This window comes from Mesoplodon densirostris, chromosome 19 (genome assembly GCF_025265405.1).
Source record: "Mesoplodon densirostris isolate mMesDen1 chromosome 19, mMesDen1 primary haplotype, whole genome shotgun sequence".
Classification (NCBI taxonomy): domain Eukaryota; kingdom Metazoa; phylum Chordata; class Mammalia; order Artiodactyla; family Ziphiidae; genus Mesoplodon; species Mesoplodon densirostris.
The window spans coordinates 37,378,273-37,666,630 of record NC_082679.1 but is presented as its reverse complement, the minus strand read 5'-3'; the positions used below and the strand labels follow the sequence as shown (position 1 = coordinate 37,666,630).

The window sequence follows — 288,358 nt, the reverse complement described above, 5'->3', positions numbered from 1 at the left end:
CACTGTGATTGCTTGGGCCTCTTCCTCCCGGAGCTTCACGCTCTCCACTGAGCTCACACATTTTCCTTCAATTCCATTGTCCCAATCCCACCTCTCAGCCCATCCACAACACCCACAGAGCCTTTCCAATGGTCACTCCTTCCTCTGACCTCTCATAGCTTTTAATTTATTTTAAGAAATGAATTACTTTTTACATTGATTCTTAGATATGTCTTATTTCCACTCTACTGGTTGCTGTGTTTCCACCAATGTTTATGCTCAATAAACACTTGCTAAATAAAGGAACAAATGACAATTTGGAATCGGAGTAGATGGTTGAGGCATAGCTCTGTGGAGAGTGTGCCTGAGGAGGGCCCCAGGAAGGATGCTGGGAAGCTTGGAGGGTGCCTGAGGAGGGTGCTGTGTGCTCTAGGGCAGCAGAGGCCTCAACAGGGAGAAAGAGGGGTTCTGAAAGCAAATCCTGACACCTGAGAATGCGTGCAGACACCTGATGTGTAGTCAGGACGCTTTGGTTTGCAAGTCACAGAAAGTCAGCTCAAATTGACTTAAGCAAGAAGGGAATTATTGGCTATCATGGATGAGAAGGATACTGGAGTGACTCACAGAATGGAAAGAAGAGTTCCAGGAACCAAAGCTCTAGGACAGAAAGTGCAAACCCACTAAAGACCTAGAAAATGCCTTTCTCTTTTCCTCTCCTCTCTCTTCCCTCTCCTCCCTATATCTGAATCTCAGATGTGTTCATCTCACTTGACACCTCTTTCTTTTTACTCTCTCTCTTCCTTCTCTTTCTCTCTCTCCATCTCAGTCTCATTGTGCCTCTATTATAATCCCTTTCTCTTTTATATCAGAGAATTTCTCTCCACATATCAGAGAAAATTGTTCTTAGCAACACTAGACATAAACCCTTAATGAATTAAAATTAAGGAAAACTAGGCTTCCACCTCCAATCAGAAGATTCCATGGGAGATCCCCAATAAGCCTGGATTCTATGTGTCCACCCTTTGGATGAGTCTCTGTGTCCAGGGATGTGACACCATTCTTGGCTCAGTGGTGTGATGAGAGAGTCCAGGCAGCACGACTGACGGCTGCACCAGGACCACATAGAGGGGAAATAAGAACATCAGCAGCTCGCTTTGCTATAGCAAAAGCAAGGGACTGGTAAAGAGCTCTTGGAAGGGATGAAGGAGAGGACTTGTAAACAACTTCAGGCAGGGGTGATATCAAGACTAGGGATAACCAGGAAGCAAAACAGAGGCCCACCAAAACTTTCTGGACACTTGTCTCCTAGGGATGCCCTGTCTAAAATGATCTCAGCCCAGTAACTCACATCATGTCAACACAGGTATTGTGAAGTATCTTTTATGCTCATCACTAACTCAAAATTACAATACATCCACCTCTAGGTCTTGTTTTTACTGTGTTCATAAAAATCATATATTACTATATCACTATGTCACTTTCTAACAATTTAACAACTGTATTTCAATGTAATTGGCTTCCTTTCTACTTCTATGTATTCTATGCACTTCAAAACATTATTCTGAGAAGGGGTCTGTAAGCTTCACCAGATTGCCAGAGGGGTCTGTGGGAAAAAAAGGCTATGAACCCCTGTTTTAGTTGACTGTCTGATGCTGGACTGCTTGGTTTAATCCACTAATTTCTGCAGCATTTTCTCTATTTTCTGGATTTTTGTCTTTTTGTTCTATTTTCTGCAAAATTTCCCCAATTTTATCTTCTGATCCCATTCTCTGACTATTTTATTTCTGCTGTGTTCCCCTTGATAACATCCTGGTCTTATTCCATAGCTGTTCTATCTTCTCATCTCTTAGGCTATCAATTCTAGGGTGTAATTTATTCCTGCTGATCTTTAGCTGTCCGTTCACATATGGAAAATGCACTACAAAGTGATTGGGATTTCCGAACCCAAGTGAAGGGCCTATTGGATGGTGGCTTCACTGTGAGGTTTGTAAGCAGGAACCAACCATTTCATCATGGGATTCCCCACATGTCAGAATCTGTGACTTTCCTCTTGGGGAAGTCTGTATATCTAGAGTAATGCTCTAATCCCATGCTTGGAGGGAGTGGGCATTTATGGGTCAATATCCTAGGAGCCACCCAGTAAGGACACTTAGACCTTATCCCCCATTTTCCATCCAGCTCAGGGCTGTTCTCTGCTGTTTCCTGCTATTCCCTCAATCTGAATTCTCTCTGGTTGAATTACCCGGGTACTAAGTCTCCTGTTTCCTGCTGGAGCAGAAGAGGAACAGCTGTCTGGATGTTTGGACTGGGAAAAGAGACCTCCTGAGATAAATCTTCAGCCTTTCCTCCTATGTTCCTTCCCACCCGCTCCCAGCTTTGAGAGTTGATTGGTGCCTCCAATTCCTGAGCCGTCCAGCTATTTTTGGATGCAAGCTGGCCTGCTTCTTCTTAGCTTTCCCCTCTGTGGCCATTATCCACTCTGCCAAGACAGCACCCAATCCCCCCACTCTTCATGTATTGTTGATATTTCTTGTCTGGTGTCACTTTCTCCCCATTTTTTCTTTGTCTTTGTAGGTTTATACCTTTTCTTTGCCTTCATTTTAGTGGGGCTTGGGGAGGGAGCAGAGATTATAGGGCATAATCTGCCATGTTTATCCACAAGTCTTCGGCCTGCCCATTTCTCACTTTAGCCCAAAGGAAAAAAAAAAATACACCATCCGCCTTATATTGATACTTGTTGGGACTCTGATATCCAACTCGGTGTGGGTGCAACAGGACCTGACAGTGAAGAAACAGCTGTCTTGAGCTTTGGCTGGCACCCAGTAACCAGAATGTCAGCTCCCAGCTCAACAATGATTAACCTGAAACTATAAGAACTGAACTACAAAATTATAAAGGAAGGAGAGAAACCCAACGTCCAAAATGGCAATCTTCAGATCAAGTGGGGAATGTCCGCCTCTTCCAGGCAGACTGCCCAAGCTGAGGAAACAGAGGTAGAAATTCCCCTCTCTGCCCCAAACACTATACACACCTGACAGCCCACCTAATATCCACCTCATGATTGCTTCCCAAAAGTACTGCCCTGTACTTCAATATGACAACAAGGTTTTCACTTTTCTGTTTATATATTGGTTCTATGGTTGCTATTCTGTTGACAATGTATCCTCCTGGGGCCGTTTGTGTGTTTACTGAATGGCTACCCAAGTTGTCTCAATTCAAGCACAAACTCCCATAGCACCAGATTTAAAGTAATATTTTTTTTTAGTTAAAGTGTTTTCTTTACTATGTAGTCTGTACACATGTGAGTGATTGTGACTGCTTCCACTTTTATTAATTTTTTATTTCTAGTTGCGTGAAGGACGTCTTCACAGAGAGCAACTCAAGCTGAAGTCCTCATCTCTCCTGGTGGCCCTGGCTCATCAGCACTCTTGGTAGTACCACCATCAGCACCCCATGTCCTTCATCTATTCTCTTTCCCCAGCACCTTCTCAGCTGCCCAAAACTTCTCTCCTGTTTGCCCTGTTCACTCCCCTCATCTGTAGCTATTATGCTTTTTTTCCTAGAGAGATCCCGATCTGTGCCCTTGCTCAAAGACCTTTGCTGGCTCCCCACCACATAAGGATGTAAGTACAAACTCAGCCTTGCCCATTAGGCTCCCAAGTGATCTTGCCCTCAACGCCTTTTTTTTTTTTTTAATTTTTAAAATAAAAATTTTTTGATGAGGAGAGCAAATTAGGTTGAGAAGGACAGGAAAGATATCTGACAGCTGTCCTTGTTTATAAAAAAAGAAGGAAGAAGAAGAAGAAGGAGGAGGAGTGGGGGAGGAGGGGGAGGAGGAGGAGGAGAAGAAGAAGAAGAAGAAGAAGAAGAAGAAGAACAAGAACAAGAAGAAGAATGCAAGCATCTGAAATATTGTGTCTAGAATCTTGTACATATTTCCTGAAAGTAAGAGGAAAGACTTGGATTTCTATAGCACTTTTCTTCAGAGGGCATCAAAGCTCTTTAAAATTATACAAAAGAAAGCAAAGGCACCAGATATGAATGTTTCAGTGTCTGTGCAGCAAGCCCATGTTATTATTTAAAGACATGAAAATGCAGATCCCTGGACAGACTGGAGCTGAGTTCACTTCAAAAGCTGGGGCTAGGAGGGGACTGATGATTCCTTCCAAAGCCCTGTGGCCCCGCCATGAACTGCTGAGAAGCTTGGAAACACTGGCCCCACAGGTGCTGCCACAAGCCTCCTCAGCCTCCACCTGATGCTGGGGTTTAAGAGGTGACAGATGGACCAAGAAAAACAAGGTGAGAGGGACTGAGCCCAGCTGTGGTTCCCATTATGACAGAAAAAAAAACAGAGTATTTTGAATTTTCCAGAACTCTAATTGGATGGATTTTCTATAATAGTTATCATAGGAATGGGGGCTACTTTCTGGGATCTGATGAAAAATCAGAGGTGAGTTTTTGGTTTGAGGACATTTTTATAAATAATAGCCTAATAGCTTAAAGTCTAAGATTAAAAAAAAGAAAATGTCCCGGCCACAGCCTCCTACTGTACTGGTGAGAAAGTCCAGTGCTGGCCAAATTTCATCTGAGCCATAGGCTTACTGCACATTTTAGTGGAGTAAAAATAAGTAGAACTGGCAACACTGCCATAGAGAAAGGCCACAGTGAACTACCCGACCACAGGCCGCCGCATCAGGGCCATTCTGAGGCTGCTGTGCCCCCACAGTAGACAGGTCCAAATGGAGAGGCCCCCAGAACCTTGCCAATCTGTGGGAAGAGTCAGTGAGCACTGTGGACAGAGCAGCAGTCAGAGGTGGAAATTTCCACAGGGGTTAAGTATCTCCCTTGAGATATCGATTACAGGCTAGATGATTATAAAATTCCCCCACCCAAAAAATTTACTCTAAACGTAGACTGTACAAATAGTGTGTTTTCACTCACTGATGTGAGTAGAAAGCAGAACTGGTTGCTTTTGGTAAGTTTCAGAATCTTTCTGAAGAAGGAGAGAAAATAATGGGCATTATATTTCTCTTTTCTATATTTAGGTTTAATTTATTAAACTTCCACCCAAAATATAGGACCTGGGCCACCACCATGGAAGGATGTGCAGGTTGTGCACTGAACAACTCCAGGGCAACCTCACATCATAGGTAGTGGCTAGAAATGAAGCATGATCAAAGATGTTTCCCATTTCCAGATGCCGTGGTCACAAAGCACCATATAAAAGTTACACAATGAACAAACAGATTGCACCAATGACTGTCAGGACTAACTACGATCTGAGGCTCCACTCTCAGGGTCTCCGAATAACCATCATTCTAGACCAGGTTCTGTTGCCATAAGTAGGGATATGGGTGCTGTGGATGTTGCAGGGTCATCTCCTGGCAGGCCTGTTTCCATATTAGCCTCCACTTCTTCCTGAGGCTGCAGCTCCCCCTAGCCTCTATGGGGACAGCCTGGTCAGAATCTGGATGCTTCCTTTCTGATCTGGCTAGCATATGTTCTAAGCCCCCAAGGAGACTACAGATTTCTCTTCCGAGTGCAACACAGCTCTCTGGCTTCTCAGAGCTCTCTGCCTCTGCAAGGGTATAGTCAACCACACCTGGGCTCTAAGGACCCTGGAAGAAGAGCCTGTAGTCTCCCTGTAGCTTTTCTCTACCCCTCAGCTGAAGTCAGCCAGTACTTCTGGCTCCAAGAATTAAATACATGGACTAACCTTGTCCTGCCTGGTATTCATCCTGACCTGTCAGCCAAGTCATAGGAAATTTGTCCTCAGAGAAGTACACCCCATTCTCCATGCAATAACAGACCAATGTAGCTGCTCCTCAAACCTCTCCCTTAAGCACTGAGGGCCTTTATGGACACTGAGCACTCATAAACCCAGCATACTTCATGTAGATGTGAAGGATGACCATTAAAATATATATTTACATTGACAGCACATCACTTTATTTATCCAAGCCTTGGGCACCAAGACATGTGAGTTTGAAGTATTCGAATAAAAGTCTTTCAGATTCCAACCTCTATTCTTCTTGCTCATAATCACTCTCCAGCAATGTTACCTGTGGTATTCCATTTTCCATCCCCCATCTTTGTTTTTATGAAGATAAAAGCAGTTTGAAATGAGTAGTTGAAATTACCTACATTTAGACCACTCTGTTGGAAGTTGAAATCTCTTTGTTTTTCTTCTTGATTTCTCTGTGTATAAATACAGTGTTAGATATAGTTGTCTTTCATGATCAAAGATCATGGTGATACTTCCCCCAAAGACAAGTGAAAATGAAAGTCGTCATCATCATCATCATCATCATCATCTACCATGATCCCTTTGCAGTGAGCCTTTTTTTTTTTTTTTGCGTTATGCAGGCCTCTCACTGCTGTGGCCTCTCCCGTTGCGGAGCACAGGCTCCGGACGCGTAGGCTCAGCGGCCATGGCTCAGGGGCCCAGCCGCTCTGTGGCATGTGGGATCTTCCCGGACCGGGGCACGAACCCGTGTCCCCTGCATTGGCAGGCAGACTCTCAACCACTGCACCACCAGGGAAACCCTGCAGTGAGCCTTTGCATCATTTTCGGCCAGTCCTCTCCAGCGTCTGATAACTTCTCTCAGATAAGTAAAAGTCCTGAAACCTGCCTAGCTCTCGTCACCTAAATCTGTCCCTCACAGCCACACTGTGGAGTACTTTGTAACAGTAATAATAATAACAACAACAACAGCTCACTTGTTTAAGCTCTTGATATGTGCCAAGCACTGTTCTAAACAGACTGCACCTCCTTTCTCATTTAATCCTTCTGAAATCCCTCTGCAGTAGATATCATAAATATCCCCATTTTACAGATGGAGAAACTGAAGCACAAGAGACTGAGTCATTTCGCCCAGGTCACACGGCTGGTAAGGATTCGGACCTGAGCAGTCTAGCTCCAGAGCACACAGGCTAAGCTCCAACAACACCAGGAACCTGTATGAACAGCCATTGCTCAGCTAAGCAGGAGGCAAAACAATGCACACAGCTCCTCATGTTTATCTACAGATCCCTCTTTAGAGATGTGGTGTCTCAAAGAAAAAGAAGTCCTGCATCTCACTGGGTCCTTCCCCCGTGGTGCCACTCTGCTGCTAGCCAGGCCAGCAGCTCTGCAAACCTTCAAGTGGCTCTCTAGTGAAATGTCCCTCTGGCCTGCCCCAGCTCCCCCTGCGGGTACAATGCCCCCCAGACCTTCATTCTCACCTATTCATCTTTGAAACGTGGTCTGTACATCCAACACCGTGTTTCCAGGCAGCCCTGTGAGTTTTGATAATCCATTACCTCCTTCTCCTCCCCACCCCATGATCCTCACATGCCTGATCAGTCCACATGTCCCTATGCTAATTGCCCTTTCCAAAGTTAACATTTCCAAATGGCAAGATAAGTTCAGAGTCATTTAAAGGAAAAATAGGCGTACCATGAAAATGTTGGGCTTAAAAAAAAAAATCTTGTCCCTACTCTCCCTGAAGAAACAGTGAGCTCAGGTGGCCTCCTGTTTATTGGTTTTTCCAGGGAAGCCAATGTCAGTTCAGTTCCCACTGTTTCATAACACGAGAGCTCAACTTACATACTTCCAAACAGAGGGATGGGTCCTTGGTTTTGTTTTCGTCTTTCCTCAAGAAAAAGCCTCAATCTCAGTTGCAGGCTTAAACAGACTTAACAGCCATAAGCCCCATAAGCTCTGGCATGCCATAAATAGTTCTTTTCATCAGAAGCTGCAAATCACAATTCTACTGTAAAAACCAGAGCTGCTCGGATAGCTGCCCACAGCACTGAGCATGGGGCCTGGCATTTAATAAAGATTTGTTGATGGACTGATTGATCTGGGTCTCCCATATCAGGTGTAGTCTGAGTTTCTTAGATTTTTTTTTTTTTTGCGGTATGCGGGCCTCTCACTGTTGTGGCCTCCCCCGTTGCGGAGCACAGGCTCCGGACGCGCAGGCTCCGGACGCGCAGGCTCAGCGGCCATGGCTCACGGGCCCAGCCGCTCCGCGGCATATGGGATCCTCCCAGACCGGGGCACGAACCCGTATCCCCTGCATCGGCAGGCGGACTCTCAACCACTTGCGCCACCAGGGAGGCCCTCTTAGATTTTTTAAAAGGGATTTGAACTAAGATTTAAAACCAAGTCTTAATGCACCAACCTCTCCATTCCCACAGTCCTTTGGGCCCAGGATCTTAGAACCTATTTATGATGCATGAGTTTCAAAGCCCCTGTGGGGACCAGAGGGCAAGAAGGAACACAGGACAATCTAGTAAAAGCCCCTACACCATCTGGGCCACGGCACAGTGATAAGTGGTGTCCCCGTGACAGCCTGGAGAACCTCAGAGAGGCGCCCTCTGGATCATCAGAGAAAAGTAAACCAAGAACTCCATCATAATAGCTGAGAGCTTTAGAGTCAGGAATCCCGATTCTATCGCTCCTAGCCTTGTGGACTTAGGCAGGTTACTCAGCATCTCTGTGCAGTGGTTTCCTCATCCAAATCAGTTCAGAGGATTAAATGAGGAAACAAGTGTTACGTCCTTGAGACAGTATCTGGCATGTAGAAAGCATCACTTGTGTTTTAAATAATTACCCCAGCAATACAGTGAAGGAAATTTTACCATGCTTTTAATTTTATAAAAATTGGGGGTCCATACATACCAATTATGGTAGCTCAACTCACCAGAATATTCAACTGAACAGAACAACCTACTCTCCCAATATGCCAGACAGATTGGAGCTCATGGTATATATGAAAGTGCTGAAGGGAACAGAAACCAAGTAGGGATAGGTAATAAGTGAATTTAATTGGGATCACAAAATACCAAAGGTGCTAAATATCATGTTTTAAATTTTTTAAATGAAGTTATAACTTCAGGGACAGGTATACCATATGAGCTATTCCAACTTTTAAAAACCCTTTTCATCACAATAGGGAAGAAAGGAAGCTGAGTTACTGTCTTTCTATTTTAGTCATCAGAGTTTAGCAAGAAAAATTAAGGGAGAGAGATGGATATATACAGTTAGGAAGTAGTTAAGACCTTGTAAGCACAGCTGTTGATAAAAAACACAGGTAAGGGAATTCTTAGAAAAATTAAATGTAATAAATCAGCAGGCAGAATAAAATGGATCCCTAGACAGTGAAGAAACTTGTTAATAAACTTGCTGAACCACTAACAACTCACAAAAGTAATAGTGAGCAAGGACAGAAATTTTGCATTAAGTCTTGAAGTGAGCTTGGGAAAGAGAAGCCTTTTGGGTGGCTACTAACTTCCAGGGAAAGAGGAGCTGTGAAATGACAAGGGTGGAAGTGGCAGGGAGTTTCCCTTGCTCGGCCTCCCTCTGTGGTTACATCATGTTTCAAGGATGGATCACTGTCAGAGTTAGAATAACCTGGACTGTATAAAGAAATCAATTCCCTGAGTATTTACTGAGTGCCTCTCATGTCCAAGGCACCATGCCAAGTGAGAGATGCAAAGATGAACAAGCCTGGTCCTGGATCTCCGGAAACACCCAGACCACAGGGACAATAGCTGTGAACACAGGAACACAAGGTAAAAGGCAATCAATACTGTAGCAGAGTTAACACACAGCACATACATATAAACAGGAGGGAGGTGAATTTCCACCAAGAATATCAGGGAAGACTTCCTGCAGGAGGTGGCATTTGACCTGACCTTGAAGGGTGGATAGGAAAAATGCTTCAGGCAGCGTAATAGCATTCATTCAACCATCCGTCCACCTGTCCATCCATCCACCCATCCAACTATACATCCAATTAACGAATAATTACTGGACAATTACTTTCTGTCAGGCACCATGCTAGTTGTTGACAACAGAATTTTGAGTAAAAAGAGACAGAATCCCTACCCTTGGGAGCTCCTGGAGAGGCAAATATTAATGAAAGTAGTAAACCTTCAGATGTAAATTGCAGTGTGACAATGAGGGGTGGTCCAAGGTTCTGTCTGAGGCTCTAACAGGAACATTTGACCAAGGCAGAGAAATTAGGGAAGGCTTTGCTGTGCAGCGATTAGTGGAATTGAGATCTGAAGGGAGCAGGGGGTCAGAGACACCCAGGCAGAGAGAGGGGATAGCAGCATTCCCAACTGAGGGAGTGCATTTCAAGGTGGGAAAGAAGCATGATGACAACAAGGGGCTGAAACAGTTCAGGGAGGCTGGAGTGTGGCGTGGAATGAATTGTGTGTGGAGACGAGGCCAGAGGGGTGAGAGGGGGCATGTGGGGTCTTGGTGAGCAGCTCTCAACCTTTACTCTAAGAAATATTCTTAGAATACTTTAACTAGACAGGCTTAGAAATATTTTAATTGGTGCCATTACAAGAAGGGGAGGTAAGAGGTGGCATGGTTGAGTTTTACTTTGGACAGATCATTTGGCTGAAATGTGGAGACTGGATTAGGGCCACAGTGGATGAACCAGTGGTTCAGCAAGAGGTATGGTGGTGGCCAGGACTAGGAGAGCAGCAGTGGGGATGGGGAGAAATGATGTCAGGAGATATGTAGGGGTAAGTCAAGACTGGAAGGTAGACTGTGGGGCTTTGGCAAGGGAGAGGGAGGTGTCAAGGTTACCTCTGGCTTTCAAAACTAGACAGATGGAAGCACTGATCCTAGGAAAGGGCAATGGGAAAGGGCCAGTGTGGTAGACAGACTAGCTGTGGGGAACCTGAGGTGTGAAGGCGTGGTCAATATGTATCTCCCCCAGTATACTGTAAGCCCCCCAAGGGCAGGACTCTGTCTCTTTTTATTCAACATTGTGTCTTTGGCAACCAGTATGGTGTCTGACAGACATCAAGTGCTCAGTAGTCTCTTATTAATTGAGTGGGGGTAGTTGGATGAGTGGATGATTTTTTGAAGTGCTTTAAGACATCTGAGAGGGGATGTTGGGTAGAAAGCTAGATGGTTGGTCTGCAGCTCAGGAGAGAGGTGGGGATGGAAGCTATAGATTCATGATCGTCCAAGGAGGGTAGCTCAAGGGAGAAGATGAACAGGCCCTGGATTCAGCCTTCAGAAATTCCAACAGGTCAGGGCTAGGTAGCAGAGGGAAGGTGTACAAAGGAGAAAGAGAATGGGCAGTCAGACTCGGAAGGAGTATTTCCAGAAGGAGAGAGTGGTCCACGGTGTCAGTTGCAAGTAAGATGAGAACTGAAGAATGTCCTTTGGATTTAGCAGCACTGAGGTCATCGGTGACCTTTGTGGGAGCTGTTTTTTTGTGGAGCGATGAGGTGGAAGCCAGATTGGAGGGGGTGAGGAGTGGGAGGTGATGAAACAGCGACAGGGAGTAGACACAAGTCTTAGGAGAAGTTTGGCGGTGAAGAGGAGGAAAAAGGCGGGGTGGAAGCTTAGCAAACGCAGGAATGTGCCCAGTGGGTTTGAGAAGTTACAAGACCGTAGCGTGGCTCTGAAACAGTAGTCCCCGTACCTTTTTTTCTGTCCTAACATCCCTGGAGGAACAGACACTCCGGGTTATTAACAGAAAAATCAGAATATCAGGAGAAGGAGTTGATTTCATTGGGGTGATAAGCTTGAGTTTTGGAGATGTTAATTTTGGGGGGCTTATGGAGCAGGCAGGGGAGAGCAATGTCTGTAAGGTAGCTGGAAATACAGTTTGGGTCAGTGCTGGCAAACTGCAGCCGCCAAATCTAGTGCCTCACTTGTTTTTAATATGGCCAGCCCATGAGCCAAGAATGGTTTTTACATTTTTAAGCAGTTGAAAAATCAAAAGGAGAATAATATTTCTTTCTCTATTTTTTGGCCATGCCATGCGGCATGCAGGACTTAGTTCCCCAACCAGGGATCGAACCTGTGCCCCCTGCACTGGGAGCGCAGAGTCTTAACCACTGGACTGCCAGGGAAGTCCCGAGAATAATATTTCATGACATGTAAAACATACATGAAGTTCAAATTTCAGTGTCTGTAAAAGAAGTTTTACTGGAATTAGCTTATAGCCACACTCATTCATATACATATCATCGAAGGCTGCTTTTGTGCCACTGCCATAGAGTTAAATAGTTGCAAGAGGCTGATTGGCCCTCACAGCCTAAAACATTGACTATCTGGCCAATCCTTAGCCAAAGCCATAGGAGAGCAATCAAAGCAATTTCTTGACAGCCAACCTTATGGAAAAATATCAAGCTAAAGGGGACCAGATCACACGGTGCATTAAGGGAAACAGGTGGCTGGCCATTTGTGGGGTGTGGAGGGGATGGCAGCAGTCTGATATCTCTGGGTCTATGAAGGACATTTGTCCCCCCCCAACAGCGCCCCCCCCAACTTGCTGATGTCATGAACAGGCCCCCACAGAGCTCAGCATAAAGGACACTTCTTCAGGGAAACATAAGAATATATATATTCTTATATATAAGAATATATAATTTTTCTCCACCAGTTAAAAAGAAATAATTTAACCTAGCTCCTGTAATTCCTTCCTTGATTCAACCCAACTTCTCCCCACCCTAATCCTAAACACACTTTTACTGTTTCTCAAGAGGCAACTGGGAATCCCAGATGTTCACATCAATCAGACCACAGGAAGGTGAAAGCAGGGTGGGGATAGGAAAATGAAACTCATCAAGATGCAGAGAGAGAATAGGATGATGCAACCATGGAAACTACAAAGGGAGGTATGGATTGTTTCCTTCCTTGCTAATTGCAATGTATGTGTCTCAACAGATAGTTCAGTGAAGACACTAAATTTTCAATGTCTGATACACTATAGGCACTTATAGTATTTAATTAATGGATCAATATGCTCATCCTCCCTTTCTTTCTCCCTCTTATGTTGTCTAAACCTGAGAGATTTCCCCATTTTCCTGCACATGAGGGAAATCATGATGGTACTGCCTTGTCCCCTTTTCTTATTTTTGACTCTTCAGCTGTGAAGTCTTCCTGGGTTTGGCAGTCACCTCCCACCTCTTGGGCCTCCTTTTCCCTTATCTTTCCAAGTCCAAAATATTTTATTTATTCCTGTGAATATAATGGCTCAGCTATGAAGCTCCCTTGGCCAACCTTTCTGCTGGACTGCTGAGTCATTTGTGACCTGTAGATAGAATAAATTCAGAGGCTGCACAATCACTGCTTACTCCTGGAGAGTCAGCCACATGACAGTGACTGGGTTCCTCATTAACTTGACGTTGTGTGAATCTTTATGATGGTTCCTAGACATGACAATTGAGTCTGTGTGGCCATGGAGCTCACAGAGGAAAGGAAGAATGATCTCCAACACCTTATAGTTATGACATCTTATTCCCAAAGAAGGAAGTCCAAGGCTTTGGACATCACTAGGGGCTTTGATCCTTCAAAGAACCCCTGTCCCAATGTCATTTTCTATCCCAGAAAACCAACAAAACATCCCAGGTGGGCAGACCCATGGGATTTCTCTAATCCTGTTTTGTGCTCAGCACTTAGGTCACTCTGTGATAACAAAAGAAGTTGATAAAGTGGCTCCTGGAACTCTGCTTTTGGCCATGACTGAATAACTGTTGCTAGCTAGCCCTGCCCCTATACACCTTTATAATACTGAACAAAATGTATGAAACAACTCCTCAGATATTGAATAACAAGTGCATAGGACTGTGATGCCTGAGAAAAAGGAAATAATTAAGATGAGTCCTAGATCATCCTGGCTTTCTGCCTAAACGCATTTACCAAACTCTTGGACAGGGAGGAGGAAGCCAGTCAGAGGATAGGAGGCTTCCTGAGCCTAAGGGACTGGGGTTAAAGTTAAGGGAGGTTGAGGTGGTTGGAATTTGAGGGGCAGGGTGCCAGAGAAGGAGTTACAAGAAGAAAGAGCTCCAGACATTTTCATTGAGTGCCCTTGTTTGTGTAAATAATAACTTGCTTATGTAGGGTATGATTCTAAGGCCACACAGAGAACAACTACCAGAGAAAGAACAACTACTGGAGAGCTTTAAGCTGAACAACTACCAGAACTTACATGTGATTGGGAAGCATTCAAGTTCCAACCAAGCAGAATGAAGGAAACTTGTTGAACACCCAGGGAATTCAGCAGATACCTAAAAAAGCCAAGTTTTAGAAGTAGTGCTAAATTAGCACTATTAACAAACTAAATGGGTATTCAACTAGTGATAGTAAATCAACTGCCTGCCAGAGCAAAACTCAACACTCTTTAGAAGACCACAACAAAACTCAATCAACAATTTAAAATTCACCATGTTGCTGTACATCTGACACTAACACAATATTGTAAATCAACTATACTTCAATAAAAAATAAAAATAATAAAAATAAATAAAATTCACAATGTTCTGCAGTCCACTAAAAATTATTAGACATGAAAAGAACCAGGAAAATGTGAATCATAACTGAGAAAAACCAGACTATGGAAACAGACCAGAAATGGACTCAGCAGACAAGCAATTTAAGACAGCTATATTTTCAAGGAGTTAGATGAAAACATGTACCAAATGAGAAGAGAAATGGAAACTATTTTTTAAAATCCAAATAGAATTTCTAGAGCTCAAAATACAGTATCTGCAAAAAAAAAAAAAAAAAGGATGGGATTAAGATCGGATTAGACATACAGAAGAAATGATCAGTGAACTTGAAGACAGGACAATGGAAACTATTGATATTTAAGCTGACACCTGGGGGTGGAGTGGAGGAGGGAAGACTGAAAAAATGAAGAGAGCCCAAGTAATTTGTGAGAGAATACCAGTCTAACATATGTATAATTGGCATCTTAGAAGTAGATAAGGGGAAGGCAGACAAATATTTGAAGAAAAAAAATGGATACAAATTTTACAAATTTGATGAAAACTATATACCCACAGGTGCTAGAAGCTCAATTAACATCAAGCAGGAAAAATATCAAGAAGACTACACTAATACACATCATAACTGTGTTGCTAAGAACTAATCATAAAGGGGGAATCTTCAAAGCAGCCAGAGAAAGAAGATATAGTACTTAGAGGGGGAAAGATGAGAAATATCTCTGACTTCTTATCATAGATAATGCAAGTAATAAGATAATGGAATGATATATTTTAAATGTTGGGGAAGGAGGTGACAACATAGGTTTCAATGGCCAATGAAAATATTCTTCAAAAATTAAGATCAAAATGCTGAGAAAATGCATTACCAGCAAACCAGCACTACATTTAACAAATGTTAAATGAATATTTTCTGGATGAAAGAAAATGATTCCAAACAAAAGCTCAGGTCTGTGCAGAACAATGAAGAACAGAGAAAATGACAAATATGTCAGCAAAAATAAATGTTTTTCTCATTTAAAAAATTCCTCTAAAAGATAATTATCCAAAGCAAAAATAATAACAATGTATTGTAGGTTCATAACATATGTAGAAATGAAATGTATGACAATCATGGCATAGAGCATTGGAAGAGCTGTTTTAAGGGTCCTACATTGTATGTGAAGCAGTATATTTTTTGAAGGTAGACTTTGGTAGTTAAAGACTCATATTGTAATTCTTGGAATATCCACACACATAGAAAAAGAAGAAATAAAATGGAATAATAACAAAATACAGCGGACAAAGTGAAGAAATAATAAAATAAAGTGGGATACAAAAATATTCAATTAATCCAAGAGAAGACAGGAAAAAAAGAACAAAAAACAAGACAAATAGCTAGATGGTAGACTTAAACCAGCCATTTGAATAGTTGCATTAAATGTAAATAGACTAAACATAGCAATTATAATGCAGAAATTGTCAGACTGGACAAAAAGTATGACTCAGATATATTCTTCAAGAAATTCACCCTATATATAAAAACACACACAATTTAAAAGTATGGGAAAATGATATACCATGCAAACACAATAGATGGAGAAGCTATATTCATATCAGACAAAGTAGACTTCAGGGCAAGGAATATTACCAGAGATAAGAAGAGATACTGTATAATGTTAAAGGGGTCAATTCAATAAGTCCAAAGATATAACCAAGCTGAATGGGCAGTCACCTAATAATAGAGCTTTAACATACATGAAACAAAAATTTGACAGAAATGAAGGGGGAAACAGACAAATTTAAATTTAAATTATAGTTTTCAACTATTCTTTCAATAATTCATAGGATAAGGAGACAGAAAAAATATAGATGACTTGAACATCACTATCAACCAACCTGACCTAAATGACATTCACTCACCAAGTACAAAAATACACATTCTTTTCAAATGCACCTGGAACATTCAACAAGATAGACCAGATGCTAGACTAAATGTAAAAAACAAAAGTATAAAACTTCTAAAGGAAAACGTAGGAGAAAATCTTCACAACCCTGTGGCAGATAAAGGTTTCATAGGATAGAAAACACATTAACCATATAAGAGGGAAATGATTTAAATTGATGAATTTTAATTTTATCAAAATTTAAAACTTCTGGTCTTTAAAAGACAACATTAAAAAAGTAGAAAGGCAGGCCACAGTCCGTGAGAAAATATTTACAATACATATACTGTATTGTACAAAATATTGTACAGTACAATACATATGATAGGACTTATATAAAAATATAGAATTAACTCATAACTTAACAATTAAAAAGTCAATCAAACAGTTTTTAAGGTAAAATTTTCAACAGACACTTCACAAAAGAAAATATATGAATGATCAATAAGCAGATTAAAATGTGTTCTAAATCATCAGGAAAATTCAAATTATAACTATAATGAGATGTGACTACATACTCACTAAAATTTAAAAGACTGACAATGCCAAGTATTAGTGAGGACATGGAGCAACTGGAACTTTCATACTACTGGTGGGGGTGTAAAATAGAGTAATCACTTTGGGAAACAATTTGTCAGTTTCAAAATAAAATTAAACATGCACTTACTATATGACCTAGAAATTTCACTTCCAGGTATACACCCAAGAGAATAAAAGCATGTCCACACAAAGACTTGTGCATGAACACTTATAGTTACTATATTCACAACAGCCAAACATTGGAAACAACCCTAATATCCATCAACAGGTGAAATTATAAAGAAGTTGTGGTACAGCTATACAATGGAATATTACTCAGCAACAAAAAATCATGAACTATTGATACATACAACATGGAAGAATCTCTAAAACATGTGCTGAGCAAAAAGAAGCCAGACACAAGAGTACACTCTTTGTGACTACGTTTATGCAGAGTTCAAAAACATGCAAAACCCATCTGTAATAATGAGTCGGGGGGTGGAGAGACTGACCGCATAGTGGCACAGAGGGACTTCTGGGGTGATGGAAATGTTCTATATCTTGGTTGTGGTGGTGGTTACATGGGTATGTACATTTGTCAAAACTTAATAAAGAGAAAATTTTAAGCAGGTGCATTTTATTATGTATGTATTACCCTTCAGTAAATTTTAATAAAGAGGTTTTTGTCCCTCAGGAGACTGCAATTCAGATGGGAGAACTGGATTAGAAATACAGAGAAACCTCTACAATCACTCACAAGCCAGAAGTGCATTCGGTACTAATTTATACCTTGCATACCCAGATGCTATGGAGATCTGAGGAGAGGTAGGTGGTGAGTCAGTATACCTTTCAGGGAGAACGTATCCCAGGATCTGAAAGGAAAGGGAGAATCTGAGGCATGGGGAGAAGGCTTGGGGTCTCCAAGAATAGATTCCGCACACTGAAGCGGAAATGTGGATGGCCTCCATTGTGGTCATGCAGAAGACTGTAGCTAATTCAGATGAAGTTAGATATGGGAAAGGAATAGCATACACAGTCTTGGAAGCAGGGCAAAAAATACATAAGGCTGAAAATGGGCCTTCTTGTGAGTTCTGAGCAGGACAATGGCAGATGGGAGTGATCTGGCTGTGGGTGGGATATCTGAGACTGGGAATCCATGAAGGAGGCTCTTGCAGGTATGTAGACATGGGTCGATGGGGGCATATGCTCTAGAGCGTGGACCTGGGGAAACAAAGGGAGGAGTAGACCCGAGAACCATTCTGATGAGCACAAGCCTTTGGGAGATGCTGACTCTGTCTTACAGAACTTTCTAAACCATGGAGGGGCAGCCAACCTCAGTGGACGGAGCTCAGACTCTGAAGTTCACACACTTAGCTACAAGCCTGGCTCTATTACAAACAAACTTGGGGAAATTTTTAAAGCACCCCAAACCCCAAAGTTCCCTTATGTGTAATATGGGAATAATAATTCTTAACTTGTGGGGTTATTGAGAGGATTAGAGGTAAGGTAGGTGGAGCACCTGGTGCAAAGGAGATAATAAATGATAGACATTATGATGAGCCCTCTGGTTGATCAGAGATTCCTGGGACCACCATACAAGGTGTCTCCTTCCTGCGGGTCTCAGGGGTGGGGCTGCAACTACACTGGATGAGTGAAAAGAAAAAAATTAACATACACAGAAACATACCAGTATACTAGTCACCAAGGACAAACAACCCTAGGTGTAAACATTATTCACATATGTGCTGTGCAGGGGCCACAAAAAGAGAGCAAGGTCCCTTTCACTAACAAAGGGCCGGGGGTCTGACTATGGAAATTTGGGCCAAGGGGTTCATAATTTGGAGTTTCTCTGTTGGGAGAAGAATGCCTTTTTAATTTGCAAATTGACCAAGAATAGTCTACTTAGCCCAACATCTCTGTCATTAAGTGGCCCCCTTGATGCTTTGACGCAGGCATGTGGCTCTCAGGGAATCCTAGGAGACCACTGCTCCAGAATCTCACCTCCAGGGAGGGGCATGTGTTGGGGATGTCAGGCAAGCACAAACTTAATGTAGTTGCTCTGTTCTAGGGAAGATTATTTTCTCTATGTTGAAAGAGACAGAGATAGGCATTTACTGATATCTAGTGTTTATAAGACAAGCACTGTGCTAAGAGGCTTTATCTGGATTGTCTAGAATAACCATTCACTTATTCAATAATTATTTATTAACTTCCAGCAGACACTGTGCGGGATGCTAGGGATGCTATGGGATCAGAGAGACAGATAAGTAAACAGATCATAAGCACTAAGGGACAAGAACCACCTGAGAGTGGGTCCAGAGCAGAGGGCCAGCACCTAACCTAGTCCTAGCTCGGAAGGGGGCTATGTGTGTGAGTAGGACACTCCGGGCAGAGGAAAGGGTAAGCTCTCAGGCCTGGCAGGGAGAGAGACGGAGAGAAGTCGTTCATTAGGGGAACTGTCAGCAGTTCCCAAGGTTGAAGCAGAAAAAGTCAGCAGCAGTAAGCCACCAGCCTAGTAATGAAGAACTCATATGCCTGGAATAGAGCTACTGGGTATAGCAAATAAAAACGCAGGATGCTAAACCTGATGAACATGACCTCAGCCAGGCGATCAAGGTCAACATCAACAGCGATAAGTCATGTGGATAGTATGTACCCTTAACATGATGGAACAAGAATGGCACTTGACCTCTGTGGTCCTCCTCCCAAAAACATATTAGCACAGTCTAATCATAAGAAAAACATCAGACACACCCAAATTGAGGGACATGCTATAAAACACCTGATCAGTACTCCTCAAAACTGTCAAGATCAAAGGAATCTTTGTCCTGTCAAAAACAAGGAATGTCTGACAAACTGTCACAGCCAGGAGGAGCCTAAGGAAGCATGACAACTAAATGGGATGTGCTATCCTGGATGGGATCCTGGAACAGAAAAGGACATTAGGTGGTAACTGAGGAAATCTAATAAAGTACGGACTTTAGTTATTATAATATATTAACATTATTTGTGATATTGTGTTCATTAATTGTGACAAATGTATCATACTGATGTAAGATGTTAATGTATACGGTAACTGTACTGCCTTTATAATTTTTCTATAAATCTAAAATGATTCTAAAATAAAAAGTTTATTTGAAAATACAGGATGCCCAGTTAAATCTGAATTTCAGATAAACAATCAGTTTTTGTTTTCAGTATTTGGAGCGTAATTAACACTAAACGATAATTTGTTGTTTGTCTGAAACTCAAATTGTACTGGGCTTCCTGGAGACTCTTGCCTGGAAAGCAGGGGCTAGTGCAAGACCACAGTCAAGAAGGCACATGATCCATACTTTATACAGTAGATATACAGGTGAGGCAACTGAGGCTGGACGATTTTAGCAGAATCGCCCAGCTAGCTTTGTACAGAGCAGGATCTTAACACAGGCCTGTTTTACCCCAAGCCCAAGTCTATCCATTACACTCTGACGCCCCACAGAACTCTATCTAGAAACAACCACAAGAATCCACTCTTGCTGGCAAAGAATAAAGGACAATCAAGAGCAGACATTGTGTCTGGAGGACTCTAGCAAAAACGGGTGACTAATTTCATGCACCAAAACTCAGGGCCTCCCCAAAACACAAGGCCACGTTTCCTGCTGGATACCAGCTCCCCACTGACATCCCCTTTCCCCTCCTCTCTGCCCTTCACTGTCATAGTCAAACCAGATACATTCAGAGCCATGAACCGAAAGTTGGAAGGGACCTTTGGAGGCATTTGCCCAGCATCCCCGTTTGAGCAGGAAACCCAGCCACAGTCGTCCACACAGACGCCACCTCCTCTGTCCAGCTCTTAACAGTTGGCTCCAGCCTGTTACTTTAACTTCCACTACAATTTGCTCAGGTGTCAGAAAGCACTTTACCAAGCTAATTAGAGCTATGTGTTAAGTAAGAGTCAATGGTCTCTGAGCAAGGGCCCAAAAGGCTCCTCTGTGGGGAAAGAGAAACTTTCTAACGTGTAATCCGGCTGCTCAGGGATCTTTCTATCTCATCTCCTCCCCTTCTTGTTCCAAATAGATGATCCTGCTTCATACCCGGGTTCCATAGGGATTAGGTTAAATAACTTCATTTGGATGAGCAAAGCCCAAGGGTTGCTTTAGTGTATTTTAGCAGCACGTGGGAGAAGACAAAGGGTGAAGAGAAAGGTGGCATGCACTCGGCTGGCAAAATCTCCTGCAGGAAATTACTGACGCCAGCCAGTGTCTCCAGGCCCCTGCTGGGCTGTTTCTCCTCCTCTCCTATCTCTCAGGGGATGGCCATCCCACTGTGGCTTGCCAGCTGGGAAAGACAAAGAGGACAAAGCTCTCAGCCTGCAGCGTGCCTGCCTCCAACACATCCCCCCATGAAACCACCCACAAACAGGGCCCTGCTAGGGGTGGGGGTGGGAGGAAGTGTCCAGCAATCCTCTTTTCTCTAGAAATGGGATTGGAAATGGGGTAATCGTCTAAATGGGCAGTCCTGATGAGTTGATAAACATAACTCCCATTTTTATTACAGTGATGAGGCTGCCTGAGCGAGGGTAATCCCTCTCCCGGGCTCCGGGGGAGATTGCCAGGCAGCCAGTCGCCACCCACCCTCCACCACAGCTGCATTAGTCTGATGGGAAGAAGCACTGAGCTCTAGACGGACTGCATTCCATAACGGCATTTAGAAGCACAGATCCTGGGGTCACACCAGGGTCCAGGACACCACTGACCAAGCTCCACATCCCCTTGGCTCTGCCCTCCTGCTCCCCCAACCACTGAAGGAGCAGAGATGGTCCGAAAGCGGGGCTGCCCTCAGTCACGTAAGGTGAAAAAGGTATCAGGAAAGACCCCAACTTAAAATGGCTCGAGGAAACATGGTATAATGGAAAAACCTCTGGGTTTTAGCCCCAGCCAATCCCCTAACTCTTGAGTCCTCGGTTTCCTCAACTGCATTATGTGATTTCTCAGTTTCATCATCGGCATTACTCGATTGTCCTTTCCTGCTTCTGCCACGTAAAAGACCCACAGATTCATGACTCTCCCAGCCAGCCAGGAATTCCACCCTTATAGAGTAATTCCTTTGTGTTTTAAAGGCTGTTTTATCTTTTACACCTCCCTTGAAATTATAATCTTCCATGTTATTAATGAATGCCTTACGGGAGAAGACAACCTAGTAGAAGCTGGAAGTGAGGCCCCGAGGAAATAGGACAGGCAGGGGAGGTGTGGCCTTGTGTTCCTGGAAGATGCAAGGGGTTCAGGAAAGGAGTCAGAAAAATACCCAAGGCCATGTCATCTGGGGCCCACTGTGTGGGCAAAGTCCACATGAGAATGGATGAGGTCCGGGCAGATGGACTGAGGTTAGGGCAGCTGGTTCCACTCATGGCAGGTCTCAGGAACCTTCAGAGCAAGTCATGGGCCTTGTGTGCCCATTTGGCTCCCGAGTGGAGTCTTTATCCTTCCCCATTCACTCAAGCAGTGCTCAGTCAGGAGGCCACAAGGTACAGCAAAATTAAGAGCGGACTTAGATTCAGAAGCTGGGCCCTAGCTGCAGTGCCAGCATTTACTTGTCACATGACACTGAACAAGGCATGTCACCATTCTGAGCCAGCAAAATAAGGCAAGTGCCTGCCTTGCATGCTTCATGGTCAGCGTTGCTACCGTGCACACCTCCAGGGCGTGCCGTCCCGTGGGAGTCTACATGAGTGGCACCAGCCAGAACTGGGCAATGCACAACTGGCACAACCAAATGTTGCAGCCCTGCTTGTAGTTAAAAAATATCAAATGACAAGTGATACATTAGCCATGAACACTATTAAGACAACAGTGTTATTATGTGGGTCACATTCTAGAAGGGGATGCTAGAGCCATAAAAGATTCACATAAAGTTAAAATTTAGTGGCATCAAGCTTTGCATTCTATCCAATTCAACAATGGTGGAGCAGTGGAGCAACCCATGATATGATACTAGTGCTGTCACTGTGATTCAGGCCCACAGGAACCATAGAAAAGAATAAGCAGGGAACTCCCTGGTGGTCCTGTGGTTAGGACCCCGCACTTCCAATGCTGGGGCCTGGGTTCAATTCCTGGTCAGGGAACTAAGATCCTGCAAGCTGCGTGGCATGGCCAAAAAAAAAGAAAAAAAAGAAAAGAATAAGCAAAATAAGAGGTGTGGCCCCAAGCCCAGGTCTGGGGGTCCCAAGACCACTCTGCTCTCCACACTATGCCTGTCTCAAAATACCCTTCATTATAAGACACTCGGGGTCTCAGTTAAGACAGGTCTCCATTGATAGACTTCTCAGATCAGGACAGGAAGGTGGGGATCAGATATATCTAGTCCAAAAGGAGGTTCCCTAGATTTTACTCCCCCTCACACACCAATTCACCATCAGCTCAGGGCAGCAGGTCTAAGAGGACCCACTCCTCTCAACCTTCCATGGGCCACAATTGCCTGGGAAAGGAGAAAGACAGATTTATGACTCCGCTACACTGCCCACTACCCCATCAATTCCAACCCCCCCACCCCACTCTTCCCCATACATTGGTGACCTTCGGGTCAGGCAGGTTAAAAATGTTAAACCATGTAAAGCCCCTTAATCCACTGCTTCCTTCCCTATGGGGGGAAAATGGAAATGGGAAATACTAAAAGCATTTGTTCCCACCTCTCCATTTCTCCTTTCATTTTTCCTGCGCTCCTTTCCAACACAGGTCATCTTAATCAGATACCTCCTAATATGTCACCCTGGTTCTAAGATGTTCTGCCCTCCATGCTACACCCCTCTCAGAGCTACTACTCTAAAACACAGCTCTTGGCTGGTCACATCCTTGTTTCCCAGGCTGCTCAGCACCCCTGTGCCTAGGGGACAAGATCCTGGCCCAACCTCACCTTTGGCTACTTCCTCCCACGTAGCCTACACTGCACTCCCAGGGGTGGCCCTCCATTCCTGAACAACCTTGGTGCGTTCATTCGTCCAATGCTCGATTAATGGAGACTGTAAGGTATATCGGGCAGTGTGCTGGGTACTAGCAATGTAGTAGAGGGCAAACCCAGCCAGGCATCCCAGAGCTTACAACCTTCCTGGGAAAACAGACATCAATCAAATAACCACAAAAATACATGTATGATTACAAACTGATATTTGATAAGGAGATGTGCTCAGAGATGTACAAGGTGGAAGGACTGAAGTAGTCTGGGGGATCAGAGAAGGTTTCCCTGAGGAAGTGATACTTGAGCAGATATCTGAAAAGTGAGAAGGGATGACTTAGGCTAACGGGGTGGGAGTGACAGCAGCAACAGAAGAGAGGACTCCAGGCAGAGAGAGCGGCCCAGGCCTGGGGTCTGTGAGGAACGGAAAGAAGGCTGGTGCCGCTGAGGACAGAGGCGGGGGTGCTGGTCCACGATGCGGCCGGGGAAGTCGCCAGGGGTCAGTTTATGACGTGTCTTAGAGGCTCTGCTGAGGATATGGGTCTTTGTCCTAAGGGAAATGAGAAGGCATTAAGAGGTTTTAAGTAGGGGAGGAGGGGAGGAGGGGAGTGAGGGGAGCATGGGGCATAATCAGATTTGCATTTTGAAATGCTCACTCCAGCTGCTGTAAGGAGGAGGGGATGGGGGCCCAGAGTGGATGCGGGGGCCCAGTGAGGAGGGAATTGCGTCCATCTCCAGCAAGAGATACAGATGTAAACTTGGACTGGGAGCTGGGAGTGACGAGTGAGCTGAGCAAATGAATTTACCAAACCCGAGTTTACCCAGCCAGATGGATGGGTGGTACTATCTGGAAAAACTCAACATCGGAAGGTGACCAGATTTGGGTAAAAGGATCCTGCGATCGGTATGGGACGTAATGGGTTTAGGGAGCCTTTGAGGCCTCCAAGTGGAAAGATGAGTGATAGATGGGTCTGGGACACAGATGTACATTTCCAGAGCCATCTGCACCCAGACTGTGATGGAAGATGTGGACATGAATGAGATTGCTTTGCGTCAACCACTCATGATCATCTTCTCCCTCTAGTCGCTCCAGCTGTGCCTGTCCCCACGCAAGGAGAGCAGGTCTCTGCTGGTTCATAGTGACCCCTCAGGCTTCTCTCTGTACCTGCTCCTGGCTGCTATAGGGTTCCTTGTATCACACTGTGGCCACTCCCTTACATGTCTTCGCCACTAATGGTCCAGCAACACCTTGGGAACAGAGACACATGGCTCTCTTCCTGCTGTCCTCAGTACAGGAGCAGATCCTGGCCCTTGAGTGAGCAGTAGGCCACAGGCCCGCTTTTCTTGCCCACCACAAAGCCCCAGTGCTGTGTCGCTCTGGAAGTGGAAGGGAACATAGGCCACAGCCAAGAGCCTCATCTAAAAACCAGTCTCAGAGTCCTCACAGTGGAAATGGTCCCACTCCTTACCTCTGCTTCTAAGAGACCAAGATAAGTACTGAAGAATTTTTAAAAGAGAACGGTATTGATGTTTTCCTACTGTTACTATAAATAAGCAAGCAATCAGATATTTATTGGGGATGTATTTTCTCTTCTTATATAGAAGACACTGACAAGTAAGGAAGTGAGTAAGCTCTGTATTCAAAGAGCATTTAGCACAATCCCTTACTCAGAACCTAGTACTCTGATTATAATTCAAAACAAAATTATTAAAGAGAGTAAATCCTAAGAGTTATCACAAAAATTTTTTCCATTTATTTAATTTTGTATCTGTATGAGATGATGGATATTCACTAAACTTATTGTGATAATCATTTCATGATGTATGTAAGTCTAATCATTATGCTGTACACCTTAAACTTATACAATGCTATATGTCAATTATATCTCAATAAAACTGGAAGAAAAAAATAAAATTTAGGGGCCTCCCTGGTGGCGCAAGTGGTTGAGAGTCCGCCTGCCGATGCAGGGGATACGGGTTCGTGCCCCGGTCTGGGAGGATCCCATATGCCGCGGAGCGGCTGGGCCCGTGAGCCATGGCCGCTGAGCCTGCGCGTCCGGAGCCTGTGCTCCGCAGCGGGAGAGGCCACAGCAGTGAGAGGCCCGCATACCGCAAAAAAAAAAATAAATAAAATAAAATAAAATAAAATAAAATAAAATAAAATTTAGGATGGCAACAAAAAAAAAGAAAAAAGAAAAAACTTTTGCATTATTTCATGTGAGTACCTATAAGAAAATCAAAGCCTGAGTCCTCAAGGTGCTTATAATCTCAAGTAGATATGACTAACACAGATGAAATGTCAACTTCATCAATACACACAGAGCCACCCTGCAGTGGCTCTCCAGTGCCTTTTTTCAAATTAGGAAAATGTACCCTTCGTCCAAGTAGACACAGCCCCTTAGTGGGTTGTATGACTTGGCTGGGTTTAAGCCCATGCCCCCCTGCCCTGGCCAGATGTCCTTGTGCAGTGCCCACCCTGCACAATGTATGTGTGACACCTGTTAACAGGTGCTGTTCACAGGGAGGGATCAATATAGGATGGGCAAGCCAGGGAATAGGTAGAATTGGCTGGGTAAGGAAAGAAGAAGTACCTGCAAAGAAGGCCAGAGGCATTTACAGTGACAAATCAGGCTTGACCAAAGCAAAGGGTGCACCCGAGGAGTAAGGAAATGAAATTGGGAGGTTTGGTTGGGGAATGATTATGAAAGGACCCAAACACCAGGCTAAAGGGTTTATACTTGACCCTGTGGTAGCTGAGCACTGCCTAGGGACATCACCTTCTCTGATGGTTAAGTTTATGTGTCAACTTGAGTGGTCCTCAGGGCACCCAGATTAAACATTAGTTATGGGTGTCTGTGAGGGTGTCTCCAGATGAGATTAGCACTAGAATCAGTGAACTCAGTAAAGCAGGTTGCCCACCTCAATGCAGGTATGTGTCATCCAATCCATTGAGCACATGAATAGAACAAAAGGTGGAGGAAGGAGGAATTTGCCTCTTTTTTCTTGCTTCACTACTTAAACTAGTACATCTCATCTCATCTTCTCCTGCTTTCAGACTGAGACTTATATCATCAGCTTCCCTGGTTCTCAGGCCTTCAGAATCAGACTGAATTATACCATTGGCTTTTCTGGGTCTCTAGCTTGCAGACAGCAGATCAGGAGACGTCTCAGACTCCATAACCACATGAGCCAATTCCTCATAATAAATCTCATTTTAGACAGATTATAGACAGAAAGATTAAAGATTAAAGAGAGAAAGAGAGAAAGAGAGAGAGAGAGAGAGAGAGAGATCCTATTGGTTCTATTTCTGTGGAGAATCCTAATACACCCTCTTTTCCCCAAAGGAACTCAATGGAGAGTAGGGTTCCAGCATTAGTACTCACCAAAGTACCCACTTGCATCTGTAGGTCTATGAAAGATGCCACTGGACAAGAAAACAGCTAAATATCTTTGTGCTGACATGGAACCCCAAATAATAAGGTCTCATCCCTTGCATTTGTAGAATGTCTGAAAATATATATTTTATACCAATATATATATTTTATACCAATATATTTATTTTCACAACAGCCTCATGTAATTAATAGAATGAGAAAACAGAGCAGTTAAGGGCTTTGGCGAAGGTCAGAGAAAATCCACAGAGTCAAAGCTGGGACTGGAGCTCAAGTCTCTTACTCAGAATCCAAAGCTCAAGGGCGCTCAGCCTTCCTGCACTTGCCTCAGCAGGGTCCCTCTTCACCAGCCACCATACTGACTACTTGAGTCTGCCAGACCTGGGTCCTTTCCAAGAAAAGACAAAGCCTCCAAACAAGCAGTAATGACACTGATTATGCCAAGCCAGAGGCAGGGATTCTGGATCATTTCCTTAAAATACCTGCTCAGTAGCACCCCTGCCCTCACCCTCACAAACCCTCATCCCAAGAAAGAAATGTATGGTACTTCATTAACATGAAGGGAAAATAATTCCCTGTGGATTTTTGCAGTCTCATTTTCCTAGCTTGTCAAATGCCAGCAGCAAGCCAGTCTGGCTGCATTGTTAACTTGGCTCTCTCATATTCTATAATGTTTTGCAGATTGCAGCAGTCTTTTTTTTTTCCCCAACTGGGCAAAAACATATCACCTTTGAGCTTCCTGGTGTATCTTTCAAAAGATTTCTCTGTTGAACTTGGACTTCATAGTGTTATTCTCTTAGGCATCACAAGCCCTATTTGTTTTTTCTCCAAGAAAGAACATGAAAGTTGTTTTTAACGCCATACTCTATGTGAGCAAAATATAAATAAATAAATAAATGGAAGATTTTTCAGTACGCCATGCAAAGCATAAAAAGTACCCTGTTCAAAATATGATAATTTTCAGTTATTATATTTACATCTCCCCCTTTTCTTCCTGCTTCATCCTTTTGTTACCAAGGAAGTTGGAATGAAAGGGGATTTGTCTCTTTTTCTCAAAGACCCATCTCTCACTGCTGAGTTTCTCCACACCTGAATTCACACATCTCCCACACCATGACAATTACCTCCATGGTAACCACTCATGACATCACAGACACAATGTGACCGCAGGAGAGACAAGAACTACTGAGACCCTGCTGGAGGTATATGGCCTGTATGATCTAAGGGACTCCAAGGCAAGAGCAAAGGGAATTTTGTCTTGAGATTTTAGCAGAAAAGACATTCTTGAAATCTATTCTTGTATTTTGGTATCTATTGGACTTCAAAGCTTCTTGCTGCCCAGGAGCCTGTGAACGTGGTCAAAGGGCCATGACATTTTTTTTTTTTTTTTGCGGTACGCGGGCCTCTCACCGCTGTGGCCTCTCCCGCTGTGGAGCACAGGCTCCGGACGTGCAGGCTCAGCGGCCATGGCTCACGGGCCCAGCCGCTCCGCGGCATATGGAATCCTCCCGGACCGGGGAACGAACCCGTGTCCCCTGCATCGGCAGGCGGACTCCCAACCACTGCGCCACCAGGGAAGCCCGGGCCATGACATTTTTAAAATGGCACCACAGTACCTGCACCCAAAAACAAACTAATGGGACCAACAGATTTTAGCCTAAAGACATAAATCCCTAACAATGGTTAGATCTCACAGGTATTTCTCACGGTCAAAGAGGGGCTCTTGGAATGACCCTACGGTTTTAGAGAAAACGATGTATTCCTGGAAAGCGTTTTTTGCCTTCTACTTTTTCTTAACTACCTCCCCCACCCCCCACCCCCCAATGAATTGCCCAAAGCCTCAAGCCAAGGTTAACAGCTCTTAATTTTGTGAACAGCAGCCAAAAAGAAGGGGACAAACTACTCGCATGTGACATGGACACCACGCAAACTTCATAAAGAATGGAAGCATTTTGTTGTAAGGCAGGGGTAAGATGTGAGATGAATGTTAACATCCACTTTTCACACGCATGTTTCTCTGCAAAAGGCCCCAGCGTTGGGTTGGGACTTAAAATTTTATTCCAAATACTATTGGATACAACAGGCCTCTCAAAATATGGATTTCAAGTCGGAGACATCGAAGCCCATTATTTACTGAAACTACTGTGGCTTTCCCTCTGCCTCTTCTTTCACAAGATGCTTTTGTAAAATTCAGGTTGCTTTGATCTCCGTGACTGAAGAAAAAAACAAAAAAAGAAAGAAAAAGTACAGCTTAAAGAGGAACTGAACACACAATCTGGGAGCTAAAAAGTAAACATTACCCAGTGAACTCCTCAATTTAATTACTGGCCTGAGAATTTCAATTTACATGTGTTTTAATTATCCACAGAAGGACTCACCTATTATTCTCTGAATACAATATTTAAAAAGCAAACAAAATGGAGGAGGAAAGGCTTATTCAAGGGCTTTCAAGGATTAATCTTTGCATTCTTCTCAGTTTTTTCCCGAATTTGGGGAAAAAGTTTGTCGTGGAGTATTTGATCTTAGGGAAACACTGAGTTCGACTTTGTGAACACAAACTACTTCTGACCATTATTTTAGCAAACAATTTCAGAAGCACAGGGCTCTAGCAGAGGGCTATATAGAACTCTGCGTAGAACTCTGCATAAATAGAATAACACAACTGTCTCCTTCTGAAATGCAGGAAATCAAACTGCATGAATCTGTTTGCTGATTGAGTGAATGAGTGGGTGAGTAAATGAAAGCTTCAGAACTCCATCACTCATCACGCCTTTGATGTCCTTAAACTTCTATTTGCATTTTAAAAGTACATTAGTTTGTTTTGCTTGTCCACCTTGGGTGGTCAGTTTCTGCCAATAGAAAAAGAAGAGCAAAATTTATTTTAATTGACAGTAATTTCAAAAATGTGTCACTCCGGATTTCTAAAAAGTAGAATTCTCAACACGACTGGGCATTGCCAAAGCTTCAAGGAAACTTTAAATGGCTATGACTGACTTATCACAGACTCACAATGGCACCCAAGGAGAAAGCACTTTTCATTGTGAAGGAATAATCTTTTTATTAAGGCTGGAGCCCGTGGTTAGCAACCCTGCTAACCAGTCAACACTTGTTCAAGCAGGTCTAACTGAGCTCCTACAATGGGCAAGGAACTCTGCTAAATGCTTTGGAGGATAAAAAGATGTCAGTACATGGTTCTTAAGGAGCTTCTTAAGAGAGATAGGACCTCTATTGACATGTGTAAACCATCAGTTACAGTCAATATGTCCTTTGAAAGTTCTAAGGAACAGGAGACCACTTCTGAGTGGGGGGACCATTGTGGGCTTCATAGAAATGTAATAGTTAATCTGAGAGGACTCAGCAAGAATCAATGGAAAGACATAATATATGCAATGAACCAGAGCCAGAAGCCTGGGATGTATTTAGAACAATGAGCAGAGGACTGGCTTTGCTGAGTGTCCATTGTGGGCAGGGTGCAGAACAGAAAGAGGACCTTGCAGATCAAGCCATATATGCAAGAGTGGATAATATGGTCAACCTATACTCCTAGGATCTAAGTGAGAGAGGAGAGAAGGAAATGGGTGGCAAGAGCCTCTAGTAAGAGCTCTAAAGGAGACATCCACAGCTGAAGATAGAGACACAGTCACTGTGAGCTTCTCAGGCAGGAGCCAAGAAAGGGAAAGAAGAAATGTGGTTGATCACTAAGCCACTGGGCCATAAGAACCTGCCCAAGTTTGTCCTGTTGGTCTGGAACGAGTTTTTCTGGGTCCCCCAAAAGTGCAGCGGCATTCACCCAGTAGCTTCTTAAAGGCATCACTATGCTTCCAACACTTATACCAACCATGACATATTAGAATGCATTGGCTGCTGCTTCTGGGATGGCCACAACCCCAAGACAGCTTGTTAGGAACCATTTGCCTGCCAACCCCAAAGTCCTCAGGTCTTCAGCAAAGTTGGGAACATTTGGCAGGGTTTTGGTCCCCAAAGTAATGATAGAAAGAGCTCTGGGCTAGAAGTCAAGAGAGCAGGTACTGGCTGATCCTTGCCTGGGCATTAAACTCCCTGTGGACTCTGGGTGAGCCTCTTCCTCTCGCGAGGCCCAGTTTCATTCATTAGATGAGGAGGTTGGACCAAATGCTTGCTTCCATGTCTTGCATTCTGTGACCTGGGATCAAGTGACTGTCCCAAGTTCATACAGCTAAGTAAAAGTGAGAGCCTGGACCAAATCCGGTGTCTACTGTCCCACTGATCCAGTGTTCCTTCCACAATGCTGGGCTGCACAAGCGGGAGATGTTAATGGTAACAGCTAGCATTCACTAAGTGGCCACTGCAGGCCAGTGTGTCAATACTCTATCTAGTTAGTCCTCACATCAATCATCTGAGTTAGATAAAGTTGTCAAATCACTTTACAGATAGGAAACAAACCCAGAAAGATTAAGATATTTGCCTATAATCACAAAATTAGTCAGTGCAAAGCCAAGATTTGAAGTCAGGCAGTCCAGTTCCAGGACCCATTATCTTCATCTCTACTCTCCACACTACAGGGTAGAAAGAACTAGAAGGAGCAGCAGAGTGACATAAAGGACATGGGACCTTAAAATAGAAAACATGGCAGTCTTCTAGTGGTGAACTCATACTGCAAGTATGAGAGCTTTCAGGAGAAATATTTTGGTCAGCATTGCTTGCCTACATACCTCCCCTTTTCCTCCCCACAGATGACCACATGAACAGTCCCTGGGGTATCATTTACGATCCAGTGGTCTTCACTGTGGTCTGAATGGAGTACGGATAATGACCACATAGAAAATTAGGAGACAGTGGCCTTCTGGCTGTCACCCCCAGCTCATAAGACAAGGAAAACCAAAACCACCACAAATTATTTTTACTACAAAATAAAACCTGAGAGGAGGCTTTGTCTTGAAATCTTCAGGGAGCCACACTGATATCACCCCTAGGTGCACAGGTGCACACGCAATAGAACACATCTCAAACTCCTGGCTGTGGCAAGCCAGACATTGCTTTAAATAAAATAAAGGGAGAGGTACTTAAAAACTCTAAAATTTCTTTCAGAGGACTATGCTACACGATCTCTATACTCTCTTTTACCTATGACATCTAAGATCTCTATTCTAGGAGGTTTATGAGTTGTTTTTGAGCAGATTTTCCTATTGCTAATAAAAATTACAAGAACCCTGGATGAAGACTTGTAACCTTACTTGTAGCCCAGTGCTTCTACCAACTTGTTGGAGGCGGTCTGGCGTGACTGTCCCGGCATGTCCCTGCCTGAAGGAGGAATGCTATGAATCAGAGATCAAAGGGTGACGTAAAAGAGGCTGGCAAGGCCACTTCATCCAGGGCATAGAGATCAAAGAGGTCGAAAAGCCCTGGTTGTTCCATGTGGTCTCGGTTCAACAGGTTCTTCCCGAGGGACTGTACCTTTGATATGAGAACTGACGAAAGTTCAGAGATTTCCAAGAATGATATGTCTGGGTACTTTCCTTTTGCACATGTATATAACCCTTGCTATGTTTCAATAAACCAGCCTTGCAGCCATTAGCTGTCTTGGTCCTCCTGATCCCATGTCGCAGTTCATTCTCTTATCCATCGTCCTTCTCAACACCCTGGTCGGTTGGAGCTTGGCACACGGCTGGTCCACGGCACCAACTTGCCACTTGACCGTGGTTGCTCACTTGACTTTCTCGAGCCCTGGTTCCTCACCTGTAAGTAAGAGGGCTGATCTCTTCAGAGTTCTGTAGTTCTGTGAGCCAGCCAAGGACCAAGAACCCTTGAATCATGTTTTGCTAGATGGATCCACAGAACAAAACTGTGATCCATGGGGATTAAATTCAAATAAGAGATGAAAGGCCATGAATGCTCTTCTGAAAAAGGAATTAAGTTCAGATAAAAATCTGTGCCGCTCTCTGGGTCTAGAAGCTTGGCATGCCACTGACCTGTTGTCAAGCCTTGGGGGCTCCTCAATCTATGCACACAGCAGGGAGAGTGAAGGCTCCTTCCCTGAAGGGATGTTTGCCTGAAGCAAAGCACTGCAATCCTAGGTGATCTCCCTGGAGGGAAGGTTTTGCCTCCTTCTCAGGGAGACTTCAGCAGTACATATAGAGTACCTGAGGTAATGAGCTGGGTAGAACACGGCTGAGAAGGAAGCCAGATATGAGACCAGTGAACCTTTCTTGGGTGGGAACAGGAGCCCCTGTTCAGCACTATTTTCAATACAATACAATAAGCATAGAGTTATACTTAGGCACTTTATTTTATTTTATTTATTTATTTATTTATTTATTTATTTATTTATTTTTGCGGTATGCGGGCCTCTCACTGTTGTGGCCTCTCCCGTTGCGAAGCACAGGCTCCGGACACGCAGGCTCAGCGGCCATGGCTCATGGGCCCAGCCCCTCCACGGCATGTGGGATCCTCCCGGACTGGGGCACAAACCCGTGTCCCCTGCATCGGCAGGCAGACTCTCAACCACTGCGCCACCAGGGAAGCCTGGCACTTTAAAAAGAACCTCACACTTCCAGCTGGCCAAGAGTGGAAGGTGCTGTTCCTGTTCATTAATGTACTTTCCTAGACATATAAAAACAGAGGATAGGGACTTCCCTGGTGGTTTAAGAATCTGACTTGCAATGCAGGGGATGTAGGTTCAAGCCCTGGTCGGGGAACTAAGATCTCACATGCAATGGGGCAACTAAGCCTGTGTGCTCTGGAGCCCACATGCCATAACTAGAGAGAAGCCCACACACCGCAATGAAGAGCCTTAGAGCCGCAGTGAAAAGATCTCACGTGCCGCAACTAAAGATCCCATGCAGTGAAATAAATATTTTAAAATACATATATTATTTTTAAAAAACCAAGAGGACAGAGGATCAGCATTCGGTGCACTGTAGCAGGGTTTTTGCATGTGATAAGAAGGGGACCAAATGGTCCAGTTTCTGTCACTAAAATATAAAGCCCACAAGGGCAGCAATATTTTAGTCAATGCATAGACCCAGCAACTAGAACAGCTTCTGGCACATAGTAGGTGCTCAGTAAATATTTATGGAATGGATGAGTGGATGAATGAATGAATGAATAAATGAATTCTGACTCTAAAATCCTAGGATTCTCTGATTCTTTGGCCTCTATCAATTGTACTCTCACCCTGTCGCTGATTCTCATTATTTATTTACCATCTCCTAATCTCTTGTGCTCATCTCATCTCCACATTCGTCTGGTCCCAGGGCACACCCCCATACCGATGGACTGGCTGCTTTCTTTCTTTCTTTTTTTTTTTTTGGCTGCGTTGGGTCTTCGTTGCTGCGCACGGTTTTTCTGTAGTTGTGGTGAGCAGGGGCTACTCTTCGTCACAGTGCGCAGGCTTCTCATTGCAGTGGCTTGTCTTGTTTGTGGAGCACAGGCTCTAGGTGCACGGGCTTCGGGAGTTGCAGCACGCAGGCTCAGTAGTTGCGGCACGCAGGCCCTAGAGTGTACGGGCTTCAGTGGTTGTGGCGCATGGGCTCAGTAGTTGTGGCATGTGGGCTCTAGGGCATGAGGGCTTCACCAGTTGTGGCGCATGGGCTCAGTAGTTGTGGCTCATGGGCTCTAGAGCGCAGGCTCAGTAGTTGTGGCACATGGGCTTAGCTGTTCCGGGGCATGTGGGATCTTCCCAGACCAGGGCTCAAACCCGTGTCCCTGCATTGGCAGGCGGACTCTTAACCACTGTGCCACCAGGGAAGTCCCTGCTTTATTTCTTGATAAGATTAATTTTAAAATAATAACAATAGCTATCATTTTTTGGATCCTTAAATATATTAATCACTATGCTAGGTACTTTAAGTGTATCATCTCTTTTCGTCTACAAAACAACCCAAGGAGGTCATATTATTACTTCCGTTCAACAGATGAGGAAACTGAGGCAGAGAGGGTATATGGTTTGCCCAAGACTACCCACTTGGTAAGTGGTAGGGCTTAGCTTCAAACTCAGGCAGTGGCTCCATGCCCTCAACCCCCAGGCTTGTTGTGTCAGCTTCAGCCCTGCTCATAACTGGAGAATTCATTACAGATCTCTCAACCAAAGGAGAGGATGCTCAAGGTCTGTAGGCCTTCAGAATCCTCTAGAGCACTTCACGCTCCATCAGGCCCTCCAAGGCTCTACTAGCTTCCTCTGAGTTTTCATCTGAGTCACTGAAGAGTATTCCTTCAAGTAGAAGGATTGCAAGCAAGAGCATAAGATTTATTCAAGACCAGGTACCAACCTTGTACAGTTCAGACTTACTGGTAGAGAGAACTCAGTCTAATTAGATATTTACATAAGCCTTTCATCATCACTGTATACCAACACCTATTATGCTTGGCCTCTAATGGATGTTCAACAACTGCTTGTTGAATTAATGAATAATTTATTAATAAACTAATGAATGAATAACTTAATAGAAAATTTCAAGTTAAAACCCTGTTTTTTAATATACACAAGATGTCATTATTCTTTGAAAACACATATCTTCAGTGTCTGCCATGTTCCTAGCTCTATGCTGGCCATTGTAGGGCCTAAAGGGAAACTATTAATAGAGACCCCACAGTTGGCAGTTACAGTTGAAGTGGGAAAACAACTAGACTGCAATATATTCCAACTTCACAAAAGCATTTGACACTATCCTGTGTCTCAGGGTAATCAAATGTGTTCTTCTAGATTTATTCTATACATTTAAAATTATTTGTGTTTGGTAAATTGTCAAATCCATTTTAGAGGTGAGAAAATGAAGTACAGAAAAGTTGTCATTTGCCAATAATCACACATGAATGAAAATTTCTGCAATATAGATTGCTATTGGTGAAATTGTTTGGTCAAGGTAAACCACATTTTTGTAAGTGGATTTATAATCGGGTTTTGTGACCTTGGCTAAGGGCACAGTTAAAGTCACTAGGCTGATGTGGACTCCAGAGACAGGCATTATGGACGGGTATCCACATACCTGATACATATATAGTATCTCACACTTTCCAAGGAGTCTTTAAATATATTATCTCATTTATCTTTATAATAAGTTATGATAGAGTGCTATTCTCATTTTACAGATAAAGAAACTGACACCTAGCAAAATTGTGAGACTTGTCCAGGGTCATTCCATGAATAAAATCAGAGCTGGAACTAGAAAAAAAATCTCATTTGTAATTTAGGGCTATTTCCCTTAAACCCACACTTGTATAATAAATTGTATATAACAAAATGTTTGGTTTGTGCTAAGCTGCCAGTGAATCCATATATATAAGGTTTTTTTTGTTTGTTCTGTTTTTTGCGGTACGCAGGCCTCTCACTGCTGTGGCCTCTCCCGTTGCGAAGCACAGGCTCCGGACTCGCAGGCTCAGCGGCCATGGCTCACAGGCCCAGCTGCTCCGCGGCATGTGGGATCTTCCCGGACCGGGGCACGAACCCGTGTCCCCTGCATCGGCAGGCGGACCCTCAACCACTGCACCACCAGGAAAGCCCCATGTATATAAGTTTCTAAAAGTGATCAACATGAGCATAGTTAGGTCTTGCAAGTTTTGAGGACAGAAATGCATAAGAGAGGATCAGTGGAGGCGGCGCGGGGGTTGTTTTCCAGCTCAAAAATACTACGATCTTATGATCCTGTAGAAGTAAAATATAAAATGAAGAGAAGACTTCTCTGCTGATAAAATGGGAATAAAAAGTAAAAATGGTCCAGAAAGTGTGCTTAGAATGGGAGAGTCCTACAAAAATTGGTCCCAGGGGTCCCCACAAAGATCTGCAAAAAAGAAGTCCTCAGAACATGCTCACTGTCTTGTGGAAGCCAGAGTAACCCAGACCCAACCTTCTTACCTAAGAATCGTATTCAGCTTAGAAGTTTCTTCTCTAAACTGAAAGGTGGAAATGACAATTACTTAATCAGAAGAGAATTCCAAGTTGAATTCTTCTCAAAGATCATTTCCTCCAAGTAAAAGATTTTATTGCTAAATATTACTTATGATTGAACAATAGGTATCATTAGGTAAGAGAATTTTGAAGAGGGATGAGTAAGCTTCTCTGCAGAAATGAATACAGAAATCTGTTCTTGATCATCTTGATCAGAGTAATGACAGAAGGAGTAGGAAACCTATAAAGATGTTTTGATAAACTTACTCAGTCAGGTGCCCTAATATTTACATGGAAGTTTCAACTAAGGATTCTGCAAGGACTTAAGAGCTGTAAAAAGAGATTGCCCCTGTCTCAGCTCCTTTCACTTGGTAGCAAGTAATTTATCTGTAAATTGTTACTCTCCTCCAGTTCTGACTGTATAAATTGCAGATGAGATGAATTAGGACAGCATCAAAGATAAGGACTCATGTTAAATAGTGTCTTAGAAGATGGCTTTTGAAAACATGTAAGCTACCAGCCCGTGGTTAGGAGGATATTAAAAGAGGAAATGCGTCCTTTCAAGACACTATTTTCTGAAAACAATATAGTTCTTTAGGAGAATGTCTTGGATTATGAAAAATAGTTGGCAAGAGATTGCACTCTATTACTGTATACCACTGGGAGTTTAGGCTAGAATTTACAATTTTGGCTTTAAGCAGGACACTAAGTGTCCTGGCCACCCTCTATAAAAGATTGGCTGTGTATTTTGCCAAGGACTTATTCACATTTCAGCTGACCAAGATTTTTAATAATTGTCTGACTTCCAAACCACCTATTCTGAGGTCTTCTGCAACAGCCCATGGGAAACAAAAGCCTTCGTTTTCATTTCGATTTCTCCTTTGACTGGCTCCAGCAAAGAGACTCTTCTCTCTCTAGGGATTCTTGATAAATATGTAGCTCATAAGGAGAGCAAGCAAGGGGTTCAATCTGTGACAGGAAGGACAGAAACTATGGAACCTTCATAGGACTCTCAACAGATGCTCACTGCACAGAGGGCTTGAAGGAACGATGAGATTGTTGTTGCTGTGGCAACCATGCATGCCTAAATGAACAACAAAATTAATAGTCCTAACAGGCTTTGGTGGCGTCAACAGGATGACAACACTTGCCTTTACTAGGGGATGTGTACTCTCAATAGCAATTCCGCTGACATATTTTCCTCACGTAAAGAAAAACAGTGTCCAAAAAGGGCAAATAAACAGAATAACCATCATGTAATTGCCACATAAACTTCTCCAAGCCAAGGACAAGGGCTATGTTATCCTGCCTCCCTGCTAAAGTTAAAAGGCATCTTTCAACCTCCCAGGCCTTTTTGTGACATTCCATTTAATTTTACCATGCTACTGCTAGCTCCTGTTGAGCTTTTGTTGTAAGCCTAGAAGGCTAAGGGGGGAGCTGAGGGGAAGCAGAATGAGATACAAAAGGAAGAAGGTAAAATTAGCTATAGCACATAATTGGACCCTGCTTGGCCTTGAAAAAGGCACAATACATGTTAATTAAGTAGATTAATACATTGCTTGCTGAAGGGGCTATTCTAGACAGCAGGAAGTAAGTTTAAAACAGGTAAGACCTTTTTTTTTCTGGACTAAGGTTAGTTGAGCCATTGCTCTGAATAACTGGATGAATTTTATCCTTGGATGGAGATAGGGAATGGGGAAAAGAAAAACAAAAACCTTTCTTAGGATGTTAGATGTTATTAAAAATCCACTGGGCTAAGCAACTTTTAGATCATGAAAGATTTTCCAGAAATTGCCCAGTCACTGTTCTATTAAGTGAACTGTACAATGATAATGTTCATGTAATATACTGGCCTTGTAGATAAGTGTAACATTCTGATCCAATATTAGGCAGAAGTTTTATTCCCCAAAATGTTTATTATAATTATGTGACAGAATTGGTTACTCCAAAAGTTGGAGTGACGAGACTATTTCAGGTTAAATAATTTGTCTAAAGTTCTGGGCAATGCCTACGTGAGGAATAAAGTTCTTTGTCAGGTAGTACTGAATTGGACGTTTAAAGCCTGGTACTAATGAACTGGGCCACAGGTCAGCTCTTCAATCCGACACCCTAATGCCAGTCAGACCACTTAGAAATACATCCAAGTTTGCCAAAAAGCATAAGTAAAAACATGTAATGAGCTCCATGCAAACCCATCAGGGCTCGAAGTACGTGTGTTTACTGCTAATGATAGATTCAAGATTTCACCTTCTTTTAAAAAGAATGAAGCACACACACACCAATGCTTACAAATCCCATGTAACAAATGATCCCCCAAAGTGGTCTAAGTAGATATTTAAGCACTATAGAATATGAGTCGGATTCACACAGATTGGTCTTCATGACATTACAATCAGCCAGGACGTACGTTAATTCTGCAAACAAATAGGCAAATAAGTAAATGCATTTTCATTACAAAAGCAAAGGGATATATTTTTTAAATACTGCATTATGGAATTGTGAGAGTTGCACATGAGGATAAGTTCTCTTAAAGTCCCTTCCCCTCTCTACCCACCTCCCATAAAAACCTCCTGTTATGATTAAGCCTGTAATATATTTTATAGAACATATGTAGGTGATAATATTAAAGTAATCATATATTATTTATAGTAAAAAATCTTCCATTGTTAATGTCCTATTTTTTGATCTGGGTGCTGGTTACATCGATGCATTAACTTTATGAAAATTCTTCAAGCTCTACACAATTTTCTGAATATATGTTAGAGTTCAGCAAAGTTTTCTGAAAATCTTTTCTCGTGTCTGCACTGCTGAAGTATACAAATAGTTATATGTTGCTTTAGAGCTAACACATTTATTGCTATAAATGTGAATGTGAAAAAAATTTTGTAAAGTAATCACATTTTAAATGCACCACATAAATTCATTATTTAAATAAAAGGTGTAGATTATAGCTCTGGCTTGGCCACTAACTAGTGGTTGAATTTGAGCTTCTCTGTGCCTTATTTTTCTCTCTCATTTAAAAAGGGTTGGATGAGCAACGGTCCAGTGTTACTTCCAGCTAAGTGTTACATGATACACAGTAACGGGCCAAATGAGAAGTAACAATCCTTTGGTGAATCTTTCTGTAAAGCAACAAGCCACTTCCTGGTTTACCTCTTTTGTAAACAAGCATTTAACAGGGCAGAGACAGCTGGAGTGAGCAAAAACCTGATTGAAGTGATAGTCTTGACACATATGACTAGGCTCTGTTAACCACCAGAAAGCTTCTGTCTAGTCACATAATTCTGGAATCCCAATGAAAGGAGAAGCTGCTGAATATTTCCTCCATTAAAGTCTGAAAATTCAGTTAAGATGAGGATTAACCTTTTCTTGCCAAAAGAATTGTGCACAGTTTTCAGTGGAGCTAAGTTTAGTCAAAGGACCACTCATTTCATAAACATTTATTGAGCTCCTGCTGAATGCCAAGCTTCCTGGTAGCTGCTGGGGATAAAATAGCAAGAGAAGCCAATGGGATACTGCCCCATGGGTCTCAGGAGCTTGTGGGGGACACAGACAAGTAAACAAGTACTTGCAGGGGTATCTGTAAGGTAAGTGCTGTAAAGGGAGAAACGGAAGATGCAATGTGAGCAAGCACAGGAAGGGCACATAACCCACTGGGGGCTGAGGTAGGGGGATATCAGGGAGGTTTTCTGGAGCAAGTGATGTCTAAGTAATGAGTAGGAGTTAGCCACATAACTATGTTTAAATCACATGCTGAGAGGCAGTACAGCCGAGAGTGGGCTCAGGAGTCAAACTACTTAGTTTCAACTGCCTGTGCTACCACTTAATAGCTGTGTGAGCCTGGGTAGGTCTCTGACATGCACACTAAGCCTCATTTTCCTTATCTGCAAAATGAGAATAATAATAGCACTCATGGGTTGTTGTAAGGATTAAGTGAGAGAATCCATGTAAGCCCGACTAAGACAGAGCCTAACTACTACTACCGTCATAATTAATAGTGAGACATATGTGGGGAAGGGACAGCAGAATGCCTGTGCATAGATTGGCCCAGAGGGGACAAAGAATTTGGCCACGTGGTGTCCCGAGATTAGTCCAGTCCAGCTGGAAAGAAGAGAGGGAGGAGGCAATGAGATGAGGAATGCAGGTACCAGCAGGCAAAAGGCCCTGTGGGTTGTGTTAAGGAGTCTGGAGTTCATCCTGGAGGAATGAGGAGCACTGAAGTGTTCTAAAAAGAGAGGCTCATGATATTCACTATCCACATTTATCAGTAGAGGAGAAGTGTGCTGCCCACATAAAAAATATTTATTTTACCCCAAAGCATTGAAAAGTCTGCATCCACTAGCCATTTTCCTCTACAGAGGATGAGGTCCAGTTGGAATTCAAGAGCTCACTAACATCCAAGGATTCCCTTCCCTTGGTAAGTCGGAGATACTGGATTCTCAAATAACTGCGGTTAATTCAGGAGAGGCATTACCAAAATAATGTAATTCAGCCTAAGAGACCGAGTTCAGAAAATTACCATAGTATATCTTTTCATGAGCCATGAGCTGCAAATACAGCAGGCTTCTCTTAGTTATTAAACTTGCTCTATTAGATTACAGAAAATCCCAGACAACTAGCCCTGCTCTGGCTGGAGTTTTTGTAGAATGTAGATCTCTTTTTTCCTAGCAGAGGAAAAGCAAGCATAGACCACAGCTGCAAAACCTTGTGTAACATGGGATGCAAGATACACACTTCTCCTGCACTCCCCATCGCTTTAAACCTGACCTCTAAGGAAAACTAATAAGAACAAACCACAGCTTCTGGGGATGAATAAGCATTAGACTGAAGTCCAAAAGGGATGGATGTAAGGACTGACATCACTCAATACTCATAAATGATCTGGAAGAAGAAGTAAGCAATAAATCTCTAATTCAGACAACCTTAAGTGCTTCTGGGTAGTTTAATGCCAAGGTGCAATGGACCATTTGTAGGGGGAGCAGGCAAGAGAGTGGCAGATGTGATGCAAGCGTATATCTAAATCCTCCTTGTAAAAGGATGAACTACCAGTTAGAACCCAAAAATACACTTGGAATTACAGTGTGGCCCCTGTTAGACTACTGAAGCCAGAAAATTTGAGGTATCGTCAAGGAGAGGACTGAAAGCAGAAGAGAAAGAAAACCACCATTCTTCAGCCCTCTCAACCAAAATGGAGGCACATCTGCTCCGGAAATGCTGTGTGGCTTTATGGCTATGCACCAAGAAATAGAAAACAGAACCTGCTGGCATATTTTCACATCTCCTGTTTGTCCACCAGACTCAGCGAAATCACACATAGTATTTTGCACACAGCAATGAGACTTAAATACTAGTAACAAATACCATTTCGTTCACGCATTTAGTGAGTATTTGCTGCAAACAAGCTAAATGCAAGGCACCATGCTAGCAACTGGGAGCAATATCAAAGGTGAGATATGTACACTGACCTCAAGTGACTTACTGCCTGGTAGATGAAATGAGATATGGACATTATCTATAGCACAGGACACAAAGTAATAAAAACCACAATAAAGGAGCAGATAAAGTGTTATAGAAATATCCTACACGTATTTAGAGGATATTATGTCAAAAAATCATATATATAAGATCTATTTTTATTAACCTCATTCATTTTAAGGCTTAACCTGGACAGTGATGGTCATTGTGATTTTACTAACCAACAATTCCACTCATGCCCAGAGCCAGTGGTTGATATTGATCAGCAGTTTGTAGTGGCAACAGGAAGCTGGGAAGTTTCTGCATGGGGCTGAACTCTGGACCTATTACCAATAGCGAATATTAAGAAGATGGAATTTTTTTTTTATGATGGCACAAAGTAGAAGGGAGAGTGAGCTTTTGATTGAGAGCAGCCAGTGTTTCTGCTGTCTTTGCCTTCAAGGCACTTGGTTTCTCTTACAACTGCTACAAAGTAAAAGAGCCATGCTCTAAAATACTCTTTAATGGAGGGGAATAAAAATCAGGCTCATTGTCAGGATGAAGTAGCTAACATCCTGTTTCAAACTAAGTCAGCTTAGAGAAGCCATTTACTATATTAATACCAAAAACTCTGTCCTCCCTTGCCCTATCCCACACCAAAGGTACACACTGGATTTAGCAGATTAATTCTGCTTGCAGAGTTGCCAGCTCTCTCCAACCCTCATAACCAGAGTTCAAGGGGGAAAGCACTGATACTGTAATAGGGCTTGAGAGATCAATGTCCTTGGGAATATGAAATTTCCATATCCTCAAAGTAAGATACTCCAAGGAAACCAGGTATAGGAAAAGGATTTTTCGTTTGCTACTTAGATACAAAGGCTTCTTCTCTCTCTGTGTGTGCTCTGACATAGGAAACAGGCTACCTTTGCAGTTATCAATGTCTTTAATTAATTAACCTCTTTAATTAATGTAAATAGATAGACTTACTCTGTTCTCCATCATTTCCACCATACATTTACTTTTTCTCTGGGTGTTTAGTGAAGGGAGGGGCATATTTATACATGTCTCTCAATTAATAGAATGCATTTAACTGGGAATTGAGTTGCTATGTGTAATAAAATCACATTCAGAATGGAGCAAACCTCTTAAGTTCACATATTTTAAAAAATGAAGATTTTCAAGCATATGACAGTATTAAAAATATCAGCAATGAAATCAATGAAGAAGTATCTATCTCTTGGGTTTCTAATCTGTCAAGGTATGTTACTAGATGACATGTAAGATTTTTTTTAAAGTTGAATATATGACCTCTTTTTCAAGAAACATAATCTAGTTAGGAAGACAAGTTTAAAAATATATACAAATTAAATATAAGAATTAAATATTTAAAAAGTACCAAGACATCTAAGTCCTGAAAGTTTAAGGGATGGAAAAAAATGAGTGTAAATGTTAAACTTCATTTCAAAAGAGCTTGCAGTTGGTGGAAAATCACCAAGGCTTTAGGAATTTCTACTTTTCAATTAGACTCACTTTGTGAGACAGGGTAAAGCATTTGCCAAGAGTTTCAGTTTTTGGTATTCAGCTCTGTTTTTGGTATTTTTAATTTTATGGTTTACGCTAAATACAGCATGACATTTTTTAATATTGTAAATATTCTTTGCCATCCCATCCCTAAAGATGATTATTTTTAAACAGAGTGTCAATTAATTAGAAAATACTCATATTGTTCAAATGATATTTCATCTGGTTTCTTTTATTTTAAGAATTCTTGAAGGGAGTATTACCTTCTCTGGGTTCTCTAAAGTAGTAGGAGCTACACAATCACAAACCCATTCAGTGCTTAATAGGATAAGGATGCTGTTTTGGAAAAGTAGCAATTCCATTTTGTGGGTGATTTAATTAACAACTGAGCTTGTAACTTCAGTTCAAACAAAACAGAAATCTTAATTGTTAACCAAAATAACTCTTAAACTTGAGTTTTAAAATGTCATAGTTTGGGATTCTTAGTTCTCTCTCTCTCTCTCCCTTCATCTCTAACATGCAAAGAGCCCAGAAAGGTGCAAAACTTAGATGAGACCTCAAAAATCAAAGCTGAACATTTGCATTCAAATTGCAGAGGAAAAGGAACATTTTAGAGAATTGTGAGGGATATGACTGTTGTTTTTGCTCTAAATCAGTTCTAGCACATGCTGCATTTTAATTAAGTCATTTGCCTGGTTTGTGTTATTTTTTATAAATAAACATAAAACTATAATCTTAAATGCATGGTGAGAATACAGATAATTGCTTTTACTTTTATAATTGGGAGTCAGCTGTGTCTCAAAACACAGTGAGTCTGAAAGCTGCTCTGGGAATGACACACTGTATGCATTTAAAATAATATGGGAGAAGGACCTCCTTAGTAAAACAACAGAGCACCTGTGGTCACTGGATCGGTGTTTGTAAGTTTTTGTTTTATCTTTCTAGAGTTCCCAGAAATATGAACCAAGATGTTCATGTGTTTAGAAAATGCAGGATCAATTATTTTGTTGCTAAATTAAAAACTAAAGTGTCCCCAAACTATCCAACTCCACATTCACACACACAAATTATAACATCATAGTTCAAAGCTTCTAAGTCTAATTACCGTGCCAGTATTAAGATTATAATGCACCCCATTCTTGATTATTCAAAGACTAATTATCTAGGTCAGGCGCTTAAGCTTGTCCCTATTCCCTTGGTTTTCTGCCATTTGGTTATTTTAAGGTTCACTGGCCTCTTCACATGGGCAGAGGAAATAAAAGAAAGTGAAACTCAAATCAGCAAATTTTAACTTTTCACATGATCTACTAAAAATGATGGGATAGAGGAGGGACAGTTAACATGACAATTAAAGTTCTCCATGTATTTGATTTATTCATAGTGTTCTCTTTCTCCAATGATAAACTGACCAGATATCTTTTTTTTTTTTTTTTTTTTTTTCTTTTTGCGGTATGTGGGCCTCTCACTGTTGTGGCCTCTCCCGTTGCGGAGCACAGGCTCCGGATGCGCAGGCCCAGCGGCCATGGCTCACGGGCCCAGCCGCTCCGCGGCATATGGGATCCTCCCAGACCGGGGCACGAACCCGTATCCCCTGCATCGGCAGGCGGACTCTTAACCACTTGCGCCACCAGGGAGGCCCTGACCAAATATCTTGAATTAAGCAAAATGACACTTGATTTTGACACTTTGACCTTCCTATTGTTTCACTTTATTGATTAATTTTGTCCCTCAGATGCCAGTTCTTCCCTTTGTCCTTCCTTCTCCCTTTCCTTTCTCACTGTCAGCAGGAGTTACATTCATTTACTAAATGACAGTCCTTTTACTTCTGACTTTGAAGGGGAATCCCTAGGATTTACAGGCCTTTCCCAATGCACTTTTTTTTTTTTTTTTTTTTTTTTTTTTTCCCGGTATGTGGGCCTCTCACTGTTGTGGCCTCTCCCGTTGTGGAGCACAGGCTCCAGACGCACAGGCCCAGCGGCCACGGCTCGTGGGCCCAGCCACTCCACGGCACGTGGGATCCTCCCAGACCGGGGCACAAACCCGTCTCCCCTGCATCGGCAGGCGGACTCTCAACCACTGCGCCACCAGGGAAGCCCTCCCAATGCACTTTTAACTCTACTAGCTTTGCTAAGCTAGACCCTCAACTCTTTATGCTTATATGCTACCCCTAGCAGAGAATGGTGTGCAGTCCTTTAACCCCTCCCTCAGCTGCAAGTTTTATCATGTCTTCAATCCCCTATCTGAAGTCTTGCCACTTTAGCTATTCATATAGATATTTAAGATGATCCACTATCCAACTCTCCTCTAACCCCCATTCCCACTTATGTACCTCTGCAAATGGCAAAATCCTTAGTCAACTGAACATAAAACAAAGCATTAATTCTTCCATTCCTGCCTCCCCACCATTGATTGTTCACCAGCCAAAGCCACAACAGTAGTTTCGTGAGGCTCAAATTGTCAAGGATTCATCAAAAGCTCAGACCACAGGGAGGATGGATCCCCAGAGAAGAATATGCCTATGAATTAGATCCCCCAAACTCATTGGATTCATCTTCAATTAGCTCTATATGGGCACCAAAACTCTTATTAAGCCTGTAATTTTATGTCCAACATTAGAAACCACAGTCTACTAAACACAGCCCAAAACCTGAAGGGTAATGACCTACCGTTCTCCACACCTCCAAATCCTAAAAGGTATATCATAGTTCCAGGATAATGAGGGAAGAGTAGAAGAATTCAGGTTGCAGGTAACAGGTTCATATTCTTATCATAGTTTACTCTAGTCTGGTCTATGTGATGTGATGTGATGACTCACATAGCTATGTATCTATATCTATATCTAACAGATACTAAATGGTTTATGTGCATCATCTCTAATCCTCACAGCAACTCTGAGATAGATACTATTAATATCTATCACAGGGACTTCCCTGTTGGCGCAGTGGTTAAGAATCTGCCTGCCAATGCAGGGGACACAGGTTTGATCCCTGGTTCGATCCCTGGTCCGGGAAGATCCCACATGCTGCGGAGCAGCTAAGCCCGTGTGCCACAACTACTGAAGCCTGCGCGCCTAGAGCCCATGCTCCACAACAAAGAGAAGCCACCGCAATGAGAAGTCCGCGCACCGCAGCGAAAAGTAGCCCCTGCTCGCCCCAACTAGAGAAAGCCCACACGCAGCAACAAAGACCCAATGCAGCCAAAAATAAATAAATAATATTTTAAAAAATTATATCTATCACGCATGAGAAACTGAAGCTCAGCTTAACCAAGAAATAAAACTGGCTTCAAACCCAGATCATCTGACTCCAAAGCCCATGCTTATTCTGTTACATTATTATTCCATAGCCCAACCCTGGGCTTTTTGCCCACTTATCTAGTCTTACTCTCCCATTTTTCCCATAGCTCAAGCTGCCACCAGCCAAATCTTATTGGAGTCAGTCTATAAATAAGCCCTCATTTCTGTGTAACTGATCACTTAAGACCACTCTAACTCCACCCAGGCTCCGCCACATAAGTTATAGCTCTTCCCAGGATTCTCCAACCCAGGCCTGGGTTCCCGTTAATAAGACTCTTTTCCAGGTGGTCTTTTTCCAAAGTCTACCGTGAAGAGCAAGGGGCAAGAATATAAAATGGTATTAACTACAGAAATGTAAATGGTATATGGAAGCATAGATGGCAAAGAAATAGAAATAAGGTTTAAAACATCCAGAAAGGTGACACCAACAGCAAGATGCCAGTGAGTAATAAAATATAGCAGCAATTGATACAGTAATCAAAATAAGTAAAATAAAATATTATATACATTTCTGAAAGACATCAGGTAGACTTGAACACATGGAAAGATTTTTTCTATTCTTGGATAGGATGATGCAACATCATAAATATGTTGGCTCTTCCTAAGTTTATTTATAAATGTAACTCAATCCCAATAAAAATACCAAGATTTTCTATGGAGTTTGACAACCTGAATCCGCCTTCCAATGCAGGGGACACGGGCTCTATTCCTGGTCGGGCAGCTAAGCCTGCGTGCCACAACTACTGAGCTCACGTGCCTCAACTAGAGAGCCCGTGCACCACAACTACAGAGCCCACGCGCCCTGGAGCCTGTGCACCACAACCAGAGAAGAGAAAACCCACACACCACAACTAGAGAGAAGCCTGCGCACCACAACTAAAGAGAATCCCATGTGCCACAACTAGAGAGAAACCTGTGTGCCACAACAAAGAGCCTGTGTGCCCCAATGAAAGACCCTGCGTGCCTCAACGAAGATCCCACGTGCTTCAACTAAGACCCGACGCAGCCAAAAAAATAAAAATAAGTAAAATAAAATAGAGACACGGATGTAGAGAACAAACGTATGGACACAAAAGGGGGAAAGCGGGGCAGTGGTGGTGGTGGTGGATGAATTGGGAGATTGGGATTGACATATATACACTAATATGTATAAAATAGATAACTAATAAGAACCTGCTGTATAAAAAATAAATAAATAAAGTAAAATTTTTTAAAAAATAAATAAATAGAGAATGTCTTAAAAATAAAACCCCATGAGGCCATGGTGGCAGGGGGAAATAACCTTACCAGACATTAACACATACTAGAAAGACTGCAAGTTCCTATTTAGTCTATTTAGGTTAGCTAAAGGCTTTTAACCATGGTCCAAGACCCAGAGGTGATAAGAGAAAAGATTAATAAAACTGACTACATAAAAAATTTTTATATGGCAAAAGAAAAACACCATAAACAAAGTCAAAAGACTTTGACAAACTAGGAGAAAATATTTGCAACATATGCCACATACAATGGGCTAATATTTTTAATATATAAAGAATTCTTAAAAATTGAGACATAATGTTCTAAAAATGAACACATACACACACATGATCTAATGTGACCCTTAAACATATAAAAAATGATCAAACTCACTCATAATTACAGAAATGCAGATTAAAACACTCAGATACTGTTTCTCATTTATTAGACTGGTGAAAGTTTTAAAGTATGACAACATATTCTCTTGGCAAGGCTGTGGGGAAACAAGCACTCTCATATATTGCTGATGGGAAGGCAAACTGATATAACCTTTCTTGAGAAGAATTTGGCCATATCTAACAAAACCACATATGCACGTACCTTTTGACCCAGCAATTCCATTTCTGAGAATCTAGCCTGATGATATATCTCCAACAATATGAAAATACAGATTCACAAGATTATGCATTGCAACATTGTAATTGCAGAATATTGGAGACAATCTAAATGCCCATACATAGGACAGTAGTTGAAAAAACTACAGTACATCCACACAGTGGAGTACTGCATTATGTGTAGCCGCAAACAAGAATAAGGGAAATCTCTACAAACTGATATGGAGGAATTTCCAGGATATATCGTTAAGCAAAAAAAAAAAAAGCAAAGTACAAAAAGAGTATCTATAACATGCTACACTTCAAGTAAGAAAAAAGGGAACGAAAGAAAACATATCTGCTCATTTGTGCAAAAGGAATAATACAGGAAAGATTAACCAGTAACTAATGAGTGTGGTTACATTCTGGTTGTTGGTGGGAATACGGAAGAAAAAAGAGGGCAGGGAAAGGGTAGTAAGGATGGAAGGAGCAACATTTCTCTGAATACACCTTTTTGTATAACTGACTCTTAAAACCATGGTACAGTTTCACAGTACTATATATTGTGTGGATAATGAGAGCCAGCTTTCCTACTGTCAGAGAAAGAAGTTACAACTCAGGAAAAGAAAAAGGCTAAAACAAACCCTGTGGTGTTAAATTGGAATTGGAGGTATAAATTTGTGTATTATAATACATATACAGATGGGTACATATAGAAATAAATAAATATATGTGTATAAGTGTGTTTGTCTACATACATACATTTCCTAGTTCTGTCCACTTGAGAGAGCCTGGAAAAAAAATTATACCCAGTAGCAATAAGAACACCTAGCGCCCAGATCCAGGTTTCTAAATAATACTTTGAAAGGGACCAGGGCTCCCTGGAGAAGTGGCTGGTTCCAGAGCTGGGACGGGAAAAATACAGTACAAGCCTGGAACACTTTGTGGTGAGAAGGAGTAGAGAAGTACTCAAAAAAGTGACACAGAAGCCAGCTTGAAGGAGCCCCCAATGGCCAAAGCTGGGACGACGGGAGCAACAAAAAGATAATAATAATAATAATATTAGATTATAATCCATAGAATATACAATAAATATCCATGATTCAATATTAATCTAAATAAATAATTGAGCAAAACTAAACAGGGGATAAGCCAGTCACAGAAAGACAAACATTGTAATATTCCTTTTATGACATTTTTGGAGTAATCAAATTGATAGGGACAGAAAGTAGAATGGTGGAGGCAGGAGTGGGGAATTAGTGTTTAATGGGTACAGAGTTTCAATTGGGGAAGATAAAAAAATTTCTGAAGATGGATGGTGGTGATGCTTGCACAACAATGCAAGTGTACTTTATGCCACAGAATTGTACACCTAAATATGGTTAAAATGGTAAATTTTGTGTAATATATATTTTACCACAATAAAAATTGTAAATGCATTTAAAAAGCAAAAATAAAAATAAATAATAAACAGGGGGAAAGGTCCAGCTCTTTATTTATTTTTAGGCCATGCTGTGCGGCACGTGGGATTCTTAGTTCCCCAACCAGCGATCGAACCAGTGCCCCCTGCATTGGGAGTGTGGAGTCTTAACCACTGGACTTCCAGGGAAGTCCTAGTCCAGCTCTTTCTTACAGTAGAAATCTAATTAATAAATGCAGAAGAAATAAGGGAAAATACGAATATCTCCAGCAGACAAACATTAGCATACTAATTGCTGCAGCAAGAATTATGGATAAATGTTAAAATTATTGGGCAAACGCATGATGAGAAACAGAATATCTGCATAGTCAGAGTATCTTCCCCAAAGATACTTATTAATTACAAAGGGAAAAACAGTAACTTTAAAGTGTAGAAACTTGGCAGACACCATCTTGGCTATGTGATCAAAGTTAACACCATCACTAATAAGACATATTGATATGAGGAACATAGCATCGATTCTGTGATATTCCTGCCAAAATGCATACCCTAAACCCAATCATGAGGAAACATCAGACAAACCCAAATGAGGGACATTCTACAAAATACCTGGTCTCTAAATATTCAAACAATCAAGTTCATTAAAGTCAAGGAAAGACTGAGGAACAGTCTGAGAATGATGGAGACCTAAAGAGACACGACAACTAAACGCAACACATTTCTGAACTGGAATCATTTCCTATAAAGGATATTATTGGGACATTCAAAGAAAATGGAATGAGGTCTAACGATTAGATAGTGGTTAATATGTCAGTGTTAATTTCTTGATTTTGATGGTTGCATTACACTCATACAGGAAAAAGTCCTTATGGGTAGGAAATATACACAAAATAAAGTATGCAGGAGTAACAGGACATCAGGTCAGCAACACATTTTCAACTTGTTTGGTGAAAAGGAAGTTACTTGTACTTAATTTGCACATATAAATTTGTGATCTTCTCAAAATAAAAAGATAATAACTATTATAAAGAGATAAAGGGCTGGAAAACATGAAAGAGTGGGAGAAATTCCAATGTATATCTCATGTAATTCCACAAGCAGAGAATAAAGGAAGTGGCAGACAGGCATGATTGGAAGAAACTATGAGCTGAGAATGGCTCGGAATTTTTCAGGCTGAAGAGTAAAGAAAGACGTGAATCCCTAGAGTGAATGTTTACATCAACTGCTGAGCCAGAAAAACAAAAATAAATCCACATCTAAGCATACCATAGTGAAAATTCAGAACAGCAGGGATAGAGAAAATCCTAAATGCTACCAGGAGAGAAGACAGATTACCTACAAAGAAGCAGTCATTAAACTGAAAGCAGGCTTCTCATCGGTGAATTGACGCCAGCAGACAGTGGGGAAATAGCTTCCAAACAATGAGGGAAAATAATGATAACTGTATATGGAGCAAAACCAGTGCTGCTACAACTGAAGTAGGTCATGAAAGGATATACTTCAGCAAAAAGAAAAATGAACCCAGAAGAGAGAAGTGAGATATAAGGAGCATAATTAGCAAAGAAAGTAACAAAACGAATTGTTAAATCTATTTAGGTATTGGTTGCTAATGATAATAATCATAATGACAACAACTAATTTTTTACCTTTAAATACTGGTAAAACTAAAATTCTATGTGACAATAAAATGGCAGATTGAAGGAAGGATTCTGTGGGTAATTAAAGTCTGCTAGGGCCTCCCTGGTGGCGCAGTGGTTGGGAGTCCGCCTGCCGATGCAGGGGATGCGGGTTCGTGCCCCGGTCTGGGAGGATCCCATATGCCGCGGAGCGGCTGGGCCCGTGAGCCATGGCCGCTGGGCCTGCGCGTCCGGAGCCTGTGCTCCGCAACAGGAGAGGCCGCAGCAGTGAGAGGCCCGCATACAGCAAAAAGAAGAAAAAAAAAAAAAAAAGTCTGCTAAATTCCTTGTCTTGCTCAGAAGGAGAACAGAGAAACTAAAGAGTGATAGAAAGCTTAATGTGTATGTTAAAAATGTGAAGAAATTATTTTTAAGAACCCAGAATCTAAAATTTTCCAACCGCTGGGGATGAGGTGGAGGAACAAATAATAAAAATGTATAAATCTTAAATAAAACAAGAAAGGATAAAAAAAGAAGTAGGTAAAAAGCTTATTAAATAGAAAATAACATAAGATGGTAGAAATAGGTCCAACTGTGCCATAATCACAATCAATGGAAACAGATTAAACTCAGCTAATCAAGAAAGTTGCCATAGCTGGGGATAAAGAAGCAAAATTAGCAATTGGCTACTTCCAAGAGACAGACCTAAAGCAAATACAGAAAGGTTAAAAAAAAAAGAGATGAGAAAAGGCAAATACTTACCAAAAGAATTCTAGTGAGCAATACTGATAGCAGATAAAATGGAAATTAAGGCTAAAAGCATTAACAGAAATAAAGATCTTCACTTTAAAATGAGTTTTTTAAAGTCTACAAGAAAATATAACTATCATGAACTTCTATGCATCAACTAATACAGTTCAGGCATACATAAATGAAAAACTGACAGAATTACAAAGTAAATTGGATAAATCCACATTTATAGTGGGACAGATTTTAACACAACTCTCTCAGACACTGATAAATCAGACAAAGAATCAGAAAATACCATTAACAAACATGATATGTTTGACAGCTACATTAAAAGAAAACTAAACCCCCCAAAATGGAGATTATACATTTTTTGATGTATATGTGGCATATTTACCAAAAAAATAACTGTTAAATCACAAAGAAAGTTTCAACAAAATTCAAAAAATCAATAGCACATTTTTGCATACTCTGACCACAATGCAATTAAATTAGGATCAAGCAGAAAAGAAAGGAAAAATAAAACACCCTATATTTAGAAATGAAATTGCACTTTTAAATAATCAAAGGTTAAGGAGGAAATTACAATGGGAATTATAAAAGACTTACACTGAATGACAGTGAAAATACTTGCTCTCTGAAAGTGTTCTTTCAAAACTCATAGGATGGGTGAGCAACACCACCCCTGAACCTTCTCACCTCTACCCCCCGCAGCCCATTCACCTAGAGCCAAGGCTGAAACAGGCAAATTTCCTTTCTGACTACCTTGAGAATGTGAGAGGAGTGCATTTTTTTTACAATTTAATCACTGAATGGGTCACTTTTCAGGTCCTGGACTCATTCTGGAGGTCTTTAATCCAACTCCTCATCTTGCTTGAAACCTTAGCTTTCTCTCCTGCTCCCCATTAAGGGTCTATTAAAATGGAAACACAAAGGATAAAAACAGAAGGGAATCTAAGGTTTTTCTCACTTTCTTTCCACAATTCATCTTAAGATTTTCAAAAATGTTTTATTCAGCATTTTAGATGTTTGTATTAGAAGGGCTTCTTGGGATATCCAGTCTACCATTTTGCCCCAAATGGAGTGCCACCATTAGTAAGGTTACCAACCCCCTCTGCATCTTAGCTTTCTCTTCTATTAAATGGGGCTAATAATATAATATATTTTATAAATTTGTTGTGGAGAGTCAATAAGGAATGCATGGAAAGCCTCTGGCACTAGTAAGTGCTCAAAAATTGCTGACTATTACCAGCAGCAATTGTAGTGTGAACTTGGTACCAATAAGGAGAGTATCAAAAAAAAAAAAAAAAAAAAGAATATCATAGAGCAATCTCACCTACGAAAAAAATTTTTTACATGGAAAATTCCCAAGTAAAAACAAAAGTTAAGCAAATTAAATCCAACAGGGTATAAAAGAGTACAAAATAGCCAGGTAGGTTTATCTCTGGTGGCTTTACACTAAAAAAAAAGAGATTAACCAATATAGTTGACCACACTAAAAGATTAAAGGAAGAATCTACATGCCTATCCTAACAGATGCAGTCAAAACAATAGAACTTAATCTTCATTCATTATAATTACTCTCAACAAAGTAGGAATAGAAGAGAATTTCCTTAATTCAATAGACAGCTACGGGCTTCCCTGGTGGCGCAGTGGTTGAGAGTCTGCCTGCCGATGCAGGGGACACGGGTTCATGCCCCGGTCCGGGAAGATCCCACATGCCGCGGAGCGGCTGGGCCTGTGAGCCATGGCCGCTGAGCCTGCGCGTCCGGAGCCTGTGCTCCACAACGGGAGAGGCCACAACAGTGAGAGGCCCACGTACCGCAAAAAAAAAAAAAAAAAAAAGCTACAAAATACCAAAAGCAAACATCAGAGAGAAGGGTTTCCACTGAAGTTACAAATAAAACAAAGAAGTCTACTTTCACCATGATTATTTAATATTATACCAGAGTTTCTAGACCTCTGCTGTCCAATAGAAATGTACTGAAATCTACATATGCATTTTTAAATTTTCTAGTAGGCACATTTCAAAAAGTAAAAAGAAACAGGAGAAATTAACTTTAATAATATATTTTATTTAACCTAGTATATCCAAATTATTATCATTTCAACATGTAATCAATATAATTATTTTATTATTTTTTTAATTTATTTATTTATTTTTGGTTAGGTTGGGTTTTTGTTGCTGTGCGCGGGCTTTCTCTAGTTGCAGTACACGGGCTTCTCATTGCGGTGGCTTCTCTTGCTGCAGAGCACGGCCTCTAGGAGCATGGGCTTCAGTGGTTGTGGCACACGGGCTCAGTAGTTGTGGCTCGCGGGCTCTAGAGCGCAGGCTCAGTAGCTGTGGCGAATGGGCTTAGTTGCTCCGCAGCATGTGGGATCTTCCCAGACCAGGGCTCAAACCCGTGTCCCCTGCATTGGCAGGCGGATTCTTAACCACTGCACCACCAGGGAAGTCCAATATAATAATTAATGAGACATTTTACATTCTCTTCTCATATTAAATCTTCAAAATCTGGTGTGTATTTTACTCTTTCAGTGCAATGCAGACTAGTCATGTTTCAAATGCTCAATAGGCACAAGGGAAAAGGTGTTAAATGACACATGTAATCAGGGAAACTCACCAGACTGACAAAATTTAAAGGTCTGACAATGATAAGTATTGGCAAGGATATGGAGGACTCATACATTGCTGGTAAAATGTTCTACTATTTGGAGAACAATATCTAATATTTGAAAATGTGAATAATATTCATCCCAATGAGTCCACTTCTAGATATATACTTTAGGAAAATTCTCCCCTAAGTGTGTAAATGAATATTTTTCAAGGATGTTCTCTTCAGTATTATTTGTAATAGGAAAAAAAAATGGAAATGCTCTAAATAATCATAGGTAGAAAAAGAGACAAATTGAGGTATGCTCACACAATAGAATAATATATAGCAGTTAAAACAAACTAGATGTATATGCACTAAAATGGGTCAAGCTCTAAAACAATAATAGAACAATGTATACAGCATGATAGTATTTATGTAGAATTTACCAAATGTATAAAAATAATACTACGTGTATTTTAGGCAGATTCTATACCTAGTAAAAATATAAACAATATAGGGATGGTTACCCAGCAGAATCATAATAGTGGTGCCTCTAGGAAGAAACAGAGAGAGAGAAATGAGAATGAGAAATGAAGATATCAAAGATTTATCAGTAAAGCATTACTTCTTTGATTAAAATTGAAGCAAACATAACAAATGTCCCTTGGAAATTCTGCTTGATGGCTACACTGGTATTTCACAGTACTGTCCTCAGCACTTTTCTGTATTTTTGAAAGTTTTCATAATAGTAATCATACAGTCCTTGCCATGTGTATTAGGGATGAATATTTCATACTAACTACATAGAATCAGGCCATCTGCTATTAAAAGGAAACTTAAAGGAAATGAAATTCTACACATGAAGATCTGCATGTACACCTGCATATGGATGCACACATGTAAGTGGCAGAAGTCCAGTCTGGTATCAGACATGCCATGGCCTGTGTCCAGAATTGTGCCTGGCACATAACAGACACTCCATTAGCACAGGTTCAGTGAATGCACGAAGTGTGTTGTGCTGGTGGGTGGGACCTTCAAGAGTCGACTTGCATGAAGAGAGGTTTGCCACTGTTGTGCTGTGATTGCTTAAGAATGAGAATTTGCTTTTGCAGGGACATTTGAGGGTTCACCATAGGGAACAGAATATGGTGCCTGACCCAGATATTGGTCTCTAGTCCAATTGAGGTCATTGCTTTTTGGAAAGAGGAAGTGACTATAGGGGAAGTGACTTTTCCCTGTGTTACTCTGAACACAGCAATTCTCCTTTGGTAGCCAAGTGACAAAGTGTGTCACCCACTGGATGAGCATGAGTGAGTTGCAGAAAGGATATTTTCCCTACTTTCTCAGACCCAGCATGGTATTGACTCAGAAAGGACTCCAGGAGGCTCTTAACTACTATGGTCCTTAAAGAATTTGCCGCAGAAAGCTGCATGTATCTCTACTGATAGAGCTTCATGGTAACTTGACCTGACATTACATAGTTTTCAGTGTCTCTTCCCCATATAAAATATTTATGTAGCATAAAAGCTGATCAAACAACAATTTATAGAAAGACAAATAAACAGACGAAAGATAGTGATAGACAGATTGAGATAATAGATATAGAGATATCTTTCCCTCTTTTTTTTTTTTTTTGCGGTATGTGGGCCTCTCACTGTTGTGGCCTCTCCCATTGAGATAATAGATTGAGATAATAGATATAGAGATATCTTTCCCTCTATTTTTTTTTTTTTTTTGCGGTATGTGGGCCTCTCACTGTTGTGGCCTCTCCCATTGCGGAGCACAGGCTCCGGACGCGCAGGCTCAGCGGCCATGGCTCACGGGCCCAGCTGCTCCGCGGCATGTGGGATCCTCCCGGACCGGGGCACGAACCCGTGTCCCCTGCATCAGCAGGCGGACTCCAAACCACTGCACCACCAGGGAAGCCCTTTCCCTCTATTTGAGAAGATTTCCACTCTTAGATAAAATGTAGCTGCCAAAAGATTGAGCAAATATACCAAAACTCATGAGACTTCTTTGTTAAAAAAAAAAAAAGTAAGATCCTCAGGAATGTTTCACAATTAACTATGCTCCATGCATAACAAACCTAAATATGCGAATTGGCAACCAGACCAGCAGATAGTGTAAAGAAGGGGATTTGGAGTGCCTCACGTTGTCTTTTTTGGCTCCAAGTTAAGAGGACCAGGATGTGGTTTCAATTTTGGATGTGCCAATTATGTCTGTCAACTGTGAGCTTTGCTTAATTAATTACTCATGCAAATTTAAATTTAGTATATTTTGCACATCTAAATCATTACTATAGCAATTAAAAAGCTGCTTTGATTAGCTCCTTTCACAGTGTGTAGCACAGCATACTTTTGTCAACTTCCTTTTGACAACCTAGCATTTGGGTACTGTTTAGAGAAAATATATTCTATATGTTTGGGGGAAAATAAAAATCAAGACAGGTGACAATAAAGGTGGCCTAGCAGTGGAAGATAAATCAGCAATTGTTGGCACCATAAAATCAGTGAATACAGACTAGAAATTGTAATAGCACATGTTCAGGAGTTGTTCCCAGGGGTGGAGAGAGTTGGTGTGCTGAATAAACCAGGAACATGTATCTCTTGGTAAATTAAGCTGAAAAGACGATGACAGTCAGATATTTATATGTCTTTGCCCCAAAGTCAATGTCAAAACCTATACAACACCACAGGAACCAGGCTTGTCCCTGACTGGGAGACCCAGCCTGACTCTCATACTCACTAGTAAATACCATGGCCTGGTGAAGCCTGTGCCAAGTGCAGCTCTCCCTGAGGGTCACTGCACATTTTTAACAAGCCCAACTGTCAGGAACATTTTATGATATTAGGTTGAACTTCCTCTTAATAGCTAAACAGGTGTTGTGTTCCCCTATGAACCGCCTTGTGGATGCTGTAATACTCTCCTTTCTCTAGAGTGAGAACCTGACACATAGTGGGATTTAACATACTTCTCCCATGCCACACTGGACATTAGTAGCAAATTCAAGAACAAATATAGGCTTTTAGCCCCATGAAGAGATAGGTGTCAACCAGATCTTCCCATCCATTCCTCTCGCCATCAGCCCTACAGGCAAGAGGATAGCAAGTGACATCTACGATTTTTAAAAGCACAAAACAGTGACTGTTTACAGAATATGATGCCATTTCTCATTTTAAAGTCATCCCCAAAGGCTAATAACTTCACACATCTGGTTTGTCTCAGAGGATCACCAGCATCTCTGAAAGAATCCAGCTGTGGAATAGAAAATAATATTTCATCTAAGAAGTGTATGATCCATAGGTGGCAAATGAAAAACCACTGTTGAATGCTGTAAGGTACATTTAAAGGTGGGGGGGGGAACAGCTTTGAGTGACTCATGGAAAACTCAGAGCCAACAAGAATAAAGGAATGGAAAAAGGTAAAAAAAGGAAGAGTTTCTTAAGGAATCTCCAATGATTAAAAAAAAACCTATGCAGTTCCTGAGCACTCCAGAACAGATTATTATCAGTCACGCTTAAACAAAGGTGGCTCTGTCATTCAGAAATGTGAATGTCCTAAATAGAGAAATTTAATAACTAAAAAGGCATAATTTGAATTCCACAATTCCTTGATACCCCAAATCCTCCAGTACCCTGAAAAAACAAATTTATTTTCAAACATTCCTCAATAAATTTGCCTCCTAAAATATCCTAAATATGTGGATATGCAGATACATGTACACATATGTGCTGAATACATTCCAATTAAATTCTCGTATATTTAGGGCTTCTCAATAAAGACCCGTGCTGGAGACTAGTTTCCTCCCACCTGCCCACCTGTTCAGGGACCTCCCTCAGCAGTTACACACACACACAGAGCATTATCTCCAATTTTCCATCCTTCTGGATTTCTCTACTGTGCATATTGATAAACTCATGCCTCCCACTCCAGCATTTTCTCTAGCAATCATGCTCTCTCCCCTTCTGCCTTCACAGCCATTCTCATGAAGATATCTAGTCTTACTGTCTCCACTTCCTCACCACTTCCTCACTTCTCAGCCCACTGCAATCTGGCTTCCACTGAAAATGATTCTGCGAAAGTCACCCAAGCCTCTGTATTTGCCAAATCAAGAGAAGACTTCTCGGTCTATCTTACTACGTTTTCCTGACAGCGCTGGACAATACTGATCTCTCCCTTCTTGAAATTCTGTAACCAAGCCTTCCCTGGTAACACTTTTTTCTGTTTTCTCTCTCATTCTCTCTCTCTCTCTCACTCCCTTAGTCTCTTTCACTGGCTCTTCCTCTTCCAACATCTCCCTAAAAGTTGAGAGCCCCAGGGTTCTACTTCGGTCCCCTTCTCTTTCTCCTAGATTCCTTATGGTACCTACATCCATCTAAGCCAGAAGCCTGGGACTTACACTACTATGCCATCGTCCTCTCCCCCACATTCAACGTACCTCAAGTCCTACTGATTTCATCCCTTCATTTTCTGCCCAGACTCTCTGCTCTCTCACCTTCTGTCCAAACTGCAACCAGAGTGAGATTTCCAAGAAGCAAATCTGATCACATCACTCTCTTGCCTGACACTCTACAGTGTCAGGTTCCCCATCAATTATAGCTGTGGATTTCTAACTTTTTTCTTTCTTTTTTTTTTTTTTTTTTTTTTTTTTTTTTTTTTTTTTTTTTGCGGTATGCGGGCCTCTCACTGTTGTGGCCTGTCCCGTTGCGGAGCACAGGCTCTGGACACGCAGGCTCAGCAGCCATGGCTCACGGGCCCAGCCGCTCCGCGGCGTGTGGGATCTTCCCAGACCGGGGCACGAACCCGTGTCCCCTGCATCGGCAGGCGGACTCTCAACCACTGCGCCACTGGGGAAGCCCATTTCTAACTTTTTAAAAGGAATATTTTATGGACTGGGTGACTAGGAATTGTGTATGTCAGCCAAATGCCTTGCACCTAGTATGTGCTCAATAAACATTGGTTGAGTAAAATAAAGTCCAACTTAAAACATGCACACATGTGAAATCTGAGTGGTTCCTGCTGAAGCAGGAGTAGGAGCAACTCCCTACCTGTTAGGCCAGATCACATTCCCACCAACACCTCTGGGTGCCTCTGTGAATCCTCTGGCATGCTAGGGCATACCTGGAAAACCAGAGACCCAAGCTTCCTAGCTTGGTTACAGACCCTGGACAAACTGATTTCTACCCGCTCTCCAACATCATTTCCAACTGCTCTCCATCTTCACCCTTTACTCCAGCAGTGCCTAGACGTGCAAGGGCTTTGCACGTATAGTTCTTTCTGCCTAGCATACTCTTACCCTTCTTGACGTCCTTGAAAACTCCAACTTATTCCTCAAGACCAGCTCAAAGATAAAGCTTTTTCTGATTCCATAAGCAGAATGTATCACTCCTTTTGTGCCATAAATACATCTCATACCTACCTATCTTTATTATAAAACTATCACACTCTAAATAAATCAATTTTTATTTATAGACATATCTCCTCTACTTAGCTATGAAGGCAAGAATTGTTTCTGATTTATCTTTATAACCCAGGGCCGAGCAAGGTGCCCAGTACCCAGGAGTTACTCAATACATGTTTGCATTAATAAACAAAATTCTACCGGAACAAATCATTCTTTTAGTTCATATCCTTTTTTGTAATGAGGTGGAGAATAAACAGTTTTTAATCCTTTCTATCATTTTGCAAGTCACATCACTTTTTACCATGTTAAAAACTGGGCAGCTAATCTTCTTCTATCTATGTTTCAACAGAAATGAGTTGTGATTAAGTCTTATGGACTCACGTAAATGTTTAGAGAGAATATTAGTCTTTTTAATTGAAAATGAGATGTCTGAGATCTAATGGGTTACTATAACTGTCCTTCGCTTGGGCACTATTGAAATAATGTCTCGCATCTTAGATTTTAGACAATGAAATAAACAAGACAGGAAAAACATGTGGATCATATTTGTTCAATGTGGATGAGATCAACAGAGCAAAAGAATCTGATCCCTTAACAGATTCAGATGAGGACTATCTCTTTAATGATATAAAATAGGAAATGAGAAGTATCAGATGCAAATTAAGAAAATTTGATAGCAAAATTTAACTCAAGCTATGTAAATGAGTCTTTTCCCAAGTAATTAAAAAATATCTAATTCTCCTCCATTGGTCTCCAGAGTCAGTGTTTCTGCATCAATTCTTGTATTAGTTTCCTCATGATTCTGAAATATCAATGTGTTGGTCTCCCAGTAGATGATTTTTTTGACATTTAGGTTGTTTCCTTAAATTGGATTCTTTTTTTTTTTTTAACATCTTTATTGGAGTATAATTGCTCCACAATGGCATGTTAGTCTCTGCTCTACAACAAAGTGAATCAGCCATACATACACATACATCCCCACATCTCCTCCCTCTTGCATCTCCTTCCCTCCCACCCTCCATATCCCACCCCTCTAGGTGGTCACAAAACACCGAGGTGATCTCCCTGCACCATGCTGCCACCTCCTACCAGCTATCCATTTTACATTTGGTAGTGTACATATGTCCACGCCACTCTCTTTGTCCCAGCTTACCCTTCCCCCTCCCCGTATCCTCAAGTCCATCTCTAGTAGGTCTGCGTCTTTATTCCCGTCTTGCCCCAGGTTCTTCATGACCATTTTTTGTTGTTGTTTTTTAGATTCCATATATATGTGTTAGCATACGGTATTTGTTTTTCTCTTTCTGACTTACTTCACTCTGTACGACAAACTCTAGGTCCATCCACCTCACTACAAGTAACTCAATTTTGTTTCTTTTTATGGTTGAGTAATATTCCATTGTATATATGTGCCACATCTTTATCCATTCACCTGTCGATGGACACTTAAGTTGCTTCCATGTCCTGGCTATTGTAAATAGAGCTGCAATGAGCATTGTGGTACATGACTCTTTTTGAATTATGGTTTTCTCAGGGTATATGCCCAGTAGTGGGATTGCTAGGTTGTATGGTAGTTCTATTTTTAGTTTTTTAAGGAACCTCCATACTGTTCTCCATAGTGGCTGTATCAGTTTCCATTCCCACCAACAGTGCAAGAGGGTTCCCTTTTCTCCACACCCTCTCCAGCATTTATTCTTCGTAGATTTTTTGATGATGGCCATTCTGACTGGTGTGAGATATCTCATTGTAGTTTTGATTTGCATTTCTCTAATGATTAATGATGTTGAGCTTTCTTTCATGTGTTTGTTGGCAATCTGTATATCTTCTTTGGAGAAATGTCTGTTTAGGTCTTCTGCCCATTTTTGGATTGGGTTGTTTGTTTGTTTTTTTGATATTGAACTGCACGAGCTGCTTATAAATTTTGGAGATTAATCCTTTGTCAGTTGCTTCATTTGCAAATACTTTCTCCCATTCTGAGGGTTGTCTTTTCGTCTTGCTTATGGTTTCCTTTGCTGTGCAAAAGCTTTTAAGTTTCATTAGGGCCCACTGGTTTATTTTTGTTTTTATTTCCATTTTTCTAGGAGGTGGGTCAAAAAGGATCTTGCTGTGATTTATGTCATAGAGTGTTCTGCCTATGTTTTCCTCTAAGAGTTTGATGGTGTCTGGCCTTACATTTAGGTCTTTAATCCATTTTGAGTTTATTTTTGTGTATAGTGTTACAGAGTGTTCTAATTTCATTCTTTTACATGTAGCTTTCCAGTTTTCCCAGCACCACTTATTGAAGAGGCTGTCTTTTCTCCACTGTATTGGTAGATGATTTTTGTCTCTCACTTCTGGGGTAGTTTTTAAATTGTGTAGTAGAGAATCATATTTATCTTTGACATATATCACTCAATCGTACTACAGTGACAAGTAGTTCACCTACCATCTTATTAACCAAAAACTATCTGGTATAATCCAAGACTCCTGTACATACGAACATAACGTACTCGATGTTCACAAAAATGGCACTGCAGAACCCAGAAGTACCCTTTGAATCAAGGAAGAGAAATGAAATTAATCCCTTAAGTTTTCTTTCAAATCCAAGTGTACATTACTGTATTCTAATTTCCTGAAAAATCACAGTTCTCATAAAGTGTACATGAAGTGTGTATGTATGTGTAGAATATTTGTTTGTAACACCCAGTCCACCAACCATGACCCATATAGGAAACTTACTATAAATTAGGGGTTCTCAAAGTGTGCTCTAGAGACCTTTGAGGAAACTGGAGAAACTTTCGAAAGCTCCACAAGGTCAAAACTACATTTGTAATAATAATAAGACATGATTTGTCTTTCTCCTTTTCATACACTCAAAACTTGGAGTTTTCCAGAGGCTACATGATATGTGACATGGGAACAAATTGAATGTGGAAGCAGATATGAGAATCCAGTTGTGCTCTTGAGCCAAACATTAAAGATATTTGCAAAATGTAAAACAATCTAATTTTGGGAAAATATAGTTACATTTCATAAAAACATGTTATTTATGTCAAAATGCAATGGGAGAATTTAGAAGTTATTGTGCTTCCTGAATCTGATGAATCATGTCTTTTATCTATTCCATAAAATTCTCACCTCATCAAACATTTCCTATTTCCCTCCATTCTCTTCTCCATCTAGAATACCAATACAATGTATGTTTGTCCTTTTCTTGCTCACATGTTCAACATCTTTCATATTTTCCATCCTTGTAACTTTGTTCTGCACTTTGGAAACTTCCCTCAGATCTTCCCAGTTTGCTAATTCTTTTCACAACTGAGCCTAATCTTCTTAATTAGCCCTTCTATTGCATTCCAAAATTTAATTGTCTTTTTTTTTTTAGAAGTCCTACTTTGTTTCTTTTTAAAATCTGTCAGGTCTTGTGTGTATTCTGAGTTGTATCTTACTTCTGATATTATTTCCGTAAACCTTTTAAAAATATAAAACTCATTTAATATTCACTATCTCATTACTCAGTTATCTGAAAATCCTGCTAATACTGCTGTTTTCTCTGCTTACATTCATGCATAAAAATTTTTTTCCTATACGATGCTACTTTGGATTGTGAGTTTATATTCAATCAAACCTTTTATCTACAGGAATCTTATGAAGCCTGGGTTGAAGACACAAATCTTTGGAGAGGACTTACATTTGCTTCTGTTAGGCACCCAAGGTGCCCAAAGTAGTATATATTAGAACCCCTAATCCACTTGAGGGCAGGCCTGTGGTTATAAATCCTCAGCAAAAACTTTTTTTCCAACTGTATCACCAGGCCAAGCCAGAGATTTGCTTTATTATTTCTTTTTGCAGGTTATTTTTTTCTAGTCCATCTTTTCATGGTAGATGTAGTGCTTGAGGATTCCAGTTTCATGTGAGGGTCTTGGTTTCACCTTGGTTCTTCACTTTGCTATGACCAAGGTTTTATCTTCATGTGGCTGTTAAACACTCAGCATCCTGGTTACCTGGAACACCAAATGCCCCTGGACATCTGTGACTTCAATGACTGCTTTCTCCCTTGGTTTTCAGCGTCTTCATTTTTGGTCCCTGGGGATTTGCCTTACTTTTTTGCAAGCCTAGCTCTACAGATGAGATATTTGTTATATATCAATATCCCAGGTGTCTTTTTGAGAAGGTTTTCAGATTATCTAGTTTGCCATATTGTCCAGGAATATAAATTGGTATAACATTTCTGAAAGGTGAGAGGTATATACAACTTGACCCAGTAATTCTACTTCAAGGAATTTATTCTTTGGATAGAAATTTGGCAATATCTATCAAAGTTTAAAATATACATAACTTTTAATCCAGCTATTCTACTTATTAGGAATTTATCCTAGAAAAAATATATATATACTCATACTTGAATAAAATGCTACATGAATAATATTATTTGTTTCAGCAGGTTTAGTGAAAGATTGAAGATGGTAAACACCCTAAATGTCCATCAATAGGAGACTGGTTGAATAAAGTATTTCCCACAATATTCTGCAATAGTTAAAAAGAATTTAAAATATCCATATAACCTGATATGGAAAGATGTTTATGATGCAAGTTGCATGACTTCTTTGTGTAAAAAATACAAGGTATATATGTGTTTACATAGTCATTAAAAGTTTCTGAAAAGATTCATAATTAACTGTTAACAGTAGTTTCTTCTCTAGGGAATGGAATTGAACCACTGTTATACAAACATTGCTTCTAAATGACAAATGTGCTAATTTAAAATGATTTTTTAGCCATTTATTAATATGAACTCCTTACTGCTTTACTATCATCAGCAGTGTTACTAGAGGCATCTGAAAATAAAGTCCTTCTCTCCAAAATGTTGTGCAGCTTATCAGTGCACAACATCCACTACCTGTCTGTCAGTCCTTACCTGTCGCTTAGCTGTCAATTATTATTCCAAGTAATCTGGTTGTCCTCTGCTGACTTTACAAGGCCACTCATTACCTAATGCTCTAAATATAATGGTATAGACTGAAATAGATAGACTTCTTACTCCCATCTGCCCTGAGAAGGAATGGTTTGCAGTGTACATGAAGGACTTAGATTTTAAATGCCACACCACTGCAGAGGGAAAGGAAGGGCTCATTGAGGGTTAAGTGAGAAGCCAGGCCTATTACTTTGACTGTGTCACAGTTTGATCAGCAGGAGATACTGATTTCAACATCTGAGCCCAGATGTAGTTTCTGGCTAGAGCTTGAATTTTTAATGAGCTCCTTAATTTTGTAAGGACTAGTAGCTGAGTTAGGCATTTATGCAGCTGGAAACATCTTCTGGCATGGGCCTGAAGGTTTTCCTTTGAACGGCTTCATTCTTTCACGTGATGAACTCCTGGAGATGACAGTGCACAGCTTCAGAGTTACTTAATTTCTCTTAAATTTAGACGCACAAATACTATGACACAGCCCATGTAATTTTACCTAGACTTTCATATACTAAAATGCTACTTTCAGGCTTCCCTGCTGGTGCAATGGTTAGGAATCCACCTGCCAATGCAGGTGACACGGGTTCAAGCCCTGGTCCAGGAAGATCCCACATGCCACAGAGCAACTAAGCCTGTGCACCACAGCTACTGAGCCTGCGCTCTAGAGCCCGCAAGCCACAACTATTGAAGCCTGTGCGCCTAGAGCCCGTGCCCCGCAAAAAGAGAAGCCACCATGGTGAAAGCCCACACGCAGCAACGAACACCCAACACAGCCATAAATTAATTAATTAATTAATTAAAATTTTTAAATGCTACTTTCCTTTTTCATCATCCTTGAACTAGGCTTCATATTAGTGCTATGATGAAAGCTGGCCCAGGTATTATTCTACATCTGGACTACAATTTTCACCATTTTGTGATGCTATGTCATGAATTATATGTTTAAAACACTTTTGTGGAAATAGGTTATTTTGATTATGGGAGGATCGTTTTATTGTTTTGGTTTTTTAAAGTTTATTTTGTTTTGAGAAATAATGGAGAAAAAGATTAGAAGAAGAGAGAAATTTTCCTTTTAGGAGGATGATTATTTCCCTTTTGAGTTTTTCTTAATAGATACTGGTTAAATAGAGTTTAAAAACATGCAAAAGAGCACTATACATTGTCTCTGGGTGCAAGCATACAAATCAGTGATAAAACCATACCTGCCTATAAACAGTATAAAATTGCAGGAGATCTGTGCCTTCGATTCGGTTCCCCTCAGCAAAGCCTTAGACCAGGATTGGGTGCAGGTTGTTTACTGAGGGGTGATCCCAGGGAGTAGGAGTGAAGGAGGAGGGAGAGTGAGATAGAGGAGGAGAAAGCCAGGAGAGGAAGTGTTACTGAAGTCATTGTTTTAGGCAAAAGGGCTCGACTCCACTAGGTCCTCTGAGAATTGTCTCTCCTAAGGGCATTAATACAGGGCTTGGTCCCCATTGGTTCATATTTTTCCTGAGGGTGTTATTTCTCCCACACCTTCTTTTTTTTCCAGGTAATAGTTCCTGATGTGATTTGATTTCAGCTTTACTGAAGTATAACTGACAAGTAAAACTGTAATATATTTAAAGTGTACAATGTGATTATTTGATATATGTATACATTGTGAAAGGTTTCCACCATTGAGTTAACACATCCATCACCTTACGTATTTACCTCTTTCTTTTTTGATGATAACACAAGTTCTACTGTTAGTAAATTTCATTTATACACTAACAGTGTTATCAGATATAGTCAGCATGCTATACATTAGATCCTAAGACCCTATTCATCTTTTCTTTTTTAATATTTATTTATTTATTTGATTGCACTGGGTCTTAGTGTGGCAGGTGGGCTCCTTAGTTGCAGCTCGCCTGCTCCTTAGTTGTAGCACGTGGGCTCCTTAGTTGTGGCATGTGAACTCTTAGTTGTGGCATGCATGTGGGATCTAGTTCCCTGACCAGGGATCAAACCCAGGCCCCCTGCATTGGGAGTGTGGAGTCTTAACCACTGCACCACCAGGGAAGTCCCCCTATTCATATTATAACTGAAAGATTGTACCCTTTTACGAGTCTCCCCCAATTACCCCAACTCCCAGCCCTGGCAACCACCATTCTATCCTCTGTTCCTATGACTTTGACTTTTTTTAATATTCCACATATAAGTGATACCATGCAATATTTGTCATTGTCCAACTCATTTTTCTTTCCAGTAATCCATTGTTAAGTATTTAGAAACACAACTGATCTTCGTATATTGATTTTATACCCTATAGCTTTACTGAATTCGTTTGTTAGTTCTAATAGTTTTTTGGTGGAGTCTTTAGGATTTTCTAATGTATTATCACGTCATCAGCAAACAGAGACAATTTTACTTCTTCCTTTCCAGTTTGGATGGCTTTTATTTCTTTTTCTTGCCTAATTGGTCTGGTTAGGATTTCCAGTACTATATTGAATAAAAGTGGTGAGAGTGGGCATGCTTAGTCTTGTTCCTGATCTTATAGGAAAAGATTTCAGTTTTTCACCATTGCGTAGGATGTTAGCTGTGAGCATGTAATATACCTCCTTGATTATGTTAAAGTGTGTTCCTTCTATACTAAATTTATTAAGAGTGAGTTTTTATTATAAAAAAGATGTTCAATTTTGTCAAATGTTTTTTCTGCATCTATTGAAATAATCATGTGATTTTTATCCTTCATTTTTTTAATGTGATGTATCTAATCTATTGAGTTACAAATGTTCAACCATCCTTGCATTCCTGGGATAAATACCATTTGATCTTGGTGTATGACCTTTCTAATGTACTGTTGAACTTGGTTGGCTAATATTTTGTTGAGGATTTTTGCATTTATGTTCATCAGATATATTAGTCAGTGGTTTTCTTTTCTTACACTGTCCTTATCCAACTTTGGTACAAGGGTAATACTGGCCTCATGAAATGAGTTTGAAAGTGTTCCCTTCCCATCTATTTTTTGGAAGGGTTTGAGAAATATTGAAAAGGATTGGTATTAATCCTTTGGTAGAATTCACCAGTGAAGCCATTTTGTCCTGGACTTTTATTTGTTGGGAAGTTTTGATTACTGATTAAGTCTCCTTACTAATAATTGGTCTGTTCAGATTTTCTGTTTCATCATGATTCAGTCTTTGTAAATTGTATGTTTCCAGAAAGTTATCATTTTCTTCTAGGTTATCTAATTTGTTGGCATATAATTGTTCAAAGTGGTTTCTTATGATCTTCAATATTTCTGTGCTATAAGTTGTAATGTCTCTCCCATGCACCTATGGTCAATAAACCGATGACAAAGGAGGCAAGAATATACAATGGAGGAAAGACAGTCTCTTCAATAAGTGGTGCTGGGAAAACTGGACAGCTACATATAAAAGAATGAAATTAGAACATTCTCTAACACCATGCACAAAAACATACTCAAAATTGATTAAAGACCTAAATATAAGACCAGATACTATAAAACTAGAGGGAAACATAGGCAGGACACTCTTTGACATAAATTGCCACAATATCTTTTTGGATCTGTCTCCTAGAGTAATGGAAATAAGAACAAAAATAAACAAATAGGACCTAATTAAACTTAAAAGCTTTTGCAGAGCAAAAGAAACCATAAACAAAACCAAAAGACAACCTACAGAATGGGAGAAAATATTTGGAAATGATGCAACCAACAAGAGATTAATCTCCAAAATATACAAATAGCTCTTACAGCTCAATATCAAAAAACCAAACAACCCAATTAAGAAATGGGCAGAAGATCTAAATATACTCTTCTCCAAAGAAGACATAGAGATGGTCAAAGGGCCCATGAAAAGATGTTCAACATCGCTAATTATCAGAGAAATGCAAATCAAAACTACAATGAGGTATCACCTCACACCAATCAGAATGGCCATCATCAAAAAGTCTATAAATAATAAATTCTGGAGAGGGTGTGGAGAAAAAGGAACCCTCCTACACTTTTGGTGGGAATGTTAATTGGTACAGCCACTACAGAGAACATTATGGAAATTCCTTAAAAAACTAAAAATAGAGCTACCATATAATTCTGCAATCCCTCTGCTTGGCATATATCCAGAGAAAACCATAATTCAAAAAGAAACATGCACTTCAGTGTTCATTGCAGCTCTATTTACAATAGCCAAGACATGGAAGCAACCTACATGTCTATCTAGAGGTGAATGGATTAAAAAGATGTGGTATATATATGCAATGGAATATTACTCAGCCATAAAAAAGAATGAAATAATGCCATTTGCAGCAACACGGATGGACCTAGAGATTATCATACTAACTGAAGTAAGCCAGACAAAGACAAATATCATATGATATAGCTTATATGTGCAGTCTTAAAAAAAAATGATACAAATGAACTTATTGACCAAACAGAAAGAGACTCACAGACATAGAAAACAAAGTTATTGTTAGCAAAGGGGAAAGGGGGGTGGGGGGAAGGATAAATTAGGAGGTTGGGATTAACATATACACACTACTATACATAAAATAGATAATCAACAAGGACCTACTGTATAGCACAGGGAATTCTACTCAATATTTTCTAATAACCAGTATTTTTTATATATACAGTTATATATATAACTGAATCACTATATAACTTATAGTGACTTATAAGTAGTTTATTAAGGTGTAAAGTTAGGTTGTGTATTGGAAATCCTTCTTGTTTATTAATGTAGGCATTTATTGCTATAAACGTCCCTCTTAGAATTGCTTTTACTGCATCCCATAAGCTTTGGTATATTGTGTTTCCATTTTAATTTGTCTCAGATTTTTAGAATTTCTGCTTTGATTTCTTCTTTGGTCCACTGATTGTCTAGGAGCATGTTGTTTAATCTTCAGGTATCTGTATATTTTCCAATTTTCTTCTTGCAATTGATTTCTAGTTCCATACCATTATGGTCAGAAAAGACGCTTGATACGATTTCAATCTTCTTAAATTCATTAAGACTTGTTTTGTGGCCTCATATATAATCTCTCCTGGAGAATGTTCCATGTATGCTTGAAAAGAATGCTTCTGTTGGATGAAATGTTCTATATTTTTCTGTTACATCCATCTGGTTTAATTTATAGTTTAAGTCCAATGTTCCCTTACTGTTTTTCTGTCTGGATGATCTATTCATGGTTGAAAGGAGTACTGAAGTCCTCTACTATTATGGTATTGCTGTCTATTTCTCCCTCCAGATCTATTAATATTTACTTTATATATTTAGGTGTTTTGATGTTGGATGCATAAGTATTTACAACTGTTACATCTTGTTACTGTTATAACTGTTACTGTTGTTGAAATGATTCCTTTACCATCATATAATGACCATTTTTGTCTTTTGCTATAGTTTTTGGCTTAAAGTCTATCTTCTCTGATATATGTATCGCTACCCCTGATTTTTTGGTTTCCATTTGCATGGAATATTTTTTCATCCCTTCAATTTCAGTCTATGTGTTTCTTTAAAGCTGAAGTGAGTATCTTGTAGGTGGCATATAGTTGGGTTTTCTTTTTTATCCATTCAATGACTCTATGTTTTTTGACTGGAGAATTTAGTCTACTTCCATTTTTTTTTTTTTTTTTTTTTTTGCAGTACGCCGGCCTCTCACTGTTGTGGCCTCTCTTGTTGTGGAGCGCAGGCTTCAGAAGCGCAGGCTCAGCGGCCATGGCTCACGGGCCCAGCCACTCTACGGCATGTGGGATCTTCCTGGCCTGGGGCACGAACCTGCGTCCCCTGCATCGGCAGGCAGACTCTCAACCACTGCACCACCAGGGAAGCCCAAAGTCTACTTATATTTAAAGTGATTATTGATAGGTTTGGCCATTTAGTTAATTATGTTCTGGCTGTTTTGTAGTTCCTTTCTTCCTCTCTTGCTCTCTTGCATTGTTATTTAACGACTTTCTGTACTTGTATGTTTTGAGTCTTTTCTCTTTATATTTTGTATTTACTATAGGCTTTTGCTTTGTGGTTACCATGAGGTTATATAAAATATCTTATAGTTGTAACAGTCTATTTTAAGCTGATAAAAACTTCACTTCAAATGCATACAAAAGCTCTACCTTTTTATACTCCCCCTACATTTTGTTTTTGATATCACAATTTACATATTTTTATATTGTCTCTCCATTATCAAATGAATGTAGTTACAATTTTTTAATACTTTCATCTTTTAACCTTTATACTAGAGTTATAAGTAATTTACCCATCACCATTACAACATTAAAGTATATTGAATTTAACTGCATATTTACCATTACCAGTGAGTTTTATACTTTCTATGCTTTTGTGTTACTAATTAGCATCCTTTCATTTCAGCTTGAAGAACTCCCTTTAACATTTCTTGTAAGGCTGGCCTAGTGGTAATGAACTCTTTCAGGTTTTCTTTGTCTGGAAAATTCTTTATCTCTCCTTCAATTCTGAAGGACAGTTTTGCTGAATAGGGTATTCTTGTTTGACAGTTTCTTTTCTTTCAGTACTTTGGATATATCATCCCACTCCATTCTGGCCTGCAAAGTCTCTGCTGAAAAATCCGCTGATAAGGCTTCTCTGGTGGCGCAGTGGTTAAGAATCTGCCTGCCAATGCAGGGGACACAGGTTCGAGCCCTAGTCTGAAAAGATCCCACATACCATGGAGCAACTAAGCCTGTGCGTCACAACTACTGAGCCTGCGCTCTAGAGCCCACGAGCCACAACTACTGAGCCCATGCAGCAAAACTACTGAAGCCCATGCGCCTAGAGCCCATGCTCCACAACAAGAGAAGCCACTGCAATCAGAAGCCCGCGCACTGCAACAGAGTAGCCCCATGCTCACCACAACTAGAGAAAGCCTGCGGGCAGCAACAAAGACCCAACACAGCAAAACATAAACAAATTAAAATAAATAAATTTTTTAAAAAAAGAAAAATCTCCTGATAGTTTTACCGGGTTCCCTTGTACATAACAAGTTGCTTTTCTCTTGCTCCTTTGAAAATTCTTTGTATTTAGCTTTTGACAATTTAATTATAATATGTCTTGATGTGGATCTCTTTACCTTCATCTTATTTGGAATTCATTGGGCTTCCTGGATCTGGATGCCTGTTTCCTTCCCCAGGTTAGGGAAGTTTTCATCCATTATTTCTTTGAATAAGCTTTCTGCTCCTTTCTCTCTCTTCTCCTTCTCAGACCGTTATAGTGAGTATATTGGTCCATTTATTGGTGTTCCATAAGTCCCTTAAGCTGTCTTCACTCTTTTTCATTCTTTTTTCTTTTTGCTCCTCTTAAGGGATGAATTTGACTGCACTGCCTTTGAGTACATTGATCCTTCCTTCCAGTTGGTTTGTCTGCTATTGAACTCCTCTATTGAATTTTTCAGTTTAGTCATTGTACTCTTCAGCAATATGATTTCTGTTTGGCAGTTTTTAATATCTTCTCTTTGTTGACATTCTCACTTTTTAAATGCATTGCCCTCCTGACCTTGGTGAGCATCTTTATGATTGTTATTTTAACTTCCTATCAGGTAAATCATTCATCTCCATTTCATTAAGATTGGTTTCTGGAGATTTATCTTGGGTTTTTTTTGTTTGTTTGTTTAACATATTCCCCTGTTTCTTCATTGTCCTTGACTCTCTGTGTTGTCTTCTGCAGATTAGATAAAACAGCCATCTCTCTGAGTCAGAACAGATTGGTTGTATGTATAAGATGAACATCACCAATCAGCCTGGCCCGACCTTCTGACTGTCTCTCAAATTTTTGTCATTGTCCAAACCACTGTCTTTGTTCTTATGTGGCTCCATTAGAGGATATGCCAAGACTCATCAGTGTCCCAAAAGGGAGGATTGTGGTCATCACAATGATGCCAGCTGATTAGCAGCTAGACCCTCAGATAGCAGCTGGGAAAATACGTAGTTAGGCCCCTCCAGGGAGAATATGGGAGATGAGCATTTTTGCCTGCTCCCTCTGGACTGAACCTGACTGTACAATCATAGAGGAGTGTTCCCACACCTGTTTAAAAACCGTTTGCTTGCTACAGTCCTATGGGACCCACTGGCTATCAGAGCCAGGTGATCCAGAGCCCCATCCCTCAGTTTACAGCTACAAAAGCTGAGGTGCCAGGCATGGCACAAGCTCCTTCCAGAAAGATGTTGGCAACCTGGTTTTATCATTGGACTGAGCCAGAAGAAGGTGATAGAAATACCCACCAGCTCTCCCAGGCTTTGTGGAGGATTTCAGCTAGCCCCTGGATGTATGCAAATTAGAAGCCAGACCCTCAGGCAGCAGGTTGTAAAGTATGCAGTCCATGCACTTCCAAAGAAAGACTGGAAGATGGGCATCTTTGCCTGCTCCATATGCACTGAGCCCTGGAAGGATAGCCACAGTGAGTGCTCAGTCACCCATTAAAAACTACTTCTTTGTTTCCCATAGTCCTGTGGGTCCTGTGGATAAAAGCCCTATTGGCTTTCAGAGATAGATGTTTTAGGGGCCCATCTCTTAGTGGGAATGTTAGAAAGTTGGGGCCCTATATGTGCAGTCCAAATCCTTTGCACCTCATGGAGAAGTTGGAAGTTTCAGGTTCTCTCCCAATTGTATGGTGCTGTGCTGGGGTGGGGCCTGGCCATAAAGTGAGAGTGTGTTTTAGCCTTTCCTACACATTTCTATGTGGGTATTTTCTCAGTTGCCTGATGTGTAAAAGTTACTCAGCTAGTTTCTAGGTTTCTTTCAGAGGGAATTGCTCCATGTGTAGCTATTCATTAGGTGTATCCATGGGAGGAGAGAAGTCCTATGTTGCTATCTTGATCCTTCCCCAATTTTTAGTTTTTATTCACATCAAAGTCCATGAGATTTGACACTGAGTTCTTAGAGGATGCAGATATGTTTAAATAGAAATAGCAAAGATAGCAGTTTGTGAAATAATGTAGTCTATGGGTACAAAATAAAAATCACACCAAGCCAGATGGTTTTTTAGGAAAACACAGACAAACCTACAATGATCATTATCTTAATGTTTTTCAAGAGAATACAAAAACATGGAAAACTTCCTATCCCATTTTAATGAAGATGACATAACTTGACACCAAGACTGAAAAAGTACGATATTAGAAAGAAAATTTGTAACTCAGCTCATTTCTGAACATATTTGCAAAAATCTAAATAAGATATTAACATACAAAAGCCAATAATTTATACCATAAACACATATATATGTAATATTACCAAGTAAAATTTATCCTAAGAATTCAAGGATGGTTTAACACTAGAAAATCTTTTAATGTATTTTAACACATTTATAGACTAAAGGAGAAAAACCATTAATTATCTTACTATATGTAGAAAAAAGCATTATTAAGTTTAGCATATCATCATAATAAAAAGAAAAATCCTCAGAAAATCAGGAATACAAGCAAATTTCCTAAACCTGACAAAAGCATATTTTAAAACTCTACAGAAAACATCACAATGAATAATGAAACTTTAGGGACTTCCCTGGTGGCACAGTGGTTAAGAATCACCTGCCAACGCAGGGGACAGGGGTTTGAGCCCTTTTCTGGGAAGATCCCACATGCGGGGAAGCAACTAAGCCCGTGCGCCACAACTACTGAGCCTGTGTGCCACAATTACTGAAGCCTGCGCACCTAGAGCCCGTGCCCCACAACAAGAGAAGCCACTGCAATGAGAAGCCCGCGCACCGCAACGAAGAGTCGTCCCCACTCACTGCAACTAGAGAAAGCCCATGCACAGCAATGAAGACCCAACGCAGCCAAAAATAAATAAATAAATAAAATTTAAAAAAAATAAATAAAAATAATGAAACTTTAGAAGCATTTCCTTTGAGACAAGGAGGAAGAGAAAAATGATTGTTGTCACCATAATTATTCAACACTGTTCTGGTAGTCCTAGTCAGTGGTATAAGATGGGAAAATAAGTAAATACAACTTCAAATAATTACAAAGTAATCATTGTTATGTAGGCCTGTCCAAAAGTTTTTGAAAGCCTTGGGCTGATTTTGCTATTTCTCTACAGAGTAAATCTTCCTAAACTAGAATCCCCAACTACATTTCCCAGACTCTTTTGCTGTTAGGTATAGAACTGGGTGATGAGTAGGGTGTCATGTTATAATTATTAATAATGCTTCCTTTCACACTCAAAAGAGTTCTGATTTGGGGGCTTCCCTGGTGGCACAGTGGTTGGGAGTCTGCCTGCCGATGCAGGAGACACGGGTTCGTGCCCCGGTCCGGGAAGATCCCACGTGCCATGGAGCGGCTGGGCCCATGAGCCATGGCCGCTGAGCCTGCGCGTCCGGAGCCTGTGCTCCGCAACGGGAGGGGCCACAACAGTGAGAGGCCCGTGTATCGCAAAAAAAAAAAAAAAAAAAGAGTTCTGATTTGGATGATAAATTGTATTTATCTCAATCACATGGGCAAAAAAGCAACATGTAGAGATCTGTTTGGCTAGTACAAATCATGACATGGATCTAGAGCCCTTAGCTATGGAAGCCTGGATTTAGCAGCTTTTGTATTATGGTGGAGAGTATACAGTTCCAGAGCCAAGCAATTGGTGTTTTAATATGCATTCGAGGTGATTCTGATACATGCCCAAGTTTGAGAGCCACTGCTCTCAATGAACTCTTGTCCATTTGCACAAGGAGAAACACATAGGATGTTTACTATAGCATTATTTGTAATATTAAAAGAAGTGGAAACAACCTTAGCATCTTCAGTAAGAGGAGGGGTAAATAACTGGCTTTATTTATGAATGAACTATGGATAAATCTCAAAAATCTAATTCTGAATGGAAAAACCAAGTTGCAAAAGGATTTATATGGAATGATGCTGTTTGTTTAAAATTTTGAAACACACAAAACCATGGAATATTTTATGATATTTACACAAGTTTTTAAAAACAGAAAATCATTAAGTGAATCTCACACACCAATTTCAGGACAGTGGTTACTTCTAAGGAGGAAAGGAAGAATATGGATTAAGGGCATCCTTTAATTTTTTTTTTTTTTTTTGCGGTACTCAGGCCTCTCACTGTTGTGGTCTCTCCCGTTGTGGAGTGCAGGCTCCGGATGCGCAGGCTCAGCGGCCATGGCTCACGGGCCCAGCCGCTCCACGGCATGTGGGATCTTCCTGGACCGGGGCACGAACCAGCATCCCCTGCATCGGCAGGCAGACTCTCAACCACTGCGCCACCAGGGAAGCCCTGCTTTAATGTTTTATAGGAAAATATGACAGCATTTTAGTATTTATTAAAACTGGGTGATGGATTCATTGATCTTTGTTATGCTTCCTATACTTTTCTTCATATTTAGAAAAATCATAGTTAAAAAACATGTTTGTTTATTTTTTAAGTTAACTTTCACTTGATAAAATGGTTTTATAAAACATCCAGTAATGCTGCTGTGTTTCATTTCCAGGGACCTATTGTCAGACAGAAGCTCAGTCCACATTCAAAAGTAAAATGGTATACCAAGCACCTCAGTAAACATGTATTTTAAGTTCAGTTTGTATTCAACTTGATTGCTGGAATTGCTGGCAGCCAACAATTTAGGGAGGACAAATATACCAATCCCAAATGAAAACTGTAGGAGTAACACATATATGGGACTGGCTTGCCTTACATATTACATGAGATCTAATGTTTCTTAAATAAGGAGTCTGGGTAAATCATTTTGTAAAATAAATAATTATTCTTGAATCCATTTGTAAGTTCCCATTTTCAAATGTTTTATTTTCCTGAAATATTACACACCTATAAAAACGTATAAACTAGAAAACTCAGCATTCTAGCATTGTTAAACTCCTATATCACTGAAAGGGTAATTCAAGAACACCTTGGGGGAAGAAAGTCAAAGCATGAGACTAATCTATCTATCTATCTATCTATCTATTATCTATCTATCTACTTATCCATCTATGTTTTTTCCCCCATCCATCCATCCATCCATCATATGCTCCGGTACTCATCTGACATGGCTATCACACACTCATTCCAGACTGTGCCAGCATTTAGTATTCATGAAAAATCCATGACTGTTAGTTTTTAAATACTACATTGATGGGTAATGAGTAACTATTTATAAGAATTGTATATGTTTCTAGGATTTTATTTACTTAATCTTACAAAATCAGCTTAGAATTTCTACTAGGTAACATTAAAATGTATCACCCATGTGAACTTAACAGAATGCATAAAATTGTTTTTACTAATCTTATAGTATGAAATATTTATGTATTGTTAACATTTAGCTACCTAATCAAACATTTATAGTCTTTGAAGAAAATTGCTAAAGTGTGAAGAACTCTGAAAAATGGTAGGAAAAATGCTCATGAGACATGAGAGAAGAACTCACAAAGACTAGGAGATTGAAACAAAACGCTAGGAAAAAAAGAAGGCACAGAAAGTTGAAGAAAGGCAACTTCTGAAAATGACAAGAGTGAAGTGCTGTAGTAGGAATCATTAAAGAGAAGTTCCAGATTCAAATCTTTAGCTGTAAACAAGTACAAGGGTAATATAAAAAATGAGAAGTACTACTCGGCAGACTGCATTTCATGATACTGGGATGAAAGTTAAGTGCATCAAATAAATTCATTAAATGTGGTCATTGTGGAATATTTCACTGCAATATGTACTCGGCCATGAGAGCTGTTTTCGTTGCACACATGAAAAGCAAAAAAAATGTGGACAACGTATATACAAGAGGGCATTGAGATGGAATCACTGTATTTAGTCACAAACTGTACAGCTTCCTCAGGTTTAACAATTATACCAATCAAGTATTGTATTTAAGATAGTTAATTGTGTTTATCAGACAATATAAGTAAAGAAGAATAAATAAAATGTGTTGCTCTTTTATCAATTATAAGAGCTTCCAGAACTACATATGTTCAGTAGTTTATGTCATGAATCTTTTGAAATAACAAGAATCATAATGTAAACTTCCATAAAGAATCACAGGTTTGAAACAGGAAAACTTGAGATCAAAACAGAAAAACTTCCCCAAATTTTAAAGTACAAAGAAGATGGTATCATCACAAGCTTACAATCAATGTCTATCAGTAGTTGATTTTCGGCCCTAAAAAGGGTGTTGAGGGTGTTGCCTGTGGCACATTAAAAAAAAAACACTCTGAGGGTGTTGCCTGTGGCACATTAAAAAAAAAAAACAAAAACAAAAAAACAAAACCTCCTTGAGGTTCTTCCAAGATTAGATGGGAAGCAAATGTGAGGGGCCTTAAACCAAGGAGAATATTGGTTGGTGCAGGTACAGTTTGAAGTGTCTTAGTTTGTTTGTTTTTGTTTTTTCTGGTTTAAGCCTTTAAATATACAATTTGTTTCTAAACAAATTGATTTGTTAGGTGGAGTTTAGTTTTTGTTTCTGTTGGAGAGAGTGTTATTCAAAAGAACCACCAAAAAATTGGGGGTTATATTCCACTCCCCAGGAGCAAATATTTTAAAATATTTTAGCTGTTTCTCTCTGTGGTTATCTTCATATTTCTAAATAATGTGCTTAAACAGCTACATCTTAATTCATCAGTTTTGGACACTGACTTACCATACTATTTTGGTGAGAACGTAGCTTACTTCCACCCATATTCTTCTCCCTGTTTTCCCATCATAAATATTGATATATCCCACATTTTCTTTTTAAATCAAAGCAATAGAGTTTACATTAATTGGACATTTAAATACTGTTCACTGCTGAGTTAAGCAGTTGACTATGATTACCTCTCCTTTTTCTGGCAATTTTTTTTTTCTGGAGTCAGGAATTGTTGCTCCTTAGAATTTGTTGAGCTTTGTTGCTGTTGTTGCGTTTTTCTAGTGGCTAGATCTTCCCATGCCCTTTAACAGCAATAATTCAACTTTCCATATGGTGAAAGCAAGCAGATGATCATTTTCTCCTGGAGCCCTCCACACTCCCTGCCAGTCTGGACTGGTTGCTCTCTAGGATTAATGCACAGCTGTCATCTTGGGATTTTCCTTCAGGACCATCCTGAGAATTCCCTACACATTCCTTCTGCTTCCTGAAACCCATACCTTCTCTTTCTTGGTTTAATCCCTCATTGTGATGGAGTACATCTTCCTGAGAAAAGATAAACTGATAAGGAAGGAAGCTGAGGGATCTCACTATTCTTGTGTACATTTTAACCTAATCTCCCTGTTTTCAGTCTAGGACCTCATTCCCTGCCCCTTTTCCTCAGTTTTTAACTTCTGACTTTCATAATAGGTTCTTAAATAAAAAGTATTTCAGAGAAAGCAACTGTTAAAGCTAAAGTTTTATTTCATTTGTAAGAGCCAGGGTTTGTGGCAGGGAAAAAAAAAAGGATTTATAGGTCAAAAGCTTGGAGTATGTGGAATAAAGCATCTTTACTCTGAGTCACAGAGCAGGAAGGATATAATTTATGACGTAAGGGCATTTCCCAGTACATGGGGTACATGGGGTAGAAGGAAAAGGCCTTCCTGGGCTGGGGGTGGGGGTGGGATGGGGTAGGTATCTAGGGGGAAAAAAGCAAGAAAGTGGAGATTCAGAAAAATCCTACTTTGTGCCTTGTCAGCTTAGAATCAAAACCCCAAGGGATGATGGAGACTCTCAGGCCTTATTAAACGTGGTTGGTCAGAGCATAGCCCAGGAAGCTGCAATATGAGCAGAGGGGCAAGGCGAAATGTACTGAGAAGATACACTTAATTTAAATCTGATTTCACTTATACCAAGCTAGAGTGATGGGGGAAACAGAGAGTGATATGCCTTAGCTTCTATTCCTCCTAGAAGTAGCCTTGGGTTCCATACCACCTTGGAATAGTATAGTTATAATCAGTGTATCTTATGGTAGCGTGGTTAGGCTTGAGCCAGGGCAGGGGTGCCTGCTTTGTCAGTCAACGATCTGAAACTCTGGTGAGCTTTTTCAGGTTGATGACACATTGCTGACATGGCTGAGGATGTGGAAGCTGAGCATGACTGAAGACTTTACAAAGGGCCATTTTCCTGTTCAGATGATCCCTTTTTACTCTATCTAGCTGAAGGGAAAACTGAGTTATTCAAGAATACAGTAGGCCAAGAACAAACTTGTCAGTGAGACTTAAGGAAACAAACTTTTGGCATTCCCCTCAATAAGTCAGACACCCTATCTCTTTTTTCCAGAGCCCATATGAAAGCCCATGTGAGATTCTGAGTGAGGCATGCAATGATTGGCTGGTAGCTGAAAGAACACCTAGACTGGAGCTTGCAAGAGTGGCTTCTACCCTTATGTACTGTATTGGTGGGAATGTAAACTGGTATTGCCATGATGGAAAACAATATGGAAGTTTTGCAAAAAAAACTAAAAATAATACTATCATCTGATCCAGCAATCCCATTTCTGGGTATATATTCAAAGGAAAAGAAATCACTATCTCAAAGAGATATCTGAATTCCCATGTTCATTGCAGCATTATTCACAATAGCCAAGACGTGAAAACAACCTAAGTATTCATCAACTGATGAATGAATAAAGAAAATGTGAAAGCTATATATAATAATAATAGAATATTATTCAGCCTTTTTTTGAAAAAGAAGGAAATCCTGCCATTTGTGACAACACGGATGAAGCTAGAGGGCATTATGCTAAGTGAAATAAGCAAGACACAGAAAGACAAATACCACATGATCTCACTTATATGTGGAACCTAAAATAGTCGTACTCATAGAAGCAGAGAATAGAATGGGGGTTGCCAAGGGCTGAGGAGAGGGAGAAATGGGGAGATACTGGGCAAAGGGTACTAAGTTTCAATTATGCAATATAATAAGTTCTGGAGATCTAATGTACAGCATGGTGACTACAGTTAACAGTACTGTATTGTATACTTGAAATTTACTAAAAGAGTAAATCTTAAGTGTTCTCATACACAAAAAAGATGGTAACTATGTAGGGTGATGGATATGTTAATTAGCTTGATTGTAGTGATCATTTCATAATGTATTTGTATATCAAGACATCATGTTCTCCACCTGATACATTTCTATTTGTCAATTATATCCCAATAAAGCTGAAAAAAGAGTGGGTTCTAATCTATTTCCTCAGCAACTAGCTCTGTGACCTTAAACCGTCACATCTCTTCTCTCAGCTTCAGTTAGCTCCTTTGTAATTGAAGGGGTTGAACTGTGCCTTTGTCCTATGGGTCATCTGTGTGCTTCAGCAGAAAAAACAGCTAAACATTTTTAGGTGGCTCAAATGAATAAAAATTAGATTTCAACCACACTGCTGTTATTATTAAATGGCTACCTAATCAGACCTCTCTTTCATCCCAAATTAATCTGTAATGATATAAATGGTAACTTACAGGTTTTGAAGTGTTTGCTTCTACATTTCCCCCTTTCTCTCCCTTCAACCCATTTGTGGTAAGTAGGGCATACATTCTATCTCCATAGTCGCCATAGTCTATAGCAGCAATTCTCCAGAGGGTATCTATCACAAATTCTTATTCCTGGGCCCTACTCATTTAGAGCTACTAAATGAGAATCTCTGAGATTGAGGCCCTGGGATTTATTCACTTTTCTGACATAATACCTCTAGGTGATTTTTATACACCCTGAATTTAAGAATCACTAGTTTACAGAAAAACATTTGAGGCCCTATTACATGTCAGGCACTATACTACCTGCTTTGCATATATTCTTTTTTTTTTTTTTTTGCTGTACACGGGCCTCTCACTGTTGTGGCCTCTCCCATTGCAGAGCACAGGCTTCGGACGCGCAGGCTCAGCGGCCATGGCTCACGGGCCCAGTCGCTCCGCGGCATGTGGGATCCTCCCAGACCGGGGCATGAACCCATGTCCCCTGCATCGGCAGGCGACTCTCAACCACTGTGCCACCAGGGAAACCCTGCATATATTCTTTCATTCAGTCCTCATAACAACTCAGTGAAGGATATATTGTTTTTAAATAAACTTTTTATTTTGGAATAATTTTATATTTATGGAAAAGTTGCAAAGATAACGGTGATAGTATTCACCTCCCCCAGTTTCAGTGGCTCCTATTGTTATTATTTATATTACTGTGGTTAGTTTGTCAAAATTAAGAAACCAACACTGGTAAATTAGTGTCAACTAAACTCTAAATTTTATTCAGATTTCACCAGTTCTTTCATTAATGTCTTTTTCTTTTCTAGGATCTAGTCTAGGATACTACATTGCATTCAGTTGTTGTGTCTCCTCTGGTCTGTGACAGTTTGTCTTTGTTTTTCATGACCTTGATAGTTTTAAGAAGTACTGGTCGGGTATTTTGTAGAGTGTTCCTCAGACTGGGTGTGTCTGATGTTTCTCTCACGATGAGACTAGGGTTATGGGTTTTTTGAAAGAATACCACAAAGGGGAAGTGTCTTTCTCATCATGTAACATGGGGTATATGATATCCATGTGACATCACTTGGTAATGTTAATAAAGTATATGTTTGTAACCCCAACTCAACCTATTAGGAAACAAAATTTTATCAAGCTCAGTGTTCCACAACTGCTAAGTGATGGAATTAGGGTTAAGTTTCATTTCTTTTCTCTGCCATTTTGGTTACAAGTGACCATTCCAGCTTTATCGTCCCCAAATAAAACTCTCCATTTCAGCTTGACTTGTCTTACCCTTATGTTATTTTATACTCCACTCAACTCCCAAGTTTTCCAAGTCCTTCAGTGTTCAGCTCATATCCAATCTGCTCTTTGAAACTCTCCATGACCCCCAACATATTCTTCTTCGATAAAATCTTGAAGTGCTTACTGTCTGCCCCTCTAATCTTCCACTTTGCATATACTTTCTTAACCTCTGTCTTTCCAAGCTAAAATGGAATGTTAATGGAGAGAGACCAACCTACATGTGACTCTATGTGCTCCTGAGCTGAATGACCTTGGTATCTCACCAACTGCTATCTTACCCTCTTCAATCTTCCACACTGTAGTCAGAGGGATGCTTCTAAACTGCAAATCTAATTATACCATTACCTTGCTTAAAACTCTTCAACGCCTCCCCACTATTTACAAAATAAAGTCCAAATATCTCATTCTAACATATGAGGCCCTTCATGATCTGACCGTTGGCTACTATTTCACCTTGTCTCTAGCCATCACCCCACTCTCAACTCTATGGTATCCTACACTTCAGTCATGAAGAACTACTGGCAATTTCTAGGTGGCCTGTGGCCTTTCTGAGCCTTATGCCTTTGCATCTGCTCTGTTATCAGTGAGGATGCCACTACAGAAGACTTTTCAAACTGGTTGATAGAACAAAAACAATTATAACATCATGTAACAGGAAGTTGAAAAGGAGGAATGGTTGTTCAGAACTAAACAATGTCATTAAAGATGCTGGTTCCTTTTATTATCTCTTTGCTTTGCCATCCTCAGAAATTTTGATTTGCCCTCAGACTGGCTCCCTTCACAGTCACAAGATGGTTGTGGTAGTTTTAAGCATCCCTTCCAAGCACAGCAATATCTAGAGAAAAAAATGGAGGCGTATCTCTTCCAGTGTTTCCCTCTTTAAGGGAAAGAAGTGTTTCCTAAAGCCCTCCTAGCAGATTTCCTTTTATATCTCATTGGCCAGAACTGGTTCATATGCCCAGACCTAGGATAATCAAGCAAGAGTGGACTTACCATAATTGGTTTAAAACAATCAGCACTTCCTCCTGAAGGTAGCAGTAAGGTCACTCTCCCTTGGGTCAAGTAGGGGAGGGGACACCTGAGCAAAATCTCGGCACTTCCAGAAAGAAAGAAGGTAATGAGTGCTAAGTGGGCAGGCAGTAGTGGCCGCCACACTGTTATTGTTTTCTTATCTTTCTTGTCTACTAGATGGACTCCTTCTCATTTTTTAAGATTCACCTCAAATAATAGCTCTTCCAGGAAGCCTTCTCTGATATCACCAAGCAAAATGGACTGCTTCATCCTCTGAGCTCCCATATTACTGGGTTCATACCTCTACTATAGCAGTTAATACATAAGTATAATTCTGCTACTCTCAGAAAAAGTGAAACCTTGGAAAAAGGCACCATGTTCTATAAGGCTTTTGAGTTCAAGCTTGTTGAAAGTAAGAGAGAAGGAAAGAGGAAGGAAGAGCGAGAGGGAGGGAGGAAACAACTTAAATTCTCTGAGTTCCAGGCTGTTCATCTGTAAAATAGGGATAATTTTCATTCCTAATAGTTGTTTTAAAGATTAAATGGGATAATATACAGAAAGCACCCAACACAGTTCTTAACACATAGCCTCCCATATATTTTTGGAGAACATGTACTCATCTTGTATTTTTTAAATACCATCCTCCCACCCTTCACACACATTTCCTAACAGAATGCTTTGTATACGTATAGTTGCTCAATAAATGTGTTAATAATTTGCATCAATCTAAAAAAATACAGATTACTGAATAAATTAAACAACCAGCCTAGTTTGCTATGTCCTGATTTCCTTTATTAGATTGGCTTAGAGAACTTTTTAATAACATTTCCTAATTTCTCTATTAACAGAACTCTTAATTGAGGCTTTCCTACAACCATCCAGAACATTAGCTCTGCACTCACTGCTTCAGTGACCTTTCACTAGGCACTCTTTTGCTTTTCCACTCCACTCTCTTCAGTATTCTGGACTTCATTTCAGATCTGTCCTTCTGAGGTTATGTCTTCCTCCCCTTCCTAACACTTCTTTGTTGCCCAAAATAGGTGATGTCCCTTCGGAGCAAAAACACTTGGCAAATCAGCTAGCTTTAATAGGTACAGCTGTATACTGGTGTCTGAGAGATCGGGGCATGGATGGATTAAATAAAGGAAGAAGCTCACCACCATCTCTTTCTCTCCATGTACCCCTGCATTCCTCAAAGGAGTTTACAAAACATATAAAAATAGCAATACCATACTCATCAAAAATGCACAGGCTAAAGGATGCTAAGTGAGACTTTGCAGAATGCTAAAGAGTAACTAAAACAGCCAGCTCAGAAGATCATCAGAAAGCATGATGAGGAAACATTTGATTAAAGGGCCCTACACCCAATCCAGCAAACTGGGACTGGAGCTGTTTATGATCACAATTTAACAAACACACTTCTCCAAAGAAAACTGGAGCATGTAATGTGGCCTGTTTCCTGTAGACTATAATGGATATCTTTAGGACTTCTCTCACCTAGACTAGCTCCTGGTATGATACTGTCAGCTTGGGTTCTGCCTGTACTCAGTTCCTTAGACACCCTGTGAAGTTTTGTGACATTAACCCTGAAAGAAGCATCAGTATATTACCTAAAATATTCTTCTCATCCATTGGATATTTGCTTTGAAATACTTTATTTCCCTGCATGTGAAAATTTTCTATTAGATACCATATTTAATCCTCCTTATATCTGGCATATGTGTGAATGAATATATTCGTGTGGATCGATTCTTATCTCCATGGGTATCAAGGCATGAACATGTTGTTTTATACATGCATATATTCATGCACAAATTTATATATGTATGTACTTGAAAATGAATGTGTTTTTACCACTTTGCATTTCTGAAACTCATCTTGAGTTGCATCGTCCTAATTTCTTTGAACGAAAGTAGCAAAATTGCAGCCCAAACTAAAATTGCTCAGAGGCCTCAATTTACAGGTAACTAGCCCAATTTAGTACTCAATTAAATCCTATTCTGTTTAATCTATTAGCAACTGTGTCGACCTGCTTGTCAACTACTATCTTCTTATCTTCTATCCTTAACTCAAAAATCATTCTACCTTCTCTTCATTTTCTAGAGTTCATGCCAAGTACCCTACCTGTTATTTGGTATTTCACACACATTCTTAGGGTCATAGTTCTCAAAGCTTGATTTGTATGCCTCTGGTTATCTGTCAAAAAGATTCTTTAGGTGTATAAATAGTCCAAAGAGTGAATCACACAAAAATGGTATGGGTGTCAGGGGAAGGTGTGAAGAATGAGAAGTATTCTTTAGTGAAGACTGATATTATCATAGAACCATAAGGCAGAAAGATCCCAACGACATTATCACTGTTGGGTCATCCAGCTATTAACATCTCCAGTGTTGGGGAACTGAGAGCCATCCCCAAACATGCTTTCTGATCATGACAACACTCTCTTGTACATCAAGGTCACATCTGTCTTCCTGTTGTTTCTCCCATTCAAGTATTCATCAAAAGCCCATTAGAGGGGGCCTCCCTGGTGGCGCAAGTGGTTGAGAGTCCGCCTGCCGATGCAGGGGATACGGGTTCATGCCCCGGTCTGGGAGGATCCCATATGCCGCGGAGCGGCTGGGCCCGTGAGCCATGGCCGCTGAGCCTGCGCGTCCGGAGCCTGTGCTCCGCAACGGGGGAAGGCCACAACAGTGAGAGGCCCGCATACCGCAAAAAAAAAAAAAAAAAAAAAAAAAAAAAATAGCCCATTAGAGGGCTTCCCTGCTGGTGCAGTGGTTGAGAGTCCGCCTGCCGATGCAGGGGACACGGGTTCGTGCCCCGGTCCGGGAAGATCCCACATGCCGCGGAGCGGCTGGGCCCGTGAGCCATGGCCGCTGAGCCTGCGCATCTGGAGCCTGTGCTCCGCAACGGGAGAGGCCACAACAGTGAGAGGTGTACAAAAAAAAAGAAAGCCCATTAGAGTGGCTAACCTATAGTGGTTAGCCATTGAGCCACTGACCCCCTTGAGAATCTAATGAAAATGTTGGACCCGCTTCAAAAATTGCACATGCAAAAATAATTTTTCTTACAATTTCAGGGAGCTCACAAGTTCTGTGAAGCCCATCCATCCACGGACTCCCTGGCAAAGAATTCCTCACTACTGTTTTGTCCTGAGTAGAGACATAGAGGAGAAATAAGCCATGGTTTCCTCCTTCAAGGAGCTTACTTTTTAATAGCAAATGCTTGTGAAACATTTCATAGCAATGAGGCAATATATGGTAAAGTACTCATCATACATAGAAGGACAGAAAATTCCACTCTTGCTTATATAGCAGGCTGGAAGGCCTTGCAAGTGGCCACCATGCACTCACATTTTATAAGGGAAATAAAAGCCTTCTGCTGTGTTCTCAGAAGCATCACCTGATGGCACAATAACAGGAGAAAAGAGGAGAGCGCTGGTCATAGTCTGGTACATGGCACTCAATAAATGTTTGGTGAATAAGTAAATGATCCAAGAATAAAATGCTCCTTGATCTTCCAAGGAGCAAGTTGAACAGAACAATAAAAATATTTTATTCGCCTCTAAGCTTTTTTAGGAATAGCATTTCCATCCACTTCACCACTTAATCCAAAAATGTTAAAGCATTTCTAAACCCAAAACAAACCTCTATGAGACATGTTTTAGATGAGTTAATAAAGGTTAAAAAGATGTACCCAAGGTCACAAAAGCCAAACTACAGATTAGAACCCAATCAAATCTTAGGAAGGGGGCACTGGTACCTCCATTTTTATTTCTTAATAATGATACCTTTTAACAAAGTATTTGGACAGCTTTAAGAAGAAGTGATTAATTTTCTTTGAAATCCAGATGTTAGTCTGCATTCTTTATGTGAGGGTGACCTTGGAGTTTCAGTAAAGAAACTTCATCAAATAAGGTAACAGGAAAAACCTTTTAGCCGGTTCATAATCACTTCTATTTGTGCTGTTAACACTGCTCTGTAATGAAACACAAAATGTTTTCTTTCAGCTGGGATTGTTGCTCTTTAGTTCTTTATATTTATGTTATATATTGTAAGGATTGTTTTGTTTGGTGTAGTCTTTGTTTAAGTAAAAAGATATTACAGAAAGACAAATAAAATCTTGCAAGGGGTCAAAGCAGTTAACACTCTACCAACTATAAATGGAATATTCCCCCTTACAATGTCTTTCCCCAGAAAAATCAAAGATTTTGCATAATGTACAGAGAGATTTGAAAGTATGAATTCAAGTCCTGGCTCTACCATCCAATAATTGTGTGCCTTTGATCAAATCACCTAGCCAATCTGAACCTCTATTTGTCACCAGTAAAATCGGGGTAATAAAACCTGCCCTATTACCCTCCATGGTTGAAATGAGGTTTACATGAGATTATGCACATGAAAAGAGCCTTTTAAAAGTCTCTATCAGTGTTAAGACAATATAGTTTCATCCAGAAGAGATGCTACCCGGTGATGGTTGGGTCACTTGCGCAATATCAGAGTTTTAGGGGTCAGACTGTAGTAGTGGGTGTGAGAATTAAGATCACTGCCACGGATACTTCCCTTTTACCTTCTCCTGCACCTCGGCTCGGCTCTACCAGAGTGCTAATCAGCTAAAAAGCATCTGAGTTGCCCCTAATTTCATGAACATTCAAAGCTATTTATTTGGGGGAAAGATAAGACGTACATAATGACTTGTTCCAAAGTCTGATAGCAGAGTAAAAACAGTCAGCAGCTGAATTCAGAGACTCCAGGATTCCCAATTTAATTTGTTATTCAGTAGTCAATTGACAGTTACTAATGCACACTAGAATATAAGTACATCTTTATGATAGTGTTGATAAACAAACTTGATAAAGGGGGAAAACGGTCCTTATTTTTAAAATTAATATATACAGAGTCCAGTGAGTTCAGAGAAACAGCAATTCAGAAGCATAATCCTGAACAGATGGCTGCTCTCCACATGCTATCTCTGAAGGGGAGTTTTTTTTCAAGGTAAATAGAAACAAATGTTTTGGTGCATTGTGTACCAAAATACAGATTTCACAAAAAGCATTTTCCAGCATGAAACAATTTTCTTATTAGTCATATCTTTATGACAAAGACAAAAACTGGTGTGAGCTACTTTAAGGCATTCACTGTCATTTCATCATTAAATTATTCTTATTAATAGACAATATGTTCAGTTACTTTTAAGATATTCACGTTATTTTAAATCTGCCCATTCTATCCCCTCATTCCTACCCCACCCTCCCTTGGTTCCTAACAACACTAAGCCACAAAAGTAGTTTGTCTCTCTTTAAAATGTTCCTTTTATAACCAATAAAGTATGAATATACTTTAAGAAATATGTTAAGAATATGTTTTAAGAAAACAACACATATTATTGTTTCATTAACTTATTTATTCAACAAACGTAGTTCAGGGATCTACACAAAGGGTAAAAGATACAAATCCCAATTCTGTCACTGATTATATGACATTAAAAACCCCTCATAGCTTCTCCTAGCCTCAGTTCCACCATCAATAATAATAATACCGGACTTGCTCACTTGACAAGCCCGTGTATGAAAATGCTCATCTGTTCATTCATTCATTCTTTCATTCAACAGATATTCATTGAGCCCCTACTCTTTGCTGAGCACTGGCATGGTGCTACAGATATGGTAGTAAACCAAACAGACATGGCCCAGCCTCACGAGCTCAATCTATAACTATTCACAGAAGGAAAGTAAAGTGAAAGGTCTTATTTGAACAGGAAAGTGAGAGAAAGATATCCTAACTTTGGAGCCATTAGACTCTAGCCTCTTTTTGCCCAGAGCTACAGGTGAGGCTCCAGAGAATTGGCGTGGATTACAAGAGAAAAACTTTATCAAATGTGCAAAAAGGGACCATCTCATAACTGCTTCATTTCTATATTGGCACAAAATATGAGTTAAAATACAATCCAAAATGTTTCATCCTTTAGGTGTGTTTTTTCCCCCATAATTGCTCATAGTGGCTTTTTTTTTTTGGAAGGTAGGTGTTATAACTTTAAATACAAATGCATAAACAAAAATAGCATTCTAAAAAACACAGGACAGTGTGACTTCTTTTCTAGTCCAGAATTTCCCAAAATGTGGTATGTAGACCACTGCAAGACATGAAATCATTTTAGGTAGTACACAGATAAAATTTTCTTAATGGTTATGTGTCTACTTTAATTTATATCAGAAAAGACATAGCACATCAAAACCATAATTTCACTGATATTTGGGCTTAATATGAGGTTAAGAGCCCCCATGAATTATAGGAGCAGGGCTCAGGTGGGCCCATGAATGTTTCCAATCTTCCATCCTAACTTTAGAGACACAGGAGGAAGTACAAGTGAATTGAATTTCGCATCCTGAATGTCCACATGTATTGCAGCAATCTTATCTGAGATAGACCATACTATTACTGAAAACAGTAGCTCCAGAAATGGTCTTGGGGAAGTCTTCACTGACTCAGCTTGCATCACTTCCCTCTTTAAAGCGAACATTGTGGCCACTGGGATGAGAATCTCAAATTGGCCAGGCCTAAGCTTTGTTGCCCCCTCTGGAACCTGGGACTGGAGCAAATCTACCTAAACTGTATGAATTAACGATGGAAGAGATGTGGTTCAACAAAAGAAAACTGAGGGAGTGTTCCTTGTATGTATAATGAGGATAGTAAGTCTTACATTAGAGGACTGTGGTGAGGATTAAATGAAATAATATATTTTGCCTGACTGACCCAGTGAATGGCTCAAAGCAAGTGCTCACCAAATGGTGGTACTCTACTAGTGGTAGTAATAATTGCTATTATTATTTGTTAACATGATGGTTGTTGTTGTTGTTATAGCAGTGGTTTTCTAAAACAGTTTTAGGGTCACATTTTTAACTTAATTATTTTATCAACCTAGAAATGAAGAATAATTATTTGAATATAACCTTTGGAGAGTCATTAAGCCAAGGTAGCAATTCCTTCGATTATATCCTTAATTTGTTTATCATCCATGCATAATCCAGGCACTCAATTTCCACAATAAAATTTTCAGTGTCTCACCAAATAGGTTTTTGATTCATTCTTAAGTGACACAGTTTTATCGTAACATAATTTAATCTAAATAATTATGCAACAATAGTGTTAGTATTTCTGGTAATGCTATATTTACAATAAATTGCAATGTATTTTTCATAGAACCCATATGATCTTGTGCGTTAATTTACTGTTTAGAGTTTCAAAATTAAAAGTAGTGATTATAGTAATAAACGTATCAGCATGAACTTACTAATGTTGCTAGAATCTTTGTTAAAAAGCACATTATGTGGTTAGGAACAAGAGTTAAAACAAACGTAAAGACTAAAAAAATAACAAAGCTGGTTAGCCCTCTGTGGACCAAGGATAGCACTGTATACACCCTTTAAGTAACCCAATTAATTGAGGATTTATGAGAGACAGACATGAATGCAAAAGTTAACCAAAATATTTCTAGTAAAACAATATATGAGTAAAACATATTTGGTTCATAATTTTATGAGTAAAGATTATTATCTGTTAAGATTTTCATGAAAAAATACACATAACAAATATAAAGCACTGAAGGAAATGAAGCATTGAAAAATTGAACTTTTAAAAGACACATACAGTATATTTCTTTTACATTCATTACGTCAATCCTTGACAAATTTCAGGAGAAATGAGACAACGGTGGGTGAAATATTATCTAAATACTATAAATTTTAAATATTCTAGAAGTCATAGAAGGAGTTTTAAAACCCTGAAATTACAAGTGGTAATTACTGCTGAATTTTTAAAATGTTAAAGTGATTGCCAAAGGAAACAAAGAATAAGCTTACCTAAAAGTTAAATCCTATCCAGAGTGTCAAAAAAATTAAATGATATATAACCAGAGGTTGCCAGTCTACTACCTTTATATAGTGAAGGCAGCTATAAAGTCCCCCAGAGGGCAAAGCCATTTCTGTTTGTGGCTTTTTTATGTTCTAGTGCTTCCTCACTAGAATCAGTTTTTTAGGAACACCAAATACCAAAGTGTACATCTATAGTACATACTTATTAGAAATATAAATGCATGTGGCTTTCTACCAAAAACCTCAACTGAATTAAGAGAAGCACTGGGGTTTTGCTTTTAGTAAAGAATTATGAGTTCTTTTTTCTTTAGAATGTTTGCATCTATATTCATGAGGAATATTGGTCTGTAATTTTCTTTTACTGTAATGTCTGTCTGGTTCTGGTATCAGGGTGATGCTGGCCTTATAGAATGAGTTGGGAAGTGTTCCCTTCTCTTCAATTTTCTAGAAGTGTTTGTGAGAATTGGTGTTTTTTTCTTCTTAAAAGTTTAGCAGAATTCCCAAGTGAAGCTATTTGGGCCTGTCATTTTTTCATGGGACTATTTTTAAATACAAATTTAATTTCTTTAACAGATAGGATTATTCAGGTTATCTATTTCTTCTTGAGTAAGCATTGATAGTTTGTGTCTTTCAAAATGAATTTGCTTATTTCATCTAAGTTGTTGAATTTATTAGTATCTAAGTTGTTCATAATAGTCCCTTATTATCCTTACTAATACCAGCATAATCTGTAGTGATGCCACTTCTTTCATTCTTGGTATTAGTAATTTGTGTCCTAAATCTCTTTTTCCTTATCAGTCTGCCTAGAGGTTTATCAATTATATTGATCTTCTCAAATAACCAACTTTTGATTTCATTTATTTTTCTCTATTTTTCTGTTCTATATTTCATTGATCTTTGTTCTAATCTTTACTATTTCCTTTCTTCTGTATACTTTGGGTTTAATTTGCTCTTCTCGTTTCTTAAGGTGGAAGGTTAGGTTACTGATTTGAAACTTTTCTTCTTTTCTCACTTAGGTATTTAGCACTATAAATTTCCCTGTAAGTACTGCCCTAGCAGCATTCTATGTGTTACATTTTCATTTTAATTCAGTTCAAAATATTTCCTAAATTCCCTTCTGATTTCTTCTGACCCATAGTGAGTTAGAAGTGTGTTATTTAGCTTCCATATATTTGAGGATTTTTCTAGACATCTTTCTATTACTGATTTCTAATTTGATATCACTGTGGATAAAGAACATACTTTACATGGTCTGAATCTTTTTAAATGAATGAAAAAATGTTTTTTGGCCTAGAATATGTGCTTGAAAAGAATTTGCATTCTGCACTTGGGGCGTAAAGTGTTCTATAAATGTCATTTAGGTCAGGCTGGTTGACAGTGGTTTTCAAGTCATTTATACTTCTATTGATTTTCTACCTACTTATGAGTCACTGAGAAAGGAGTGTTGAAAATTCCAACTATAGTTCTGGATTTCTCCTTTAATTTATATCAGTTTTTTTCATATATTTTTAAGGTTGTATTATGATGTGCATAACATTTTTTTTTTTTTGCGGTACACGGGCCTCTCACTGTGGTGGCCTCTCCCGTTGTGGAGCACAGGCTCCGGACGTGCAGGCTCAGCGGCCATGGCTCACGGGCCCAGCCGCTCCGCGGCATGTGGGACCCTCCCGGACCGGGGCATGAACCCACATCCCCTGCATCAGCAGGTGGACTCTCAACCACCGTGCCACCAGGGAAGCCCTTGAATTTTTTTCTTGATGAATTATCCCTTCATCACTATGAAATGATATTTTTTTTCTCCCTGGTAATATTCTTTGCTCTGAAATCTACTTTGATATTAGTTAGTCCTTCTAGTTTACTTTTGATTATTGTTAGCACAGTATATCTTTTTCCATCCTTTTACTCTTCTTTTGTCTATAAATTTATTAGGCATAATTTATTACAGTAGAAGATCTGGACAAAGTAAAAATAGTTAAATTTTTTATTTGCCCTGACCTAGCAGCTTTTATTTCTCTTAAAATTCCCAAAATGTTCTTTCTCAAATCCCGTATCTTGATTGGTCACTTTAAAAATAGAGAGCCAAGGACGTGAGTCTACTTTTGAAGAATCTCAATCACATTTATGGGAAATTTACTTAGTGCACATTTCTTTTCTCATTTCCATTTGGATAAATGTGATGGCTTTACTGGCAGGACTGACACTGACCTCTTACCTGATGGTATCTTATTTCTCTACCTCACTTGCCTCAAATTAAGAGGATACAAATAGTACAAATACAAATTTGTAGTCACAAATAAGAACCCAACATCCAAGATGAGAAGTAGAAACACGAGTAAGTGGCATTGACTCATTGTTCTACTGTCCTCTTCACTAGCCCCTTACTGCTCTTCTCCACCTCCCCCAATCACCCTACAAATATGAACTCTGATTTATCGTAGAATATAGTAGAATTTCATCATATTTGTGAAATTTCTCAACTGCACAAATTTTGATGAAAATTAATGCGTAAGTGCCCAAACTGTTATATGGTTTTAAATAAACAATCCTACTGGTGGATCTAGATATAGCTTTAATTTTTGTAGAACAGAATATAAACCACTGACCAAGAAAGGTTCTAAAAAAGGATTTTTGCAGAGGATTCTGGAGAGTCTTGCACTTCCACTCAATCAGGAAGGCAGTGAAATACGGAAAGAGCATTGGATTGGGAGTCAGTTCTGTCCTCAGTTTTAACCTCAGTCTCCTCATCTGTCACAGGGAAACCCACAGGCACCAATTGTGACTTACCACATTATTTTTACCTCAAGTCCTTTCTATCTGCTTCGGATTTTTTGTTTCCTCACTGCGTTACCTAAAGACACAATTTATATTATGAAGGTGCCTGATGCACTTCTGATTTTACTACTGGACAGAGGAAGGACAGGAGCACAGTGATGTAAAAGTCAAGTTAAGAGGCTATAAGCCCAGCTCTCCTCTATCCTGGCACTGGCAGCTATGGAGGAAGTGGGGTAACTGATCAGAGAATAAGGGGCCTCTACTAGATCTGAGAGAGGGTGTGTATCAGTCCTACTGTAGTTGGGCGAAAGTAGTGAGGCACATGGCCCAAAAGTCGCTTACATTAGTGTCCACTTGTTAGTTTGGATCTTTCTCAATTTTTCTCTTTCAATTTTTATCCGTTCAGCAACCAGTAAGTTCCTAATATGCACATAAGAGATGTTCAATAAATGTTAGATGAAGGAAAAATACTCAGAAATTCAGAAGTCACTCCAGCACTCTAGAAGACACATAAACCTTCACATTCTCCCCTCCACCATTCTTGGCCCCACCTCTGTTCACATCGCAGGTCACTCAGTACTCATGTGAATGAGTCCGTAAGCACAGCATGACATGGCTGTGCCTAATGCAATTGTCCATTTCACTAACAGGTTGTCTTGAAAGCAGGTACTAGTCTTCAGCCCGAAACCACCTCAGTGGGTCTTCAGTTTCATCTGAGGATACAACACAGTGATGATGCCTGCTATAGAGGACACGAGACCTCCAAGGCCTATGATGCCAGGATTGGACTTATAGATCCCCAGCTGGTCCAAAGGGTTCAGGATATCACAGAAATTCTTCACTGTGTACAGGAGCAAGGGAAGATGTTTCTTCAGAGATCGGAATAAGAGAAGAAGAAAGAACTGTAGCCATTCTGTTTCCTCACTAGCCACGCTATACCCAAGAGGATCCTGGGATGGTGATTTCTCCCTCTTTGCCCTGTCATGTGCAACCTGTTCCATCTGCAGGGAGATTTCATACAGATCCATGACCAGGCTCAGCAGAAGAGAATAGTAGTAATGGCGTCCAGCCCACATTCGCCATTTCTCTTTGTTAATGCCAGAGGCGAGCCCTGCACTCCTCACGAAGATGATGGGGTCACAACTGAAATAAATCACAAGGTTCAGGCTGGCTAATGTTAGGCATACGCGGGGCACCAGGTCAGTGGCATGAATGCTCTGCTGAGTCGCCTGTACAGCATGTACCACATTGCCTAGTCTGAACCATTTATGGCCAGTGCTCACACTGGACTCCAGTTTCTTGAGCTTCATAACAACCTCCTCTTTGTCAGCTTTAGGCTCTAACAAATATCTAAGCAACATGCATGTGTACTTAGTGGCTCTGAAGAGTTGGTCCTGGCCCTGGGTCTGGTTGGTGAAGCTGATAAAGGCGTCCATGGCACCCAGCCCAAGGACAAGAGTTGCACTGGGCTCTGTTGCGAGTCCTCAGGGGTGGCCAACAGGTCCCTACGGGAGGGTTGGTCTCTGCCCATCTGAGGGGCTGAGTCTCCCCGCCCCTGTGGGGGTGGGTGCCCATCCTTTTACTTTTAAACCTATTTGTGGCTTTATATTTCATTTGTATTTCTTGTAAACAGCACATATACTTTGGTCATGGTTTTTTAATCTGATCTGACCATCACTGCCTTTTAATTAGGGTGTTTAGACTATTTACATTTTATATAATGACTGATATGGTTAAGTTTAAGTCTATCATCTTGCTATTTCTTTTTTTTTTTTTAAGTTAAACAACAGGCTTTATTTGGGTTTCACCAGTTTTTCCACGAATGTCCTTTTTTCTAAGATCTAGTCCACTATCACCTTGCTTTTAGTTGTCATGACCCCTTAGTCTCCTCCAATCTGTCTTTCTGTGTTTCACAGTCTTTCCTTATTTCCCATGGCTTTGACACTTTTGAAGGTCACTGATCAGGTGTTTTGTAGAATGCCCCTCAGTTTGGGTTTGGTTGATGTTTTTCATGATTAGATTGGGATTATGGATCTTGAGGAAGTCTACCACAAAACTGAAGTACTCTTCCCATCACACCATGTTAGGGATGCATTGTGTCATCATGATTTAGTGCTGATGTAAACCTTGATCATTTGGTTGAGGTGGTGTCTGCCATGTTTCTCCACTGCAAAGTTACTATTTTTTTTTCCCTTTTCATACCCTCTTGGGTAGAAGTGAGTCACAAAGTCTAGCTCACACTTAAGGGGAGGGGAACTGAGCTCCACTTTCTGGAGAAAGGAATACTGAAAAATTTTTGGACATACATTAAAACCACCACAGTAATTAATGAATGCTATTTATTTTCTATTTGTCCCAATTATTCTTTTTTCCCTTTTCCTATTTTTCAGCCTATTTTTGTACTGAATACTTTTTATTACTCCATTTTATCTCCTTTGTTGGCTTACTAGCTATAACTCTTGTTTTACTAGTAGTTGCTTTAGGGTTTATAGTATACATCTTTAATTACAGTATACTTTCCAGTGATATTATATCAGTTTACATAAAAGAGCCTTAAATTGTACACTTCCATTTTTTTGCTCCTACCCTTTTTTGTCCAGTGATATTATATCAGTTTACATAAAAGAGCCTTAAATTGTACACTTCCATTTCTTTGCTCCTATCTTTTTGACAAAAAAAGGTAGGAGCAAAGAAATGGAAGTGTACAATTTCTGAAAAGCTTTTGTATTTCTGAAAAAGTTATTATTTTGCCTCTGTTTTTTAAAGAGATTTTTTTCTGGGTAGCAAATTCTATGTTGGCAGTATTTTTATTTTAGTACTTTAAGGATATTGCTCCACTATCTTATCACTCTCATCCTTACTTTTTTAGGCCGCACCACACGGCTTGTGGGATTTTAGTTCCCCGACGAGGGACTGAACCCAGGCTCTCGGCAGTGAAAGCATGGAGTCCTAACCACTGGACAGCCAGATAATTCTGTCTTGCACTTCCTTGATGGTGTCCTTTGAAGCATGAAAGATTCAACTTACCTAGTTTCCTTTTGTTGCTTGTACTTCTGGTGTTGTATTTAAGAAACCATTGCCTCAGAATCACAAAGATTTGTTCCTATGGTTTCTTTTAAGAGTTTTATCATTTTAGCTCTGACATTTAGGTCTATGACCAATTTTGAGATAATTTCTGTGTGGGTGTGGGGTAGAGATCCAATTTTATTCCTTCAAGTGTGAGTATCTAGAGTGTTCTTTCTCTATTAGATTATCTTGGCATCCTTGTCAAAAATCAGTTGACCAAAAATGTAAGGGTTTACTTCTAGACTCTTAATCCTATTCCATTAATCTATATGTCTGTCCTTGTACCAATATTACACTGTCTTCACTACCATAGCTTTCTAGTAAGTTTTAAAGTCAAGATGTGTAGTCCTCCAACTTTCTTCTTCTTGTTCAGAATTATTTTAGCTATTCTGGGTCCCTTGCATTTCCATATGAATTTTAGGATCAGCTTGACAATTTCTTCAAAAGAAGCCAACTGAGACTTTGATAGGCATTATATTGAACTTGTAGATCAATATGGGGAGTATTTCCATCTTAATAATATTGTATTCCAACCCAGGAACATGGGATGTGTTCTCAGTTATTTGGATCTTCAATTTTTTTCAACAAAACTTTGTAGTTTTCAATGAAAAAGTCTTGCATTTCTTTTTAAAAAATTCATTCTTAACTATTTTATTGTTTTTGATGTTATTGTAAATTTGTTTTCTTAATTTCATTTTCAGATTGTTTATTGCTTGTACATTGAAGTAAAACTGACTTACATATTGTCACTTGCAGTGGTTAGGAATCTGCCTGCCAATGCAGGGGACATGGGTTTGAGCCCTGGCCCAGAAAGATCCCACATGCCGCGGAGAAACTAAGCCCGTGTGCCACAACTACTGAGCCTGAGCTCTAGAGCCCACAAGCCACAACTACTGAGCCAGTGTGCCACAGCTACTGAAGCCTGTGCGCCTAGAGCCCGTGTGCCGCAAGAGAAGCCACGACAATGAGAAGCCTGTGCACCACAATGAAGAGTAGCCCCTACGCACCACAACTAGAGAAAGCCTGCGCACAGCAACGAAGACCGAACACAGCCAAAAAAAAAAAAAAAAAAATTGTAGGATTTCATTTATATCCTGCAACCTTTCTAGGTCTTGTCAACTACAAATAGAAATAATTTTACTTCTTTCTTTCTTTCCAATCTGGATGCCTTTTATTTCTTTTTCTTGCCTAATTTCCCTGGCCAGTATCTCCAGTAAAATGATAAATAGCAGTAGTGACAGCTGACATCCTTACCACATTTTTGATCTTAGGAAGAAAGCATTCAGTCTTTCACCATTAAATATGGTGCTATTTATCTGTGAGATTTTCATAGATGCCCTTTATTTATCAGACTGAGGAAGTTCTCTTCTATTCCTACTTTTTTCACTGCTTTTATCATGAAAGACTGCTGGATTTTGTCAAATGCCTTTTCCGCATCAACTGAGATGATCATGTGTTTTTGTGCTTCATTCTATTAAGATGGTGTATTACATTGATTTTCAGATATTAAACCAAAACCAAATTTGGATATATTCCTGGGATAAACACCGCTTTCTCATGGTGTACCCCTTTATTCCACGACTGGATTCAGTTTGCTAGTATTTTTAAAGGATTTTTATGTCCATATTCACAGGGGATATGATTTGAAAATTTACTTTCTTACGATATCTTTGGTTTTGGTATCAGAATAATACTAGTGTTACAGATTAAGTTCTTCTATTTTTTGAAATTGTTTGTAAAAGATTGGAATTGATTCCTTAAATGTTAGGTAGAATTCACCAGTGAAGCTGTTTGGGCCTGGGATTTGTGGGAAATTTTAAATTACTAATCCAATCTCTTTACTTGTTATAGGTCTATTCAGATTTTTTACTTCTTCCTGAATCACTTTCAGTTTGTCCATTTCATTTAAGTTATCTAATTAGTTGACATACAATTATTCATAGTACTCCTTTGTAATCTTTTTTTTTCTCTAAGGTTAATGGTAATATTCCCTCTTTAACTTCTGATTTTAGTAATTTGAGGCTTCTCTCTACTTTTCTTTATCAGTCTACTAAAGGTTTGTATTTTATTGATCTTTTCAAAGAACAAAATCTTGGTTTCATTGATTTTCTCTATCGTTTTTCTATTCTCTATTTCATTTATTTCCACTTTTATCTTATTATTTGTTCCTCTGCTAGCTTTGAGTTTAGTTTGCTCTTCTCTTATGATGGAAAATTAGAATATTGATTTTAGATTTTCTACTTTTATAATATAGGCACTTACAGCCATAACTTTCCCTCTAAGCATGACTTTAGCTGACCCTTAAGTGTTGACATGTTGTGCTTTCACATTCATTTATTTCATAATATGTTCTAATTTCCCTTGTCATTTCTTCTTTGGCCCATTCATTATTTAGGAATGTGTTATTTATTTTCCACACATTTGTGAATTTCCCAAATTTCCTCCTGGCATTGATTTCTAATTTAATTCCATTGTGGTTGGAAATGCTCTTTGTTGATTTCAACCCTTTTAAGTTTATTGAGGCTTGTTTTGTGGCCTATCATTGGTCTAGCCTGGAGAATATTCAATGTCAGCTTGAGAAGAACGTGTATTCTGCTGTTTTGGGGGTGGAGTATTCTATAGATGCCTGTTAGGCCTGATTGATTTATATGTTGTTCAAGTCTTCTATTTCCTTGTTGATCTTCTGCCTAGTTATTCATTCATTATTTTATTATTATTATTATTTTGTGGTATGCGGGCCTCTCACTGTTGTGGCCTCTCCCATTGCAGAGCACAGGCTCCGGACGCGCAGGCTCAGTGGCCATGGCGCACGGGCCCAGCTGCTCCGCGGCATGTGGGATCTTCCCGAACCCGTGCCCCCTGCATTGGCAGGCGGACTCTCAACCACTGCACCACCAGGGAAGCCCTATTCATTCATTATTGAGAACAGGATATTGAAGTCTCCAGTAATTACTGCTGAATCATCTATTTCTCCATTCAATTCTGTTTTGTCTGTCTGTTTTGTTTCATGTATTTTCAGGCTCTGTTGTTAGGTGCATATATGTTTATAATTGTTATATATCTAAATGTTATAAATTATTATATCTTCCTGATATCTTCCTTTTATCATCATAAAATATCCCTCTTTGTCTCTAGTAATACTTTTGTCTTAAAGTCTATTTTGTCTGATATTCGTATAACCACTACAGCTCTTTTTTGGTTACTATTTTCATGGTGTATCTTTTATCCATCCTCTTACTTTCAACGTATTTGTGTCTTTGAATCTAAAGTGTGTCTCTTGTAAACAGCATATAATTGAATCATACCTCTGCCTTTCACTTGGAGCATTTAATCCATTTACATTTAATGTAATTGCTGTAAGGTATGATTTATGTCTGCCTCATTTTTATAAATTCTTTTTTCTCTGTGTTTCATTTTTGATAGTTTGTATTTTGTGCAGTCAAGTTCATGAATCTTTTCTTCTTTAACATTTAATATGCTGTTAGTGTATTTTTTATTTAAGACATAATTTTCACCTCTAGACATTTAATTTGTGCCTTTTAAAAAGACATATTCTGGGCTTCCCTGGTGGCGCAGTGGTTGAGAGTCCGCCTGCCGATGCAGGGGACACGGGTTCGTGCCCCAGTCCGGGAAGATCCCACATGCCGGGGAGCAGCTAGGCCCGTGAGCCATGGCTGCTGAGCCTGCGCGTCTGGAGTCTGCTCATCCAGAGCCTGTGCTCTGCAACGGGAGAGGCCACAACAGTGAGAGGCCTGCGTACCGCAAAAAAAAAAACCCAAAAACCATATTCTAAGTATCTACCTACAGATAGGATGCAATTATAATAATTTTTTTTTTCTTGCAGTACGCGGGCCTCTCATTGTTGTGGCCTCTCCCGTTGCGGAGCACAGGCTCTGGATGTGCAGGCTCAGCAGCCATGGCTCACGGGCCCAGCTGCTCCGAGGCATGTGGGATCTTCCCCGACCGGGGCACGAACCCGTGTCCCCCGCATCAACAGGCGGACCCTCAACCACTGCGGCACCAGGGAAGCCCTAATAATTTTTAATGTCCTTCTTTACTAATTCTAATATCTGTGTCAGTTCTAACCTGGTTTTTATTGATGGACTGCTTTCCACATTATAGGTAAGATTTTCTAGCTTATTTGAATGCATAGGAATATTCACTTGCATGTTAGACATTGCGACTGTTCCCTTGCTGGGAGATGAGTATTTTTGTATTTCTTTAAATATTCTTGAGTTTTATTCCATGACATAGTTAAGTTCCTCAGAAACCATTTGATCATCTTAGATCTTGCTTGTTAGGCAGGATCAACGATTAGTCCCTGACTACTGATTACTCCCCACTACTGAACAAGATCTTAAGTACTCTCTCCAATACTCTATGAATTATAGATGTTCTGGTCTGGCTAACAAGAACAGGCACTACTACTGGACCTCTGTGAGTGCTGCCACTGCTCCCTCTAATCCTCTCTGATGGCTTTTTCCCCAGTCTTGGGCAGTTTCCTCACATGCATGTACCAATCAGTAATCTGAATACTCAAGAGGACCCCTGGAAATATCCAGAGTTCTCCCTCTGTGCAGCTCTCTCCTCTTCAATACTCTGTCATGAGAGCTCCAGCTTCCTTGGGTCCCCTCGATTCTCAGCTCCATCTCCTCAACCCAGGGATTCTGCTGAGCTCCACCTAGATTTCCCCTTCCTGCTCCACAACCTGGAAACTCCCTCAAAGCAGTAAGCTTTGGCAATAATAGGGTTACCTCATTTGTTTCTTGTCTCTCAAGAATCAATGTCCTTTACTGCCTGATGTCCAAGGTCTAAAAAACCATTATCGTGTGTATTTTGCTTTGTTTTATTTTCCAGTTGTTTCAGGTGAGAGGGTAAACAGGCAGTACCTGTTACTCCATCTTGGCCAGAAACATAAATCTTTTCCTGAGTTTCTTGATGACACCCAGTGGTTAAAAAATTGCTCAGAATTTTTTCAAATTTTGGGCACTGGGAATATACCTTATCACACACTTGATACAATGGAATAGGAGGTACACAACATGCCCTATGACGTATTCCTTCCAAAAGTGTTTAACCTGAATCTGAGGAATACTGCATCTGAGCCAGGGTGGGCCTCATATACGCCAATACCTTACAATAGAGAGCAGTTCTTCTGCACCTAGATTCCTCCTGTCTCCAGAATTCTTGTGTCCAGCTCCATTCTCTTTATGCCATCTATACATGAATTTATGTTACTCCTATAATGGCATACATAGGCACATTGATGAGGCAATATTTAAGCATGAATCCAAACCCAAGAGGCAGAAGACACTTTCCTCTATTGCCCTAAAATAAATGCAGGGTGCTGAAGGAGAAAATAATTCATGCATTTCTAAAACACCCTGTTATCTTTACCACAAGAAATCAGAGCCCAAAGCATGAGCAAAATCTGCACTCTTTAAATTGTGGTATGCTTGAATGACTTACTAGCTAGGTATTAGAATCTCTATAAAGTTTCTAATGAGCAGAAAAACAGAAACAAAAATAATATTCTAAAATGTAACAATGATTATGATATTCAGAAATTCCTTATGGAAAAGTCAAAATCTTTCTGACTGTCAAAATCAAGTTTGGTTAGTAATGAGATGAGCCTAAGGAAGGATCAAGTCCCAGAAACTAGAATAGGGGTCTTAAACTGTGGTTTTTGTACTATCTACCTCAAAATTATTTAGGGGTATACGTTTAAATGCAGATGTCTAAGCCCTGTTTCACAGAGTTACTGAATCACAATCTCTAAGGGTGGAACCCCAGAACCTGCACTTTTACTAAGCACTCTTGGTGATTTTCATGAACATTAAAGTTTGAGAATGACTATAAGTAATCTCATTGGAACAAGGCAGGACATCAGGTCCACTCAATAGGCACCAAAAAGAAAAAATCCAAAATGCAGGCAAGACATGCTATCCAGGGAATCTGACAGTAAGTAGAGGGTTCATGTAGACAATTACAGGAGTGGGAGGAAGGTTCTACAATGTCAACACATGGAAATCCAAAAGCGGAGTGATTTGTTAGGAGTCAGGCATTGGCAATAGGTAAAGTTTCAAACAAACTGATGATGGGCATCAGAGATGTAGCAGTTTGTAGTAAGGATCCAGTTGTATAGACTTGGGTTTAAGGATTGGGTTCTAATTTCTATGAAGTTGAGGAGATCAAAGTAGAACTGCAATCCCAAAGCAGGGTCAGAGTCAGATACAAGAACCTAAAAAATGCCTGTTACTGGAACCAGTCACAAGGACCAAGGTGAGAGCCTACTCCTTAGGGACAAGGTTAGCTCAAAGAAGGACCAGCACAGAGACTAATTTGATACGCATCCACCAAGCAGCACAACTAGGGGCTCTTGGATTTTTCTGCTCATGGCCTGTATCAAGGGTTAGCTTGCCCCAGGGAACTAAGTGGCCCTGCTGAAAGGACTGGAAAAGGCCTATCTGACCCAACTTCTCATCCCCTACTTGAATTCTCTTTCAGACATAGCCTCAGGATGTTGTCACAGAGGTAATAGTGGTTTTTCTCAGTAGTTATAATGATGGCAGCCAGCTGTGAAAGAGGCTGATTGCTAAATAGAATAGCTCCCTGAGGTGAGCAAGGGGCAACTGGATTCTGGAGCCAACAGCAGGTTGTCTGCACCCCCAAGAAATTCTGAAATGTCACAGCCTAGGGTTGAGAACCCAGGTGTCCCGTGTTCAACTCTATTTTTCTTTAAAATAACAGATCACATTTTCAGTGAAAGAACAACTAATTTTTTTTTTTTTTTTTTTTTTTTTTTGCAGTATGCGGGCCTCTCACTGTTGTGGCCTCTCCCGTTGCGGAGCACAGGCTCCAGACGCGCAGGCCCAGCAGCCATGGCTCACGGGCCCAGCCGCTCTGCGGCATGTGGGATCTTCCCGGACCGGGGCACGAACCCATGTCCCCTGCGTCGGCAGGCGGACTCTCAACCACTGCGCCACCAGGGAAGCCCCCTATTACAACTAATTTTTAGCTCACTATTGGATGAACCCATAAATCCTTTCTTTCATGCTTAAGTTCCTTCATGCTTAGAGACTGATATCTGTAAGGTGGTAGAAGCATATGCTGAATTCCTCCACTCCCTCGATGAAACCTTTTCAGCAAGTAGGCAGGGAGCAACTAGTAATCACTAACCAAGCGATTACTAATCTGGCAGATACACTCTAGGGGTGTGGGAAGTGAGTGAAGAATTGAGATAACTGTCAGAACAAATGCCAGAGAAAATCACAGGAAGGGCAGGACTGAATAGATCTAGTAGAGGCTGTTGAGAGAAGGCCAACCCCTTGTCAAGCTCATCTGTCCCTTTGGTTACTTACCACTGGCTGTCTCACTCCTGGATCTATGCGACTCCCTTGACACTCCTTCCCCAGCCCTGTGGGATGTTCCCCACTCATCCTATTCACCCACAAAGAAATACTCTCAAAATCAATTGGGTGGTGATAATGAGCCATCATGTGCCTGCTGTGCTAAAATGGATATAAGGCAATCTGGAGAAAACCTTTCAAGACAGGCTTTAAAAAAAAATCCCAGTATATCTAGGAGTGGTGTTACTTCTAAGTTGAAAAATCAAAGTCAAGCTACAGTCCTTTCATAATATTGGCTTGTTTTGTTTACAAAGGTGTTATATTTCTAAAGCAAATGCCATAAGAACTATGAAAGGTTTACTCGATCTGAAGGGAGGAAAAAAGAAACAGGAACCATTTCAATAGTGGAACAAATGGACCTGGATTCAAGAACTGAATGGACTTGTAACGTTTTCTTGCTTTGCCCTGTGGAGGGGTCTATTGCTCTGCCTTCAATAGTTTCCTAAATATCACTCTCCAAGGTCTCTGTTCACTTAACTCAGATTTAGAATTATGGATGTAGAATACAGAAGATGCCTAAAATTCCATTCCTTAATTGAGGAAATTGAGGTCTGGAAAGAGAACAGAATTTCCCAAACCAAGACTAAAAGTTTTGTCTCTTGATTCCTAGTCCAGTGCTCTTTTCACTCTGTTGCCCTTCTTGATGTTACTTTTTTTTTAGTTTTGAAAATTACTTTCCCAACCTACTGGGACTAAAGCTTTTCAATATCTTCCTTTAATAGTTGTATATCATCTACTCCCCATTTCTGGTTGTTACCTTTATGAGGGAGAGGGTGTAGCAAAACATGGAGAATATTCTGATAATTATACACTACAAAGATAATCTATTTTGTATTAAGAACTAGAAATAATTTATTGGAATAAATATCATTGGATCATGAATTGTTTAGATAAAGTTCATTTATGATGATCAATAATATCTGACAAAGGGGGGAAGGAGTATTGAGTAAAGTAATAACTCACTAAAATATAAATAATATAATTGGTCTAGGTACTGTTTAAAAGAGAAACTTAAAAAGAATCTGAAAAAGAATATATATATGCGTATATATGCATATATATGTGCATATATGTGTGTGTGTATATATATATATATATATATACCCACATATGTATAATTGAAACACTTTGCTGTACACCAGAACCTAACACAACATTGTAAATCAACTATACTTCAGTTTAAAAAACAGCAACTTAGATATAATCTTTGAACCTTGGATCTTAGGGAAGTGGCATAATGTGGCAGAAAGGACACTGTCTTTGAATTCAGAAAATTTGGGTGACCATCTGATTACACAATTTACCAGCTGCATGATCTTAGGTAAATCAGTTGAACTTCCCTAGGCTTAATTTTATTATGCATAAAATGTAAATAGAAATCTGGGCTATTTCAAAGGGTTCTTAAAAGGATCAAATTAAATAATGTATGAGAGAGTGCTATAATTCAAAGATCAGAGACTATATGCATCATGATGGCAGGGGACCTAGTGTGTTGTTTTCAACAGTGTATTCCCAGTGTGTTCCTAGAACAGAGTCTGGCATAGTAAACACAGTAAACACAATAAGTATGTATTAAATAAATGAAGGCAACGATAGGAAAAATTTCATTCTTATCACTATTTTCTTACTGTAGAAATGTTTATGGTAAGATAAAGCCAAGTATCGGAGTACAGCAGAAGTGGAAGAAGCAAAAAAGAAGGAAAAAAGGATTGGTGTCACATCTTTCCTAAAACAGAAGCAGAGGTGGTAGAATCAAAGAAAGGATGATCAAATTGAACAATCCCAAAATTTACCCTTTTGCTTTCCCTGCCCCATTCATCCCACCTCTCAATCCATGAAAATTAATCCCAGTATTAATTTTTTTAAGATTGCCTTTGGGCATCCACCTCTTTAATTTTGGTCATTTTAAGCCATTACATTCAATGTTTTTATTGAAATCTGTATACGTCCTCTCTCTTTGGTCATTAGGAACAGTGCTGTTTTTAATTTATATTGGATGTAACTAATTCAGAGTCCTCCCTCCTCCTTTTTCTTTCCTCTTCTCTTAGCCCTCCCCAAAGGCTACAGTGGCCAAGGGGAAAGACAGCCAACTGCAGGTGTTCCTTGAGAGGAAAATCAGTTCAGTTCTTTCCTTTCTACTTCAAGCTCTGAATGATCCTAGCTAAAAGTCCTACGGGATAGGTGTCTGGTTGAAAATACATCTCACTCTGAATTACCCTTCTTCAATTTTATAGATGTGCTCCATCACACACACACAGGAATTTTATAAAAATGTTTTTCTCTGCCACAGATGTCAGGGTTTTACAGGCCTTTGGGGAACAGGTAATACACCCAAATGTTAGCTCAACTGAAGAACCATGTTTCCCCACTGGAACACTATGTTCTTGGTACTTGGCAGACTTTGGGAACACCCCAAACCACATGTACTTTAGAGGATGCAGACAGGTCACAAAATTAAATCATTCTAGTCTGGCCAAACACCCTCAACCTACTTCTAATAAGTTTGAATTAATTGATAGCCTCCCCCTCCCCCAGTCACACTTGTTACAGACAATCCAAACTGGTTTTAACTGAATTCAGATAAATTCACCTACTTTTTGGCTTCACAAACACAACTGACAGGAGCAAACATTTCTATCTTTAAGGAGCAATGCGGTAATAAGACTTTGGACCTTGAAGCTTACAGAAGACTAATGAGATAATGTCTAAATGTGTTTGAGCTGCATGTGTGAAAGGCTCTATGGAGATAGAGAATATGATAAATAATGCAAGAAATCTTTGTGTCAGGAAATCTCTTGTCTTCTGGAGGACAAGAGTATTAAATAACACTTTACAAACATGTACCAGCTAATCACATCTGTCAACTCTAGCCCAGGTAGGTTAAAAATTCCCATTATTCCTATTATAACAAATAAGAATCTTGGTTTCCGATGAAAGATTTTCCAAGAAAATGCCAACAGGAATCACGGCTGCTAGGAAATGCTTTCATTTTAAGCCAAGCTTCCAACTTCAATTTCAGCTCTTGGTCAGTCTTATCAATGTGAAAGCACCAGTCCTAGCCCCCTCCAACTTTCCACTCAATTCAAGCCAAATGCATCCCTGTGGGATTCTCTTGCTATCCTAAATTGAGAAAAATCACAAAGCACACTCTCTTTGGGGTTCTTGAACCATCAAAATACACTCAGCAAATAATGTTCTCAACACTGACCACATAATGGACTTCAATAACCTAAGAGCTCAACTCAATTATCTACAAGCCTTCAAGCAAGTCCCTCTGTTTAAAAGTACACAAAACCTTTATTTCTTCCCATGTCATCTTTTATTCCTAACAATGATAAACTGATTTTTTTCATGAAGTCCGAAAATAACAAATGAGAGACGAAATTTAGCAAAGAATATTCTGATGGAAACTTCAAAAACATTTGGCATATGCTCTTCTCACAAGTTCCTAAATACCAACAAATCTCCCATTTTGTTTGTTTAAAATCAGTATCATTTCATTTTTCAGAATCTTACTTGAAAATAAGTCATTACCTCTTTGAACTCACCCAATCTTAAAAGTTTTCCAGAATCAAGTCACAAAATTTCTATTAGAATAATCAAAAAGTCTCAGAACTGCAAAGAACTTTGATATATGATCTGATTTAGCCCTTGTCTATAGACAGGTGAATTTAGTTAATAGCATTAAAATTGATGACCTGTGGACAATGGGCCATGCTTGACCTTTTGGGATATATACAAAGTGGTAACTCCCTCACCTCAAAGGAGTTTATAGTCCAGTGATATGTTTCCAGAGCACATCACTTGGGGGAGAACGTATGATTGTAAAAATGAACATCAGGCTCCACCTCAGACTCACTGATTCAGAAATTCTAGATATTCACCCAGTAATCTGCATTTTAAAAAGCATCCCATGTAATTCTTATGCACAATAACATTTCATAACCACTGTTCTGGTAGGTATGAGAGATGTGCACAAAATAATATTAATACCAGTCAGAGAAGCACTGAATAACAGCTAACAAGGACAATAGGATAAGGATAATAATATCTTCTAGGGACATAAAAAAAAATTGGATCAGCATCTTCCCTCATTAATGCCAGATATTTATCAGAAAACTCTAAGTCATTTCTTAACCTTACCTAGACATTCTTCAAAGTTATATTCACCACTAAGTTAGAGTGTGAGCTATCAATTTTATAATAAAAACCCTTAGTGCAGAAACTTAAAAATCTCTAGTGATCTACCATTCTCCCCAAAATGCCTAATACATTTGACATTTAGTTTGATTTCATTTAGCTCATGAACCACACATTTTAGCCTATTTTCTTCCCATGAGGAGAGTAACGTCTATAAGGAATAGTAATTCTCCTAAGTTCTTCCTTTGACAGAAATACAAAAACTACTAAACATAAAGAAAATTTGAATTCAGAAACAGGAGAGATATTTGGACTTTAAGAATGTAAGCTATTAGTAGAATTAATTGGCACAGATTCTCTACAAGACCTAGCACTTTGTTCAGAAAAATCACCTAGGGAGTGGATACCAATACAGATTTTAGAATAGTCTGACTTGGTAGAAGTAAGATGAGTAACTGAATTTTTAACAAGCACCCCAGCTGATTCTGATGTGAATTGTTTTGAAACATTCCAGGGATTTCAAGATTTCAGGAAGCCAAGCTCATGTCTAAACCTCCCTTTGAGTCTAAGTCAATACATTAAACACAGTAGATGGTCAATACATGCATATTTAATTAAAGTAACCTCAAAAGGGAACAAATACGGAAATTCAGTTCATCAAATCAGAGCCCACATTCTGTAAGTTAGACCTGGAGGATCTTGCTTATATCGTAAATTACTGTCCTCCAGAATAGGAGCCACCTGTGGTACAAAAGCAGCTCAATGTAGGCTTTTGTTGTTCCTTTTAGAAAGTATATGAAATATTCTGATCACCTACTTTTAAAATTAAAAGTATGCTGAACCATGTGTGGTAAGGGCTATAGTTGACCTAAGGTGGGGTAAAGGAGAATTATTCTTTTGGTCAACAGGAACAATCAGAGAAATATAATTCTGAGGATCATATAAAATAAAACCAAATTGAATCCGTCCCTGATTACTTCTGATGTTAGGACTATAATTTTCTCATTCCCACAGGAATTAACTATGGACAAATTAAACACTTGTGGTATTATCTAATTACTAATAACTCACAGAGAACTGAGATGTTATCCTTACTTCTTTTGGTGGGGGGAGCCCAGAATATGATTGGTTTCTGGAGTTGTAAGCTTTCTGTGAGTCTAGGAAGTATGATATATATATGCAGACATAAATATATATATATTTAAATATAAAATAAATACGTATAACATGTTCTCTCTCAAAGAGTCCACAAACCTGTAAAAGGAGCCCTGCATTAGTACTAAATGACTGCATCACCTTGAACAATTTATTCAGCCCCTCAGAGGCTCAGTTTTCTCAGCTGTAAAATGGGTACCCACATTGATATGGGCCCAGGCTCTTTCCACTCAGCCATGACACTGCTCACACCACAATCCCTAACTGAGGTTTATGTGGGAGGATCACTAGAGATAATTTTCAGAAAAGTGCTCTGTAAGCCATAAAGCACTCTACAGGTGAAGCAGATGATTATTAGTCTTTTATGAAGCCGAGCTATAAAGATGCAAAGTGACCCAGAAAAAGAAAACAGGGTAGACAAACCTGAAATACAACACCTATCTATAGTGCCTAGAACATTACCCTGTTCATGGCAGGTACGTGCTTAGTAAGTATTGAGTAAAGAAAAACACAAAACATAGGTTTGTGCCTCCACCATACTAGGTATGATACCAAGAAGGAATAAATATACCCAAAATCAAAGATAGTTTGATTCAACCATGTAAACCACAATGCCCCAAGAGTCTAAGATCTTCAATTAAAAATTACTTCATATGAAAGAACATTAAAATGTAAAATATGACCCACCATTTACAAAGAAATGGTTATGGTCTTACCTCTTCAGTATTTCAGATGCAGCCTCGTAGGGATTGCAGAATCTGGGTGAGGTGGCTGAATTTTTTCCCTATATCTGAGAGATCTGCATAACCATCCTAGCAACCTTTAAAAGAAATAACAAATTCTATAGAATATTGGTCACCTAAGCTCTGTTTTGGATCTGGGAGGCTGATTTTTAGTGACAGCCAGATTTTAAGCAAACCAGATTCATCCCCTAAGCTCCCCTCCTCAATACACACACAAAAGGAGACTGGGTAGGGGTGGAGGGGCAAGTGGGGAAGAAGTTATTTACTTTATAAAACAATTCTTTATAAGAGTCCTTTGTCAGTTTTCTACAATATTTAAATGTGATCTAAGTTTAAATATTCAAATTACATTACATACAACTTTTGACATAGACAGCTATTTGTGGAATGAGGCAAACCCAAACTGGGAAACAACAAATTAAAAAATTCAGGGGAAAAAATGTTTTCTTCTGTGTGGGCCTTAATTGCCCCCCCCCATTGCAAATGTATTTTTATGCTGGGTAACATTTCCAAAAACAGGGGTGTTTTTTCTATTGTTGAAATGAAACAAACAAGTTTGCCTTCAGAGCCACAAAAATGCCCAACAATTAGAAAAAACGTTTTCCACTGGCAGGTTGCCTCTCCTATCCCCATGCAATCTTTCCTATTGGCCCCTTTTTCTAGGAGGGCCCCTGAGGCTGTCTGATGGAACTGACTGTAAAACCATTTTGTGCAGTGAGAACTAATTTCTTCAAAATCTCAGAGACCACCTAGAACATGCCCGATCTTTGGCAGAAGTGTATGTGTTTCCTCAGTATTTGATGAGTTGTATGCTGAGTAACTGACCCAGGGTTGCTGGGTCTTTATTTTATTTTATTTTATTTTTTTATTATTATTATTTTTTTTCTGTACGCGGGCCTCTCACTGCTGTGGCCTCTCCCGTTGCGGAGCACAGGCTCCGGACACACAGGCTCCGCGGCCATGGCTCGCGGGCCCAGCCGCTCCGCGGCATGTGGGATCTTCCGGGATCGGGGCATGAACCCGTGTCCCCTGCATCGGCAGGCGGACTCTCAACCACTGCGCCACCAGGGAAGCCCGCTGGGTCTTTATTTTAAAAAGAGATGGGGCCGGGGAGTGTTTTCAAAGATTTAGAGGAAGAAGCTCTCTTCTCTCAAAATCTATTCATTTAATGTATTTGTGTTTCGGGAAGAGGCAGGACAAGAGGGCTCAGTGCAAAAATCTCAACCAAACTAAACCTTTCAAAATGAGCAAAAGCATTTAAGCTCTGTGTTGAGAAAGTAAGCACCACTGGCATGAAAACCTGTCCCTCCCATCCAAAAGCTGCCCAGTGTGGGAACTGTCTCCTGCGTTGCCCTTTTGGCCGGCAATCTTGGAGCAGGGTCTGCGATGGCAAAGGGAGGCAGAGGCTCCATGAGAACAGGCCCTGGCTTTGTCTCATCCTGCTGTGGTCCTCTCCTCACAGCATCCTCTCTCACATACTAGGTGCTCAATAAATGTTTGTGGGACGCAGGAAGCGAAAAATCCGAATCTGCCCCTACGCCCCAAGGGCGAATGATTGGGAACGCAGGTTCCCTCAGAACCACGGTCTCCTCAAGTTAACCGAGGCCACCTGACCTCGGCAGCTACGGCCCCAGCAGCCGGAGAGCAACCAAGAAGGCGCGCTGCTGGAGCCAAGATGGAGAGGAGGCAGGAGAGCGAGGGAGGGAGGCGGCGCCGGCCGCAACCTAGTGGACCCACCTGACGGTGGCGCGGGCGACCCAGCCCCGAGCTCGCGTTGACCAGGCCCGAGCCGCCAGAGCACTGAGCGAGGGCGGAGGCGGAGGCGGAGGCGGGGAGGGGCGCCCCGGCTCGAGCCCGGCCCCAGGCCCCGCCCCCGCTAGGCCTCGCACGAGCCCACCTCAGGGAGCCGCGGGCCCTGAGGGGAGTGGGGGGAGGGTGGGGGAGGGGAGGCCGCGCCGCGCGCGCGCCCCCGCTAGTTGCGCGGACCTCAGCGCGCGCGCCTCCCCCGACCCCCGCCCCTCCCCGTCTCGGGGGCCCGGCGCGCGGCCCTGTTGACGTCAGCAGGCGGCTGGCCGTGCGGGATGCGCAGAGCAGCTGGCGCACTCGCGCGCTGCGCTCGCCCCCTCCCCCGCCCGGTCTGTGGCGCGCGCGCGCTCGCTCGCTCGCTCTCCCTTCATTTTTTTTCTCCCCTCCCTCCCAGCGTCTCTCCTCTCTCGCTCCCCCTCGAGCTCCCGGCTGCCCGCGGCTCCGTCGCGCTCTTCCTTTCTCTTCGGTAGGCTCCACCGAGCGATGCGAGCTCTGGGAAACAGCGACGCCGTCTCCCGCTAGAGACTTGCCCCCCGGCCCGGCCCCTTGCCCAGCCCTGCCCAGCGCGCGGGGGTCGGCGAAGGCGCCGCGGACGCACCGACGGCTGAGGAACAGCGATGCAAATACACTAGCAGCACCCCCTAACTCACTCCCTCCACACCCCGCGCCGCCTCCTCCTCCGGCAGCAGCGGCAGAAGGACCCACCCTGCCCCCCACCCCACCCTCCGCCGGCTCCGGCTGCGATTCCTGCCTCGACTATTATTTTATTTATTTTGGGTCGTGCACAAGCTTCAGTGCCTGCAGCCCGCGCCTCCTCGGACCGCGGGCGCCTCCTCCCTCGGCTCCGGAACCCCAGGCCCCGGCCACCCTCGCCTCGACACCCCCAGAGCCCCGCCAGCTGCCGCGAGTCTCCGCGGCTGGAATCTTGTTAGAGGCTGTCTTTTTGGGGGGTTCTGTTTTCCCGACATTTTTGTTTTCAGCCAAGGGGAGGCTATCGTGATTTTTTCCCCTTTGAGCCCAGGCTCTGCTTTCTGGGGGGGTGGGGGGCGCGCCGAGCCGGGGAGCCGTGCCAGCCGAGTCGTGCGGGCTGTGGCAGGGAAGGGGCCACCATGGGATGTACTCTGAGCGCAGAGGAGCGAGCCGCCCTCGAGCGGAGCAAGGCGATTGAGAAAAACCTCAAAGAGGATGGCATCAGCGCCGCCAAAGACGTGAAATTACTCCTGCTGGGTAAGGACCGGGACTGCCACCCCCATCCCCCGACCCCGGCCACTCTGCACCCCCCCACCAGTCCCCCCCAACTCGCTCCTGGGGAGACCTGGTCCCCGAGTTGGCACCACCATGTGCCCAGGATCGCCCACTCCCTCGCATGCCTTACCCCCCAACCCCCCACCCCGGTCCCCTAAGCTGACACTCACCAAATTTTCCCCTGTCTGTCCCAACAGGGGCTGGAGAATCTGGAAAAAGCACCATTGTGAAGCAGATGAAGTAAGTCCCTGTGGCATTGGGATTTGTACTTTTATTAAGCATAATTTTTAAATAATTTTTATTACCTTGCTCACTTCACATTGCTCTCCAGGCCCGGTTTTTAATTCGTGCACACACACACAAACACGCACACGCATACACACACCTGAATTTGACTCCCCTCCCCCAGGCCCTACGTTGGTTCTGGGTCCTCCACCCCAACTCCCAGGGTGGGTGTTTTCTTCTCCGGGGGGGTGGTGGAGGGAAGGGGAGCGCCTGTAGTTGTATGAATGACAGCGTCCGCCATATTGATCAGAACATCACATTATTGGCATGATTATGATCATTACTCTTGATTGTGTGGTGTTTCCTGTGTGTCGCTGCCTCTATTTCTCTCTCTGTGTCTCTGTATCATTCTGTCTCTATTTCTCTCTCCTCCTTCCTCCACCCCCTACTCCACATCCATAATCCCACTTCCCCCTACTCTTCTCCTGGGGCAGTGATTTTTGAACTTGGCTAAAACATGGAGGGGACCCAGCCCTAGGCTGGGGTGGAGTATCAAGTGTCTGCTGTTCATGGATTTGGTGCTGAATTAGAGGCTGTGGTTTCTGCCCCTCCTCCCCACCCCCAAAGGACGGAGGTTGGGGGAAGGGGCGTGTGGTAGGGGAGGGGGTGGGTGTCCAAGCGAATGTGGCTGGCACAGGTGTATCCAAGGTAGAGGTGGAAGGAGGACGCTGGCTGTGAGGCTGAATACCCGCCCCTTGCTGCTCCCCCGCCTTTCTCCCCCACCCTCCCAGCCTTTGCTCTCCTGACACTGGCAGTTTTCGTTCACTCTATGGCCTTTATCAATGTATTTATTTACACTCTGCATAGGCTGTGTTCCGTGTAATCTACCCACAATGCGGATTTCAGGCCCCACTTGCTGCACCACCCCCTTCTGCCTTAGATATCAGTTTCCCCTCCTAATTAACTGGGGGTGGATTTGAGTGATGGTTGAAAATTAAAACAAAATGGGATATTCCTTCCCTTCCACACTTTCTCAGTAAGGAGCCTTGCCCCTCCTTCCTACTCCCAGGCTTGCTTCTTGCCCCATCCACTCCTGGTTAGCAGTTCCTGGTGAGCCCACAGGCAGCTTTGCTTGGGGAGGGGGTGACCTTAGGAAAGGGGTGCGCGCCCTTGGGCCTCCTAGCCCCGCTGCTTCCGTCGGCCTGTCGGTTCGGGACGGAGGAGTTCGTTAAGACCGTTTAGCGAGGATTCCACGTCGCTTTGCTGTGACACCTTCGTGCACACACAGCTCCTAATTAGGGGTTGCTGTGCAGTAAACAAAAATGATTATTTTTCAACTTGACAGAATAGCCGAAGTAATTGCATCCCGTAGGAAAACAATGGAAAGTAAAAACCCCTTTCGCAGAAAGGTGGGTGGGAGACGAAGCATGCTTGCGGTTTCAGAACCAAGATGCAAAAAATCTTGCATGTGTAACAGGCATGACAAGCGGGTTCTAGGCGGCGCCATGATGGTAGGGAGTAGCGACTCGGAGACAATTTCTCCCGTCTGCTTGACGTGTTCTTATTTTTGTTCGAGAGCTCCCTGGGGCTTTCTGTGCAGAGGCCCCTCGGCTTGCCGCACCCAAATTATCCACGGGTAATTTGGCCTGGGGCTTCTTTGAAGCTTGTGCAACCCAAATGGATGGGAAGGCGGGGCCTGGGGAATCGCTCGTTGCAACAAGGTGCATGTTGCATCTGCCTGGAGGAGGCCTTGCAGGTCGGTAAATGCAAGCAGCACCACCCCTTTCTCCCTAAAGGGGACGTTTCAAAACTTCAGAACTCTAATCTGCAGTGGCAGGCTTGCAGCCCAGTAGAAGCCCCAGCCACCGGAGCTGGGTGAGGTTTCAGGCGCTGCGAGTGGTGGACAGCGCCCAGCCGAGGCTGGAAAAGTCGAGGAGACTCAGCTTGGTGGCGCTCGGCTCGGCTCGGCGCAGGCTGGGCGCGAGGCTCGGAGGGACTCGGCAGTGTTCGGAGCCGAGCCGGGGCCTCGGCGGAGAGAGCCGAGCCTCTTCGAAGGAGGCCGAAGGCATTCGGAAACGCTCGGTTGAGGGAAGCGGGGTGTATGCTAGAGTCTGGAAATTAACTTTGAATCTGCCAAAGCAACTCCTTACCTGCTTTTCCTGAACAAGCCCCATAACTTAGGTTGATTTAATAAGAAGTTTAAAAATATATACTGAGTACCCTGAAGGATACCTCGCCTTTTTTATTCAAACAGAGGCACGCTCTCCAAGGAGATAGGCGTGCCATTTTAGAATGAAATTTCCTAATTATGTACTGGGGCAGAAAATCTTAAATGAAGGCTGTATTTAGACTTCTCCGGGAAAGTCTTCTGCGTCTCATATTTGGTTACACGGTGGGGGGGGGCGGAAATCAAGCGTTAGCTATTTCAGATGGTTAAGTCAGACGTCCTGGCACTTCCTCTCTTTTCCCTGCACTCCCCCCTTTATCACCCGACAGGACGCCTTTCTGGAGAAAAATAACAGGCAAAATTGAGATTTTGTAGGTAAAACTGTTAGCATATTTTTAAAAATACACCAGTTCTCTTTAGGAAATGAGTAAGTTTGCTCAAAAGGTGAGTCAGAAAGATTTCTGGCCCATGTAAATTTTGCCACAAGGGACCCTAGTGTCCTGTCCTCCTGAAGCATTCATGAATGGCAGCTTTTCCTGTAAGCCCTCCAGCTTGGCTTGAAATAAATCAGATCAGGGCCTTGTGCCAAACTGGATGCAGGACTTGTTTTATTAACCACAAAATGTGGGATTGGTGTCACTGTATCCTAGTGACGAATTCTTTTGAGCCTTCCCTTGCAGAGGTGATTTTCCAGATTGCCACTTGGGTGAGAGTCACTTGAATCAGGAGAACTGTACTTATGGGTGGGGCTGGCTCTGAAAATCTAGGTGGCATTTACAAAACGCAATTTTGGACTTGCCTGGCCAGTATGATTGGTTAACAACCTATCAGACCATACTTACGAGTTAATCAGGATGCTCTTTTATTTCACCTGGGCAGATGAAATTAGAGCGTTCTCTGTGAGTGATGCCCTGTGAGAACTCGATGACTTCCTAATGGGGACTGGGGTTTAATAGCTCAGCCTGTTGCATTGAGAGGAAGAATATTGATATTGAGACATCTCCAGATCCTTTTTAATCAGCATTTCCAGAGGAGCAAAGAGCCACTCCATTCGGCGTACATTCTTATCCACGTTATGGCGTGCTGATTAGAAGACGGACGGGGCCTCCATATATGCCTGTAGTAACTGAAATTATATTACAAAGGCCTTGGCTGGCAGATGCTGCTTAGAACAAAGTGTTAACACCCATACCAGCCTAGGAACATTGCAGGGAAACTGACCTTTGACATTCTTTTGCTTGATACATGTTGCAGTGGGAAACTCGCATCCATTAAGAGAGGCTACGTGTTAGACTGTCATTTGAAAAGCGTGATTCTTAATACTTCATTAAAATTTTCATTTGAAAATAGCTTGCTAGGTTTTTTTTCCTTTGTGTATGTGATTGTGAACTAGTGTTTGGGAGCTCTGTGTCAGACAATCCAGAACATTTCCGTACTGAGAAATAAACAATGATCATTGAGACGGCAAAATATAATTTTACACATATCATGAGTAATCAGTGACTTTTTATGTGTGACATTTTAAATAATTTTGCTTGTTAGGAGGTCCTGACCTCACCTGTAATACAGTCTCGTCATTTTTGCAGTCAATCAGGGGACTCTTTTATTCCAATTAATCAAAATTTTAACAGCAAGTGTTAATTTTATTTAATCACCAAAACCCTCTCAAAGAAATCTCTTAAGGCATTATATATGGAATCAACAGAATCACTTTAAGTGACTTCCCATTCTGAGCAAATAGTGACAACTACTTGGACCGTCTACCTGATGAAAATGTAAAATGAACTGTGGAATTGCTATGGACACCACAGTTTGTCCTCATTTGAGATGTTGAATTTTCTGTGATGTCATATTCAGGCTAGCTGTTGTCTCTGGAGCATTAAGTGAATTTTTAGGGAGCTAGAGAGTCCGAAGGTGGCAATTGAGGCCTGGCTTGCTAGCTGGTAGGCTTTATATAAGTGAACACAGTAAAGTGGAGCACTTTGGATGTGTGTTCCTTTCCAAGGTGCTTGCTCAGTGCCACTGGTAAGACAAAACTTAAGGATTTGCCTGGTGAAGACACCATTGCTCATACAAATATCCCAGCCCTTCCAGTAGGATTGGAGTCTGAGGACAGACCCTACCAGACAGGGAAGACAATCTTAAGATTGCCAAAAGCTGTTGGTTTCCTCCTACCAGCTGACCCTGACTTTGTAATTAGGGCGTTTAGTCTTTGGCTTAGGTTCAGGGCAAGCCTGTGTTCATTCAGCGCACCGCTGTTTGGCACCGGCTAAGTGGCAGGCATGAGAGGAGGTGAATAGCAGCTTGCAGCCATTACTCAATAAAAGTACAGTCGTCTGAAAGGGCGTTTCCTGCACATCCCCAAACGGTCCCATGTTGGGGCAGCGCTCCATTGAGAGCTCCTCGATCTGTGGACTTCTTGTTTCTGGAGTCATCTCTTTGGCTGCTTTGCTCCCTCTCCCCTTCCTCCTGTCTCCATGTTTATTCAAATGGAATGCACCTCTCTCTCTGGAGACAGTGTGAGCGCAAACAGAATGTCAGATCGAGTAGCAGATGAGTTCGCCTTTGCTGATGGATGGTGCTGTCTCCCTTCTTACTGTTCACTGAGCTGTAAATACCAGCAGACCTTCCTGCCAGAAGAGTAGCACACAGTCCACCTGATCTCCTCAGGAATCAGCTGTGGAATTCTTGAACCTCAGTCACCTGTTGGATTCTGAAATCGAACCCGTGTGCTTACTGAAAGGGTTGTTGCTGATGAGATTAAATGGATGAAGCTTCATGCAGGATTGACAAGACTCCAAAGGAATCCAGAATTTCTAGTCTCTGTGTGGGGCTAGATTAGATTTATAGTGCCCAGAGTCAGAGGACTGTCTTGTTTTTTTAGGACTTGGAACTCCCCAGATTATATCATGCATCTTAGCCACACCTGCTAAAGATAGGACAGGATCACTTATGTTTTTCAGCTTCTCACTGTTAACACTGGAGATTTAATATGAGTAGAATAAGGTCATATTTTTCTGACATGTGCTCAGTCAATCTGGATGCAGGGACTTGGTTCCCTCTCTCCCAGGGTGTTCTAAGTCTCTCATTTCTTACAAAGCTAGACGGACCATTATCACAAGAGCACATTTTGATCTGAAAGACAGTAGACAAGCTGGTGAGGAGGTGATTTCAAACTGAAAAAAAACATTTTGGAAAGAATTACCCCAAAACATGACACTAGCAAAGAACAACTTTTGATTTTGAAAATTTTTTTAAAATGTGCACGTATGTGTATGTTTACATACATACTACATGGATTTTAAAATGGTTAGCAGATGCTGTAAGAAGAGCACTTCACCCCACTTTATTGACTGCATCATAAAAAGCTTGAAGGTGCCCAAACTGCATTCTAAGAATTTGTTCAAGCCAGTATCACATTCTTATTTTATTCTGTGTCTCTTATTTATGCACAATACTGGTTAGGAAAGAAACCTCCTAAGAAATCGGTCATTAGCATAGCGGAGGAAGGAGAGAAAGGAGCAGTGACCTGTTAGTGGTTCAAAGCGATAGGTGGATTCCTATTGAGAGAAGCCGTTTAGCGTGCTTTTAAAACTGAGAGGCAGTTAGCAGCTTGGGCTCTGTAACCAGGCTGCTTGGCTTTAAATCTTGACTCTACCACTAACTAGAAGTGTGCCCTTAAACAAGTTACTTTTTTGTGCCTCAGTTTCCTTGCCTGTAAAATAGGGCTGATAATAAAAATGCCTAACAGGGTTGTGAGCATTAAGTGATGTAATACATGAAATGCCCTTTTAACAGTTTTCTAGAAATCATTTTACACATGTCAGCTACAGTTTTGATTCCTTTGATTGATTAGTGGGTGTTCCCTTCCCATATGGAGTTCTCAAGTATGTGGGCTTTAGCTTCCCTGAGAGCCAGAAGTGGGGCGCTGTGGTTCACGCTCAGGGCTTCTTCCCCTTGCCTGCTCTGCAGCATCAGTTATATAACTAACTGTGTTGTCATAAGTGATATGACATTTTTGATGGCGCAGCTGCTTCAGCCCAGGAGGCTGGAGTGATATTACAGAGAGTGGGAGAGGGCACTGGACCAGGAGTCTGCTCCTGCTCCTCTGGGGGCTCCGTTTCCTGGAGTAGTTGGCCCAGGGCTACCCCAAGCTCCTTTCCTGCTCTAAGTGAGCTATGAAATTGGGAATTACCTTCATGTTCAGATTCTTGAGGTCTTTGATGCGAGGTTCTAAACATAGAAGAATCAATTCTGGCTCCCTCCTGAGGGGGTGCGGGGTACCCATGAAAGCTCTTTTAAGGCCAAGATAATTGCAGAATAGCAACCTCAACCACAAAGCTTTCTCAGCCAGGAAAGTCATAGTCCTGAGAGGCATTTAGAGAAAACCACCTCTAACCAAACTTTTCATGCAGATGTGCTTCTCAAACCAAAGAGGAGGATCTGAAAGTATCCTGTGATTGAGAAACAGGATGTTTCTGGGAGGAGGGACCCAGTGACATGTTAAAGGAAGAAGTGGTTTGTCTGTGGCTTCCAGGATGCTTAGAAATGGAGACAGCCCTGACTTCCACCCTGGATGGGAGGGCTACATAGACAGGAAGGAACTTGCCGGGGTTCAGGTGCCTAAGATCCAGGGGGTTGGGAGATTTGCAGAATAGTTAAAGGGGAGGATCGGGAGAGCTGTGTTTTAATTTTGGCTCCTTCTCTAACTTGACTTTGGGCAAGTCGTTTAGCCCCTCTGAGCCTCAGTCTTTTCATCTCTTACTTAGGATATGAGCTAGAATTCCTCAGGCCTCTTTCAGGATTCTAGCTCAGTAAATGCAAAGAGAAACCTAGAAGCCTGAAATGCAGGGGGGAATAGTAGGAGTATTTACCGCCCACAGCTTTTATCTGCTGAGCCATCTTTAGTTCTAATTTTCTTTACAGAAAAGAGGAAAAAACATTGTGCTTTTCATAGCACCAAAAAATTAAAGTAAAATAAAATCCTGCAAGGCTAATAGTCGGTGCCTTGAATTTGTCCCCCTGCTCACTTGATTTCTCAACCAAGAATAGAGGAAAGGGAGATAATATATTTAAGGATAGGACTGTATCACCAAGAATTTACCCTGGATTCCCTGCTGATGACTTAGCCAACAGATAGGTTTTCTGTGGAAAATTGTTACTTCTGGGAACAACTTCCCCATGCTGTAAAATCTGGGCCACCTGCCTCCAGAGTGTTAGAGCACTAATATTTATTACACAGTGCAAATTAATTAGGTGTTTATGTATCTGTCTCCCTTGCTAGTCTGGGTGCCCCCTCCCTACCAGGGCTCCCTAAAGCAGGAATGGTGACTTATTTTTGCTCATCATACAGCACTGAGCCCAATGTCTGGCACAAAGGAGGTGTTTAATAAATGTTAGTTGGAGAAAAGAGAGAACTGAGGTGCACAAAGAATGCAAACTCATTTCTACAAAAGACGGAATAATAATATTGAAAGCCTTTGATGGTCATAGACTGTGTTCGTCATTTTCAATCCCATCTGTTATCCTCATTTGTTTCTTCTCATCAACCTATGAGGAAATACAGTCATCAATTCCATCTTACAGATGAGGAAGTGAGGGTCAGAGAAGTTAGGTTAACTGTGTAACTTAACGTCACACAGCTTAGTAAGTGACAGCAATGTATTGAGATCATGATTTGCCTAATTCCAAAACCTATGTCCTTTCCATTCTAATACCACACAGTTCTTACTAGACCACCACTAGTGTGGGCAATAGAGAGCTGGCAGGCCAGGACCCAGTACCCATCAGCAGACAGTATGGCACAAGCCTTGATTGAGGTCAGTGGCTGAGAGAATAGCAAGTGGTTGGTTGGGGCCAGGTTCCTTCTGGAGGTGGAGGTGGTGGTCACCATCGTGTATCACATTGATTCTGACACGAAAGTGGTTCCTAATCATCATCTGGACAGCTCCTGGAATCATTTTCCATTCCTGCCTCAGAAGTGTGGGCCATTAGTAGGTGGCAACAGAGAGGAGCTGCCACTGAAGGTTCAGGCTTTGGTGGAAGGAAGTGGTCGGAGAAGACTTGGGAAAGACAGGATAGTAGGATATCCATCCATTCAGCCAGCCAGCCAGCCAGCCACCCAGCCATTAATCCATCTGCTCACCCATAAGCACTTACTGAGCACCTAGTGTGAGCTAGACATATACATGATGCCATGGAAGTAGGGAGGAAGGTCTTAGTCCCTGCTCTTGAGGAACTCAGCCTAATGGGAGATATGTGTAAAAGACCCTTACACCTCAGAGCAGGAAGTGCCACGGGGCTGTGGGAGAACAGAGGGCACCTTCTCTAGGCAGGAACATTGGCCAAGAGAAATGACACATGGGCTGAGTCTTAAAAACGAGTGGTAGTTAGCAGGTGGAGAAAAGGAATGCCAGGCAGAGGGACCAACATGTAAGAAGGCACTGAGATATGTCACCACATGGAACATGCTGGGAATGTGAAATAATTTGGTTTGATTAGAACACAATATATAAAAGGAGTGTCAAGAGATGGAGGATAAAAGATGAGACAGAGATCCGGTCGTGAAGGGCCTTCTTATTGTGCCAAGGACTTTGGATTTTATTCTGAGTATAATGAGATGCCACCAAACAGTTTTTTTAAATTCAAGTATAACTGACATAACATTATATTAGTTTCAGGTGTACAGTGAGATGATTTGGTATTTGTATATATTGCAAAATGATCACCACAGTAAGTCTAGTTAACTTCCATCACCATACATAGTTAAAATTTTTTACCTTGTGATGAGAACTTTCAGGAACCAGAGAATTTTAAGGAAATGGGTTGGCAGGATCGCTTTGTGCGTTAGAAAGATCACCTACGTGGACTGGAGGAATCAGGTTCTGAGGTTAGGAGACCAGATGGAAAGTTATTTCTGTGATCCAGGTGGGAAAAGATTAAGAACTAAACTAAAGTGGTGGTAGTGGGAGGTGGGAAAAGGAGATAGATTTAAGAGCTATTTGGGCGGTGCAATAATAGCATTTTTTTCATGATCAACTGGAATGGCGTTGAGGAGGAACTACATTTTAAAGGATGTAGACAAAAATGAGTCCAGGATTCCTGGTTTGGGCCACTGGTGGGATGGTAGTGCCGTTCCCTGAGATGGAGAAATGCAGGAGGAAGAGGGAAGGCTTGAGGAGAAGAATGCTGACTTATTTTGGTCATGTTTGGTCATGATTCTTGTGGATCATCCAAGTGGAGATCCCTGGCAGGCAGTTGGATATGTGGATGAGGAGATAGGATGCACTTGGGGAGAAGGGTCAACTTGGAATTCTGTGGTGCTCATGGGCAGTGAGAGCCGTGAAAGTTGGGAATCTCACCAGGCTAAGTGAGAAGGGGAGAGAAGGCAGAGGATGCATCTCCCCCCACACACACAGCTCCAGGAGCTGAGAAATGTCTAGGGAGAGGAGCCTGTGATGGAAACCAAGAAGGAGTGAGCTAAGAGGCGGAAAAGAAAATCCAAGGCAGAGCAGCATCATGGGAGCCAAGGAAGGAAAGAATTTCAAGAAGGTGAGGAAGTAGTTAGTTGAGTCGGATACTGCAAGAGTCAAATAAGATGAAGATTGGCAGGTGACCACTGGGTCTGGAAACTTGTTGGCAACCTTGGCAAGAGCAGTTTCAATAGAGTGACAGGAGAAGAGACAAATTGCAGTGGGGTTAAGCATGTGGGATTGAGGAAGTTGTGGCCACAAATGGAGTCTCCTGGAAAAGAAACTGGAACTGTAGAAGGAAGGTGGGAGAAGGGGGGAGGGCTCAGGGAGGATTTATTTGACCTCATTTGGCTCCCATGTGGGGACTTGGATCCACTGAGAACCCGTAAAGAAAGAGTCCAGACCAAGGGAGATGCAGAAGGTATAGGAAAGAGGAAGTGGTAGAAAGAGCAGAGCCCCAAGAGGATGGGCAGGGAGGAGGGGGTGCAGAGTATGGATGGGCAGCTTAATCTGGACATGAATGTGCATCTCCTCCCCTGAGACTGACAGGAAGGCCATAAGCATGGGGTGTGTACAGAAATTTGGGGCTGGGATGGTGGGGACAAGAAGTTGGAGTTCTTGCCTTATCGTTTATTTTTCTCTGTGAAGTGGGAAGAATTAAAAAGCAGCTGTGCTCGTTTACCAAACACCAAAGGCTGGTAACCTTTGTTCTATCCAAACCACTCATTTATTCATTTACTCAATATTTATCAAGCACCTGTTATGTGTTAGGCACTGTTCTAGGTGCTTGGAGATTCGGTGGTGGGCAAGTTAGTCCCAGGGGAATCAGGCAATGACTTCACAAAGAAATAATTGGACATAGTAATTGCAGACTGTGAAAACTTTTCTGGAGACACCTTTGTGTGAAGCCTTATACTGATCACGTAGGAATCCAATTCCTGCCCTCAGAGAGTTGGATCAGTTGGGGGAGACAATCAGTGCACAGAAGAGGCAAAACTAGAATTTGATTTGGACAAGGGCTCAGGATTAAGTCTGGAGGCAGTAGGTGGAGAAATGAGAGTTCAGTGGAACTAGGTTGTTCTACTCTGCCCAGATTCCCTCATTCCAGGCTGTCCCCGTGGGGCTGCCATGACTACCCCTGCTGCTTGAAGATAGAAATGGGCATGTGACCCAGGCCTTGCCATTCACAATTTCCCATTCCCCTGGTCATCCCATTCCAGGGGATGTGGTGTGACTCAGTCCAGGTCGAGCAGAGTCCTTCTCTGGGATTTTGTAGTTACTATGAGAAAGGAGCTCTTCATCTGGGATCCCAGCAAGGTCCTCACTGGGTTGGATTGATGAAAGCCCAGAGCTGTCTGTGGCCATGTTTTCACATCTCCATTACTCTGTGCAGGAAGGAAGTTTACCTATTGTGGGAGAGACTTCGGGGGATGGGGGAATGGGGGAAAGAGAGAAGGAGAGAGAGGGGTTTCCAGAAAGACCTTTGATGATAATTATTGTATTCTCTGAAGCTGGCTCTATGCACTGGACAGTTATGTGAACCAATAAATCCCTTCTTTCACATAAACTAATTTGAGCTTGAATTCTCTCTCCTTTACAAGCAAAATCATCTTAAAAATGGGTAAGGCCTTCCAGGAAGATGAAACAGTATGAGCTGAAGCACAAAAGCAAGACAAACATGCAGGGCACCATTATGGGGTAGTGGACAGTCTTATGTAACTGAAGAGTTGGGGTTTGTGGGAATATGAGGAGAAGTGTGGAAAGGAAGAGTGCAGCTGGACTGTAGACTTCCCTGAGCATTTCGCTATGGGGTACACACTGTGAATACATGGTAGGGTGCACGAACCTCCTCCCTACATGGTAGGGTAGTAGAGCGCCAAGTTAGGAGAGCTTGAAGAGGGAAACCAAAGAGGCTCAAGAGCAGAGAGAGATTTTTGTAGTCTGCACTAGAGGATTGCTATGAAAGGCAATGAGGAATTGGACGGGGGAGAGATTTTAGAGGCAGAATAAGTGAGACCTGGTGTCTAGTTGAACATGGGGAGAAAAGAGTAGATCAGAAGAGTCCTCCCAGTTTTGAACCTGGGTTTTGGAGTTTAGTTATGTCAAGTTAGGAAGCATAAGAGTTTAGTTATGTCAAGTTAGGAAGCATAAGAGCAGGGAGGGAAGTAGCAGAGGGAAGATGGCAAGTCAGACCGCAAGCACGAATTTCTGGTCCTTGTAGGAAAACTTCCGTGTTCACAATGTTCAGTGGTTCTCTTGGAGAAGAGAGGTCGGGGCTGGAAGGAGAGTAGGGGACTCTTGGCTGCCCTGTGTGGTAAGACCATGAGAGTCAGTGGATGCAGTGCCCCTGGGGTGGGAATGCAGATGAAGAGGAGAAGGGGTCTCAAGGAAGGATTTCACCCCCCACATTGTGGAGGTGAGGCAGGGGAGCCTGCCTTCGATAGACCCAGAGGTAGCTCCAACTGGGAAAAGGGGCTGGAGGTCAGAGGCACAAGATCTTGGAGGCCCTGCCACGTGTGCTTCAGGAAGTTTTGTGTGGCGAGCAGGGTTCTGTTCCATGGCATTGTCCAGTTAGATGAGGACTAAGAAAAGGCTGTTGTATTTTGGTGATTGAGGCTATTAGTGGCCTTTAAAAGAGCAGTTTCAGTGGAGAGGAAGGGATAAAAGCCAAATTCAAGAACATTTTAAGGTGGAGATAAGGCTGAACTGGGATTAAGGAAACTTGAGTTCTACCCCAGCTCTGTCCCTATTTAGCTTGGTGGCCCCAGGCAAGTTCCTTAACTTCTCTCGGATTTAGTATCTTTACATATAAAATTAGGAGACTGGACCGAAAGAGCTATAAGCTTCTGCTCAAGTCTTGAGGTCATAATTTAAGTTTTGCTATCCAGCAAAACAGATGTTCTCGTGGCAAAGGAATTCCCCGCCTTCTCCCTTGGTCACCCCCACCTGAGATAATAAATTATAACAAAATTAAGCTTTCAGAACTCTAGTGCTAATTGAGAGAGAAAACTGGGACATCAGCTCAGGGAACTGTGGACACCAGTACATGTCGTGTCCACGTATACCCTTCGCTGAGCGCGTGGGGCCCTGCGAGGCAGGAATTTGTCTCATAATCTCTCAGGGTTTACAAGACCAGGGTCCTGTGTGGCTCTTCCCCGGGGAAGAGTGCAAGACAGAATAACCCCTGGGCTCTCCCTGCCTCTCTGAATTCACATGGATAGGAGAAAGAAGGCCTGTGAGCCTGAGCTGGCTGTGTGTGGGAGCTCCAGCCAGGTGGGCAAAGAAGAGTTGAAGGGACCCAGGCCTCAGGAGAGAAACAAGCCTGACGGCTCCAGAGGGCCAGGATGGGAGAGGCCCCAGCTCTGTGTCCCAGGCACTCTGTGGCCCCATCATTGGGGACTTTGGGGAAGGGATGGTAGAATGGCAGTAGGGAGACCCTGGTTCGGAGTTGTGGCCAGTCCTCCTACCCTTTTTTTTTCCCCCATGTGCATGCAATATAAGGCCTGTTTCTTCTTTGAATCTTCTTAGAGTTTCAGCCATGTGGACCTCACTAGTCCCTACTTCTTTGGCACAAGTGTGTTCATTCTGTGAATCCCAGTGGAAGCCCAACCATGGGTTGGCGTTATTCTAAGTTTCTAGGAACGGAGCTCTTAATAAGACCTACAAGCTCCCTGCCTTTAAGGACCTTACAGCTTTAGAGAAGGGGGATAGACAGTAAACAAGTAAATGAATGAGCAAGGTCATTTCATGTAGTGATGTGTTTGTTCTAAAGGAAGAAATAGGGCTCAAACAGTGAGGAGTGGTGAGAGGCGATGAGGGAAAGAAAGCTGGTCAGGAAAGAGCTGAGGAAGAGGGAAGAGCAGATGCAAAGCCCCTAAGGCAGAAATGAGCAAAAAGGCAGCCCGAGAGGCTGGACCACAGGGAAGGAAAAGTAACGCGGAACAGGATTAAAGAGGCAGAGAGCCACCGTGCAACCCACGGAGAGGCATTTGGGTTTCATTCTGAATGCCATGGGGGCTTAAAACACAGGACGACTGGACCTGACTTATGTATTAAAAAGATTCCTTTGCATTCTGGAAAAAGCAAAACGATAGGGACAGAAATCACATCACTGGTTTCTAGGGATGGTAGGAGAGAGAGATTGACTACAAGGGGGTAACACGGGAACTTTTGGAGGTGATAGAAAACATTCTGTCTGTTAATTGGTGGTTACACAACTATATATGTTTATCAAAACTCGTCAAGCTGTATACCCAAAAAGAGTGAATTTACTGTAAGTAAATTATACTTCAGTAAATCTGACTTGTAAAGTGTTTTAGGAGTTCCCTGGTGGTCCAGTGGTTAGGACTCTGCACTTCCACTGCAAGAGGCACGGGTTCGATCCGTGGTCAGTGAACTAAGATTCTGCATGCCACGCAGCTCGGCCAAAAAAAAAAAAATACATTTTTTGATTAAGAAAAAAAAATTGCAGTATGCCTTAACAAAATACCTCTGGCTGTGTTGCTGCGTGGCTGGTGGACGAGAGAGCCAGCCTTGCACAGCCCAAGCAGTACACCCACTGCTGGTCTGACAGTTGAGCCTGTGTTGTGCGCTCTTCCTAAAGGCTTCCTTAAATCAGTTTACTGATGTGTGTTCCTAGTTTTCCCGTTCACATAGCTTTCCTTTACAATTGGCTTGAAAGCTCAATGTGGGTAGAAACCATCTGCTTGTTTTGTGTGGGCCCATGGTAGATGCTTATTACATATTATTTTCCTTACCTTTGAATGGCACTCTAGAGTTTACAGGCTGCTTCTACATTCGTTAATTGCATTGGAGCTTTACTTACAACAGCCTTGTCAGGCCACACAGACATTCCTGTATCCCCATTTTATAGATGAAAAACTGAGGTGAAAATCAGTGTAGTACTATCAAGAAAGCATGAATTTTGGAGATCTTGGCTTTGCCATTTGTTGGCTGTCATGTGCTTTGGGGAAAATCATTTCATCGCTCTGAACCTCGGTTTCCTAATCATTAAAAAGAGATTGAAAAAAAATTAAACTCATTGCAGATACACTGTGAGGATTAAATGCGGTAACACAGCTAAAAGCACTTAGCATAATGTTGAAGTTCCCTAAATGGTAGCTATTTGTAGTATTTTTACTATCAGTGAAAAAAGTGATGTATTTAAGGCGATATGGCCAGTACATGATGGAACCAGAGCCTAGTTTTTCTGACTCCAGGTGGGTCTCCTTCCATAACATCACTCAGTATGTTCTGCTGGTTGTCAGTTGATTGGTCTGGAGCTAATTACTTTTTTACCAACTCAGATCCTTCAGTGCAGTCGTTGATTAATTTATATTTGTTGAGCACTCACCATGTGCTCAGCACTGTGTAGACACAGGATACAATGGTGAGCCAAGACAGGCTCCATGGCTGCCCTTGAGGGCAGAGACGCCCTTAAGTTAATAGGCATTACAGCCAGCTGAGAGGTGGAGGATGCCGAGGGAGCATCTACCTAGGTTTGGGGTATGGAAAGACTTCTGGAAGAGGTAACATTGAAACTTTTTTTTTTGTAGCAAAAAAGCATTTTTGTGACATAGATCAGTACATATGCAAAATGTGCATTAATCTTACACGTTTAGCACATGTTTAAAAAGCATGCACTCATGTAAAGAAGGTCCCTAAATATCCCTTCTTGATCGTAGCTCTTTCCCTCACTCCCCACTACCTTGATTTTCATGGTGTTTCCTTTTCTTTAGAGTTTGTCACCCATACATGCATCTTCTTCTCAAAGAAGATTTATTCTTACCTGGTTTTGACCTAATTGGAATCATACTGTTATGTATTAAGTTGCATCTTTCCTTCAACATTGTGTTTGTAATATTTATTCAAGTTGTTGTACATAGCTGTAGTTCATTCACTTTTATTGCTATATAGTATTTTATAGCATTCTCTTCTGAATATTTATAATTTTTCTATGGAGCATTCACAAATATTTGTGTATACTTATGAATTTGCCATACATTATTCAGTTCACTGCTATATAGCTATACAGCATTATATACCAGCTCTGACTACCCTGCAATTTATTTATCCATTCTACTGTTGATGTGCCTTTGGGTTATTTTGAGTTTGGGGCAATTATGAAGGATGCTGCTATGAATATCCATGTAGATTTATATCCTGAGGCACATACATTTGTAAATGGTTCTTTGGAGTAGAATTGCTGGGAATCTTCAATTATATTAGATAATGCCACATTGTTTTCCACAGTGGTTTTTCCATATTACACTCTCTGCACTAGCAGAGAGAATTCCTGGGTTGTTCTAAATCCTTGCCGATATTTGGTGTTGTGAAACTTTAAAATTTTTGCCGAATTGATAGTGTATCTCATTGTGGTTTTACTTTACATGCTCTGCTAATGAGGCTGAACAGCTTTTCATATATTGATTGGACATTTTGGATTTCCTTTTCTGTGAGGCACCTGTTCTTTTGTTACTTTTTTAAAATTAGGGGGTTTTTCCTCATTAATCTGTAGGAGTTCTTTATATGTTCTGGACAATAGTCCTTTTCCAGTTTTATTCATTATAAATATTACCACCCTTTGTCCTTTCACTTTGTTAATGATACACTGTGATTTTAAAAAGTTCTTATTTTTATGTTAGATTTTTCAATCTTCCCCTTCTTGGTTAGTGTTTTTTGTGTCCTGTTTAAGAGATCTGTGTTTTACTTTGAGATGGCAAAAGTTATCCTTTTTTTCCCTCTTCAAAAAGCTTTTCCCTTTCATATTTAGGTGCTTAATTCACCTGCAGTTGATTCTTGTATATGGTGTAAGATAGGATTCCGGTTTCATTTTTTTTCCTAGATGGATACCCATTTGTCCCAGCACCACTTGTTGAAAAAGAATTTTTTAGGTCACTGTTCTGTGGAACCACCTCTGTCATAAATCAAATGTTTATATACACAGGGACCTGTTTTTTGGCTCTGTGTTCCATTCCATCGGACTCTTGACTCCTAGCTCATTGCCACACACACTATCTTGATTACTGTAGCTTTATAACAGGTCTGGATATTTGGTTTAGTAAATCCCCCCCACCTTGGGCATCTTCATGAGTGTTTTGGCTGTTCTCAGTCCTTTGTGTTTGCATGTAAATGTAAAAATCAGTTTACGTTACATACACACACACACACACACACACACCCACCCCACTGCTATTGGGATTTTGAGTAGTATTTCTTTCTTTCTAATCTGTTTGGGTAGAATTGATATCTTTACATCTTGAGTCCTCCTGATCTATGAGCATATTACGTTTCACCACCTATTTAGGTTATCATACTTTCTCCTAAAAATATTTATAATGTTTCCCATAGAGGGCTTATATACTTTCTGTTAAATTTATAGCTGGATCCTTGATATTTACAATGGTCTTATAATTGCTCCTTTTTATTAGTTGCATTTTTAAAATTTTTATTTTTTGTTGACACTAATAGTTTATTTTTTTAATTGTGGGACAGTTGACTTATAACATTATATTAGTTTCAGGTGTACAACATAATAATTTGATCTTTGTATACATTGTGAAATGATCACAATAAGTCTAGTTAACATTCATCACCATACATAGTTGCAATAAATTTTTTTCTTGTGATGAGATCTTTTAAGATCTACTCTCAGTAACTTTCAAATATGCAATAATGAAGTATTACTAACTATAGCCACCATTCTGTACTATATGTCCCTATAAAATAAATAAGTCCCCTTGACTTATTTATTTTATGATTGGAAGTTTGTACCTTTTGACCCTCTTCACCCATTTTGCCCACCTGACACCCCCTGCCCCTGGCGGCCACCAGTCTGTTTTCTGTGTCTGTGAGCTAGGTTGGGGTTTTGTTTTTAGAGAGTCCATGTGTAAGTGAGATCGTATGGTATTTGTCACAACATTTTAGATACTAATTTAACTGTTCCAACGTTGTTGGTATTTCTTGGTCTTGGCATTAGATTACTCTTCTAATTTAGACAGATACTCAGTTTTAGGGTTATCATCTAGATTGACTTGTGCTAAAAACATAGAACGCTCTGAAGGGTGTTCTCATTCAATATTGCCAGCACCCAGAATCTGTACAGTGTACAGAAAATCTAGCTTGTTTGCCTCCTCCCTCCCTCCCTTCCTTTGACATAGAACTATTCTCTTTATCCTCTCCCCTTTCCTGAATCCCAAACTCCCCCTACTCTACCCGACTCCAGGAAGGAATACAGCTCAACTGACATGCTTTTAGCAGCAACAATAGCAATTCAGGTCTTTGGACTGGAAAGGCTTCCTAAGGTGATCGTATAAACATTTGAATTGCATTTTGTATCTGTTGCTGGTATATAGAAATACAGTTGATTTTGTGTATTGATTTTGTATTCATCAACCTTATTTAATTTTTATATAAATTCTAATGGTTAATTGTAGATTGTGAGGCCTAGAGAAGGGAGTGAACTGTCCAGGTTCCCATGGCTAGCTAGTACCAGAGCAAGAATGAATGTGCTCCTATTTCTCCTTTGACTTCTCAAGGGAGAATGTTCAGGAAGGGCTGGGGGAAGCCAGTTGGGGAGAAGGAAATAACATTTATTGAACACTTATTATTTAAAAATGTTTAATATACATGATCATCTTAACTCTTACTGGTGGCAGGTTACTGGTTATCCCCATTTTAGAGATGAAGAAAGTGAGACTCAGGTTATCTGAAAGACTTGCTCAGGGTCACATCTTGGTTCATCACTGAGTGGACATTCCGGAGTTGGAGGAGTCCTGTTGCTCTGTCATACATATACCAGTCAGCACACCTTCTGCATTCAGGTTTTGGACTCTCTGGGAACTCCTGTCCCCGCCATGCTGTCTCCCAGGGCCCCAGCCCTTGCAGATCTGGTCTGCCGCTAATAAAGCTAATAAAGCTGTCCTAGCATTTTGGACTCAGGAAGGCCTGCTTATTGTCAGCTCTTGGGTTACGTTCACCCAAAGTCCCAAGATCAGTTTCCACCCCTGCCCCCCTACATAGTTCCCTCTCAACCGAGAAAATGAGTTCACAATGTGTTGGGTTCTAGGAACCAAATTAGGTGTTGCCCTGGGCCTCTCGTTTCAGTCCTGACTTGAAAATACGGTTGCGGTTTTACCACCCTGCTTTGTTATACAGTGAATTAGAACGAATTTATGGTTGCAGTCCTTCCCGGCACCCCTTTCCCCCAATCTCACTGATTGTCAGGAGCTGCCTGCACTCCAGGAGGAGGTTTGCTGTTGCTGGCTGTGCAGAGGAACTGTGCAATGCTCTGTTTGTGAATGCAGCCCAGCAGTGCTCTATTCAGTGTGACAGCTTCCTACTCTGGAACACACAGCCCTTCGCAGGGTGACTGTAAATTATGCAACCCCAGAGCTAAACAATGAGGAGTAGGGGGGAAAAGGAAGGGACAAGCTGGATTTTAGCCTGGATCTGAAATGTGAGTGTGCGGACTTAGGCTGCTTGGCGATTGATGGGAGGAAGGTCTTTAGCAATTGAGAAAAGCCAGGAAGTCCTGTCACAGTGCTACTTGTGAAAGTGGGTTTTACTTTTTTAAAAATGTAAATGTTCTTTTCAAACTCTGTTTATCAATTCAAGGAGACTTTTAGAAACTAGGAGGGACGTTTACAAAAGAAAGTAGTCATATGTTGTTACCAAAAGTAACTGAGTGCTGAACACAGTATTTAACCTTTGTCCTGGTAGCCCCAAGTCATCATTTTTTGTTATTGTTTTGATGCTAAAAATCAGCAGTTCCCCAAAGGGTAATTGATGTGCAGACTGTTTCCGCCCTAGCCCCCCGCCCCCCAGTGGTCCTGGAATGCAATTCATTCTGCTTTGATATGCTTTATGTAACTTTCCGGTCTCTTCACTTGCTGTCATCTGTCACATCTTGCTCTTTCAGTGTTCCTACCTCATACGTTATTCCCCTTCTCTTCTTCTACTCTGAATCTGCAGTGGCCTGGAAAACAAAATGCCTGGCTTTGTCACAATAGTGTGTAGGGCAAGAATAAATAGGATATAAGCAAGGACCTGAGGAACTCTTGTAAAGTAGAGTGCTTGTGCTTTGGTGCCTGTACCTGGACTTTCTGCATTTCTGCTTACTTATGACATGGGATTAAGTATGTAAAAGTGAATTGGCAACCGTGAAATGCTCTATAAATGTAAGTGATGGTGACAGGGTTGCTCTTGTTGTGCAATCTGCGGCTCAGAGTTCTTCGTTGTCCTTCATGACTCCTGGCAAGGTTTCGATTCACAGAAATTGCTGGACAAGTGGCTTCCAGATAAGAGTGATGTACTGTCATTTGTTACAAATGTTGTTGGCCTGACTTTAGCAGCAAGGAGGCTGGTATGAAGAATCTCTGTAGCAGAAGGGCTCTGCTCGGCCCTTTCTGTAAAATGGCATGGGTGTACCACACATGGTCAGGCTGCATGAGAGGGTTCCTGGGGAGCCCTCCCCAATGGTGGGCACCAAGGATGTCTTCTCACCTGCATGAGAACTTAAGGTCACTCAGCTGAGCCAGGCTGGATGCACTTGCTACTTTTTGGTCAAGACCTGCACTAGCAGTTCTTCCAGGGAAGAGGGAATGTGAATTTGGCTATTTTCAGATGTTTATAGTCTTTGCACTGAAGTGTTTGAAACCCTTTGGTTAAAAAGCTTTCCACCAACATTATTGTTCATACATTTTTTTCACTCTTCAGGTATTTATTGAGGTCCTACCGTGTAGGAAAGGGGGATTAAAGAATGCAGAGGGGATGCTACAGTTTTTCAAAGTGGTCAGGGAAGGCCACAACAAGAAGATGAAATTGGAGCAAAGACTTGATGGAGGTGAAGGAGCCAGCTGTGTACAATGGGGAAAGAGTCTTGTAGGCAGAGGGAACAGAAAGCATGAAGGCGCTAAGTCCTGCTCCCGTGAGCCTAGCATAGTGTGCTGCGCGTGGGCTGTTCGCAGAGAAGCAACTTGGGCTGGAGGGTGCCACGCCCGCCTTGGTGTCAACCCTGCCTGGTTGGAATCCTGGCTGTGCCACCTTCCAGCGAGTAGGTTTGAGGAATGTATGAAGCAGAGTAGAAAATAGTTAGCCCAGCACTAGGCACATAATAATAATTATGGTTGTTATTCTTTACCAGTTGGCAAACATTTGATATGTGTAGGACTTGTTTCCTCATCTAGGCTGTAACCCTCCTGTGGAGGGAATCCCAATGCCTATTCTGTTCTACCCCACAAGCCAAATAGGTCCATGGTGCACAGTGATATGTGGGTCAAACTTACACCATAAGTAGAGCAAACCATTTACACTGTCGTGGGTTTTCTCATAAATTGACTGTTGGGTGGGGAAGAAGTTTTCACAGGGCTTATGTGAAACTCCACTATACGTATTTGATATGTATTATTTGTGTATGTGGGTCCCCAGTGGATTAAGAATGGCTGAGCGTATGAAACCACAGCTTTTTATTGAGCGCTATTGAGAGGGAAGGGCCTTGCTGCCCGTGCTCCGGTGCAGGAGACTTCCATCTCTGGTTGCCCCACCTCCTCTCTCCATAGCCTAGGCCTGTCCCTCTGCTCCTGTTTCCTACAGATCTTGGAATTTTCAATTCCTTCCCACAGGTGCTAGGGCCAGGTCCAAGCAGTAGAGGAGTTCGCGGCAGGGCTACAGTGCTAAGCCCCTCCTTCCTACACTAGGGGCAGAAAATCTAAGAGAAATAACATCTGGATCTAGGCAGCGGTTACACAGGTTATACATCTATAAAAATCTATTGAGCTGTACACCTAAGATTTATATGTCTTACTATATGTAAGTTATATCTCAGTTTCTTAAAAGGTAATAATAGTGTGTTTTGTTAAGCAAAGGAAGGTCCAGAAAATTAAGCAACGCTCCTCTGAGTCTGTGAGCCTCAGGAGAGTCTGATTCTGTGGGGAGCAGGGAACGGTGCTCCGTGGGGAGATGTTCGAGTCCTCAGAAGAGAAAGGCATGCCCCCCACAGCCTAGTTTTCCCTACTTAGCTGCTAGCATCAGCCATCTGTGAACCTCGCTCATCCCCCACATTTGCAGCTGGGGGTACAGGACTGGCAGGAGATGCTCCAGCACCCACTTTAGATGCCCTGAACTGCCAGCATGTGAGTTCACAGCCACAGTCCACTCGCCTGCACAAACCTGCCTGCCATTGTGAAGTGCAGGTGCTCAAGTCCTGTCTCTGCTGCTTGCCAGGTGAGGAATCAGCAAGTCCTAACCGTCTGTGAGACTCACGGGGGATGGCGGGTTATCCCCTGTAAAATGGTGATAAGACCTGTGTTATCAGTCTCATATGCTTGCCAGGAGTAGCAGATGAGATCATGGATGTGAAAGTCTCATATAAACTATCAACAAAGTGGACTCCCAAGCCCAGCTTCTTCCCCCGGGTTTTGAGGGCAGTAAAGCCCAGTGGTTCAGTGTGCAGGCGCTAGAGGCAGACTGGCCTGCCTGGCCCTGCCACTTACTAGCTGCGTGACCTTGGCAAGCTGTTTACCCTCCTGGTGCCTCAGTTGCGAAATGGGAATGATGACAGCACTTGCCCCACAGCTTTGAACTAGGGATTGGATGAGGAAGTCCAGGTAAAAGCACTTGGCTCATGGCTCAGTTATGCAGCTTGTGTTACCATGGGCAAGGCTCTCTGCTAAACCTTGAGAGGACATCTTTATTGCACAGAAACCAGAAAAAACAAAAACAGAACAGGTCTTATTTGAATATAACTGCTTCATGAACTAGCTATATTTTCCATGACTGGGGGCTTGAGATTGATTATTTGCTGTACTGGGGAAGTTTTCCATTCTGAAACCTTTAATCTTTCGAGTTTACCTAATACATAAAGGTCCCCTGTGACATGTCCTTGCCTTTAGGAGTTTTTCTGCAGCATCAATTGTGAGCTGTCTGATTTACGATTCAGTGAAAAAGTGACAGACTGGATATTCTTGTTCAATTCAAGGTGATTGCTGCATAGTCTTTTTTTTTTTTTTTTTTTTTTACGCGGGCCTCTCACTGCTGTGGCCTCTCCCATTGAGGAGCACAGGCTCCGGATGTGCAGGCCCAGCGGCCATGGCTCACGGGCCCAGCCGCTCCGCGGCATGTGGGATCTTCCCGGACCGGGGCACGAACCCGCATCCCCTGCATCAGCAGGCGGACTCTCAACCACTGCGCCACCAGGGAAGCCCCTGCATAGTCATTTTTAACAGGACACCAGATTTAGCTAAACACTTGCAGTAAGGTAGTATGAATATTCAGTTCAGGATGCTGCCTATACAGGCTTGAGCCGCTGTGGCTTTTTGTCGTGAGCCCGGATCCTAAAAACTCATACACAGCTGACATAATGGCTTCTGTGTTGCCTAAGGGGCAAGAGACCCCTGTCGTTAGAGTCAAGCATTGACTCCTCCTTCACCCAGTTTTGAAGTGAGTATTTGTAAAGCCCCGGGCTGGAAGCTGTTGGAAAATGCAGAGAAGGAGTAAGAAGGCCGATTCATTGAAGGTCTGCCAAGTGCCAGGTGTTTTATATGCATTAAGATTATTTAGTCATCAGACATTACACCGGGAGTTAGGTATTATGACTCCCTTTTTACAGACAAAAAAACTAAAGCAAGGTTAAGTCAGCTCTCCAGCTGTCCAGGGTCACTGTCTTGGGGTGTAGTCGGGAGGTGATCTCAAGAGCTTTCCTAGGACCCTTGGTTGCACTGTTCTAGGGGTGCCATTCCCATTGTGTTATGTATGAATGACACCCCAGGATCTTATTCCTGAGTAGCTTAAAAATCAAGTAGGAGAGATACAACATACAAGGAAGTTAACAACACATGATGAAGTTCGATAAGGAGCAGAGAACGAGCTCTGTATGTTCCGTGGAGGGAAGAGGCCCTTACTGAGGTGGAGGCAGGGTGGGTGCCAAACAACTCGTAATCTGAAATAAGTTCTGTTGTGCTTTGCATTTTGTTCAGGTGTGTATTTCTTATATTTTCGGAATTGCCAAAAACAATTATCAAGCTGTGCCTGGCCCCAGGTGGACTAGGAAGTCCTCTCAAATGTTCCGCCCCTTCATTTCCTCCCTGCCCTTTGCCGGAGATGGAAGATGCCCCTCGGTACTGAGTAGAGCCGCTCTCCCCTGAAACTGGATGCCTGACTGGCACGCACTTTCTTGAGCAAGGAGGTGACTTGTATGTGGGCCTCAAATGTCTTTCCTGGTTGGTGGGGATGGACCATCACCCACCCTTTGGGTTCTTCCAGGGGTGTGAGTGGTAGGGAAGGGTAGGAAATGAGGTACCAACGTCAGTGGAGAAATCAAAAGCAGAGCATTAATATTCTACGGCAGTTAAGTTGGGCAAGAAAGGTCCCAGCATAAAACTGCACAAAATGAGAGATGATGAGACCCGATGGTGAACTAGGGGCCCAGCCATGCTATCCACCGTGATAACTGGATCCACGAGCCAGCTTAAGAAGGGCATTTGCTTTGCTCCCAAGACAGCTCAGCAGCGACTTGCCGACTCCCTGTGGCCTGATTCCCTAGGACAGCCTCCAGGTTCTGCATGACCTGGCCCCTGCCTACCCCTCCAGCCTCTTCCCTTGCCAGTCGCCTTGCCTCCTTCTGTGCTTGAACCACACTGATCTTTCTTCAGTTTCTGAAACAGACTCTGTGTGCTCTCTCTTTTATCTCCAGGCCTTTGTCCATGCTGGGCCCTATTCATGGAGCCCTTTTTACCCCGCTCTTTGCTTGCCCAAATCCCACTCACCATCCAGGCCTCAGCAGAGATGTCACTTCACAGAAGCCTTCTCTGAACCCTAGGCCACTGGCATTTCCATTGCACATTGAACAGACCAACCCACTGCTCATTCTGTTATCTTTCCATGGTTGGTGTGCACCCACACCATTTTTAAAATGTGAGACACCACTCTGAGGGAATGTGCATAGTTGGAGTCATTCCTTGCCTCCACCCCCAGCCACACCTCTGAGTTGACCCACTCCAGAGAGCAGTCACTCGACCCTCGGGTCACTGTGGGCCATGACCACCTAATGTCAAGGCCTCAGTTACTGGTGGAGATGTGGTGGACTCGGGGAGGGTACTGGTGCCCGATCACCACAGCGTTCCCATCCCACGGGATCTTGAGTTGAAACCACCACATTGGGTTAAGATATGCTATGATTTACCCTTCCTATTCCCCTGCCTTCCTGGAGATCCAGAGACCTTCTGGCAGTGAGTTCTCACCTAACCTTCCCCTCTCTGGCAAGACCCCAACTTAGGGAGGAGGCTCTTGTGTGGTTCAGAAGCCAGCCAGTCTTGGAAAGCTGAGGGGCGCCATCGCATCTCTGTTCTTGCTTCCACTTTCTCACAGCAAAAGGCTTCCTGAGGGGCCCTTGAGTTGGTCAGAGTATCATGACTGCAGTTGCCTTCCAGAAAACCAGAGGTCTTTAAAGACTTTTTTTGTGTGTCAGATAATAAGAGATCTTTCCTTCTCCCACTCTATGCCCCATCCCCCAGATAAAGATACTAATACACAAAGAGGAAACTTAACTTTTCCTAGGTCAAGGCACATACCACAAGTTAAGACTTGAACCAACATCTCTTGACCATTGATGCAGGCCCTTGTCCATTGCCACGTTCTGCTTTTTGTGTGGCTCTGTCATGGCTCTGACTTCCTCTGTTCTCCGGAGGAATCCTGAAGCCCCCAACCTGTGAAATAGCCCCTGAGAGAGAAGCATCTGGAGGTGTGTACCAAAAGACCCAGAGCAGCAGGAAAACCTACCACATGGCTCCCGTCCGTAGGGTAGGCCTTGGTGCCTTGGGCCCTCCAAGGCCTGAGAATTTGAGTTTCTGGAACTAGAGGAGGCCCTGGTTAGTCCAAATATCCAATAGAACAGAAGAAACGTTTATGTCATCCTGATGCTGAGAAACAATAGGACTGGAATGGTAGCCCCAGAAACACAACAGGAAAGGCAGAAGATGACAAAGCTCCCCATAGCTCCTTGGACAGCCATGAAGGACAAATGGCTCTGGCCTCTTTTTGCCGGTAAACTGAAGTTGGAGGCAGACCTGGGACCAGAACTCTAGGCCTCCTAGCCTGGGGGTCTGCCATCATATCCACCTGCCTGCAAAAATTCACCCCCACCTCCTCCATGCACCCTTTCCTCCCCCCATGAAGAAATCACCTTGGAGGGTGCTTTCAAAATCATTCTTTTAAAAATCATTTAATGGGACTTCCCTGGTGGCGCAGTGGTTAAGAATCTGCCTGCCAATGCAGGGGACGCAGGTTCGGTCCCTGGTCCGGGAAGATCCCACGTGCCGCGGAGAAACTAAGCCCGTGCACCACGACTGCTGAGCCCTCGTGCCACAACTGCTGAAGCCTGCGCACCTAGAGCCTGTGCTCCGCAACAAGAGAAGCCACCGCAATGAGAAGCCTGTGCACCGCAACGAAGAGTAGCCCCCACTCGCTGCAACTAGAGAAAGCTCGCGTGCAGCAACAAAGACCCAACACAGCCAAAAATAAATAAATAAAATAAATAAACTTATTTAAAAAAATCATTTACTAAGAGCCTACCGTGGCCAGGTTCCATGACAGTTCCAGGCTACCAGAACAGAATGATACTTGAACTTTCTCCTGTAAGTGTTCATCAGAGCCTCCTGGAGGAGTTTAGTTCCTAAAACCAGCATTCTTAATGTCTTTTGGGTCACAGACTCCTTTGAGAAACTGATGGAAGCTATGAAGAGTCTCCTCAGAAAAATGCTCCTGCATTTTTTTGCATTTGTAAAAACAATATTTGTATATGGGGGTTAATAGTCTCCCAAAGGCAGTCCGTGGATCCGACACACCTGGCCTTGATGGCAGATTAAGAAGGTCCGGACCAGATAATGAGATTATATCCTTGTTCTTTGAGAACAGTTGTTAATTCTCCAAAGGCAGCTTGTCATAGTGAACAGAGGATGGAAGCAGGGGTGTGACTTTGTGGTCATCGTTATTATTTTGACAAAGTTGTACATGCGCCAGTGTCCTGTGGTCTTTAATTTTTCATCCTGCCCAGGGTGTGAGAGGAAACCAAGGCAGAGGGAAGGGTGACCAGCCCCAGAGCCAGCGATGGTGCTTAGAGAGAATGTAGCCATTGGACCCAAGCCTCTGCTTCTGGGGGTGGGGAGAAGGAAGCCAGGTGGGGTGTGGGAGAAACTTAGGAAAAAAGCCAGGAGCCAAGCACAGAAGTTTTGCAATGGGATTTAACAGGGTTTTAAAGAGAGCTCAACTTTGAGATGAACAGGAGGTTTAGAAAGCCTTTATAAGGTCTTCCTAAGTGAAGCTGACAGCTAAGAGTGGCATGCCCCTGAGAGTCTATGATTATCTCGAAGGAGAGATCTTTATGGGAGCCTTATTAAGAACAGAGCATGTCAGTGGGAGGGAGCAGCAACGTGTTCACAGCTCTGGAGGGCAAGTGAGGCAACCTCCTCTATTTGCAACAAGCTTTGCAGTCCTTTTCCATTATTTCTGCAACAGACCATGGGGTTGGTAGAGGACCCCCTTGCTCCCTAGAAATTGTAGAACACTAGGGTCGTTAGCGCAGGATGTAGTAGGCTGCCCGTCTAAAGGTATCCTTAAAATAAACCCTTAAAAAATAATAAAATAGGGCTTCCCTGGTGGCGCAGTGGTTGAGAGTCCGCCTGCCGATGCAGAGGACACAGGTTCGTGCCCCAGTCCGGGAGGATCCCACATGCCGCGGAGTGGCTGGGCCCGTGAGCCATGGCCGCTGAGCCTGTGCGTCCGGAGCCTGTGCTCTGCAACGGGAGAGGCCACAACAGTGAGAGGCCTGCGTACCGCAAAAAATAAAAATAAAAAAAAAATAATTAATTAAATAAAATAAAATAAGCCTTTAATTGGGCCTGGGGTTTGCCCCTCTACAGCCAGGGTGATGTGACAATCTAGATTAGAATGTGCCCTCCGCCCCCCGCCCCAAGCTCTGGAGCCCTGGAATTCCCTGGATTGGTGGCCTCCAAAAGAGCATGAAAGCCATTTCCCCTGTGAGATCTTATCCCCTTCATGTGTGCTCACCAGGTGCAGGGAAATCTGTCAGCCCCGCTGAAGGCTTGAGGCTCACCCTGGAGCCTGGCAGCCTGTGCTTCCATCTTAGGTGGAAATGCAGAAATGGAGTGAGCAGAGGATAAACCCAGAAGAGCCAGGTCCGGGGAGAGCAACAGAGCGTGTAGTCCAGTCCCTTCATTTGATACATGGGGAAACAGTGCAACATAGCTTTGCTGCTAGATTGTAACAGCTGATGAGGAGGGTGACAATAGTAGTACCATATTTTGAGCACTTGCTGTGCACCAGGCGTGGTGAGGGTTATCTCAGGCACTCTCCATGAGATGGGCATCACAGCATGGTTGAGTGTCCATGTTATGCACAAAGGTCCTACATAGAATGCGGGCCCTGGAGCCCCAGCACCCAGCTCCAACACCTGGGTGTGTAGCAACTATATTAGTTTTCTCTTGCTGCTGTTCCATATTACCACAAGTTTCATGGCTTAAAACAATCACATTTATTCTCTTATCATACTTTAGGTCAGAAGTCTGGTACAGGTCTCATCAGACTAAAATCAAGGTATTGGCAGTCTGTGTTCCTTTCTGGAGTCCGTAGGGAGAATTTGTTTCTTAATCTTTGGGATTGTTTGTGGAATTCAGTTTCTTGCAGTTGTAGGAGTCCCCCTCTTCTTCTTGGTTGTAAACCGAGGACTGTCCCCAATTTCTAGAGGCCACCACATTCCTTGGCTTGTGGCCCCTTTCCTCCATCTTCAGTGCCAGAAGTGGTGAGTCGAGTCCTGCTTCATCACGCCTCTCTGATCCCTCTTCTAGATTTGCATCTCTCTCTGACCCAATTGGGAGAGGTCCTCTGCTTTTAGGGACTCGTGTGATTAGATTGGGCCTATCTGGATAATCCAGGATAATCTCCTCTTCTCAGTGTCCATAACCTTGATGACATCTGCAAAGCCTCTTTTGCAAGGTTCCAGGGATTAAGGTGTGGCCATCTTTGGGAAGGTCATTATTCTGCTTATCACAGTGACCTAGGGAAAAGTGCTTGACTTCTTGGTTTTGTTAAGTGAGGAAGATGATGGTACCCGCCTTTGGATTATGAGGATCAGTCCTGGCACATTGGTAAATGCTTATTTGGTGTTAGCTGTGGGAATTGTTACCAAACCTGTTTTATTTTGAGGAATCTGAGACTTGGAGATGTTAAGTAACTTGACAAGGGATAAGATTCAAAACTCCTTGAGGGAAAGGACTGCGTTTTATGCATCTCTTTCATCCTCCGTAATACCTAACACAGTGCCTGGCCCAGAAAAGATGCTCAGGGAATGTATGTTGGATGAATGACTGAGGACCAGAAAGAATGAATGAATTGTATGAGCACCATTAGAGATGGAGGGACTCTGAGAGGTCAGCAGTCCCAGCCCCTCGTTTCACAGCTGAGAATCCGAGGCTCAGTGGGGAAGGACGCTGCCTCCCGTGATGCCTCAGGTAACGGTAGAGCCCAAAATGTAGCCTGTGACTCCCTGACTAGTACGTCTTCCTCTGCATCAAGCTGTATTCACTTCTGTCGGGCTTTCTAGACCCTGTGGTCTCAGCTAAGCTGGAGGCCAGTCCCATGGGATAGAGGTGTTGAACCTGACCCTGGCCCAGCCTTGGAGAGAGGAACTAACAGACAAGTGAGAGCTCCCGTTCTTTCTTCCTGGAGGTGGCCTTTGGCAAGGCCTTTCTGTAGTTTGTTCCTCCGCCTTCTGTAGATTTCCGGCGGCAGCGACCCGGTAGGACAGCAAGCAGATGCCTGACTCACTCTTGCCCACATCAGTGCCCCTCTGCTTTGACATAAGGCTGCATGGCATAGTCAGGGGACCTGGGGGTAGTCTGCTCACTTACACTTACAGTGTGATGGAACCAGGGACCATTTGGCTCCTTGGGACTCAGTTGCCCCATCTGTAACCCATCTGGACACCTCCAGGGTCCCAAGTGAACCCTGCATTTCAAGACCCTTTCAGAGAGATGGCTGGAAAACATTCACATCACACTCCGGGACAGAGATGCACTGTCGTCTCCAGGGCTCCCTGGCTCTGCTTAGGCTGAGTGCAGCTCGGCAGCCAATGAGATCTTTCTGGGCAGCTGGTAGTGTCCCCTCTCTTCACAAGAGCCAGCTAAAGTGGGATGGGGTGGTGCCCCATATCTCTGGGCCCTCAGCTGTGCCAGGCTGCCCCTGACACGAGGCAGCCACAGGGACAGCATTATATCACTGTAGAGCAGAAGGTGGCATTTATGCTGTCTCATTGGAATGAGGGCTTTGTCGTTGTATCTGGTTGTTGGAGGAGAGTTGAGCAAAGTCAGAACTGTTCTTTTCTGGGCAAGAAATGTCAAGTGTTACAATGTCAGGGGTACCAGGTAACTCATGGAAGAATGGAAGGTATGGTGGGTGGTACCATGAAAAGGACGCTGATGTGTTCCTCCTGTATGCCAGGCCTGGGCTCGGCACTTACTTTGATTTACAGTAATCCCTTGAGGCAGGTATGATTTTCCTAGCTTTACAGATGAGGAAATGAAGGTTTGGAAGTGCTGACTCCCTGATCACCCGGAGGGTACTAACAGGAATTATTTGGCCTGTAACTAGTTGAATCTGAGCTTTACTTGGTTGTCAGGTGAGGAGGTATGCGCTTTCTGATGGGGCCGGAGCATCTTCCCTGCCTTCTAATGGGAGGTTGGAGTCCACTCTAGCAGAGAGGGAATGGGTTAATCAGTGGCCTAATAATCATAGCCCCATTTATCAGTAATGACATGTCTGCTGTGTGTACTGTTCTAGCACTGGTAATATGGCTGTAAAAGGAAGAATCAGAGTCCTTGCCCTCAGGGAGCTGCCATTCTAGTTTCAGGAAGACCTACAAACACACAAATAATAAATTGCAGGTACTGAAGGCCATCCAGAGAGTAAAAGAGGGAAGTGTGATGGAGGCTAGCTGGGAGGCTGCTTTAGCTAAGGTGGTCAGGGGAGGTCTTCCTTAAGGAATGAAATCTGAGCTTAGACTCCAGTGGTGAGAAAGGGGCAGCCATGCAGAGACCTGGGGAAAGAACTTACCAAACAGAAGGAACAGGATAGTGGTGAGCATGTGATGACCCGGAGACGGGAAGGCTGCCAGGGTGGCTGAAGCCAGGGGAGTGAGGGAGAAGGGGGAGGGGAGGGAGCTCTGGGAGGGGCCGGCAGGGCCCTCAGGAAGTCTTTCTGAGCATGTTGAGGAGCCGTTGGAGGGAGTTAATTAGAAGACAGCTATGCTCTGATTTATACTTGGAAAGTTCACTCTGGCTGCTCTGGGGAGGATAGCAGTGGAGGGGCAAGAAGGGAAGCAGGGTGACAGGAAGAAGGCCATCGTGGTCTTCCAGGTGGGTGACAGGTAGTGGCAACTGGGACCCGGTAGTGGACTGTGAGAAATTACTGCAATCAGGCTATTTTGGAGGTAGAGTCAGTAGGGCTTACATATAATTAGGACAGTGGAATGCTGGTAAGCTAGCCAGGGTGTAGTGTGCCAGTTTCTGTGGTGTAATATCCCCACCGTGGCTGATTCCAGGCTACCACCCTCACAGTGGACGATGCAGTTAGCTCTTGTGAGCGTGACTGAGCCAGCTACAGTGCACTCCCCGGTTCGGCTGTGGGATCCCAGGGTCTTTGGTCTGCGCATCTCGGTGGTAGTGATGCTGTCCACTGAGGTGGGAAAGATCAGAGGTCGAGAGAAAGAGGCTGGGGCTGGGGAAAACAGTTCTGTTCTGGCCATGTTAAATTTTAGATGCATGTATTAAACAGCCTGTTCTGTAAGTTCTGGGCAATTGCATGCTTTACCTCATTTTAATGCTAGTCCCTCTGATACCTATCTGTGAGTTTGGTGGTTTCTCCATTTACGGAACAATAAAAGAGGCCAAGAGGGGCTTTCCTGGTGGCGCAGTGGTTGAGAGTCCGCCTGCCGATGCAGGGGACATGGGTTCGTGCCCCGGTCCGGGAAGATCCCACATGCCGCGGAGCGGCTGGGCCCGTGAGCCATGGCCGCTGAGCCTGTGCGTCCGGAGCCTGTGCTCCGCAACGGGAGAGACCACAACAGTGAGAGGCCCGCGTACCGCAAAAAAAAAAAAAAAAAAAAAAAAAAGAGGCCAAGAAATTGAACTGAAGTTGTACAGCCAGTGAATGGCAGAGCTGAGTTTGAACTTAGTTGGTTTGATGTCACCCCAAGAATCTAACCACTGCACACACTGCCCTCCAGAAACCACCCCATCCTCAGCGCCATGCTACTTTTCTTAGGATGTTAAAAGTGGGTCTTTAGAAAGTTTTGGAACAGTCTTCAGACCAGAGGTTACAGTATGGTTACCCACAGACCTCATCCACCCTCAGCTGTGTTGTATGGGGTGGGCTTTTTCGATGAGGGGGACCTTTTCTTGTTGGAATCATTTTGTTTTATTGGCCTGTACAGTGTTAAAAAAATAGAAGGAGAAGAAAGACAGCCATGTAATTCATCTCGCCTTAGACGAGAGTGTATTCTCCGGCTGCCACCCTCAGGGTCCTCCATTCCCTCCTGTCTCATCACCTTCCTGCTTTACACGCGTGTTACTTGCTCAGCCCAGGAAGCACTGAGGTGTCCCTTGCTCGGGAGGAACGCAGCTATGGTGGCCTCCACAGGCTAGCTCTTGGCTTGGTCCTCGCACATCAGGAAGTGAGCTCTGAGGCTCCTGTCCCGACTCCCAGGCCTGAGCCTGGCCTGGGGCTTGAGGAGTGTTTGATCTGCACCCTCAGCGGCTCCCTTCTTGACCAGCACCATCCACCCGAGGCACCACTGTACTTGAGCAGCGAGAACTGTGATTGTTCTGACTCAGTAAATACTGAACCTATCCCACCTCTTTCCCTGGCTGTATTACTATTAATTTGCTAACAAAATGAGACATGGGGGCATTGTTTGTCTCCACCAGCAGCCTTTTGACCTTTCTCACTGGTGATACAATCAATGAAATGGTACACTTCAGCATCGCCAGGCGTGGCTGGAGCTGAGTGAAATCTGTGGTCAGGGAGGCTGAGTGGAGTGCACAGCCCGCTGTGGTGGCTGCATCTGCCTGGCTCCCCTGGACCGAGAGGGCCGAGCTGGGCTGTGTTACCTGAAGCAGCATAACAGGATTGACTGGAAGGTGTCACCCAGAGTTGGCATGACCAGTCGGCCCTGAGCACTGCTCTGGAGCTGATGGCACTTTCCTGAGCCAGGGAGGGAGGCCAGCCTGCCTGCATCTGGGCAGGTTCTTGCATTCCAAGTGCAACTGGCAAGGAGAGTTCCCCCCGGGTTTGGTCAGGGCCCTGCCAGGCTGGAATAGGGTAGGTAGAGACTCACCTAGGGAGCATCAGGGCTTTGCAGGCATTTCGGACTTTGCACGTCTTTAGTAAAAGATGTTTAAGTCTGTATCCCCAGTACATGTATTTTTATATTATGTATATTAAAATGCATAAGGACAAAAAGAAAAATAGAAAAGTTAACTAAAAATTATAACTGGAAATAACACTTTCTCCCATGCGCCCATGGGTCACGGCGCTGTCCTCCCTCCCTTCTGCTGGCCTAGAGCTAGTGCAGTGGGAAGAGCACCAGGGGCTCAGAAACCTGCGTGCCGAGTCCCAGGTCTGCTTATTAATCTACTATCTACTGCACGCTGTCTCCTCGCCTCACCGCCTTGCTTCCTTCAGCTCTGTGTAAATGTCACTTTCTTAGGTCTTTTCAGACCACCCCACCCTATGTAAATCCCAGCCCACTCCTTACCCTGCTTTGTGTTTCCTGAAAGTACTTACTGCTACCTGGTGTGTTTATATATTTTTGTTTGTTTGTTGTCTGTCTTCCCCCATGTATGCTCCAGGGGAGCAGGGGTTTTCTGTTCTCCGTGGTATGCCCGGCACAGAGTAGGAACTCAATAAATATTTGTTGGTTGAACAAATTAACCTTCTCTGTATAAGGTAATGCTGCTCAGTGAACTTTTGTGTTGGAGGAGAAATGACAAATGACTTTAGTGGTTGAAAGGAGGATTTAGAGGGTAGAAGTGGAATTGTTTTAAGGGATGTCTGCTTTGTTGGAAGACATCACTGTTGCCTTTACCCATGGTTGGGGACAGGAGCTACAAGTAATTGGATCTCTGCTGACTACCAGGCACTGTTCTAGGAGATGATAGCTAGGTAGGTAGGTAGGTAGATAAAAGGAAATAATTTAATCTTCACAATAACCCAATGAGATAAATTCATTATCTCCATTTTACAGATTTAAACAAAACAAAACAAACAAACAAGCAAACAAAAAATAAACTTGAGGCCCAGAAACTCAAGTGCATCTAACTCCAAAGTGCCTAAAACCATGGCTGGCACAGGTCAGACACCCAGTGAGTATGTGTGGAATGAAAGAAAGCCCAAGTATGTATATCCCTAAAGCTTCTCAAGCTTTTATACTAAGTAGCCCTTGTGGAAGAGGCTGGTGAGTGTGTGCCCAGGAAGGTCAAAGGGTATCACCTGAAGCAGCCCATCTCAAGCTCAGAGATTCTTTGATATCTGGCTTTTTATTTTAAAAATTAATGTGAATTTTTGCATTTTCTTTATATTATAAAACAAACCCCTCTTTATACTATAAAAACGATGCTTTCGATTATTTAGCAACTTACATAATTTCTTCAAACACTCCAATTAAAACTGCTGCTCTGCGTTTAGCTCGTGGCTGATATGCTCCTGGTGTGAGTTTTATACACCCAGGAGTCGTTCAGCCCAGTGTGCAGGGGCCCCAGTGGAGCCTGGTGTGGGGCCTGGTCTCTTCCACGGCCCTCAGCAGGATCTCATGCCGCTTGTCCCTGTGTAAACATGGCTTGTCCAGAGGAAACGGGATGTTCGCTTCCAAGCCTGGGCCATCTGTTGTTTCAGACCTGGATGGTGGCTGCACCTGGGCAAACGGGGCCTTCAGCAAACAGTGCCTTGCCAGCCCCCTGATAAGGGGTTGCCTCCCAAGCAGATTTTATAGCTCTGCCCTTCATCCCCAGTCGGAGAGCGGGCGGGGAGTGTATAAAATATCCCTGAAACTGTCGGAATAATCTTTATGGTCTGTTTTATATAAACCAGAGGTCCAGTGTGGTGTGTGAAATGGACCACTGAGACTCGGCCCACAAGGCTTTGGTGTCAGAGAGCTAAGGGCCTCCCAGAAGGACCTCTTTTTGAGCTAATGCTTCAGCGATTGCGTTTCCAGTTATTCTCTCCAGTGTGGGAGTGAAGGTGTTCCACTTCACTCCCACAGAAACCACAAGGTTTCTTCACTCTCTGTGTCTTTGTTTGCCTCTTCCCGGAAACCCAGTTTGTGTCAGTCCAGAGTCATACAGTGGTTTAGAACTGGAAGGGCTCTTAGAGACCATCCAGCCCTCGCATTTCACAGATGGGAAACTGAGGCTCAGAGACAGAAAGGGAGGCCCAGCCCCACCATAATCTGCCAGTCTGCACCCTCACAGTCCAGGGCTGTGGAGTTGGGGCACTGGATGTCTGTCTCTGTAGGGAAACAGCTGATGCTTTGTTCACTTTCCTTGTCTTGTTAACCTCCACCCCACGGATACATCGCAAAGCCAGGTGCCAAAGACTGCAAGAGGTGAGAAGAATGAGGGTGTTCAGGTTCACAAAGAGGATGCTGCCGTGACCTGGGCAGTTTGGCTTACTCTCTCTCTGTGAAGGGCTTGGCTGGTTCCTGTTCAGACCCAGCTCCATGTTCAGGTCCTGAAACCCAGGGTGGCTGGCTTTGAGAGCCATTTGGAGGTGGGCTCAGAGCAGACTCACTCTTACCCAGGGAAGGGACTCCCTTTGTTCATGTCTCTGCCCAAGTGTCACCTCCTCCAAGAGGCCTTCCACGATTCCCTGCCTTTTAAAATAGCATTCCTCATCACTCGCTGTTCCCATACTCTGCTTTAATTCTTCACTTATGACCACCTCTTGTGTGCTTTTTTGTTCATTTTCTGTTTTCCCTTTCTAGAATATACGTCCCCTGAGAGCCCAGTCCAGGTCTGTTTTGTTCACTGCCATATCCCCAGAACATAGAAGAGCGCCTGACATGTTTTGTGTGCTTAATAAATACTTGTTGACTGAATAAAAGGAGGACTCGGGGATCATGGGGAATAGGAAGAACTGGGTACAATGTGAGGATACTGGGAAGATGTGGAACGGACAGGAAAGAAGTGTGTGGGCCTAGGGGCCTTGCAGGACATGGAGCACCTGGAGGTGCTTATGGACTAGGGAGCAGGGGGAGCTGGGAAGGAGAGGCAGTGACGGGAGTAGGGATTGGGGATGGATCAGGAAAGAGAGTGGACACAGCCTACCCTCTGAACCACCTAAACAAACCTGAACACAGACTGTGCACAGAGCTGCTTCAAGGGGCTCATCTGTGATTCTTTCCAAAGTCACCAGGCTTGATACTAGGTGCTGGCATCTGAGGTCATGTGTTTTTGATCCCTTGGTGGCCCAGCCTATATTTCCGCAGGGGCCTCTGCTCCTTTGAGGCTTGACACCCTTCCTGTTCTTGATACCCTGCAGGGCAGGGCCCCTGGCAAGGTGGCACCTGGTCTCAGGAGACAGATGTGCCTCAGTTACAGTGTCGTCCCCAGGGCTGCCCACCAGCACTTCCCCCATTTAGGTGGCAGGGCAGAGTGAGAAATACAATGTGGGAGCTGGAGGGGCCCCCAGACCATTTGGTCCATTCCCATCTATTGCAGAAGGGTGAGTGTGGACCAGATTGATGCCCAGAGAGGGTAAAGGACCTGTCTAAGGGCACACAGCAAGACAGTGGCAGAACCCAGTCTAGAACCTTCTTTTTTTTTTTTTTTTTTAGTTCTTACTTTACTATTGCTTATCTTTTGATGGTCCTCCTTCCTACAGCCTCCCCTACAAAAAAAAAAAAAAAAAAAGTCCATGAAGCCCTGACGCAAGGACCTCCTGATGCCTACTCTAACATGATTGATTGACCTTCTGAAGCCTCGTAACTCTGAGGTAGTTGCTGGAGAAATTCATGCATCTTCAAAGATGTGCCCAGTAAGAAAAACGGTGCTTCTGGCAGAGAAAGTGGTTCCAGTGAGTCGAGCGTTTCCCAGGTTCATATTCCTTAGATTTCTGGTTTCACGAGCTTTTAATATTTGTTCTGCACCTCCCCCTAAGATAGTTGTACGGTCAAGTAAGAAAATGCTACCTCCTGTATCCCCATCTTGGAGAGACACAATGGTCTTTAGCGTATTAAATGCTCTGAGAAGTTCTGTAGTTAAAAAAAACAACAACAAACCCAGCAGGACAAACAAATTCAGAGTTTCCCACACTTGTTTGACCTCAGAACTCATGAAAAACTGTTGGCCTCTCACAGAGCTGGTCTTCCCCCAGCTACAGACCAACTAGATCGCTCACACAAGGTAATACCCAACTTTTACTCTTTATTTGATATACTCCTGTTTTTTTTTAAACTTTAATCATAAAATATATTTTAAAAAATAGGTCATAAAGGACTTTACAAAAGGGGTGAAGGTGGATTGCCCTCCCACCAGCTTCTTCTAACTAGACGGACAGAAGAAAGACAGCTTCACAAAGATTATCTCCTCTTCTTTATATCCTCGTGATTCTGTTTTTATTGTCCTCAGAAAGCCTACCGGCACTTTCCATTTTGTGAGTAAAACACGTCCTCTACAGAAATGGCTTTCAAGACAGGCCAAAAAGAATTCCCCATCAGGAAATGGTATCAGTGACTGTCACATACCTCGGGAGGCAGAGTATCAGAGTGTTTAAGTGGGTTTGAATCCTGCCATCACCACAAAACGTTACTTCCTCTGTCTTTCTGATTCTTCCTCTCTTAAGTGGGGTGCTCATAGTAGGGCCTGTGAGCCTAAGGTTGTCTTGAGGATTACACAAGATCTATGTTGAGCATTTAGAATGGTGTCCGGTGCAAAGCCAGTGCTTACTGGGAGCTCACCTATTAATATCACTATCACCGCAGTGAGAGCTGTGTGTAGGCAGCAACTTTGTTTTGTTCGCTTCTGTACCCCAGGTGTCTAGAACAGGGGCTGGCGCATAGTTGATGCTTAGTAAAGACTGGTTGAATGACTGAGAAAATGAATGGATGGCCTTCCCTGTATGGAGAGGAAAGCACATTTCTGAGAGTCAGATTCCAGCAGAGTAGGTGCCAGGGTAAAAGTGAGCGGCTTTCCACAGGGCGAGGCTGTTGTTTCCTCTGCCTTGTCCTCCCTGCACATGAATGAGGAGCCAACACCCGAAAGGATGCAAGTCTCGGCGTGGAACTCAGAAGTAGAGCGTGAGGTGATTTCCTGGAAGGTGACAGTGTCATCTGAACATTTTGGGCCTTGAGGTTCCAAGCCTCGTGGATTTCTATTCCTGGTTACTACGCAAGGTCTGTGTTTGTCCCAGCCAGAGAGTTGCCAGCAGAACTGCTTACCTTGGGAGTGCCACAGGAAATTTGCTGCCTGGGGAGCTGCTTTGGAAGGGGAAGTGCCCACGGCTGTTCAAGGGGGACCGAGAGTCCCTTGGCCACCTTGACACCCTTGCCCCGCAAACGCTCCACATTCTCTCCTCTGCGAGTTGGCACCACAAAATGGCATGCGAACCCTTGGCCTGCTGATGTTGACTTTACCCTCTCTTGAGAAAACAAAACCAAGTCACTGGACCAAACTAAGCAGCCCAGACACTGTGCTAACCCGGCTCTGCTGGGAAGTCTGATATTGATTTGCCCCTGGCCTCTCTTTGCCTTCAGTAACCTAAGGTCTGCCTGTCACCTAAGCTGGGAGGTTGACTCCATTACATTCCCTCCAGACACCCACACCCGCATTGTTTTTATTCTTGAAGGAGTCCGGGTTTACCTAGAGTTAGGGACTTTTAAGGACTGTGAGTGGCCCAACCCACCTGGTCTGTGGCGGGAGGTGAGCGGTCGCACCCCTGTCCTACCCTCTCTGGCTGGAGGACTCAATAGCAACCAGTCTAGGGAGCAGCAAAGGCCTGAGCAAAACTTGTGTGACCAACCAGGTTCATGACCTTGGCGCCCTGGCCCAGAATGTCCTTAGGCTGGGGATACTTATGGCTGGGGAGGGGGGTAGATCTCTGGGGAGGGGGTGGCCTGCAGCTGAATGCTGTCTTTCGGGAAGTATAGCTGGAAAGAGAGGTTATTGTGATTTAGCCAGGCCTGAAGTTCCTCAGGCTCTCCCATGGGGTTCTGATAGCCAGTTTGGGGAGATCTCACCAAAGGCAAAAGCCTGGATGAGCCTGTGAGCTGTTTCAAAGCTGAAGTAGCTTCTCAGTTCTGCCGCTCCCATTTTCCCCACTCTCGGGCTTGTTTGCTCTACCCAGAGGGTGTTCCGTGAGGGGATAGGAGTTCTTGAGGTCCAAATAGGACCAGCACTCCCCTCTACCCTCCCCACAACGCGCCTGGTCTAATGACCACAGTGGGTGTGCAGGGGGCCCTTTCCAACTCAAAGATTCTCCAGGAGAGCACATTCTAGCCCTAGGAATTGAGGAGACCAGTCTGCCTCTCTCCCCATGGTCATCTGTCTATGTCAGAAACCTGTTTGCCTTGGAGTGGCGAGCACACGGCCATCTGCAGCTGCCCTGCACCTGGCTAGTTAATGTTCAGCCACCTGCTTGCCCGGAAAATGTTATCCATGTCTCTCTCCCCATTGACTCATCAGAGTTTAAATGTAGCTCCAGTGCTTGAGTTCTAGAAATGACACCTGTTCTCTCACCGGGCAGACATACTTAGCCACAGCTTACAGCTCTCAGGGTGCTGTTGGAGGTGGGGGAAAGAGTGTTAAGGTCATGCTCTCTTGAGGGCTGATGACTGAGGTGCAATATTTCTTCTAGCATTTGGCTCCCTCAAAGAAATTCAGTACTTCCCTCTGATTGCAGGGGGCTTTAGGATGTTAATAAAAGGCTCAGTCCATACAGATCATCTGGCAACTTGATAGAGATTTAGACTCTTAGAGAAGACGGGAGCTTAGAAGAGCATGCAGCCCGGCGCATTTACAGATGAGGAAGCTGGTGCCTGCAGAGACCACAAGGACGTAGAGAGTGCTAGTGCACCTGGAGGGCAGCCCAGGTGAGCATCCTCCACTCTCGTAGCCTCTGCCCATCCACCATTTCCCCTTGGCTCCTTTAGAGCACACACCAAACTTGTTTCCAAAGGTGGTGCTTATGGTGGAATGCTTGCTAAGAGAGAACCTTCCATTTTACATGGGATTTTGATGGATTTGTGGAGTATGCCCAGCCCTCCTCTGGCCTCCCTGGCTGTTCTGCTGTGTAGACTGCAGTCTCTGTGTCCTTCACCGTCTGCCCCCATCACCCAGCTCTCTGCTGGGGCTAAGAAAGAGTAACCCCACCTTGTAGCTAGCCACTTGCCTGTTGGAGTAAGATGAATGTGCATTGATTCTGGCGGGAGGTAAGATATTTATCTTCATCACTTGACCTGTGTGGATCTCATGGCCATATGTAAAATAGGAGGAGAAATGGAGTGGCACTTTACGTACATGACTTGGGTGAGTCTCTGTCATTGGAAATCATCACAAAGGGGGATTGAGCCTGCCCTGTTTTTACCTGAGATGGTGACTCTTTTGAGTCAGTGCATTTTGACACAGAGAAGCTAAGCATCAGTCTTTTTTTTTTTTTTTTTTTTAAATTAAAAAAAATTTACTTATTTTTGGCTGCGTTGGGTCTTTGTTGCTGTGCGCAGGCTTTCTCTAGTTGCGGTGAGGAAGGGCTACTCTTCGTTGCGGTGCGCTGGCTTCTCATTACAGTGGCTTCTCTTGTTGCGGAGCACGGGCTCTAGGCACGTGGGCTCCGGTAGTTGCAGCACGCGGGCTCAGTTGTTGCGGTGTGCGGGCTCTAGGGTATGAGGGCTTCAGTAGTTGTGGCACACGGGCTTAGTTGCTCCGGGGCATGTGGGATCTTCCTGGACCAGGGATCGAACCCATGTCCCCTGCATTGGCAGGCAGAGTCTTAACCAGTGCACCACCAGGGAAGTCTCAGCATCAGTCTTAAGACTTCGTCAGGCATGATTCTTGATTCTACTTCTTAGTTAAAGTGAAAACAGTGTTCTCCCATCATTGCTTCCTAGATCTTTCCTGAAGCTGCCGAACTGGTTGACCTTTGCTGGCAAATCAACATTGATCTACTTTAAGGAAAAGAAATTAATGGTATGGGCAATACTCACTGTAGTTTAATTCAAAGAATCTAACCTTAGGTAAAACTTGCAAAATAGATCATGTTGGAGAAAAGGGAGGCTTTGGTAAATTGTATCTTTTCTATTCCCCCCGCCCCCCCACATTCTGTCTCTGTCTGTCTGTCTCTCTCTCTCTCTCTCTCTGAATTTACTGTCTGAGGTAAATTGGAAGAAAGGAAGGGCAAGTAGAGGTGCCCTTCTTAGGGACTTTAGAGATTCCCAGTGATGACTTCCAAATAGGTGTGAACTGCATTGGTTCAGGCCAGCCCAGTCACTTTAATTGGCCAAGGTCAGAGAAATGAAGTAGCAGTCTTTGTTTATCCTGCAAACAAACCTCTTAACTTCCAGTCAAGAGCTGTGTTTCACTACAGTGTGCTACTTCTCTCCTGGAGTGACCTTTCCAAGCTGGTCCGTGATTCACCAGAGCAAACTGGTCTCATGGCGTTGTTGTCACACCAGCAGCTTTGTTCCCAAACTCAGTGATCCTCTGTAAGCATCACACATCTTATGGCTTTGAATGACTTTTATTTCACGAAGTCAGTGTCATCAATAGAGAATCAAGTTTTACCACCATTAAATATTTTCAGATTCTGAACACATTCTGGAAAAGGCAGTGAGAAGTGCTTTAGCCAGTGGCAGTGTTGGTGGAGTGTGTGGGTTTGTGCATTTGGGTGTCTGTGTCTAGTTCCACCACTTACTGCTGGGTGATCTTGGGTAAGTTTATGTAATTTATCTGGGCCTCACTTACATCATCTAAAATATGGGAGTGATAATAGGACCTAATTTATAAAGTTGTGAGGATTAAGTGGCATGCTGTACATAAAGTGCTGACTAGCTTGTTGCTGGTGCATAACAAGCACTCACAGAATATTTGCTATCATCATCATCATCATCATCATCATTTTATTCTTCTCTCTCTTTTGTGTTTAGATTGGTCTCTCGTATAGCTGTAGATGTTATCACCCAATGCAGATAAATATAAAGAGTCAAAGAACTAAAGAGTAGTGACATTAGGCTAGTGGGATTTGTGCAGCCTTTCAACAGACATTTATTAAGAACTTACTGTATGCAAGACATAGAGCTGTGCATTGGGGTGAATAAGACAGATGTGGTCCTACTTTCATGAATCCTATCCTCTTGGAGGGGAGACAGGCATTTAATGGTTACTTATCAGTGTGCAGAGTGTTACAACATGGATGCCCTCTGTCTGACAGAGGAGGGAGAGAGGAGAAATCATACATCTTGGTGGCCACCCCGCTCTTCCAACCAGAAGAATGCCAAGATCTCCCTGGAAATCCATCTGTGTAAATTTAACTCTAGGGGGAAAAACACAGCCGTTCCATTTCCAAACTGGAATTCTCCCCCATGTGTTTTTGGGAAGCACAGATGCCTTGGTGTTTCCCTCTAACAATAACAGAGATTGTTCACAATTATGAATGGTATTGGTTGACTTCAGCTCCAACAAAACCATGAATCATTTCATAACTTCTGAAATTGCAAAGAAATAACAAACACTCTGGCTCTAGAAAAAAAATGGTCAAGTTATGGAGCACAAATTCATCTAATTAAAACGTGAATTCTTTTTTGTTTGTTTATTTAACAGCTGCACATTGCAAGGCCAGCTGGCAATGGATAAAAAGGCCAGTTTAGTGTCTAGGTACCTGGGGTACCCCTTGAACAGTCTCATCTGTGTAATCTGTAACTGGCTATCCATAACTTCCTTTCTCCATCTCTCTCAAAGCTTTGAGCCAGAAGCATTATTTCATACAGTTTACTACGTTCTAAGGAAGTGAGGGTAAAAGGAGATACATGGGCTGGGGCTTATGTGACAGACAGTCTCCATCATGGATCCCCGTCACAGATACCCATAGGCACATACACCCTTAGGTGGGACCACTTTTTCCAGCACACTTGTTGGATCCTCCTGATACCTGGCCACAAGATGAAGTTTTCTAAAGGTGGGATTATGAGGGTCAGGCTTTCCCAATGTGTGATAGCCTATGAGGTGCCAACAGGGCCTGGTATTTGAGATACAGGCTGACAGCTCCTCCTCTTCCCTCTTAATAGAGAAAGGTGCATTCTTTCTTAAAAAAAAAAGATGCATTTTGGCCGTCGACACCCGGATGCCTTTGCCCATGCATACATTCAGAGGCACAGCTGGGTTCTAATATCTCAGAGCTGAGACCAGATGGAGAGTGGGGACAAAAACGTGATGTGTCACAGTATCTAAATCTTGCCTCCCATTGTATTGACATTCTTTTTTAAGTTAGTAATGTTATGTGCTATAAAAATTTGTTGAAAAGGTACTTCTTCTGGAAAACAGGCTCAGGGAAGCCAACTCTGCTTCCACTCCTGGTCTTTTTCCACCCTGGAGGGTACAAAACAGGTAGCAGGAGACTCAGACCCATTGGCATAGCATGCCCTAACACACACACATTTATTCTTAATAACATTTTTGTTACACAATTAATACTTGTTTCTCATAGATAAAGCATACAGACTTTATTTATTTATTTATTTGGCTGCATCGGGTCTTAGTTGCAGCATGTGGGATCTTTTACTGTGGCGCACGGGCTTCTCTAGTTGCAGCGTGCTGGCTTCTCTAGCTAGTTGTGGCGTGCAAGCTCTCTAGTTGTGGTTTGCGGGCTCTAGAGCACATGGGCTCAGTAGTTGCGGCACCCGGACTTAGTCGCCCTGCGCATGTGGGATCTTAGTTCCGCAACCAGGGATCAAACCCGTGTCCCCTGCATTGGAAGGGAGATTCTTAACCACTGGACCACCAGGGAAGTCCCAAGTATACAGACTTTAAAATGGAAGAAAATAAATATAACCTGTATTCTCACTACTCAAGGAAGCCACAGTTGGCATTTTGGTGTATGTATTTCCAGACTTCTTTCAATGTATGGGTACATGTTTTTAAACAAAAATTAGTGTCAGGGCTTCCCGGGTGGCGCAGTGGTTAAGAATCTGCCTGCCAATGCAGGGGACACGGGTTCGAGCCCTGGTCCGGGAAGATCCCACATGCCGCGGAGCAACTAAGCCCGTGTGCCACAACTACTGAACCTGCGCGCCTAGAGCCCGTGCACCGCAACAAGAGAAGCCACCGCAATGAGAAGCCCGTGCACTGCAACGAAGAGTAGCCCCTGCTCGCCGCAACTAGAGAAAGCCCATGTGCAGCAACGAAGACACAACGCAGCCAAAAATAAATAAGTAAATAAATTTATTTAAAAAAAATTAGTGTCAAACGGAACACCCGATTTTTTTACCCCTCCTCACACTCAATATACACTCTGAACATTTACCCATATCAACAAATATGATTGCATATCACTTTGTATGCTCTGCTTATCTCTTGGAAGATCTTTCCTTTCGTTTCTGTCTTCTTGCTCTCAGACAGAGAGACAGTAGAAAATACACTTTACCACTGTGTCACAGACTCACATCTTGGGCACCTCTGAAAGGTTTGCACTGGCCCATCACAAACACCCCACCTAAGACCCTTCCCACCCCAAGTTGTGATTATAAGTATGCCCACCATTGCCAGGGTGAAGGGCAGCTCTGTAAAATGCACCACCAGCTTTGGCACCATGGAGACTGTGGGAAGTTGCCTTGGGTACCACTTAGAAGCACTAAGTAGGTTTTCTTAGCAAAGAAAAAGGGACTAAATTTTATTTATTTATTTATTTATTTATTTTGGCTACGTTGGATCTTTGTTGCTGCGCGCGGGCTTTCTCTAGTCGCAGCAAGCAGGGGCTACTCTTGGTGGCGGTGCGCAGGCTTCTCATTGCAGTGGCTTCTCTTGTTGCAGAGCATGGGCTCTAGGCGTGCGGGCTTCAGTAGTTGCAGCACACAGGCTCAGTAGTTGTGGCTCGCGGGCCCTAGAGCGCAGGCTCAGTAGTTGTGGCGCACAGACTTAGTTGCTCCGCGGCATGTGGGATCTTCCTGGGCCAGGGATCGAACCCGTGTCCCCTGCATTGGCAGGTGGATTCTTCCCTGAGCCACCAGGGAAGTCTGGGACTAAATTTTAATAGAACTCTCTTTGGTGGTTAGACACTTATAAAAAGGAGCCAAGTCAGCATTCCCCTCCCCAGCCTAGGCTTCCTGCAGCTGAAAACACCTTCCATGGACAGAGTGGGTCCTAGGGACATGCTGGACAGGCCATCCTTAGCTGCTGAGCCCACAGGGACTGGTAAGGTGCCACCAGATAAGAATATCTGTCTCCTTTTGGAGCCTAAATCCAGAGGTGCTGAGGCATCACATCCTTCAGGTTTTTTGTTTGTTTGTTTGTTTTTGCGGTACGCGGGCTTCTCACTGTTGTGGCTTCTCCCGTTGTGGAGCACAGGCTCCGGACGTGCAGGCTCAGCGGCCATGGCTCACGGGCCCAGCCGCTCCGCGGCATGTGGGCTCTTCCCGGACCGGGGCACGAACCCGTGTCCCCTGCATCGGCAGGCGGACTCTCAACCACTGCGCCACCAGGGAAGCCCCATCCTTCAGGTTTTAATGAAGAATTGTTTCAGTGATGAGTTCTACAGATGATTGCTGAGGGTTTGTTACTCTGGGGGGAAAAAAGTTAAGAACTTCCGTATTTAGAGCAGATTGGCTAATGTGGGAACAACTACAAATAATCCAGGTGGGGGACCCTTGTAAATGTCATTGTTAATTATCACTGGAGCCTTCAGCTCTGGATCTCTCCCAAAGTGGATGAATAAGATTGCCATTTATTCACTGAAGGTTAGAAACAGCATACAGCATCTTAGTGTAGGCGACTCAGCAGAGGCTATGGTAGTACCGTTGAGGAGTGAGGGGGTCTCAGTAACTGTCCTTGAGCCATTCAAAAAAGGAGTCCTGTCTCCACAAAGGTGCTCACAGGTCAAGCTTTTAAATCAGAAGAACAACTTGTCATTGTCCCCTGGGACTGCAGAAGGTGAATAGGTGGGTGGTTCTAGAAAGCACAGCAGGAGGCTTCATATAACACAGCATGGATTCAAGGCAGGGGCTCGGCCAGCCCCTGGTGTCTGAGGAAGAGATGGGAACTCTTCTTCAAGTGCCTCTGAAAGCCACCTCAGTAGCCCCTGGGGAAGTGTCCTCTCATTGGTTTCAGCTCAGTCTCTGCAGGGCTCAAGAGTAGCAAGAGGCAAGGTTGGAGACGCTTCCTCTTGTGGGCACCATTCCCTGGATCCTGTTTGTCCGTCGAGTTATGGAAGGCGTTTTGCTGCCCCCCATATCCAAATTCGGTTTAGCAAATCGTCATTGGGTCCCCCCTCTGTGGCCTCGTCTCCAGGTTTCTACAGATGTGAACACCTGTAACTTCACTCCCCAGGGTAGTATCAGTTTTCAACCACTTCCTTAAAGTGTCCCATCAATCCATCATGGCTCTGTATAATGCTTTTATTGGGTGGTGGGTCCCATATGTGTATACATTTGAGCATGTCAGTTTGGTGGCCTTTTTTCTGCTGTCCTGAACTTTTATCTGAATCTCATATCAGAATCTAATTTTTCCCATTTCTGTAGACTTCCCATTTCCTCCATGGAATCCCTATGCAGGGTTGTAAATGGAGCTCCATGACTTGATCTTGGTTTAATTGGTTGGTCTTAGATTGTGATTTCCTCTCTCTCCAGGCTCAGGGCTACTCATGGCCAGGTGCTAAGGTTGACACAGTTGTGAGCTGTGAAGCAAGCCAGGGTGTTCTCCTGAAGTGGGGTCATCCTTCGCAACCCAGGTGTTAGAGAGGTATTTGGAAACTGTAATAGGACAAGTTCTCTGTGGTCTCTGGTTTGATTCATCTCAGCTCAGGAAGGCCACCCTTGTGCAGAGGAAGAAGGTAGGTGACAGCCAAGGCCATGGTGCCTCCAGGGCCTGAGTGCTCCTTCCAGGAGGTGGTATTGGTATCATCCAGCTCTCTCTAGGGTTCCATGCTCTTCGTGCTCTGTGTGCTTGGTGGCTTCGTGGAGCAGGGGCAGACCTTGAGAACCAAGCAGTCCCGTGGCTACATCCCGATGAGCCATGCAGGACTCTCCTCTGACCCTACAGTGCTCTGATGCTGCTCCTATGGAATTTTTCATGGTGAGTTCAAAGCACTTTGGGTGGGTGACATTGCCCAGAGCCTGTGATGTGATTCCCACCATCAGAGAATGCCAGTGTGGTTGAGCAGTAGAGCTGGGGGTTAAAGCATCATTTCTCAAGCCCCTTCCTCAGCCTAGTGTGCAGCATTGGGGTGCAAGGGTAACTATACATAGCACACCCCTCCATCACTAAGTGGGGGGGAGTGAGTCCCTTTTCTGTTCTCTTTCAGTCCTTCTGATCAAGTCAAGGAGAGAGTTTCACTTGGGCACTAGGATGTCTTTAAATCCCTCTAAGCCTTGCTAATCTTCCTTTTTTAACAAAGAGCATTTTATTATGTGGTCTTACTGTAAGGTTCTGTTTCTATTGTATTTGCTTTCATGGTTATCTCCTACTTAAAGCATGTGGTAAGGGTTTTTCATTTAAGGCAGTAATATAAAATTTCTTTTTTAAATAATAAGATATATTTGTTCCTAGCATGTGGAATTAAATTAAACTACTAAACTAATCAAGAAGCGTGGTACGTATTATGGCCAAAAATCATGAGGGTGGTCCTTGAGTGACTAAGGTTTGAGAAGTGCTAAATCAAACTTGCTCTTTTCCTTACCACGCCATCCAACATCCCTTCTTGCCAAGGCAGCTGAGAAGGTGTTTTGATTTGAGTGTGTGTGGTTTATGTCACTCACGGGAGCTCCTGATTACAGGCCTGTGGGACTGAACATGAGTAGAGGTTGTGCTGTCCGCTGGCAGAGACTTTGACCTTGACCCTCAGTAGGAAACCATGCTTGGGATAAAGAAAAGTCCTTGACTTGGGAGTTCCTGTAGCATACCTGACAACAGCCTGCATTCCAGTGTGGTCACCACCAGAGTTAGTGGGTACTGTGAACGTCACTCAGCCCACTCTCCTGCCAGTCTAGGACAGCCTCTGGAGCCCAGCCAAAAACACTAATAGCAAATGTGTATTGAACTCTTACTACATGCTGGCACTTCACATGGGTTATCTTACTTACTTATCATAATGCTTAAAAGGTAATAGTTATAGTGGTAGTAATAAGAAGAGAAGGAGGAAGAAAAAGATGGAAAAAAGGCTAATATTTATTGAGAACTCTTTCCAAAATGATCAACAGATTCAGTGCAGGCCTTTCAGAATCTCAGATGCCTTCTTTGTAGAAATGGACAAGCTGCTTCTAAAATTCATGTAGGATTTCAAGGGACCCAGGATAGCCAAAACAGAGTATGGCCTATACCTCCCAATTTCAAAACTTACTACAAAGCAACAGTAATCAAGACAGCATAGTACTGGCGCAGGACAGACATACAGATCAATGGAATAGAATCGAGAGTCCAGAAATAAACACATGCATATGTGGTCAGCTGATTTTTACAAGGGTGTCAAAACCATTCAGTGAGGAAAGAATAGTCTTTTCAGCAAATGGTGCTGGGACAACTGGATAGCCACATGAAAAAGAATGAAGTTGGACCCTTATCTCACACCATATATAAAAATTATCTCAAAATGAATCAAAGACCTAAATGTAAAAGCAAAAATTATAAAACATAGGGATAAATCTTCATGAGTTCGGTAAAGGGTTCTTAGATATGACACCAAAACATGAGCAATAAAAGAAAAAAATAGATTGGACTTCATAAAAATTTAAACTTCTGTGCTTCAAAGGGCATCAACAAGAAAGTGCAAAGACAACCCAAAGAGTGGGAGAGCATATTTGCAACTCATAAATCCAATAAGTGATTTGTATCCAGAATATATAAAGAACTCTTAAAACTCAGTCATGAAAAGACAGATACCCCAATTTTTAAAAATGGGCAAAGGATCTGAATAGACACTTCTCCAAAGATGATATACAAGTAGCCAATAAGCACATGAAAAGATGCTTAACATCATTAGCCATCAGGGAAATGCAAACCTTAACACGCAGTACGATGGCAAGAATCAAAAAGTCAGATAACAACTAGTTTTAGTCAAGGTTGTGGAGAAATCGGAACCCTCCTACACTACTGGTGGGAATGTAAAGTGATGCAGCTGCTTTGGAAAACAATCTGGCAGTTCCTGCAACGATTCAACATAGAGTTACCTCATGGCTCTGTGGTCTGACTTTATGATTTCATGGTTGGAAAACAACCCAAATAGACAACTGGATAAGCAAAATGTGGTATATCCATACAATGGACTATTATTCGACTATAAAAAGGAATGAGGGACTTACACATGGTATGATGTGGATGAACCTTGAAAGCATTATGCTAAGTGAAAAAGCCAGTCATAAAAGACCATGTACTCTATGATTCCATTCATATGAAAGTCCAGAATAGAGAAATTGATAGAGACAGAAGGTAGATTACTGGTTGCTTAGATGTGGGAAGGGGTGCGGGGGAGGGGAAGAGAGATGATAACTAAAGACTTCAGGGTTTCTCTTTTTTTTAAAAAATTTATTTTGGGGGCTGTGTTGGGTCTTCATTGCTGTGTGTGGGCTTTCTCTAGTTGTGGAGGGCAGGGGCTACTGTGTTGCAGTGCGTGGGCTTCTCATCGCGGTGGCTTCTCTTGTTGCGGAGCATGGGCTCTAGGTGCACAGGCTTCAGTAGTGGTGGCACGTGGGCTCAGTAGTTGTGGCTCACAGGCTCTAGAGCGCAGGCTCAGTAGTTGTGGCGCACGGGCTTAGTTGTTCTGCGGCGTGTGGGATATTCCCGGACCAGGGCTCGAACCTGTGTCCCCTGCATTGGCAGGCGGATTCTTAACCACTGTGCCACCAGGGGAGTCCCCAGGGTTTCTTTTTGAAGTAATAAAAATGTTCCAAAATTGACTGTGGTGATGGTTGCACATATCTGTGAACATACCAAGAATCCTTGAATTGTACTTTAAATAGGTGAATTGTATGGTATGTTAATTACATCTTAATACAGCTGTTAAAAATATTTATTAAGTACTTACTAAGTGCTAAGCAGAGTTCTGAGCATTTTTACCTATATTAACTCAGTTTATTTTCACACTTACCCAGTGAGATAGGCCCTATTATATGTATTTATCCCCCATTTTGCAGCTGAAGAAACGGAGGCAGAGTTGCCCAAGGTACTCTTCTCACCTTAGCACATGAGGAAGCCGGGGCACAGAGTTTAAGTGCTGCATCTCCGGTGATGCAGCAAGTACACAATGGAGGCAGAATTGCAGTCTGGTACCAGACCCCTGCTCTCGGCCACTTACCGTGCTGTACTAGAGGTAAAGGAGGGGTCCCTGTCCCGGTGGAGTTACCATCTACTTGAACACGTATTCATAAGGGAGAAAGAAGCCCCAGAAACACTGACTGAATGACCATCCACACTAATTCACTCTGGGACTTTAGTTAAGGACAGTATTACTGGGCCTCTGTTCCCTCATGCTTTCAACCATGTCTTAGGCTAGATGCAAGAGGGCCCCATTCTGGGGTTCTTAAAGGTAGTAATGCGGTCTGTGGATGACCTTTAGCACTAAAAAGAAAAAATTCTAGCAGGATCCTATCTGTTATCAGGTCTTGCAGGCTAACGAGACCGCAGAGCGTCTTTGCTCTTGGCTGGAATTACATCCAACCAGGGCAGTAACCCTGGTTACCTCAGGCTGATGAGAAGCTCTGATTAGCAGTTACGTATCTGACTCTGCTTAGCAAGAATAAGAAATTGAATCCTTCATTGCTTGAGAAGTGCTGTGTGGTAGGATAAACCTTCATAGCCTGTTTTTGGGCCACTGGGTAGGAGAGGCCAACTGCAAGTCTGGGGGCTTCCACCCCTCTGTCAGACTATGATTCTCTGAGGTCATTTGACCCCCACAGGACTTACCCTGCCCTGGAACCCCGTCTTTCTGGTCACTCAGATCCCAGCTAAGGAAGCTTTCTCTTACTACCCAGGGGTTCCCTGTTGAAGGCTGGAGCCCAGGCGGGCAGTGGGTGGGCAGTGGCCACCACAGCCAGGCTGGGCAAGCACTGTGTACTGTCAGGAAAAAGGGCAGGGCCCTCTGTGCTCTGAACCATCAGTTTTTCTCTTTCTGTAGGCAGGAGGCAAGGCCTGGGTCCCGCTCATCAGCACCGTCCTCAGTTGTGCCTGGAGAGCTCTGAAAATAAGGCAGATTAGGAATAATGGCCCCTGGGGTCTACTCCAGCACTAGTATTCTCTGGTACTAATTTTCAAAGCACGTTCTACTAAAATGTTTTCCATTGAGCAAAATAGTGCCTCTAGGATCAGCCTGTGCTAGAGTCTTAGGACAACTGAGCCGGAAGAAGCCGTCAAACAACATTTATTTTATAGGTGAGAAAACCCTGTTGGTTTGTCCAAGGAGCTGTCTCAGCTACCACTGTTGGTCCAGAGAGAGGTGGTCTGCAGTCTGCTGTGGCTGCTGATCTGATCATCAGGATCATTTATCCATTCGCACAAGTCCGTGACGGCTGCTTCTGTTCTATGCTAAATTTAGTTTGTGTGGATTTGCCTTGGGATCACAGCCTCAGTGTTCCACTTGATTCAGCTTGGCTGGGGCAATGCTCAGGTCTTTTGTAGAAGAGTCCATGGCCCCGGCCAGTTAAAGGGTGGCCTGCCCTAGAGCAGCCAGAAAATCTTGCTCACTGACTCATTTGTTAACTCACGAACATAGCAGGCATTGCCCCAGGAATTGGAAAAGTATGAAAGCATTTGATGCGGATATGTTCCTGACCCAGAAGGAGCTGACGGGTGTACGGAGGAAGATAAATCTGTGTACTAATCAGGGCAGAAAATACTTGGACCAGTTGGAGGGCTGGGGCACTTGAATAGTAGAGGCCCACAGGAGGTTTTCTGGAGGAGATAGCATTTGAGCTGCCCCTGAGGAATAAGTAAGATTTGGGAACTGATATGATGTACCTTCTCTGTCAAAACATGGCCCACTGGGAACAAAAAACAAAGCAGTTGAGACATTCCCAGTACCGAGTCTGGAGGCTGGAGCTGGGCGGTGGCAGGGAGGAGGGGGGTCCTTGAAAATCACCAGGGTAATCACTTCCCCTCTTCCCCTCTCTGTGCTGGGTTTCCCATCCTCGAACTGGTGGGGTTGGTAAAATAGATGATCAGCTGCTTTCTGCTCTGACTTCTGAAAATCTAGTCCAAGCTCCTCGTGTTTTAGAAGTACTAATGTGCAGCTATATCCATTGGGTGCTGAGCGTGACCACACACTGTGCTGAGTGCTTTGTACCAGAAACACCCAGTGAGGCTTAGAGGTCAAGCCACTTGCTCACCAGGTTCATCCGTTCACTTAGCAAATAGTGGATACGTCTGTGTGCCAGATACTGCCCTGGGCATAAAATGATGAGCAGTGCAAACACAGCCTGTGCCCTCGTGGGGCTTATGAAGTTTTGTGGAGGAGAGGGACACTAAACACACACATTATGAATCTTATTATAAACTGCCGAAAATGCAGGCATCTTAGGAGAGAGACCAACGGGAGGTATGTAATTTAGATTTGGCATGTTCTGGTAAGGGGCAGCAGGATTCAAACCCAGATCGTACCATGTTCAGAGCCCCTTCCATAAGGACTGCCCAGCCTCTTCCCAGCTGAGATCTCTGCAGGGCCCCTGGGTAGTCAGGGACAGGAGTCAGGTCTCCCAACCCCCTGGGTCTGCCTTCTTTCCTCACAGGCTATCTTCCACTCAGGTTACTACCTCAGGGCATGTGCCTGTCTGCACGGCTGATGAGAAAACATGGCTGATTCCTGCAGTGCCCTCTTTGAGGGGAGGTCAGGGTCAGCCCTAACACCCAAACTCTCCTTTCCATCCACCTTCTCAGGGCTCACAAGTCTCAGGTCCTCCTAAAACAGTTGGTAAGCTTTCCTCAAAGGTCATGTTATGGAAAACCCCTGCTTAAATCTGCCTGCTGCAATCACAAAGGGCATCAGTGAGAAAACCTCTTCTGGAGAGTGTCTGTGTTCATGGTAACGTGCCGAGGTCACAGTGTGACATTGGAGCCCTGTACACAGAAGCAAGGATCTTGTTGCAGGCATCCCGGGGCCCTGCACTAGAGGATGCTGGATGTTTAAGTTCAGTGTCTCTGGCCAATAGCAGCTCTAGGACTCTTCCCAGCTGGGGGCTGAGGAGGACAGGGAGCCAATGTGTTCATGAACCAAAGGTCCTTTTCTCTGCCAGGATTGTCCTCAGGGAAGAGCTCACGGCACCACAGTCCCCCAGCATCCTGCCACGGACCTTGTTCTCTGTGCTTCCGTGTTCTCCCTCATGTGCCCTCCCCACACAACAGTACTTCTGGGGCCAGTAGGCTGTCCTTTCTCCCCTGCTTGCCCTCCTTTCCTGGCCCACGGCCCTTTCGCCTAGTTACAGCCCTCTCATCTCTCTTCCCTGGACATCAGCCTCTTCAAAGAGCAAAACTGTAATTTATGTTTGTTAACTAAATGAATTAATCAAATAGGCCTTTTTATTATGTAATATTCTGTCCATAAAAAGAATATATGACATCAATATGAGGTGTTAATAAAATGCCCATTTTGCCGAGTTAAATCTCCTTGCGCCCCACCCCTAGAGTAACAGCCTCTAACTGGCCATTTTTCCTGTTTTCTCCCCAGTCTAATCCAATGTCCACGTGCCTGCTGAAGCAGTCTTTGCCCAGCTCAGCTCCCTGCAGTCACCATCTCTCCCTCGCGCTCTCTCTCTCTCTCTCTCTCTCTCTCTCTCTCTCTCTCTCTCTCTCTCTCTCTCTCTCTCTCTCTCTCACACACACACACACACACACACACACACACACACACACACACACACACACACACACACACACACACACACACACACACACACACACACACACACACACACACACACACACACACACACACACACACACACACACACACACACCTGACTGCACTGCCCAGAGCACACAGGCTGGGACTGGCCGTCCTGAGCAGATCGGAACCACCTGCACCCTGCTGCCTCCCTGCCTTGGGTGCATGGTTTCCCTTACCTGGAATAACCCCCACCCACACGTCCCACATCTCTGCCTGTCACACCCACCTCTCCTTCTAGGCCACAGAGTGTCATGGTTTTCCCGAAGCCGCACCTGATTCCTCCAGTCAGCTGTGCTTCCTCCTCCTCTGAACCCCTTTATAACATGGGTGGTTTTTCTTTTCTCTTCAGGCATCTGACATTTTGCTGCTTTTTATTAAGGTCAGTTTTTTCCAGATCTTATCTCACATAGTGGATTATAAGCTTCTTGTGGACAGCCTTGTGTCTGAATTTGCAGGGCCTGGTAGAGCACCTTGCACATAGTAGATACTCAGTGCATAACTGGACAGTAGTGACTTGAACAGTGCTCCTCCAAAGCCCAACTCACATCCTCTTCCCTGAAATCCTGTAAAAATAGGTACCCCTTCGTCTCCCTAGGGAAATAGGGGCTCCTTGAGCAGGAATGTGGTTAGTTCTTGAAAAATACTGGCTGGATGTATGAATATTTGCAAGCATTCTGCCCGAGATGGAGGATTAGACTCAATGCTTTCTAAGGCAAAAATTGTTTAACCTGTATTGCTTCTTGATAATTAACCCCCATGAAATGATACTTGAAATTGAAAATTAAATATCACATAAAGACAGAGCAATTGTGATATCGACTGTTCATTTTCACAAATAACCTCTTGAAGATTGCGGCTCTCAGAAAGTCATTCATAAAGGTTTTTTTTTCTTTTTCTTTTTTTTATTGAAGTATAGTTGATTTACAATGTTGTGTTAACTACTGCTGTACAGAAAAGTGAGTCAGTTATATATACACTTTTAAAATATTCTTTTCCATTCTGGTTTATCATAAGATATTGAATATCGTTCTGTGTGCTGTACAGTAGAACCTTGTTGTTTACCCAGTCTGTGTATAAAAGCTTACATCTGCTAAACCCAGCATCCCACTCCATCCCTCCCCCTTGGCAACCACCAGCCTGTTCTCTACGTCTGTGTTTCCGTTTCATAGATAGGATCATTTGTGTCATATCTTAGATTCCACAATTAAGTGATATCATATGGTATTTGTCTTTCACTTTCTGACTTCACTTAGTATGATAATCTCTAGTTGCATCCATGTTTCTGCAAATGGCATTATTTCACTATTTTTATGGCTGAGTAGTATTCCATTGTATATATATGCCACATCTTTATCCATTCATCTGTCAATGGACATTTAGGTTGTTTCCACGTCTTGGCTATTGTGTATAGCACTGCTATGAATACAGGGGTGCATGTGTATTTTTGAATTATAGTTTTGTTTGGATATATGCCCAGGAATGGGATTGCTGGATCATATGGTAATTCTATTTTTAGTTTTATGAGGAACCTCCATACTGTTTTCCTTAGTGGCTGCACCAACTTACATTCCCACCAACAGTGTAGGAGGGTTCCCGTTCATAAAGGTTTGAAGTCTCTCTGTAGATGTCTCTGGGGATAAGGGGTTCTGAGGGAGATTTTGTCTGCATGTCTCACTTTTCAGTGCCTTTAACAAAACACAGACTGCTTTACTTTAACTGACACTGCTAAGAAGAACATGTACAATTCTTTCAAATGGTTCTTAGATAGTATAACATACCTGTGCCTTTTAATTGTACTGTCATTACAATGTTTAGAGAATATAGCATACAAAAGTTTCCACCCTTAACTGCTGTTTCTGTTTTTCTGTGCTACTTTCCAGTCCTTGTCCATATGTAGCAAGGAAACTTTCATTTCTGCCGGAAATGAAATTGAAGTGCTGACGTGATCATATTATAGACAAACTTTGTGAGCACCTAGTATGTACAAAATCCTGTGCCGAGAGCGGTGCAGGATGCTAAAAAGAGTTTGTCCACTGAACAGATGTTTACTAGGTGCCTGCTCTGTGCCTGGAGCTGCTCTGGGTCTCGAGGTGCATTAGCAAATAAGGTAGAGCCCCAGCTCTCAAGGATGGGGAAGCAGACACCTAAAGAGATTTAAAAAAAAAAAGTATCAGGGCAGATGGGCTATGAAGAAAGATAAAGCCGAGTAAGAGGGATAGAAGGAGCTGCTATTCTAGGTGGGTGGTCACAGACATCCCCTCCAAGGTAACTTTGAAGCAGAGATTTGAAAGAAGTCTGGGAATGAGGAAAGAGTTTTTTGGGAGAAAGAACATCTTTTTTTGCATTTCCTTTCACACTGAATGTGAGTGTGAGAGAAAGAGGAGTCGAGGGTGAATTCCAGGTTTTTGGCCTGAGTAACTGATAAGATGGAGATGCTGCTGAGCCCTAGAAGAACACAGGAGGAACAAGTTTGGGCAGCAAAATTAGGAGTTTTGTTTGGTCACATGAAGCTGGATAAGCCTCCTCCTAAGTTCGTGGTAGACACTGCCACGACACTGTTCCCTGCTCAACCCAAATGTGGCCTCAACATCTCCTCAACACTGTGCTTCAGAAACCCACACTTGGGAAGAAAACTTTCACTTTCCTGCTATTGACAGAGAATCCAGTGAGTGTGTACTGGGGAAGCCAGTGCTGGGGAGGTGGCATGATCTGGGAAGGTTGCAAGGAGGAGAGAAGCTTGAAGTGAGCTTCCTGTCAGTTAGGGGGCTCTTGGTTGTAAGTGCCAGAAAGCCCAAATCAAAATGGCTTAAACCATACAGGAAGTTAGTAGCTCACATATCAAGGAGATTAAGCAGTCCCGCGGTTGCCCAGTACAGCTGTCAGGGACCCAGGTCTCTCTTTTTTTTCCGCCAGGCTCAGCACTTAGCTGGCTTCTTGCTGTTGCAGCTCCAGGCATCCTGGCTTCACACACCTAAGTCCAAGGGCATCCCAAGGAAGGAATTCTTGAAGAACTCAGAGGCCTGGGCAGTTAGAATAGGAAAGGCCACTGCTAATATTCCCCTGAGCAGTTGCACTTGTGCAGAAGTTGGACCGCCCTCAGCATAAGCCCTGTGCGGAGGCCAGGTGTAGCTGATGGCTCCTGAGTAGAAAGCAGAGGACAGTGCCTTCCCTTGGGAAACAAAACTGGAAACTGATACTGATTCTTTGTCATTCCCACCTTCATTCAGGTTGTGTGTTAGACCCTTTCGGCTGCAAATGATAGAAATCTTGCCCATATCAGCTTTAATAAAAAGGAAACTTGGCAGTACCTGGCACTGAAAAGCGTGGATCCAGAGGCTCCAAAGATACCCTCAGCACTTGCGTCTCTCTTCTCTGCCTTCCTCTCTCTTAACTTTGCTCTCAGATGGGCTTGCCTGTCAGGCCCACGAGATGTGGCCTCAGCCTCAGGCCATACATGCCTCAGCTTTGAATGCCCATGGAAAGTGTGAGTTTCCTTACTGGATATCCCAGGAGAGGGCTTACTGCTTCTCATTGCTTCTGACCGGCTTGCATTCCCATCCCTGAAACAATCACTGTGGCTCTGGGGAGTCCAGTGTGCCCAGACCCCACCTTAATGACACTGAACAAGAGTCGGGGTGAGGTGGCGCGCCAAACCGCTGATGCTGGCAGAGAGGTGAAAGAACAGTTGGTAAACCCAGGCCACGGATGTCCCACCCAAGGTTCTACCTCCAAGTCTAAGAACTATCCAACATATTTTGGTTTTGTTTCAACATCTCCTTACGTGTTTTACAGTCTACAACAGGCTATCACAGACATCTCACTCGGTCCTCACAATAACTCTGTAAAGGTGGCTGGGTGGGGATTATTCCACTTTACAGACGAGAGTCCGAGAAATTAAATGACTTATTCTGGATCCTCCAGGTAGTAGATAGCAGGTCTGGCCTTTGAACCCAGGTCTTCTGACCCCAAGTCCAATGTTCTAGCCTACTCAGCCAGCAAAATTGCCTGTTACATTTAAGACTCGCTGTGAATCTGCATGCGTATTTGACGAAAGAAGTTCTTAAAACTGCACAAATGAAATCAAGTTGAAGAGTCAGCTCAAGGAGTTACCATCAGTTGAAGGCTTGTGATATGTAAATGAAAAAATAAAGAATGTCATTAAGTTCAAGGCCGTGTTTAAATAATAGTTAATTAACTTTTACTTTTACAGAATAGCAAATATTTTCCCCTTCTGCTGAGTTGGGTCCTAGGAAGAAGGATTGTAATACCCACAGGTGGTCAAGTACCAGTAGGATTTTCCTCAGCCTCCTTCGTAAAGAAGAGCTTGCTGTGGATGAGTCTCCTCACCCTCCCCACCCTCACCCTCCCCTGACGAACATGCAAACCATTGTCAGCTGAGGGTCCTGCAGATCATGTGGCAGAATTCAGTCTGCCCCCAAGGTTGGCACACCAAGCTTTCCCCTGCAGGAGTCGATTCTGTACCAAGTGGGATTATCTGCCCACCCCCATCTCTCCCTGAACTCCAACTCCAGTCTATCAGCCAGGCCGCCTTTTTCTCTGATGAACAGGTGGCTCCAGGGTGGATTCTGAAGCATCTTGTTAGATTTTGGGGTGTTTGGAAGTAGTTTTTCTGGGGTCTTAGATGGAACCAGAAGGCTTCAGGCCGGAAGGCATCAGCTACAGTCTCCAATTCTCTGAGGCTCTGTTTACAGACAAGTTAAACTTGTCCCCTACAGAAGGAGCAGTGGGCAGATAAATTACAGGGAGGGCAAGAAGTCATCTTCCCACCAGCAAAGTAGGGCCACGCTGAGAAGCATAGAGGGAATTCTCACCTCAGATGAGCTGATCAGGCCAGAAATGTGTTTATGATTCATTGAGAACATAAGTGAAGGTACAAGGTAATTATAGGCACTCTGCCGTCTCCCCATTGGTTATTAGTCTCTGGATGACAGAGCAGTAGCAGGGCTGGTTGGGTACAGCCTCTGTGAACCCAGGTCTTCTCTGACTCCACGTCCCCCAGGTTGGCCCCAGACGCCAGGCTGCTGGAAGGACCCCCTCATATTGAGGTTCAGGGGAAGCAGTGAGTCCTGGGCTGTACTGGCAGCCTCAGCAGGCCGCTAGGCACAGGGAGAGCAGGGCCAGCCCAGGAGGGAGTCAGGGTGAGCTGGGTCTCGGAGCGCCTTGATAAGAGCACAAGCTGTGGAGTTAAACAGAAGCCCGCACCTGCCACCTACTACCTGTGTAACCTTGAGCTAGCGAGTTCATCCCCCTAAGCCTCTATCTACTTCCTCCTCTGAGACATGGAGATAATAATAGTACCTTCCTCAGAGAGTTGTTGTGAGGATGAAATGAGATAGTGTGTGTAAAGCACTGAGCACGATGTTGGCACGGAGTAATGCCTCAGTGTGTTCGGGTAGTGAGGCCGTTGACCTCTTCCAACCCATGTCTGAGGTCTGAGTCCTGCCCTGGGTCTCAGGAGTGTTGTCTCGGTACCAGCCCGTTCTGAGGACCCGTGGCCTCACCGAGCCATCAGACCAGGAGCAGCTCATCCACGTGCCGTCATCAGGGATACTCAGGCGGACTCCCAGACGCCCTCCCCACTTTTCTCCTGGCCCCATCATGCTGTACCTTCTCAGGGGCAGCTGGGTGGGCCCTGTGTTCACAGCGGGGAGACACCCCGCGGCTTTGCTGAGCTGCCCTCATGCAGCTCACAGGGCCCATCTGGTGGGTGGAGCCCCTGTGGCCCCCGAAGAGGTGCCGTGCCAGAGCCGGGTTCTGAGGCTGCGGTGGGGCTTCTGGTGATGGGCTCACCTGCTTGCCTCGCTTGCCTCATTCCAGGAGCTCAGCGGGGGAGTTGCTCTTGACTGACCTCTGAGTGTCCGACGAGATAGCAGCAGCAGCAGCAGCTGTGTCTGGAGCCAAGTGTTGGAGCAGGGAGCAGCGTCACCCCCCTCGGGGCCCCTCTAGCCTGGCCCAGATTTTGGCCAGCTCTCCCGAAAGACTCCCTCGAGGACCCTGGGTTTGGTGCCAGGACCCATCACCCCCACCCTCCCTCCATCTCACCCGCAGCAGTGTGTGACTCGTCTTATCACAGAGATTAGCGGGGAGGAAGCCTGCAAGTGGAGGCAGAAGGCCGAAGGTGAGCCCCAGCACTGGCTGCTTGCCCACTGGTAACCTTGAGCAAGTCACATTTCCTTTCCAAACTTGCTTTGTTGCCTGGAAGAAGAGGGGGAGAAGAGAACAGCTCCTTTCTCCTTAATAGGGGATGCGTGAATGTCACCTAAGCTAACCATAAGGCAATGCTTAGCTGTTTGAGAAGATTTTAAAGAAAGTCAGAGGTGAATTTGAGAAATGAAAAGATTCTTTCCAGCCCAGTGGAGCAGATATTGGCCACTCTTTTCATCTATTTGGAGTGAAAGCAGGCACTCTCACTGGACCACCCTGCTAGTTTCAAGGCTGAAACTACAATTGTTGGGTCCCGCTCAGGTTCGACCCCCAGCACAGACATGGAAGGTCTCGGAGGCCTGGCTCTGACCTCGTGGGCTGCATGCTTCTGTTCTCTTGTGGCAGCAGAGCTGAGGCATGCATGGGTGGCTGAGTGTGATGGGGGATCCAGCATTGAGCCTCGACCTCCTCCCCAGCCTGGGGGTGGGAGGGAGATGTCAAGTCTTCTTGAGATTGAGGTTCCAATTAAAAACACAAAACAAAACAACCTTGTTGAAATTCTAACTAAAATTTATATTAAATTCCATTATACAAAGGGGGAGATTTTAAAAATAATACTGTGTTCTCATTTGAGAATATGTATCTTTTCTTCAAATCTGGTTTTATATCCTTCAGTAAAAATTTTTTTTGAAGTATAACATACCTAGTAAAAATACACAAATCCTAATGTACAGCTCAATGAATTTTCACAACATGAACACACCTGGATATTCAACATGGCCTGCACTGATCTCTTTTTGTCATCACCCCTACTCTTCTGACTTCCAACAGCATAGATCCGTTTTGCCCATTTTTGTATTTTCTACAAATGGAATCATTCAGTATGTACTCTTTTGTTTTTGTCTTTTACCTGACATTCAGGTTTATCCACACCGTTGGGTATAGATGTCGTCGTTTCTTTTCACTGCCGTATAGTATTACATTGCGTGACTAACCTCAGTTCTATTCATTTCTTCTCCAAGTGATGGGGGTGACTTCTGGCTTTGAGCTATCAACATTAGTGCTGCTAGGATCAGTTGTGTTCATAGCTTTTGGTGAACTTTTGCATGCATTTCTCTTGGGTATGTACCTAGGAATAGAACTGGTGGTCAGTAAGATTTTTATAGTTTTCTTCACATAGGTTCCGTAAGTTTCTTGTGTAATTTATCCCTAGATATTTATAATTTTGTTGTGGATAGGCTCTTTTTAAATTTTCTCTTTTAGGTGTTTATTACTAGAAAAAATATTAATTTTTGAATATTTATCTTGGATCCAGCCACCTTACCAATTCTCTTATTAATTATAGTAGACTTTTTTTTCTTTTTTACAGTAGTCTCTTAGGTTTTCTGGATATCCAAATATCATCAAAAAGGTTATTTTAGCTCTTATTTTACAACCCTGATACCGTTTTCTTGCTTTATTACATTAGATAGTAGTAGTAGGTCATGATAAATAATAATGGTGATTACGCTCATCCTTATCTAGTTCTACATTTTAGTTAAAATGTTTTTAGAATGTCCCTGTTTAAAATCATATTTGCTATCGAGTTTTGGTAAATAGTTTCTATTTTGTATAAGCAATTAGCTTCTATTCCTGGTTTTTAATGAGAAATGATTTAAATTTTACCAGGTACCTTTCCGGCATCTGTTAATGTGAGCATATGACTTTCCCATCTTTGTAGTTGTTATAGATAATGATGTTGAACGACTTCACATTTCTAGGATGAACAGGTTTAGTTGTAACATGTTTTTTTCTTTTGCTACTTAGCTAGGTTCAATTATGCAAATAATTATTGCATCGGTTTTAATAAATGAGAATGGTTTATAGTTTTCTTGTGCTGTCTTCTTCATGTTTTAATAATTAAAGTTATAGTGGCTTCATAGCATTAATTGGGGAACTCTCCATCTTTTAGTATGATCTAGAATCCTTGAAATGATGTTGGAATTACCTGTCATTTAAAGGTTGGATAAAATTCATTGAATCTATCTGGCACTAAAAACCTAGCGCCATTTTCAATAGTAGATCTTTGATCATCTTTGCAGCTTTTCTATAGTAATTTGTTTTTGCAAATGTTCCTCTACCTCTTGGATCAATTTTAGTAATTTATGTTTGTCTATGGAATTATCAGGTTTTCAGGTTTGTGGCCATAGGGCTGCATGTGGTATTCTTTTATGATTTTGCTTTTCTCTTCTGCAGTTGTGGTTGGGTCTTCTTTCTCATTTCTTATCTTTGTAAATTTGCTCTTTTCCTCTTAGTCTCATTAAAGTCTTATTTTACTTATTTTCAGTTTTTGTATTTATACTCTCCACTCTTCTACTATTTTTTAATCTTATTAATTCCAGCTTTTAACTTTATTGATTTACAGTCATGTTCCTTTCATTTTGGTTTGTTCTTTTTGTAATCTTTTGGTAATCTCTTAAGGAGAGGGCTAAGTTTCTTTATTTTTTCATATTCCTTCTTTAATCATAGAGCCTTTGAATTTCCTCTGAGCATGACTTTTGTTCTGCCCCATGGGAATTGGTATGAAGTAGTCTCTTTAACTGCTTTCTAGCTAGTTTGTCATTTCCCTTTTGATTTCCTCTTCAATCCTAGATTTATCTAGGAGTGGGCTTCTTAATTTCTAAGTCAATATTTTTCTCCTCACTTTTTAAAATTTCTAATTTTATTGATTGTAATTAGATATTGTGGTATATAAAAGCTCTTCTTTGTAAAATTTGTTAAGGTTTTATCTCTGCAACCCAACATGTAATCGGTTTTTGTAAATGATCCAGTCCCTAAAAATAGTTTATTTTGTGTTCAAGGAATGTAAGGTCCTGCATATTTCTAGAAATTCAAATTATATTATTCATTTTCTCTGTCATCTTAATTAATACTTGCCTGTAAGATTTGTCCATTTCTGAAATAGCCATCTTTGAAATTTCACATCAATATTTTATTTATTCCATTTCTAATACTTGCTTTGTATATTTAGCTTCTCTGGTGTCTAATGCATACAAGTTTCTGATGGTTATAACTTTTTTCATAAAGTGTTCCTCTAATCATTACAAATATCTTCATCCTCTGCAGTACTTTTCAACTAAAATTCCCCTTTATCTAATTAATTTTGGCACTCATGCTTTCCTTCTGTTTGCACTTGCCTGGTATCTATTTGTCTATGCATTTATTTTCAACATTTCTACATACCTTTATTTTAGTTAGATTCTAAAAAACGTTGTGTACATGGGTTTTGTTTTCTGTTCTAATTGTTAATCCCAATCTGACATCTTCTTCATTAACTGATGTACTTGACTTTATTCCTTCCATATTATGCTATGTTTTTAATTTCCTTCCATCACTATTTTCATGTTTTTCTTTCCTCTTGTTTGTGCTGGTTTGATGTAGTTGCTTTGCATTTCCCTTGTCAATTTGGAAGTTCTCTACTTTTCCATCTTATTAAAGGTTACATTCTTTCCCCCTTAATTCATAATCAAATACATACTGCCCTCTGATTATTTGAAAGCAAGATAACACAAAATAACTGTTTCTCCCTCCAAGTTGCTCTGTTTCCTCTCTACTTTTCTTTACTTCAGTGGGATGAGACCTTTAGAATTATTGCCCTGTCCCCTATTTAAGATGAGACCTTGGAAGACTTTTACTTCCTTCCTTTTCAACTCCTTGATTTTGTTAGGATAATTCAATATTTTTAGCTTTGGCCTGTGGTTGGACTTTCCCTGATAATATGTCCCTTCTATTTTCAGAGTCCTTATTTATCAGTTCTGTTCCCAGAGAGTCCACCTTTCTCTGTTTAGATTTAGGAGAAAGGGGAGGGAGCAAGGGTGTGAGCAGACATCCATATTTATCGTGCTTTCCTGACCTGTTCGTTCCCCGTGCCCTTCCCCCCCACCACCCCCGCCCATGTTGAAGTCTCTGTTCTGGTGCATCTGTTGTTTGTTGCTTTAAGTATTTTCCATAGATGGGACGTGTGGGTGGTAAAACTGTGGATCCTTGCATATCGGCAAATATCTTTTGCCCTGATGGGCAAAAATTATGGGCAAAATACAAAGTATCAGTATTTGAGGGATTTCGGTTCTCTTTTATGAGTGGTCTGTAGATGGTATTCTACTCTCTTTTAGCCTGTAGTATTATTCAGATGAGAAGTCAGGTATCAGTCTTTTTTTTTTCTTTCTTTATAGGTTCTTTCTGTCTAGAAGCTTTTAGGGTTTTGTGTTCATCCTCAAAGTTGAGGAATTTTACCAGGATAACCTGTGTATATGTCCTTCTTGCCACCCTTCCTGGAACTTTGTGAGCCCTTTCAATCTGCAGACTCGGGTCTTTTTTTGGAATTATCTTCTATTAGCTACTTGGAATTATCTTCTGTTTGTTACTTAATTACTGGCTCTCCTCCATCAGTTCCCTTTCCTTCTTCTAGAACAACCAATATTCTCAAGTTAGATCCCCCTAGGTCTTTCCTCCAGGTCTTTTGTCTTTTCCCTCATGAATTCTGTCTCTATATACTTTTGCTTTGTACTTGGAGATGATTTTTCCTTTTGGTCTTCCAGACCACTAATTCACATTTCAACAGGGAATCACTCACCTACTATAGTTGGGAAGACTTTTTTTTAATATGCAGAAAGTCTTTTATGTCTTTCCTGACTTGCTTTAGGGCACATGTGATTTTCTGTTTGACTTGTCATTTGTCTCCTGGAACATGTGCACTGTTTATTCTGACTGATCTTCTGCTCGGACTTTGAAGCATGTTGTGAGTTTTTCGTTGCTTCTGGTTGTGGAGTCCAGAGTGGCAGGTCTCCACTGTGGAGTGGAGCTGCCCTCGCCCTCTGGGCCAGTGGTGTCAAGGTAGGTGAGCCACTGGTTTGCTCCTGGGATGTCTAGGAGGAGTTTTTTCTCCCTGGCTTCCCCTTTCTCCTTCAGTCCCAGGGGCAGGGGAAATGCAGCCCACTTGTTCAGCTCCTTCTTGGCCTCCTGAGGTCCAGGGAGACCAGGGCCAACCAGGCAAAGCCAATTTCAAACTCCCCATCCCAGGGCTTCCCTGGTGGCGCAGTGGTTGGGAGTCTGCCTGCCGATGCAGGGGACATGGGTTCGTGCTCCCGGTCCGGGAGGATCCCATATGCCGCCACGGAGCGGCTGGGCCTGTGAGCGGAGCTTGCGCGTCCGGAGCCGGTGCTCCACAACGGGAGAGGCCACAACAGTGAGAGGCCCACGTACCGCAAAAAAAAAAAAAAACCTCCCCATCCCTCCTCCCCAGATTCCCACACACACACTGGGGTCCACAGGTCTCTCTTAGCCAGTCTCTTCCGGGTATCCGCAGCTTTTGATTCTTGCTCCAAAGCTCTCTGAAGCTGCTCTTCAAGTAAAAGGGAAAAATCCTCACACCAGTGTTTAACTCTTCTCTCCCATATGTACCCCCGTCTACCCAGAGGCCTCAGCAACGCTCTGATTCAGCATGGGCAGATGGATTAGAGATGCTAATCTCTTTCAGGTTGCTGTGTTTCTAGAATTCTTGTCATCCTCTCTCAGTTTCCAGTGGATCTGCTGAGACTGGATAACCCCCTACCCTTCCCTTCCTCTGGGCAGGCTATTGTCGTGACTGGCACCCGGAACCCTAACATCCCCCCATGCCCTAAAGCCCCCTCCACTCTTTGATCTGCTTGAATCAGATTAGACACTGGACTGGATTCCAGAATCGTGTGCTCCAGGGTCCCTTGCTATGTGGGCTGGGCACTGCTGACGACCCCCAAGATGATTTACGATGGTAACAAGGACCCGGAATTCTATAACATTGAATCCCATGATGGGAAAGTTCTTTTTTCAATTCTCTTTCAGCTCCTCTTGAGTTTGGTGTTACTATGTCTTTGACACCTCTTTAACGCTTATGAATCTCCCTTTTAGCAAAAAAGAGAGCAGGTATCATGCTCAGAGTCTTCGGTAGACAACAGTATTTGCCTTTAGCCGGGACAGGAAGGCTGACAGAGGAGGAGGTTTGGTGGGAAAATCAGTAGTTCAGTGCCCAGCCCATTTAGTCTGTAATGCCTAGTGCATATCTAAGTGGAGATGTTGAGTAGGCAATCCAGGGTCTGAGCCCTGGGGCACTCCAGTGTTTAGAGATTGGATTCCTTCCTCCTTGCCAACCCATGCATAGGTACCTTTCCTGCTAGTTGGCTAAGTGCCTTTGCATTGGCTAGCTCAAGAGGTTTGCTTCCCATCACTTCTGGGCCACTTCTTGGCAGCCGAGGCCACGTGATTGTCATCAGTGTTCCCTGTGTCTGACCAAGCAGCACTTAAGTGCAGACATGGCCTGTGGCCAAACTTCCAGCTGTGCAGAGACTTCTGGTTGGCTGTGCTTCTTGTCAGATCCATGGGGTGTGTCACATCCTCCAATGAGGCTGCATTAAAAGATGGAAGCAACCTGGATCTGTTTCACAAGTTTGAACATGGTTCCCACTAAATACTCCAGTGTCATTGGACCTGTCAAATTCCTGGCCATATTTATTAGTATTATTCCCACCCATATTTATTAGGATAACAACAACAAGAACAAAAATCTGCCATTAGTTTAGCACTTTTCCTTCCTACCAACATGCTGGAAACATTTAGTCTAACGGGAACATGGCGAATGCCACTAACTGGCTCTTTGAAGGGGTCACAGTGCCAACAGGGCCAGCAGGCAGTAGACTGAGGGCTGCAGATCAGTGGGGCCAGTGGATCACTGGAGAGCACTGGCCTGCCCATAGCAGGCAGCCAAACTCAGGTCCCACCTGAGAAGGCAGATCAGCATGTCCGGTTTTTTCAGGAGAAGCCAGAAATTAGTATCTCTTTGTGAGAATTCTCCTGATTTATAAATGTTTGCTCCAATGAAAAAAAACTAAGCTAAACAAAAAATGAAACCACTGCAGGCCAAACAAAACACATCTCTCTCTGGCCCAACTCCAGGCTGCAGATGGCTAGTATGAGGCCTGTGCTCTGGGACGTTGGGCCAGACAGTCACTTTGATTCTCATACCTCCCCCATTACTGTGAAACGGGGCCACTGCCAGGGCTGTTGGGATGGAGGTTATGAAGGGGACCCTGCTTCCACCTGCAGTTCTGCTGCTAACCAGCTCTGAGACTTTGGCCAAGCAGTATGTTAACCTCCCTAAGCCTCAGTTTCCTTATCTGTAAAATGGGGATAACTGTGTTCCTTATCCCTGAGATCTTGTTGTGAGGATTAAATGAGATAATATACAGAGACGCCTAGCACAAAGTTAGTGTTTAATCAGTAGGAACTGTTATTATTGTTCAAATAATATCTGTGAAAATGCTTGGAAAACCCAAAAGGGAGTGTTGGGTACTTGTCACTGTTCGGGGTAGTGGCACACTAGCCGGCTCAGAAAGCCCCTTGCCGTGTCTCTACAGCAGAGGGAGGCAGCAGGGCCGGCCTGAGAAGGGCCCCGTGCAGGCCTCTCCCCTTCATTTTGCTCAGGGACATGATGGTAATGATAATATTCCTGAAGTCCTGAGACTTGCTGTCTAGGAAGGCCCAGCTCCACATCCCCACGGCTTCCCTGGAACTGGTGTCAGAGGCTCGCTGCCCTCCACACTCTGGCCCTGACACACCTGTAGCCTCTGGGCGGCCCCCACTGCCATAGGATCAGGGGGTGCTGAGGACACAGAGGGAGAATTTCTGTCATCGCTTTTGGGAGAAATGAGGGATTGGGGCAGGATGTGGTGAAGGTTTAGTCTGAAGTTGCACAGAGGAGCCCTGTGCAGCCCTGGACTCCACAGCCCTGTTGGCGCTTCTCCTTTAGATGTGGACATCGCAGTCCAGGCCGCTCTTGCACAGCGCACTTTGTTCTTTGTGGAAAGTGCCACCAGGCACACATTCTTGGCTTCAGATGGTCCATGATCTGAGCCTCAGAGCACGGTGACGGTGTCGGGCTTGAAACAACAGACCCCACACTGGGAAGCAGGATATTTGCTTACACATTCTTGCATGATCAGCCGAAGAGCCCCAGGGACGTTTTGTGATCCGTGTGAGCCGACCAGTCCGTGTTGGAGCTGGGGATGCTGGAGCCGGCGCAAGAACAGCCTGGCTTCCGAGGGCACGGTCAGCACCACCCTCGGGCACTGCAGCCATCGCACCAAAATAGGACCTGGTACACCGTCAGCCTCACACATGGTGGGAATGCTGCCTCCTTGTAGCGGGGTGTGATCTGCTTCAAAGAGGCAAAGGCTGTGCCTTGCACTGAGTAGATGTTGGCGAAGTGTTCATTGAACTGAAGTCCCTTCTTGGGAGCCCCTGTTTGTGTCCACATTCGATGCTGGAAAACCATGTGTGTTCTCTTCCCCTTCCTACCCTCCTTCCCGGGCTCTGACCATCCCTGCACCCAGACCGTGCTGATCATCCTGCATGTTGGAGCTTAAAGCACATTTGATGTGGAAGTGTCTTAGAACAGCTGTCTCAGCAGTTGGCAATGGTGCTAATAAGCAAAAGTGAGTTTGGTGGGGACACACAGTGTCAGGGGTCTTCCAGGACAGGCCCCATTCATTCATTCACTGTTCATTCCTTCAGCAACCATGGGTTTGACTCTGGGGCAGGAGGAGGAATCTGAGATGGATTCTGCCTTCAAGGGGCTTTCCGTCAAGCGAGAGGGCTGAGACGCATCGTAAGGAATAGGAATATCAGGTGGAGAGCGGTGAGTGGAGCAGAGGCAGTGCTGTGAAGGGTCAGCAGAAGGGGCAGAGCAGGGCATTCGTTTGATGAGGATTAAGCTGTGACACTGGAAAGGTGTTAAAGACTTACCGATGAAGGGGCCGGTGTGGTAATAGCAGCCTCCTGATTGTTGGGACCGCTTCCTAACGCCTGTCCCCTCCTTTCCAGTTGGTCAGGAGTCTTGCCCCTCACCAGCCTGGTCTCCTTCCTCCAAATGTGCTTGATGTCATCAGTATTCCTTGGAAATTGTGGTCTGTGGGCTGTCTGTACAGTAGTTAGGAGCTTGGGCTCTTGGGAATACCCGCGTTTACTTGCTGCCTGACCTTGAAAAAGTGCATTAACCTCTCTGTGAGCCAGTTTCCTCATCTTTAAGATGGAGCTGGCACTCACACTCACATAGCTGCGCTGAGATGGATGCCAGGAGCTGAGATCCCAGGGGCGTTGGGAGGATTGAATGCATGAATGTCCAGCCCTGGGCACAGCACTGGCAACTATGAGGTCAACAGGTGCCGGCCATCCTTACTCTTCCCTAGGACCCAGCTCTCCCTGCTTCCCGTGTGGCTGAGCGGTATGCATTCGAGCAGACTTGGATGATAGGCATTGTGTGTTTTTCTTTTGTCTTTACCTGAAATCCCAATGAGGAGAGCCTGACCAAGAGGACAGATTCTCAGGATGGCAGCTGGAGAGGCGCCTCTGTGAACTGCTTGATTTCCATGTGAGCCAATTTCGGACTTGATTCACATTTGAAATCCCTCCACTGCCAGCCACTGGACCAGGAGCAGGTCTGCTCCTCAGCAGCGGCTCGGAGTTCATAATGAGGCACCAGACTCTACTTAGCCTCCTGCTGGCCTCACAGACGAGCAGCAGAACCACCAACTGAGCCCCGATTCCATGACCCACCAGCCCCAGCTATCATAAAGACAGGCCGAGAGGCCGCAGCTGGGCTGTCAGCGACCTCCGCACCACCTGCAGCCCTAGTGGATGCTTTTGGCCTCAAGAGCAGAACACGCTGCCCCAACTCCAACATCCCTGGAGAGGAGAGTGGATGTGGAAGCCTGCAAAGTGATTTTTGTGGACTCTCTGTTTTGGGTCGTGATCGTACTTATAGTGGTTATGAATGAGGAGCTTGCATCTGCCTGAGAAAGTCTGGGATGGGAAACCCGGGAGGCCACAGTGGGGCTATTTAAATCCACCACACGGAGACCGGCATCCTTTCTGGGCCACATGCACTGCCGGGGAAGGAAGGCTGGCTGAGCTGGACTCTGCTGCATGTTTCTGTGACTGTATTTCTCTCAGTCTGGCAAGACATGCCCTCACCTGGAATTCTCCCTCACTTTCTTTTAAAGACTCAACAAACGGGTGACACGGGGAACCAGAAGAATGCGGCTTACATGGTACTGTCGGAGAGGTTCAGGGGCCTGAGTGCAGACGTGGCCCCTTTGTCTGGCAGACCTGGCGTGGCAACTGACCACTGCCATTAAGTTTGGGGGAGACGTGCGTTACTCTGGAGAGGAATGTGAATTCAGACTTGCTTTTGGCAGACTTCATCATAAGCACTTCCCCGGAGGGCATGAGAAATGTGATTTCCCCAAGGAACCCTGCCCTGTCTCAGTGACCTGTACCTTTTGCCTTGAACTCTGTCCTCGGCAGGAAGCTGAGAAGAGCGTTTTGTTGTCTCTCTGTTTGAGAACAAATGTTCACCTAGAACGGTCCACCATCTGGGGCACTGCTTGGGAGGCTCTGTGGGAAATCCTGAAGCTGCCCCCTGGGTGCGTGCCCAGCAGCCTAAACCAGGGAACAGGGGATTCTTTTCATGCCCCTTTGTCTCTGCCAGTTGTTGGTGGTGTTTTGGTGTCCTTCCTGCTCAGTCAGTGGTAAGAAGGGAAAGCAAAACAAGTACTCATTTTAAAAGAACAGGAAGAGAAGAACCAAGAGCCTGTGATAAGTGTTTTCCAGGCTGCCCGCATCTGTAATCGAGAAGGGAAGAAAGGAGGAAGTCACTGGTCCCTGGAACACATATAAGAAAAAGTGATCTCATTGATTAGCTCTAGTAGTTTTCTGGTAGCATCTTTAGGATTCTCTATGTATAGTATCATGTCATCTGCAAACAGTGACAGCTTTACTTCTTCTTTTCAGATTTGGATTCCTTTTATTTCCTTTTCTTCTCTGATTGCTGTGGCTAAAACTTCCAAAACTGTGTTGAATAAGAGTGGTGAGAGTGGGCAACCTTGTCTTGTTCTTGATCTTAGTGGAAATGGTTTCAGTTTTTCACCATTGAGGACTATGTTGGCTGTGGGTTTGTCATATATGGCCTTTATTATGTTGAGGAAAGTTCCCTCTATGCCTACTTTCTGCAGGGTTTTTATCATAAATGGATGTTGAATTTTGTCAAAAGTTTTCTCTGCATGTATTGAGATGATCCAGAAAACTACTAGAGCTAATCAATGAATTTGGTAAAGTAGCAGGATACAAAATTAATGCACAGAAATCTCTGGCATTCCTATACACTAATGATGACAAATCTGAAAGTGAAATCAAGAAAACACTCCCATTTACCACTGCAACAAAATGAATAAAATATCTAGGAATAAACCTACCTAAGGAGACAAAAGACCTGTATGCAGAAAATTATAAGACACTGATGAAAGAAATTAAAGATAATACAAATAGATGGAGAGATATACCATGTTCTTGGATTGGAAGAATCAACATTATGAAAATGACTCTACTACCCAAAGCAATCTACAGATTCAATGCAATCCGTATCAAACTACCACTGGCATTTTTCACAGAACTAGAACAAAAAATTTCACAATTTGTATGGAAACACAAAAGACCCCGAATAGCCAAAGCAATCTTGAGAACGAAAAATGGAGCTGGAGGAATCAGACTCCCTGACTTCAGACTATACTACAGAGCTACATTAATCAAGACAGTATGGTACTGGCACAGAAACAGAAAGATCAATGGAACAGGACAGAAAGCCCAGAGATAAACCCACGGACATATGGTCACCTTATCTTTGATAAAGGAGGCAGGAATGTACAGTGGAGAAAGGACAGCCTCTTCAATAAGTGGTGCTGGGAAAACTGGACAGGGACATGTAAAAGTATGAGATTAGATCACTCCCTAACACCATACACGAAAATAAACTCAAAATGGATTAAAGACCTAAATGTAAGGCCAGAAACTATGAAATTCTTAGAGGAAAACATAGGCAGAACACTCGATGACATAAATCACAGCAATGACCCACCTCCTAGAGAAATGGAAATAAAAACAAAAATAAACAAATGGGACCTAATGAAACTTCAAAGCTTTTGTACAGCAAAGGAAACCATAAACAAGACCAAAAGACAACCCTCAGAATGGGAGAAAATATTTGCAAATGAAGCAACTGACAAAGGATTAATCTCCAGAATTTATAAGCAGCTCCTGCAGCTCAATAACAAAAAAACAAACAATCCAATCCAAAAATGGGCAGAAGACCTAAATAGATATTTCTCCACAGAAGATACACAGACTGCCAACAAACACATGAAAGAATGCTCAACATCATTAATCATTAGAGAAATGCAAATCAAAACTACAATGAGATATCATCTCACACCAGTCAGAATGGCCATCATCAAAAAATCTAGAAACAATAAATGCTGGAGAGGGTGTGGAGAAAAGGGCACACTCTTGCACTGCTGGTGAGAATGTGAATTGGTACAGCCACTATGGAGAACAGTATGGAGGTTCCTTAAAAAACTAAAAATAAAACTACCATATGACCCAGCAATCCCAGTACTGGGCATATACCCTGAGAAAACCATAATTCAAAAAGAGACATGTACCAAAATGTTCATTGCAGCTCTATTTACAGTAGCCCAGAGATGGAAACAACCTAAGTGTCCATCATCGAATGAATGGATAAAGAAGATGTGGCACATATATACAATGGAATGTTACTCAGCCATAAAAAGAAACGAAATTGAGCTATTTGTAATGAGGTGGATGGACCTAGAGTCTGTCATACAGAGTGAAGTAAGGCAGAAAGAGAAAAACAAATACCATATGCTAACACATATATATGGAATTTAAGAAAAAAAAGTCATGAAGAACCTAGGGGTAAAACAGGAATAAAGACACAGATCTACTAGAGAATGGACTTGAGGATATGGGGAAGGGGAAGGGTAAGGTGTGACAAAGCGAGAGAATGGCATGGACATATATACACTACCAAATGTAAAATAGATAGCTAGTGGGAAACAGCCGCATAGCACAGGGAGATCAGCTCAGTGCTTTGTGACCACCTAGAGGGGTGGGATAGGGAGGGTGGGAGGGAGGGAGACACAAGAGAGAAGAGATATGGGAACATACGTATATGTATAACTGATTCACTTTGTTATAAAGCAGAAACTAACACAAACAAATAAAGAAAGAAAAATTAAAAAAAAAGAGAAAGTGATCTCCAGCTGGACTTGATCACTGTGAAGTAGGGCTGGAGCAGAGGCTCTCCTGAAGTACTGTAGCCCTCAGAGCCCTCAGGAGTTACGCAGTACCAGTTGTGTGCAGTAACTGCACCGTCTTTCACATCAGCAAGTCTTTGTGGCTAGTCCAGTGTCCTGCTGCCATATTTCCAAACAAAATCCCAAGGGCTCTGCAGTGTATCTGTAGTCATTAAAATTCCTGGTTGCTGAGAACAGAAACCTGCCTCAGAGTGAGTGAAGCACAGAAGGAAACACGTTGGCTCATGTAACTGAGTAGCCTAGGAATATACTAGCATCAGGCATAGCTGGATCCAGGTGTGTGCTACACTGACTGGCCAGGTATGGATCAGGGGCTCACCTCTGGAACTTAGGCTAGGGATAGGGAGATTCCCCAAAGTGGGAGGAAGGATGGTTCTCCAAAGGAAGGGAGAATAGGAACTGGGCAAGCAAAAATAGCAGATACTACTCCAGCCCTCATTTGCTGTTTACAAAGCTCATCGTCCCTCATAGGCGTATTCCGCAGTGAGTCACCACTGCACCCCACAGCGAGTGGTGAGGGATCCAGGAAGAACCCAGAGAGGAGCCCTCTCACAGACTGTCTGAGTCCCACCTGGTCTGCTTAGATGACAGCCTTTTGGACTTGTCAGTCTGGGGTCAGAACGGGAGATGTTTTAGGTGGCTCAAGTTGGTGACTTTCTGTTGTGTGAGCTGTCTACCAGCAATAGCAGGCTCTAGTGGTCTTTGCTCTGTTTCCTGGGGTTCATGAGAACATACCCAGGGGCTAATGAGCGGGGTCATAAATAATGAGCAAACATACTGGAGGCACGAAGGGTTGTTTTCCCAAGGATTGAACAAGAGGAGCAGAGTGCTGCAGGCTCACTCATGCTTTCTCCACAAAACAGAATCAAAAAGCTGTGCAGGGCCTCCCTGGTGGCGCAAGTGGTTGAGAGTCCGCCTGCCGATGCAGGGGATACGGGTTCGTGCCCCGGTCTGGGAGGATCCCATATGCCGCGGAGCGGCTGGGCCTGTGAGCCATGGCCGCTGAGCCTGCACGTCCGGAGCCTGCGCGTCCGGAGCCTGTGCTCCGCAACGGGGGAGGCCACAGCAGTGAGAGGCCCGCATACCGCAAAAAAAAAAAAAAAAAAGCTGTGCAAACTGCCCCCTGGTGTATAATATTATCCATATATTAAACATAACGCACTAATAAGAATACTTCATTTCATTATGTCAGTGGAGGAAGAAAGGGCAATCTAGCAGCTGCCCTAATCAGGCAGATGGGAAACCAGAAATGTTACTTAGATTCAGTCAGGAAAATCGACACTGAACCAATTTGCCTCATTCACATTTATACTGTGTTTAACGAAAGCTCACGTCTTTACATAAGGCATTGTAAAATGGGCTCGGGAGCCATAAAGCTCTCTGTCGTGTCTTTGCAACACAACCAATGATTTTAACAGTTGGATTTCAAAACAAAGGTTTGGATTTTCCCAGAAGTGACATGGAGTGGGCCATATAAGGTGTCTGCATGTCTTCACCCTTAAAAAACCTACGAGAAGCAGGATGTTAGGGTTAAGGGGGAGGGGGTTTGCGGGTGGACCGGCGCTGGTAAGGTGGGGGGGATCCTGGTAAACCACTAAGGAAAAGGCCACAGATCCTGGGCCTTCAGGCAGGAGGCTGTTCAGCGCCCTTGGTGGATCTGGGATCAGCAGCAAGGGGTATGAGGTGGTGTCGGGCCAGGGAGGGACCCATGTTTCCAGGCTCACAATTTAAAAGCTGCCTACCTTTGCAGAAGCGAGTCATGTGTGGGACCACCATTTTAGAGCTGATGAGGTCCTGAGCAATCACCTGTTTTGTTCAGCTGTTCAACCAGCATTTATTGATCCTTCACTGTGTGCCCAGCACTGCTTAGGGTGCTGTGGTCAGTGAGACAGACGGGGGCCCTACCCTCATGGAGCTCATTGGTATGTGGGGAAACAGATAAGATACACGTAAATCTATATTTATATCAGGTGGTGATAACTGTTTTGAAGGAGAAACAGTATACAAGTAAATACATATATTTATGTCAGGCGGTGATAACTCTGTTGAAGGAAAATAAGGCAAGATAAAGACAGGGGATGATGGAGGGCCTCTTTTAGCCAGAGTGGTCTGAGGAGGTGACATCTGAGCAGACCTTGAATTCAGTGAGGGATGCAGGCCTCTATTTCAGATCTCCTCAATCCTTGGTCCACCAAGAGCCCCTTTGATTGCTTGTCCCCACGTTTTGTGATCTGTTATACCCCCAAAAGACATAAAGATGACCACAGAGCTTGGTTAAGCTGAGTGAAGCAGGGTGACCACAGGGAGCTGACACAACCCAGGCCCGAAGCTGGCACCTGACCCGTCCGAGAGGCTGGGCAAAACACACAGGAAATGAATCCGAAGTCGCAGTGACTCACTGCAGCTGCTCAGTGACAGAGACAAGGCCAGACCCCAGGTCTCCTGAGTGACAAAACTGGGGTAGAAGCTGCCACAGGAAATGCCAGTATTTTTCTCAAAACACTAGCATGGGAAGAGCCAGTGGCTGAAATCTGAGGGTGGGTTAGGAGGCCGAGGGTATCCTCACAGGAGGCTGGCCGAGCTGCTTCGAAGGATTTCCTCTAACCCCAAGGTGGAGCCCCAGGCCAAGGCTAGTGCTGCTGACCTAAGAAGGGCTGGCCAGCGGCCCCGGCTCTCGGGGACCTTTTCCTGCCCACTTCACTTGGGGTTCCAATGCTTGTCAGTGGCCAAACTGCGTAAGAACCTAGGTCTTCTGTCTCCAAGTCCAAGGCATGATGTCTCTAATCCAAGGCTGGGGTCCCAGGAATCAGACCATCCACCCTACTGAGAAGAGAAAAAGGAACAGAGCCTGAGAAGGCAGTGCTCAGAGCATCATGCCCCCGTGGAATGAGAGCCGGTGTGCGCCCACCCCCCAGCACTGGGAGTCTTGAGAAAGGGCAAGGTCCACATTGTTTTCCAGATAATGGCAGCAGAGGCTGTGTACTGGAATCACAACATGTCCTGGCCTCGCCCCTGGCTCCATCTGGTGACAGTTGGCAGCTGACATCTTTGCTTCTGGCCTGAGTTTCCCCTCATTAAAAATGGCATCTTTATAACAGATTTCTGCAAGTCACTGTCAATAGGACATACCCCTTGTTTTGTACCAGTCATTCCCCTGGGGAATTGGTCTGCCTGACACTATTCTTTTTAAATACCCTCCTATTCTATATTATTCTACATTAGAATATCAGGTTCTAAATATAGTATGAATCACTAAGGGATCTTATTTTTTAAATAACTTTTCTCATACCATACAACTTCACCCCACAATTAAACAGCTGGGTTTCAAATCGAGTCTTTCGTGTCTTCTTTTCAAATAGCCGAAAGATCCCATTTGTGCCCACGTGCTTCAGTCTAGCCCGGCCTGTGAGGCTTAAGCTTCTGGCTTATTCTGTGCAGGTTTCGTAGCTTTCTGCCTTCACTGGGTGGAGTAGGCTCTTAGTTGAAACTGGGAAGAGCTCCCATCCACAAGCAACCCCAACGTCCACTGGTAGGGGTTTGGCTACATGACTCAAGGCGCATTCAGATGATGGGACCCCAAACAGCTGGTGACAACTCCTGGGTGGCACAGAGCCACACAGTGTGATTCCATCTCTGGGGAAACAATATGGACTCCCAGGTGAAAGAACTGAAATTTACACTAACATGAGGATGGTGCTTCCCTCTAGGTGACGGGATGACGGCTGATTTTTTTTTTCTTCTTCTTCTTCTTCTTTTTTCCTTAGCTGTGTGAGTTGGAATCTATGAGTGTTCCAAGAATAGTCCTTTCAGGCAGGGCTGGAGAAGTCAGGGAAAGAGGAGGGAAAGCTGCTATTTTAAAGTGATCCGTGCTTAGAGCAGAACTGTTGGAAGTCAAGATGGTTCAGAGTGGTACACAGATGAACATTTTGTTTATTTTAATAGGTGACTGTGTAATGTGTATTAAGAAAAAATATAAGTAGTGCATTAGTCCTGTGTGATCAAGTCCCCGCTGCTCTCTCTGACCTCATCCCCTCCACTCTCCTGGTTATTTACTCCATTCCAGCCCAGCTGGCTCCTCACCATCCTTCTCACACACACAAGGTGCCCCAGGACCTTTGCACGAGCCGTTCTTTGTGCCTGAAATGCTCTTCCTCACATATATCCAAGATCCACTCCATCTCATCTTTCAGGTCTCAGCTTCACATGTCACCTCCTTTTCAGGCTCCTAACTCTACACCCCCTTTTTGTGTTTATCACTGTATGATTATTTGCTTGTTTGTTTACTAGACTGTGCATCCCTTGAAATCAGGGCTATGTCTGTTCTGTTCCCCACTGCCTCCTGGGTGCTGTATGAATGGCACTTGGCATGTAGTGGTCAGCTTTGTGGGTGAGAGGAGGAGGAAGCCATGGGTGGGGATTGGAGGCAGTAATCTTGAGGATGGCTCCAGCTCTGCCAGTCAAGGAAACAGCCTTTATGCCTAGAAAAGAGCAAAGCTTCTGGCCTCTCAACAGGGACCTCCAGGTCTCAGTCCCTCTGCTCACTTGGGACTCTGGGAAATCAGAAACAAGGGCCCAGCATGATTACTTAGTAAGACACCTGCAGCTGGTGGTCTCTGAGCCAGTCATTCAAAACATAGGTACCCTCTGGCCCCCAGCCCCTCACTCATTTAGGTCAAGGCACTGCTGCACTGGGTGCACGGGGGACCCGTGGCCTGGGAGACAAGGCGAGTGGGCTAGCCCTGCTTTGGCACTGATTAGTCTGTGATTAGTCTGTGACTGTAATACTAGGGACTGGCAGTTATTGGGCCCAACTGTGTGCCAGGCCCTCCCCACACATTCTTTAATACTGCAGACAGCCCTGTGAGGGACAGTCATTATCCCTGTTTTCTAGAGGAGAGACCTGGGCCCAGGAAGGTTAACTTGGCCGTGGTCCACACGGTTAGTGAGTAGGAGAGTCAGGGTGTATCCAGCTCCTAATAGGTACTCAGTGTCCGTTTGTAGAATGAACTAAATGGATGAATAGCGTCCCCTGGGGGATATGGGCTGCTGCGGGTCCTGGAAATGCCCACCTGTCACCAACCCCCTGTCCCTGCTCACACAGTGCCCTCTGGACCACTGTTGACTGCCCTGCTTTGTCTTCACCCTTGGTGGCATCCAGCAAACCAGGGACCAGGCAAGACTTCATCAAGTGAGAATATGTACAAGAACAGAGTCAACAGAGCCCCAACAGGGAGAGGAGGGGATGTTTCACCAGGGCCAGTCCCCGCCGCCACGCACACATTATCCTCGGGTGCCTCCCCTTTGCTGCGCCCGCCTCAAGCTGGTCTGCTGTTCCTGCCAGCACCTGTAGCCTGGCTGGTGTTTGTGATGCTTCCCCCATTGAATTAACTCACTATTTGTACTTCTCCATGAGACTCAGTGGAATCCTCCCTCCGGAGGGAACATCAGACCTGCACCAGCACCAGATCCAGAGCAGCCTTCCTGACTAGGCTCTCTGGCTTCCAGTCCCACCTGCCAGCCTATGAAGTGCCTTCTGTTCATTTAGCACACATTTCCCGGCACCCCGTGTGCCAGCTGGGGGCTCTGGAAGACACGCAGAGACCATGCAGGCTCTCCACAGTGCCGCTTCTGCCTGTGCTGTGCCCTCGCCCCGCCCCCAAGTCTGGAGTCCTGTCTTCCTCCCTGTCTCTCTGGCCTGCTCCCACTCCACTTGGAATGCTGCTTCCTGAGAGGTGGGCCCTGCACCCACCCTGCGCCCCTGCTGTAGGTCCTTCTCTTGTAGCTCTTTCTGTTGGGTTTTTCTTCTTGGGTAGCACCTACTCCACTTATAATTTAACCATTTGTAAAAGTACTTCTTTGATATCCATCTTCATATTCAAGCTCCATGAGGGCAGGGCTCATATCTGTCGGTTCACTCTTATATCCCCAGCACTTAACTGGCACATGGTCAGTACCTGAAAAATATATGAAGACTGAATTAGGGGCTGAATGAAGAAGCTTACAGAATACCCTCAGAGAAGCCCCCCAAGTTATTGGGAACTAGAGCTTTTAAGACAGAAGTGGAAAAAAATCTTTCTGTTTTGCAATTGTTAGATGTTTTTGTTACCTGGTATCACCCATCACCCCCGCATCTCAGGGGTGCACTAAGGTAGATGAGAGGTCTATGACACAGTGGAAGGGCCTCTGGAAATTTTGTCCCTGCTCTGCCACAAGCTAACCGTGTGACTGTAGGCAAGTCTGTCCTCTCTAAGTCACAGTTACCTACCCAGGGAGGGAGCATCATGGTAGGAGCGTGACCTTTGTCATCAGATAGTATCATGGCTGATTTGGCAGATGCACGTGTCACTAGGAATGCCCTATACCCCTTTGACCTGCCATCCTTAGGGTGGTGGCCTTTAACTTCTTGGTCACAACATGGCTGCCATGGTTCCAGTATTTACTTCGTCATGCAACCACATGTTAAGGCAAGAAGCCAGGGAACGGCTGGTGGAGGGACAGCCAGGGACACGGGGGCAGTGGAGAAATGAGGGGACCGGAAAGCTGTTCTCAAAGGTCTGTCACTGGAACAAGAAGAGAAAGTCTTTCTCAGAGGCATTTCTAGCCAACTCCCCTTCAGTCTTACTCGCTTGAGCTGGATCACATGGTCACTCTTAGCTGCAAGGGAGACAGGGAAGGGAACGCACCATGGTGAGAAGGGAATGGCTGTTGGGCGGCAGCCAGCACGTCTGACGCACATACCCTTCATTTGGCCCTTGGCAGATGCCACTTTATACTGTTAACTCTCATGTTCTCAGCACTAGCTTTCTCACCTGGAACGAGAGCCCTGGGAAGGCAGGGACCAGGCTGAACCCAAGTGAAACACGTCAGGAAATTCCTATTGATTGACGACTTTACCCCTTGTTACTCAATTTCTCTCACGGCCAAAATGGTCCCCCTGTTAATAAACACCAGTCTGTCTCCCATCGAACATGATTTGTTGTCCTTTCAAATAACAAATGCACGTTTTTTTTAATGAAACAAAACAAACATGATAAGAGAGTAAAAAAAAAATCACTGAATGCTACCATCCAAAAGTGATCTTGATGATATTTTGTTAAGCATCCTCCCACGTCATCCTTTCTCTCTCCCGCCTTCTCCCTCCACACCCCCACCTCTTACCAACACCATCACACACAAATCTAGTTTTATACAAATGGCTGCATGGGGCACACGTTGTACTCTAACTGGTGTTTTCATTTTTCAATCCTGTCCGGGTCCGTTGCTCCGGTAGGTTCTGTGGAGCCCCTAATTGCTGGTATGTGGCTCATTAACTCACTGGTATCTCACTGTTGCCTGTTTGATTAAAACTGTGTTCTCTGAAGCCAGGGTGGTCTTTTTCCCCCGCTAGGGAGGGCTGTGGCTCTAGGGCCAGAGCCACATTGCTGATCAGGTTTCCCCGACGACTGGAAACTGTTGTCAGTGGTCACACGAGTGAAGCCCTGAGCACTGACCCTAACCCAGGCAGCCCACATGTGATGAGAAACACATTTTATAACTTCATTAAGCGGCCCCCAAATCAGGAAATTTAGCTTTTCGACCCACTGCTGCTCCTGTGATGTTTGTTAGGTAAATGCACAGATCCTGTGCTCCAGTCTGGGCCATGCGCCCTCTCGCCGCCCCGTCTTCCTTCCTGTGGCTGTGAGCCCTGCTTCTCCTCCGGGGGGCGGAAGGGGTCTGCCCATGGTGTCCGGCCTCCCTGCTGCTCCATGGCCCCGGGTCACTTCCTGTCCTCAAGAGGACAGACACCGGACACCCAGCACCCTGTACTTTCTCCCCTGGCTCCACTTAGCAAATGCAATAATATCAATAACAGTCATCATAACAGCTGAGCTGATTGAGTGCTTCCTGTGCCAGGCCCTCTTCTTTACATACCGTGGCCCAGTGAGCGTAGCCACTGTTAATTACTAGGCCCATCTCCATGGAAAGTTGAGGAAACTGAAGCACCAAGCAGTTAAGGAAATTGCCCAGTCACACGTCTCGAGTCTGACTCCAAAAGCACCCCCTTAATCTAAACTCTTAAAGGGATTATTGTGGAGGATGGAGAGATGGTCCTGGTGCCAGGGAAAGGGTGCTGATAAAAGGAAGCAGAGGAGGGGCATTTAATCCACCATGGAGATGGAGTGAGAAATCATGTGTTCCAGCAGCTTAGAGTCTGTGCGTTTGTGAACCTCCAGAAATGGGGGGTAAAACTGTGTGTGTGTTGGTGCGTCTGTCACAGTGTCAGAAGCATCTGTGATTCAGAGAGGGAGAATGGCTGCTGGGCCGGATGATCCTCCAGGGTCCCTTCCAGCTCCTAAGCCTGTGGTTCTGTGACCATATAAGGCCACTGTGCCTGGGGAGTCTCACTGCAGCGGAGTGCAGTCCTGCACTGAGAAGGGGAAGCAGAGAGCAAAGGGAGCCCCAGCCCAGGCCCCCTGCAGGGTCTCCAAGGCGGCAGAGAGAGGAGCTGGGATAGGGGAGGTGGCAGGGGTGGTGGTGGGGGGAGTGGGGTCCCTCCTTGATCGCCTCTTCCCAGAAAGCTGAGACCTGCTCCAGCCGGCTTGGCTGCTACCCTCCCTCTCCCTCCCCATTTCCACTTGGGATCTTCTCCCTCAATTGTGTTGCCAGGTTTCCAGAGTCCAGCTGGTGGCTCCTGTCCAAAATCAAACACTCAAGGCTGCAGAATCAGCCTTGCTTGCTCCCCAGGTTTCTTCTGGTTTGGTAGCTTGGAAAACCCCACACCCCTCAGAGTCCCTGAGTTTGGGGTGGGCACCACCACAGCATCTAGCTTGACCGTCCTTTGCTACCCTGGCTCTGAAGACATAGGAAATCTGGTGAGTTCACACACACACAGACACACACACACACACAGAGACACACACACACACACACACACACACACCTGCCTCCTTTAGTGAGCTCCTTGGAGAGGGGTGGGTCTTGTGCATCAGTGTAATCCTGGTTCATGTAGTTATGTCCCACTTCCCCTGAGTACTATTCAGAGCCTAGCCCTGTGCCAGTTGTTATGGAGAGCAGGAACTGAGATGGATGAGATGTGGTGCCTGACCTCCAGGGACTGACAGGCTGGTGGTAAAGACAGAAAGTTAATAAATAAGTGCACTAGGAAATGGTCTCCCAAGGTACGAAACATGTTTTAGTCTTGACTGTATTGGTTGTAAGTGACAGAAACCCAAATCAGATTAGCTTATGCAGAAATAAGAGGGAGTTGTTTGACTCATATCACTCAGAAGTGTAGGGATAGGGTTAGCTTCAGGAATAGCTGGATCCAGTGGCTCAGATGATGTTTCTGGGACTTGATTTTGTGCTCTGTCACTCAACTATGTAGATGAAGCTTGGTTTGTCTGGGGCTGCTGCAGTGTGAGATGTCAGAGGTGCCACATGCAGCCTCACTCCTGCTTTCCAAATCCTGGCCAGGTCTCCTCCAGGGCTCAAACCTGGGCTGTCACAAGAAACCAGAAACCAGACTCCCCTGCGCTGCCTCTCCAACCCCTAACCAAACACCTCCTTTCCTTGCCCCATACTCCTTGGGCTGATATTACAGGAGATGTTTTGATGCTCACTTTGTATGGGAAATCTCTGGGTTCTCTGGGAACCTAGATATAGGGATCCCAACAGAAGAAGCAGTCCTGCCTGTCAGCATCCACCTGGTGGGCACAAGCACGGCCTCGAATGCCATTGTCACACTTACCAGCTGTGTGACCTCGGGTAACTGGGTTAACCTCTTTGAGCCTCAGTTTCCTCTATCTGTCAAGAGAAGATAAATTTATCTCCTAGGTTTGTTTTGAAGATTAGACGAGATAGTGCATGTAAAGCACTTAACACAAAGACTAAACCCTCAAACATTAGCGGCTCTTATGATTCTGCTTCTTTTGTACCACCAGTGAAGGAAATTCTATTTGGGGGATTTTGACTTTAGAATGAAGATATTATCACTAACAGCTACTATATATTATATACTTACTATACAATAGGCACTTTACATTTATTCCTCACAGCAGTTCCTTGAGGCTGAGGAAACCAAGGCCCGAGGGGTTAAATCCTTTGCCAGGAACACACAGCTCATCAGTGATGGAGCTGGCGACCCCGTCTTTCTGACTCCTAAGCTCTGACCACTCTCCGGAATGAGATGGGAAATAGAAAATAAAAGGGCCTTAAGTGATACTTATAAGGATATATGACTGAAATCAATGCTGGGGCGAGGGGTTAGGAAGCAGAGAAGAATGGGGCATGAAAGAAATACTGAAGGACTTAACACTAAAAAAATCCAGCCTTTTTCTCTGAATGGCAGAATTATGAACATTTATTTATTTTTGGTGTTGTTTTGTATGGTGCAACTTTTCTATGGTTGAGTACTTACTACTTTGTAGTCAGAGGGAAGGGAAGGTGTAAAATTCTACCCTGAAGCAGGAAACCCAGTTTTAAGCTAATATAAGCCAGTTTGAACAAGTTTTGCAACCAGTAATCATGATTTGAGCAATTTTTGGCCAAACTGCATCATTTTTGTAAACCCCAAATGAAGCTTCTCTATCTTGGGCCACCCCAGGCACCAGTGAGACCTTCCAGGCAGTGTTCTGCCTAGTCCAGTCTGAGGCTTGAGGGGTGGCAGAAAGGACTGTGTGCTCAGAGACCTGGGTGCTGCTCCTGCACGTGGCTCTCTCCCTGCCTGCTGACAGCCATTAGGCCAGTTACTCAGTCTCGCTCAGTCTCCTTTTCTAGAGATGGGTATAATAAAATCCTACCCTCCCTACCTTGTTAGGTGGTGTAAAGAATTAATACTAACAGGTGTGAAAAATGATAGTCCCATCCCCTAGTGGAAGGAAATCCTATAGAGGGTCTAGAGAGTATTCCCAGAAGAGTGGCAAGGCCTGCTGGTCCAGAACGAAGCATGAGAAACTCATTGCACTGGCTTCTTGGGAGAGTGTGTCATGGGGACCAGTAAATCCAGGCTGCACCTCTCAGGTCACCCAGAGGTCACCCTCTGAGGGGAGTCTGGTCTTGGAGACTTTTTTAGTGATGGTTCTAGAGTTTACAATATGTACCTTAACTTATCATGCTTAACTTTCAAGTAATATTATGCTACGTCATGTATAATACAAGAATTTTTCAACAGTATATTTCCATTTTACCCCTCCCATCCTTTGTGCTATTATATAAATTTTACTTGTATGTAATAAATTTTCAGCCTTTTTCCTCTCTTTGCTTCAGTTTGGATGGTTTCTGTATCTGTGTCTTCAAGTTCACTAATCTTCTGTGTGTCTAAATCTGCTGTTAATCCCCTACAGTGAAATTTTTATCTCGGATATTGTATTTTCATCTTTAGATACTTCATTTTGTTCTTTTTTATCTTCCATTTCTTTACTCATTATACTCATGTTTTCCTTTAATTTCTTGAAAATATTTTAAATAGGTGTTTTTGAGGTCTTATTTGTTAATCCCATCATCTCTGTCACTTCTGGGTCTGCTTCTGTTGACTGATTTTTCTCCTGGTTATGGGTCACACTTTCCTCCTCCTTTGCATATCCAGAATTAATTAATTAATTAATTAATTAATTAATTTTATTTATTTTTTTTGCGGTATACTGGCCTCTCACTGTTGTGGCCTCTCACTGTTGTGGCCTCTCCCGTTGCAGAGCACAGGCTCCGGACACACAGGCCCAGCAGCCATGGCTCACGGGCCCAGCCGCTCTGCAGCATGTGGGATCTTCCCGGATCGGGGTACGAACTCACGTCCCCTGCATCGGCAGGTGGACTCTCAACCACTGCGCCACCAGGGAAGCCCCCCGAAATTTTTTATTGGATGCTGGATATTATGGATATTATTAAGTGTCTGGATTTTGTTGTCCTCATTTAAAGAGTGTTAGATTTTATTGTCAGGCGGTTAAGTTACTTGTGGGTCAGTTTGCTTTTTTAAGGCCCGTTTTTCAGTTTTGTCAGGGCAGGTCTAATGTAGCCTTTACTCTAGGGCTAGTTTAGCCCTACTACCATGGCGTGAGCCTTCTGGGGTTTCTGCCAAATGCCCTAGGTGTCAGCTCTCCACTCTGGTTAGTCGGAACTTGAGCATCTCCCAGCCTTGGGCCAGCTCTGGGAGGTGTTCACCTTATAAGCTCCCTGACACTTGTTTCTTGAGCTCGTAGAGTCTCACTCTATTCAGCCAAAGACTCAAGGAGACCCCTGTTCAGATATCTGGAGCTCTCTCTCTGTCTCTGCACTTTTCTCTCTGGTACTCTGCCCCTCAATTCCCAGTCCCCACAGCTTTCCTGAACTTTTATCTTTATCCCATCAGCTCAGTAAGACCCCTGTGCTCTGCTTGGGTCCTCCCTCCCTGCACTGAGGTCTGGTAGACGCCTCCAGGCAGAAAGCCAAGGCAATCATAGGACTCACCACGCTTTGCTTCCTTTCTGTTCCGGATCACGGTCCTTTGCTGCCTGTTCTCCAGTGTCTGAAACCACTTGTTTAATGTATTTTGTCCAGTTTTCTGGCTGTTTACAGTGGAAACTAACAATTCCCTTTGAGATCCCCCGTGGTTGTACACCAATGCCTCAGACTGGGAGTACACTCAAGAAACTTGTACAAAAACGGAGTTAGGACTAATAAAAGTCAGTGAAAAGGCAATAGGGTCATTTTGATCTGCTTCTTAGAGAAACTCAGGATAAAGACTCACAACCCAGCACCAAGTCATATTTCATAACAGGAATCATTAGTGTCCATCAACTGACGAATGGATAAGTAAAACGTGGTATATCTGTACATGGAATCTAGTTTGGCAATAAAAAGAAAGGGAGTACTGATGCATGCTACAACATGGATGAACATGCCAAGTGAAAGAAACTAGTCACAAAAGATGACACCTTGTGTGATTGCCTTTATGTGAAATGTCCAGAATAGGCAAATTTATAAAAACAGAAGGCAGATCAGATGAGTGGTTGCTTACTGCTGGGGTAGGGGATGGGGAGGGACTGCTAATGGGTACAGGATTTCTTTTGGAGAGGACAGAAATGGTCTAAAATTAGCCTGTGGTGACCATTGCCCAACCTTGTGAATATACTAAGAAGTACTGAATCACACGCTTTCCATGGGTGGATTGTGTGGTCTGTGAACTATATCTCAGTAAAACTGTTTATACAAAGAAAGAAAACTTGTTGGCAGTTTTCTCCTGTACTGAAGGACGTGAACAGCTGGAGAGGGGCTGTGGAGGTGGAAATGGAGGTCTGAGCTACTATACAGGTGGATGTACATGTTACAGGTAGCGTTCAGTCTTGGACTGAAAAACATGACCACAGGAGAGTTTGCACGGTGGATGACTAATGTTGGATGTTAGTCTTGAAATCCATTTGTCCTTTCTTAATTACCTCAACCATGAGAGGATTCTTGCAAAGTCTTGGCTTTACCCCCTCTCTAGTTCTCTCTCCTCCCCAGACCCTTGTCGGCAGCAGGCGTTCACTGAGCGGCCGCCATCTGCAGGGAACAGGGACCTCAGGGCATGTCTAGCCTCAGCCCTGACCCCAGAGGAACCTGAGAACAGGAGGGCAGGGAGTATCGCATGGCCTCTGAGAACTGCCGTGTCGCCTTCGTGTCCTCCATGTCATGTTCAGAGCCATCAGAATAAGGGTGACACAGTGGTCACATCCCAGCTGAGGATGGGGAGTAGGCAACTCCTTCTGTTGGCTTTTCTCTGGTCAAAAAGGAAGGTTTTAAGTGAGTGCTCTTCCCTTCATTAAAAGCAGCGTAAGCTTTCTTCGAAAGAAAACATGTATTCTTCGTTTGCAGGCTTCTCACAGGGGTCTTCGGCAGTGTACTCCTAATTGGATATTTAAGTTAAAACCCTGAGCTTTGCTTAAAAATACTAATGGCGAACATTTATCGAGTGCTTAGTGTGTGTTCTAAGTGCTTTAAAGTATTGTCAACCCCTTGACTGATCTTTCTTTCACTGTACATAGGGAATGTAAAAAGGCTGCATTTCTTTTTTCCACTGTTCTGTTTTTCAGATTAATTTTCAGTAATTTAGTTTGATTTTTCCTTCAGATTTTGTGGTTTTATCACAGCAGCTCAGTAATTCAGCATCCGAGCTGGGCTCGGCCCTCAGCCAGCTAAGCCGGGAGGTTGGCTGGTGTGGGGCTTCACATGCCCGGCACGCTCGGTGCCAGGTGTGGACAGCGCACTCATCAGGCATGCTGTGTGTTGTTTTGCTCTAGGATCATCCACGAAGATGGCTTCTCTGGAGAAGACGTGAAACAGTACAAGCCCGTTGTCTACAGCAACACCATCCAGTCCCTGGCAGCCATCGTCCGGGCCATGGACACTTTGGGCATCGAATACGGTGACAAGGAGAGAAAGGTAGGCTGCTGCGCCCATGCACACGGGGAGGAGAGGGCCGTCTCTGGTACCAGCTGCGTCCTCTTTATAAGGCCAGGCTGCCGTGCAGGGACAGGACGAGACTGTGCTGTGTCACCCACCAGTGTACCAGTTGACCTGGCCAGTACAGTCAAACAGGGACTCTGGTGACAAGTAAACCGCCACAGCACAATCGCCAAGGAGACAACAGCCATAGAATTCCAGGGTTTATTTTGCAGATGAGAAAGGGTTGGTGACTGGGACTCTCACAACATTGTCCAAGTACATGCCCTTGGGCAATTAACTTGAACAGAAAAAATATTTCTTAGACAAAACAAGCCCCACCTGGCCACAGTCTTCCCTCCTTAGGAGAGCTTTCCTTACCTTGTTGGGGGGTGGGGCAGCCATTTGAATTCAGTCTCTTCCCTCCTTTGCCCCATGGGTTCTGTTTTCTGCCCCTCCGAGGTGAGTCTGAGGACTGAAGAGGCTCTCCTTCCTGTAGGAGGTCGACATCCTAGAACAGGGACAATTTTTCAGTTGAGTTTCCAGGCATCTGATAAGTGGTGAATGGAATAAGTTGTAAAAGCCTCTTTTTTGCAAACATTTGTGTTAACTGTAAGACTGAACCTTACACAGCTATACTGGCAAAGCCAAATAAAAGGTGGTGGGGGAGGAAGGGAGGGAGGGAAAACAGCCTCAGATAAGTCTATCTAAAAGGGACTCTTCGTCTCCTGGTGGGACCCTGAATCCCAGCGATCCCCTTCCTGTGACCTGGAGCGTGAGGAGGGGAGCAGGTAGAGGCCTCTGAACACCTGGGCCCCTCCTTGGAGCCTCTGGACAGAGAGCGTTAATCTCCGATTACTGCGTGGTTTGGTTATACATCGTGTATATATCCTGTCTTGGCTAAAAAATCACCTCCCTCGGGCCTCCCTGGTGGCGCAAGTGGTTGAGAGTCCGCCTGCCGATGCAGGGGATACGGGTTCGTGCCCCGGTCTGGGAGGATCCCATATGCCGCGGAGCGGCTGGGCCCGTGAGCCATGGCCGCTGAGCCTGCGCGTCCGGAGCCTGCGCGTCCGGAGCCTGTGCTCCGCAACGGGGGAGGCCACAACAGTGAGAGGCCCGCATACCGCAAAAAAAAAAAAAAAATCACCTCCCTCACAGAGGAAAACTATCCGCACCTTCTCTGGGTCTGATAAATCATCTGTGACAGATAGCTTTAAATGTAAAATTCAATATTTTATGCACAAAATCCTAATTCCATGCGACAGAGTCATCCCAGCTCAGGCATTGCCTCCTCCCGGAAGATGGGAACTGGGTGACTGAGAGTGTGTCCAAGACCAGCCTGGGGTGGGGAAGCCGGGCGCTGCCCCTCTGCAAGGCTGAGTCTGGAAGCTGGTTCTGCAGAGGAAGTACTTCTCCCCAGGGACCAGCTTTGGATTTGGTCATAGAGCCAGGGCCTGCAGAACCAGGGACACTGAGTTCTTCAGTCTTGTTTCCACTAAGTATTCACTGAGAGTACAGTGTACCAGGCCTTGCTGGGGATACAGGAATGAGCACAGTAGGAGTGGAGCTGGAGAAACCAGTCAGCAAAGAGCAACTCAGATCATCAGAAGTAGCCAAGACAGGTTACAAGTAGCCAGACAAGTTACAGGGCTTCATTCATTTTTAATGATAATGGCCACAGTGGTTATACAAATAGCTCTCTTGTATTGAACACCTACTAGCTGCCAGGCACTGTGCTAAGCACCTTACAAGTATTAACTCACTTTAGTCAACTTAGGCATTAAAGCCCAGAGCAGGAAATGCCTGGTATGATCTTCAGACATGGGAGAGGCCACAGGCCTTTGGTCTTTCTGTCTGCCTTTTGGCCAAAGAGAGAGCATGGAGCCTGAATCTCAGTTAACCAGACGACAGGCCTAGTGCAAAAGCTCATGTGTCCACAGCTCACACCTTACACAAACACACACAAACACACATGCACGCAGGCACACACAACCACAGCCTGCGAGATCTTCCAAGAGTATGTGTGTTCACCGCCACACCCACCTCCCAACCAGTCTTCTTTCCCCAAAACCTCCTGCCCTGATTATAACCCAGACAGTCAGTGTGACTTCAGAATGCTTTACTCCTTCAGTTCTGGAAAACGTTTGTTGTTCCCGGGGGGATTTTTTTTTTCCATTTTATTATCCTGAATAGAGAGATAATTGCTTGGGAATTGCCAGGAAGATGATACATCAAGGACTATACTGCAGGACCCCTTGGCTTCTGTGGCTGTTCCTCTTCTGTGGGATTCCTGGTTGAGACAACCCTCAAGTAGGAGATCAGGAAAGGCTCCTCTGGGAAGGGAGACCAAGAGCAGAGTAGGGACTCCCTGGAGAGTCCACTGGACACAGAGAGGAGCTGGAGCCCAGTCCTCTTCCGGCAGGTGGCACCATGGCAGACGCCTGACGGGTCTGCGGGGCAGCACAGGTTTGTCAGGCACAGTCCTTCTGGCTGGCAAAGGCCTCCAGGCCCTGGGGCACCTCCTCCTGTGTTATTTCACCTTAGGCTAAAGTGAGCCAGGCAGCTGGAGAAGGTGTTTCCTGGGAGTGGGCTGCTCTGGATTTGCTGTCTGGGCAGCGGGGCGCAAGGATCCCCCACCTGCCTATATATCAGTTGTCAGGGGCTTGAGGTGGAAGGGGGCAGCCACTTCAGACTGGGTGGCCAGGGAAGGTTCCCCTGAACCTGGAATGGATATTTGTGATGAAACTCGACTATAAGAAGGAGCCAGCCATGGGAGGAGGAGGAGGGACAGAGGTTCTAAGCGGACACTACCAGGGCCCTGAGTGAGAAGTGAGCCTGGCAAGTTGGGAACGAGAAGCTCTGTTCAGCCTGAACTGCACCTGGGGGCAGAGGTGGGCCCTGGGGTGTTGGACTCCCTCCAGTCAGGTCTGCCTGCATCTGGCCAGTTGTTGGTGCCCAGATGCCCTGACCCCAAGGCTGGGTCTCCAAACTCTTGCCTCTCTCGGGTTCCCAGGGGCTGCCCACCTGGGGGATCTGCTGTTTGGATCTGGGAGAACCATCCCATGCAGAGCCGACCCAGATTGGTGTTTTGGTGTGTAAAGAAAAGACCTCCTTCTCTCTCTTGGCTTCCGCATGTCCGCCATCGTCCCCCCACCCATGATGGTGTATCTGGAGGAAAACAGCCCCACACCCAGCACCTGCTTGGGCCAACCAGTTTTATACTCTCCATACAGAGAAGTATCTAGAAGCTTCCTTGCCATACCTCATTAGAACAACGTCCTTGACTTCTCCTGGCAGCTGGCTTGCCCCCCTGCCCTGGCCCCCCAGTGGAGGGAGGACTGATTGGTTTCTCCTGAAGCCTCTCTGGGGTGTGGACTCACCTAAGGCCATATGACAGTGCATGAGCCCAAGCCTGAAAGAGCCTCTTTGTTGGGCAAACAGCAGGGATCTCCTTATACACCCCATGCCCCAGCGCCCCCAGACCACAGACTGCTCCCCATAGATACCACACACTCCCACACCTCCAGGCCTCGGCTCAGACCACACCCTCTGCCTCTTGTGCCTTCTCCCCTCTCTTACCCCTGGAGCTCTTCCTGCTCAGCAGGGACCAACTGAGCTCCCGTCTTTGCATGAAGGTTTCCTCCTTCCCCTGACAGCTCAGCTCAGCGCTTTCTCTGTTGAGCATGTATGTCGTGCAGTGTGTCACTCTTTCCTTAGAGCAGTGACCCTTGCGCTTCAGGGTGATCAAAACCCATTTGAGCAGCTAATGAAAGCCATGAGCCTTCTCTCCAGAACCGTGCACTCACTCACATGTCCAGGAAATTTTTCATACGATTTCAGGGGGCTCTGGAACTCATAAAGCCCACCAGTGCAGCCTAGAATAAGAACTTCATTATGTCTACGGTCTTTCTGCTCGAGGCCTGTGTCATTCATCTTTGGGTCACCTCCCCACCCCAACAACCAGCACAGTGCTCAGCACATAGTAGGCCCACCCCAAAAAATCTCTTGAGTAGAATGACATTTCTGACTTTCTCAGTACTTAGAGAAAAAAGGAAAAGAACCTGTAATGTTATCACTACTGAACAGATGTTGACTGAGTACCTACTATGTGTTCAGTTTGTACTAAGCTCTGGAGAAAGATTCAGAGGAATGTGGGATGGGGCCTTGAAGGGGCTGGTCATCTGCTTGAGAGGACAGGGCTCATAGGCTCATTCCGTGAAGTGGTCAGGGAACGCTTCTTAGAGGAAGTGAGGCTGGAACTGTCCTTGAAGCAGAGGTACGGCTTCACAGGCACAGATGTAGGTGAGGAAAGGGACTTGAAGCAGAGAAGAGCATGAATAAAAGGCATGGGTTGGTGGTGACCAGAGGAGATTTGACTGACGGAGGAGGCCAGCGGCCAGGACAGAGGATCAGGATGTAGGAAGGTGTGGGAAAGTTAGAAGATACAGTTAGGTCCAGATTGGGTAGGCCTTGGAAAGTATGCCAAGGGGTTTGGGTTTTATCCTGTTGGCAGTAGGCAGCCATTGATAGGATGGGATGAAAGCGAGTTTTAGGAGATTATCATGATGGCATATGCATGGTGGGCTAGTGGTGGGAGAGACTGAAGGTCAGGAGGCAGGTTGGGAGCTACAGTAAGGGTCTCGATGGGAGTTGGAAAGGAAGGGCAGCAAAGTGATGTGCGGTGATGAAAGAAAGGGACCTGGTAGTTACTTGGCTACTGGGGCAAAACCGTAAGGATCAGGAAACTGGGACTCTAGTGTTACCGGCCTTGATGACTGGGAACAAGGTGACACCTCTGGCAGAAAGTCAGGAGATGGGCTGGGCTGGGCCAAATATGGTCGCAACCTCGTGGGCTCCAGGTGGAGTCGGCGAGTAGTAGATGGACTCAGAGAACTGCAGCTCCAAGAATTGAAGGCGATGATAATAGTTGCTTTCAATTTTTATGTTCTAGGGCTTGCATTAAACCATTTATATTAATTAAAAATTTTAATCCTAACAGCTACCTGTGCAGTGGGTGCTATTGTTATCCCCATTTTACAAGTGAAAAAAAAATGAGGCACAGAGAGGCAAAGTGACTTACCCAAGGACATTCAGCACAAAATATATACGTATATAATACAGATTTGTAACCCCAAGGAAGCTATGATTCATATGGCTCAGGTCCGGAGCAGAGTCCCATTTAAATAGGCACAGTACAACCAGGCAAAACAAGTCTTCAGAATCCCATTCTTTCTTCTGAGTTTCTCCAAAAATATGAAAAGGGACTCAAAGGGCAACTCCCACTGCTTTTCTCACAGGTTGTTTTCTGTCTTCCTCATGTCTGTCCCAACCCCACTCTCTTTAGCTGCTTTCTCTCGCAGTTCCCCAAGAGACCATCTCTATACCGCCAGCCTGCCAGGCTTTTCCCCTCCTGTCCTCTTTCTCCTTCTTGCTATTCCGCCTTTTTTCCTCCTGCTTTCTTCCTCCCTCTCCTGCTCTATGCCTAGAAGGGGCTCCCTCTCCTCCTCTCCCTCTTTCCCTTTCTCCAACTGTTCCTCAGTTTCTCTCTTTCTTCTTCTCCCTGTCTCTCTCTCCATCTCTGTCTCCCTCCTTCCTTCCCTCCCTACTCACCCCCAGTTCATTATCATGTAAATTCTCTTAACTTTCTGAGTGGAGTCCCTCCCCCTCCTCCTTCCTCCGTCTTCCATCCTCAGCCCAGGGCCTTCATCTGCATCACAAAAGCAGAGAAACTTGTGTGGCAGGACTGACCTAAACTCAGACACTGGAAGAAAGTCGGGGGGGGAAACTGGACAATTACAGGTTTAGGAGGTTCACTTGGACCACCGTGGGAGAAGGGGAAAGTCTGTGAACAATCCCATGTTATAAATTTTATCACACCCATGTGTATATAAAAATATACATAAAATTTATGTGCATATACATGTATACTTGCATATGTAAAGTACATTATAATGGGACAATAGGGAAGAGATAATGCTTTGAACTTGTATGAGGCTTTATTCAGTTGAAAATACACTCATTTTCGTTTTTTTCATCGTTTGTGCATATGCCTATTTCTCCCACTAATTTATAAACTCCCTGAGGACAGAATATAGATCTTATCCATCTAGTACAATGCCTGACACAAGAAGTATTGGATACTGCATTCAAATCCCAGCTGGATCACCAGCTATATGGCCCTGCATAAATTATTTAACTTCCTTAACCCTCAGTGTTTCTGTATGCAAAACAGGCATAATTCTAATACTGTCCCCTTTCATCTGTTGTAAGATTAAATGAGGTAATGCATGTGAAGTGCTTAGGACAGTGCCTGACTGTACAGCACTTAATGGGCGGCCCGGGGTCAGTGACCCAAGCGGGACTAAAGATCAGTGCTGTTGCTGGAATTGCTGCTCAGCCTCTAATGTTACACCAAGAGGCTTCATTAGAACACCCCCTCCTTAGAGATAATGGCACTATTTGGGGAGGCAGAATCAAATTTCATACTTAGATTCCAGAATGTCATTGGATCTCCTCTGGTAAAAGAAATCTTGACATTTAAGTCACACAGCGGAGCGCTGAACACTAACTTCTTTTTGTGTGTGTGTTTGTGTGGTACGCGGGCCTCTCCCGTTGCAGAGCACAGGCTCCGGACGCGCAGGCTCAGTGGCCATGGCTCACGGGCCCAGCCGCTCTGCGGCATATGGGATCTTCCCGGACCAGGGCACGAACTCGTGTCCCCTGCATCGGCAGGCGAACTCTCAACCACTGTGCCACCAGGGAAGCCCCTAACTTCTTTTTAATCAGGGGAATATGGTGGTGCCATCTCCACGGCGCAGTGCCGTTCACCCTGTGGTTTACACAAATTCTGAAACAGACAAAAGCAAGGATGCTCTCTGGTCTGTGTCTGCCTGAGTTCCTGGGGTCTAGAGAAACCGCAGCGGTCCTCAGTGGTGGTTGTCAGATCTGATGGGGGCTGGGGAGGTGACACATGAAGGCCCAAACCTGAGGCCAGGAAGAGGCTTCCTCTGGGCAGCAACATGTACACTGCTGCACGCTAGGTACCGCGCCGCTCCTCAGCTGTATCGGACCAGGCCTGGCCTGGCTCTGTTCCCCTGCCTGCCCAGGTTAATAGAGTTTGAAACTCTTCCATTCAAGGCTATCTAAGTCTGCTGCTCCATTTTGCAGATGGTGGCAAAAAATAGGCCCCACCTGGGCCCAACAGGAAAGAGACTTACTCAAGGGATGACCTGGCAGGCCCAGAACTAGAACTTCAGGTTTTCTGAATCACTGTTCACTTCTCTTTCCATCTCAGCGGTCTGCCCCAAATCACTCAGCCAACTTGGGGCCTCGTTTTCTTTCATTTGGTTGGTTAGTCACTCATCCTGCAGATACTTCGTGAGCAGTCACATCCCTGGCAGACAGTGCACAGGGAGGTGGGTTTACATGCAAAAATGAAAAGATGAGGGATCCCATCCTTTGATTTCCAAGGCCTCCCCAGCTCTGCAGGGCTCAGTGCAGCCAGGTTGGCTTGCTCCCTGTGGTCTAAGGCTGGATCGGGCCCCAGGCTCTGGGTTGGGGCAGGCATCTTTATTTTAAGCCCTGCCATAAGGAGTTCCAGACCTGGCTGCTAATACCTTGGCCCAGGTTGGTGGCACAAGTGGCTCTTCCTGGCCTTACTCCAAAAGGAAGAACCGGCTCAAAGGAACAGCAGGTTTCAAGGTGGGAAAGGAAGAGGAGGGATTAAAATTTCAGGTTTTTGAGTTGTCCCTCCAGTTCCTCTCCTCCTTATTCTTGGGTTTCCTCAGCTGCAAATGGTTGCCCCCTCCTCTTAACGCTTGTCATTTTGGAGCTCCAGCCCCAGCTCTCCCCGGCCCTCTGCCTCAGGATGCCTCCCCTCTGCAGCTAGACAGTGAGTCTGGAGGGCCAGGACGGTCTTGTCCACCTGAGCATTCACCCGTCCATTTGTCCACATTGATGTTCCCACAGTGGTGGGCAAGACCCAGTTCCTGCCCCCAGGGCGCAGGCAAGGAAGGCAGATGCTTCAGCAGATAGTGTTTTTTATTCTCGTGAAAGTGCAGTGATAATGACATACCTCACTGGGTTGTCTTGAGGATTAAAGGACTAATAGGTACAAGCTCTTAGAGCAGGGCCCAGCACACAGTAGGTACTCAGGAAAGCTTAGCTGTTATTAGCATCATGTGCCTTGAAGCAGAGTGACAACTACTCTAGTTTTCAAAGGTTGATTAGGCCTTACAGATGAACAATGGTAGGAGGGAAGCAGTCCCCCCTGGCTGAGGGCAGCCTGAGCTGAGTAAAGGTGAGCGCCGGGGTCTGAGTGCTCATAGGAGGAGCCCTGCCTTTGCTTGGATTCCATCCTGCTGTCAACTGCCCACCCTAGAGAATCCGGAAAGCCGCAGCAGGCTTGGACTTCTTGCATGATTGGCATTTAATGAAGAGGTGCTGATGAGGGGAAGATGGAGCGTTCTCCTCCACTGAGTTTTGGAGTTTACTGAGGGCTAAATAGAAAACCATTTTTCTGAATCTTGATAAAATGCTGAGCCATTCCCTGCCTTAGTAAGTCAAGTGTTGAGAACGCATGAGAGTGTTTCCTTGTTGATGGAGGGTCACACTGGGCCTCAAGGTCTTCTCCGTGGACTTCAGGGGTTGTGGTCCAGGCCCAAAGATGAAGGACATTCCAGGAGGAGGCTGGGCCTAGTATGCTTCCCCAGGACATTCTGAAGAAGTTACCTTTGGGACTAAATTGTTGGAAAAACAATTCACCTAGGAGAAAGCCCACGTTCCTTCCTGCCTTGAGGCCTTTGATCCACAGGCACCAGGCCAAGCATGAACACGCTCCCTGGCCTTGTTCCTCGAGAAGCAGGGTATGGGCTGCCATTACAGTTACGGAAGGATTATGGAGGTATTCCCTGTGTTGGGTTTGGGGTAGTCACAGCCTTAGCTTTAAATGGTAAGCACTTTCACTTGGGCAAGTCACAAAGCTCCTCTGAGTCTCCCTGTGCAAGTTAGGATATATTGGGCTGCACGTAAAAACCACACAACCAGCAGTGTCCTTGACAGTAGGGAGGGCCATGGTTTCCTGGACAGGGACTCCTGAGAGTCGGCAGCCCGGGGCTGCTCTGCAGCTGTGCAGCATCGGGGCCTGGGTCAGCACCTCGGTGGCTCTCCGGGCGCTCATGGCTCCAGGATGGCAGGTGACCCCCTCTCACAAGGCCTCCAGAGGCAGGAGGAAGAAGCTGGGCAGCCCGACTTCTTACTTCGCATCAGCCTGGCAGCAAGGGATCTGAGGAAAGCAAAAATGTGGGGTTTTTGGCCACTCTAGTAGGACACAGAGGCAAGAGACAAGATGCTGGGGGACAGCACCAGTCACCACCTGCCACCCTGCCTGTGGACTGTCATGGGAATTAGTAAGAATGTGGAAGCAGATGTACTGAGTCAATGGGAAGTCCAGTCCAGCGACCAGGAATGGGGGAGGTACTCTGGTGGATGGGTGCTCCTCCAGGCTGGGGCAGAGATGGGTCCTCGTTTCTTCTCCAGTTTCTGCCTTTGTTTTCCCACTGTCTTAGTCTTTTCTGGCCGATATAACAGAAATACCATAGACTGAGTGGCTTAAACACCAGAAACTTATTTCTCACAGTTCTGGACATTGGGAAGTCCAAGATCAAGGTGCCAGCAGATTAGATGTCTGGTGAGGGCCACTTGCTGGTTCATGGACAGCCGTCTTCTCACTGTGTCCTCTCACGACGGAAGGAATGGGGTTGATCTCTGGAGTCTCTCATAAAGGCACTAATCCCCTAATCCCCATCCCAGTATCATGATGTTGGGGATTAGGTTTCTACATATGAAGTTTGAGAGGACACAGACGTTCAGTCTACAGCACCCACATAGGCTCAGAAGCTAGAATGTTGTCCTGAGGGGGCACCGGAGACAAGAAAATGGTTGGTGGCAGGTAAATCTCCTGGCAGCACAAAGCTATGGCAGAGTCTCTGGGAAGAACGTCCGTGTGAGCCTGGGACAGGGCTCCCCAAGAAGAGCACAGGCACACCACCACCCGCCCGCCCTGGCACCTGCAGCAGCTCCAGCCCCTCAGCTTCTCTGGGTTCGTTGGTGACTGCCGCACCTGGCCTCCGTCTAGCCCCTCCTGGCTGCCCTTCCACTGTGAGCCGAGTGGAGTGGGCGTTCGAGCCTGGGCCTCTGCTAGCCTCTGCACATTCATTGCCTGTAGAAAGAGGTGTGGAATATGTAAAAAGAAAGAAAAGGAAACCTAAAGGCTCCAACCAACAGTAAATGAAAACCACAGGCAATGATGCCTTGCACTAGTGTCCCCTCCCGCTCTCTCTCCCTCTCTCCCCACTACCCCTTCACAGTAGCTTACACACCCCTCATCTCTGTCTCTCCCTGTAAGCCCTCCATCGCCCAGCTCTAATGGTGGGAAAATGTTACAACTGCGCAAGTAAGTATTCCCGAGCATCAGGATGAGGGTGGGATCCCCACTAGTTGCCTTTCCCTTGGATGTATGAGGGGGCCTCACATTACAGCCCTCATTCTCCACCCCCGCCCCCCCACATCTCTGCCTGGCTACTCCACAGGGGGAACCAACAGCCTCCTCTTTGGAGAGGGAACATTGTGGGTGCATCCTTTGGGTTCAGAGGTGTCTTTAGGGTGGCAAACAAGCTGCCAAGGAGACCTCCCAGCCTTAGAAGATGTAGAGAACAGCTAAGAGAGGCCTGCCTGGCCAACGCTCATTTGTTTTTTTAATTTATTAATTTATTTATTTATATTTTTGGCTGCATTGGGTCTTCGTTGCTACGCACGGGCTTTCTCTAGTTGCGGTGAGCAGGGGCTACTCTTCACTGCAATATGTGGGCTTCTCATTGCAGTGGCTTCTCTTGTTGCAGAGCACAGGCTCTAGGCGCATGGGCTTCAGTAGTTGTGGCACGCGGGGTCAGTAGTTGCGGCTCGCAGGCTTAGTTGCTCCACCGCATCTAGGATCTTCCCGGACCAGGGATCAAACTCACGTCCCCTGCATTGGCAGGTGGATTCTTTTTTAAATTTTATTTTATGTATTTTTTTTGCTGCGTTGGGTCTTCGTTGCTGCGCGTGGGCTTTCTCTAGTTGCGGTGAGCAGGGGCTATTCTTCGTTGCGGTGCGTGGGCTTCTCATTGCGGTGGCTTCTCATTGCGGAGCACGGGCTCTAGGCGCATGGGCTTCAGTAGCTGTGGCTCTCAGGCTCTAGAGTGCAGGCTCAGTAGTTGTGGCGCACAGGCTTAGTTGCTCTGTGATACGTGGGATCTTCCCAGACCAGGGCTCGAACCTGTGTTCCCTGCATTGGCAGGTGGATTCTTAACCACTGCGCCATCAGGGGAGTCCCAACACCCATTTTTTGAGGCTCCTGGCATTTGAAAAATGAAAAATTCTTAAAACAAGGTCACAAAATTGTGGTATATTTTATTTTATTTATTTATTTTTTAAGTTTCTTTTTTTTTTTTTTTTTTTTTTTTTTTTTTGCGGTATGTGGGCCTCTCACTGTTGTGGCCTCTCCCGTTGTGGAGCACAGGCTCCGGAGGCGCAGGCTCAGCGGCCATGGCTCACGGGCCCAGCCGCTCCACGGCATGTGGGATCTTCCCAGACCGGGGCATGAACCCGTGTCCCCTGCATCGGCAGGCGGACTCTCAACCACTGCGCCACCAGGGAAGCCCTTTTTTTTTTTTTTTGATGTGGACCATTTTTAAAGTCTTTATTGAATTTGTTACAATATTGCTCCTGTTTTATGCTTTGGTTTTTGGGCCACAAGGCATGTGGGATCTTAGCTCCCTGACCAGGGTTCAAACCCTCACCGGCTTCATTGGAAGGCGAAGTTTCAACCACTGGACTGCCAGGGAAGTCCCATGTGGTATATTTTAAATGTGTGTACTTAACAAATTAATACTTTGGACCCACCACGAATGCAATGCAATGTAATTGTGCTACCCAGAACATAGTTACCGGATTTATAAAAATGTTAGTACACAGCATGTGTCGGCTGTGCAGTCCTATAGGGGGACACAGGTTAAAGCTTTCTGGTGAGCACAGTCACCATTCACCCCAGAGGTCTCTCCCTGACTGTATCTATTACCTTATTTGGTCCAAACCCCACATTTGAGCCCTTTGTGAATGTCAGATCCTTTCCCGGGGACCCAGTGTACTGCAGAGAAGCTTGGGGGCCAAAAGGTGGACTTTGGCCCGTTGAGGGGTGTCAAGGATGGGAAAGGGGTTAGGTGTGCCAAGGCAGTGGCACTGTGTGGGTGAGACCGTGAGTCACAGGCAGGGGTGGTGGCCAAGGTGTGGTATCTGGGTCCCTCCCTAGCTCGGAGGCCCTGCTCTGCATGCTTGTGGGGTGGGGGGTATAGTACCACACACGTGGGTTAAGGGATGGCTTCCCTAGGAAAACCAGAGCCCATCTGCCCTTCCCATAGCCACACACGTCCATCTTCTGCTTTACTCAGCTCCCTCTCCCCTTATTATTTATTTGCTCCGCTGCAACCTACAGTGGTCTTGCATCACTGCCGAAGACCCTCTCTGGATGTTAGGACACTTTTTGTTACAAAAGATAAGAGATACAATCAAACTGGCTTGTGAGAAAAAGAATCACCTGACCCAGGGATTAAGAAGTCCAGAGTGGGGAGTTAGTTCCCTGGTGGTCTAGTAGTTAGAATCCTGCGCTTTCACTGCCGTGGACTGCGTTTAATCCCTGGTCGGAGAACTGAGACCCCACAAAGCCGCATGGCATGGCCAAAATTAAAAAAAAAAAAAAAATCCAGAGGTCCTGCTGCAGGTGAGGCTCAACTCAGCAGCTCTGATGATGGCCCTGGCTCCTCTTCATCTCTCCATTCTGTCCCCCTTACAGCCTTCCCTTGACACTCCACAAAATCGCTTCTTGCCTTTCAAGAAAATGGCTACAGCAGTTACATCACCACATCCTCCCACCCCACCTGACCTGTGAGCATCCCGGGATGTACAGAACACAAGATGTGCCCCTGCAGTCCCTTCCCTGAGAAGCCACTTAGGTCCTGGGAATCCCTCCCTCTCCTTGGCCCCAATTAGATCACACGCCCATCCCTGAAACAGTCACTGTGACCAAGAGGATGCAGTACTGATTGCCTGAGGGGTTCCTGGGACCAGAGTGAATTCCCCAGAGGAAAATCAGCTCATGAAAAAGGAAAGGGAAGCAAAAGAAGCAAACTCTGGGGAGGCCACCATAGCCATCCTAAATCTCTTCTTGAGTTCAGTGCTGCCGACTGTGCCTGATTCATATTGTATCAGCGGATGGCCAGCCAGGCTCAAGCTAGCACAGCAGGATTATGAGATAACCCAGTTTGGCTGGAGCCAGAGCTGCTGTTCCCATGGTGGCCTCTCCCCCAGGGTCCCAGGTCTAGGGCGCGTGGACACACAGCCCCCAGCCCACCCCTCCCTTTTCCCATCTCACCTTTTCACTGGGGCTGTGGCAGGGGTGATGGCAGAATTGGAGGTGAAGCCAGGCGGGGGATACGGGCCCATGTTTGGGGATGTCTCCTGGGAAGTCTTGGGTCTTTGCCAGCCCACCTGAGCCAGCAGGGACCTTAGCCATGTGCCAGTCGAGACTTCATTTTAGAGCTGGGCAAGTGCAGCTGCAAAGGGCTGTGCCCAAGAGAGGCAGCTCAACAGGGGTTAGAGCCAGGCTTTGGAGTCAGAGACACAACCTTGAATCCTCACCCTGCCTGTCACCAGCACTGGACTTCAGGGTGGTCATTTGGTTCACTCAACCTCAGATTCCTCATCTGAAAACTGAAGATGATAATAATATGACCTACTCACAGGGTTGTTATGGTTGAAGAATTAATGAGTGTTGAGGGCTAAGCATGGGGCCTGGCACCTAGTAAGTGCTCAGTAAACAGCTCTTGTTTGCATCTTCCTCTCACCCACACTTCACTGCCTGTCTGGTGGAGAGAGTGCCAGGACTAGAAGCCTGGCTGTGACAGTTGTTTCAAAACAGGGTGAAGAGCTAGTGCCAAGGCCTCTGAACTCCCACAAGTCAAAGAGGGGGCCTCAGCCCCTCCCCGAAATTCCCTATCGGTTCTGGTTCCAGGCTGGGAAGCAGGGTGTGTGTCCCGGCCTCTGTCCCTCTTCCTGGCTTTGCTGGAGTGGAGGTGAGGAAGGCTACTCCTGAACCAGGGTCTGGCAAGGCCCGAGACAGAGACCAAAAGAAGTAGGGCTAAGGAGAGCGAAAGCAGGATCTCAGAGAAAAGGAGAGAGGCAGACAGTGCTTGGTGACAGTCCCCCGGAAACACTTGAGCTGGTTTCTTCATGAGTAGGAAGGGCGACCATATGTCCCAGTGTCAGTGGGGTGCCTGGCACAGAGCAAGTGTTCCTTAAATGGCAGCTACCTTGTTCCTTTGTGTTTAGTCTGTCCCTGGCTCCATGAATGTCATTCCCGCTGTAAACCCCTCCCCAGTCCCTGCGGCTGGAAGTGTCTTTTCCCTCTCCTGGGCACCTACAGCATCTCTCTTTCTTTCATGTGTTCACTCACTCATTCATTTGAGAAACGTGCCTTCTGTGCACTAGCGGTGTGCCAGGCCCTGGGCGCACAGGGGTGAGCAGAGACGAGCAGCAATGCCGCCTTCACAGAGCTCAGTCTGGGGGAAGATGGGTGCCCCTCAGTAACTCCGGAGAGCTGTGAGCATCCCAAGAGCAGGCCTGGCCTGGGCTCTGCTGCCGACGAGGTGTTTGACGGAGAGCAGGAAGGAGCTGGCACGGTGGGGCCGGCGGCAGCGGGAGAGAAGGTGCGTGGGACAGCTTGTGCAAGAGCACGTGCAAAGGCTCTGAAGTGGGGAGTCGGGGTCTGAAGGAAGGCCAGTGTGACCGGAGCTGAAAGGTCAAGTGGGGAGAGTGGCAAGAGATGAGGCTGAAGAGGGAGGCAGGGGCCAGCCAGGTGAGGAGAGCTTCCAGGCCATGAAAGGAATTTTGGCTTTGTTCCTGACTCAGCAGGAAGGCACCGAAGGTTTTAAGCAAGGCCAAGACATGGCTGGCCTCTGAGAGGCTTGCTGTGGCTGCCCTGTGGTGAATGGATAGATGGGCGGCCGGAGAAGAGCTGAGAGGCTACTGCAGGCCCCGGGGGGTGGAGAGGTAGTCTGCCCCGAGAGGAAGCGGGTCTCTTTCTGGGCCTGCCCACTGCCCACCTGACATGGAACCCGGTGCAGCCGCCACATCCCCCACGGGACCACGAGCTCCTCTGGGTGTACTGCCCGCACAGGGCCTGCCAAACCCTGCAGAGTCCTGTGGGTGGGCCCACGGGGGTTCCCGCCTCTCCGACTCAACCGACACAGACAGGGTACCCCAGGCCCTCAGTACCATAGCAGCCCTGGCCTCCCTGCTCTGGGAGTCCTCAGTGGGAACCTCCTCCAGCCTCCCCGACCTCCCCTCCAGCCCCTGACCTCAGCCCCTTCTGGATATTCTGACCTCTTCTCCCTCAACCCCCACCCCTGGCCTCAGTCTCCTCATCTGTAAAATAGGGATGATTCTATACTTATGACAACAAACGCCACAGACGGGGAGTCCTTACAAGGCAGTGTGCTCCTCCAGACACAGCATGAACGTGTTACTAGCTCTGATGTGCACAGACAGACCCTTATGGCTCAGACAGCAAGCTCGCATCACCCAGCACAAGTGCTGACAGTCGGCTTCTCTCCTTCCTCTCTCCGAGGTGAGCCCAGGAGCAGTTGACTGCCCTAGAGGAGCTGTGGATTAGGAGCATTTGCACAACCAGACTCCCCTCCCCCAATATTTCTGGTCTGAGGTCCCCAAGGCACAGTCCTGAAATAGCTCACTGCCAAATTAGGTCCCGCTTTTCCAGCTCTGTGGGCGCCCTCCCCTTTCTTGCCCAGCCCTCTGTCTTCCTTCCTTTCTCCTTCCTGCCACACTTCCCTGCCTGGTGCCACGACCAGCTGGTTCCCCTGATGACAACTGGCCAAGGAGAGGAAGGCAGCTCTCCCGGCCCAGGGCGGCTCTGTGGGCCGAGCTTTTGCAGGCCAGGTTGCCTGCTGGGGGCCTGGGCCGGTCTGGGGGCTCCACCACTGTTCTCAGGGTCTGCAGTTGTGCACCTGAGTGGTGCAATACCTTGATTCCAGGATACCACCCTCCCCAGGACCACGTCCAAGAGTTCCCCTCTGCAGCAAGGAGCATGATGATAAGATCTCAGCCTCTTGTATCTTCCTATATGGAACCACAGTGCACATCCTTGAAGTGAAGCTCTGTGTGTGGTAGGGCAAAGAGCACATATTCAGGAGTCAGGCCAAAGGTCTGACAAGGTCAAAACTGGATCCTCCTTTTTTAGCTTTGTGACCTCAGGCAGGTTCCTTAAGTACCCTGAACCTCAGGTTCCTCCTCTGTAAAATGGAAATAATACTGGTGTATATCAGTCAGGATGCAGGCTTCCCTGCTGTAACAAAGACCCCCTAAATAACAGTGGCATAAATAAGATAGATATGCATTTCTCTCCTGCCTGAGCAACCCAGATGTGACACCAGTCAGGCCCTTCTGTCCTGTTGCTCTGTCACACTCAGGGTCTCTGCTTCCGTTCCAGGCCCAGGATGCTGCCCTTGCTACCCCTTCTAGCCAGCAGCACGGGAGAAAGGGAAGGGGATTGGCTTATAGAAGGAAGGCCTTGAGTGTCAGGTCAAGTATAGATGCTCATGGCCTGGACTGGGGATGTCTAAGGTGGGGGAAGAACCCCTGACCAGCAGTGCTCCATGGAGACTGCGTGGTGGGCAGGAGAGTCGCGGTCCCCTCCCTGGAACTTGTTGCGTCATGTCGGTGTGCTTCAGATTCACTTCTTATCCAAGGCCCAGTGGGTCTCCCCTGGCCCAGGGCATCAGAATCTCAGACCCCCTCCCACCAGCCACTCAGGGGCAAGCCTCCCTGCAGGATGAGAGTCCCACCTTGCCCAGTGTTGTCCTCATACCTGGAGGCTCAGGCCCTGCCCGCTCCTCTTCCGACGATGCTTCCCTTCTTTGTGCGTCCTCATCCCTTGCAGTCTACAGCAGCCTTATTGGAGTTTAATCACAGCTTTCTTAGTGAGCCCTTTGCTGTGAACGTACAATTTTGTGCCAGAGGAATTGTTGACACTCTTCTAGGCCAGGATTCCTCAGACATTAGTCCCTCGATGTGATGCAGCAACACTCTCTTTTCTTGTTGAGTACGTCTGGGGACACGGGCTATATCTCCTCTTGGGGAACCACAGTGTGCATTACCGTATCCAAGGCACTCAGAGCCCTACAGAAAGGAAGCTTGTTGATGTGTGTCTCATGCAGAGTTTCCCAAACCTTTTTTTTTTTTTTTTTTGGAGTAACCCAATTAAGTTGTATAGCCGTTATATGGGACCTGCCGCTCTCGTCCAGGTCCTTCCTTTTACAGAAGGGGATGCTGAGGCACAGAGCAAGGAGAGGCTTGCACAGGATCATGCCGCAGGCCCAGCAGAGCTGGCACGAGAACCAGGTCTCCGTGGATTGGAGAAAAAAAGGGAGGATTTTTTTCCCCTTGGCTTCCTCTCTCCTGGCCTCGCAGGAGGCAAAAATCACACTCCCACATTCCAGTAACTGTTGGAGGTGTGCCTTCCCTGCTCCAGAGTCCCTGTCCCATGCCCCCCCCCCCCCCATAAGCATCTGGTCTCCCTGAGCAGTCGGAGGGCAGGGCCACTGCCTTCTGCTTCTCTTGCTTTTACAGGTCGGGGGATCAGCCTGGGACTAAGGGTAAAGTACAGAGATTGGGTCAGTGACCTCTTTTTTTACTTTTTGCCACACATGAGCTAGAGTGGATTCTGGGTTATCCCTCTGAGACTTTCACCCTGACTTGCACTCTGCATGCCTCCAGGAGTGCAGACAGGGGCAGCCCTGGGTGCTTCCATGTGATCTGATCACACCCCGTGCCCTGCACTGTTCTGAGCACTGTCCACATGTTAGCTCATTTGCTCTCTTCTCTTGTCCCTTTCAGGGCACCCTGTTTGTTGACAGGACCATGATTGATACATAGACTCCATTATTGCCCTCATACTACAGATGGCAAAACCGAAGTTCAGAGAGAGAGAGGAAGTAATAAGCCCAAGGTCACACCACTGGGACTGGGTGCAAACCTAGGCAGTCTGACTCCAGACTTTTAACTAATCTAATGAGGGTGCTAGCCCATGACCTCCACCTTGGCTTTCCCGCCTAGAAAATCACTGGGAGCCACAGCCTGGGACCAGGCCCTGAGCTGTGTGCCGGGTAGATGAGTACCAGGAAACCAGGTACCTCGACTCTGAGGCCAGGCCGGGATCGCTAGCCTACTGGCAGATGAGGCCAATAAAGGCCTCGTCTACTCTGGAGAGGCTGATTCTGCCCCCTTGGCTGGCTGCTGGGGGCTTGCCAGCCACAGGGGTGAGTGAGTGGAAAGACTGCTCCAGGTGTCACCATCCGGAGCATGCCAGGAAGGAAGCCCCGAGCACACCTTGGGCTCCAAGTCCTAGACATTTCAAAGCTGGGCAGGGACAGGAGAATCAGGTCTAGCCTCTGTGAGGAGGCTGTTTCCTCCTGGGAGAACTTGGAGAGGTGGGAAAATGCAGCCCCCCCAGCCCTTCTCTTACCAGCCACCCAGCCAGATGGGGAGAACAGCCAGCATGGGGACTAGTCTTCCCTCACTGTGACTCTCTGGCACCTGGAGGGGCAGGAGCCCAGTGTGCCTAGGCCCCCTAGGAACTCAGCAGGGAGGGGCTGGGGTCTTTGTTAGATGAGGGTCCATCTTGAGCTGGAGGCGTGCCAGGCCTCAGCTCACGACAGAAGAACACTGATCCTTCACAGAAAAGCTGGGCTCCAGGCCCTGCCCCAGCTTACTCTGTGACCTCAGACAAGTCCCTTGTCCTACAGGGTCCTACAGAAGAACCAGCTGGCCTCTAGATCTCCCCTCCACCCCACCCCCCATCTCAGTTCTGTAACTTCTAAAAAGTTCTATAAATTCTCCTGGCAAAACTTAAATGCTAAGCTCGGGTGATTGCCAAGCACAAGGCTCTTCCCTTGAATCCAAAAGAGAAAGAATCCCCCGTGTTTCAAAGTCAGCGCAAGTTAAAGACCGACTTCTCTCGGGGAGGGAGTTGGTGTAAGGTGGCCGGCAGACTATTGTCAGCAGGGGACACAGCCACCCATGGGCACCCAGGGCACGCAGCTTGGGGTTGGAGCCTGGGGCTGTAGATACGGGCACTGTCCCAGCCTTAGGGACGCTCCGGTGTGGACTGGCACATGCAGGCCGCCAAGCCACAGGGATGAAGCCACTAAGGCAGAAAAGAAAAACACTGTCAGGTGTTACCGTCACGGCATCTGTGTCAAGGGTAACCGTGTCGCAGGGCTGCAGGGGGAGATGAACATGAATGGCCGTGTGAAGCTGTCAGCTTCCCTCTGATCACTCTGGAAGGCTCCCTGGGTGGCAGGCAGAGGAAGGTGATTTCAGGAGCCGTTTACTTGACGAGAATGAGAGGGCAGAGCAGACGGAGCAGGTTCAGGGTGGGGGCATGAGGCCAGGGATGCCTTTGGGCATCATCACAAACGTGCACACATTTTCATTGACTGACCCGTGCCCTAAGCCCAGAGCATGTGGGCCAGCATCCCACAGCAGCGTCAGGGCACCTGGAGTGCCGAGCAGTGGGAACTGCTGCTCCTGAGTGGGTAAGCCCCAGGCAATTGCAACGGTCGCCTCTCCTGCCCCCCCATAGTCTGCTGCCCGCAGCAACCCGTGTGAGCTCTTACAAGTGCACGTTTAACCCCCTACTTAGAAGCCCTCAGCAGAAACCTCGGCCCTCAGGTAGAGCCCTGCCCGCCGCGGGTCTCTGCTCCTGCCACAGCATCTGCTTCTGATTCAGGGCTTTTGTGTGAGCCACGGCCTCTGCAGGAGGCATTCTCCACCCCTGTTCCCCCCACCGAACTGGGCTCTATTGTCACCTCCTCTGCGAAGCCTCTCCCACCCCCCCAGACCAGGCCAGGCCTTTTGTCCTGACACTCTCAGATCCCTGGGAGCTTACTTCAGGGCCTTGTCATGTTTGTAACTGTATGTGTGTATGAATATTCCCTCAATGTCTGTACCCCTGCTAGACCGTAAGGGGAAGGGGCAGGACCTATCTGGCTCCAACTGGAATCAGTGCTGAGCACCCAGCACAGTGCCTGACCCAGAGGGAAGGGGATGCTCAGCTAAACTCTGCTCCATGGCCACAGTGTGCCGAGTTGTCTGCGGGGGTCAGAATGTACATATCTCTGGCCCAACCATCCAAAACTGAGAGCTCCCTCCTGCTATTGTTGCTGTTCAGGAAACAGCCACTGGCAGGCTCTGCCCTGCCCAGCCTCTCAGCCTACAGGTCTGGCTACCCTTCTGGTGCTCTAGCCTCGAGAAGCAGCCACCATGGAGCCCAGCAGCCCTGTGGATGCCTCTGCACCGTGAGGCCTGTGGGCCTGGCAGAGACAGGGGCTCAGACATCTCGCCAGGCTCTTTCCGTTTCCCCAGGCCTTGGCCTGAGAAGAATCTGGTGACAGTATGAATTCTGGGTTTCAGGCCCAGCTTTGTTTGTAGCTCACTGTGTGATCCTTTGAAAACCCCAGAATACGTGCTCGTACTGGATCTCTTGGTCAGCTGACTGTGTAGATGCTGAGGTCCAGTGGAACACAGCGTCCTCAGATATGCAGGGAGATGGCTTCCCGTGGGTGTAGCAGAGAGAGTCACTAAAAGAACCAGCCAGAATAACTTTGAGAAGTGCAGCCCACTGACTTGGACTCCCTACAGCACTCACAGGCCCTGAGTTGGGATTTCAACACCCACCCCACCCCCCAGAAGATGAGGTGAGAGGATGGAGACTGTGCTTCCTCTGTGGGAGCCAGAAGGCCCTGGTGGCCCTCAGACTCCGTGCCCATCGTTGTCCTAGGCCTGGACATTCTCTTCAGCGTTTACAGGGCACCTGGTAAGTGCCAGGCTGGCAACGGACAAGCCCTCACAACCCATGCGCATGAGGAGCTCACAGACTTGTCTCCCGGTCCCGCACTGAGCGGTGCTCAGGCTCACACTCTGCAGCCAGCCTGCCCCCGGCTGAGCCCGATGCTGCTTTCTGTCAGAGGTGTGACCTGGGGGAAGTTACCGATCTGCTCTGTGCTTCTTTTTTTTAATCTGTAAAATTGGGATAGTAACGGTTCTTTATCTCATGCTTGGGACAATGTAAAAGGGCTTGAACAGTGCCTAACGCACGAGTATGCGTGAGCCCTTTGTGTTAGTCGGCTTGGGTTGCCGTAACTAAACATGGACTGGATAGATTAAACAACAGAAATTTATTTTCTCACAGTTCTGGAGGCAGGAAGCCCACTATCGAGGTTCTGGCTCAAATAGTTTCTGGTGAGAGCTCTCCTCCTGGCTTGCCGATGGCCACCTTCTTACTGTGTCCCCACCTGGCCTTCCCTAGGCACGTGACTGCAGAGAGGGGGAGGGAGAGCCCTGTGAGGTCTCTAATAAGGATGTCAGTGCTGTCAGATCAGGGCCCCACCCGTATAATCTCACTTAACCTTAATTACCTCCTTACTCCAAGTGCAGCCACACTGGGGTTGGGGCTTCAACCTGCGAATTTTTCGCCAACACGTACATTCCGTCTAGAACACTCTTACTGAGAGGATTTAGCCTTTATGATCTACTACCCTGATTTGGCCCTTGGTAGTGAACTTGCCTGGCATGTATGAGGCCTCTACCAATTACACAGCTCTGTGATGAGCCCCTGTGAGGACAGGCACCCTTTGTTTTCCAGCTCTGAGCCCTGGGTTTGGCGCAAAAGTAAATCCCTTTTACTTCTGCATCTTTTTTGAACTCTTGACCTCCCACCTGTGGGGCAGGCATAACTGGTGTCTACACTTGAGGAAACTGAGGCTCAGAGAATTCAAATGACTGGCCCACAGTCAAGCAGCTAGTCAGTGGCAGGTCTGTTCTTGGGCCCAGATATCTCAGAACCTGGCCCATTGCCCTTTGTACCACTGGTATGACCCCCTGTGAGATCAGAGTCAAAAATCAGATTGTGGAGAACCAGAATGAGTTTGGATCCTGTACTGTAGAGCCATCTTGTTCATAGGCCATCTCCCAGGCCTGAGTTTTCTCAGCTACTGAATGGAAACCACACCCCTTGCCCTAGTACTGTGTAGGAAGGGGAGCAGGGTCACACATGCGAGAGGTGATACCTACTGGAAGCTGGCTCTGTGCAACTTCCCCTGGAACAAGGCCCCTCTTCAGGCAGGACACAGAGGGCAGGCACCCCAAAAAGAAACCCCATACGCACTAGCAGTCACTCCCCATTCCCCCCCACACTCAGCCCCTGGCAACCCCAATCTACTTTCTGTCCTTGTGGATTTGCCTGTTCTGGACATTTAATACGAATGAAATCATACAATATGTACTCTTTTGTGTCTGGTTTCTTTCATCCGGAGTAATGTTTGCAAGGCTCGTCCAGGTTGTAGCCGAATAGTATTCCATTGTATTGGAATTTGGAAACACCAGACTTTGTTCATGCATTCATCAGTTGATGGACTTGGGGTTGTTCCCACTTTTTGGCTACCCTAGTAATAATGCTGCTGTGAACATTCATGCATAGGTTTTTGTGTGGACTCATGTTTTTGTTTCTCTTGGGTGTATACCTAGGAGTGGAACTCAGGGGTCATATTCTAAGTCTGTTTTAACTTTCTGAGGAAGTATCCACCTGTTTTCCAAAGCGGCTATACCATTTTACATTACTATAAGCAATATAGGAGTGTTCCAGTTTCTCCACATTCTCGCTTACATTTGTTATTGTCCATCTTTTTTATTATAGCCATCCTAGTGGTATCTCAGCGTGGTGTTAATTTGTGTTTCCCTAATGACTAAGGATGTTGAGCATCTTTTCATATGTTATTAACTATCTGTATGTCTTCCTTGGAGAATTGTCTGTTCAGAACCTTTGCCCACTTTTTAATTGGGTCATTTGTCTTACTATTGAGTCGTAAGAGTTCTTTATACATTCTGGACACCAGTCCTGTATAGACATATGATTTGAAAATGTTTTTCTCCCCTTCTGTGGGTTACCTTTCCCCTTCCTGGATAGTGTCCCTTGAAGTCTCACCCACTTCTTCCCCTGCCGCCTTACTTGGGCCTCCTTCTTTTCTGGTCCTACTCATCTTTCTTACCAGCTCTCCCCTGGGGACTTGCACCCTCCTGGAGCTACAGGAGCTGGCTCTTTCTTGCTTCGTGGGCAACATTCCCAACAGGTTCTTGCCCAGCCAGCAGCCTGAACTGCACCCAGACTGCGGTTGCCCTGGGTTTGGGGGCTCTGAGTCTGTGTGATGAGCTGTGCCCACAGCCCCATGGGCCGAGTGTGGCAGAGTGGAGAGGTGACCACCATACACTGATCATCCACTCAGCCCTCGATGCTCTGCACGTGCTCTCCCATCACATTCCCAGAACAGTCTCGAAAGATGCTAGTATTTTGTCTTTCCTGGGTATAAAATGGAGCCAGGATTTGCTGTCCGGGGTGTCAGAGTGCACAGCATGTATATGGCTCACAGGCAACAAGTTTGCCTCTGCTGTCTTATTTGGTAAATGTCTATTCTGGGAGGAGCCCAGTGTTGCTCAAAAATTCTAGAGAATGTATTGGTACCTCCCTAGGACTAAGTTCCAGGATAGTAGCAACAGAATTCCCTTGACATTCCAGAAAATGCCTGACCTCACCTGGTGTAACAAACAACCCCCAAATCTCAGCGGTTCAGCACAGTAAAGGAATGTTTCTTGTTCACATCACAGTCTGATGTGAAAGGTGAGGGGTGCTCTGGCCCATGCAGCCAGGAGGCAGCTCCCCTCTGCTCTGTGGCTTTGCCAGCCCCTCAGCCTCAGGGTCTTCTGCTGGACTCCTGACATCAGGCCAGCAGACAGGGAAAGGAAATGCATGGAAGGTTGTAAGGAAAGTTTAGGGAGGGCCAGGCCACATTCCATTGGCCAGAATTTGGTCACTTGGTCATACCCAACTTCAAGGGGGTCTGGAAAATGTCTAGCTGTGACCTCAGGAAGAAAAGTCAAAATGCTGTCATTGCAGGAAGGCAGTGCCTGGCACAAGGCGCAGGTGGGAATTTTAACCAAATCGCCTCCTGCTCCTTGAAGCCCCACCTCAAGCGTGGCGAGAGGTCCATGTTCGTGGCTCCTCCGGGCCTGTTGGTCCCCTGCTCCTCATGGGGACCCGGCGAAGTTGTGGGGGCTGAGCAGTGAAAGAGCATCGCTGCTCTGTGACGTGATGGAGCACACCTGAGGTCACTTGCTGGTGGCAGCTGTGGCAGCTTCCCTGCCCCCCACCTCCTCCGTCCCAGCTCTGTGAAGGTGGACCGCCTTCTGACGCTGATGTGCGCGATGGCCCTGGAACTTTGATTCCAGGTGCTGTGTTCTAGGAGCTTCTGTGTTATGTCATTGTTTCTCTAGCCTGACGCACATAACTTTGGTTGTTGTGAGATACATGTATTTTTGGCTGCGTTGGGTCTTTGTTGCTGTGTGCAGGCTTCCTCTAGTTGCAGCGAGCAGGGGCTACTCTTCGTTGCGGTGCACGGCCTTCTCGTCACAGTGGCTTCTCTTGTTGCGGAGCACGGGCTCTAGAGCGCAGGCTCAGTAGTTGTGGCGCACGGGCTTAGTTGCTCCGCAGCATGTGGGATCTTCCCAGACCAGGGCTTGAAACCGTGTCCCCTGCGTTGGCAGGTGGATTCTTAACCATTGTGCCACCAGGGAAGCCCTAAACCTTTTTTTTTTTTTTAATTTGTTACATGTCTATTGTAATGCGTGTTAGGAAAAAAAACACTTAACACATCAAACTCAGAATTTCACCTAAATTACCATTTACGATGAGGCTAATTTCAGGGCTCTATTGATATGGAAGAAAAAGTGACACCTGAATGACTGAGCTTGGGAACATGGCATCGGGTGAAAAGGCTCAGATGCTAGACTGCCTTAAGGAACCGTGGTTCCAGTGCTTGCCAGCTGTGTGACCACACTGCACCGACTTTCCTCCTCAGTAGCCTGTTCCCATAATGTAGATAGAGCGTAGGGTGGTTAGGGTGTCAGATGATGGACAGCAGTATCTGGCACATGCTATGTGCTCGGTACATGTTAGTTATTAGGAGACACGGCATCCTGTCATTTAACTGTGCCAACAATCCTGTGGTGGGTGTTATTACTGCCATTTTATAGATGAGCGAAGAAAGGTTAAGTCACCTGCCCAACTGGTAGCAGGGCCAGGCCCCCGGTGTGCCTGACTTTCAGGCTGGGCTCTGCCAGGGGAGTCCTGTTGCAGTCCTGGCTCTGGCACTAACTTAGGAGGCCAAGTTAGGCAGGCCCCATCCTCCTCTGAGCCTGTTACATGCATGGGGCAGGGGGTCAGCTTAGTGGTTTGTGTAGGACCAGGCTTGCAGAGCGTAGGGGCTGGTATTCTCACTTCAACCACAGCAGACACCTTTGCTTAAAACAAAAATAAAAACAGAACTGGACCGGATGTGTTCTAGATGCCCACAAACTTTGCCCCTCCCCAACCCCTTGCCTGGCTGTGGATTCTTGCTGCCGTCTCTCTCCATAACACCTGGGTGCTTTATTGTGACCAACTTAACTTCAAACTTAATCCAAGTATAGACCATCATTTGTCTGCCTAATTATCTGTTGATGGATATGTAAGTTATTTCCCTTCTAGTGCTAATATATATAATACTGCTAGAACACTGATGTACAGGTTTTTGTGTAGACACATATTTTTAATTCTCTGGGTATATACCTAGGAGTGGAACTGCTAGGTCATATGGTAAGGGTATGTTAACTTTATAAGAAAGTTCCAAACTGCTTTCCAAAGTGGTTGTACTATTTAAAACTCCACCAGCAGTGTGTGAAAGAGTTCCTGTTGTCCTGCACTGTCAGCGACACTTGGAATTGTCAGTCCTTTATATTTTAGTTGTTCTAGTTCGTATGTAGTAGTATTTCACTGTGCTTTTTAATTTGCATTTCCCTGATGACTAATGATATTTGCACCATTTTGGTCATTTGTGTATCTTCTTTTGTAAAGTATCTGTTCACACCTTTTTATTCTTCCCTTTTAGTGGGTTGTTAGTCTTCTTATTAATGAGTTGTAAGAGTTTTTAAAAAATATATCCTGGGGCTTCCCTGGTGGCGCAGTGGTTGAGAATCTGCCTGCCGATGCAGGGGACACGAGCTCGTGCCCTGGTCCAGGAAGATCCCACATGCCACGGAGCGGCTGAGCCTGCGCGTCCGGAGCCTGTGCTCCGCAACGGGAGAGGCCACAACAGTGAGAGGCCCGCGTACCAGAAAAAAAAAAAAAGATGCAGACCTACTAGAGAATGGACTTGAGGATACGGGGAGGGGGAAGGGTAAGCTGGGACAAAGTGAGAGAGTGGCATGGACATGTATACGCTACCTTTCTTCTTTATGTTGAAAGCTCCACCCTCCTCCCAGTTACTCAGGCCGAAAACCTCGAACTCCTCCCTCCCCTCCTGTGTCCCACTTCCTTTTCCAGAATGGCTCTTGCACCAGCCCCTTCCTCTCTCTACCCAGGCCTCTGCCCCGGCTCAGGCCTCCTTCCTTCTGCAGTGTTTTTGGAAAAGCTCCTTAGCAAGATGGTCTGCCTGCCTTCGGCCTCCCCCATCTTCCATCCTGCGTTGCCAAAGGCTTCCTTTCTGAATCAGAACCCTGCGGCCCCGGGGTGGATGTTTGGCGGAGACCACTTCGTAAGGGCAGGGCTCGGCTGTCACTGGCTTCTCTGGTTATAAATAACAGGCTCTATTCTTAGGCCACCAGTAGTTAGTTCTCGTCCCCTACTGTGCAGAGCCTCCATCAAGGACATTAGCGTCCTTACTGGAGACAGGCCATTCCTTGGCCTTTGGCAGGACCCATTCCTTTGATACGTGATCAGAAAATTCAATTATAAAACCAGTTACTGATTTCCTGAGCTTTAGAAGGAAGACATGAAAGTTTGATTAAGTTTGAATTCCTGTTTGGCTGATTGCCAGCCAAGGCCAAATGGGCTTGTGGGAAGTTTTTTTGTTGATTGTGTTTTGTTTTGTGGCTGCGCTCATGGGAAGAGGGGGCACACTGGTTTTGTGTTGTGGGGTTTTTACCACCCCTCCAACTTGCTGAATGGCTTTTCCCCTGTTGTGATGCATGAGATGTAAATCCCCCCAAAGACCCGTTGCCAGGGTGACAGGTTCTGGAATTGAGCTCAGCTAAACAACGTCCTTCAGCTTTGAAGGTTGAAGCATTTGTTTCCCATGCAGAGTCGGGTTATAGTGGCCCTCCACAAGGCTGCGTTTAGGGCCACCTGAATGAACAGGGACACAGAAGGGGCTCTCTCACTGGTCACTTTGGAGTAGCTTCAGCAGTGTGGCTGGGCTCTGACTGCTTCCAGCCTAGGGAACACACAGAGGCCAAGGATCAAGGGGTCAAAAGACTGGAGCCCCTGAGTGCTTCTGCCCAGGTGGTCCTCTCTCCCCAGAACCTGCAGCGCTGGCCGGCAGTGACAAGCTGCTGGGCCCCGACAGCCAGGGCCTCGGGCGGGAGGGGATTGGAGAGCAGACCTTTGTCTCTGGCCAGAGCGCCTTGCTTTCTCAGGTACTTCTGGGAAACTGAACAAAGCCTGTGACGGGAGCTGACCGGGGCTCTAGGTCAGAGTCTGAGTTGGTTCCGGAAGCCAGGTTCCTTCCCTAGGAATAAAATGAGAGGATTCCAGTTGTTTGGAAGCTGTAGCCATCCCAGAACTCTTCCTATGGGAGGCATATTATCCAAGAGTGGGGATGAGGCCCCACTCAAAAGCATCTCCCCCGTGCCTAAAGTGCCCCAATTAGAGATGGAGCCTTCTGGATTTTAAAAGCCTTTAAGTCTCTAGGAGTCCTGGTAAAGTACTAATACCCCTGGAGGGAAAAGCATCTACCAGTGGGGACTAGCCATCAGCTAACTGAGAAAATGGCCCTCTGGGAGTAGGATGTGGGATTCCCTGTGCCCAGAGTAGGGTCAGATGAACTCCACCTGCCTTTCAGCTCAGTCAAGGCTAGACCCAAAAGTGACCCCTCAGACTAGAAAATACTTGCACCTCTGACATCTGCGTGGTGCTCCACACCTCACAAAGCACTCACACCCCGCCCTCGGCCACACAGCAGCCTCACTGGCCAGCTACCACTACCCCCAGTCGGACGAGGTAGCCGGGGCTCAGAGGGGTCAAATGCCTGGTCCAGTGCCACACTGCCGGTGAATGCAGATTCTGGACTTGGCCCTGGGACTTCTGAGTCCAGCCCAAGCCTGTTCCTCTGCACTCACAGCTTCCAACTGCATTGAGGCCACGGACACAGTGCACCTGCTTTGTTCAATTGGCTTGTTTTGTGTGTGTGTGTATGTTTTTATAAGGTGAGAATTTTTTGTAAGGCTTGAATTTGGGTTCTTTTCTATCTCTCTCTCTCTCTCTCTTTTTTTTTTTTAATGAAACTGTTACAGCTTCCTGGTGGAGTTGTAATTAGGAAATTCTGGAGTAGTCAGCCAGGCAGAATTGACAAATAACCAGGCAGTGCTGGATAGAGTACTCTTTCCCCTCCTTTGAAATTCAGGAAGTTGTGAAGGTGGGAAAATTTTGTGCAGCTGGGCTGGGCCAGAGAGAATGGACTCCCTCCTTTATGTAGAACTAGACAACAACAAAAACATTAGTTATCTTTGTGTAGCATGATTTTTTTTTATATGTGCAGACATGAGGTATTATGGGAAGGGTAGGGGGAGCAGGTGAGGGAGGAACCCAGGTTGGGGTCTAGACTTTGACGGGAAGGGATTGGCACCCCAGATGGGGGAAGGGTTCTTGAACAGGTACCTGGATAGACCCCACAGTCACCCCCACTCCACTTGTACTTCTGAGTGACAGTGCTGACAAGCCGGCTGTAACAACCACCCCACGTGAGGAGCACACTCAGGCAGGCCCTGCGCCAGACACTGTTGTTTATGATGCTCTTCATTTTCATAGTGACACGTTTATTTTAATATGAATCCAAAAGGTATGTAGCCCATCTAGCTCATGATTGCCCAGATATTAGAGTAAGGCCAGTGTAGGGGCTTAACTTTTTAAAAAAGTGAGTCAAGTAAAAGAAACATTATACACATAAGGCCAGGGGTATTACACAGAACGGGCAGAAATTACGAAAGCAGGACAGAAAGGACTGAAGTTTGGGAAAGCTTGCCTTAGCCATATGAGCTAGGTAAGTAATATGGTTATGCTCATTTTACAGACAGGAGACTGAGGCTGAGAAAGGTTGAGTGACTTGCCCACAGTCACACAGCTGATAGGTGGTAGAGCCAGGACCAAGACCCAGGCCTGCCCGACTCCAAAGGCAGATGAGCAGCCCCAGCGAGGCTCAGAGCTCAGAGCCCATAGCCCAGGTGAACAACCTCGTCTTCATGCTCCAGATGAAGGGCCCAGTGCTGGCCTGCCGGCCAGCCTTCCTGGAGCTGTCCGCTGGGGAAAGAAGGCTTTTCCAGCTCCTCACTGAAGGGTTGATGGAGGTGAATCCCATTCTAGGGAGGGGGGCTCTGGGCTTGCTTTCTCTAATCAGCCGCGTCTAATTCCCTCAAATAAAAGGCTTTTCAGAAAGCGCCTGGCAGAGCTGCGATGCCCAGGATTCTCTGTGAGGAGGCCCCGGCACAGCTCCACCCACCCCCAGGGCCCTCCTGGTCTCCCTTCCTTTCTTCCCTGGCCTCTCCCAGCCCTTCCTTTTCTTCTTCCTTTCTTGTCTCTGAATCACTTTTTCCAATAAGCTGTCAACTCAGTATATCAAGTAACTCCCTGAATGATTTCTGAAAGACTCCTTCTGGGGACTGAAACCTCAGAGTTGGAAACACATTTATATTTATGTGGGGCTGAGATTTCACAGCAGTATTAAATTTGCATGGGGAGCTGACAGAGTAACCTCTTCCACACAGTATAGACGGTGAGGAAACGCATCTTCAGCAGGATAGAAATAGTCAAACAAGCAACTTTTCCAGGCCTATTACTCTACTGGGAGAAATCAGCCCAGTTTACCTAGGCATGGGGGAGCAGCAGTCAGACAATCAGAGCAAATCTTGTGGCTTAGAAACCATTTGGGTCCCTGTGTTTTATAGTTGGCTGGATACCTAACCACGGATTCTGGGGCTGCAACCCCAGAAATAAAAGGCAGTTGGGGGCCTCCCTGGTGGCGCAAGTGGTTGAGAGTCCGCCTGCCGATGCAGGGGATGCGGGTTCGTGCCCCGGTCTGGGAGGATCCCATATGCCGCGGAGCGGCTGGGCCCGTGAGCCATGGCCGCTGAGCCTGCGCGTCCGGAGCCTGCGCGTCCGGAGCCTGTGCTCCGCAACGGGGGAGGCCACAACAGTGAGAGGCCCGCATACCGCAAAAAAAAAAAAAAAAAAAAAAAAAAAAAAAGGCAGTTGGTGCGTGCACGCATGTGCACACTTGTGTATTTGGCTGTGTAGTTTGTGTGTGTTTGACCATGTGCCTTCTCTAAGGAAAGGGCCTGTAGCTTTTGTCGGCTCTCAAAGGGGCCTCCTACAATCCTAAAAAGGTTACACTAAAGGCCTACTATGTGCCAGCCATATAAGCTGCTAGCTGAGGCCTCTGAGGAGAGTAATTCTCACTGAACTTAGACTTTAGAGGTGAGAAACGAACAAATAAACAAGAAAAGCCAGATAGTGGTCAAGCAGTGCAGAGGATTTAAATAAGCAGATTCCATGAAAGGGTGGCTGCTTGAAGTCAAGGTGGTAACCAGCCAGCTTCCTGCAGCAGCTCACACTGTGGCCGACCGTGTGACATAGCCACAGCTGACATCTACTGACAGCTCACCATGTGCCAGGCTCTGTCCTAAAGGGCTTATATTATTTCCTTTAAGCATCCCAGCACCCTGAGAAGTTGGGACTGTTTCACAGATTCAGGTGGTAAGGCTTGGCGAGGTCACACAGACGGCTAGTGAGAGAGCCAGACCTAAATCTAGGGTTGCCCACGTCCAAATGCCTCACTGGGTAAAACGCTTCCCTCTCCAGACCTCATTTTTCTCATCTGTAAAAAATGGGATGCTTCTATACTCAGCAGCTTATCCCTGAGAAGCAAAGAGAATAGTTTTTAAAATATAAACTTTTTTTTTTTCTGCGGTACGCGGGCCTCTAACTGTTGTGGCCTCTCCCGTTGCGGAGCACAGGCTCCGTATGCGCAGGCTCAGCGGCCATGGCTCACGGGCCCAGCCGCTCCGCGGCATGTGGGATCTTCCCAGACCGGGGCATGAACCCATGTCCCCTGCATCGGCAGGCGGACTCTCAACCACTGCGCCACCAGGGAAGCCCAAAATATAAACTTTTATACAGATAGGTGTGAAGGAGCCCCAGGTGGAGCTGATGGTGTGTCTGTGGTCCCACAGAGGTTCCCGAGTTTTCTCAGACCCCTTCAGGGCTTCCAGGGGAACCACCAATGTGAGGAATTTTACCTAAACCTCATTTTACTAATTGGAGAGTTTGCCTTGTCTCCCACTCTCCTGTCAGAGTTCCAGGGAACCACAGCTTTAGTTCCAGAAGCCTGACACTCGCGGCCACTGGTCCCTGAGGTGGTGGTTCTCACCACCTGCTCGTTGCCAAGTGGCCACAGGCTCACATCTCTCAGCCAGTGCCAGGCCTCGTTCCTCAGACCTTTGGGAGCTCCAACGTTAGCCTGTGTGGCTAGTGTGGCCAATGTGAACACAGGCTGACTGATGCTGACAGTGGTTGATGCTTAGACTTAGGCTGACAGCATCAGATAGCTACAGTGGTCTAGAAAACAGAGCCTGGGCCACTTTAGCCCTTACCATTGATTGAGGATTTTTGATGTCACCCCTCTGAGAGTATTAATGGAAGGGGTAACACACTTCATTAAGTACCTTGGGGTGACTTGGATGTGCTTTTAAAGGTCAAGGCTCTTACAGAAGGGGTGTGGTAGAGCCAAGAGCACAGGTTTTGGGGGTGAGAAAGATCTAGACACACCCCAGCTCTAGCTTCCAGCTCTGGGACCTTGCATCATTCATTTGCCTCTTGACTTCATTTTCTTCTGCCTTGTTCTCATTTATCCAGGGCTGTAGGAGGTAGGGTTGTTCTTCGCTTAACCCTCTAAGCACTTATCACAGAAGTAGCTAATTTTGTTCGTTATTGCTATGTGTGTGCTTATGTGCACAGGGAGATCGGGTTTTTTTACATATTTGTTTGTGGGTTTTTTGTTTTGTTTTGGTGAGTTATTTTTAACCACCCCCCTGACTTGTACTTATTTTACTGTGCATTTCTTCCAAGTAGGACACAGCTCCACTGTTCTGCTTGATTGAGGGGTTCAGTCACAGCAGTCCTGTGTGACTCATAGACCACAGTGGCCGTTACGTTACATTTTTACTCTTTGTCACGCTGAGCACCTGACTGCGCTAACATTGAAAGCACCCAGCATCCTATGCTGTTATCACCTCCATGTTACGGATGTGGATACTGAGACTCAGAGAGGCTAAGTAGGCATGGTTCCAGGGTCCAATTACTCTCGCCGTGTTGCTGTCTGGAAATGTGGGTGTAGCCAAAAGGCCCAGGGCCCTGAGTGCCCCGACCCGAGGGTCCTCCCCTGCCTTATCCAGACAGTGGCACCTGTGTCCCATCTCACTTTGATGTGAGCAGTCTTCTCAATGTGCAGCTCGGAATCTGCTCCTTCTAGCCCCATGGACAGCCCCTTCCCACCTGCAACGTTCAATTCTCAGGGAGCCCAGTGCCAGCCCAGGCAGACTGAAGTTCCCCGGGCCCCAGCTACTTGGCAGTTCAAACTGTGGCCTCTCCCTAAAGGGTCTCCACCAGCATCCTCCCCTTCCCCGCCACGTGCCCCACTTCCCAGCCAGCCGGAGCTTAGTCCTATCTCCTTGCTGGGAGCCACCAGCTGAACCTTCAGGAACCCTGTAATCCCTCCTCTCTGTGCCTCAGTTTGCCAACTTGTATGATGAGGCAGCGTAGACAGCATAATTTCTGAGGGCCCTTCCAGCTCTGACGTTGCAAACCTCCACCATCCCTCGTCTGCTGACTGCAGTGGCCTCCTTGGTGTTCTCTCTGTGGCCACCATCCCAGCCCTCCCACACCCAGTCTGGCTGCACACAGCAGCCAGAGTGAGCTTTCAGACCCAGATAGCATTTCTCAGCCCTCCATTAAGCCCTCCAGTGGTTTCCCACCACACCTGGAATAAAAGTCGAACCCCTTTCCGTGGTCGGCAGTGCCCCGATGGGGGCTGGGGGCTCACACGCTGGCTGCGCTCAGAAGGCGCCTCGAGCACAGCCAGCACACCAACCTACCTGCTGTTAGGCCCCGTTACCCACATTACTGGTATCATCACTGTGTGTCTTGATTTCTCACCCAGCCCGTGTCCTCAGTTTTATATTTATGGCTTGCCCTGACATTTTCCTTTTCTTACATGTCCTAAATTATTTAAAACAGTTGCTTTGTGGTTAATTGAATGAATCACGGGAAGAACATTTTTTTCCTGTCTATAAATAATCCCCCTAAAATTTTTCTGGGCGGATGCAGTGCTGTGACAAGCCCCGGCACATACCTGACGAGTGCCATCGTGCTCCCAGCCTCAGCTCATGAATGTCCAGACGTCACTGGAACTCCCCCTGGCCTGAAACAGGACCTCCAGGGTCAGGCAAGCTGGGGGGTTGGTGGAGAAGGGGCACAGGAGTCGTAAGCAGCCTTCAAGTGCTAATCCTGCCACTTCCAGACATTGAAACTGCCCCCAGAGGGATCAAAGTCTTGTTTTTCAAGACTGACACACAGAAGCCCATTCGGCAACTAACTGGTGCGATTCAGAGCCAAGTGTAGGCATTCAGAGGCGAGGCAGGCGTGGGAGCTAGTGCAGAGCCTTCCCAGAGCAGAAGCTCTCCTGCAGCGTGTCCTGGAGCACAGGGTGGGTTACAGGTGTGCCCAAGGGAGTCCCTCCTACGTGTACGGAAGGTGCTGTACAGATGCCATCATTCTCTGCTGGACCCTGACTTGGGAAAGGTTGGGGGGACCAGCCTACAGGAGGCAAAGCTTGAGTGGGTATCTTAGGTGGCAAGGCCTTGGGTAGAGATTTCACCTTCTGGGAGAGGAGAGCCCCGTAGATACTCGCACGCTTGTGCAGCATCACAGGGTGTGATGGTATTGGCCACCTCACAGATGATCACATCCAAGGAGATGCACAGAGGCGGCTCGTGTGCTGCCATTGACCCCCAGCCCTCATGCCTGGCAGTCACTGCCCATCAGTCACAGCACTGAGCCTGGCCTCAGAGTCCTGTCGTGGTGGCTGTGCCCCAGGTGGCTGCTGAGTTGGTCAGAGTTGGCCTTCAAGTTGAAGCCAGCGTCCTGCCTCTGGTCTGCCCAGTTCAGCTCCCTGTTTTTAGAGGCCGGCAGGGGAGAATGAGCTGGAAGGCCACATGGGAGAATACCCATCTTGCACCCCAAGTCTTGTAACCCCCTGGTGCAGCGCTCGTTGGTTCCTTCCCTAGCAAGTTCATTTGTTCATCCAGTGTTTACTGAGCACCTGCTGTGTGCCCCACTCAGTGGTAGGTCCTGAATGCAAGAGGGAGCCTGACTTAGGAGCTCAGGGTCCAAGGGGAGGAGGCCTGGAAACACATACCCTATACGGTGGTGAGAGCCACACTCGGTGCCACCCTCATCGGGGGAGCAAGACCCTGCAACCCGAGGCTTCAGTGGGCCCCTTGTCTCTGCCCCACTCGGGCTTTGCCCACCATGCTGGACGCCTGTGTTCTGCCACTCCTTGCTGAAATCCTTGCCCCAAATTCCAGTCTTGTCTCCAGGGCTGACTAAGACCCATGGCATCCCAGGCAGGCAGATCCCTGGGGATGTCTTTTATCATTTATTCAGTGGGTCCACGGAAACCCTGGTTTTCTATTAGTGGGCATTCTTCCTGTATTGTTCAAAATCAGAGATATATTAGATGCACCGAGCATAACCTCGCGTTTTAACTTTGGGGAGCTGGCTTCCGTGTCAGTCATCTGTAACAAGAGAACATTGGTCCCTCACAGTCCCTGGGGGGAAAAGGGGCCCACGTGGATGTGATTACACAGGTAGGCTCGAAAGTCAGTTTACAAGTTCCATTTTGTTTTTCTTTCTTTTTTAAATGTTGGCAAACATTCTCCACTTTTCTGCAGTTCGTGTTCTTTCTTCAGTTTTCATTTGCAGTACTTCCAACCAGACAACTTCTTGGGAGGAATATTAGAGGATTTGAAATTTAGACAATAAAACAAATCCCTTCACCCCTGAAAACAGCCCTATCCCATGCACAGTTCAGTTCCAGAATTCCACTGACCACCTGTCTCAGCCTGGCCAAGAGTCAGTGAGCTGGCCCATCCCTGCATGTGTGTCCCACACATATGTGGTTGTGTCAGTGTTCAGCTGGCATAGGTGGGCACCTAGGAGGGACACGGTCCACCTCTCCTAGAGCAGAGCCAGCACACTCCCCTCCAGTTGCTCTGGAGGCATCCAGGACAGAGGGGGGTTTGTGTTCAGACCTGTGACATTTCAGCTCCTCTCAAGACTAGTCTGTCCCATAACCTGGCTCTCCTGCATTTCCTGTTGAGGTGAGGAGAGACCTTGAGAGTGGTCACTCCCTTCTCTGCTTCCTGACCCTGTCTTCGGCTCACCCTGGTGCTGCCAGGCCTCCCAAGGACAAGGAGATGGCACCTGGTACCCAGCTCAGTTTATGTCCCAGAATTCATTCATTCCTTCATTCCATAAGTGAACAAACTAGTCAACAAAGTAGATGCAGGCCCTGCGGCTATGGAGCTCACAGTCTCCCTAGGAAGATAGTGAGGAAACAAATGTACCTAATTACACACTGTGATAAGTTCTGTTAAAGAAAAGAATGCTGGCAGGAACAACAGGAAGCACCTGCTTTAGATGTGGTGGGGGGGCATCAGGGAAAGCTTTGAGGGGAGGGGTGTGTTACATTTAAACTGAGACTGGAAACTAAGAAGAGCCAATCTCTCAAAGTCTTGAGGTAGCAGGAGGAGGCGTGCAAAGGCCCTGAGGTGGAAATGAGCTTGGCAGGTGTGTTGCCAAGCCTAGAGAGGGAGGTTAGGGTGGCCGGCAGATTCAGGTAAATGAGGGCAAGGGAGCCTCAGGATGAGGTTCAAGGCGAAGCAGGACCCAGACCCTGCCGTGGCCTTGTAGGTAGAATCTGGGCAGGTGGAGGGAGAACCCCCACTCCCAGCCCCAGGAGAGCCCCATCTTGGGCTGTATTTGTTTGCTAGGGCTGTCGCACCAAAGTACCACAAACTCGGAGGCTTAAGCAACAGGAAATTTTCTTACTGCTCTGTAGGCTGGAAGTCTGAGATCAAGATACCAGCAGAGTTGGTTTCTTCTGTGGCCTCTCTCCTCGGCTTTGTAGAAGTCTTGTCTTCTCCCTGTGTCTTCACATGGTCTTTCTTCTGTTTGTGTGTCCCAATCTCCTTATAAGGACACCAGTCATAATGGATTAGGGCCCACTCTGATGGCCTCATTTTAACTTAATCACCTCTTTAAAGACCTGTCTCCACATACAGTCACGTTCTGAGGGACTGGGTGGTTAGGACTTAAACGTATGAATTTGAGGGGGACACAATGCAGCCCATAACCAGGGTCTTTCCTGACATCCTCTTTGAGGACAGGGTTGTGGTTTTGGATCAGCATATTCAAATGCCCTGGGAGGCCAGGGGAGACAGTCCTGCTTAGTCCTAAGCAGCCCCGCTCCCTCTTTGTTGAAAGAGCTAATTAACAAATGTTTAAGAGTGTCAAAGACTTAATGGCACCAAACAGAGACTTTCTTACCCACGATTAATCAGAATCCTTGAGAGTTGGAAACCTCCCGGAGTGATTCATTGGTTTTTTACTGCGGGTCCCCAGTGGCCTACACTTTGGGACACCCTCCTTCAACATTGCCAGGCAGGGCAGAGTCTAGGCAGGGAAGTGAGTGACAAGCTGAGTAAGGAAGCGGGGCTGGGGCTGGCCAAGCCCACCCAGGCTCCTTCGTGTTTTCTCCCAACCCCTAGCATAGCCCCTTGCCCAAGAGGGAGGCCCAGACAGCCTTGTGCTGAATTAACTGGAGGGAAGAACCCACTTACGACCTCAGCACCTGCCTTCCCCAAACCCCTCAGGGCAGTGTGTTCTCAGCTTCTAGAGCCAGGGGGCAGCTGACCCCCAGCTGCTGGAGGATGAAGGTGTCTGCAGACCCACAGATTAGCCTTGGGTGGCTGCCCCCGCCCTTATGCCAAAGATAAAAATAACTAAAAGGAGGGAAATGTCCTAGAGAAATTACCTTGAACTTCAGAAAACATGAAGCCAGGCTTCGTCTAATTAAGATGACATTTTAAAAGGGGGTAGGGGGGTAGGGGGACACCTGGGTGGCATTTTAAATTGCAAGCTGATTGTGCAGCGTCTAATTTTGGTTCTGAGCAAAGTTTCCAATTGGAACAGAAGACCTGACTTCAAAGGCAGCGCCGGTTGGGGAAAGAGTGAAAAGAGCAGCAGGGGGCCTCTGGGCACAATGTGGCCAGGACTCAGCAAAGGCTGGCAGCCCGGGGATGGGGGGGAGGTGCACGCAGCCCTCGAGAGCCTGCTGTGCCTTTTAGGGGATCAGTGGAGCCGCTCCTGGGAGGAGAGCTAATTGAGGCAGTGGCCTTGTCCTTGGAGAGTGAGCTTTTGTCCAGCCTGGGCCATTGTGGGAGCACTCACCGGGCAGAGTGCTGGCCTGGGCTGGCTGCAGGCCTCCCCCCTACCCGGGTCTCTCCCTGGTGCCATAGAAACAGGCCTGGTTCTCAAGTAACAGCCCCTAGCACCCTCTTGGGGAGGGGCTACTCCCTCCAGGGGACTTCCTCCCGCCAGCCTCTAAGGCCCACCAGGTGGAGAAGGCCTGCTGCACCCCTCCCAGAATCCTGGGAGAGGCGGGCTCAGTGCCTTTCAACTTGGAAGGCGGGTGGATGGGTCTCTGAGTTGGAGGGAGTTGGAGAGAGTTGGAGGGCTGGCCCATCCCCCCAGGGCGCAAGATACTGCTCTCGGGCTCTCTGAACAAGCGGCCGCAGGTGTGTGCAGAGCCAGCTGCCCTCAGGGGCTCCTGCGTATCCTCCCTGCTTTTGTCCACCCCACGTTATCTCACAAAGATGGCTCAACTAGGCAGACTTACTATTACTGTTAGGACAACTCAGACTACTAACACTGATCTGCACATATGCACCCACGCTCAGGCACACTCACGCACACGCATGCACGCCATGATTGAAGCGTTTCACAGTTCAGAGAGCTGTGAACTCCCCCAGAACCCGGGTTCTCACAGAAACCCTGGAGGGGAACATGGCGCGAAGAGCACCACCGCTTAGAGCTGAGGAAACTAAGCCACAAACCGTTGAAATGACATGCCCACATCTTTGAAGGCCAAATCCTTGCGTTTTCCATAAATCTTACGTGGACTCTGTCTCTTGCTCCACTGGACTCTCCCCGACCCACCTGGCTCCTGATCAGCCACCGAGGTCTCTGTCTCCTTCCCTCCCTCTGGCCTCCATCTCACTCTCTCAGCGAAGGTCTTTCTCCAGGGCCTTCGCAGGGAGGCAGGCTGCATGGTGGGGTGGCTGACTAGCGAGGGCCTGGAAGAACTTCTAATAGGTAGCGGGCAGGTGACGAGGCCTTGGTTGCAGCGTAGTGGGGTTTCGCAGGGGTGATTAAATGCTCTCTCGGCAGTAGCCTACTTAAAGGGAGAGAGCCTGGAGGCTGGGAGACTGGGCGGACCCCTGCTGTCATCCATGCAGGAGAGGCAGGGGTGGCCTTGCAGGGGAGTCAGACCCTTCTGTGGGCAAATGTCAGTTCTTGGGAACCAGTTGGCTGCAGGGACAGAAGAGAATGGAGTTGGCCTTGGAGTCTCTAGTTTGTGTGATGGGAAACACAGAGTTGCCTTTGGAAAGGCAGCATGTCCCCAGAGTGGTTCAGGCGCTCCTGGGGTCACACAAGTTGACCTGGCAGTTCACACGGACCAGTATCTTCTGTTTGAGTAGTTTTGTGTATTTTAGTGTATATTAGAAAAATTAGCACACCGACCTCTGATTTCACTGATATTATTGTTTAGGATAAGATGATTTTTTTTTAACTTATTTTTGGCTGTGTTGGGTGTTCGTTGCTGTGCGTGGGCTTTCTCTAGTTGCAGCGAGCGGGGGTTACTCTTTGTTGCGGTACGCAGGTTTCTCATTGTGATGGCTTCTCTCGTTGTGGAGCATGGGCTCTAGGCGCGTGGGTTCAGTAGTTGTGGCTCATGGGCTCTAGAGCACAGGCTCAGTAGTTGTGGCACACGGGCATAGTTGCTCCGTGGCATGTGGGATCTTCCTGGACCAGGGATCGAACCTGTGTCCCCTGCATTGGCAGGCGGATTCTCAACCACTGCACCACCAGGGAAGCCCCTTTAATTTTATTGAAATATAGTTGATTTATAATGTTGTGTTAGTTTCAGGTGTACAGCAGAGTGAGTCAGTTATACATGTGTATATATATATATATATATATATATATATATATATATATATATATATTCTTTTTTTTACATTCTCTTCCATTATAGGTTATTAACAAGATATTGAGTATAGTTCCATGTACTATACAGTAGGTCATTGTTGGTTATCTATTTTATATATAGTAGTGTGATATTTTCATCCCAAACTCCTAATATTTCCCTCCCCCACCATCCCCCTTTGGTAACCATAAGTTTGTTTTCTATGTCTGTGAGTCTGTTTCTGTTTTGTAAATAAGTTCATTTGTGTCATATTTTAGATTCCACGTATACGTGATATCTATCATATGGTATTTGTTTTTCTCTGTCTGACTTACTTCACTTGGTATGATAATCTCTAGGTCCATCCATTGCTGCAAATGGCATTATTTCATTCTTTTTTGTGGCTGAGTAATATTCCATTGTATATATGTACTACATCTCTTTTATAGGATAAGCTGATTTTTTTTTTTTTTTTTTTTTGACTGCATTGGCTCTCTGCTGCTGTGTGCGGCCTTTCTCTAGTTGCAGCGAACGGGGCTACTCTTCATTGTGGTGCACGGGCTTCTCATTGCAGTGGCTTCTCTTGTTGCAGAGTGCAGGCCCTAGGGCGTGTGGACTTCAGTAGTTGTGGCATGCGGGCTCAGCAGTTGAGGCTCATGGGCTCTAGAGTGCAGGCTCAGTAGTTGTGGCGCACGAGCTTAGTTGCTCCGCAGCATGTGGGATCTACCTGGACCAGGGCTCGAACCCATGCCCCCTGCATTGGCAGGCAGATTCTTAACTACTGCGCCACCAGGGAAGTCCTGGATAAGCTGATTTTTTAAAATGAGTTTATTTAATGTCGTTTTAAAAAAATTAAGAAAATAGCAGCGGTCGTTTGCTGGTACGGCAGAAATCGTGAGCCTGAGATGGGAAGGAAGGCGGTGACGGAGACTGTGGGATGGGAAACCAGGGCTGGGGGGAGGGTGGGACTGACCGGGAACGTGCTGAGTTGAGTGGAGGAGCCAGGGAACCTGGGGTCACTGCCCAGAGAGCCTGTACAGAGGAGGATCTGGTGACATCCCACCCATCAAGAAGGTGGCTTGAGAAAGCAAGAAGGGTTTTGAGGACTGAGGAACTTAAATGTCTGGTGGAGGATTGGGGCCCACAAGGGAGACAGAGGAACTCACTGTCCAGGAAGCAGCATCCATGGGGCCCAGAGCCCGGAGAGAAGACAAGTGAGCAGAGGGCAGGCCAGAGATGGAGAGGGGCACTGAGACCCCTGGCGGGAGTGGGGACGGAGGTAACAGGACGAAAAGAGGAAGAGGAGGACAGTGGCTTGAGGGGGAACAGGGGCAGAGGAGGGACTTAGTTTGGGGAGGCCAGAGCATGAGTGCAGAGAGAAGGTGAGGAGAGAAGGAGTGGATGGGGGTGCGGCGGGGCGAGGATGAAGAGTCAACAGAAATGGAGTGGGACCAGACCTCCATCCCCGCCTTTTCAGCAGGTCAAGCCTGACGTGGGATGCAGGGCACAGTGACTTTCCTTTCAGGGTTTGGCTGAAGTTCATCTGGTGGCTGGGGGGGTGGTCCAATAGGCCTGAGAGGGGGCAGTCCTAGGTTTGGATTCAGTGGCCCTCAAGACTAGGTTGATCTGGCCTCCCCACAGGCAGGCCGAGAGGACCGGCCACCTCACTGGAGGGCAAGTGCCCGCTCAGCCACAGGGCTGCTGGGGACAGGTGGGCAGGGCGGGTCCCTCCCTCCTTACTTCTGTCCTCCCTGCTGGGCTGGGGGTTGGGCACTTACCTTCCTGCTCCCTTCCAAGAGGACGTTGGCAGCTAGTAGACCAGAAGTCGCCATGACAACAAAGCTCCTTAACAGGCCAGAGCCCCTGGATCTCCTGCATCTGCATCCAGGCAACTTGGGGCAATTGTCTCTTAACAAAGGTGAGCCCTCGAGTTGGCTGTTGATGGTGAGGAGATGGGGCGAGTTGGGCAGACTCACTGTTGCCATCCCCCTACCCAAGGCAAGGAAGGCATAGATGCCCCTCCTTTCCCATGAGAATGCCACATGCTCCTTGGGAGCTGGAACCGACAGTGAGCTCATTCTCTCTGGAAGCCAAAACCAGAGAACCATGGAGGGAGGCAAGGACAGAGAAGGAAATAGGAGGTCTGCAGCTGGTGAAAGCTGGAGCCCATGACCTGCCCCCTGTCCTATGCTGCCCACCAGCAAGCAGTGTACATGCCCGGTAAATCAGGGTGGTCCTCCAGGCTTCACAGAACCTGTAGCAGAGGCCCTGATGGTGAGAGGAGGGTCAGGGCCGTGCAGAACTGTAAGTGAAGCAGGTTGTTTCCAGCCTCCCTGCCCAGGGCCCAGAACCAGCCTCACAACTCCTGGGTGTACTCCTTCTGTTCCGCGTCCCGAGGACGCACTAGCCGTGTACCTGTCTTATGCTGCTCACCGTGGCACGGCGCTTCCCAGTTGAGGGAGTGGGCAGGTTTGAGCTAGCATGATGGACAAACATGTTGATGTTTATCTCAGTAGCTACTAACTCATTTTAATGCATTTTAGAAAAAAATTAAAACTAGCATATCAAATATCCTTTTGCAGATATTTTTGTTAGTGATACTAAATTTACTTTCTTGTACAATAAGTTTAAGTGGCTAAAAGTCTAAAGAAAGATATTAAGTAAATTATAGTAGATGGTATAGAAACACAACAAAAATTTACCACCATTTATCAAGCTTCTATTATGTGCCATGCATTGTTCTGTGGAACAAAAATTATGCCAGTGGTCGGTGTGTAAGTGACTGAGGCTTGAGAAACACTGCTTCAGGGCACAACTTTCTCCTTTTTCCAGGAGAGTAGACGGGAGCGGAGGGGGGGACCCAGATTCTTCAATACTCCAGAAAACTTCACCCGCTTACAGTCTTCTGGAGAGGGCAGCATCTTGCTCATTGAAGCAATAGAAGAGGAACAGTCCCAGATAATCCATAACCTAGGGCTAAACAGAGGCCAGATGTCACATAGGGAACAAAAACCAGAAGAGGAAGACCACTAACAGGTTGTATCGATCAGGGTATCACTAGCTGCTACAAAAAATATACCCCAAGGGTTTCATGGTTCAAATGCAACAGGTTATTTCTTGCTCAGCTAATAGTCTGGGCAGGTGCTCTGGGTGGGTGTGTGGCTCTCCTCCACATGGTGATTCACGACATTGGATCTTCTATCTTACAGACTTTGTCATCCTCTACATTCATGGGGCAGGGAGCACACTTACACCTGAAGAGCCTTGGTCCAAGAGCAGCTCACTGCACATTCACACTCCACGGACTGCAGCTCAGTTACGTGGCAGGTTGTAGCCTGCAGGAGAATCCCGAACCCAGGGGCCATGAGAGGGCTGAAATGCAGCCCACCTTCCCCTCACCGAGCCATGTGGCCCGAGGAAAAACTCCTTTTTCTAACCCCAGTGAAGGTGCTGTGTGGACTGTCCTCTACCCTGGCCAGGGCTGGGGGAGCAGGGCATGGAAAGGGGTGAGAGGGGAGAGAGAGACAAAAGAACCTGAACCCAGGTGGCACCATATGGCCCCCTTTGTAGCCCCACTGTTTCAGAGAGTGAGGCCAGCTCCTGAGTGGGGGCGTCCCGGGGCTGCCCCTCTCGCTCAGTGAGCCCTGTGCAGCTCTTCCTCAGCATAGGGCCGAGCTGAGGCCTGGGACGCTGCCTGGTGGGACAGTTGACCACCGTCCCACGCCCAGGTCTGTACAGACTTGTTCCGCCCCGTGTCCATGGTACCCAAGATCACCCAGTGTCAATGTTGGGGAGATGAGAATGGCTGGGGATAAGTGGATAGGGGATACCATGTGCCCTGATCCCAGGCCTCAGAGAAAGCTGCTCAGGTGGCAGCCCCCAGGCTGCTGCAGCCCCGTCCCTGCCAACATCACATCACACAGAGAGACAGGCCCCTGGAGGCTTCGCTCAGCCCCAAGCCTCCCCCAGCCCCACGCTCCTCTTGTGGCCAGGTGCTGGGAGTCCAGGGAGCTGGCCGCCAGCCTGGCCCCACTGTGCCTTCCTCCTCCTGCCTGCCAGGGCAGCCCGCTGGGACCTCTGCCTGGCCCAGCTGGCGCACAGCCGTGGGTGCCACTCTGCCTCACCTGTGTTTTGGTTAACCCGCATGTTCGTCACCCTTGTTTTTTACACCTGTCGCCATCCCACCTGCCTCATTGTAAATACTGCAGCATCAACATGCTGACACTGGTCCCCAGGATGGGCACCAGCGGGCCCCTGGGGAGCTCCAGCCCCTTAGCAGTGGGACCAAGCAGAGCAGGCGATGGCAGCAAGAGAGTGTGCACGGGCCAGCTCTCCCAGACCCTACCCTCACGGAGACGTCAAAAGACCAGGGCTCCGGGCCCGGCGCTGCCATGGGGTGGTCATCCAGCAACCAGGGGAAGCAGTGCTGCGTGGTGCTGACAGAGCATGTGCCTTGGAGGCAGGCAGCTGGGGCGCACATCCCAGTCTGCCCCCGCCAGCTGAGTGAGCTCGGGCCGGTCTCGTAACCCGTCTGAGCTGTGGTTTCTCCAATTATAGAAGGGGGGAAAACGATAATACTGGTGAACGTTAAATGAAATAAAGCCCTTGGGAAGCTCTCACTAAATACAAGCTACTGCTATTATCTCTTAGAACTCCTTGACCACCAGAGTTCTGAGCACGTGTGTCTCTGTGTGTGTGTGTCTCTGTGTGTCTCTGTGTGTCTTTGTGACTAAGTCATCAGCTCCTAGGCTCACAGGAGGTTCCGGGGAGGCCGCAGCCCTAGGCTTGCTGGTCCTCTGGGCTGGTTGGCTCGGCCTACCCTGGCCCCTGACCCTAGAGGTACCTCCTCAACCCCAACCCTGGCAGTCTTCCACCACTACTAGCCTTTGGCAGAAACTCATAATTCCTGATTTTCTACCTGAGACGTCTTGTCTGTAGCTCAAAGCCCTGCCTCTCAGCCCATGAGAAGGTCTGGTGTGAGTCAGTTCCACCTCATCAGCTGGCCCTCAACGTGTGCAGCTGGGGGCCTCCGTCTGCATGGTCCCCCTTGCTAACAAAGGGAGATAGGGAGCAGGGTCCTGCTAGAATTTCACATTAGTGTTGGGCTTTCCTTGTCGTTATTCTGCTGGGTGTCTTCTATTTAAGTCACTTCATGCAGAGTTTCTGTTTACCATAAGGATATGAAGTTCATAAGTACAAAGATGTGTCTAAGATGTGATGGGCATCAGGTGGAACAGAACTTGGGCAGAAGTTAGAAGGTGTTCAAGGGATAATGTTTGGGAAAGAGTGATCTGGTCTAGTGATTTTCAAACTTTTTGGCTTGAGAACACCTTTACACTACACTTTATAATTTTTAAAAAATTACTGAGGACCCCAATAAACATTTTGTTTATGTAGGTTGTAGCTATCAATCTTTATTGCATTAGAAATTAAAAACAACAAATGTTTAGTATTTATTCATTTAAAAGTAACTATAATAAACCCATTACATATTAATACAAATAACATTTTTATGAAAATTACTATCAATATATTGTCTAAAACTTCAGTAAGCAGAATATCGTTGTCTCACATTTTTACACATCTCTTTAATGGGCTTAATGGAAGACAGCTGCGTTTCTCACACGTGCATCTGTGTTTAGTTCGTTGTGATGTGTTGTTGGGTCGAAGAATCTGAATCACATTTGGCATCACACAAATACATGGTTGGAAAAGGGAGTATTTTACCAGCCTTTTCAAATAGTCCTTCTTTGAAATTCACTAAAACTGAACAGTTGGTAGCTTCTTTTTTAATTATTATTTATTTTATTTATTTAGTTTTGGCTGCGTTGGGTCTTTGTTGCTGCACATGGGCTTTTCTCTAGTTGTGGTGAGAGGGGGCTACTCTTCGTTGCGGTGCACAGGCTTCTCATTGCGATGGCTTCTCTTGTTGTGGAGCACGGGCCCTAGGGCTTCAGTAGTTGTGGTACATGGGCTCAGTAGTTGTGGCGCACGGGCTTAGTTGCTCCGTGGCATGTGGGATCTTCCCGGACCAGGGCTCAAACCTATGTCCCCTGCATTGGCAGGTGGATTCTTAACCACTTCGCCACCAGGGAAGTCCCAAGCAGTAGTTTCTTAAAGGGTAGAATCTGAAACTATATCAGTGACCATTTCCTACTCTGTTACATTAAAATTCATTGGTCTCTTCAACAAGCAGTACGGGAACAACTGGGCATCCACATGCAAAACCGTGAATCTGGACACAGACCTTATACTTTTCACAAAAGTTAACTCAAAATGGATCATAGACCTAATGTAAAGTGTGAACGTATAAAACTCCTAGAAGATAATTTAGAGGCAATCTAGATGGCCTTGGTTGTGACCATGACTCTTTAGATACAACACCAAAGGCACAGTCCATGAAAGAAAGAATTGATAAACTGGGCTTCATAAAAATTAAAAACTGTTACGTGAAAGACACTCTCAAGAGAATAAGAAGACCAGCCTTGGACTCGGGCACAATATTTGCAAAAGAAAGGTTCAGTAAAGAACTGTTGTCCAAAATATACAAAGAACACTTAAAATTCAACAATAAGAAAGCAAACAATCTGATTTTAAGATGGGCCGAAAACCTTAACAGATACCTCATCAAAGAAGATATATGGATAGCCAATAAGTATATGAAAAGATGCTCCACATCATAAGTCATCAGGGAAATGCAAATTAAAACAACGAGACACCACTACACACCTTTGAGAATGTCCAAAACCTGGAACACTGACAACACCAGATGCTGGTGAGGATGTGGAGCAACAGCAACTCTCAAGCATTGCTGATGGGATGCCAAATGGTACAGCCACTTTGGAAGAGTTTGGTGGTTTCTTACAAAACTAAACACACTCCTACCATACAATCCAGCAATCATGCTCCTTCATATTTACCCAAAAGATGTGAAAACTTATGTCCGCACAAAAAACCTGCACACAGATGTTTATAGCAGCTTTATTCATAATTGTCAAAACTTAGAAGCAACCAAAAGGTCCTTCAGTAGGCGAATGGATGAATAAACTGGGCAACACCCAGACAGTGAAATATTATTCGGCATTAAAAAAAATGAGTGATCAAGCCATGAAAAGACAAGGAGGAACCTTAAATGCATATCACTAAGTGAAAGAACCCAATCTTAAAAGGCTACATACTGTATGATTCCAAATATATGATCTTCTGGGAAAGGCAAAGCTGTGGAGACAGTAAAAAGATGAGTGGTTGCCAGGGGCTGGGGGAGGGAGGGATGAATAGGCAGAGTGCAGAGGATTTTTCAGGACAGTGAAAATCCTCTGTGTGATACCACAGTTCTGGATGCATGTCATTATACGTTGTCTAAACCCATGGAATGTACAACACCAAGAGTGAACCCAAAGGTTAGCTACAGACTTTAGGTGATTATAATGTGTCGATGTAGGTTCATCTTTGGTTTAAAAAACAAATAAAAAAGTGTACCATTCTGGTGAGTGATGTCAATAATGGGGGAGGCTCTGCATGCATGGCTCAGGGGTGTTATGGGAAACCTCTGTACCTTCCTCTCAGTTAAGTCTTTTTAAAAAAATCCATTGATCTACTTTGCACTTTGAATGGGTCAACTGTGCATGATTCTTAATATCATTTTGATCATTTGGAAGATACTGGTTCAGAGTTATGCACATCTTCCAAACGTTGACGTATTTCAGTGGAGAATGTGAAGAACTCACATTTGTTAACAAAAACATCTATCTTATCAGAAAAGTCTTCAGGTATTGGGAAGCTGTCAAGTTATAGTGTTAAATACAAATTTCCAGAATTTTGATTTTTCGCTTGAAAGTTGGAATGTTTTCATTTTGGTAACAAATTTGTTAGTTGCTTTCCTTGAAGTGATAGGCTCACTTGGTTTTTTAGAAAATGTCTTCCAAAGACCAAGTCTGAATTGCCATTGTTTGTCTGTCAGGCATTCTTTCAAGTAAAAGTGGTGTCATGTGAAAAAAAAAAGGGACCGTTTGGGCTGGCAGGGCAGTCTTACAAGTGCCTTCCCTCCAGACAACCATCATCTGCAATTTGCAGCACACTTCGTGTTATGTTTTATCACACAGAATATGAAAAAGACGTACGTGCAGGGTAGAGATTCTTTTTTTTAAAAATAAATTTATTTTTTTATTTATTTTTGGGGTTGGGTCTTCATTGCTGCACGTGGGCTTTCTCTAGTTGCAGTGAGCAGGGGCTACTCTTCGTTGCAGTGTGCGGTCTTCTCGTTGCGGAGCACGGGCTCTAGGCGCGTGGGCTTCAGTAGTTGTGGCACGAGGGCTCAGTAGTTGTGGCACGAGGGCTCAGTAGTTGTGGCTCGTGCACTCTAGAACGCAGGCTCAGGAGTTGTGGCGCATGGGCTTAGTTGCTCTGCAGCATGTGGGATCTTCCCAGACCAGGGCTTGAACCCATGTCCCCTACATCGGCAGGCGGATTCTTAACCACTGCGCCACCAGGGAGGTCCCTAGAGATTCTTTTAATTCATAATTTTGACCATTTCCTCAAGGACATTCTTAAGTAGAACTGGCATTGGTTTTATTGTGAATGCACAGTGGCAAAGAACAGAATGGCAGCTGGTACAGTTCGGTGCCACTGCTTCCTGCAAAGGGGCTGCGGTTTTGTCTCCCGTTGCTTTTGTACCATCAGTGCAGGCAGAGAAGCCAATAACATCGTTATAGAGTTAGGAAAACAGTTTTGATCTTGTGGACCCCTCAGAGACCCCCAGGGGTGTGCGGGCCACCCTTTGAGAATCACTGATCCAGCCAACCTCTTCCTTGTGCCTTTGAGGACAGAGACTCCGAAAACAGATGAGACTTGCCCAGGGTCGCAGGGTCAGTCAGGCAGAACGTGGACACCTGGTACACTGCCCCAGACTGTGTCCCTGAGGTCCAAGAAACAAGTGACATGCTCCTTTTCAAACAAAAACATCATCCCATCACTTTTTTTCTTTTTTTTTTGCGGTACACGGGCCTCTCACTGTTGTGGCCTCTCCCGTTGCGGAGCACAGGCTCCAGACGTGCAGGCTCAGCGGCCATGACTCACGGGCCTAGCCGCTCTGCGGCATGTGGGATCTTCCCGGACCGGGGCACGAACCCGTGTCCCCTGCATCGGCAGGCGGACTCTCAACCACTGCGCCACCAGGGAAGCCCCCAATCACTTTAATGGATGGTGCGGGAACTGACGTCTCCAGTGAGGAGACGAGGAGGGAAGGGGTGTCAGCGAATAAGCCCAAGGAGAGGCACCATCAGCCAATCCTGTCGTCTCCGGGACCTGCCGGCCTCCCATCATGTACATGCTGTTTCAGCTTCCATCTTTTCTCTTCCATAATTGTGTCGCTAATATCTCCCAGCTGAGACGGCTCTAATTAAACTATTCACCGATGCCACTTAGTGTTCTGAAGAGACGAGGTTGTCCATTATCACTTTTCTTCCCCTTTGACTGAGCTCTGTGTGGGTAATTTCATTCTGCCCGTGTTCGTTTCTTAGAAATTTAGCCTATCCAATTTCAGTTCTTTTCTCCCATCTCAGGACATTGAGCTCAGGAGAAAGGAGGCAGAGTATGAGGATTTGGACATTTCTGTCCCTTTCACCTTAAAGTTTATTTTGGACTGAACAGTGCCTGCCTGGTGGTTCAACTGTCCTCCCCGCCCCCGTCTAGGAGAGCCTCCCAGGAGATATAGACTGGTAGGTCTGGACCCACCAAGGGGAGAAGGGCAACAAGAGAAAGTGGCACCACCCAAGGCTGTTCCAGAGGGGCTGCTGATTGGGGTTTTAGGCAAGCATGCTTCCCCACTCCATCCTTGGGATCTGAAGCAATCGGAAGCCGTGGTGACATAAACACACCACTGCCCCAGAGGGCCCAGGAGAGCTGCTGTTCTGCACCCCCCATCTCTGCCAGTCACCCACCTAGGACACCCCTCTGCACTCTGGCTGGCTATCACTGGCTGGGGCACTGGCCTCCTCTGCAAGCCCTGCTCACCCCCTTCTACACTGGCCTCAGCATTTCCCACCCTGTATCTGACAGTCTCCTTACCCACCTCTGGCCCTGAAACCCCTGCCAGGGTGGTTTTAGGAGACACACGCAGCGGCTTCACCTAAGAACAGCACAGCTGGGGAGAAGGCCGAAAGCCATGCCTCCTGAGAAGGGCTGGGGGCCTGAGAATGTCCCCAGACCCACACTCAGGGAGTGTTAGCATCTGCTCGGTAAGGCTCTATCTTGGAGCTGCCCACAGTGGGACCCAGGCTGCCCCCAGCCCTCTCCCTGGGTTGCGGGTACACAGTTCGCACTGCACTCGGTCTGTGTGAGAGCTCCTGGACCATCTGTGCGGGCTGGGTACTATTCTTCATTTAATGTCCATGGGCTGTGTGGACCTCGAGCCCACCATTGTCCAAAGGCCCTGCTGATGGCTGGAGGGGTGTCTGATGCCCTCCAGGATCCACTGCTTCCTGGCAAGGCCCTCGGCTTCCCCTTTAATTCCCTCGTGAGGGAAGAGCAGTCTCTGGACTGTGCCTGCCTCGTGGGCACAGCTGACCCACGACTGCCTGCTCCCAGTCATACCCCTCTCGCATCCCCCATCTGCACCAGTTTTTCCTTGAGCTGTGGCCCTTACTTAGTGGCTGCCTCCTTGGAGGAGGCTTCCCGGACTCGGACTCCACAGCTTGGTTGATGTGTCTGACGCCCCCACTGGACAGCAGGCTTGGGTGGGCAGTTTCCAGAGCCTGCTGGCTGCCGTATCCCCGGCACCCAGCCCTGGGCTCAGCCAGCCTGTGGTAAGCAAACATTCACTGGTCTAGCACTGGCTCCTTCTGCTTAACTTGGGCCAGGGCCAGGGGTGGGACCCACACCAATTACAGGGGCTGGCAGATGGATTCTGAGTGGAAACTTTTAGGTGTCGAGCGCTAGAACCAGTGAGCGCTGGAACCCGGGCCAAAGTCATCCCCACAACCCCCTGGTTTTTGAAGATACATAGCAAGCCAGAAGGAAAAGCTGCTTCTAAACAACTGGAAGATCCCAATGGTTTTGAGATGGAAAAGGGTGTGATCCTTCAGAAAATGAGGTTCTTTAGAAAACCCAAGTCTTTCCCCCCTCCTCAGGAGGCAGCCTGGGCTCAAAACAGAGAAAGTTTTCAGAAGGGCTTAGGACAAATCAATCCCTGAGGAATCCTCTGAGCCCAGCTGGAGGTCTTAGGAGAGTCTTCCTTTTACAAGGCCCCAGGCTCCTGACAAAGATGGGACCATGGGACAGAGGGAGGGGACGTCAAGGGGGCAGTTGTTCCGTGATGTGTTCAAGGCTGGGGAGATGCAGACAGTCTCTCCTTATGCCTAAATATTTCTCTTTCTGGCAAATGTGAAAGTTCCTAAGGCGGGGACCCCACTCGGTAGTGGGTGTACTATGGATAAGTGAGTGAATGGGTGGGTGGCTACATAGATCAAAGAGGAGTGAAAGGAATGAAAAGGGTGCACGAATGAAGAATGAAGGGATGGGCAGACGCTGTAGAAGGATAGAAGGGAGGTGAAGGGATGGGCGGGTGGTTGTGGGAGTGAGTTGGTTGATGGATGAACAAGGGTGGCTGATGGGTGATGATGTAATGGGTGGGTGGATGCCTGATGTTGGATGGGTAGGTACCCTAGATGGGGGGGAGGGATGTGTGGATGGATGGCTGGAGAAGGGATGGCACAGCTAAAAGGAGGCAAGATTAGAAACAGCACCCAACCCTTGGTTCTGTTGTAGGATCATTCTGGGGAGCCAGGAAGGTTCCCTTCGCTAAGGCAAGTGGTAGGCCTGTGAGGTCCCCCTGGTCCCCCCAGAGACCCTGTGCCTGACAGCATGCTCTAGGCACAGGCCTTGCAAAGTACTCCTAAGTCCAAGTGAAGAAAGAGCCCCAAGCTTGCCCAGCCCTGAACTGCTAAGTGCCTGTAGTGCCTCCAGTTTTGCCACTAACAACAACAACCTCATAGACGTCTAAAATACCCTGGGGACCACCACTTCCACTGAGAGTCACAGTTAGGGAGCCATGTGCCAGCCCAGGGCCAGGGAAGCAGGGGTGAGGGAGGGGGCCCCTCTCTCCCCCACTGCCTCCAGCGGCAGATGGGAAGGGAGGGGCACTCCTCTGCACGTGCAAGAGAGAATGTGACTGCCGCATTTCCTCAGATGCAGGGCCCTGGGTAGCATGTACGAAGTGCCCAGAATGTGCACGCTGCCATTCTCCATCTGCTGACATTGCAGTACTCAGGCTGGGCCTCCAGCATCGGGAGTCTCTCTCCCTCTTTCCCTTGAGGAACAGAGTCAGCAGCCCATGAAAGGCAGCTGTGCCCACTGGGCCTGGCCTGCCTGGTCTGTTGGGTTGCGCTTGTCCAGCTCGTCCTCCTTCTCCTGTTGGCCTGTGCACTCCTGCCCCCTGGTGGTAGCTGGGGCTACTGCAGTGCACACAGCAGGGCTGGGCAGAATGGAGACTTCCCTGCAGCTAGAGGACTGTGTGTGTGTGTGTGTGTACATGCACACAGTCACACTTTACTTGGTCTAAAAGATGAGAGAAGGAGGAAAACTCTGAAAGATCCAAAGCAGCTCTTCAAATGGAAACGGTTATTATTATAATTACTATGATTATTGTTATCAAGATGATCATGCTTACCTGAGAAATCTTGTACAAAGCGGGCTTATTTTATGTCAGGTTGTTGTTTGTGTCTCAGAGACCTCACCTTTGCTTATAATAACTAGCATTTGCGGGGCTCTTTATGTTGCAAAGCTGTGTCACGTTGATTTAGCCTCTTTCATCTGCACAAACAACCCTGTGAGGTGGGAACTAATAAGAGAGCAGAGGCTCAGAGAGGTTAAGTGGTCTGTCTAAGGTCACAAAGCTAAAAAAAAGCTGCAGAGCCAGGATTTGAACCTGCGTCACCTGACTGAAAATTCCTATTCGCTTCCCCACCATATCCTTTGTGTTTCCTCTCTTGAGAGTGAAAAGGCTCTCTCAAACTTCAGTTCCAAGCCCCTTTGCTCAGAAGAGAGGGGAAGAGTTTTGCAGACCCAAGTGTTTAACATGCACTTGGCAGTCCCAGTTTCAGATGATGAATACACCGAGGCACTTGCAAGGCCCTGCAGTGCCTGGCGTATGCACAGAGATGTGTGGTGTTCATTGCCAGTGGCTCAGCCAGGCCAATGCCAGCTTCCCTGGGTCACCACTCATCCCACCATCACCTCTGGTGTGGCACAGCACAGGCTGGCACCTGCTGCGTCTCTGAGAAGGGTGACCAGGAGACACTGGGCAAGAGAAACTGGTGCAGAGGGGCTCTCTGTGGCCCAGAGTGGGCAGGCGGGAAGGGGCCTTTGGGCCATGGGAGCCCACACCCCTCCTCATAGTATGGGTTCCGGCTCTCAGGACCAGCTGGCTGACTAGAGATAGCTTTCTGGAAGTAGAACCCCTCACCCCTGGACACCAGCAGGCATCCCCACTGACAGGCCCCTGGATCGCAGGTGCTGCTTCCCAAGCACACTCGTGGCCAGTCCCCAGTAGTCCATGTCCCCGTGGCAGGGGGCCCTGGGCTGCATGTCACAGTGAGGGACCCCTGCGTACTGTCAGTTCACGGGGGCAGCCGCCCCCATCACCACCCTAGGCACCCTGCTCCCCAGCGTTGGCCCAGGGCAGCCCACTTCTGGAAGGCACCCTGTGCTGAGCTCCCCACCCCACCAAATGCTGGAGATGCCCCCCATCTCCATGTGCCGCTTCCTCTCCCTGCCCGCCCCTTTCTCCAGATGCTCATGGTTAGGGTTTCTATGTGGTTCTCTAGTGTTGCGGGGCTTTCCAAAAGTATCTCACCTCTGCCTAGAGCAGCTTCAGGACATCTACATGTGACCATTAAGATGTCATTTAACCAGAAAGGTTACACTGGCTCCGATGAAAAGAAATGTTAATGCTGATTTTAAATCATTGGTATGGTGAGAAGAATCCTGCAGGTGTCCCTGAGAGTCATAACCTCTCCAGAGCCTCCTGATCCAAAACCCATAAGAATGGCATCTTGTATGACAGTCTGTAGGTCCATCCACATCTTACAGAGTGAAGTAAGTCAGAAAGAGAAAAACAAATATTGTATATTAACGCATATGTGTGGAACCTAGAAAAATGGTACAGATGAACCGGTTTGCAAGGCAGAAATAGAGACACAGACACAGAAATAGAAGCAAACGTATGGACACCCAGGGGGGAAAGCCGGGCGGTGGTGGTGGTGAGAGATTGGGATTGACATGTATACACTAATATGTATAAAATAGATAACTAATGAGAGCCTGCTGTATAAAAAATAAATAAAACTCAAAAAAAAAAAAAAAGAATGGCATCTTGCCTGTGGTTCACATTCAGAAATGCAGGGTCCCAGCATGTCCTTAAATGTTTCACCCCTTCCCACGCCCCCACCCCTAGGCATCCCGAGAGCAGGCAGATTGGCCTCCTCATCTCTTTCTGGTCCCCAAGGAGCTGGGGAGGTGGGGCGGCAGCACGGCCGCCCCCAGGGCCTCCCTGTGCTGGTGCTCTCTGTCTGCTCACACGACAGCTCTGTGAGGAGATTGATGATACTGTCACCCCCTTTTTCAGGGTAGGATGCTGAGCCCAGAGACGTTAAGGCCCTGCTCAAGCCAGGACCCCAGTTCTGGGTGGTGCCTTGAGCCTGTGGCCTGAGCCCCTAGAAAGCTGCATGGAACAGGACTGGAACCCCAAGGCAGGGGTGACCAAAGGGTGCTGTCGGAAAAGGAGTGAGTCTTGGGGTGCGGGTGGCATGGGAACTGGACGTGACAGCACGGGCAGCCCCAGCCCGTAGAGGGTGGCGGCCGGGGAGGGGTGGGCATACTGGGTACTTTGTAAGTGCCAGACCCAAGCCACCCAGGCCCATGCGTCTGAGGAAGGGCATGTTCTCTCTCACATGCAGGGAGCGCCCCTCCCTTGCTCTCTGCTGCTGGGGGCTGTGCGAGAGAGGGGGGCCCACTTCCCTAGCCCCGGGCTGGCAGATGGCTCCCTAACTGACCCTCAGTGGAAACGGTGCCCCGCAGGGGCATGTTAGACATTTGTGAGGTGTCTGTGGCAGTGGCAGTAATTGGGGCACTACAGGCACTTAGTGGCTGGGGGCCAGGCATGCTGGTGTGTGACAGCGGCACACAGTGACAAATGTCCTGCACCCACTCAGCCCAACTGTGCAGGGCCCTGCCAGGCACGGTGTCCGTGAACAGCCTCCCTCAGCTCCTTGCAGGACTGTCTCCAGAAGCCCACCAGATGGCCTCTAGTGTCCAATACGTGGCCAGTGCCCACAGGGTATCTTAGTGCCCCCCCCCCACAGGAAACAGTGCAGCACATGGGCGTGGACGTGTGCCTGGGCGTGACAGGAAGAGGGGAGGGGAGTCCGATGCCAGAGGAACTGTGTGGGCCGCAGTAACGGGATGGGTCTGCCTGGAGGAGCTAAGCCTGGTATTGGCCTCAGCACACCAGGCAGTGTATTGTCAGGACTCTCTGGGGTACGTGTGCAAAAATAAACCAAGCAAACAAAAACATGTCTTTAACTAGGTTAAGAAAAAGAGGATTGATTAAGGTAGCTGGAAAGCCAGAGGTATGTGTGGCTGCAGGCACAGCTGGACCCAGGTGTTTTGCCGTGTTATGGGGACCCGGCACACCTCCCTCTCTCAGCTCTGCCTCAGTGATGGCTCCACATTCAGGGGGGCCCTTCCTTTGAGGGTCTCTCTCTCCTAATAGTTTATACAGGTGTCCTGGAGCTGGTAGGGTTAGTCTCATTTGACAAAGTTGGATTCTTTGTCCACCCCAAACTGTTCACTAAGGCCAGCAGGATGGACTGGCCAGGGCCAGACCCTGTGTCCATGCTGGAGCCATGGGACAGAGGAAGTCCCACCCAAACTACTTAGACTGAGTCGGGGGAAAGAGTGCTTTCCTTCAGGCAAGCAGAGGTTCTGGTGTCCCAAAAGGAGGGAATGGAAGCCACATAGGTGGAGGGGGCAGCCATCCAGCAGAAAAGGATGGAGCAGATCAGAGGGGACGGGCCCTTCACTGTCACCTCGAAGCTGGTCACTGCCCCAGCATCCTCCACTGAGTAACACTGCACAGGTCAGACCTAGTGGGTCTGCTCTGGTACATGCGTCTGCTTTGTCACACCTCATGCTGCCGGGACAGCTGGGCATGCTCTGACCAGCAAGAGGTGGCAGCGCCATGGGGGCTGTAGCAGAGGGCAAGGTGCTGGAAAATGCCTCCCCCCACCCCGCCACTGGCCCAGAAGGGGACCTGGACAGGAAGTTCAGGCCCAGTGTGAGCCCCATCCCCCGGGGCCCCAAAGGCAGGAAGACAAAGGGACAAGGCCCTCCTCTGGCTCTATTAATTGCTTGTTAAGCTTGACCCCCACGGGGCTGGCCCAGCCAGACAGCTGCCACTGTCCTCCAGGGCACATTGGCAAGGCCCCTCCCTCCCGCCACGCCTGACCCTTCCTACCTTCCTCCTTATCCATCTCCCCTACCTTTGCTCAGGGGGCTGGGCTGGACACCAGTGTCTGAGATGCAAGTCCAGGGCTGTTGGCTGGAGCACAGTAGAGGTTAACCTTGGGTCCAGGCTCTCCCACTTACTAGCTGTGTGACCTTGAGCAAGTTACCTCACCTCTGAGCCTCAGTCTCCCCATCTGTTAAACAGGATGGCTACCGGGCAGAGCTGCTGTCATGGTTGAACGAGACAGTGTTGTTGAAATGGACAAGATGAGAGGAGTTGGGAGATAGAGAGGGTGGAGTGAGAAATCGAGGCCGTGCCTGACAGTAAAATGCCAAGGACCCATTCATCTCACAAATGCTGCTGAGCACCAACAACTATGTACAGAGTGTTGTGAGGTGGGGGTGCCGTGAAAAACCAGGAGATTATCCCTGCCCTGAGGAACAGGCACATACAGCACTAGCTGTGACAGTGGAGTGGTTGGTGTGCGTAGGGGCAGACTCTGCCTGGGGCGTGGAGGAGGGCTTCCCTGAGGCAGTGACACTTGAGATGGGGAAGAGCCGGGGGAAGGATGTTCTGGACGGTGGAGCACCCTGAGGTGAGGTGACCCTGGCTACCTGGGGAACAGAAGGAAAGGCGGTGTGCTTGGAGGCCCAAGAAAGGGGAAAGGTGGGAGGAGGTTAGGACCGAGAAGTAGGCAGGGGCCTTTGGAGGCCAAGGTAAGGAGTTTGGAATTTAGGGATAATGGGAAGCTATTGAAAGAGTTTAAACAGGGAGAGTTATTGTGTCCATTACAATTAGGTTTGACTGAATATCCGAGACCTAGAAAATAGTGATTTAAATGAGGTATAAGTTTAATTTCAATGTAAAAAAAAAAAAGTCGTCAAGGACCTGACTGTTTTTAGATCACCCGTCCACTGTCCCTAGGGTGTAGACCTTGTCTTCATGATCCAAGTTGGCTGCTAGAGTTCAGCCATCACAGGCTTCAGGAAGGAGGAAGTGAGAGAAAAAGGGTGCATCTTCCCTTTACAAAGACTTCTCCAAAGACCTCACTACACTTTGGCTTACCTCTCCATGGGTAGGACAGGTCACATGGTCACATCTTTGCCACAAGCAAAATTAGGAAATGTAGTCTTTTTTTTTTTTTTTTTTTTTGCGGTACGCGGGCCTCTCACTGTTGTGGCCTCTCCCGTTGCAGAGCACAGGCTCTGAACGCGCAGGCTCAGCGGCCATGGCTCATGGGCCCAGCCGCTCCGCGGGACCTGAGATCTTCCCGGACTGGGGCACGAACCCATGTCCCCTGCATCGGCAGGTGGACTCAACCACTGCGCCACCAGGGAAGCCCGGAAATGTAGTCTTTAAGTCGGATATCAGTGTGCCCAGTTAAAAAAAAAAGTTGTGGGTTCTTTCTCTACGGTCTCCTGCTGGCTGTTGTGTGGCAGACAGACTGAAGAGAAGCAAGAGGTAGGCAAGGAACCCCTGGGAGGGGGCTCGGGCAGCCAGGGAAAGACGGTGGTGGCTCAGACTCAGGGCTGTGCAGGAAGAGATGGGGAGAAGTGGACATTGGGAGGGAGGTGGCAAAATCAAGGATGACTCCTAGTCTTTGAGTCTGAGCAGTTGGGCCGATGGTTGTGGCGTGCACTGAGCTGGGGAAGATGGGAGAGAAACAGAAGGGCAGACAGACAGGTGTCGCCAGCGCAGGACCTTGCCCCACCCCCACCTCCGCCACACCTCGGTGACGAGATGGAGCTGGGAGGACAGCGCCAGGCCAGCCTTTCCCAAACCATGCACTGCATCCCACTGGAGTGGGATTCCCAAGATTCCAGACCACACACAGAAGAGCATGAAGTGGCTTTGTGGAGGCCCATGGTTTCTAAACCACACCCTTGAGTGGCCTGGCCGAGGCATAGTACGGCTCTAGGTGGGAGGGTGTCTCTCCCCCAGCAGGAAGTCTTGCCCTACCCACCCCTCAGGTCCCAACTCCCTTCTCACAGATCAGGCAGGAACCTTGAAGGAGGGGTCCACAGGAGGAAGTCTGGGAAACTGGCCAGGTTTATCACAGTCATCCCACAGGTGGGCAAGCAGGCTGAGATTTCCCGAGGTCACGCAGGCACACAGGAGCAGCATCAGCACATAGGCCCTGACTCACAGGCCTGTTTTTAGCCCCAGGTGGAGGCACCAACCCTGCTCACCCACCCCTGCATCCCTGAGTCACCGCCTGCCTAAGGCACCCAACGCCTGGGTCCCAGGGCCAGCTTTGCAGGTGGCTGCCCCCAGGGGAGGCTCCGGTGCTGAAGAAACTCATCTCCCAGATGGACAGGGACCCACGCTCTCCTGGTGGGCAGCCCTTCCTGTCAGCTGAGGGTGACTTTGGGAGTCCGAGGGCTGAGGTCTTTGGGACCCTGGAGCCCCCGATCTAGGGGCCAAGGGCATGTAAACTTCCAGATGCCTGGAGTGACAAGGCTGCAGCAGGCAGGCCTGTGTCCCTAGGGAGCTAGATCCGGGCCAACATCATGGGCATGGCCTGCTGGCCTCCAGGCCAGTTGTGGCTTCCTTCCCAGGGCAGGCAGGCAGAAGCGGACACAGTGCCAGCATTTTCCCATTGACCTTCTGCAGTAGACAGGCTCTGAGACATAAGTAGCTACTTAGCTGGACAGCTTGATCCCGGAAGTCTCCACAGAAGGCTTTGTCTCCACGTACCTTGGTACAAAATGTTTTGTTGGCTACAAGTCTTCCAGACGTTGACCTTGTCTCCTTCGTGTCTCTCCCACTGCGAAGGACACCTGCAGGTTTCCAGCACCTCCGCTCGCTTCCTGAGCCGCATGCGGCGGGCTGGGGAGCCTGGGTCTCTGGCTCACTTGGAGGGCGGCAGGGTTGAAAGGGCTCGAGATGGAGCAACCATCTAGTAATGATTACCGTGCCCTTGAGTAAAGGACCCTCTGTTGCTTCCCCTCTCCCTGACCAGGCCTAGGGCTGAGCCCTTGTCCCGGTGCCCTAGCAGGTGCCCGACCGGGGCTTCTGTCCCCACCGAGGCCTCAAAGCCGCCGTCCATGTCTCCTCACAGGCTGATGCCAAGATGGTGTGTGATGTGGTGAGTCGAATGGAAGACACGGAGCCCTTCTCTCCAGAGCTGCTCTCCGCCATGATGCGACTCTGGGGCGACTCAGGGATCCAGGAGTGCTTCAACAGGTCCCGGGAGTATCAGCTCAACGACTCTGCCAAATAGTGAGTGTCCCAGGCAGGCGGGAGGCCGAGAGCGGGGCAGCAGTGTGGGCGTGGAAGGGGCTGGGGCCAGTGGGGCAAGGAGGCGTCCTTGCTGAGGTGGGAACCACTGTGAGGTGTTCTGCCTCGGGTGTCAGGAAGGAAGGAGAAGGGGCTTCTCCTCCTGCCCCCGGGATGAGAAGGAGGCCAGGGAGGTGGGGGGCACAAGCCGATAACAGGGCTCCCAGAGGCCCAGGGAGCCTGCTTGCTCTGGAGGGGGCCTGGCCCTCCAGAAGGAAGATTGTCAGTGTAGCAGCATTTTTGCCCCCTGGAGAACCCTTGACCCCATAAGTACAAATCAAGGGCAACATAGACAGAAAATAACTTACATGGTGCCCTTTTGTCTTCTTTTTGAGAAAATAATACCTTTTGCCTTCCTTTATCTTTAAAATTAAAAATAAGGAATATGTAACCCATCAGATAAGTAAAGTAAATAATCAAACATACACTTTAATACTGTGTTATAACTAATAAGGGGAAGAAAAGGACAGAGGAGAGAGAGGGGCCAGGTGGGGCGGGCGAGGAGAAGGGGTGAAGCAGCTGAAAGCCAGAGAGGGCTGGAGGGGTAGGAGAGGGGAAGGCAGAGGGAGTGACGGGGGATCACAGGACTGCCCGCTGCAGCCTTGTCACTCCAGGCGTCTGGAAGTTTACACGCCCTTGGCCCCTAGATCGGGGGCTCCAGGCCTCTGGGAATGGTCTGTGGTGGTCAGGGACACGCCTTCTGTTTTGAAGACATTGGCACTGCACTCGAGCTTTCAGGAAACGCACCCACTTTTACAGTCTCGTGTCCAGGTTTTCAGTGGGAGCCTCTGGGCTTAAACCCCACTGTCTTAGGATGCGTGTGCTCCGACACTGATCTGCTCAGCTTCCTCACCAGCGCTTCTCATCTGGGGCCACTTTGCCCCCAGGAGACATTGGCAATGTTTGGAGGCATTTTCGATGGTCCTGACTAGGGTGGTGCTACAGACGTCTAGTGGGGTAGAGGCCAGGGATGCTGCTGACTTCCTACAGACACATTGTACAGTCCTCCATAGCAAAGAATTACCTGACCCAAAATGTCAGTATCACCAAGATTAAGAAACGCTTGTCTCCATGGTGCTGATGTAGTGGAGGCTAACGCTGAGAAAACAGTGCTCACTAATGGATTCTGGGACATTGCCATTGGCTGTGACAACAGCTAACAAACCAGGGACTTGTCTTCCCATCTCTGCACACCTAGATTGTCCACAGGGCAGGTGCCTGGGTCCCATGAGTCCCAGGTGGTAACGACCCAGGCCCCAGCCACTGATGAGCCCCCAGGACACCTTGGTGGACCAAGGGTACGAGCCCAAAGGTTCAAGTCCACACCTCTCTCTGTACACTCAAGTCACAGACCTCAACCCAGATCTCCCCCTCAACGCACAGCCATTCAGGCCTGGAGAGAGTCCCCCCCTTCCTCTCCCCCTCCGTGCCCACTGCTCTGCCCAAGTCCAGGCCCTTCCCATCCCCCCACCACCCTCAGGGGCTCCTCAGGGCATCAAATCGTGACCCCCACTTAAATTGTTACCACTTAACTAATTATAATATGAACCCATGGCAAAAATATTTTAAAACAATACAGAAAGGTATAAAATTGTTAGTGAATCCTCCTCCCGGGCCTGTTCCCCTCCCACTGTTAACTATCTCCATTTACTTGTCCCAGTGATGTCCAGAAAAACCTGACCCTCCAACTATAAATAGTATTTAATGACCTCCAGCTGTGAAAGCTGAGGGAGTCAGACCTTCCTTCCTTCCTTTGCTGTTCCCCACTTCCACCACCAGTTTTTTGCTAGTTTTACAGGATTATTTTTAGTTCTTCTGGTGGTTACCTTTATAACTTGAAATGAACGACTTGAGTCAGTACTTGTCAACTCCCCCCAGCTAAGCTGAGGAGACCCGCCCTCCTCTCTCTGTCTTCTCTGGGAGGGGGCTCCCAGGAGAGCAAGGTCGGGACCTACAGGCAGTCAGGTTCGGAAGGACCTTAAACACTTTCTGGTCCAGGGTTGCTTTGCTGTTGTAGTTTCAGCTGCTAAATCTCGTCTTCTGACAAGAGCTGAGGCCCGAAATGTCAAACAGTTCAACGTAGATTTGTTGTGACAGAAAGGAGAGGCCTAATAGGGCTGTCGCCTGGCACACTCCGGGGGGCACCACTCACGTCCTAGACTGTGTGAGTGTCTGGCCCAGAGCCTCAGTCACCACATGTCCCCTTCCAGCCCTGGGGAGCTGGCCCGTCCTCTCATGTTACCGGTGAGGCTCCAGGGCTCTCGGGGAGACAGGGCGCCCAGGTCTCTCTGTGTCATGCACCGGGGGTGGGTGAACACGGCTGGCCCTCCCCTTTCCCTTCTGAATGATGGCTCTGAGACAGGTCCTAGAAACCCAGAAACCTGAGCACATCCCAGCAGGGGCTGTAAAACGTAGTTCTGTGGTTTGGTAGGATTATTTTTTCCCAGACTGAGGTCCCCACTAAAGGTCAGCGCTGGCTGGCAAAGCATCCTCTCCTTCCCTCCTCTCGGGTCTCCCTGCCCCCTCCCCATCTGCTCTCCTTAAGCCGCAGAGCCATCATTCCAATGCTCTTCTGGTCAGAGCCTTCCAGAGTGAAATTCCAAGTCTTTACAGTGACCTCAGGGGCCTACGTGCTGTGTCCCCCTCACCTCCATCACCCCTCCAGTCTCGCCGCTACCTGCGCCTGCCCCGTGTTCAGCCTCCCCACCACCTCCCGTCCAGCGCCTGCAGCCTGGGCTCCTCCTCCCCTGAGGTCGTGGCCTCTGTTCCCCCTGGTCCTGCTGCTGGGGCATGAGAGGCTCATCCCCTCACCTCCTCAGTCTCCATTCGAATGTCATCCCGCTTGACAAGCCTTCCCCAGCCACCTGATATCAAATAGCCGCCCCCAGCCAGCCTCCCCACTTACTGATAGCTTGATTCTTTCCTCCTGACACTTACCACCTCCTGACATGTTGTACAGCTTACTCATCTGTTATTTACCTCACACACACACACACACACACACACACGCACGAACACAGGCTCCGGGGCCTATGCCCCGCCCCAGCACCCAGGACAGTCGGCAGACAGTACATACAGCAGGTGCACAGCCCACTGTGCTCACCCTAGCCCCCACCCCCATGGACGCCTCCCTGCATGAGGCTCAGCCAGCACCGAGAGACAGAGGGCCAGGTTGTCTGTCTAAAGGAGGGTTCCCCAGCTGGGATGGGGGCCAAGACCAGAGGCTCCCAGCCCTGGTCTCCAGCTGGAGACGACAGGAGGAGGCTCGATTTGAAACCAACACAGCTTCTAAGCAGAGGCAGTGGGAGTGTGGGGAGGGGCATGCACAGAGGGTTTGGGAGGATTGGGAAGGGTGGGGAGGGGCCCTCCAGACTGAGATCAGAGACTGCCCAGACACCCACAGGCCTGGAGAGGAGGCTCTGCAGCAGCCAGAGCTTTCAGGTCTGCTCTGCTGCCCCTACCTCTCTCCTTCCACAGGGGAGAGGAGGCCTGCAGGCCAGTTTAAGAGCACGGGCTTTAGAGTCAGGCAGACCCGCGCTCGAGTCCTAGCAGTGTCCTCTTTCTAAGAGTGTGGCTTCAAGCTTGCCTTCCCTGAGCCTGGGAACACACCGTTGGCTTTATTTCCTTAGGGAGAACTCTCACAAGGATTTGAGGCAGCCTGGGTTATTGGTTTACCAAGGGACACCCTCCTTGGTGAAGGCGTCTACCCTTCCCAGCCCTGTGGACATCCACAAGCTGGGGAGCCAGCCCCGCGGTGGGTCCCAGGACAGGTGCTGATAAAGCACAGGCCCTCCACGCGCAGCCTGCGACCCCATATAATGCCATGCCTCAGGGCCTCAGGGCTGCTTCCCGTGGGCTGTGTGTGGGGCTCTCCCTGCACAGGGGTAGCCCGGCTGGCCCTGTGGGTCCTTGAATCTTCCTGCCAGCCTGACCAAGCTCCCTCCTTCCTGGTTTCCTGGATCCCAACCTGGCTTGGGGTTCAAACCTAACCGATACCGACCCCTAAAGCCCTTCCCAGTGAGTGGCCTGGGTGGGCAAAGTGCAAAGGCCTGGTCTGTCTACAGAGCAAGTGGTGGTGTGGGAGGGGCTCTGAGGCCAAAGACCTGGGTCCCAGCAAGGCCCCGCCCCTGCCTGGCTGTGTGACCTCTGAGCCTCCCTTCCAGGAGCACCATATGGGACGATGCGATGGCCCCCTTGATAAACCCTAAGGAGCATGGAAGAGGCAGGCAGAGGTTCAGAGGGCCTCTGGGAAGCACCATAGGGAACTGTTAAGAGTTGGAATCCCAATCCCTGGCTCACAGCTGGGCGAGGCACCCACCTTCATTAGGAAACCTAAGTTTTCTAATCTGTGAAATAGTACATCTAACTCAGGAAATTAAAGATGAAACATGATGATGCATATAAAGACTAGAACCTAACTGTTGCCCATTATTATTGTAAGATGAAGAAATGACAAACACTATTATAAACATGTTAGTCTCATTTAAAGATTCGGCCTTGTCTGAGTGTGCCTGAAACCGTGCGCGTAGCCCTCAGTCTGAGCCAGAGGCTCTGAGCGCGTGTGGCCGGGACATGAGCTTCTCTTTCTCAGCCGCCCCCCAACACACCTGGCCCTGGACGGGGTGGTGCCATCATTCCACAGCCCCGGTCAGGACTGGCTCTCGGGGAAGGCGGTGCCCAGCACCTGGTCTATGGTCCCCTGTGTGTTGCCATCCCCAGCTACCTGGACAGCCTGGATCGGATCGGGGCTGCCGACTACCAGCCCACCGAGCAGGACATCCTCCGAACCAGGGTCAAAACCACCGGCATCGTAGAAACCCACTTCACATTCAAGAACCTCCACTTCAGGTGAGGCCCAGGGAGGCTCCCGAGCCCTGGCGAGGGTGCCAAGAGATGGGCAAAGCCTGCCTCTCGGCCTCGCCTCGTCTGGAGCACCCAGATGTCGCCCTGCCTCGGGGAGCGTTCGAGTTGGGACAGGCAGTTAGATACGAGAAGGGGCCTGTCTGTGTACCTCTCTTGCACCAAGTTCGGGGGCTGGGGGCTGGGGTGAGCGGGGAGGCTTCCTGGAAGAGGGGTCCTGGAGTGGGTCTCTGAGGAACAGGGAAGATTTAAGTGGACAAAGGAGGGGAGTCCTGTCCCTGGGTGATTTCTGAGGAGGAGGAAGAGGAGGGGGAATCACCTAGGTGGCCCCTTGGAGGCCACCTTGTGAGAGGGGTGGGGAGTAAGGTGGTTGAACCCAAGCGACATGTGTGCAACCCCAGGACCCATGCCATCTCAGAGCTGGAGAGGGTTTGGAGATCAGCTTACCCACCCTCTCCGGGTGCACTTGGGGAAACCGAGGCCTGGGAGGAGTAAGGCTGTCCCCAAGCACAGAACACAGCTCAAGTCCAGGGGTCTGAGCACCTCAGAACAGGCCCTGCTGGAGGGTTGTGGCGCCACCTGGGGCAGCTTCCAGGCACTGAGGCCTGGGAGCTGCTGTCCTGCCCCTACCTGCCTCCATGTGTGGTTTCCAGGTGTCAGGTAGAACAGGAGGAGTGGCCTGTTTAAGGCCGCTTCTTGGCCCCCTGCCCGCCCGCCCTGGGAGGGCTGGACTCCAGGACCGCTGGCCAGCCCACGGCCCAGCCCCTGCCCGTTCCCACTGAGACAGAGGGCGTTGAAGTTCTGTCTCTACCTCCGCAGGGCTGCACGAGCCTCACTGGGCACACGGGCCTCTAGGCCTCCCTTGAACCTGGGGAGCACAGTGATGGGCATGGAGGCCCCACAAGGTGCCTCTTGCCCCCTACTCTCTCCAATCTCTCCCCCCTCAGCCCTCGGGGGCAGAGGGTGCGGGGCTGGGCTTGGGGCTGCCTGGCCTGCAGAGTCTGAGCATAAGCTCTGTGGAGGGGCTGCAGAGACCATCAGCCTGTGCCCAGCATTTCAGATGGGGAAGCAGGATCCGAGGGAGGCGGTGATGGGACGAGTACAAGGCCTGTTTCCTTGTTCCAGGCCCACTTTGGGCTCTGCCTGCGGTTACTCTCCTCTGTCGGGAGGTCAGGGGCCAGCCCACCCCAGCAGCTGTGTGCCAGCAGACCTCCCGGGCCTAGGAGGCAGTGGACCTTCATTCAGGGCGTTAGGTGTGAGGTTGACCTCTTCCTTCCAGGAACCAAGCCACACCTGCCACAGTCAACCCCCACGGCCCTCCTGCCCCCTGGGGGATGGTGTCTGAGATGGGGAGAGGAAGGGGAGGCACAGAGCAGAGGCTTTGTCTGCAGACAGACCTGGGTCTCACCCCACCTCTACCACACCAACTCCTGCCGGGACCCTGGGCACTTAACCCCTTGGTGCCTCACTGTCCCTCCATGTAGCAGGTGACGATCCCTGCCTGCCTCCCTCCCTCCTGGGCTGCTCTGGAGTTTTCACAGCCCACAGACGTGAACAGACACGCTCAGAAAGCCAGGGACAGGATGTGTGTATTACCCTGAGAGGAGGACCTCGCAGAGGTGTTTCTCGGGAACCTTGCAGAGGCGTTAGTAAAAGTCCTGAGATGTAAGGGCAGGTCTTTGAGTCTCTGTATGGGAGCACAGCCCAGTCATGGGGCAGAAGCAGTGACGGCCACCCTGCCCCGGGGACGCGGCGGTCGGCCTTGAGCACCCCGAGTGAGGCTCCTTGGGAGGCTCGTTGCGTGTACAAGCCCCCTCCCCGCCACCGCCTGCTCGACCAGTGTCCGCACACCGGCCGGGGCCCCACCGCCCACCACATCCAGCTTCCCTGTCTCCCCTGCAGGCTGTTCGACGTTGGGGGCCAACGATCTGAACGCAAGAAGTGGATTCACTGCTTCGAGGACGTCACGGCCATCATCTTCTGCGTCGCACTCAGCGGCTATGACCAGGTGCTCCACGAAGACGAGACCACGGTGAGTGGCCCTGGGCCGCCTGGCCTCAGTGGCCCAAGGCAGCTCTCAGCTGGGGCTGGCTGCGGTGGCCGGGGGTCCCGTTGTCGGCCAGGCCGTGCCCGGGCTCCCTCTTCTGACTTCGTTGTGGGGCAAACGCCTCGTGATGCCGATGCAGCAAAGGCAGCCACAGGCCACCCTGCTCAGAGGCTGCATGCAGACTGGTGACAAACGTCTCTGCAGACTCTGGGTCTCAGGCAGTATGTGCCTCTTTAATAAATTCAGCAGAGTCACAGAGGCCGTCAGGCCAGAACCAAATTAAGCAAATCCTAAACGAAATCAGGGTGCAGTCGAGCAAGAATGTACTTAAGACAGAAATAGCAGTTCTTAGCCCTCGCGGCCCTCCCTGAGCCGTGGACGGGGCTGGCAGCCGGAAGGGCAATGGGACATGGCACGTAGGCGAGTGACAGTGGGGGTGCGGGCCCCTCCCCTGGAGGACGCCAGCCCAGGTTCCCGCCTCCCGTCAATGCGTCTTCAGTCTGGGGCCTCAGAGAACTGCCAGGCTGGCTTCAGAGGGGTGCCCTCACCTGGAGAGAGGGTGCAGCCTTTCTCTGGGCCTGGGCTGGGCCTGGGCCTGGTTTGCTGCTGAATTCAGGTAGCACCCTCTCTGCCTCGGTTACTGTCTGCTGTCAAAGGGGTGTAACCATAGTACCTGCCTGGTGGGGCCTTGGCAATGGAGTGAGAATCTGCGAGAAGTACTTGGAACCGTTTCTGGCACAGCAGCGCCGAGCTGGTGGTTGTATTGTCACCGGGGATTGTGCTGAGCTGGGGGCCCACTGAGCTGCCCGTGGAGAGGTGGGCCTGCTGCAGAGCCTGCAGGGAAAGCCGAGCACTGGCCCAGCGCGCCACGGGTTCTCCCGAGACAAGCACCTGCCGCGGTAGGGCTCCTGGGCTGTGGGGTCACACCTTTGGCGATCATTAGCTCCTGCTGTATGAAGCAGGCACAGAGCCCTGGCACTGAGGGTTTGGGGCTGGGCTCGTCACGGTGGGCCTTGAGCAAGGCCTGTCTTCTCTCTGAGCCTGTCTCCTCATCAGTCCTGCCTGCTGGTCCCTTGGGACTGCTGCAAACATCTGCTGAGCTTTGGGGTGCAACTGTGGGGAGGAGGAGCCGCCGTCCTGTGGGACTTATGCAGCGATGAGGCTGTGGAAAGATTGGGGCCAGGGCCGCTGGCCGGGTGGGTGATCCGGACTCGCACCATGTGCTGGCTTGTCCCCCTTGCCCTTTCTCCTTCAGTCCCAGGTGCACTCCTGAGTTAGGCATCAGCAAACCCCTGAAGCCCTGCCTTGTTCCAGGGAGAGTCTCTGGGGCCCCAGCTGTGCAGCTCTTTCTTGTAATGCCGTAATCATTCTCAGTGGCCTCAGCTGGCTGTGGCGTCCAAGATCACCAGACCTGGACCCACTGACCACCCCAAAGGTTGGCTCCTGCTGCCCCCACAAGGCCTCTGCGTGCAGGGACTGCCCCAGCACGTCTCTCACTGGTCCGTTGTTGACTCTCCTTTTGGACCAACTGTTCACGGTCCACTTGGTCACTCACGTGGTCTGAGATCCAGGTGGCTCATCTTTTCTTCCTGCAGTGCCTGGGAGTGGGAAGCAGGGCTGGTGCAGTGAGCAAAAAGCTGATCCTGCCGTGGGTTTCAAAGAAACTGAAGCACTGGGGTGTCAAGGGCCCCAGGCCTCTCCCTGGGGACCCGCTCAGCTCAATCCCAAGTCCCAGGCCCATCAGCCCTGGGGCAGGGGCTCGCACTCACCTCTGGAGCACAAGGCAGAGCAGAGGGACATCTGGGCGGGTCTGGCAGCCACGGGGTCCCAAGCTCCATGGCCCTCGGGTGTCCGGTAAACACGGGTGGGTGCCAAGCCTCACCCTCGGATGGCCTCTCTGGTCTGCTCGCGCAGGCAGCCCTCGCTCTGGAGCAGGGCCCATCCTGGGGCACCTTCCTTCTCGCCTTTCTGCCTTTACTGTCTCTCTCCCACCTCCCTCCTTCTCCCCCATTTCCCCGCCCTTCTTCACAAGGGCTGGAGCAGAGGACCTTGGGGAAGCAACAGCACGTGGGGCCACAGCCACGAGCAGGCTCTTCCTGGGGCTCTGTCCGCCCAGGCAAGATCAGCAGCCCCTGCAGGGCAGGGGAGTTGGCTTTACCACTTAACAAGAGCCCACAAAGGCGGCTCATTGCCACGGTGACAGCAAGAACAGCGCCGTAGAGCTGAGCAAAACGCCTGTGTGGCCAGGGGCAGGCGGCAGCGTTGGGCAGCTGGGGGTCCAGGCGGATGTGGCCCGCGGTCGAGCCCCGCCCCTTCCCGCTGGTGAGTGTGGCCGCTGCGCCACCTGCTGCTCTGTAAAATGGAGCCCGTGGCAGAGCAGCCTCTGGGCGGCTGTGAGGGCCAGCGGGCTCGGAGCTGCAAGAGAGCCTGCCCTCAGGACTCTCCACTCAGAAGACGGCAGCTGTGGGATGGCTCTGTCCAGGCACACGGCTCAAGGACAAGCTGTGGGACAAGGACGCTCTGCCCCCGCGAGGCAAGAGCTACACCCTGCTGACCAGTCCTTGGTCCTCCACCTTCCTCTCCGGTCGGCCCTGCCCCTCCCTCCCAAGCCTGGGGCAAAAATTGGGGCTGCCTGAGAGAAAGGTGTCTGGAGGCTCCTGGAGCTCGGCCAGGACCCCTGGGGCTAGTGGCTGCCCACCCACCGGCCGGCCACCCTGCCCGCTGCGGCCCAGACCCCAGCAGCCCCAGGCCTCACCTGCCACAACTTCTCAGCTCCAGTGCCGTCACCGCCACCTGCAGGGCCTTAACTTGCCAAACCAAGGCCAAAACCATGAGCAGATTCTGAGAGACCCTCCAAGTCGGGCAGGTATGAAGCGCCTCCTTTCAGTTGATACCGTCAGCTAAGAGTTGAAAGCAGCAGGTTCCCAGGGCACCGCCGAGTGACTTTGCTGTGAAGCCTGCCCCCCACTCCTGCGTTCCATATCCTCACCAGCCACTCGGCTTAGGCTGGTCCTCCCCACCCTCGCCTTCCATCTCCAGCCACGCAGTCCACAGCCCCAGGGTGGCCGTGGCCTCCAGAGCCTGCACGGGGGCCTCCGGAGGGACCGGCTTTGACTTCCTGGCCCGAGACCGGTTGAACCAATTTTGTTTTTTGCTTTTTTTTTTTTCTCTTTCTTTCTCTCATGTTTTCTGCTGGGTTTTTATCTTCCTCTCTGTTTTCATCTGTTTTGCTGGCTTTCATCTTGGGGTTCTTCTGGCCCCTCTACCGGGAAACCAGCCTCGATAAGCAGCTCACCCAGAGCCGCCCCACGGCCCAGCCAACCCACCCAGTCTCCAACCACACCAAGGCCACAGCAAGATCACTCCCCCGACGCTGTCCCCCTGGTGTCTGCTTCCAACTCTGGATTAATTCGAGGATCTCTTGGTCCTCGGTTAATGTTTCCCAATTGAATGCGTGCACCCTCCCACCCCTGCTGGCGAAACCAAATGAGATCCCAGTAGAGAAATCTGCATGCCTGAGGTCCCGTGTGGACGTGTGGATGGTGGTGCGGCCCCTGCCCCCGTGTGCATGGTGCATGTCCTCTCCATGGGCTAGAGTCCCTCTGGTGACCCCGCTGCCCTGGCCTGGGTCAGCCCTCTTCAGTGGGGGGCAGCGTTCCCCACCCTGTGCCCTGCTCCACCCCCCACCACCTGCGTGTGGAATGCAGCAGGGACCATGTCCTTGTCCTTGTGGATCCTCCTGTCTCCGTCCCTGGTGGTGCATTCAGCCGTGTTGGTGGACCTTCCCTTCGCTTGTCCTGCTTTGTCACTGGCCGCGGTGGGTCAGGGCCCTGGGCACCGCCAGCCCTCACTTGCCTCTCCATTCTGTTGCAGAACCGCATGCACGAATCTCTGAAGCTCTTCGACAGCATCTGCAACAACAAGTGGTTCACGGACACGTCCATCATCCTGTTTCTTAACAAGAAGGACATATTCGAAGAGAAGATCAAGAAGTCCCCGCTAACCATCTGCTTTCCTGAGTACACAGGTAGAGACTGCCACTCCCCACGGGGACCGCAGGGGCCACGCAGCCGCTTGGGCCACACCAGCTCCTGAGGGAGCTCAGTCCCCCTTCACCATGCTCTGCAGACACACCAGATTCTGCCCTGGAGAATCCAACACAAAACCGAAGGCGGGTCCCCTCCCTTCCCCACAACATGCTGTTGCGAAGGGGTGGGGCAGCCTGGTCAGGGGAAGCAGGGCTGGAATCCCGGCTCTGCCACTTACGAGCTGTGTGATCTCGGCAACCTCTGGACCTCAGCTTGGTCATCTGTAAGTAGAGCTTATCAGTGAAATGGCAATACCAAGATGATGATGGGGTTGAAGATCGGGGCTTTGAGTCAGATAGCCCAAGGTTCGTGCCCCCACTCTGCCACTCACAGCAGGTTACATAACCTCTCGGAGCCTCCGTTTCTGTGTCTGTGAGATGGGAACAATCACTGTGATTATCCACCCTCCCTCCCAGAGTTGCCAGAGGACAAAGTGAGCTAAAAAGCATGGAAGGCTCAGCATGGCAGTTGTTGCATAGTAAGTGCTCACTAAACATTCGCTATTGCTCTTATGACTGTGATACTAAAAAGCATCGTGACAGCACCCCCATACAGGTAGTTACACGATTCAGATGGCCTGTTGAACGTGAGAGAGCTTCACGAGCAGCAGAGATCAGGGCCTCCCTGCGGAGGGTGCTGAGGATGACGGAGGCCACCTCTGTTAATGTTGCCGTGGGTTTACCTGACTGTGGGTGGGCGGGCAGCCTGGCCAGGGCCCTCATGGAGCAGCAGGGTGCCTGGAATAGCCCACGGGCTCACTGGCTCTTAAGGATGGCCAGGGCCTGGAGAGGTGAATGGAAGCAAAAGCGGGCATCCCCAGCCTGACCAGCCCCCCGGCCTGGAGAGCACAAGGGTAGACAGAGTCCCAACAAGGTGGGCCTGCTAGTTAAGCCTCCGGGCTGAACCCCAGTTCCCCGAGAGTGGACGTGGGGGCCATGGCTTGGAGCCGGACAAGCAGCACAGCTCACTCTGTCTCCCATTCCTCGAGATCAGGCTGCCTGCCCCGTGGGTCAGGCCCCAGCAGCATGCAGCCAGAGGTGGGCTGGGCTCAGCACCCCTCACACCTGCCAGTCAGCCTCCTTTTAGCCGTATCTGAATTGGGGGTCTGTGGATCCTGCCCTAGGTGACCTAGGCTGTGGCCCATGGTGCAGCAGAAAGAAGCAAGGTGAGTCAGTCACCAAGGCCGTTTGGTGCTGACGAGGTCCCAAGGACCCTCTCCCTCACCTCCGGCCCAGATTTAGGTAGACCCTCAAGGCCAGGCCTGGTGGCCTGTGCCCATGTGCCGAGGGGCTGGGTCCATCCCGCTGTGGCTCCGAAGTCCAGCCCCCCTCCCTCCCTCAGTGGGTCGTGACAGCCCTGCCTGGGCCTGGGCCGGGGTTCCTGGAGCCTGTGGAGGCTTCAGGGCAAAGCCAGGAGTCCTGTTCTGTTCCTCCCTAAACAGCAGCTCCTCTCCTGGAAACGCCTCTCCCTGGGCTCACCAGGGACAGAGTGATATGGCAGCAAGGAAGGCAGCAAGTCAGCAAGCCAGACAGTTCTTAATCCCTGGAGGGTGAACATGAGAAGGAGGAAGGGGGAAGGAAGGAGGGTGGGGCGATGAGAGGAAGGAGGCCAGGGCGGCTCCCAGGTGCGGCACAGTTTCCACCCACCTTGCCCAGCAACAGCCAAGGGAGGTGAGGTCCCTGCCCACTCCGAGGAGTCACAGCCAGGAGAGGACAGCCTGCAGGGGCTGGCGCAGACTTCTGCACCTGTGTGAGGGCTGGTTCAGATTTCTTTGGGCAGGACCCACAGGAAGAGAGAATGTTTGCCTCAGGAGCCCGTACATGCATCTATGAAAAGAAACAGGAGTTCCATGAAACAGTGTTCACCCTTAGCACAGGTGAGGTTTGACCTCTTGTTTCCGTCATTGGTTTTAAACTGGATGTGGACCACGGACTTGGTTTCATGACCCACCGTTGATTGAGCTGAGCTGTCGTCAGGTTTCTCCTGCAGGGTTGTCACTGAGGGTCCCTTGGTGTCCACTCCCCAGCCCGTGGCCTGACCGGCACCCAGGTGGGGGCCTCGCCTCACCAGCTCCTGACCTGGTCTCTCCTGCAGGCCCCAACACCTTCACGGAAGCCGTGGCTCATATCCAGGCGCAGTACGAGAGCAAGAACAAGTCGGCCCACAAGGAGATCTACACCCACATCACCTGTGCCACTGACACCAACAACATCCAGTTTGTCTTTGACGCCGTGACGGACGTCATCATCGCCAAAAACCTTCGGGGCTGTGGCCTCTACTGAGCCCTGGCCTCGCCACCCAGCTGCCCACCACCCTGCCCAGCCTGCCGCCCCACCCCTGCCCTGGACAAGGGAGCACCAGCAGCTGGCACTGAGCCGGGAAGAGGAGGCGCCCTCCATGGCCTCCCCCACCCCAGACACCAGAACACGTGGTAACGGGGCTGGTGGGAGCGCCGAGTGCCCACACCTGCCGAGACAGACGGCCCGCTGGCCTCCGCGCCATCTCTGGGTGTCTCCCCGGGGGAGAGGCGTACGGGGGCCACGCCGCCGTCCGGGCCAGAATGGGCGCGCTCTGCACGCAGTGTGGTTCATGCTTGAGGTCCCAGGGTCCCCTCCTGTCTTTGAAGCTGTGTAGGTGGTGGGGCGGCGTGCTGGCCGGAGTGGGGGCAGTGGGAGCCGCTGCTCAGCTTTTCTTGGGGTCTCTCTGGTCGAGGGCAGCTCTGTCACCAAAGGCCAGGGTGGGACCAGGCCACCAACCGTGTGTGGGTCCGGGGGCTCAGGCCTTGGCAATGCCTCCCTCCTCCTCCCCCTGGACCTCAGCCCCGGACGCCAGTCCTTCCTTCTCTGGGCCTCCCTCCCTTCACACCTCTGGGGCTCCCCAGTGCCCTCCTGGGGAACCCCCACTCCGACCCCTCACAGGTCTGGAAATGCTTCTGAGACCGACTTCTTGCAAAGGCACTTGGTAGATGGTCGGTGGGGTTGAGTCCCGCGGTGCCTGGACGGAGGTGGGGAAGAGACGGTGCGGGAGGGGGGGCCGCTGGAAGTGGCTCTTGCGTTGACTGGGATGGGGGCCTCCCACCCGGTCTTTGCAGGCCCCGGGGTGGCTTATCTACTTCTCCCGTCACCCGGGGCTCGGGTGGCCGCTCTGGAGTGTGAGCAGACGTGCTTTTTCTTCCCAAATTCACGACGAATCCAATGCAAACCAGCTGGGCAGCAGGGGCCTGGGGACTGGAGGTTCTGTAGTTGAGGAGGCCCGGGGGAGGTGTGGGCACGGCCCCTGTAGCCAGTGTCCCAGCTTCCTTCTGTCTTGGTGAAGAAATCGGAGAGTTTGTCCACAGCCCTTGGGGTCCCGCCAGCCCCCGGGGGCAGAGGAGGGCAGGTGGACAGGCCCATCATACTGTGTGTTGTGAGGGGCGCAGCCTGGCTCACACACACACACACACAGCCCCAGCCCCCTCCCCAGACAGAGAGTCCTGAGACCCCTTGGAGGGGCTTTGCTGTAGAGATCCCTGAGCAGAAAAGGGTGGGGTGACTCCTCCTGGTGACCCAGGCCCTGGCGGACCTTGGACAATGAACACACCTCTTTCTCTCTCTCTCCTGGGCGCCTCCCGTTGGCGGATGCCACCAGCCGACACCCCAGGCAGACCCTGTGTGTTTGGATGGCGGCTTTGCCTGGGGCTCCAGATGTGAGAGGGGCCGCCCCCGAGGGGCCTCGGGCTCCCTCCTCAAGCCCTCTGCTCCTCCAGCACCCGCTCTGGGCTCTGCTCAGTCCCGGGCCAGGCAGGACCCCGGACTGCCCCGCAGCCGGGAGCTCTGGGCTTCTCGTTTCCAACAGACCCGGAGCTCTGGGTAGTGCACGGGAGACCCAGGGCACCTTCCCTAGTGCCAGACGCCTGCAGGGGTGGGTGCCGCTGGGGGGAGCCCCATCCCTGCCTGGCTGTCTTGCTGCCACCCCTGGCCTCATGGAGATCAGCAGGCAGCCCAGCTCCATTTCGGTTTTGCTTGCCTTGTTGTGTGCTGCGCCTCGTACCAGGTGCTGGGTCATGGCAGAGGACAGGCCCCTGGAGCCGACAGCCGCAGTGTCCCGCACAGGCAGCCAGGGCCAGTCAGGCCATGTTGCCCAACACTGAAGGCGTAGCAGTTATTTCCTGGCAGCACCATCCTGGGTGTGGGCAGCTGTGCCTCTAATGCTGCCCTGTGACCCCAGACTCAAAAGCAGCTGCTAAGAAGGGTATACTGGCTAAGCCCCACCTCTAAGGCCATTGTCCTGGAGGTGGGAGTCACCTGCTTTCCAGGCCCAGGGCAGCAGACAGGCTGAGGGCCCCGGGCCGTAGCCCACCCCGTCTACCATGTTAGGAGGCTGGGGAGTGGGGTGCTTGGAGCCTTCCTGCCCCTCCGTGCCCTGGGCTGCCTTTTCTCTCTCAGATGCTCTGCCCTACTCAGCTGCTGATGCTACTATTGCCCTCTGCCCAGGGGGTCCTCGGCTGTCTAGTCGAAGCCCCCAAGGAGCAGGTATCCAGGGTGAAATTCCTTCCCTGTCCTCTGCGTCTCCCATCCACGTCGTCACAGGTGGCTCCACCGTGGGGAGGAACGACTGAGGGGACAGATGAGTTTTGGCTCCGTCGTGGGTGTGGGTGTGGGTGTGGGGGAGATGTTATGAGTGACCGGACGTGGGTGATTCTCTTATCCACAGTGGCCCCGTGTGTGCCCCAAAGAGGCCATGCTTCGACTCTCTGCATGCCTCTAGTTTATCAGGGCAAAGGGAAACTGATCTCTAAGAGGGGCGCCTTTACCAGACCCGTGAAACTTATGCCTGCCGTCTAGATGCCTGTGGGCAGGTTCTATGCCCTGCACCAGTTGCCCTCACAAGAGCCAGGTCCTGGCCTTCCCACCAAGAACTGAGAGAGGCCCCCAAGGCTCTCTGGCCTACCTGGAGGGGGCAGTGCCCGAGGCCCCAAGGAAGGGCTCTGTGGAGCCTGTGGACTCTGGCCTGAGGAGGGTGCAGGGTCTGCTCCAGCCCTGAGCAGACGGCGCACCAACAGTTCTGACATTCTGGTTCTATGGCCCCCTTGCCTGGAGCCCTAGATGCCTGGTGCCCTCGCCCTTTCTCTCCTCTCTGGTCCCAGCAGAACCTGAGGACCCATGGCCACATGCTCCTACCATGGGGCGGTGGGCGCAGCCCAGGCAGAAGGCCAGCACCGGATCTGGTGTCAGGAGGCAGCTCTCCTCCCAGCCTCTCCCCCGAGTCCAGCTCCGCCCCACTGATGGGAGCTGGAGGCACCCCTGCCCTCCACGACTGCCCTCCCTACCCAGAGCCCCCATGACCAGGGTCCTTAAACCCCCAACACGGAACACCCAGGAGTCGGCTCACCTAGCTCACCTCTGCCAGGGTGAGTCCTGCAAGGGGAGAGAATATCCCAATGCTTCCACCTAACCCTGTGACAGTCTCTGCCCCACTGCTTGATTCTGCAGGTTCTCCTCTCTGGCCTGCATCATTCCTGGCTCCTTCCCCTCTTCCCTTGGCCTGACCTAGTACACACTCTTCAGCCCTCTTGGTGCGTAAATCCACCGCAATCCGGGCCTCAACCTCTTGCCTCCAGACCAGGTAGTGTCCTGCCCAGCCCCCTTTTTGAGAAGTCTGGTGCACAAGGCCTCTTCGGGTGGCCTCTGCCCTTCCCCGAGCCTTCCGGAAACCTTCAGGCACAACCTGGCAGTTCTCAGGAGCTGAGGCTTGAGGCTCTGCCTCCGTGGCCATCAGAGATTCAGTCTTGGGTGCCAAAGGCCAGCACCCTCCAGACAGCGCCCCCTTGTCAACCCACAAGCCTACAGAGCACAGGGTCCAGCAGCCCAGAGCAGGAAGACAGGACACAACATCCAGACCAGGATCAGGGCCCGGGTGTGAGCTGCTGCCTGCCAGCGCCCGCCCCCAGCGAGGTGAGTCCTCAGCCCTCTTTCCCAGGAGCCAAGTGGGGCCTTCCCTTGGGGGCTTCAGACATGCTGCACCCCCAGCCAGATGAAGGCCCCTGTCAAGGGAGGGCCTGCTCGGGGCAGAGACAGAAGGAAGGCCCACCCAGGCCCAGGGCGCCCAGGGCACCAGCGTGAACCCACCGCCCGTCCCCGGCAGAGCCAGCCGCTCGGAGGCACCACCCCTCCTGTGGCCCATCCTTTCCTCCCCCGCCCCCCCGCCCCGTCCCCGTGGCCTCCCTGAGCAGCCAGGCCCTTCACCTCCTGGTCCCCTCTGTCTCAGTCCCTGCGTGCTCTGTGCCCTGTGCCTCCTCCCCTCCCCGTCCCCGGCAGAGGTGGGCTTGGGCGCCCCTCTTCTTTCTTAGCAAACCCCTCTTAGGTGCCGTGGTCCCACTTCCCGACCCCAGCGCCACCCACCCCATATTAACTGTAATTTTGTAAGAAGAGTGACTCGTTGGTTTAATAAATCTGTAGTCATTGTAATAATTTATTGGCTGCCGTAATGTATTTATTAGTCACCCACCATTAATAAAAAGTGCCAGCTTTTTCTAGCATGAGTGTGGTGTGTTGCGTCAGTGCCCAAGTTGCTTCCACCGGCGCCCCCCGCACGACACGTGTCTTGGGGCCGGACTGCGGGCTGCCTGGCGGAGGGGCACAGCCCGCTGGGGCAGGATTCCAGGTGACCGGGATTGTTGTGAGGGCAGAGGCTGGTCTGTCCCGTCCCGTGTGCTTGGTGCCGGCCACGCCCCTGCTCCGGTGGCAGCAGCCAGGCCGCTGGCCATGCTCTGCTGGAGACTGGGAGAGACAGGGTGGTGACGACGGCAGGGGTGGGTGCTGTCGCCTGGCTGTGGCCCCTGGCTCCCTTCTCTTTTCTCACATGCTGACATCTCCTCTTGTGAATGTGTTCTTGCATCCGTGTTCTCTGGGGAAGCTTGGAAGGACAAGCTGGGCTCTTGGCTCCTTGGTGATGGGTTCCAGTGTGTTTGGAGGGATGGCGGTAAGGCCTGTGGGGTGTGGAGGGGTTCTCGGTGCCGGCGCCTCCCCTCCCTGCAGGGGCTCCCCTCCCCACTGCCCTCCCTGCATCTCCTGGCTCGGCCCTTCCTTCCAGGCTCACTCCGATGCCCTCCCCACGGGACCAGGTCTGACTGGGGAGCGTCGCTGCCTCCCCGGCCCCTCCCCTGCTCTGTGCCGCTCGCTCGCTTGCTCGGAACCGGGACTTTTTCACGTGTGTGCATTTTCTCTCCCCAACTAGACTGTGAGCTCTTGGAGAGCAGGAGACTGTGCCGGTCGTTCCTACAGCCCCGTAGCTGCCCCACGGAGGGCCTTGCACACAGATCCAACTGGTATTGGTGGGAAGAGTGCCCGCTCTGCAGCCCTGGGGCGTGGAGGGGCCGAGCCTTAGCCGAGTGGAACTCTGGAGCCCAGGCAGCTGGCCTGGATTTTTCCTTCGGACCTAAGCTTGGCGGCCTCCAGACCAGACCTTCAGCTCAGCCCACATGCCAAATGGGCACAGTCTGCACTCTCAGCTTGGGCCTCCCTGGTGGCCCCTTCTGGTCCTGGAAGTGCCCTGGGCATATGTCTCCACTGTGTCCCCCAACGTCTAGATCAAGTCGAGATAGTTGGGCAGTGAGTTGGGATCTTGCCTCTGGCTGAGGCCTTCCAGCTGTTGGTTGAGCAGCGATAGGACAAGGTGGTGTCGTGTGGTGGTGAGGCTTTTCCTATTGAATCCTTGGCTCTCCTCTGCTCCCTGGTGGCTCGGGGACCCTGGGCGTTCCCAGCCCCCACCCCCCTGCGCATGGATCCACCTGGCCTCCCAGGAAACCTCCGCCTGCCCTTTTCTGAACAGCCTCCATTGAGACGGCACCGGGCGGAAGTGTCTCATGCCTCCCTGAGCGTGTCTATGCAGTGACTGGCCGGCAGAAATTGTGGGGACTGAGAATGAAATTGACTGGTTGAGGCTAGGAGGGTAATAAGATCATAGGAGTTTGCTGAATATGTGCGGCAGAGTGAGAGGACGATGCCATTTATTTACTACAGATCCCAGAGGGCGTTGTAAATCCGTGCGGTTGTCTAGGGGCTCCCGAGGGGCAGCTAAGAACCTGGACTGCCCCCTCCACCAACTGGCCTTGACCATAAGGACAAGGGTTTGGTACCAATACCCTTTCCAGGTCACCAGTATGACTACACAGTCACGGAAGAGATGACGGAAGGCGCGCGGAGCTGGCCATGACTCTCTGATCATTTATTCTAAAGCCCACAGGCTCCTCACTCTGGCTGGAGAAACCAACCCATTGCATTGCAGAAGCTCTTCCCCATCCCAGCCATGTCACCTCTCATTGTCCCCTAAGGATCGATGAGGTTAAATGACACAAGGCAGGGGAAGAGTTGGCAGAGTGGGGCTTGGTGATGGGCGGTGGTCACTTCATCTTCTTCCCGCTCCCACTCAGCTGGAGGGAGATGTCGGAAAGCAGTTTACTCAGCACCACTGCTTGCTCGTCCATCTCAGTGATGAATGCCCAGTGATGCCCACACCACTGCTGTGCTCTCTCCTATGATTTGCTTCAGTCTTCTTACTTCAGAGGGAGCGTGTAGCTTGGAATTACTCCTGAACTTGACCTGCAGACCCGTGGAGCTAGGTTTGGGGCGGACAAGTTTCCAGGGCTAGGACAGGGTTCTTGGGAGAAATGAACAGCTCTCCCTTCCCCCAGAGAGCTATATCACGAGGGAGCCACCTTCCTGTGCAGAAATGGGTTTGTACACAGACAACAAACTGCCAAGAAACAGACTGCCCAAGTTCATGTGCCTGGCATCCCACAGTAGGATAAGTCCATCCTTGCCCTGGACAGAGGACTGTCCCCTGGGATCCTGCTTGATTTGGAGTGCCCATTGTGTTCACTCATTTGCTAAATGAACTCCTGTGCGCAAAGCAGTTCTCCACGTCTACGGTGCTTAAAGCTCCTCGCGTGACCAGTCGTGGTTGAGCTTGACCCAGCCCGAGGGGGTACGGCCAGAGCCCCAGGCACTCCTGCAGGCAGCCTGGGCAGGAGTGTCTCCCCAGGCAGCAGCCCCTGAGGATGCCTGCAGGAGCCTGGCGTGACTTCCCCTCAGACCACAGGAGGGGCCTAGAGGCCCTCACCACTCCCAGAGGACACCCCGACCCACAGGTTAGGCCCAACAGGACAGGTCTGGACAGGAAGAGCCAAAGCGCAGCTCTCAGGCTCCCGTCCAGCAACCCCCACCCCCCGCCAACACGCACGTGCAAGCACACGCACATGCACGTGCACGCACGGAGACCTTCCCGTGGCTGGAGACTGCGGACGGGAGAGCTCGGTCACCCCGTTCTCAGCCTCACTCAGGGAGCCCAGGTTGGCTCCAGTCCAGTCTCTGCCACCGGCCCTGAGACAGGGGTGCAGGTTGCTCTGAACACTGGAAATGCGAAGCTCCATGCTGTGCGAGAACGTTCTGTCAGCCTTCGGAGGAGCTGAGGAGCCGTGGGGGCCCAGGAGCCCTGCCTGAGCTGCCGAGTAGCCCAGTTCCTCCCTCTCAAGCCTAACTTCCGTCTTCTCTTTCCCTGTCTCCGTGTCTGTCCCTCTCGCTGTCTGTCTGGCTCTCTCCCTCCCCGCCTGGGCCTGCAGAACCGCATGCACGAGTCTCTCATGCTCTTCGACTCCATCTGTAACAACAAGTTCTTCATCGATACCTCCATCATTCTCTTCCTCAACAAGAAAGATCTCTTTGGTGAGAAGATCAAGAAGTCACCTCTGACCATCTGCTTTCCTGAGTACACAGGTAGGTGTCGCGCGGACCTGCCAGGGACCTGTGTCTCCCCTGCGGGCACGGGCACCCCTGCAGGCATCTGGCAGAGGGTAGAGGAAGAGGCGAGCGGGTGACCAGGTCTGGTGCCCTGGGCGTGGTGGGGAATGGACCCTCGTGACGCGTGTGGGTTGTGAGCAGGCGACTCCGGAGAGACGTGGCAGGATCAGGAGGCAGGACAGGCGCACAGCTTCCCCCTCTCCTTCCGTCCTGGTCCGCTGCCTCCCGGGTCACCCCCCCTCAACCCCTGCCCGGGCCGCCTCAGCCCCGCCTGCTTTCTCTGCTCCTGCTTCGGTAGCCCTGCCCATGCCAGCAGAGCAGTTCCGCCGCCCCACGCCGTCGGGCCTCTTCTCCCCACCTCCACCCGCATCCCACCTGCTCTTTCCTGCTCTTCTCTGCCCCTGCGCTTTTCCCCCAGTCAAACCATCCCTACTTCCTGCAGGCCTTCTCCATCTCTTGCTTGCCTCTCTTCCGCCTTCTCCAGGGCTGTTCCTCTCCTGGCTCCAGGGAGTGTCCCACCCCGCCATGGGAAGCTGTCTCTGGCAGCTGACGGAGGCTGGCTGTGTAGGGTGGCCCGGCTCTGGGCTGCTGCTGAAGGCTAGGGCAGCGCTGACGGGAGGCCGGAGCCCAGCCTTTGTCGCTCTGGGGACTGGGAAGCTTCTAGAGGCCCCTGGGGCGTGGCAGTAGAGAATGTGTCACAGGTGGGCTCAGTCTGGAACCCACTCCCTGACAGCCCCAGTGAAAGATCAGGGCTTAGGCTCGGCTCCCAGGGCGACATGGGTCCCCAAACCCAGCCAGATTCCAGAAGAGATGGTTGCTGGCCCCTCCGCCCTCCTCCACTCCTGGGGGTGGGGGGGAGCCTGCCCTCACCCTTGGGTGTGGAGGGCGCATTGGCTTGTTCTGAGCGCAGTCTGTCTCCACTGTGTGAATCTGCCAGCTTCCCGCCCTCCCCAGGGTGCAGAGAGGGAGACAGGGCAGGCTGTCGGGGCTGACGGGCGTCAGGAGCGTGGTGCAGGCAGGCCGGCAGACAGGCAGGCCAAAGCAGCTTCTGGACCCAGACTCTGCAACTTGGGACAAGCTAATCGCCTGCGCCTTGTTTGTCATCCGGGCACCACAGCAGATAATGATGCCCACCGCTTGCGGGGCTGGGGGTGGGGGGATGAACGGAGAGAACGGTGCCTGGTGCCAGGTCTGCACCATAGCTGCCGTCACTGCCCTCGTACCATCCAGAGGATGGAAACCAAGCAAGAGGGATTGCCCGTGGAGGAGGCGCCCTCTGCGGGCGGGGTGGAGCGAGTCCATGTGGGCACGGGACAGGCCAGGGAGGGCCCTGCCTGTGGGCGGAGCCGGACGTTAGCCCCCTTGGCAGCCAGCTCTCCCAGCCTCAGCAGAGACCCTTCAGGACCAATTCGGGTCTTTAGATAAAGTTGCGATGACCCGATGGGGCTCGGAAGCCTGCAGGCTCCAGCAGTGCCACCTCAGGGGGCTGGCCTGAGCCTAGGGCTCTTCCTTGTCCCCAGGGACCTGGCCTCACTGGAGCCCGATTTGGGACGTGGCCCAAGGTGCGGTCAGTTTCACTATCGTGTTGTATGGGGCGCTGGAGGCACCCAGGGAAAGTCGGTCTGAGTTTGGGAAACATTTGAGTTCTTCAGGGCCTCCAGAGGGATCCAGTTTGAGTTCAGAGAACACGCTGGATGACAAATGGTCACCAGTGTGGTGGCCCCCAGGGGTACCTAGGCCTGTGGGGACAAAACAGGCTGGAGGGGCTGGGGCGTGCAGGTAGCTGTCTGGACGTCCAGGGGGAGCTCTGCGGGACCGCCAGGCCGTGTAAGGGCGCGGACTGAGCAGACGCTGAGAAGGCGGGAAGTGGACGTCCCCAGAGTTACTCCTGGGCACTTTTCACCTCCGTGGGTGCCGTCTTAGCACCCTCTGGGCAAGAAGCTCCTTGATGGAGTCCACTGTGGGGTTGTGTCTAGTCTGCGAGCTGCCACTAACTTGATGGCTTCACCTTGTTGGTGGCCAGCCAACGGTGGCGTGGAGGAGGCTCTGCCCCGTGTGCTGTCAGAGCCGCTCTCCACCCTGTCCCCACCCACCCCGTGGCCCTGACCCCTCACACTTGCTTATCTGGCTGCAGACACCTTCAGCACCCAAGCCCCAGCCCCGCTGTGGCTCACACCCAGCCGTTGGAGGGTGGCGCAGGCGGTGGTGGGGGCATGGCCCACCCCCTCAGCGTAAGACTGTGTCATTTCCATGCTGGCTACATCCCAGGGGCGCTGCAGAAAATGGGGCAGCCTAACTTGGATGGGCTTTTAGGCAGTTCTCTGTTGGTCCACGTTTTATGATAACTGAAAACTACAGGATAGAGCCACAGGGTTTGGGTTGCAGCTGGTGGGCAAACTGTCCTTACATCATGCACAGATACCCCCACCAGACCCCGGCCAGGATCGAGGGAACACTCAAGGAATTGCGGGGCGGGGGGCAGCGGGGCTCCAGTTGGCATTACAACACTGCCAGCCCCTTAAACGGCCCACCTGGGGGTTCCCAATGCCCCCTGTCCTGGCCACTCACCCAAGAACGGGGACGGCTTAGAGACAGTCCCAGCCCTTCTCATTAAGCAGCAGCATCCAGGAAGGAGTGTAGGCGCTGCGCCCCCCCCACACACCCGCACACCCAGGGCCACCACCCCGCCAGGAACTCGTGCATCAGAAGCAGGACCGGTTTAGACCAGGGGTGAGTGTTGTGAAAGGCAGACTGGCCAGCCTCAGTCAGTGTGCTCATCTAGAAAGCAAAAGGGACAGCCTGTGGCCGCTGTCCGCCCAGGGCTCCTGGGGGGACCCTGTGTGAATACAGAAGGAAAGACCTGGGAAAGTCAGAAGCCAGGCCAGTGCTCAGCCGCATGTGGTTTTCAGTGTAAGATGCGACTCCACCTTGGAGAAGGGCCCCAGGCAGCCTCCTGGAGAAGATCACGGCCCACATCTTCAGCCCACCCACCCCCTCTCACCAGGGCCTCCCCCCGCCCCGTTCTGCTCTGTTTCGTTACAGGCCCCAACACCTATGAAGATGCCGCCGCCTACATCCAAGCACAGTTTGAAAGCAAAAACCGCTCACCCAACAAAGAAATTTATTGTCACATGACTTGTGCCACAGACACGAATAATATCCAGGTCGTATTCGACGCCGTGACTGACATCATCATTGCCAACAACCTCCGGGGCTGCGGCTTGTACTGACCTCTTGTCCTGTATAGCGACCTATTTGGTAATGATTCCAGCATTCACAGAAAAGCTTGCACACATACACACACACACACCCCACTAACAAACAAATGCAAGTTGGTAAACTAACTTTAAAAAGGCATAACAAACCTTATATATAGATAGACAAATAAATATATATTGTTTTTTTAGTTTGTACTAGAAGGAGCTTCAGACAGAACTGACCGACATTCCACTGATCATCAAGGTTTTCCTGGGACAGCACTTGAGCATGCACTTACGTGCACGCACACACACGCGCACGCGCGCGTCACGATGGCAGTCCTGATTTGGGAGTCCATCCTTTTAAGAACAGCCATGTGATTTTACACTCTGAGACCCATTTCTGTGAGCAGGGAGAGGGCAAGGAAAGGCCTGGCCTTAGTCCCGCCTTTTCCTCTGCATCCACCCGCTGAGGCTGTGTGCTGTCAGTTCTGTCCTGCTGTTGTGCGAATTCCAAAACCCTTTGAAAAATGGCCAACATCCCAAATGTCTCCCTGCCCTATACTCCCAACAGAAAAATTAAGGATGCTTCTCTTTTGGGTGGTAGAGGTGGTTAATTTCAAGAATTTAGAAGAATCATTGCTCCGACCAATCCACTGTCTGTCTCCTGAGTTTTCTTTATTCACGTGAACAAGGCAAGAGTCAGAGAAAAGGGAGACTCCGGCTGCTTTCTGCAAGCAGCTGATGGGAGGGGCCGTGCAAAGCACAAGGTCACCTGCAGAGATGAAGCTGCTCCTCCCTCCAAAAGGACTCCCCCTCTAAGAGGGCGGGAGAAAGAAGGGGAGTGATGTGGAGAAGGGGCGGGAGTGGCTGAGGGGAGGGCGGATCTGCAGACCTGGCTGCGTCAGGGTCCCGAGGGGTGAGGCCTCCCAGGAGGCCCGGGCTAGGCGTCCCCTGGATTCCTGAGCCCCCTGCGATGCTGCCCCATCTTGCCCCACCTCAACGTTATTAAACATGTTGGCGGGTTGGTTGGTTGGTTGGTGTTTTAACAAGGAAAATGGTCAGACTGGACCCCTTATCTCTCTCTCTACAGACTGCTTCACGGACTCTTTGCTGTTGACGTTGATCTCCTGGTAGCATGACCTTTTGGCCTTTGTAAGACACACAGCCTTTCTGTATCAAGCCCCTGTCTAACCTACAACCCAGAGTGACTGACGGCTGTGTATTTCTGTAGAATGCTGTAGAATCCGGTTTTAGTTGAGTCTTTACATCTAGAATTTGAAAGGAAAAGAAGAACATTTCCCATGTGCTTTGTAGCTTAAAAAAAAAAAAAGATAAAGGAAAACTCAGCATCTCATCCATCTTTTTTTCTTTCTGAAATAAACATCCACAGCTGCACCCGTGCCCACCCCATCCCACCTGCAGAGGTGCCGCCTGTCCACACCCGGGGCGCTAGTTCCCGGGAGTGTGCTCAGGCCACGCTTTCCAGACGCAGCCTCACCGTCCACAGCCCTCCCCGTGCCCAGGCCCGAGCCACTCCAACCACCACACGCTCACTCCAGGTTTGCATAGAAAAAGCACAGCTCTCACGGGCCAGTAGCTGCCCCAAAAGAAAGAATATGGAACATATATATATATATATATATATATATAAATAGAGCCCTATAGGAAACAATTTCCCCCCAGCTCCCTTTCTACAGAGTACCTTTATCATTTTTTTTTTTTTAGTTTTAGATTTTGTTTTTATTTTTGTCCTGATGAGCACTATGTATTACATACCAGATCAGCTTTCATAGTCTTTGGGAACCGGGTTGTGGTTTTTCGCGCTGACATTTCGCTTCTCCGTCTCTCAGATGGATGCTCCCTTTGTGTGTGTGCGCCCCTCCACCTTTTCCTTTGTTTCAGTGACCTGTGTTCGCTCTTTCTCATGTGGGGATGTTTGTGCTGCAGATAAAAACAAAAATTTTTAAATACCACAAGATGGAAAAAAAACAAAAAAATTTAAAAAAAAGATGGAATGTAATGTTTACAAGAAAGCCACAGTTCTCATGATCAGTCCAATGTCATTTCTACTTTGACTAGTATCCAAACTCCTTCACGGTTTCACTTTTAAGACAATATTTGCTGAAGACCAGTCACAGCCATTTCAGATAAAGAGGCAAAAAGACAAAACACAAAAAATTTAAAATGCAGAAAAAAAAAACTTGGGGAAAAAAAAAGCCCATGGGTCTTTCTAAGCCTTTCTATTCCCAATCGGTGAGGTTTCTGTGATATCTTACACACTGCCAGTCTACTTCTCTGACTAATGGAAAATTCATGTGTAGCTCAATAAAGAGAATGTTTGTCTGTATTCCTGAGTCTCGCCCTCGGGCTTCATTCTGACAGGAAAAAGAAGGGGGATTTGACTGGGCCACAGATGCTGGGAGGCTGGTGGGTAGGGCTGTAGGTGCCGGATAAGGAGCCCCCGCACCGCCCCCCCCCCGCCCCCGCCATCAAGGGGAGCCAGCTGAGCGCAGCCACCTGGGGGCAGGGCGGGCAGAGGAATGGGTTGCTGAGGCCTGCAGGTGCCCTCTTCCTCCCAGCTCCAGCATCTCCTCATGCTCAGCTGGTTTGGTTTTCGAGAGTAGGATGGAATGGAGCATTGGAAAGGAGGGGAGGGCAGGTAATCCCAAATCTCCTGCTAATACGGGATCCTGTACCCAGTCGCTCCACCACAGCAGA

At 46.5% G+C, this 288,358-nt stretch overlaps 2 protein-coding genes across 3 annotated transcripts; one reads left to right on the top strand and one right to left on the bottom strand.

Moving 5' to 3' along the window:
- Window positions 1–95,588: 95,588 nt before the first annotated feature.
- LOC132480899 (peroxisomal membrane protein 11A-like) lies at window positions 95,589–96,386 on the bottom strand. Of its 2 annotated transcripts, XM_060085431.1 has the most exons (2): window positions 96,214–96,386; window positions 95,589–96,117 (listed from the first exon to the last, which is right to left on the bottom strand). In XM_060085431.1, exons 1-2 carry the CDS (start codon window positions 96,384–96,386, stop codon window positions 95,643–95,645), a joined length of 648 nt encoding a protein of 215 aa, XP_059941414.1. In that variant the 3' UTR covers window positions 95,589–95,642. The 2 variants fall into 2 exon arrangements, with proteins under 2 accessions (XP_059941414.1, XP_059941413.1); XM_060085430.1 differs by having other exon boundaries at window positions 95,589–96,386.
- A 17,992-nt stretch (window positions 96,387–114,378) lies between these two features.
- Window positions 114,379–275,163, top strand: GNAO1 (G protein subunit alpha o1). The gene is made up of 8 exons (XM_060085129.1): window positions 114,379–114,496; window positions 114,712–114,754; window positions 202,137–202,278; window positions 261,452–261,612; window positions 266,389–266,517; window positions 268,432–268,561; window positions 272,450–272,603; window positions 274,759–275,163. The coding sequence occupies exons 1-8, from the start codon at window positions 114,379–114,381 to the stop codon at window positions 274,944–274,946; spliced, it is 1,065 nt and encodes a 354-aa protein (XP_059941112.1). The 3' UTR covers window positions 274,947–275,163.
- Window positions 275,164–288,358: the final 13,195 nt, after the last annotated feature.

What these genes read in the sequence shown, in the direction of transcription:
- GNAO1 (XM_060085129.1), top strand. Translation starts at nt 114,379, where the DNA reads ATGGGATGTACTCTGAGCGCAGAGGAGCGAGCCGCCCTCGAGCGGAGC. An exon ending in CGTGAAATTACTCCTGCTGG is followed by an intron (nt 114,497 to 114,711) that starts GTAAGGACCGGG and finishes CTGTCCCAACAG; the next exon opens with GGGCTGGAGAATCTGGAAAA. An exon ending in ACCATTGTGAAGCAGATGAA is followed by an intron (nt 114,755 to 202,136) that starts GTAAGTCCCTGT and finishes GTTTTGCTCTAG; the next exon opens with GATCATCCACGAAGATGGCT.
- LOC132480899 (XM_060085430.1), bottom strand. Translation starts at nt 96,386, where the DNA reads ATGGACGCCTTTATCAGCTTCACCAACCAGACCCAGGGCCAGGACCAA.